At 41.0% G+C, this 247,123-nt stretch overlaps 15 protein-coding genes, 2 long non-coding RNA genes and 6 other non-coding genes across 42 annotated transcripts; 17 read left to right on the top strand and 6 right to left on the bottom strand.

The window, feature by feature from the left end:
* Window positions 1-2,752: 2,752 nt before the first annotated feature.
* tfa (transferrin-a) lies at window positions 2,753-10,041 on the top strand. Its single transcript, XM_006786499.3, has 17 exons — window positions 2,753-2,892; window positions 2,981-3,132; window positions 3,816-3,918; window positions 4,049-4,240; window positions 5,044-5,173; window positions 5,263-5,318; window positions 5,691-5,863; window positions 5,970-6,123; window positions 6,212-6,375; window positions 6,467-6,563; window positions 6,662-6,682; window positions 7,283-7,447; window positions 7,660-7,810; window positions 8,144-8,211; window positions 8,297-8,478; window positions 9,394-9,586; window positions 9,710-10,041. Exons 1-17 carry the CDS (start codon window positions 2,853-2,855, stop codon window positions 9,751-9,753), a joined length of 2,085 nt encoding a protein of 694 aa, XP_006786562.2. The 5' UTR covers window positions 2,753-2,852; the 3' UTR covers window positions 9,754-10,041.
* Window positions 10,042-12,173: 2,132 nt separating this feature from the next.
* Window positions 12,174-33,249, top strand: eif4g1a (eukaryotic translation initiation factor 4 gamma, 1a). Of its 7 annotated transcripts, none has more exons than XM_035905951.2 (33): window positions 12,174-12,625; window positions 14,321-14,443; window positions 14,542-14,628; window positions 14,821-14,853; window positions 15,763-15,783; window positions 16,094-16,264; window positions 17,832-17,931; window positions 18,808-18,918; window positions 19,772-19,923; window positions 20,138-20,227; window positions 21,042-21,111; window positions 21,198-22,100; window positions 22,198-22,286; window positions 22,400-22,583; window positions 22,966-23,099; window positions 23,657-23,776; window positions 24,152-24,520; window positions 24,731-24,877; window positions 24,965-25,201; window positions 25,412-25,516; window positions 26,391-26,669; window positions 26,753-26,870; window positions 26,960-27,059; window positions 27,401-27,699; window positions 27,806-27,927; window positions 28,021-28,193; window positions 28,292-28,417; window positions 28,699-28,780; window positions 28,918-29,016; window positions 29,345-29,488; window positions 29,611-29,692; window positions 29,920-30,060; window positions 31,757-33,249. In XM_035905951.2, exons 2-33 carry the CDS (start codon window positions 14,369-14,371, stop codon window positions 31,936-31,938), a joined length of 5,145 nt encoding a protein of 1,714 aa, XP_035761844.2. In that variant the 5' UTR covers window positions 12,174-12,625; window positions 14,321-14,368; the 3' UTR covers window positions 31,939-33,249. The 7 variants fall into 7 exon arrangements, with proteins under 7 accessions (XP_035761844.2, XP_006786558.2, XP_006786557.2 ...); XM_006786495.3 differs by having other exon boundaries at window positions 14,317-14,443; window positions 19,772-19,920; XM_006786494.3 differs by having other exon boundaries at window positions 14,317-14,443.
* Window positions 24,562-24,639, top strand: LOC118453938 (small nucleolar RNA SNORD66). Its single transcript, XR_004843509.1, has one exon. It is a non-coding gene; the product is annotated as a small nucleolar RNA SNORD66 (small nucleolar RNA).
* LOC118453936 (small nucleolar RNA SNORD66) lies at window positions 25,249-25,323 on the top strand. Its single transcript, XR_004843507.1, has one exon. It is a non-coding gene; the product is annotated as a small nucleolar RNA SNORD66 (small nucleolar RNA).
* A 2,251-nt stretch (window positions 33,250-35,500) lies between the features above and the next one.
* fam131aa (family with sequence similarity 131 member Aa) lies at window positions 35,501-41,103 on the top strand. Of its 2 annotated transcripts, none has more exons than XM_006786493.3 (5): window positions 35,501-35,796; window positions 38,396-38,507; window positions 38,597-38,779; window positions 39,909-40,046; window positions 40,152-41,103. In XM_006786493.3, the coding sequence occupies exons 2-5, from the start codon at window positions 38,417-38,419 to the stop codon at window positions 40,688-40,690; spliced, it is 951 nt and encodes a 316-aa protein (XP_006786556.1). In that variant the 5' UTR covers window positions 35,501-35,796; window positions 38,396-38,416; the 3' UTR covers window positions 40,691-41,103. The 2 variants fall into 2 exon arrangements, with proteins under 2 accessions (XP_006786556.1, XP_006786555.1); XM_006786492.3 differs by lacking the exon at window positions 35,501-35,796 and adding an exon at window positions 35,803-38,217.
* Window positions 41,104-41,177: 74 nt separating this feature from the next.
* On the bottom strand, window positions 41,178-104,396 carry clcn2a (chloride channel, voltage-sensitive 2a). 4 transcript variants are annotated; one of them, XM_006786491.2, is made up of 25 exons: window positions 103,212-104,396; window positions 81,904-82,069; window positions 72,017-72,148; window positions 71,073-71,201; window positions 70,588-70,721; window positions 70,147-70,227; window positions 67,866-67,889; window positions 67,334-67,412; window positions 64,453-64,578; window positions 62,993-63,077; window positions 62,449-62,550; window positions 58,294-58,396; window positions 56,467-56,622; window positions 56,069-56,138; window positions 55,870-55,980; window positions 53,818-54,031; window positions 53,499-53,632; window positions 52,963-53,207; window positions 52,510-52,621; window positions 52,380-52,426; window positions 49,309-49,377; window positions 48,753-48,791; window positions 48,558-48,662; window positions 46,986-47,072; window positions 41,178-46,857 (listed from the first exon to the last, which is right to left on the bottom strand). In XM_006786491.2, exons 2-25 carry the CDS (start codon window positions 82,067-82,069, stop codon window positions 46,348-46,350), a joined length of 3,060 nt encoding a protein of 1,019 aa, XP_006786554.1. In that variant the 5' UTR covers window positions 103,212-104,396; the 3' UTR covers window positions 41,178-46,347. The 4 variants fall into 4 exon arrangements, with proteins under 4 accessions (XP_006786554.1, XP_006786550.1, XP_006786551.1 ...); XM_006786487.3 differs by lacking the exon at window positions 103,212-104,396 and adding an exon at window positions 97,744-98,095; XM_006786488.3 differs by lacking the exon at window positions 103,212-104,396 and adding an exon at window positions 97,744-98,095 and having other exon boundaries at window positions 52,978-53,207.
* Window positions 51,483-54,668, top strand: LOC118453932 (uncharacterized). The gene is made up of 4 exons (XR_004843502.2): window positions 51,483-52,448; window positions 52,553-52,726; window positions 52,891-53,025; window positions 53,557-54,668. It is a non-coding gene; the product is annotated as an uncharacterized LOC118453932 (long non-coding RNA).
* LOC102799853 (zona pellucida sperm-binding protein 4-like) lies at window positions 82,573-85,010 on the top strand. Its single transcript, XM_006786486.2, has 8 exons — window positions 82,573-82,852; window positions 82,941-83,128; window positions 83,225-83,322; window positions 83,816-83,973; window positions 84,047-84,239; window positions 84,318-84,465; window positions 84,546-84,621; window positions 84,892-85,010. The coding sequence occupies exons 1-8, from the start codon at window positions 82,573-82,575 to the stop codon at window positions 85,008-85,010; spliced, it is 1,260 nt and encodes a 419-aa protein (XP_006786549.2).
* Window positions 104,397-104,731: 335 nt separating the features above from the next.
* thpo (thrombopoietin) lies at window positions 104,732-109,087 on the top strand. 2 transcript variants are annotated; one of them, XM_035906112.2, is made up of 5 exons: window positions 104,732-105,051; window positions 105,140-105,264; window positions 105,487-105,537; window positions 106,223-106,387; window positions 108,214-109,087. In XM_035906112.2, the coding sequence occupies exons 1-5, from the start codon at window positions 105,039-105,041 to the stop codon at window positions 108,358-108,360; spliced, it is 501 nt and encodes a 166-aa protein (XP_035762005.2). In that variant the 5' UTR covers window positions 104,732-105,038; the 3' UTR covers window positions 108,361-109,087. The 2 variants fall into 2 exon arrangements, with proteins under 2 accessions (XP_035762005.2, XP_035762004.2); XM_035906111.2 differs by having other exon boundaries at window positions 104,734-105,051; window positions 105,451-105,537.
* Window positions 109,088-109,167: 80 nt separating this feature from the next.
* On the top strand, window positions 109,168-121,162 carry LOC102799102 (solute carrier family 12 member 9-like). The gene is made up of 14 exons (XM_006786485.3): window positions 109,168-109,629; window positions 111,404-111,538; window positions 112,887-113,024; window positions 113,104-113,210; window positions 113,473-113,674; window positions 113,871-113,978; window positions 114,764-114,875; window positions 115,209-115,366; window positions 115,853-115,935; window positions 118,837-118,961; window positions 119,088-119,280; window positions 119,388-119,562; window positions 119,815-119,961; window positions 120,109-121,162. The coding sequence occupies exons 1-14, from the start codon at window positions 109,428-109,430 to the stop codon at window positions 120,993-120,995; spliced, it is 2,772 nt and encodes a 923-aa protein (XP_006786548.2). The 5' UTR covers window positions 109,168-109,427; the 3' UTR covers window positions 120,996-121,162.
* Window positions 121,163-133,567: 12,405 nt separating this feature from the next.
* Window positions 133,568-167,313, top strand: per2 (period circadian clock 2). Of its 4 annotated transcripts, none has more exons than XM_087832498.1 (24): window positions 133,568-133,736; window positions 141,234-141,799; window positions 150,785-150,877; window positions 151,070-151,224; window positions 151,662-151,783; window positions 151,904-152,105; window positions 153,008-153,059; window positions 153,922-154,064; window positions 154,577-154,655; window positions 154,758-154,864; window positions 154,960-155,113; window positions 155,259-155,373; window positions 156,262-156,402; window positions 157,046-157,136; window positions 157,269-157,449; window positions 157,746-157,870; window positions 158,053-158,259; window positions 159,560-159,823; window positions 160,243-161,135; window positions 161,450-161,566; window positions 163,476-163,671; window positions 163,868-163,994; window positions 165,309-165,459; window positions 165,545-167,313. In XM_087832498.1, exons 2-24 carry the CDS (start codon window positions 141,351-141,353, stop codon window positions 165,692-165,694), a joined length of 4,314 nt encoding a protein of 1,437 aa, XP_087688624.1. In that variant the 5' UTR covers window positions 133,568-133,736; window positions 141,234-141,350; the 3' UTR covers window positions 165,695-167,313. The 4 variants fall into 4 exon arrangements, with proteins under 4 accessions (XP_087688624.1, XP_087688622.1, XP_087688626.1 ...); XM_087832496.1 differs by having other exon boundaries at window positions 163,868-164,075; XM_087832500.1 differs by lacking the exon at window positions 158,053-158,259 and having other exon boundaries at window positions 163,868-164,075.
* A 994-nt stretch (window positions 167,314-168,307) lies between these two features.
* On the bottom strand, window positions 168,308-171,006 carry hes6 (hes family bHLH transcription factor 6). The gene is made up of 4 exons (XM_035906126.2): window positions 170,771-171,006; window positions 170,590-170,676; window positions 170,406-170,487; window positions 168,308-170,079 (listed from the first exon to the last, which is right to left on the bottom strand). Exons 1-4 carry the CDS (start codon window positions 170,843-170,845, stop codon window positions 169,667-169,669), a joined length of 657 nt encoding a protein of 218 aa, XP_035762019.2. The 5' UTR covers window positions 170,846-171,006; the 3' UTR covers window positions 168,308-169,666.
* Window positions 170,313-182,276, top strand: LOC148097743 (uncharacterized). The gene is made up of 3 exons (XR_015716762.1): window positions 170,313-170,684; window positions 170,782-171,177; window positions 181,296-182,276. It is a non-coding gene; the product is annotated as an uncharacterized LOC148097743 (long non-coding RNA).
* itm2cb (integral membrane protein 2Cb) lies at window positions 171,927-177,753 on the top strand. Of its 2 annotated transcripts, none has more exons than XM_006786481.3 (6): window positions 171,927-173,071; window positions 174,899-175,036; window positions 175,154-175,342; window positions 175,439-175,549; window positions 175,708-175,858; window positions 176,558-177,753. In XM_006786481.3, the coding sequence occupies exons 1-6, from the start codon at window positions 172,985-172,987 to the stop codon at window positions 176,647-176,649; spliced, it is 768 nt and encodes a 255-aa protein (XP_006786544.1). In that variant the 5' UTR covers window positions 171,927-172,984; the 3' UTR covers window positions 176,650-177,753. The 2 variants fall into 2 exon arrangements, with proteins under 2 accessions (XP_006786544.1, XP_006786543.1); XM_006786480.3 differs by having other exon boundaries at window positions 171,934-173,071; window positions 175,151-175,342.
* On the bottom strand, window positions 179,976-183,084 carry LOC102798314 (G protein-coupled receptor 55). The gene is made up of 3 exons (XM_006786482.2): window positions 183,056-183,084; window positions 181,293-182,055; window positions 179,976-180,297 (listed from the first exon to the last, which is right to left on the bottom strand). The coding sequence occupies exons 1-3, from the start codon at window positions 183,058-183,060 to the stop codon at window positions 180,073-180,075; spliced, it is 993 nt and encodes a 330-aa protein (XP_006786545.2). The 5' UTR covers window positions 183,061-183,084; the 3' UTR covers window positions 179,976-180,072.
* A 4,984-nt stretch (window positions 183,085-188,068) lies between these two features.
* On the bottom strand, window positions 188,069-192,904 carry snorc (secondary ossification center associated regulator of chondrocyte maturation). Its single transcript, XM_006786479.3, has 3 exons — window positions 192,757-192,904; window positions 188,513-188,671; window positions 188,069-188,419 (listed from the first exon to the last, which is right to left on the bottom strand). The coding sequence occupies exons 1-3, from the start codon at window positions 192,833-192,835 to the stop codon at window positions 188,310-188,312; spliced, it is 348 nt and encodes a 115-aa protein (XP_006786542.2). The 5' UTR covers window positions 192,836-192,904; the 3' UTR covers window positions 188,069-188,309.
* Window positions 192,905-196,655: 3,751 nt separating this feature from the next.
* gigyf2 (GRB10 interacting GYF protein 2) lies at window positions 196,656-215,449 on the bottom strand. Of its 5 annotated transcripts, none has more exons than XM_006786477.3 (29): window positions 215,324-215,449; window positions 213,425-213,476; window positions 213,095-213,254; window positions 212,807-212,902; window positions 212,510-212,618; window positions 211,059-211,164; window positions 210,915-210,955; window positions 210,784-210,816; window positions 210,537-210,638; window positions 209,821-210,032; window positions 209,524-209,674; window positions 208,243-208,482; window positions 207,970-208,142; window positions 206,464-206,620; window positions 206,196-206,362; window positions 205,757-205,851; window positions 204,871-204,993; window positions 204,632-204,762; window positions 204,445-204,545; window positions 204,139-204,279; window positions 203,274-203,432; window positions 202,942-203,190; window positions 202,736-202,858; window positions 201,466-201,705; window positions 200,329-200,531; window positions 200,026-200,177; window positions 199,719-199,921; window positions 197,686-197,827; window positions 196,656-197,603 (listed from the first exon to the last, which is right to left on the bottom strand). In XM_006786477.3, exons 2-29 carry the CDS (start codon window positions 213,460-213,462, stop codon window positions 197,536-197,538), a joined length of 3,915 nt encoding a protein of 1,304 aa, XP_006786540.1. In that variant the 5' UTR covers window positions 213,463-213,476; window positions 215,324-215,449; the 3' UTR covers window positions 196,656-197,535. The 5 variants fall into 5 exon arrangements, with proteins under 5 accessions (XP_006786540.1, XP_035761905.1, XP_006786538.1 ...); XM_035906012.2 differs by having other exon boundaries at window positions 210,573-210,638; XM_006786475.3 differs by having other exon boundaries at window positions 210,462-210,638; window positions 215,324-215,432.
* Window positions 215,450-217,030: 1,581 nt separating this feature from the next.
* trnap-agg (transfer RNA proline (anticodon AGG)) lies at window positions 217,031-217,102 on the top strand. Its single transcript has one exon. It is a non-coding gene; the product is annotated as a tRNA-Pro (tRNA).
* Window positions 217,103-217,382: 280 nt separating this feature from the next.
* trnaw-cca (transfer RNA tryptophan (anticodon CCA)) lies at window positions 217,383-217,454 on the bottom strand. Its single transcript has one exon. It is a non-coding gene; the product is annotated as a tRNA-Trp (tRNA).
* A 2,315-nt stretch (window positions 217,455-219,769) lies between these two features.
* On the top strand, window positions 219,770-219,843 carry trnai-aau (transfer RNA isoleucine (anticodon AAU)). Its single transcript has one exon. It is a non-coding gene; the product is annotated as a tRNA-Ile (tRNA).
* A 301-nt stretch (window positions 219,844-220,144) lies between these two features.
* trnag-ucc (transfer RNA glycine (anticodon UCC)) lies at window positions 220,145-220,216 on the top strand. Its single transcript has one exon. It is a non-coding gene; the product is annotated as a tRNA-Gly (tRNA).
* A 3,362-nt stretch (window positions 220,217-223,578) lies between these two features.
* Window positions 223,579-229,236, top strand: kncn (kinocilin). Its single transcript, XM_006786474.3, has 5 exons — window positions 223,579-223,921; window positions 225,961-226,029; window positions 226,126-226,197; window positions 227,593-227,686; window positions 228,905-229,236. The coding sequence occupies exons 1-5, from the start codon at window positions 223,774-223,776 to the stop codon at window positions 228,972-228,974; spliced, it is 453 nt and encodes a 150-aa protein (XP_006786537.1). The 5' UTR covers window positions 223,579-223,773; the 3' UTR covers window positions 228,975-229,236.
* A 1,348-nt stretch (window positions 229,237-230,584) lies between these two features.
* Window positions 230,585-234,152, top strand: tmem275a (transmembrane protein 275a). The gene is made up of 2 exons (XM_006786473.3): window positions 230,585-231,137; window positions 231,899-234,152. Exon 2 carries the CDS (start codon window positions 231,937-231,939, stop codon window positions 232,555-232,557), a length of 621 nt encoding a protein of 206 aa, XP_006786536.2. The 5' UTR covers window positions 230,585-231,137; window positions 231,899-231,936; the 3' UTR covers window positions 232,558-234,152.
* Window positions 234,153-247,123: the final 12,971 nt, after the last annotated feature.

Genomic DNA, 247,123 nt, shown 5'->3' with positions numbered 1-247,123 from the left:
TAACAATTCACTCTAACATACCCCATCAGATCAGCTGCATGAGCAATATTTGTCCAGTGTATACCTAATAGAAACACACTGCGCACCCTAGCAATAGAAAGAGATGCTTATACACAGAAATGATTAACCTGGACTCCTGTGTCTCCTCCTGGGACCTACAATTAATACAATCATTCCACAAAAACTGAATGGCAGCCTGGCACTACTTGGACTCCGACCCTCTCTGAGTGATGGATTTTCTTACAAGGAGGCCGTCATTCACAACACCACCTCCTCCTCCACCAGTCAAACACTACAGCCCCCTTCCCCCGGCTGTGTCCTGACCCTGTTTTTGCTGTGTCACAAAGCTGGAGTATGATGGTTCAGCTGGACGTATGGGGCAATCATGATGCCAAGTTTGCATAAAACATAAAATCTCACGTACTGTGGGCAGGAAGTGAAGGAACTGAAGACCCGGAGAGAAGAAGAACTACAAAACCTCACAAATGCTTACCATGCATGCACAAACACAGCCAAAGAAAGACAGTCAACCAGTGCCAGGTTTCTGCCATGCATCTCCCACAGATGTCCAGTGAAGTGCGCTCTGAGCATCATGACCCACATCATCACACTGTTTCGTCCTGCTGATTAGAATGGGAAGTAGTCATGATTTATTCAAATAAAGTTAAATACAAAATTATAATAACGATAAATGTAACTGATAATCTAAAGCACAGAAATATGTTTTTTATCAGCGTATTACAACTATTTGATAAGGTACAACTTTATTTAGCAGGAGATCCGTTTCTACTTCATAGATAAGTCTATAAAGTAAGCTTATCTTGATTTTTGAGGACTTTAATCTCTCAAAATAAAGACTTGTGTAATCTGCAGACTCACCTTTGGACACATTTCAGTTTTGCTAGTTTATCTTCCAAGTCACACATTTGTGCTGATTACCTGACAAAAAATAAACATTTTGCAAGCTGTACTTTCCCTGCTTGTATTATTTAGCGGTACTTCCTGCAACCCCTCTCAAAGGTCAACATAACACCTTAAAAATGTGCACTCAAACTTTCCCTACTCAGAACTGTCCTCTTTGTGGAATGGGTTTATTTTAGATGTAAACATTTCTCAATACTCAGGGGTATCATATTGATTTCTCAGCTGATGGTGAATAATACTGTATCAGAGACCCTGATAAGACGGCTGGACTAATTCTTCATGTTGTAAAGTAAATTTAACCATAGCAATATTAATACTTGCAATCACCTATTCCACAATTATGTGTTATTATATCTAGAGCTGGGAGAAACACCTGCATAAATATTTCTTTCCCTCCTATTTTGATTTTTTTTTTTTTTTTTTTTAAAAAAGGAAGATGCATGGAAGAGATATGCTTTTTGTTCCGATGATCAGTTTTATTCATGGCTGGTCCAATTTCAAAGTTGGATGCATCCAACCTTTATCTTTACTCATCATCTTCACTGGACCTTATTCTGTTATTAAAAATCATTATTTTAGGTTTCCTATTGTTCCTTTAAGTTTTACCTGCTTCAGCCAAGTAAGACATTTAAAGTTGCACACGGACACAGCAGCACAGAACAAAAACTGCATGAATAAAAATGAATTTGGATAATAAAACACTGCAGAAGCAAGAAAGAAAAGCAGATGATGCAAAATAAAAAAAATAGATCAGTTTTCACTTACACAGGCTTTGGTTGTGGATGCAGGATGGTGTGCAGTCCTCTGCAGAGCTGGAAAAATGAGATTAATTAGTTAACAATAATAATATTTTGTTTTGATTACTTCATTGTGAGTGGTAAATTAATATTATGTCTCCTAATTCCAGAAATACTAAGTACTTTCTAGATACAGCAAATATTCTTCTTCTTGTTATCCAATATTAAAGGATGGTGAACTACAGTAATGTTGCTACATTAAGTATTAAATCCATCCAGAATCACGTTTTGGATCTTCCAAAGTTACACCACCGAACATGCGTCATTAACCATGAACTGTATTATGAGAGGTATTATGTGATATCTCTACATTTGATGGCTGAGAATAAAGGAAGCGGTCTTATTGGTCAAATGTGCAAATCAGCATGAACCTTAGTGCTTGCATTAGGTAATATTGACTCTGTAAACACAGCTCCCAAGTGGGTCACACAAACTGCAACTTTTCCAAGTAAAAAAAAAAAGAAAAGAAAAGTTTGCAGGTTCTGATTTTAGAGGCTGAATAATTATGAATATTGAATGAAACTTTTATGCCACTTCTGGATACAGAATAAAGACAATTATATTAAATTAAAAAACAAATTGCAAAATAGAGATATTTTCTCAAGAAATACAATATTTTGTGTGCTATATAATGTCTGGTGGCATTTATACTTCTATTCCACGTATTTACTAAAAAATTCAAATATTTTACAGATGTTTCTACAATATAAAAAATATTTCAGGAAATCCATTTTTTCCTGCAAAACATCACATCAGTATATTAAATTCTCTACTTTAAGCAGTCCAGAGTTATATTCTGAACCAATATTTAGATTTTTTTTTCTTTATTTCTTTTTTAAGTTAACTTGCTCATCTCTAAATATTTCTTATTTCAAATTGTGCAAACAAACTGTTTCAGATGACTAAATGTGATTTCGTATTATGTGGCAATTTCAGATTGTCCATGAAACCTAATCTCTGTCTTTTGCACACTAAAGTACACACGTGCGCCCCAACACGCGCACACATTAGGAAACCTGAGCAAACTGTGGCATTTTTATCTTTTGTCCCGGTCCACTCAGGTTTGCTATAAAAGCCCGAGCAGCCTCCCAGTCTCTCTGCTCTGCTGATCCGGAGACCCCACCGCCCAACATGAAGCCCTTCCTCCTAGTGGCGCTGCTCGGACTGCTCGGTAAAAGCTTTTCAGCCCCGCACTACTATATTTAATCACACACGACATCACATTTTCAATCCAAACTGACATCCATGTGTTTTAACAGCCAGCGCGTTCGCTGCACCCGGCTCTCAGAAGGTGAAATGGTGCGTCAAGTCGGACCAAGAATTGCGTAAATGTTTAGATCTCGCCGCTGCGGCTCCTGCGTTCTCCTGTGTGAAAAAAGAAAACACCCTCGAGTGCATTATTGCCATTAAGGTGAGCGCTTTTTACATCCAGAGCACCAAATTAACCAGAAATACTCAATAATAGACTTTGACCAGGGCAGTTGTTATAAACGCAATGTAACTGAAGCGCTTCACAGTGCTCGGCTTATTCTGAAATGTTACTTAAGTAAAAATAAGTGAATGTAATGACTTCATTTTATTGTTTTTTTTCTTCACTTTCTTCGAGTAGGTTCATACTCGAACTACTACTAAAACATATCTAAAGTAAAGATAAACTAACTGTATCTGCTGTGGAGTGTTCTAGAAAAATGGAGTAGAGTTAAAAAATTAAAAAATAAAATCCGAACCAAATGCTTTGACTTTAACTATTTCAATTGCATCTAAATATTCAATTTAATTTGGTTAGATAAATACAATTTAAATGTTACATTTAATGGAAGCTTGTCAAATAAAATTTATTTGATTGGCATGGATTCAGTTTATACCAAGCACATTTTCCTTGATGATTATTTAGCTCATTAAAGAAACATTTGATTTTATATATTTCAGCTTTATTCACTTTACTCAAAATGATTGCATCATGTTTGTTGAGGATGAATAACTCCCCCCCCCTTTTTTTAAGTATTTAATGTGGGGAAATGCCTTCAACTTATCCAGTGAAATTCTATGTAAAAATGACTTGACCTCAGTCATACAATAAATACTCTCCGGCAGGCTGGTGAAGCAGATGCCATTACTGTGGATGGTGGGGACATTTACACTGCTGGCTTGAACAACTATGACCTTCATCCCATCATTGCTGAGGACTATGGCACCGGTATGTCTAGTCATCAGCTGTCATTAGTAGCCTAATGAAATAAGCTCAAGCAAGAACATGTTTAGCGTTTTATGTGAATGTGATTTAGCTGTTTCAATAATATTGTATCCATTTTTTTCCATTCATTCAGGTACGGACACCTGCTACTATGCTGTTGCTGTGGCAAAGAAGAACACTGTATTTGGCTTCAAAGATCTCAGGGGGAAGAAATCATGCCACACTGGTTTGGGGAAATCTGCAGGCTGGAACATTCCCATAGGATCTCTGGTGACCATGAATGTTATTGAGTGGGGTGGCATTGAAGACAAACCTCTGGAGGAGGGTAAAGGACTTTTTGTTTCTGGTTAGCTAATAACATTTGACAGTTTTAGTGCGTGTATGGTCAAAGAACAATAAGATCAGACCTTTTAATGAGAAACTGGACACCTGAGAAACAATTAAACACACTTATTTGCTTTACTGACAAGAATTTATTGGCGGGATCAAAACTACAGGAAAAGTAGAAACAGACAGGGAAGGGGCTACCTAGCTTCTTTTTTATTAGTCCTGTATTTAACCAGGTAATCTCATTGAGATTAAAAATCTCATTTCCAAGAGAGACCTGGCTTCTGCCCAGGGATTATAAAATCCTGTGCCTGTCAGCACTTCTTATCACTTATAACACTTCCTTTTGTTAAATATAATTAACTGAAGTTCAAAAACTAGTCTGTTTAGACTAGTTACGCCTGTTAGACAGTTGAACAAATCAATGTCCATCCATCTTCTTCTTAACCAATTCCGGATCACAGGGGCTGGAGCCTGGCTCTCAGGGTGAGAGGCGGGAAAGGTTGCCAGTGTGTTAGGGACCAAGACAGGAAAACCACCCACACTCACATTCGTACATATGGTCAGTTTAGAATTGACAATTAACCTAACATGAAAGAAACTGGTGTATGCAGTATCCCATGCAAGGGGATGGAAACTCTGCACACACAGTATAATATGAAACTTCTAAATGATAAAAATGCATATGGGAACTTTCATATTTGTCTTTAAAGGGAGACAGTGGCGACACTCTGGCTCTATTGTCAGTGTTTTGGTTTTCTTTTCTAAATTATGACCTTGGCCTTGTTTTTTGTTATGCAGCTGTGAGCACCTTCTTCCATGCCAGCTGTGCCCCTGGGGCAGCAAGAGGCAGCAAGCTGTGTCAACTGTGCAAAGGAGACTGCTCCAGGTCCCAGAGGGAGCCTTACTATGACTACAATGGAGCCTTTCAGTCAGTGTCCACTTTTTAATGTGAACATAAACTTCTACGCATTTAGCCGAACGTTTTATCTGTAATAATATGACTTTTGTATTTAACAGGTGTTTGGCCGAGGGAGCTGGAGATGTGGCTTTTGTAAAGCACGTCACTGTGCCAGGTCAGTATCACAACAACCTTTATCCATTCTAACATGTAAAGAAGCACTGAATCATAGTATTGTCAGGTTTTATTTATCAAAAAAAAAAAAAAAGCTTTACCATGATTAAAAATTTCATTTTGAAAATCGACAGGGACAAGAGGGTACCTGATGAACATACATGACACACAAATACAACTGTTGCACACTGCACAAGTCAAGGACAAGTCGAGCAGAATTTCAAAGCAAATTTCAGTGCAATCACATTGACCACGAATGTCATTTTCTCAATCGATTAAAATCGTCTAAAACGCCCTGAAACTTCTACAAAATATGGGAAAGGATAACTGTGAAAAACACTGATGTAAAACCTGTGTCATATCACACTTCCAGAATCGGATAAGCCATCGTACGAGCTGCTGTGCAAGGACAACACCAGAGCACCTATTGACAACTATCAAACCTGCTCCCTAGCCAGAGTGCCAGCTCACGCTGTTGTTACTCGCAAGGATCCACAGCTGGCCGACTTGATCTGGCAGAGCCTTGACCGAGTTCAGACTGACCACGTAGGAAGTACACTGAATAACATCTAATTTCAGCGTATTCTGATTCCTTGTGTTTCAGCAGCCTTATTGCTTTCCTAATGAATCATCTCACTGGCTGCCTTTTCAGAGCTTTAACCTCTTCTCATCTGAAGCCTACGCACCCGCCAAGAACCTGATGTTCAAAGATTCAACAGTGAGGCTCTTGAGGGTGCCCCCAAACACAGACTCCTTCCTGTATCTGGGTGCTAACTACATGAGCATCGTCCATTCCCTTAAAAAAGGTAAAGAACACAAGCAAGACAGGCAGAAACACAATTGTTAGTCAGGTGTTGGTCTGGCTTATGTCTTAAGTCTTTCTTCCCTCTCTAGAGCAGGCATCAGACGATGCATCCCCTGCCATTAGATGGTGTGCTGTGGGCCATGCTGAGACCGCAAAGTGTGACACGTGGAGCATCAGCAGTATGTCTGGGGACACCACCTCCATTGAATGCCAGAGCGCCCCTACAGTTGAAGAGTGCCTGAAGAAGATTATGGTAAACTCTGGAGGAAATATCGAAATCTGTTAATTTATTATTTTTTGTCTCCACTCTGTGACATTCATCTCTGCTTTGAATCGCCCCGCAGCGTAAAGAGGCCGACGCAGTGGCCGTGGATGGAGGTCAGGTGTTCACGGCTGGAAAGTGTGGCCTGGTTCCTGTCATGGTGGAGCAGTATGACCAAGGTAGATAACAAGAAGAAGAAATAACACACACACAATCCTGTGTCTTATTTCACCTTTTTTATATGAGTAATATTTGTTCATTTTGTCTCCTCTCACAGAGTTGTGCAGCCGCTCTGATGGTAGTAAACTTTTGTCTTTTTCTTCCTCTTTTTATGATATGGACACATCTTTTAAAAAGTCTAGAGAAGTGCATTATTTTAATTGTAACACAATTTCAATGACCTGTTGTGCTGATGACCAGATTTCTATTTTTATCCTTGGACTCTACCACTCTACTACTACAACTATAATTTAACTAGCTTTATATGAACAACCAGTTCAAGGAATCCTTATTTATTCATTAGTGACCCCTTAGTTTATCCTCTGAAACTTCTGAAGCTTTGAACAACAGGTGGATGGAGCTTGTCTTCATTATATATTAAGGATATAGTCTCTTTATGGCATTACAAACAACCAAGATTAAAAAAACAATACTAAATAAATCCCCAAATTGAGCATTTACATAAATCTGGAGACCTAGCATTTAGCTCATAGGTATTGCTTGTACATTGTTTAAAATTTTAGTGGCTCCGGTTTTGTAAGTATCCACCATGATAATGAAAGTTGACCTTTAAAAGGGGGATTAATTTCAAATTAATCCCCCAAACAGAATAGATTTATATTAATGTCTCTCTCCAGTTGAATGATTTGAAATGTCTACTTTCCGTATCCACTCTCAGTCACAGCCTCCTCATACTATGCTGTTGCTGTGGTAAAGAAGGGTTCAGGGGTGACCTGGGAGAATCTGAAGGGGAAGAAGTCTTGCCACACAGGAATCGGCAGAACTGCTGGCTGGAACATCCCCATGGGTCAAATCTACGAAAGACAACAAGACTGTGACTTCAGTGAGTGACTGCGAGCTTCTCCTTCTTTTACCAACAGAAAGAAATTTAAAGCCACCCACAGAAATCATACATCTCCCCTTTTTCTAAAAAAGTTTGTTTAGATGACTCGCGTGATGAATCTATATTTAAACAAAAGCCACAATCTTCCATTAACCTTGACAAAAGAGGTTTGCTGATTGTGGAACTCTTTCTGCATCTCTTCTTCTCATCAGCCAAGTTCTTCAGTAGTGGCTGTGCCCCCGGAGCAGAGCCCAGCTCTCCGTTCTGTTCTCTGTGCATCGGCAGCGGTAAAGCTGTGGGAGACCAGGCCAAATGCAAAGCCAGCGCGGATGAGAAGTACTACGGTTATGCTGGAGCCTTTAGGTACAGCAAGAAACAGAATGGCATCGCATACAAGTTTGTGTATAAGGAGAAAGTTAGCAAAGAGACGGGAAGCACTGGAAAACAACAGAACCAGCTCTTCTCAATCTTGCCAGCTACTGTTATGTTTTTTTTTCTTATATATTTCTTTTGTAAACAGCCAAGAATGTGTCAAGAGCTAAAGCATGTTTTCCTCCTAAAACCAGAACTTTTTAATCATTTTAAAAATTTTTGTGAACTTTAGCAATGATAAGGTGTAATTTTTAATTGGTTAGCCATTTACCCCCAACTTCACTCTTTGTCTCCAAAGTCATGATGTATGGCATATCATTACAGGTGTCTGGTTGAGGGTGGTGGTAATGTTGCCTTCATTAAACACACAATTGTGACAGAAAACAGCGATGGTAAGAGGACTGCACTGATCTGCACTACCTGCTCCGATGACATTACAACAGCTTCTAAACTTTATTCCACCTCTCTTTATCGAAGGTAACGGTCCAGACTGGGCTCGTAATCTGAGATCTTCTGATTACCAGCTCATCTGCCCTGGGAAAGGACCAGTGGAGATCAGTGATTATGCCACTTGTAACTTGGCTGAGGTGCCTGCACACGCTGTGGTGACTCGCCCAGAAAGCCACAGTAAGGTGGTCCGCATCCTTCAGGAACAGCAGGTTTGTGATAAAGTCTAAGATAGCTACTTGAAATGAAATAAGAGCTTAATATAAAATTGTTGTTGTTTCAAAGCACTGAATTCCCAGTGCAAAAATCTTACATCAAGGTTCAACTTCTCTAGACGACACGGATGCTGAGTCTGAAATAGAGAAGCATCCTGTCATTACAGAAGCTGCATACAGTTTGTTTGGCATTCTGTTTTGAGCACAACAATGAATTTTAACCGATTTTCCAAATAGTTGCCAATTAACTCTGACAACTTTAACATTGTCCCTTTGTAGGGGCTACATCTAAGACTCTCCAGGCCTCAGTTAACAAGTTAAAGCTTATAACAGCAGAATTAGAAAAATACTGAGCAAATGTGGCTTGTTTGGAAAGATAAAGCCGCTTCTCTCTACCGAGAACATAGCAGCACAGCTTATATTTGCAGAGTTGCATCTGAACAAACCAAGAGACTTCTGGAACAATGTTCTCTGGGCGGACGAGACCAAAGTGGAAAGGTCTGGCCTTAATGTACAGGACCACGTTTGTTGAAAATCAAACATAGCATATTCGCACAAACACCTAGTAGAAACTGGTGGTGGGGGGGGTGTTGATTTGGGCTTCTTTTACAGCAACGTGGCACAAACACTTCAAGTTACTGCTCCCAAAGTTGATTCTACTTGCTACTGAATCATGGAGTGTACTTAGTTTGTCACAACTGCATAGAGTCCTGTGAAAACTTTATTTTTTGATGACTGTACTTGCACTTGATCTCAAGTGGGGGGGGACCTTGGCATTTCAAAAACCAATAGTTACAAAAGTCATGATGACTTCTGTTTTTCCACATTCTGCTGGTTTCAAAGAGTAAAGTAACCAGTGTAATAGAAATCTAAAAACTAAATAACTGCTTCAAACCTAAATTTTGTTCTTAGGCCAGATTTGGAAACAGCGGAACCGATCCTTCATTCAGAATGTTCCAGTCAGAAAATGGAAAGAACCTCCTCTTCAAGGACTCCACTAAGTGTCTCCAGGAGGTACGACTGGGAACAACCTATGAGCAGTTTTTGGGAATTCCTTACATGAACGCCATGAAGGCACTGAGACATTGCAGCCAAACTACTCCAGGTTTGTACTACTGCAGAAATTACTTAGCATTTAAATGTTACTTTTGTACCATCTTGTACCAGATAAAATAACATTCATACTCGACATTCTCCAATTGTTTTTGTTTGCCTCTCTTCCCAACAGATCTGGAAAAGTCTTGCACATTCCATAACTGCCAGCAAGGCTAATGGAGATGTAGACAACACAGTGATTCAGCCATCTTACCCACTTACTTCCTACACTTACCCAAACATAGTGTTTCTCCTCTTCTGATCTTACTATAGACTTGTTTTTAGAAGCACAATTGACACTAAATATCATCAGTCCTGCCAATCAACAATATGTGAAACGATCATCTCCACATGTAGCTATTTTTATGCTGCTGAAACAGCATGTTACACTGCATTTGTCACTAGATCAACTATGTTTTGTTAACACGTGACTGACTTTTCTCAAATAAAGACATTTCAATGCTCTTTCACGGTGAAAGCACAATTTCTGACAACGCTGATGGTGTTTTATCTGATCTTCTCCCTTAATGATTGTTACCAAAAGAACAAAAAAGAAAAGACAATATTATCACATTTACTGCATTTACCAAAAACACTGAGTCACTGGCTCGAGTGCAGGTTTAAAGAGCTGCTGTCTGAAGGTGCATTCAATAATAATGAAACATTAGGTGAAAAAACATGTAGCAGAATGACTGTCAGTACCGGTAATGTACATTATACAATTATAATACAATAAGTATAACTAGACTCCATTTTATTAGCAAAATGTGATTTCACTAGCTACCTTCAAATTGTTACCAGTCTATATTTAAGCACATGGATGCACTGTTTCTAACAGTAGTAGTCAGCTGAACTGCATTTCCACAGGCTTTGCAGGCAAATGAATAAATAAACATAATTTGAGGAAAATCTGTTTGAGTGAATCGCACAGACAATGTGGCACCCTCTGCTTTTTGGATACTTTGAAGACTTTTGGATAATTTACATTCAAATCAAAATTCTGTGGCATGAACAATGTGAAGCTGTTCCATCATAGAGACTTCACAGCAGGTTGGCATGTTCTGGAAACCCCTGTTAACACTTGGCTGGTGAACAAACACATAGTTGGATTAACCTAAACATGGGAAAAGGAGCTTTGGAATATGACTCCTATTTGACACAACTTAGTTCTATTCAGATATGCAGTATATTTAGGAATATTCACCCTGTACTGTACATGACAAAAAGAAGAAAAACTACAACAGTTAATGCTAGATCAGATTTTTTGTTCATGAATTTGCTGAATACTTTTATACTTTTTCTATGTATTGTCAAAAAAAATAGTGAAACATCCAAGTTTCAGTCCAAAGTGGTCTTTTTATATCTATACAGCACTGAGCAAAAGTCTTGAACCATTCCTTATTTCTTTATATTTCTTTTTATATATTTTTACATTGAAAAACTAGACCAAACATATAGTTTGTTGCCATTTGTTTGGGTGAATCCACAAAAAAGGCTAATGGCAACACTGTACGATGGGCATAAAATAAATAGTATTCTTGGCGCAACATGAAACTTTGGCATATCTTAGTGCGGTGTGCTGTGTATCCTTAAAGAAAATCTGTGGACACTGGACAAGAACAGGTATTACAATATAAACACAACAATGACAACAACTTTTTACCACATTAACAAATACTAAAACTAACAATTTTTATTTTATTTTAGTTAGCTGTCAAGGTCAAGGTCTAGTTTTTATTTTTTAGCTGTGTTAACTAAAACGAAAACAATCTTCCCCCATACAATATCGGTTTTTAGTTTTGTTTGAGTTAACTATAATAACCTTTCCAACAGGTCAGTAATGAATCCAAATATGAATTTTTCATCAAATCATTGTGAGTGTGCACAGAGGTCAGAAGAGAGGTACAACAGTGAGTGTACACTGCCATCAGTAAAACACAGTGGAGGCTGTGTCATGCTTTGGGCTGCATTTCAGCCAGTGGCGAAGGGACTGATCCATTGATCTACCATGCAATACCACCTGGAAAGCATTCCATTGGCATTGGCTTCATTTTCAAGCAGGACAGTGATTCTAAAGACAAGCATTCATGGAAATAGAGTATATACCATTCCCATTGTCTTGGGAATGGTATATATTCCCATTGCATATATTTCATATATATATATGAGAAATAGCTTGAGACTTTTGCTCAGTACTGTACTATATTCCCTTACTACTGCTTTGTTAAACAACTCAAAAATAATATCAGATACATTAGTAATTATTTCATGGTATTAAACAGATTAACATTAAATAAATAGAAATGATCAGATTCCCAATCAAACATGATGCAGTAAAATAAAGTTAAGCTAACTTCATTGTCTTCTGCAACAAGAGGCTAATCACAGTCTACTCAGCAACATTATGTCCCAGCTGTGATGGAAATGTAAGTACTCAAATGCGCTTTTTTAAAACACCGTAAAAGAGCTAAAGATATCAGCTTAGTGTTGTTCCAGATAATGACTCACTTTGAATAAGGAGGCCTCGGTTGATCAAAGGAGTCAAGCTCCTGCATCACATGACCAAGGAAACTGCATCAAATTTTAATTTCCCCGGAAGTTACCCATGCGACTCGGAGGCGTACCGGCTTCGCACAGGAGAAACATCGCACTATGGCCTCTCTCTGAGCCGCATCACACGATACTTGTGTATATACCTAACCGGCAATCCATCACCATCGACGCCTTGATCATGGACCTGCGGTCCAGAGGCTTTTCTTGGGGCCATCGGAGTTGTCAATAGTATTCCCGAAGGACTATATTATTTGATTTTGAGCACTGTCACTTTTACACGCCTGGGGGTTTAAACCGAAGTGACAGTTTAGCACTCTCCCCCATCTGCCGGTTAGCTAACTAGCTCGCTAAGTCATTAGCCAAGAAGGGCATCATTTTTCTGTTGGAGTTAAAGGACAAGGAAACTGCAACACCACCGCTTTGATTAACAGAAGACTGAGCCGAGGCTGATTCCCCGAGTTCCTACCTTGCAACAAAGTAACTGTTATAATTCCTGGTAAGAAGAAACCCCGCGGTATGCTAGTTCCCCGAGCGGGTCTGCATTTTTGTGAAAGGCACACGGGCTGAGCAGGCCCTGACCGTCCACACACACCAGCAGAGCTAGCAGGCTAATCCTCCCCCTGGGTCCCGGTAAAACTACTTTATCTTAGTGTTTTCCGTCAGTTCAGTATTTTTTTTATTTAGAGCTGACGCTAACCTAAAGTTACCTAAATTAACAGCGTTGGCTGTTTTGGGTTGGTTATCTCGGTGGGCTTCGTGGGAAAGCTATGGCTAACCCTAACCTAACGCTTTTTCGGTTCTCGGTTAAAAAAATAATAAAAAGAAATCAATGTTTACTGCGATCTGGATCAATTTCCTTACAGTTTGTCTTGAATCTAAAGTCGGTGCCCTCAGTGCCAAAATATTAGGCCACGTTAACCATGAACATCAGGTACACGGTTTCATTTTGGTGTCGCCAGGCCTGTAACACCCCGCTAACCGCTAGCCAATGTTAACCAACAATAGCATGACTGTAACTTAACCTAATCGCTGTCGCGTGTTGCAACATTATTGACAAAGCTAACTACTTCACTGTTCCCGGCCTTTGAGTATAAATGTGTATTCTTATAATCAGCACAGTAAAACTGTTTGACCGGGCTCTGTGTACATTAAGGTTAAATGCGGACTCAGCCACGTAGCGTAACTAAGTAAAATGTCTGTGATGGTGGGACACGTAACATTAGCCGGCTGTGGGCTAACGATCCAGCCAACCTCGCCGGGACATTTCTGATTCGTTAGCAGGCCATAAAAATATGTTATACGGTAAATGTCAGCTAATACAAGACCGTTTACATTTAATCGTGAATCATAAGCCCGTTAGCCATCGCTTCTGGCGCGCCATATGGAAGCATTGAAGCCCTGTCAAAAAGAAGCATGGCACCAGCTAGCATCTGACGATAGTCACTGTGTCAGCAGGTGGATGGTGTATGACACGTCTCCTGCTATTACGGCAGTTTATGTTTTTTTAAAAGCAATTCTATCATTTTTTAGTTTTTTAGTTTCAACCCTCAGTTTCAATCATTTACTCATGGGAAAACGGCAGTCAGTATTGAGTTTTGTATGGTTTATTTGCACAAACAGGAGGGAGGGAGGGGGGGGGGGCTTAGCTTCTGTTCACACAGTAAATGAACTTTGACCTGAGGTATCCATTTTCTTAGATTCACTTAAAAACAGCGTTCGTGTGAGCTTTAATAACCGACAAATTAGCATTGGCGTCTAAGGCAGCCATTTATTTGAAAGTAATTTGAACCCTTATCTACTCAACCTAAGCTTTGAATGGAAGATAAAACACATAATTGTGTTACCAGCTGATTTAATCAAGGATGGAGGAGGGAAAGACACTAATTGCATCCTCATATGAGCTCTGTAAAAATGCAATGGAACGAGATTGGGGAGGTGGTGGTGTTATCATAGGCGAAACTGCAGGCCACACCCTGGCTGCTTGGTTAGATGTTGCTACACTAAAGGTTCAACATGTCTCCTTACAGTGATCTTTAGTATCCAACCTCAATGGCTGTAATTAGCATTTTTAACAAAGACCTGGAATACCAGTGCCTGCTTGCAAATGTTAAAAAATCACATTTCAGCTCAAAGTAATTTCATGTTCTTCTCATTTTGACATTATTTCTTGCTCGTCTTTCCCCCCAGGAAGGCTGGCACCACATCGCCACCCTAATGCAGTACCATAAAAGAACGTGAAATGAACAAACCACCACAGCCTATAGCGGGACCCACTTCTGTCCCCAATCCTGCCCCTTCCCCTGGATTGACACAGGTGAGACCCGCTAACATAGTTTATTTATTTATTTTGATAGTTTAGAGTTTAGTAACCTTTTTCCCCCTCTCCCTCCTCTTCTGTTCTCTCCTATTAAGGCTGCCTACGGCCCTGGACAGCCACCTTCTCTTGTTTTTGCAACCCCTCCACCTCCACAAATGAACTCTGCACCACAGCCAAGACAGGTATTGTTCACAGCATGCTTTCTGTTGTTGATATGGTTGAGAGCCCCTTTCTTTCTTGCTCTTTCACAACAGTTTCTGACATAGCTTCTTCTGCTGTAAGGCTTTGCCTTGGCGTGTGTGTTATAACCGCTATTTGCCGCCTTTGTCCTTGAATGTCAATCTTGACTTCTTTCCTCTCTTCTGCTGTCCTAGTTTGCTACTGGGCCCCGTACTTTACATCAACAGGTACTAACACCCCTTACTTTTCCTCACATCCCCTCTGTCTCCTTAGTGTAATGCATGCTTTCAGATACAAATTGGGAAAGAAGATAAGATGAGTGTTTAGATCTGCCCTTCTAAACATCCATTTAGATTAGTTTACTTAAAAAAAAAAACATTCAAATCCAAATGAGCTCTTTTGCAACATTAAATTATTATTCAAGCCCTTAGATTGTGTAATCAACATTATGTAACTTTAATGCAAGTTACGTTTTGCAAGTGAGTCTATGATGTAAATTAAAACGAGCTGAAAATTCAACTCTACACAGTTTTCTTTTCCAGTGTCCCCCAAAGTTCTTTCCTTTTTCCTCAGTCCTTGTTTTCCCCTTTCATCTTAATTTAGTACCAAGTCAGCATATCTTGCATCAGATCATTTTTTTATTTAAATACCTGGTTTGTAGACATGAATTGTATTATTGTGAAAATTTTGAGAAATGAAAGCATTTCTGATACGGTCTAAATTGTGCAGCAGGCTGTCATTTGAAAACAGCCCACGTCTCGCCACTGTTTTGCATCGATCACCACATTTGTCCTAATCCCACAGTGATAAAGGGCCTTGTTGCCACCAGATATTAAAATGAATTAAACTGCATGTGCCTGCAGCCCTTAATGTGATTCTTTAACCTACCAGAAGTAGGGCCCTGCAGGACTAGAAGGGGATCGTGTTTCTATAATGATCTGTCCAGAATCGATTGCATGTGCGTCTGTAGTTTGAGCGTACCCATCATGACTGCGAGGCACACTGCTACCTCTCATACTCCTCCCTTCTTCCTTCGTTCTGTAAATTCAAACATCCCCCTCATTGTGTCCGGTCCTCATTTTCACCTTAATCTTACTCCCTTTCTTGCTCTTTGCTCATGTGTTGCGCGGCTGAAGGGTGGATACAGAGCATTACAGGTAACAGCTTTTCTCTTCGTCCCTCCCCTGTTAACTTGTGCTAACTTCATTGTGGCAGGAAGTCATGACTTTCAGGATAATTTAAACTCCCAAGTTACCCAGAATTGAATTTAGTGTGCACATGTGCAGTTGCTGTGAGTGCGTAGATTCCAGGTGAAGGGTATCGGCGTGTGCGCAACTCGAAGCAAACGCACAGAAAAATGTAAAAGCAAGAAATTTGGAATACCATTGTTACGAAATGCACAGGCAGAACCATACGTTTGCTGCTGATATGATGCAGTCTTCATCTTTTTGTTTTTGTTCTTTTAAGAGCTACTATCAGAACCGACCCGCCATGGCCACCAGTGCTCCAAGGGTACCGGGAAATAGTGGCCCTCGAGCTGTTGCACCAGCTCATGTCTACCCACCCGGCTCACAAATGATGATGATATCCCAACCTTTTGCTGGCTCTCCTCAAGGCTTCTTCATTCCCTCTGGACAGGTTAGTGCACACACGAGCTCTACTCTGCAGCCAGCCCAAGTAATCAATACATACTTATCATAACAGTTGCAATCACTTTTTAACACTTTTTTTTATTTGGGTAACATTACCTTCTGAATGAATTGAATTTAATAGTAACATGTTGAGCTTATTGCTCTTCATTATTGTTTGTATGTTTAATGTTGGAAGGTTGCAGTATTCTTCATGTCAGTTTGGTGTCTTTAGTGTCAGATTTCATTTTAAACTTGAATTCAGTTTTATTTATTTAGCACCAAATCACAACAGCAGTCACCTCAAGGCGCTTTATATTGTAGAGGTATCCGGCAACAATGGAGAGAAAAGTCCAACAATCAAATGACCCTCTTGTTGACAGCAGAAAGGAAAAACTCCCTTTTAACAGGAAAAAGCTTCTGTCACAATCAGGCTCGGGGAGGGGCGGCCATGTGCCGTGACCAGTTGGGGGTGGTGGGAGGAAAACGGGACAAAAGACACTCTGTGCAAGAGAGCCAGAGATTAAGAATAACTAATGATTAAATGCATAGTGGTGTATAAACACACAAAGCCCTCTTTCACTAGTACGTACTCAGCTCGACTCTGTTTTTAGGGTTCTCCATTAGGTGGCGCTACCAGGTACTTTTTTAGTACCTGGTACTCGGCTGGGGTTCCAAAATGCTCTCCGTTGATCCGAAAATGTGATGTCAATAGACTGCATGCCACTGTTTGACTGGTCAATAGTGTCACTGTAAGTCATGAGAGCATCTCCTTCACAAAAATCAAAATGGCCACTTTTGTAACCCGGCAACAAGGATATACCTTCACCTCGATGTCCTCCATTGTTGCGTTGTTTAAGTCGGGTACAAATAACGTCCTAGGCCCTTCGACCACGTTGGTATAACGACCCTATGCACATTAGGTGGTACTCAGGTGTAATGGAAAACGACTGAAACCAAGCCGAGTCGTGCCAAGTACTTACTAGTGGAAAAAGCGCTAGTAGTGAAGAACAAACACTCAGTGCTTTAGGAGTCCTTCTGATGGCTCATCCAAAGTGTCTTCTAAAGAGTTTCATTATACCCACCTTCCAGTCCTTAGCGAACCGCACCCAAAAACGAAGGTGACATCACAACCGATTCTGCTGGTTGTGCACCTCACAATTTAAACATATTATTTATTTTGGCATAATCTCCCTCTGCTGCTGCCATCACAGCTGAGTTGAGAACACTGTATATAATTGTGTTATATAATTGTGTTTGTTTTTACTGTTTTAATGATAACCTTTCAAAAGCTCAGAGATTCACAAATTGTACAGACGACATGTAGTAACACGAGACTTTGCACAAAAAAAAAAACAACCCAAAACTTGGCAGTTTCTTTGCTTTCGGTTTTGACTTCTCCTATACCAGCGCTAGTGTGGAAATTCGTCTGAAGCTTGTGATCCTATGTGAGGACGGGAGAGACGCAGTTTGGAAACCTGTTACGATGAGCTACATTAATATTTGAAAGTCCTCTTAATAGAGGTTTTTGGAGTGAGGCTCTCAAAACGTAATTGTTGTTTGTCTTGTTTCTACAGTACCGAGCTCCATACATGCCTCCTACCCAGCAGTATCCCGTGACCAGCGGCACAGCAAACTTCTATACCGGAACTAGCCCTGCTGAATACCCTCCTTATGGTAAGGGTTTTTAACCCCAAGACTCACAACAACCAAGCCGAACCACAAACGCGTTCAGTTTAAACACAGAACTTAATGGAGAAGTTCTAACCCGTATTTAAAACCACATCCACATGCAGAATTCCTCATCTGTAAAGTATTCCTGAATGTGGGGTGGTTTTGCTTGGCTGATTGTGGGTTGTTTTCTTGTTTCTATTTTTTCTGTGATGGGGGTTAATTGTCTTTGTTGCTGTAGTATGTCTGTCTCTGTGTGTGTTTCTTTTTCTTCGTTTTTTTTAATATGCCTTTGAGTCCAAACACTGCTGTATGTGCATGTAGTCGGGCTTAATTCTGCTTTGGCCTGTGTTCGTTTTCTGCACCTTACGCTGCCTTGTAGGTTCCATGAAATGGCTTTGAAACCGCAGTTTTCTCCTTTTTTGCATGTCTACATACAGCAGCAGAAGAGTTGTGTGGGAGCTAACGTTGCCAGAAACCCTATTTAAATATGAATGAACTGCACTTTTTAAGCAGGAAACGCAACTGCTACAAAAACTGATTTGCTTTAGTACATTTGTACTAATGCACAGATATTTTATATATACGTATAGATAAGTGGGGGTTTGTTGGCTCAGTTGAAACCCCCGTTGTATTTGCTTATAAAGACCCTTGTGTGATCGTAATGCACTTCAAAATTTGAACTATTTGAAAATAAATATATGCCAAGAGCACAAGGTAAGTACAGTAGAGGCATTGTTCATTTCATGGGACCTTCTTAACACCCTGCTTCCTCTGGATCCTCTCATTAACACATTCTGCATCTGTCTCTTCCTGCCCTCTCCTTCTTTCCTCCCTCTCCCGTCCCTCACTCCCTTCCTCTCCTTTGCTGCGTTGGTTCAGAGCCCTCTCTTGCCGCGAGGGAGAGGCGGGGTGGCGGGGGGAGAGGGGGCGGGCGAGAGAACGGCCGTCTCTCTCTCCACGGTGCGCCTCTCGCCTCCCAGCGCTACCCCGGTGAGTAGTGTGTGTGCTTTTGTGGTGGTCAGCAGGCTTCTGTGGCACTTCCTGTCTCTAACTGTGTCTTCCTGTCTCTGATTTCGTACGTGTAGGTCACGTACACACGACGATGGATGTTATTTAAATGTAGTTGTAGCAAATACAGAGAAAAACTTTAACTGAAACTTTTAGCTTGTAGCCTAGTGATGCCTCTGTGGTGATTTTTCTCCATTTGTTTCTTGTTTAAGAAGCTAAATAAATGGAATTTTGTATACAAAGGGTCAAAAACCAACTTCAGTTTGAAGTAATTTTCTGTACAGCAATACTACTTATAAATGTTTAAATTTGGCTGGATGCTGAATTGGTGGTTCCAGCTTCTGGTGCCAGCCCATTAAATTGTTTTAAAAGGTCTGGACAGATGTGAATGTAAAGAGCAAATGGCAGTTATGCCTCCTTACACAACTGAATGTAAAGTGGGCTGTTTCAATCTTTATAATTCATCACGTATTGTAGACAGAAGTAGTAAAGTTTTGTGTAGTAGTCAAATTCAGCCATCATTAATTCATAGACTTTGTTGTTAATATATAATGTGGATCAAAACATTAAAAATAAACCCACAAATTAGCCTTTAAGTACACGTTTATATCTGAAACCACACTTTGTGTACACGTACAAATGTTTGTTATTGCACCTTTACATTTTTTCCCCCCAACAGTTATCAGCAATGTAGAAAAAAAAAAATCTCAATCAAATGAAACAAGTACATACAGATTTTCTTTTAGTTTGAACTCTTGAAAACTCTTGTTTATTCTGAGTTGTTTTTATGATTTATTTTGTAATTTCTTTTCTTTGTTTCATTTCAACTTTACAGCTGGAGCATACTATCCAACTCCGCCTCAGTATCCCCCATCTGTCCAGCCTTCAGCGGTCATGCTGTCCACCCAGCAACAGCTACAAGTCCCGCCTCCTCAGCAAGCCCCTGCACAGTCACAAGGCCTAATGAAGAGAGAACGCAGACCGGTAGTATGTCCCAACAAAAGCACAGCACACCTCTTGAATGAGGTCAAAAATGTTGAATGGAGAGACACTGTATTGTGTGTTCAATGTGGAACTTTCCCTTTTAACCTGAAAACAACAATAGTATTTGTCATGATGGGGGTCGGCAGCTGTAGATCAGTAGTGGCAGGATGGTTGCACATTGTTTGTATTTTAATGTCATTTGCCTTTTCTCTAATAGATAACAATACGAGACCCCAACCAGGGTGGACGCGATATCACGCACGAGATCCTGTCGGGTGTAATGTCCTCCACCACACCAACACCACAGGTAAGACTTTACTTTGAAGTGACTGATTTAAATAGAGTAATGATAGTGTTGTACATTTGTCTTTTATCAGAAATCTAAAATATAGTTGGCTATCTTGTACTGACATGTGGTACTCTGTGTTTAAAGCAATACAGTAAAGCACAGAACTTCATTATGTTTTTCTCATGTTCATTTTGTCTTCACTGTAAATTGATTTGCTTTAGAACAAAGTAATTTTTTTCAATGTGAAGCCAACGTTTTGCTTTATATAGACAAAACAAAGGTAAGTTATAAAAAAACAACAAAAGATGTTATTAGGTGATGATTGCTCTGACTTTTTTATTTTTATTTTTTCTTACTTTAAAAAGGAAGGAATATGAATTTATCTGTACATAAAGGCACCGTTGTGGATTTTGTTTTTTTTTTTGTTTTTTTTAAGTACATCTGCGACTGTGTTGATGTCTTTTTTTATCTTCATGGTACTTTCTAATAGACAGCACAGCTGAGGTCAGTTTCACTAAGCAAACTATGCTGAGTCTAAGCAAATGCAAACAAATATGCACTGATGCGGTGAGCTATTGCCAAAGTTGAAAATTGCTAGTTGGAGGGGAAACGGGCAACACAAACGAATCACTTTTTAATAGAGTTGAGTGACACTGCAGCCTTCAAAGAAACAGGTCTGAGTCAATACCACCTCAGACAATATCCACCAAATGTGAGGGAAAAAAAACTTGTAACAAACTGCACCAAATGTGTGTTGATGCTCATTGTTAAAAGCCCTTTAGTGGGTTTTCTATTTTATTTATTAAAGGCCGCTATTGCTTTGTGATTGCAGGCACCGGATGCAAGTCCTGCACAGGTCAATGGGGAAATTTCCCAGCCTGTGATTGCACAGACGAGAAGAGGTGAGTATATTTTCTTAAGTTTGACTTGGTGAAAAAGACTGTAAATTTTTTTCTCGTCATTTATTGTCACGTCTCTCGCTGTCCAGATGATAACACAGAGCGTCCTACTAGTTCTGAAACCCCTCCTTCTCTTGCTGCGGCAAATGCTGAGCCTGTGTTGGAGAGCAAACAGGAAGTGGACAGCCAAATAGTGCTGCCTACTGAGTTAGCTGCACAATCTGTAGCCCCCGTAGCTACTACTGAGGTGCCATCCACACTAATAAAGGACCAGCAGTCTCCTCCTTCCCTTCCTCCAGGAGCAACGTTGACCACTACTCCTGCTGAGGCAGTAAATAAAGTTGGCACTACCGTTTCTGATACAGTAGATGCTCCTCTTGCAACCTCACAGTCTTCAGAAGCACCAGAAGCCCCTGTGAAAATAGAGGAACTACCGGCTGCTCCAGCTCAAGCTGAGAAGGCTCCAGAAAAGGAAGAAGCAAAAACAGAGGAAGTGAAGAAACTGGAAAAAGAAGAGCAGGTGGCCACCACGAAGTTGGAGCCTGCAGCTGAGGCTGCAGCAACAGGTTCTTCCAATCTTGAAGAAGAAAGAAAGAATAAAGAAGAAATGGCTACAAAAACGGCAACTGAAGTCTCCCAGCCTCCCCCACCTGCACGGGAGCCTGCTGGTACACAGACCCAGAACGCCGTTCTGTGCTCTACCCCCGAACCTGAATCCACACAAGTTGAGGCAGCAGAGCCTGTTCTCCCCAACGGCCTTCCTCAGGAGACCGAAGAACTGCCCAAGGATAATGCAATTTCAGACACTACGCCCCACAAACAGCCAGACGCTTCTCAATCTCAGGAATCCACACCTATGGCTAAAACGGCAACAGCAGCCCAGGAGGTGAAAGAGGAGGCTGAAGAGAAGGAGGAGGAGGAAGAGTGCAAGAAGAAAAGTGAGGATACCCCTCCTGCCTCTGTTAGCTGCCCAGAAGAATCTACTATGCAAGGTACAGTTAATCCCCCCCCCTTGCTTCTCAGGCTGTCACATGCCTAATCTTGTTTTATCTGAATTTTAATGTCATCACTTTGTCTTTCCTTTTGAAGCTGCTACGCATGTGCAAAGGAAGAAAAAGAACATGAAAGAGTTTAACAAGAAGGAGGCCATTGGTAATCTCCTGGATGCCTTCACAGAGGTTTGTGTTAAATCAGACGACAGTCCAAAAAGCTCTTAAACTGGGTCGTCCATCTTTTACTCTCAATAAACAACAGATTCTTAGAAAACTTGATCTTCTCTTTCTTTTTGCAGGAACAGGGTGCCAAGCCTGCCTCTGAACCCATGCCCACTCAGGCCAACCCTCCAGCACCAGCTGAACTTCCTGTCGAAGTGGCAGATGAGACCTGGGAGCAAAAAGAGGACAAGCAGAATGCAGAACCTGACAAGTCTAAAGGCACACCTGAGCCAACTGAGCAGAAATACCAGTACAAACAAGGTATGCTTTGAAAGCTTAAAAGGCTAAAAAAAATCTTTAAATGTTTTAATCTTTTCCCTAAAGCTAAACTGATAAAACTCTGTACATACTTTGGTCTTAGGGCAAATATAATTTATTTCAGCATTAAATTTTAAGTCTGTTTTTTTCCTTGTGCCTGCATTTATATGCTGGAAGGATGAGGCCTTGTTTGATATAAGCACAGTGTGAAAATCTCTTTATGGTGACTTTAGTTTCTCTCATAGTGCCGTCATCGTTTTATTATTTTAGTTTCAAAGAATCTGCACTGACAGAGTGGATTATCACAGCCATCTTTCAGAATACAGCTACAGTAAAGCTGTGCCTTTAATCATGTGCCTTTGCATATTTCCTGTACGTTATGCAGAAGAATGGAAGCCGATAAACCCGGAGGACAAGAAGCGGTACGACAGGGAGTTCCTCCTGCGCTGCCAGTTCATCAGCGCCAGTATGCACAAGCCTGAGGGCCTGCCTATCATCAGTGATGTGGTGCTGGATAAGGTAGGTGATGTTGAGCTTTGTGTAAAAGAACGCAGAAATGATACAAATTGAGTTGAAGAATATGGCAGTTTTGTTTTACTCCTCATCTGTAAATTTTGACCTCACATCTTGAAGTGCACCACAATCTTTGAGGCGCTTCAGCCAGTCGTGCAACTCACGATTTTTGTAACCTGATGCGTTGTCCCGGGCCGTCACAGCTTTGTTAAAGGCTGACGGGGTATTGTTGTCACCACACAGAGCAAGCGAGTAGGCGGGTGTAAATGCGATAATGAGGTGATGTAGGATTTTGAAATTCACATCAGTAGGTGCATCTGCTAAAAATTTTAAGTTTGAATTTCAGTGACCTTGTCCTAAAGTTCAAGGTCAGAGGTGAAGTTTCCTGAAAATCTTGTGAATGCAAAAACTCGAGAACAAAGTCATCTAGGATTTTCAAATTGATACCATATGTTGATCTACTAGGAGGCTGAGGGGTAGTGCTGCCGACTGCCAGTATTTTAAACTTTGTGTGAAAACACGGGGGAGTTTTCCTTTATTTATTTTTGCCTCTTTAATTGCAGGTGAACAAGACTCCACTACGACCTGCTGACCCATCTCGCCTGATGAACACTGGTCCTGATTTTACTCCCTCATATTTAGGGAACCTTGGGAGCAGATCAGTGGGAGGACCTCGTGGCCCGGTTAGCTAATTTTACAGTTTTTAAAAGACACTTTTAAGCATTAACTTGCATTATAGTTAATAGGTTTACCAATTGTGTCGTCAGCACACCGTTTTTATACTTTTGCACTTGAGACGTGATGGCCTGAAGTAAAACAATCTCCCTCTGTGCCTGTCTTCCTACAACGTGCTGGAGTACTTGTCTGATGTTTTTTGAGATAAAGAGGTGTATTATGAGCTGACATGACACAAAAGTGCAATGAATGCCAGCAGTTGTGATGTTACGTTTGGCAGACAAGCTGTTTGCAAAGGCAGAGATCTCTAGTGTAAACTTTTTGTTTAGTGAAGTTTTTTCCTACTAGCTTTTTAAAATATTTATGCGTTTCTCTCCATTTAGCCATCTGGGCCCCGTCGCTCTCAAACCAAAAAAATTATCACCAGCATGTCGCTAAATGATGACGTGCAGCTCAGCAAGGCTGAGAAGGCCTGGAAGCCCTCTGTGAAAAAGGCCACTCGTACCCGTGTTGATGAGCCTGAAGAGGAAGACCCAGAACAGGCCAAGACTCAAGAGCTGTTCAAGCGTCTGCGGAGCATCCTCAACAAGCTGACGCCACAGAAGTTTCAGGAGCTGATGAAACAAGTGACAGAGCTGACGATAGACACTGAGGAGAGGCTGAAGGGAGCCATCGACCTCATCTTTGAGAAGGCCATCTCAGAGCCCAACTTCTCTGTGGCCTACGCCAACATGTGCCGCTGCCTTATGGGGGTGAGTCTAGTGAAGGTTGGATGTTGTGCTTTGATCATATGCTCTAGTGATGACTTCTGTTTAGTGCCACGTGTCTGGGCCACTGAACTTTTTGTGATGGTATTGAGGAACTGAAGGAGCATACTCTCAGCTACATATTTGTTAAATGCAGTTGAATGGGAAAACGTGCGTTAAAACCCCCTGGTGACATTGAATGTTGTCTTCCACCAGCTGAAAGTCCCCACTTCAGACAAGCCAGGAGTTTTTGTGAACTTCCGCAAACTGCTGCTCAACCGCTGCCAGAAAGAGTTTGAGAAGGACCAGGATGATGATGAGATCTTTGAGAAAAAGCAAAAGGAATTGGAGGCTGCCAAAGACGTAAGAACTGTCAAAACCACCGTTCAGATTTAGAGTAAACTTGTCATATGACTCGTACACTAAGCACAAACTTGTATCCGCCTGCAGGGTGAGGAGCGTGAGCGCTTCAGGGTAGAGCTGGAGGAGGCCAGAGATAAAGCTCGACGCCGCTCACTGGGCAACATAAAGTTCATTGGTGAACTGTTTAAGCTTAAGATGCTGACAGAGCCAATCATGCACGACTGTGTCGTGAAACTACTTAAGAATCACGATGAGGAGTCTCTCGAGTGTCTCTGCAGACTGCTGTCCACTATTGGTAAAGACCTGGACTTTGAGAAGGCAAAGGTAAGTAAAGCATGGACTAACACTGATATATGTACACGTTAAGATGTCTCCTGTGATGACCTTGTTTTTGTGCCACGTGTCTGGGCCACTGATCATTAGTGATGGGTTGAGGAACTGAGGAGGCAGTTCTCGATGTATCATTAGGTACACACAGTTTGTCATTTGGTACCTGTACCTCATAAAATTCACTCTTTTCTGTGTCCCCGACAGCCTCGCATGGATCAGTATTTTAATCAGATGGACAAGATTATTAAAGAGAGAAAGACTTCATCAAGAATCCGCTTCATGCTGCAAGATGTTTTGGACCTCAGAAGGGTAATTGTTAAATCATATTCAACATTTTAGAGCAATAAAGAACTGATAGCCAGCATTTATCATGACTTGAGTTAGTAGTGTATGTATCTCAGTGTTTATATACAGTATAGTCTGAAGGGTTTGTTTTTTTTACCAGGGTAGCTGCATAGCAGAGACCACACTCACAAACTTCTGGTGCGCACCCAGTTGTTTTGTTCTATAAGCAGTGCTAAAATAAGACAGTGAGTACTCGGTTCAGAAAAGGGCGTCACGGGTTACTGCTGGTAGGCTTCAAAGGGGTAAAGGGATAGTTTGAAAAAAAAAATTTTTTTTCTGTCCGTGAGAACGTCATCATCAGCATCATCAGGCATAGATTTGCCAGCAAGCAGACCCCTCACTTTTATTTTGAAAGTTTACGGTGTTCACGTTGCAAATCAGCTAGGCCCAGTTCTTTCCTTCTCATATTTCCTTACCTGCTGGATATCAAACCATGTCACTGGTGTGGTGGTTCCTGATAACATTCAGCTGTTTGCCCTTTCAGTATCTCATCTCCAACATCTTGGCCTGCAGTTGGCGACGACAATTCTTGTTCCGCTCTAGAGATTTGCTGTGAACAGGAGGAACACTGGAAAGCGGTTTATGTTGATCATACTGAAGCTGCAGAATAGAACAAGGATTTCATTTTTTCCCCCTTTTCTTTTATGTCACAAAGGGCTTAAAAATGAAAATATTTGACGCACGGCCCGTAAAACTGTGTTATTGAGGGTGGATGTGCTTTTTGTCTCAGGTTCTCCTATCAGAACATTTGTACTATTACAAATGTAATCCAAAACACAGACAGAAACACCCCAGAGTGGCTCACAGGTGTTAATTGTCTTCTGTCTCTGATCCACAGAATAACTGGGTGCCTCGTAGAGGAGACCAGGGTCCTAAGACAATTGATCAGATTCACAAGGAAGCAGAGATGGAGGAGCACAGGGAACAGATGAAAGTCCAGCAGCAGCTCCTGTCCAAGAAGGAAAGCAGAGACAGGTTCACGGGAAACATGGGCAGCCGAGGCCCTCACACACCAGGAGGTGGCCGGACCAGCCAGCCTCAGGATGAGGGGTGGAACACAGTCCCCATCTCCAAGAACAGACCCATCGACACCACCCGCCTAAGCAAGATCACAAAGGTAACGTCCGAAAATTCATGTGAAGGCTTGAGCTCTTTCTCAGGCCTCTTGAGAATGAATATAACTTTTTTGTTTCCCTGTAGCCTGGTGCTATGGATTTCAACAACCAGCTGTTGGCTCCGGGTGGCAAAGGCATGTGGGGCAGCTGGGGAAAAGGCAGCAGCGGAGGAACTGGAGCTAAACCAGCGAGTGGAGACCAGGGTAAGACCTTCAGCTTTCTTCTAAAACACAGCATTGCTTAGTGGCTGTTTGTGGTTTGGCTCTTAATCTATTCATTTCCATCTTTCTAGACTCTGGGCGTCCAGGTACCAGCACTCTCAACCGCTTCTCTGCCCTACAGTCTGGGTCATTGATGTCTTCAACAGACTCTGATCGCAGAGTTCCTCAAAGGTACTCAGAAGCACCAAATATTTTATCATTAATTAGTCTGCTTCTGCTTTAGTTGAGTACTTAATTCACGAATTTTAGTTTATCACTTGTCATAGGCACTCTTATTTTTTACTTTATGTTGATGTCACGTTTTTCAAAACACATTTTACTGGCATCTAGTTGTGAGGTTGCAGATGGCAACCACTTGAATACTAATCTTCCTCCATCTGGCCTCCCCTTTGTATACGAGAGCCTACTGCGGTCTCAAAAAATACAAAAAGTTTAGTGGTACCGTTCAACATGATTACAAATTGATTGAGTGCGTTATTAAAGTGACCTCTTTGTGTCTCCTTTACCATTAGGTCGAGTTCGAGCCGCGAACGTGGGAGCAACAGGGACAGGAGCGACCGCAACAGGGATCGATTTGACAGATTTGATCGCAGCGAAGGACGGGAAGCGAACCAAGTCACCAAGAGAAGCTTCAGCAGAGAGTCGCAAGAGCGCGGCGGGAGGGGAGGAGATGGCAGATCTTCGACTGAATCTGTGCGCCGCGTCGCCAGCATGACAGACAGTCGGGACAGAGGAAGCAGGGATCGGGGAAGCAGAGACCGAGGAAGCAGAGATAGAGGAAGTCGGGACAAGGGTAGTGACTTCGTCCCAGGTATGAAATAAAGAATTAAAAAGAGTTGAATAGAGAAAGATGTGGTTTAAAGAAAAGGACATAAAGAACAATGAGCTTCAAGTTGTATTTTTACCTTTTTCTTCAGTTAAGCGTGAGAGCGCTCCCACTCCTCCTCCATCTCTCCCTAAACCTGCTATGACTGAAGAGGAAGTGGAGAAGAAGTCGCATGCCATCATTGAAGAATACCTCCACATCAATGATGTCAAGGTGCAGACTTGCCTCTAACAATCAGAGTTATATTTCCATGTTTAGAAGTGAACCGTGTTAACACCATTGCTTTGTGTCACTCTGGTGCTGTAGGAGGCATTGCAGTGTGTGGTGGAGCTCAATAGCACATCACTGCTGTACGTGTTCGTGCGGAACGGCTTGGAGTCGACGCTTGAACGAAGCACCATCGCTCGGGAACACATGGGCCTGTTGCTGCACCAGCTTGTTAAGGCAGGGACTTTGCCCACGCAGCAGTACTACAAAGGGTAAGCATGTAACAGGAAGAACGTCGCCTGGTTTCAACTAAAATGTACCCTCGATGGGTGTTCTCGAGCAGATGGAACTAAAGCCGATTCTTTTGCAGGCTACTAGAGATTCTGGAGGTAGCAGAAGACATGGCCATAGATATACCTCACATCTGGCTCTACCTGGCTGAGCTTATTACTCCTATGCTCCACGAGGGAGGCATCCCTATGGGACAGCTGTTCAGGTGAGAGCTTAATGTCAGCGGTCACATTTCAAATAAGTGAAAGCAAACTCGAATACTTTGACTTTAGAATATAGTCCGATGGAAATGGACGTTTTGAAACTGTAAATAGTGTTGGATTCGTTTTCCAGAGATTCTTTTGTTGACGGTGTTTCTCGGAAATAACGATTTTAAGCTAAATTTAAAACTAGGTCACTTATTTCCAGCTTTAAAATGAGATAAACTAAATTATCATCCAGCTGTAAGAAAAATGGGAGCTTAATTTAGTGCATCTGTGTCTTCAGGGAGATCTCAAAGCCTCTTGTGCCTCTGGGGAAGGCCAGCGTGCTGCTGGTACAGATCCTCAAGTTGCTTTGTAAAGAAAAGGTAACCGAACACACTCGTTTTATTACCTTGTGTTCTACATGTTTTTTTGGTTTTGGTTTAAAAAAAAAAAAGAGAGAGAAAGAAAAAGAAATAAAAGCCACAGATATTTAATTATCTGGCCCTTTCCCCCCCTTAAGACCCCCAAGAAGGTCGGAGCTTTGTGGACAGAGGCTGGGCTAAATTGGAACGACTTCTTGCCCAAAGATGAAGACGTCAACAAGTTTGTCACTGATCAGGTACGTGCAACACATTCAGGTTTTAGACGATAAAACACTTGTCTGCACTTTTGGAGTTTTGTTTAGTGATCTAAAAATGTTAGGATACGTTTAAAGCAGCTATAATTGGTCTATTTTGTAACAACAAAGCTTAAAATGGTAACGAGAAAGCAGCACATCCTGCACAGCACCAAAGACAGACAAACACAGCTGGAGTCTACCTGGTGGGCAGAGATGAAAGCAAGAGATTTTTGCTTGTGGGGATTTACGATTAGAAACAAGTTACTCCGTGTCTTCAGGCTTTTTTAAATTAATTTATTTTTTTTACACATTGTATTGTGTATTTCAGAAAGTGGAGTTCACCGTGGGAGAGGAGATGGAGCCCAAAGAGGCCAGTAAGAAGAAGGTCCTCAGCGGAGAGGAGATCAGCAAACAGCTGGACAGACTCCTCCAGGACAAGGCCAACAATCAACGCATCAGAGACTGGATCGAGGTGTGTGTGAGTGTGTGAGGCAGTACAGAGTGTTTTCAGACCTGAACACTTTGTGCGAGCTGTTATTTTCCAGTGTTGTTCATGTTCCCTCTCTCCAACTGCGTTTTGTTTCCTATTTTCAGGCTAACTTGGACGAGCAGCAGACTGCTTCGAACCAGTTTGTACGAGCATTGATGACATCAGTGTGCCAGTCTGCTATCATATGTAAGTATGACTAATACACCACGAGCTGCCTCTTTTTCTGTGTGTGTGTGTCTATGATTTAGTCTTTTTCCTTTTCACAACGACCCAAGCTCAAATTCTGAAGTATGGAAAATATAGTTGTTGTTTTATAAATAAATTAAAACAGATTTATTTTATAGTAAATTTTAATAGCGCTTACTTTTAAAAATCACACTTTCTGGTTTAAAAACTTGTTCACTTCGTTTCAGGTGACAACCCGTACAAGGTGGATGCACAGCAGATCGGCCAGAGAGCCTCTCTGCTGCAGAGATACCTGTACGACGAGCAGAAAGAGCTGCAGGCCCTGTACGCCCTCCAGGCTCTGATGGTGCACATGGAGCAGCCTGCTCGTGAGTTTCCCCACTTACAGTGAACTATAATACTGCCAAACATACAAATCTGATTGGTTCACTTATAAATATTTAGATACTGAAGCATCTGTTAAATCCAGGCGTCAAAGTCGCCAATGATTCAAAGTGTCATTTTAATGTTGTTTCCTCAGCTGTTGCGTCTTTTTGGCAATATAAGCAAATGATCCCAAATTTCATGAGACTGAGCGGAGACGAAACTGATCTCAAGGCTTACTGTAATGCGGTGATACTGGTTTCAGTCGTGCAGCTGGGCTGATTATAAGGTTGGGAGAACTTAAAGAAGTTACATGGATGAGTGATGAGATGTACCTCCCACTGATAATGTCGCTCAGCTTTCTGAGATTTCTTTTTTGTTTAACCTGGATTCTTGATCGTGCATTGAGACACAGCAGGAAGATACCATAAATCGGTTCAGATAATGGCACAAGATGGCAAATTTATTGGCCTTTGTAAACTATTAGTGATAAATGTTCTCTGGGTGAGTCTCGCTCCCTCCAAGTCTGTCTTTGAATTATTTCAGAGAGATTTTTTTTTTAATGTTACTAAAGTCCAGTAAGCTTGTTTAAAGAGCACAAATCAAGCAGAAATCTTTCCTGTGAGCTTGTTTCAAATTCAGCTGACAGTAGCTGTCGCTCAGAGTAATCGAGCAGGGACATGTAACCAAATCAGCTGTTTGCTGGAAATTCAATGCTTCGTCTATTTTAAAAAGCCTTCACGTCACTGTAAGCAGTCTTGTTGGCATATACAAAGTTGATGTTTCCCCAAAGAAAGGAAAAAAAACTTAAAGTCAGCTTTTAAGCGAAAACTACAAAATCAACTGTTACAAAATATCTTTATAAATTTGCATTATTGTATCTACTTTCTAATCAATCCGGACCTTTTTGACCACTTGAAATAGTTTTATAGATCAGCAATGTTATGTTGTCATTTTTGCTTCCCAGATCATTCTTTAAAAAGATGTTTTTAATGTTTGCGAGACTTTTTACCTGGATAAATAAAGGATCTGTAAAATTCCCTTTGCCAAACACGGATTGCAGCTTCTTCCCTGACAGGAATGTTTCTCTGGATCGCAATGACTTGATATCATTCACATACTCTATGTGCTGTTGGGTGCAGCTTTTTTTTTTTGGGGGGGGGGGGGTTAAAAACAAAAAACAGCTGCTGCTCTAAAGTAATGTGTAATTGGTCATGTGATGATCACAGGCATTAAAAAAATGGACCTTGTTGATTTGTCTGAAAGCTCCTTATCAGAAAAGATCTGCCTGTATTTCCAGGTTGTTTTTGTTCAGGGTGAAAACGGATAAAATCATCATGTATACAGCAGCTGTGTATTCAGGGTATCAAGATTTAAAGATGAGACTGAAGGTTTTTGTAGTGTTGCTGCTGGAGGGCCTGAGTCATTTTTGCCTGAACACAGTAATGGAAGTGGTCTATTTTGGAGGAAAACACATTCTTGGGGTGATTTATTTATTAATTTTTTTAATGGCGTTATAAACTGGATTGGAGGGTTGAAACAGAAAAGCCTAATCACTAAAAGAAACGTGTTAATTAGGATTTGACCTACTGATTACCTCTTTATAGCTTTTCAAGTGTCCCTGACTCAGTGCAAATAGAAACAATTTTAAAATGGAGCTGTTAATAAAGCTTCTATAATGCTCTAATTTTGTCTCTGCAGACCTGCTGCGGATGTTCTTCGACGCCTTGTATGATGAGGACGTCATTAAAGAGGAGGCCTTCTACGAATGGGAATCCAGCAAAGACCCGGCAGAGCAGACAGGCAAAGGCGTGGCCTTGAAGTCGGTCACTGGCTTCTTCACCTGGCTCCGCGAGGCCGAAGAGGAATCTGACAAGGACTAAAATACTGAACTAAAAGCTGCCGCCAGAGCTCTGCAGGCGACCACGGAGAGTCATGGACAGTATTGCCAGAGAGGCAGACTCGAATCAATCCTCAATGAGGATAAATCTTTATTGTGTTCCTTTTTTTTTCTTCTTTTTTTGGAGGGATGGACTCTGAAAAACAATCATTTCTTTTCTACCTTCCCTCTCCTGCTTCCTCATTATTTCTCCACCTGCTTGTCACAGCAAGTGTCCTCATCAAAGCAAACTTGAAAATGCAGGTTTCAGCAGGATTACTCATTAGCGAAGTGTGAAGTATCCCACATCACTACGAAACTTTCTATGTCAAAGTAAAGCAAACCAATGGGCTGCTCTTTCACCCCTCTAGACGATTCTAATGACAAACAACCTTTCTGATCTACAAGAGGAAACAGCAGGGCGTGAAGTGTAGTGGGTGGGTGGGTGGGTTGGTGGAGGGGGGTTTATCAACATGCCATAACATTTGTTCAGTCCCGACACGGCTCTTATGTCCTTGTCCTTTTCCGGAGTGTGCAGCATGACTGAAGTGTGTTCCTATTAACGATCCAGTGGACAAAACGTTACAGTGTACATGAACTAATCTTAATTTGACGGAGTTTTTAAAGCAAAGGTTGTCTATTTTCTCTCGTTTCCTATCATGATAAACTAGCAGAGGACAGAAACACAGAGGGCTGATGTTGACCTTTGACCTTGACTACTAGGGGGTGGTCTTAATGCTTCCTCTTTAAAGCCATTCTCTCCCATCCCCCAGTAGTGAACCACACTGACTGACTCTTCATCTTTTACCTCTTCTGTACTTAAACCTGAGCTGTTGTAGAGGACACTTAACGACCCAATCACCGTTAAAACTTGAAATCTACAGAAAATTGACTTGATAAAATATATAAAGTTTAAAAAAAAAAAAAAAAAAAAAAGACAGAAATGATCCGAAAGCCTTTTCTACTTTAAGTGGAAACTAGTTTCAGGATTTCAGGAGCGTTCTGTAAATATATAATAATAATAATAATAATGATGATGATAATAAACTTTTTCAGTTTTATTTTTCAGAAACAAATTGCTGATGTAATTGCAGTGTCTCCTTATCCAGCAGAAACCGCAGTTGTCCGGATGCAGAGAGGTGCTTTAGATAATCCATTGATTATTAGTTTTATTTGAATTTTGTAAATATTTTCTTTCCTTTTTTTTTTTCTTTTTTTTCCGCTTTCGTTATTTAAAAAAAAAATTATTGCTTCTTTTGCATCGGAAACTGGAAAGGTAATGGAACATTGCAAATAAAGGACTTATTAAGTTGCTGAGCCGAGTTTTGGTTTTTGCCTCTGATGATGATTTTACGTTGAACTAAGGCCACTCTCATCTGAAACCAGACCAGTTTATTTTCAGTTTGTGTTTTTGTTTTTGTCATGTGTAAGTTAACACAGGGTCGACGTGTTTGACAGCAAAACGTGTTTGATGAGATGAAAAACAAGTCCCTCCACTGTGGTTTTACTGATCCATATTGCAATCAGTTTCTAGTTTTGAAGATTTGTCCATGCAGACCTACAAATATGGGGAAAGTGCCTTAGTACCAACTGAGAATGACTTCAACACCACAATCTGAGTATTGTTACTGACCGTGTTCATCCTTTAATGACCACAGACCACAGTGTACCCGTCTTCTGGTCAGGGCAAGTGGCTTTATTGTCATTCCAACCATGTGCAGTACACAGTGAAACAGGACAACGGCCCTCCAAGACCATGGTGCTACATATAACAGACAATAAACACAGGACTACACAATAAAGTGCAGGTATGCAAAAACTGCAAAAAAAAAAAAAAAGAGTGCAACACCAGACAGAACAGAATGATGCAGAAACAACAGTGCAATAGAAAAGTGTGATGGCTGGTTCCAGTAGAACAACGCACAAAGCTCAAATCATCACAAACTGGCTTTGTGAATGTACTCAGTCACCAGATCTCAATCCAAAAGAGTACCCTTGGGATGTGGTGGATTTGGAGATTTGCATCATGGATCTGCAGCACCTCTGTGATGCCAGCATGTCAGTGCGAACCGAAATCAACGAGGAATGTTTCCAGCACTTTGAATCTGTTATTTTAAAATATACATTTCCTGACTTAAACCCTGATGTTACAAATTGATTTTCAGAGTAACAGATGATGCACTTTTATTTTAAAGTGTCAATCTACATAAATTATAAGAAGATAGCGGGTTATATGTCGTTGTGACTGTTGTCGAGGCCTTGTCCAAATCAGGATATGATGCCATATAAACACATTGTAAATTAATTATAATGCAAATGAATGAATGGACTCATTCGCACGCAGCCAAGTGGCGGAGGGCTTTCGCTTTGGTGGCCTCAGGATCTCATCTCTGATTTTTGCGGATGATGTGGTTCTGTTGGCTTCATCGGGTGAGGGCCTCCAGCTCGCACTGGAGCGGTTCGCAGCCGAGTGTGAAGCAGCGGGAATGAGGATCAGCACCTCCAAATCTGAGGCCATGGTTCTCAGCCGGAAAAGGGTGGAGTGCCCACTCCGGGTCGGGGATGAGGTCCTGCCCCAAGTGGAGGAGTTCAAGTATCTCGGGGTCTTGTTCGCGAGTGATGGGAGAAGGGAGCCGGAGATCGACAGACGGATTGGGGCTGCAGCTGCAGTAATGCAGACGCTGCACCGGTCCGTCGTGGTGAAGAGGGAGCTGAGTGTAAAAGCGAAGCTCTCAATTTACCGGTCGATCTACGTCCCTACCCTCACCTATGGCCACGAGCTGTGGGTAGTGACCGAAAGGACGAGATCGCGGATACAAGCGGCGGAAATGAGCTTCCTCCGAAGGGTGGCTGGCATCTCCCTTAGAGATAGGGTGAGAAGTTCGGCCATCCGGGAGGGGCTCAGAGTAGAGCCGCTGCTTCTCCACATCGAAAGGAGCCAGCTGAGGTGGTTTGGGCATCTGGTAAGGATGCCCCCTGGGCGCCTCCTGGGTGAGGTGTTCCAGGCATGTCCCACCGGGAGGAGGCCCCGGGGCAGACCCAGGACACGCTGGAGAGATTATATCTCTCGGCTGGCCTGGGAACGCCTTGGTGTTCCCCCGGATGAGCTGGAGGAGGTGGCTGGGGAGAGGGAGGTCTGGGCCTCTTTGCTTAGGCTGCTGCCCCCGCGACCCGGCCCCGGATAAAGCGGATGAAGATGGATGGATGGATGAATGAATGGACCTTTTATTAAATGTTTAGAGAGTTCACTGTAGGAGGCTGAACGGTTTTGACCTTTAACCTCGGATCACGGTTTTAAAATGTTTTTCTTTTGCTCCTTTTTTTAAAAGTCTGATTTGTGCACCTTGTCGCTCACAAAACTGGACAAATAAGGTCAAACTCGTGACGGCAACCCGTTTTTTGGAACGATCACCCCCTTTTTTATTTTTACTGCAGTAAGTAAATTTCAACACATCCGTCCTGCGTGCGTACTGCTGGTGCCTCACTATCAGACGAAAAGGGATTACAAACGTGCGGTTTCTAGGAAAGACTGGAGCTGCAGGTTGCTGTGTCTTCTTGGCTGTGTCTTCTTGGCTGCATGGAGGGGGGGCGGGTGCAATGACACCGCCTTGCGTTGATGACGCTTGCCATCGGGAGACATTCGGACAGCCTATGTAACCCACATAGCGAGCAACAAATGGTGCGTCCGTCTGTGTCGGAGATGTAGCTGATGCTGGAGTTGGGAAGATGTTTCCGCCGTCAGCGTCGCTTTAATGCTCTACTGCAGACCCTGCAGCAGGAGGACGAACAGCGCGGTGACATATGTTGATCGGATTGGAGACGTTACAGGCATTATGATGAGCCGCCGCGGTCCGACTTACAGGTAGGTACCGAGAGTGGCTGTGCGGGGAACGATTCCGACCACACGAACCCCGACAGAGCGGTAGAGGTGCAGAGAAAGGGCAGGTGCTGTTGGTGTTTACCCGATGCGGGTATGGAGCTATTGGTATGCAGATGGAGACTTCAGAGGTTCCCGGGGACCTGCTGCTGCAGCATCCGCACTTCTCCTGCGTTATTTTCTGCGTAATCTGTCATCAATGGCGGGGTGATGTGTTATTCAGCCATCAGCGTTCCGCTTCTGTTGCTTGAATGCACCATTTCCAGAAGAAGAAAAAAAAAAACCCTCCTTACATATGAGCACTGCAGCTTCCTCCGAGCTGAAGATGTTTGGCTGCAGACACGCTGGCTTAGCTCGATCCCACTTGTTGGTCCCCTAAGTCACAATCAGTGTCTCTGGAGGTGTCAGACGACACATCAGCCCTGTTGTATATGTTTAGTCACGCATATGTTAATGTCAGGAAGTCGCAAACTGGTCTGCCTCTGCAGGGAGTGGACAAAATAATCCAAACACCTCGTGAGGGGGAAAAAGGCCTAGAGCGAGTTAATTAGAAGCGCAGTTACACATGTGGCTGTTATTATCATAGGTGCTAATTAGCAGCATTTGTCAGATGTAAAAAATAAAAAAAAATTGAAAAAGGGGGGTGGGGATGTGTGTTTGCGTGTGTCTGCGCGCACGCTTAAAAGCACCTCACGTAATTAACTGCTCCAGAGAGGCCAAATTATATGCAGGTGCACTGGTTGGGGGGAAAAAAAGAATGAAACACAAGATTTACAAATGCATGTGTGATGTTTTTAAATCATTTATTTTCTTCGGTTATTATTATTTATTATTGAATAGAAACAAAAACTGACATTTTTTTAATCACAAATAGTTGCTCATTAAGTTGATTGAAGGTTACATTTTTCTGTGGTTGCCTGTGGGCTGACGAATATTAAAATAGTAAAACTGCAGACAAATTTAAAGCAAATGAAGATCATCGTCTATTACCCTGCACCCTTTTTAGAGGTTCCCATAATAAGTTTGAGCTGATTAATGGGATAGAAAATAAGATTTAAATAAGAATAAGAGACCATATTTTTGATCCCAGAATTCTACTAGAGTGGCTTTGCATGGTTCAAAATATCCCTTATTTCTCCTGCACAGTATATTCACTCTGAAACAAGTCGTTTTAGTCGTTGCCCCTCCCATTTAAGACACCTATCTATCTGCCCCTTGCAGACACAAGGTTTGAGCAGGTAGGTGAGGCTTTTGGCTCACGCTCACATGTTCTGATCTTACAGTTTGAAACTGTTACATTTCTGACAGAAATATAAGGGAACTCTTAATGAGTACCCTTTAATCTTGTTCAGACTCTTAATGTTCCCTGACATTTTCAGTTTCTTTTAAATTATTAAAGGAAAGAACAGATTAGGGAAAACTGCAGGACAAAAACTCACGTCACAGGCAGTTTTGGACACGTCTCCATTTGTAGTCAAGGCAGACTTAATTTCCATATGTCCTAATCCACATTTGCAGCAGTGGCTGTCTTTGATATTCAGGTTCAAGTAAAAGCTGTAGATTTATTGTGCCTGCATGATTAAAGAGGCGAGCTGTCGGTCTCGCTGGAGGGAGCCGCTCAGAGCTGTACATGCTGGACATGTGTTGTGTTTATCAGCCTTCAGCATGAGTGACGTCTCACAGGTGTTTAACAGCTGAAGCTTTCCTCTGAACAGAGCTGGTTGCACCTTCATATCACGTCCTCCCAGAGTCCCTACCCACCTGTTTGCCTCTGACACTCATTTACTTTCATGGCTGACTTCAGTGTGAGCTTTTAAATGCTGTCAGGGGCCTCGTCTTTCTTAGCCGCTTTGGAGGCCAATCTGCTTAAGGATATCTGTCCACTCGTGCACATGCTCACAGTTGCCTTTCCTGCTAGTCAGATGGCCTGAAAACACGACATATTACAAATCCATCTTGTGCTCCGGCTACTGTAAGCCACATTGTAGATTTTGCTGACCCATCACATCTGCTCAGTGTGGCCATGTGTGTTTGTTGTGAAGTTAGTTAGGTAGCGCTATCATTTTAATCTGCAGCTTTGCAATGAGGAGGCCCAGCTGGAGCTGCTTACCCGTGCTGGTCACATGCCATATGTGTGCTCAGACGCATTGGAAACTGCCACAATTGCGCTCGCCTCCCTCCACCCCAACCATTCTAACCGGTTGCACAGGCTTATCGTGGCTTTAGCATCTGTGCGGTAAATGTAGGCCATTGATGTTTGCTTGTCAGGCTGGTGGTTTAAACCAGTGAACGCAAGCTGTGACTTTTAGTCGTTTGTGCGCTGTGCCGTGATACCATCTCTGCACGTCCACGATGAAGCTGAGGTCCAGGAGTAGAGAAAGAATGGAGACAAGAAGAGAGGAAGAGGTAGGAAAATCAAGAGGTTTTATTTCTTGAACTCGGTCTGTGCGCCAGCTTTGGTGTCATCTGTAATAAAAGCTGTATAATATAAACAAGTGTGGGAATACTGAAATGGCAGACTAATTCTGAATGTGGCGCACAAATCGAGTTTTTCTTTCTAAAAACTAATAATTTTGTTTTACAGGTGAAATTTGAGGAGATTGAAATGATTCCAAAGTCCGGAAAATCTCCAGCAGACTCACGGAAATCTGCCGGCATTCATGAGTTTGCAGCGCTTGCCAGATCCTCCTTGAATGGTGATGACCTTTCTAGCACTAGCCTCGTTATCATCTATATGCTGTGAATTTAAACATGAAACCCTGGCCTTTACCTCTCCACCGTCCAGGTATCTCTCAGGCAGTGAGAGACCACATGACAAAGCCCACCTCGCTGGCTCAGGGCCGGGTCGCTCACCTCATCGAGTGGAAAGGTTGGCCTAAACCTGCAGCTCCTTCACTGGCCGCACACTCCCAGTTCAGCTCCTACTGCAATCTGACTGAAGGGGAGAAGGAGGCTCGTTTTGCTGCAGGTACTCACTTCTTTGACCTTCTGACCTCTCGGCCAGCAGAATGTTTGATATTCAGATTAAAATGCTATTCGAGACACACATACAGGATAATTAGCTGTAAATTTTTGTGTGTGTGGGAACATGCATCCTCTCGTCTGGCTTTCTCTCACCTTCTGTCATGCATCTAATGCCCTAAAACTCCTGCATGTCAGCGGTTTGCTCCGCCCACCATCGTGTCTCCTGGGTGACGGCTTGTCTTGGCAGCAGATGGTGGCCTGTTAGATACTCTCCCCAATCACTTCACTGGCCACCAATGGTACAGCAGCTCCTGTTGTTTTGCTGTGACTCATCATCTGTGGCACCAGTGCCATCGGTGTGGATTGATCGAGAGAGAAAGAGAGAGAGAGGCTGACTGATATGCAGCTGCGTATGCCACACAACAAAGCTCGCAAACTGAAACAATTAGCTGTGTTATGATAATATTAAATTGAATGAAATTATTTTCTGTAATGAATTTTTTGGGTCACTTTAAGTAAAAGCAGAAAACTATGTGTTAGTTTCTTTTTTATGGGTCATTTTTTGAAGCCGTTTGAATAGGTAACCCTGGGAATTCTGATTTGACGCTCTTATTTAAGGCTCATAGTGACAGAGATGACTCAGACAATGTCACACTCAGGTAAATTAGCAAATAACAGGAGGATAGAAATTCACCTTTACTCCTCCCTTTTGTATTGCCTGGACCATTAACATCCAGAGAAGATTGTTGCTTCCATCTGCAGTAATTTATATTTGTTGGCACGGTTGTATTGTGGAACCTCGCTGCACTTTAACATGTGTATGTGAAAGGGCGGAGGCAGAGAGAGGCAGCAAGAATCCTGGTCTTGTAAACAACTTAATAGACATGGCATGAAGAGGACCATGGGTTGCAATGTGGCTTGCAGTATGAGTATAAGCTGAGCTATCAGCTGGTCCACGTCATCACTAGAATACTCTCTTTGTTTCTGTCCCGTATAAGATGTTGTGAGATAAAGATAAGATAGATCATTCACTTTTTTTCTCACCGTATTGCAGACAACATTAGTAAATACACAGTTTAGAGTTTGAAATGACCTTAATCTAGCTTCATTTGTCGGACCTGTTTTCCTGCTAGGAGTGGCCGAGCAGTTTGCCATCGCGGAGGCTAAGCTACGTGCTTGGGCATCTGTGGATGACGATGATGAGGAAGATTTCAATGATGAAGACTCCCACATCAGCGGACAGACTCACACGGTATCCAGCCAAAACTCAGGTATCCAACTTTTCATCATTCTACATCAAACATCTCATCTTTGCACCCTGTCACCTCATCGGTAAATCCACTTCCCGGTCTTCTGACTCTTTGTTCCTCCTTCAGAAGCCACCATCTACAGTTCCACCTCTGGAGCACCGCCCGGGGTGGACCGCACTGAGACGCCACCATCCGATGGTCCCCTGGGCTCCCACAACAGCAGCCTGCCCTGTGGCAGGCTAGCAACTGAAAATGCCCCACAGTCATCACAGAGCAACTCACCCACTTTGCCCAGCGACTCCATGAGTACGTGCCTGGAGGAGGAGGAGGAAGAGGAGGAGAGGCTGGACAGCCTCGAGGAGCAGCCGGCTCCTTTGCAGGAGCACCGCAGCGAAGTGTGCATCCACAGCAAGCCCGAGTGGAGACCGAGGTGCAGGAGCAGCAGGTTTGACTCCTGTTACTCCACCTCTCACTCCGAGTCTCCTGGAGAGGAGGACGAGGAAGACGAGGAGGAGGAGGAAGGCAGCGTGTTTCACGAGGTCCGGGTGTGGCACTGCAGCCCCAGGAGCTTTTTCTCTGACCGGGCGTCTTCCGGGGTGGCGTCATTCGATGAGGAAGAAGAAGAGAGAGAAGAAGCAGAGGGAAAAAAAGAGTATTTGATGTGATGTGTCGTCCACCTTTTTGTCCCCTTGAGTCTGTGTTGATTCTGGATATTATGCTTCATCCTTACACCTCTCCTCCTCCTCCTTCCTCTTCTCCTTCCTCCTCCACTCATTCTGTCTCCTGTCTCTCATCCTCCAGGCCTTTCATACTGATCTTGCTCCACTGTTTATCGCTGCTGTAAACAGTCAATATGTTGAGAGAGTTCAATCAGAATGTAAAGCTGTTGTTCACTAAGTTTTGTACGTTTATTTTTTGTGTGTGTGTGTGAACAGTCATGTGTTGCTATTGCATTGGTTTTCTATGGATATTTTCTAGTGTTGTTTCCTCTGGGTCACGCTGTGTCACGTGGGTTGGGCTCTGTTTGATATTGAATGCCTGAATGTCTTGCATATATAAATATGAGTTTTTGAAAGAAGATACTTTGTTGTTGTTGTTTTGTTTTTTTCTCCGCAATCCAAAAAGCAAGAAAGAAACACAACTGCTCGTTTACCCTTCAAATGCAGTTTTTTTTCCCCTTTAAATTTAATCATTCACTCATGTACAAAAACAAGTTCATGTCCTCTGAAAAATAACAATGGCTGTTGATTGCAAATGCATAATTCTCCTATGTACAATAGCATGTGCGTAACTCTTTCATATATATATACAAAGCATATACAGGCCAGTGCCATATAAAGGGAGATACTACAGACTTATTGCTTAACTAGATACGCTGCAATTGAGCTTATACACTCTCTAAGTTTAACTCCTTTATAATTAATCTTATATGGCAAGCACTACTTCACATTCCTAAATGCAAACAAGAAAAAAAGTTAAGACATTAATAAATCTCTGCACAGATGCCTGCAAGGAGGAAAAAAAATACTCAAAACAAAAAAAGGGCTGGTTGATGTGCTGCGGTGCTATCACAGGAGACTGAAATATGGCTCAAAATTGTTCCATGAAGCGAAAATACTTACACATCATTTGAAGGTCGTAACAAGGACTCACACACACGCTTGTATCTCTACAAGGTTTTTTTCCTTTTTTTTGGGGGGGGGGACTTGTGGGTGTCACGGGCTTCAGACAGCAGTTACATTTCTCAACGCTGCATTAGAGGTCAGGCTGGATTAAATGTCATAAAGACACGTGGTAACATATTGTGATGTTTAATATCTACAGGCCACATACGGTACGGTATATGTGTGTATTATACGTATAAATGTGTGTGTGTGTCTGTGTGTTCTCTATACAACAGCCAGTATATTCCTGTAACTCAGATCCAAAGCGTTGTTCCTTCATCATCGCTAGACACAAATGTAGAGGCAGTTCAGTCTGCATTGCCCTTATTAAGCCAGGCTACATGTGCATTAAATTATAGTCATGGTAATTACAATGTGCTTCACTGTTCTTTAGAGCCCTGTACTAAAGCTTGGTGGACATTTAGAAGCTGCCTTTGTCGATGTGTTTATAGTTCCCAGCTCATTGTGGACTACCGGGGGCTGATGCAACCAGTATTTAATAGCAGAAAAAGAAGAAGAAAAAAACCCGCCCAAACCTCATGATATGCTGCAACATGAAGCTCTGACAGGACAGCAGAGTGTTATAAATAATGTAGTCTGAACCTTTACTGCATTGTTAATGTAAATTTATTGCCTATCACCGAAACACATAAAACAACACCGCAATACGTCTTAACATTATGACTCTCGGATATATAAACCCACCGCTAGTGAATAGGTAGTTGTTTGAAGTCATACCATCGTGTGCTCATTAGAAATGTTCTTTGTTTTTCTGTGCTTTCTTTTATTGTTTTGATGTTTCCACTCGCAGTTAATCGTACGTCACTCGTTTCTGTCCTTGTAATGTTTGGCATCATGTTTACAGGATGTTGATTTGGCATGAAGACCCAAAAGTTACGAGTCTGATCCAGATTTGAGTGTGGCACAGAAAGTTGCACTCTCGCGCACACACACACACACACACACACACATATATGCACACATATCAGACACACATAAAAGATAAAGCTGGAGGTGGTGTTCTGTGTTTTTGCTGTCAACAAATCCCAGAAAAAAGACCAAACTAACACCATCTTACTTGACAAAAGCAGCCTGTGGTGTTGGAAGTAGGTTAGTGGGTCTGGAAACTTAATGAACCACAGAGTTGTACTCCTGGACGTGATTCTCTATTACAATAGAGGCAGTTGTAGTTTCCACCACAGGCTTCCTAATCTATCTATCAGAAACGGTACATAGCTTGTAATACGATTTCTTTATTATTCACTACATTTTTGTATTGTTATCTAAAAACAAGCTGTGTTAGAAAACCATTCTTGCTCAGGGGGCTGGGCTGGGGGTGTTCCTCTATTATAGTCAACAGGAGTTATATCCCTCACACATCTCTCTGGCCATGTAAATGTATTTAATCCACGCTAAAAATAATATGGATATTTAGTGTCCACTATGTGGACAAAAGCATTGGGCCCCCTACACACCACACATACAGGAGCTGCTGGTCTATGGAAACCCATGCCATGTGTCATAGTCCTGGGTGTGACCCAGTGTTTTGTATTTAATTTAGATTTCTTGATTATTTGTTATTCATGGTTTCAGTTCTCTTGAGGTTATATTTTGTTGTTCTAGTTTCACACAGTGTGCCTTCCCTGTGTGTGTGTTATGTCTTCTCTGTGCTTTTTTTCCCCCCTGTACCACAGTTCATGCCTCTGTCTCAGCGTCAAGTCCGTGTCTCTGTGTTATACTTCCTGTTTTACTTTGACAGTGTGTCTTTTGTCATTGTATTCTGCTTTGCTTCCTTTGTCTTGTTAGGCCTGATTACTCCCAGCTGTGCTCTCCTCCTGTGTCTCATCCCCTCGTTATCCCTCTGTGCATATAAGCCCTGTGTTTTCCTTTGCTCTGTCTTGCGTCATGCCCTCATTATACTTTGCGTTTCCCTCCGTCTTTCCAGCCATAGCCAAGTTTACAGTTTCTGGTTTGTTTTCTAATTGAAGTTTCTTGCTTCCTATTTCTAGTTTAGTTTGTATTTAATGTTAGTTTTTTTCCAGGATAAAAGCTGCCATTTTAAGTTTATTACTCTGTCTTGAGTCCTTCATCCTGTCTGCCACATAGCACATTGTGACACCATGAAGCTCCCAGTGCACAGTTTTTGTGCTGATCTTCCACAGCATGTCTTTATCCTGTTTTCCTTCTCTCACCCCAACCGGTCGCAGCAGATTGCCCCTCCCTGAGCCTGGTTCTGCTGGAGGTTTCTTCCTGTTAAAAGGGAGTTTTTCCTTCCCACTGTCGCCAAAGTGCTTACTCACAATCATATAATTGTTGAGTTTTTCTCTGTATGCATTATTGTAGGGTCTCCCTTACAATATAAAGCACCTTGAGGTGACTGTTGTTGTGATTTTGTGCTATATAAATAAATTTGAATTGAATTGAAAAATGTTAATGCCAGAGGAGGACTGGAGCTCTTTGACCTCACTCTGACACTTTAGCAACCACAGGAACTCAGTCCCAAACACTTCCACTTTGCAATAAAACCACTTACAGTTGATTGTGGAATATCCAGGAAGGAAGAAACTTCATGAACCAACTTGCTGCAACAGTAGCATTCTCGATCAGAGTTAAATAAAACAAAATCTGACTACTACTGTCGTCGGAGGAGCGATTCCTATGACCTGTGGATGGACAGAAGGGCGGGTGACAGATGTGATGCCATAGCTAAAATAAATAAATAAATAAAGTACTTTTTTGCTCCCTGATGACTTTTACTGTAATGAGGGCTGTCCATAGAGAACAACCTTAGTCCCTATTCGTACTATTCGTCCCTACAGTCACATGTACTGACGCTGAGGCATTACACGTGAAAGCACTCTGTATCCCTTTAGCATCATTGTATTTTTGTAAATTGTGTATTTTAATCCAAAGTTGTTTTCTTTGTTTGTTTGTTTGTTTATTTTAGCATAAACCAAGTGTTGTTGCCTCAAACCATCAAAACACACAAAAAAAGGAAATGTTCAGCCCTAAAGGGAAGTGCAAAAGCAGCAGTCACAGATGAGACTCACCCCCCTTTTTCATGTTTTTTTTCCCACAAACCTTCCTAAATCTTTTTTTCTGTGATTTCATCCTCGTCCTCATTGTACTTTGTGCATTAAAATAAGATGAGAAAAATGATCCTATTGGCATATTGCCATTTTAATGTTTGTGTGCCTGGACTTTAATGATAAGTATGTTTGAATCTTTAAGGGATTTGGGCTAATGCAGTTTAAAGAGAGCAGCTTCAGTGTGAAATAGCACACTGACCAACTCCCCTCAAAACTCAGCTGTGCAGGGACTGAGAGATGGCCTCTGCTCTGCCATCAGAGAGATAAAGTGTCTCAAGGAGGGAAACAGATCTCAAAAGGAGCAGACTGGCCTTGTGGAAGATGGGCAAAAGCAGCAAGTGAGCAGACTCAGAGAAGAGCTCAAATAAAAAGTTGAGCTCTTTTAAAGCACGAAAAAGAAAAAGAAAAAGAAAAAGAAAAAAACAAATACAGACTCAGTAAAGCTCTTGCTTAGACCCTTGACCACAATCAATTAGACAAGGAGCTGAGAAGGAGTAGTCTCTACTGAGGAGTAGACAACCCCAGATAAACACTTGTGATGCTCTAGAAGTGAGCTTCAAAGAGGAGGCGGCAAGCCGTCATGGATTATGAAGGAGGTAAAAAAGGAGGAGAAGAGAAACACTGATTAAAAGAACTGGAGGAGTGAAAGAGGAGCTAGAGAGAGGCAAGAGAGGAAGATGAGGAGGTCGAACTCATCATCTCTAACTACAACCAGCTGCAAGTTGACAGCTGGATGCATGTATGTGTATAAACTCTTTGTCCAGCAGCTGGCATCTAACAAAAAGGAGCTGAAATAAAGAAAAGAAGAACAAGAAGGGGAGAAAAATTAAAGCCAATGCTACTGGACCATAAATCCAGCTTAACACAGCAGAAAGGACTACAAAGAGCCCTTTCATTCCAACCCCCTGAGCCCTCTAATCAGACTTGGCATTCTTTATGAAGGCCAGCAGGGGGCGACTCCTCTGGTGGCAGGAAGACCACCAGAAAAGTGTAGTATAGTAGTGTATAGTCTATGTGAAAGTGACCCTTTCCCAAAGTTTCTGATGACTCTTTGGGTCAATCGCTAACTACAGATTATCTATAATATAATATGAGACTCCTTTTGTAAAATATGGTCGTTATTAGCTCGGAACGGAGATTATTCAGGGTATGCTCACGGGCACCAATCTGTTACTGAGTGCTGTGTTCTTGGTTTCACATGTATGTATGTTTGTATGGATGTATGGATGGAGAAACCAGTTTACAAATTGTGGATTCAACTTCATTGTCTTCCGCAGGCGTAGCAGAGCAACATTTTAAAACCAAAAATCCTGATATTTGAATTTTATACCCTGTAAATATTGACTCTTTTGGTCAGAAAGTGCTACTTTTGGTCCTTCCAGGAGATTAGCTGTCAGCATTAAAAACATAAAACAAAACCAGCTTTATCCCTCATATATCTTTCAAGCACTCGCTCACTCTCACTCGCTCACTGTCATACCACGAGTATCTAGGCTGGACTTGGAGGTGAGTGTGACCCCAACAAACGTAAGAAACGTCAACATTCATGAGGCGACAGTGTGGATCTGATCATTCCGACTGATCCTCAGTGTGGCCTGTGCTACCCTCGCCCCCAGGTTCGGATTGGCTGTTGTTTAGAGACGGAGGCGCCTCCTCTTGCTCCATTTCGTCTGGCTCAGGAGTTTGGTTGGAGGGGTCAAAGTCACAGGCCAGCTCCGATTCCTCAGTGTGGGAGGGGCTGCAGTCAAAAGTAAACTCAGACTGATCCTCTGTGAACGAGGGGCTTTCTTGGAGCGGCAGCTCTGACAAGGGATTTGTGATGTCGCTGGCTTCGAACTGCACGTTTGTTTCGTCCGAAAAGTTGACAGGGATCTCTTTGTACTGGAGATCTGGCTGATCCTCCACATTTGGAGGGTTGGGTTCCCGTGGCAAAGAGAGCCCCCTGTGGCGGATGCACAGCTTGTGAAGTTCAGTTACCTCGGATACATTTGTGGTGTTCCCACTGTCACGGAAACTGGCCAGCGGAGGGCGCACTTTCACTCCAGTCACTGTCACTGAGCCCTCGATGGCCTTACGCAGCTGGAGATGCGGTCAGCCCGAAAATAAAGAAAGACAGGAAGGAGAGCCAAGAAAAGAGGTGAAGAAAGAGGAGAGGTGGAACATATAACATAGAAATAAAGCAGCTTTCATCAGACAGACTTGCACACCTCTTTGAGAGAAACCACTCCAACCAGTCGTCCCATGCTGGTCACATAGGCGTGGTCCAGACCAAGGAGAGAGAAGATGGTGTGAGTCTGTGGAGGAGGAGAAAAGGTGGGTTATGCCCTGGATACAGACTCAAAGGGGGTTCACGTGCATTTTGGATCTGGGTTATAGAAACTGCATCATGTTTCTCCCTTTTCAACATGGACACTGCGTCAGACAAGACGGTGCCCGAGTCATAAAACTGAACCAACTAACCACAGCTCGCTGCGATTTATGATGCATGACAATCACAGGTATTCGGAAAGGAGGTTAAGGAATCGAAGCAACAGTCTTCAGGTAAAACCAGCTAAGCTCATGGGTGCTGTGATTAATTTGGTATAACGCTCCTGACCTTCAAGGTAAATGTGTTGGGTTGGACCATTAAAGGGCTGATTTCATGGGAGCAGCAGTTTAGAGTTTGAACTTAGCAATCAGCACACATTCATTCAAAGTTCTTTTCATTATTAAATAATAATCTTACTATAATAAGCTCATATACAGTTCACATAGCTGTCTTTGAGAGAGCTCATTTACTACTCAGAAGGTTGGTGGTTCGATCTCTATGTGCCATCTTTGTGCAACATGCTGATCTCGATGTGTTCATCTAAGCGTGAACGTTAGCTAGAATCCACTTAAGACAGAAAATAAAGTGCTCGGGTGATTCAGACATGTTATATAAAGCGCTTTGTGTTCGAGCAGAAGAGCACTACACAAGAACCAGTCCATTTACTTATACAATGAAAGTCCAAAAATCCAAAAGAAGAACAAGAAGTCTGTATTTTTAATATTAATTTGTTTGTTGTTCATGAGAAGCCGTTTCTGCCTTCTGATTATATACAGTGATATAAGGAAGATGAAAAGAATACATAATAAATGAGCACCATACTGTCTGTGTTTTCGTACAAGAGGGAAGAGAACGAGCACATCAAAAACCAGTAACTTAGATTTGTATGGAGCCTTTCAAGAAACAAGAAAAAAAGAGTGGGTTCATGGATTTTCTAACATCAGCAGTGTTAGTGACTTGTTCTGCATATTAGTCTGTGACTAAAGGGACCATTTTCATTTTATGAGGCATAATGAAAAAGGTCGGCCCATAAAAAGGCATACCTGATTTAAACTTTATATGCCCGCAAAGGTCATCTTCTCATGCCTGTCCAGACAGCTTCTGGCGCAGCTGCTATTTTTAGATCCCTTGAAGTCCCATTATGATCACTTGCACGGTTTGCTTTGTTTTATTTTATTTTTTTTGCATTTTTTCATTCAGTATTCTGCACTGTGAAACTGATCCTCCAGTGACCAATGCAAGCTTCTACTATAAAGTCCTGGTGGTATCAGAGAAAATGTATTCGGCAGAAGAGGAGCGAGACAAAACCAGAAGCTGGCATTAAAGGGTTGTGTTGACACTGACATAATATTTTAAAAGCATCATCCTAATGTAACTGAAGGAGCATAATGTCTGCACATTTTTTGTGTGTGTGAGTTATAGTTGAAATTTGCATTTTATTTGTGTTGCTAGTTGTTTGTTTATATTGCACCTTATGCAGAGATGTTTGCTCCACCAGCTGGAAGGGTGCCGGATCAATCTTGCAGTTCTTGAAATCCACCGGTTCGTCAAGCTGCTGCTCCTCCCACTCTGTTATCTGCATTAAGGAGGACACTGGAACCTCTAAACTCTGAATTCAAAGAAAGCTCATTTCAGATGTTAAATCTTTTGTCCGTGTAGGGCTCACCTCTGAGGGGGTCATGCAGTCTTCCACCTCGGTAGAGTCCTAAAAAGCCAAAATCAGTTATTCATTCATTGCTTCAACAAACAGATTTATACAAAGTAAACGTTCAAAACGCAACACCTGATTGAAAACCTAGTATACATGTGTTTGCTTCAGTGTAGTATGGTAAAGACACAGGTTGTAAACCAGTGCAGCATTTATATATACCAGTCTATGAGAATACGAGGCTGAAGGAAAACTTTGGTTTATTGATCTCTGCGCAGCCAGAATCCCGAAAATTACACTGACAACAACAATAAAACTCAGAGAATCAACCACCTTTAAATAAAAAACACACACACAGTCACACAGACCAGGCATTCAGACCCGAGTGAAAGCTGATGAAACACTGACAGACATTCACACCTCTCTAAAACACACACACTTTCTCTCGCTCTCTCTGCTAAAGCTCTAATGCTCTGGTTTGTGCACCACAAATATTTTGGTCCAGCACTCACTACGTGTGTGTCGCAAGGCAACGGTTACTAAGCAACAGTCTCTAGGCGGCAGACAATCTTACCGCCATGGAGATCCTCACACGTTTGGGCTTGGGCTTTCTTTTTTCAGAAGGAGCCGGCCCAGCCGGGCTCTTCCAGCCGGGGAGAGAAGGCATCAACACAGCACAACATTAACACAGCGTCAGTGGAAGCGGACAGTTATTCCCCTTTAACATCGCGCCACTGCAACATTGGAGCCCAGTCTGACTTCTGCTGGGAGAAGTCTTTGTGATGAGAGCACAATGTTGCTGAAAGGGTATAATTACTACACCACAGATGGAGGTGAGGGCACAGAAGCCCAACGGTTAATACAATATGATGCACTGCCAGGAAAAAGGAGCTTCAACATCTTATATTTTAGTATTTTAATATCTTGTGTCATCCCTTTAGGAGCTTTGCAGCTGAAAGCAAATGTCTTATTCAATCAGCTTGTTTAATGAACAAATGGCTGCTTCTTCAAATGGTTGGATAAAAAAAAAAGAAGAAAAGACTTTATCCCCCCCCCACCACCACTACTACTACCACCACTGCTGACCACAGCAGCAAGTGCTGCACTGCAAAAACTGCTAAACCATCGATCCCTCAGCTGTTCTGTATGTTCTGACAAGTGTATGAATCTAATTTGTTTGTTTATAGTTGAAATAAAAAGAACATAAGCTAATTAAAATAAAATAAATATACACAGTAGTATGTCTTTAAGTTTTAGCCTTACGCCTAGTGTATCACATTTACTACATACAGTTTTTGTGAGTTTTTGAGACTTCTACATCATCGCCATCATTTTATTTGGTAAAAAATTGTCAGAAGATTCAATAAAGGTTTTTATTTTCAAAGTAACTTGAATTTTCTGGCAATTATTTCAGGGTTCAGATACTATGGTTACATTTGTCAACACAACCTGCCTATTAAGGCCTACATGAGTGTCAGTCAAGTATCTCTGCAAAAGGTTGTGGGGTTTTTTGTAATACCTGTTCTACATTTCTTTTCTTTGTCCATCCGTGCATCTGTTTTTTTTTAAATGTCTATCCGATTTAGTGTCACAGGAAGGCTGGAGCCTACCGTCTTGGTCCGAGCGGAAGGCTACAGTGTGGACAGGCTGCCAGCCGATCACAGGGTTAACACAGAGACAGAAACCATTCACACTCACGTTCATGCCTACGGCCATTAGAATCACCAATTAATGCAACGTGCATGTCTTGGGCTGTGAGAGGAAGCTGGAAGAGCTCATGCAGGCACAGGGAGAACATGCAAACTCCACACAGAAAACAATAAAATAACTGAAACTACACCAAAACTATTTAAAAAAAAAACCTCCCTGATAACACCCCAATGATAACAAAACTCTCACAAAAGAAAAGAAAAAAAAAAGGCGAGTAACATAACAACAAAGATATGACACTGAGGTCAGTTTTTTTCACTTTTTGGGTTTTTTTCTGGGGGCAATGCTAATTTTTAATCTGCAATCATAATTTTTAATTTTGAAATTTGTAAATCTCATACACCCAAATTTTATTCACAACACAACACAGAAAATACATCAAATGTTTAAATTGAGGAACACTTCCCAAATAGCAAAGAAGAAGCCATATGTGGACACGATCCCAAACTGCTGCTGTCTCCTCTGAACCAAAGCTCATTTAAAATGGACTCAGGCAAAGTGGAAAAAACCCAGCTATCAGCTCTCAATTCAAACCTCTGCATCTCTGATGGTATTGAGGTGCCTTAGAGCTGATGTACAACTCGTACATATCAAGGTTTGTACAGATTTTAGAGCAACATCTAGATGAGGGTTTGAGGGAAGGCCTTAAATATTTCAGTAATTCAATGCTCAACTGCATCCTGCATGTAATACAACTTCATAGTAGAAGAGTCTGAGTGCTGAATTTATCTGCCTGATGTCAGACAGTTCGCGAACTTAAAACATCTGAAACATCATGAAACAAAAAAATATGATATAGAAGATGCAGAACTGTTGAGAATCTGGAATCTTCAATCAGACACGAATGGGACAACACTTGTAAAAACGTCCTGCAGCTGATCTCCTCACTTCCCAGATGTTTACAGACTCTTGTTAAAAGAAGAGAGGATGCTGCACAGTGGAAAACGTGACTCTGTGCCAACTTTTTTGAGATGTGTTGCTGCCTTCAAATTCAAAATAAACCAATATTTTTATTAAAATGGTAAATTTTCTTAGTTTAAGCCTCTGATATGTTTTTGTTGTGAATAAAATATGGGATTATAAGATTTGCAAATATTTTGAATAAGGGTTGTAATTCAGCTTTGCTCTATGCTTTAAACTTTCCTCCAGAATTTCTAACAGTCTGCAACAAAGAGCTAAAACTAACAGTCCATCTGTCAATGTATCGATAATGTTGATTGAGCCATTAATGATCTATTCGAAACAAAATAAAAAGCCCATCATATTACAGGAGCCTCCAGGAGCGTGTTCAATATTACTTATTTTGACCAGTCCAAAACCAAAAATGTTTCATTTCCAGAACAGCAGAAACAGCTTGATCCTTTATGTGTGAACCGACTGAAATATTCAAACCCAAGCCTTTGTTTCCCGAAATTAAATCTCCTATGATGTCCAAAAGCATCAGGGTGACATGTTTTATATCTCTGATTGATCTACACCCGATTTTTAAAAAGAATTGCGCATTTGAACAGCGTTTGGCAGCACAGCAGTGGCCAGAGACTGAACTGTGCTGAAAGGTGTTGAAAAGAGATGAGAAACATTTTTTAAACCACACTGCATGATGCCATGACCGCTTTAAATAAAACCAAAAAAAAAAGAAAAAAGATGTAGGATGTTAAAAAAAAACCCCGTTTGACCAGCAGTGGATGTGCTGTGCGGAGAGGGTGCAATGATTCATAGAAGTTTTATACAAAAAGCTTCGACTATAGCATGAGATTACACAGGAAAACCCTGCTGTCTGTGGGTGGATCCTGCCTGTCAGCAGCAGGAGGACGACGAGGTGGACGATATATGTGAGGACTGAGAGAGCGCACACATCCCAGCTCGTACAGTGCATGCCGCACTCTTAAAGGACACTCACACTCATGCATCTATAACATCTCTGCTTCTCCTCACCTCCAGCAGCTCCTTGTCTTGGTCAGCACAGGAAAGGGTCTGAGAGCCTCAGAGAGGGGACAAAAAAAGGTTTAGTACATTTGAATCTGAACTCTGATCTTTAATTTATTTGTTTTTGTAAAATACATACTGTTTGGTGTCTCTGTGTCACTGATGGCAGACACGGTTTTCAGGGCGGATTTCAGAGGAAGCTGAACATTGGAAACCACTGGGCTGAAGGATGAAGACTCCTCTGTGGAGATCTACACGGAAAATACATTAACGCAGGAAAAAAAGGACAAAAACAAAAACGAGGGAGACACACAAAGGACGAATACACATGCACATAAACGAACAGGACAGCACAGGTAAGGGCACAGACGACAGAGACACAGAAGACACATTTTAATGTTAAAATACAAATGAAGTACATTCACACAGCTTGTAAGCACTTACCACAACAGCTGTCCAAAAACTCCATCTGTGCCTTTACCTACTGCTACATGCTTCACACATGCTGATCCACTTTTAGTCTACAGCTACAACCCCAACCCAATCCAGACTTCACCCCAGCCCAGCCCTGGCGCCCCCGGACGCCTCACACCTGTTGAGTGCTCACCAAGAAGCGGACCGCTTGGCGAGCACTGGAATTGGTCGAGGAGTTGAGGTGGGTGTGGGTGCAGGGAGAGCTGGGGGTGCTGTCACTGGTAAGACTGGGCAGGTGATCGTGCGTGCCGTTGTCCTGCGCCAGCTCGCGGAGGTACTCCAGCCTCCGCTGGCGTGACAGCTGAAACGAAAGCAGCGACTGGAGCTGCAAACGCTCTATGGAGCCCAGCAGGATCATGGAGTCTGAGGGAGAAGGAAGGGCATGGGAGAGGCAATGGCAAGGGTAAAATTATTAGTTAGGGGCTGTGAAAACAAACAAAAAAAGCACATATTAAAAAGACAATCAGACAAGAGAGGTCGGTATCGTCTGGGACTTTTTAGTGCTGTAGTACTGCTGATGTTAGTTGCCTTTGGCTTAGAATAAGTCAGAACTTTGTGCTGAATGCATTGACATGTCTCTTAATGGGACCTTGTAATTAATTAGGAGGCACAAGCACAGTGATGAGCTCATACCCATACTGTGTATGCTCTTACCTCTGGATTCAACCAGGGCCAGCGTTTTGAGCTGACCTGTCATTAACATCTCTTGCAGATCCCGATAGGAAGAGTTAAGAGTGATGTAGCGCACATCTCTGACCATGATGTCCTCCACACGGATATTATACTTCCTGAAACATGGAGGAGAAGATAGAGGTTAATGAGACACGAGAGCATGGACACCTGCAAACATAAGGGAAGGAAATGAACGGGAAGATAAGCGGAAGGAGATGAAGAGGAAATGGAATAAAAAAAGTGAAAAAACTCGCAGAATCACTGGAAAAGAGGAAAGCAGCAGCAGAATCAGCAGACTCACTCATGATGTCCCATCCCCAGCTCAGGCAGATAAGGGAGCTTCTTGATGCGAATGATGGAGTCGTACAGCGATGGTTGGAGCGCCTGGGCCACGGCGTTGGCCAGGATCACAGCGATCATCACAGGCAGGATGTGTGAGATCTGACCGGTCAGCTCGAACACTATGACCGCTGTGGATACAGTGTGGGTGACCGCTCCAGACAGAGCAGCAGCACCTGTGAATGAAGGGAAAATCTTTTATATCTGTCAGTCTCCTTGAAGCCATTTACATGGAGCTAAATGGCAAAGATGGAGTGTCTGATCCACAGAAAAAGTTCAAATTTACATGTATATACAGAATATAAGGCAAAATCTGAGTTTATACAATTCTAATGAGAGTCAATTGTAATAATGAGTCAACATTTTGTGTGAACACCTTTATTCTTCATCATAGCCTGAACTCTCTTAGGCAAGCCTGTTTTAAAACAGTCTACAGGAACAGCTTTTAAGGCTTCCTGAAGGGCATTCAAAGCTCTTCTTTGAATGTTGGCTGCCTTTTATTTTGCTCTCTGTCAAGATGATCTCACACCATTTCTACAACGTTGAGTTCTACTGTGTGTTTTTCCATCAGGTATGATTTTATTGTACTGGCAGTGTGTTTGGGATCGTTTTCATGCTAAAAAATAAACCTGTCAGACGCAGCACTAAATCACGACAGTGCCTCCAGATGGCTTCAGACACACTGTGTTGTATCACTTTCCTGACTTTCACCATACATATATTCAAATCTGGTTCATCAGTCCATAATCCCTGATTTTTAGTAAGGTTCCTCTGTAATTTTGCATACCTCATCCTTTCCTCAAGAATGGCTACTTGACAGCCATCCTTCCACTGAGACCATTTCTAATGAGCCTTCAGTGAACAGCAGATGGATCACCCAAAGAGTCAGATGCATCTCTCAGGTCCTGAGACAGATGTTTGCTGGATCTTTTCCTATTTTCAGAGACTGTTCATCTGCTGTACTCAACTTGTCCAGCTTCCTTTTATAGACAAACTTATGGTGAGATATGCCAAATTTTCAGGCAATAGCTCTTTGGGAATCACCCTGTTTGAGCAAAATTACTATGTTTTAGCTATCAAACGCAGTTAGTTTGGGAATTTATCACGGAGCTAAATGAACTAACTAAAAAGATTTTTTTTTCTTGTTTTCCTAGTAACAAAGTGCCTAAAGAGACAATTTAAATTTGATTCTTTGACAGAAAATGAGTTCATTCATTGAGTTAGCTACTTTGTTTAACGCTTGAATGAATCATAGGTCAATGTTAACAAGCGAAAAAACAACCCCAAAACAATCCTCACAGTCAGGTACAAGGACTGGACTGAAAATGAGAGTAAAAGCCGAAATCCAAAGAAAAACAGAAACTTGGAGAGCTATTGCTCGAGACAACTTTTTAAAAAATGGCATAAAAGTCTGGCTGCTCAGAAGTGAAACGTAAAGAAATGATGGGTGGCTTAAAACTTTTGTTCAGTACTGCTAATTGTACAAAAATTAAAACAGCAAATTGAAACACTCAGCAATTAATCTTTCTGCTGCTCTCCGCAACACTGGCTTTGTACGTCCCAGAACAGAGTCATAGTACAAGCAATATTAGAAACAATAATAATGGACTGGATTTATATAGCGCTTTTCGAGGCACCCAAAGCGCTTTACAATGCCACTATTCATTCACTCTCGCATTCACACACTGGTGGAGGCAAGCTACCGTTGTAGCCACAGCTGCCCTGGGGCAGACTGACAGAAGCGAGGCTGCCATATCGCGCCATCGGCCCCTCTGGCCAACACCAGTAGGCGGTAGGGTAAAGTGTCTTGCCCAAGGACACAACGACCAGGACAGAGAGGCTGGGGATCGAACCGGCGACCTTCCGTACAATCTTCTGACCAAACTGATAAAGTAGTAAAAACAGTGACGACTTTTCCAGCTGTGATACATTCTAATACTACAGGATCCCCACAAAAAGAAACTATGTAATTAAATCTCAAAACAAACATCAATATAGAAATAGAGTCACTCACCAACTACAGCATAACCACCAGGAACTATGGGATACACGCTGCCTGCAGCATGTATACCATCAGGAAACATGGCTGCCATGATCTCACCAACAAGTCTGCCAAAGGCTGCACCTGCACACCAATACAGCAAGAACCTATTAGTTTAAGGTTCACCAGGGCAGTGGAAATCATTTAAAAAAGAGAAAGAGGTTTAATTCACCAATAAGAAAAACAGGCATGAAGGCTCCGCATGGAACGGGCATGGTCGTGGCCACAGCAGACATCCAGAACTGAAAGAGGGAGACAGAGTTTTACAGACTTAACCATCTCTGAAACTCTTACAAGGCACCAAGATTAGACATACAGATGGAGTCTTGAAATACTATCATTAATTATGAAAAGAGAAAACAGTCCCACATCTGATTGTCTGACCCTCCCAGAGCCCTGATATTATCACAGAGTGAGTTTGGGATTAGACAAAGAGGCAGGAGACACTGTTGTGACCTCTGCCAAGCTCTCAAAGACACTAAAGGTAATCGACAAGAACTACTTGTCACAGTTAGTTTGAAAGCGTCGCCGGTTTGATTTCAGTGCATAAAAGCCTTTCACGTCGCCTACCTTCATAACAGTGAAGAGGATGAGCGTGATGAAGACGTTGACCTGGGGGTGTTTCCAGGCATGGTGGTGGCTGATGTAGTCAAACTCCTCCGCCACACCCTGACGGCACCATGTCCGATTGTCAAACAGCGCCACTAGAGACTCGTGCTGCGTCAGCTGACAGATCGACACACAGAAACGCAAACACACACAGACATACCCAAAAAAGAAGCATCCTGAATCTGAATATCTGTTTTGGCTCTCTAACGTCAGAAGGATCTGTTTAGGAGACTCTAGCAGTCTGACAAGGTCAGCCACAAAGGCTCTGTTCGAATACAAGTCCCCTGGAAAAAGAAACGTTCAGTAACCAGGGGTCCAACTACATGTGAACCCATACTATTTGCTCTGTCTTAGAAAGGGCTATTTCCACCCACACAGTTCTTTCTATATTGATATAAACCTACTCATAGTACACTGGAGACTTGGCACTTGAAAGTAGTTTTGATTTTTTTTCTTTCAAATTTAGGCACAAAAACTGTAGAAGAAATTATTAAGCCATCTTGCAGGCTTTAAAACTGTAATCTGTAGCAATTAATTTACTGACTACTTTTGATAACTGTGACACATCTCTTGAAACACTCCATCCATCCACCGCTTATCCAACTTAGGGTTGCGGGGAGGCGTCAGAGTCTATCCCAGCAGGACGCACAGGTCGCCAGCCCATCACGAGGATAACACAGAGAGACAGACAACAACACACTCTCGCATTCACACCTCCTGCTTATTTAGAATCACTAGCTAACCTAACAGGCATGTCTTTGAGCCCTGGTAGGAAACCCACACAGACACAGGGAGAACATGCAAACTCCACACAGGAAGGTCCGAACCGAGTGTCTACTGGCTGCGAGGAGACGGTGTTGATCGATGCATCCATTGTTGCATAACATCATTAGAAGCAAGTGTGAACAATTTTGCTCCGTCATGTGTAAGCTTTGACATCTGTGCTTTAAATGTGCCAAATTACACCAAAGGTTACACATTTTTTCCCTGTGGCCCCGAGGATGTTTAAAAGTACAATGGGAGGCCTCTCTTCTGTGAAACCAGCTCTGTGTTTGGATTCGGGAGACAGACACCCTCTCTACTTTTATGATTAAGCTCAAAACTGTTGTTTTTAAAAAAGCAGATAGTTAGGCATATGGTGACCCTGAATCCTCTCTTAGTTATGCTGCAATAAGCCTAGCCTGCTGGGGCTTCCCATGATGGACCTAGTACTTCTTCTTCATCTCTTTTTACTCACTATGTGTTTATTCATCACTTTGTATTTCATAATTAGTTAATAATATTATGTGACTTCTACAGTGTGTCTTTTGTCCTGTCCTTCTCCTATCACTTCTTGTAGAAAGAGAGCTTTTCCTTTCCCACTGTTGCAAAGTGCTTGCTCGTAGGGGGTCTTCTGATTGTTGGGATTGTTACTTTACAATATGAAGTGCCTTGAGGCAACTGTTGCTGTGATTTGGTGCGATAAAAATGAAATAGAATTGAACTGACAGCTGCTTTTAATACTGATGAAAAGTTCTGGAGCATCCCCACTCCACTCCCAGATACAGAGTTACACTGCTGAAATAAATAATAAAGAAAATGTATATATAAATAAAAATTAAGATCTTGCTGCAGTCTTCCTTTTCTGATTCCCAGTGATTAGACTACATCTGTCCCCGTGCTTTGGGAATAGCCTTTAAGCCCTCTTGAAGCCTTTATGTAGGCTTCATTTAAAATGACCATCAATCATCTCACAACAGTCATTGCATGCTTCCATACTGTCAAAGGAGTGTGAAAGTATTTTTTCACCTGTCCAGCCATGAACTGTCCGAAGCCCGGAGGGAACGTGAGTGTGGAGATCAGCAGGGTGACAAGCGCAGGATACACCAGACGCCTGACAGGAAGAGATGGACTGTGGGGTCATTAATGAGTGTGCTTGACACACTGTATGTGCATACCTACTTTCTTGGTGGTGTGGAAAGAGAGAGAGATAGTGTATAAATAGCTCCCGATGACGTGTGTGAAACCGACCCAATTCATACAAGGGATTTACCTACATTTCCCAGGACTACATTAGCTTTGTGACATAGAGTGTGAATAGAAGCGTAGGGGCACATGGGCAGGATGTTCATGATCCTTGTGTTTAGTTAGAGTTTAACCAGCTAAAATGTGTCAGTGTGTGTGGTTGTGTTTTTAGATGTGTCTTTAATATCTGACATATGCTTATTGGTTTTAAGGCAGAGTCAGATGAGAAGATCATAATACTGTTATTATTTCAGTTTGTTAAATATGAAGTTAAAGCCAACAGATGGTAGCTTAACTGAGTATAAAGCCTGGAAACTAAAGAGTATAATTATATATATATGACGGACAGAACAGTGCAGTCTGAAAATAAAAAAAACAACACAAAGTGCTTTTTTCCCCTATTTCCCACAGAGGGTTGTGAAAAAGACTAGTGGAAAATTAAGCTTGTAGTAAAATGCCTAATGAATTCAGTCACTGGTTTATGTCCTCTTGAATACAACATGATACTCATTTTATAGCTTCCCAGTTCCCACAGATGGTGACACCCAAAAATGCTCAGCTTGAGGCTTCCAAATGAGGCGACGCTTGCTATGTCCATCTTTTACATACAGTCTATGTTGGAAACAGCTAGCCTTGCACTCAAAGCTCCTTGATTTACAAGCTTTATCTTTATTTGGCTCCTTTGTACACAAGTCAAAACATCAACCTGAAAAGTTGCTGTTTTACAATAAGTTATTTAAAAGACTTTCTTCATATGCTGTAAAACTGCTTAGTTGATTTAGTTGAATGATACTTTGAGGAGATGATGAAGAAAATGAGAGTGATGAGGACGGATAGAGGAAAGGTAGTGAATTAGGAAGTGCAGAGACTAATAAAGATGAACTGACAGCAGCTTTAAAGAAGATGAAGCACGGCACTCTGGGACTATGGAGATGTCTAGAAGAGAGGGTAGTGGACCTTTTAACCAGATAAGGAGATTAAGTGTACTGGTACCTTCGTGAACAAACAGGATGTGCAGAGCTATAGTAACTACTAGGGGTGCAACGATACAACAAAATTCACGGTTCGGTTCGGTTCGATACTTTGGTGTCACGGTTCGATATTTTTTCGATACAAAAAAAATGTTCATGCCTTTTTATTAATTTGTCATTTATTAAATTTTCACGGCACATTCTGCACCACATCTCTGTGCGTTCATCATTTGTTTGAAGCCAGCTCACCTCCTGCAACCACTTTTCCGAGAATACGTGCTTCTTTTGTGGTTCGGACTCCTTCTGACATTTCTTTGGAGGTGGAGGAACATCACAGTAATTGCTTAAAGGAGCTTCTTCGACATCTTTAAGAGTTCTAAACAAATGTCTGTCCTCTTCCTGAAAATCTTATGTACGCAAACACGCATTGCAACTTCTTATCTTGTGCGGGTTTTTATTTTGACAGCGAATGCGCACCTGCGGACCACTTATGTGCAGCCCTGGTTATTTAGCTCGTCATATTGCAGCCACAGAAATTCTTTTGTCCATGAAACCATAAAGCTGCACTTTCTTTTTGCCTTATAGTCTGATTTGTCATAACCTTTCCGTTTTGTCACTTCTTCACCCTGACCTGTCTTATTTGGCTCAGCAGAACTAAAATATATATTCTGCTGCTTTTACACACGCACTAACATAACGCTCAGCGATTCTCTGCGCGATCAACCTCTCACGTGTTTAAGCTGCAGGAGATTTCACTTGTCATGTTTGCATAGTAAGCTAACGATTGATAAGACGATGTCAGAGGAATTGGTGCGCAAATTATCATTACTCACCAATCAGTACTGTCGCTTTCTATACACAGTTCACGCGATTGCAAAGTGAAAGCAAAAAACAAGCGCAAATTCAAACGCGATTTCAGTATGTCACATATTGACAGTGGCCGATGCCAATGACATAATTACCCAGCTACATTTCCGAAAGAATGCAAAAGCATTGACATATATTTTTCCTTCCTACGATAGGCCGACGGGCAGGGCAGAGATAGATTTTGGTAGCCCGACTGGAAAAAAGCCCCAGGACGTCGGGCTAGCGATTTTGCGAGCCCTGTATCTGATTGAGGAATCACTCATCTTTGGAAAAGAGAGTTTATTATGGAGAAATGTCTCTTTCCAAAATAAAAGCTATACTATACGCTTCTTCTGGGCTATATTCTCAGCAGCATATTAAACATATCAGTTTAATAAGGAGAATCATGTGCTAACGGCTGTCTAAATGACTCGGGTAAAGTTTGTAGCATGCGTGCTTGTTTTTGTCTGCTTCCACTTGTCTTTGCACTAGGATGATGTCGGAGTAAATATGCAGTCATATTGGTTGTGTTCCCACTAGTGCTGTCAGCGTTAATCTGAAATGACGTTAAGGTCACAACACGGCAAATCTCCGTTAACGAGCTACCGCGGATCGCCTCATGAGTGGGGCTGGAAGACGTCAACACATTAACGAGCTAACTGCGCTAACACACTAGTTCCCACCAATTGAGCATTGCTGGCACATCCAACATACTGTTTTACTTTTGTCCATGACACGCTTACCTTCAGGGTCATACATCACATGAAAACCAAAATAGTTCCAAACGCCAGATCTGAATGAGGGTGGGGGAGGTTCAATTTGCCATGTTGCAACAAGCTTAACTTCTGTCTAGCTAGCTTGCCCTGTGCTCAGTGAATCTGTGTTCGACTACTCCGCCTAGGCTGCACTGTCGAGCGCAGATCCACTGAGCGCTCAACACAGACAGCATCGTCAGAAGGAAAGTTGATAAAATAAATTAAAAATGTTGTATCGTTCGATACATATGCGTACCGAACCGAAAGCACTGTATCGAACGGTTCGATATCGATACGAGTATCGTTGCACCCCTAGTAACTACAGTGGGAAAAAGTTGATGAGGCATACCATGAAGGTATGGCTAGGCTGAGAAGAGAGGTGACGATCAATGAGCAGCAGTATGAATTCATACAGATCCAGTGTTTGCTTTGAGGAGGTAACAGTGAATTGCACTGTGTCTTTGTGGAGTGGGAGAAAAGTATGTGAGGGTGGTGTAGGACATGTATGAGGAGGTGGAGGTGGGATTAGACCGGGGATCTCCTCTGAGCCCCTTCTTGTTTGCAGTGATGTTGGATAGGTTGACAGATGAGATCAGGCAGGACTTTCTGTGAACTCTGATGTTTGCAGATGACATTGTGTTCTGTAGTGAGAGTAAGAAGCAGGCGGAAAACTCTGGATAGGTGGAGAACAGCAGCAAGAGTTAAAGAAAAGGTTTACAAGATGGTAGTGAGACCTGATAAAAAGACAGGGGGCTGAGCTGGAGGTGGCAGAGCTGGGAGTGAGCAGGATGGACAGAATTAGAAATGTGTAAATCAGTGGTTTGGAGACAAAGTTAGAGCGGCAAAGCTGAGATTGTTTGGACATGTGCAGATGAGGGACAGTGGACATGTCTGGTAAAGAATTCATGGATGTGGTGAAGGAGGACATGCAGAGGGTTAGTGTGACAGGATGCTAAGTGCAGGGTGAGATGGAAGCAGATGAAGTGCTTTAGAGCCTCATAAAGGGACCAGCTGAAAGAAGATGGATGAGGGAGAAAGTGTGTGTACAACTCACAGCAGGTTTGTGAGTTTGTGAGACAGTTTGTGCCTCAGAGTAAGAGCATGAAAAAAAATGATGTTATACATTAGTCAGCTTTAGATGAGTTGGTTAGCTAGTTTCAGTACACTGTGAAAGATCCACAGTCATTGTTTCCAGTCTCAGATAAGCTAGCTTTCTGCTGGCAGTTGCAGTATTAATCGTTTCATCAAACTCTGTGAGTAATTTCCAAATGTGTCAAACTGTTCCTTTAAGCTGGACAAGGGGACTTTGGGTCTATGAATCTACAAATGTTTAATGATTTTGTGTAAGACTGGGATGAGATACTTACTTCCTCAGCAAGAACTTGTTAATTGTCTTCTGCTTCCTCATGCACTCGACTATCAGCCGGTTCAGGTAGACAAACAGAGCTCCCCCAAAACCACACGCAATCCTACACACACACACAGACACGGCTTGTTTGGCCTGTTGAAGGTAAAACAGAACAGCATTGTGGTGCAAAACAAAAGCAGCCACATGGAAAAAGAATTACCACAAATGAAACAAAGCTACAGTTTTGCTATGCCTGGTTAAGTCAGTCACAGTTGGAAGCTCTTTTCAAGGAAGCCAAGCGATGTTAATTCATCGTTTCTCTCCATGAAGATACATCAAACAAATCACATTTGGCACGTTCTGATCTGGACAGAGCCTCTGCTTGTAATCAGCAGAGTAAAAAGTTAATTTCATGCCCCGTTCATCGAATACAAATCAACCTTCAGACCCTTAAAAGACTTGGGAGAACGGCAGAAAAGGAGCTCAGATCTCCTCAGTAACAGAAGCTGCTTGGGGATCAGGGCTCTGTTTAATGTGGCGCCAGTCCAGAGAAATACACTCACCCCAGTATGGCAAAGGCTGGCAGCTCCTGAAGGTCAAACGGGAAGTCCAGACGGAAACGGGTCTTAAAGAGAGCAGTGATGGTCTCTGAGAAAAAGAAGACTGTTCTCACTCTGCTATACAGCAATCTGTTACGAATGAAAACTGGCTTTTAAACTGAACCATTAAAGACAACCACTTACCTCATCATGCCTCTTAAATATATACTTACATATACTGAATTACATTTTATATAGAGTCTCATTAAAGTAGCCACCATGTTAGGTACAACTTGTTAAATTGAATTGGAAAGGGGTTCCCCTTTCAATTAATTTCACCCTTTTATATGAAAAAGATCCACTTTGGCCTTCAGAAATGCATGAATTCTTAATGGCAGAGATTGAACAAGGTGCTGGAAACACTTCTCGTGACATGATAGCATCACACAGTAGCTGTGGATTTGTCAGCTACACATCCTGATCATGTCCTGATGATCCTGATCCATCATGATGTGAATCCCCTGTTTTACCACATCCCAAAGGAGGTCATCTGAGTACAATGAACTTAGTGTCATGTTCAGGGACAATAATTTTGAGATGATTTGAGTTTTGGGACATGGTGTAGTCATAAAGGGATGGAAATGATCAGCAACAATGTTCAGGTCGGCCGTGGAGTCGTGCGCAAAGACAGTAGAGTAAAGACTATTACACTACCACCACCAGCCTCAATCACTGATAAAAGGCAGGATGGAGCCATACTTCCTTGTTGTCCATGCTGAATTCTAGCCCTATGATTTGAAGGTCACATCAGAAATTGAGATAAATCAGACTAGACAACATTTATCCAATCCTTATTGTCCAGTTTTGGTGAGCCTGAGTAAATCGTAGCCTCGGTTTCCAGTTCTTAGCTGAAAGAAGCAGCACCTGGTGTGGTCTTCTGCTGCTTTAGCGCTCTCTTTCAATGACTGACATGATGGAAATTTGGTTGGTTTCTGTTGCTTTCCTGTCAGCTTGAAGCATTCAGGCCGTTCTCCTTTGACCTTTGACATCAACAAGGCATTTTCGCCCACAGAACTGCCTCTCACTAGATATTTTTTTGCTTTTTCAGACCATTTTCTGTAAACCCTAGAGGTAGTTGTGTGGATTGTGTAGATCAGCAGTTTCTGAAGTACTCTGAGCATCAGTCTGGAACCGACAAACATGCAACATTTAAAGTTGTTTAAATCACCTTTCTTCCCCATTCTGATGCTCCAGCAGGTCGTCTTGACCATGTTTAGATACCTAAATGCACCGAGTAGCTTCCACGTGACTGGCTGATTAGATTTGTTTTAACGAGCAGTTGAATAGATGTACCTAATGAAAGGGTCGGTGAGTTTAAATTAACTCGTTTAATTGCATATTATGATATTTTTCTTGAAACAGAACTGGAAGAGTCATAAAAACTCACAGGTAGATAAACAGATATTTTCTGTTTTGTACTTTACCTTCCTCCTGATTCCACACAGCAAGCACTCTGAATATGAAGGCGCTGAAGGTGGCAGCGAAGAAGCCCCTCCAGTAGTTCCTCACAGCAAAAAATGTTGACGTGACCTCAATACTGAACAGCACCCCTGCAACGCACAAACATACATACAGAGAGTGAGACGTTCCCAGAGCCCAACTGCAGTCAAGAAAACTGCAAATTCTCAACTTTATTTCATATTAGATATTCTAGCAAAGAGCTATTCTCAGGCTTTCACCTTATAATTATTTAACTATCAGGTGATCTCTAAAAATCGCGACCTTCCTTAAATGATTCATGTAGTCTATAACATTTTAGAAAAACATAAAAAAGCCACAGTAGCTGCATATTTAGCTTCAGTGACTCAGTGAATCAATTAAATACTTCAGCTCTGATCATCACGGCTATAATCTTTGGTTATTTTCACATGGATTTTCAGCATTTTGCAAAAAAACCCAACAAAGATTTCTAACTCGCAGGACCTGTTTGTTCGCTTGTTTGGAAATGCCACACAGCTACATGAATCGTGTCTCGGTGAATGTGCAGTACATACTGTACTGTTGTCAGTAAGAGTTTGTCTAGTCGTTCTAAATAAATGAGACAGGGTGTCAATCACGCCCCAAAAACAAGTTCCTCTTGTCGCTTGTGGCCACAAGCATCCATTCTATAAGGCTCAAATGATGCAGACGAGAAGACATTGATCAAAATAATTATAACTTAAGGTCCTCTTTACAGCTTTTATTAGTCTTGTCATTGTCATTAAGCATAGATTAAAATGCTAAAGAACATGTCACTCTATTCAAACCGCTGTGAAAGAATGGGCACCTTTATTTAGCAAGCAAATTTCAAACACAGAAGTTAATTCACACGACAATTAAAACCTTCTGAACAACCCGGCGCATGAAGAACGTCAATTAAGAAAGAAGAAAATAAGGTCTAACAAAAAATCTGATAATGAAACAGAAGATGGAAATTCACCCTAACAATAAACAATTGGAGCAAAGGTCGAGAAGTACTTGAAGTTCTCCGGGAAAAAAATGGAAATTTTAGCATTTGTATAAGTGGGCGAGTCCATCTGTTGAAGAAGATGGTAAGATGCAGTCGAATGCAGAACAACCACTGAGTGATACCAAGTATGATTCATCATGTGAGCATCCACGGAAAATCACTTTAATCTGAGGATTTTAACGTGGATATAATGTGGATGATTATGACCTTCACCCTTGAGAAAACATAATCCTAATCCCCGCTGCACCACAAGTATCAACAGCTAGCAGTTAAACAGGACCACTAAGACAAAACGTCCTCCATTTAAAGACATAAATCTAGTAATCACTCTTTTTTAACTCACTTTGATCCCTATCAGCTCCTGCAGAGCAGAAGCTCCTCAGCTGCTCAAAGTTGCTAAAAGCACCACAAATTTGAGAATTATCTGTATGTTTAACGCTAAGTACAACAATTCCTCACTGTTTTCATGTTATAGTTTGGTGCATTAGTATTATAAAATATCATTTAGATGACTTTCAAAGTAATTTAAAGAGTTGATCAAGTAAAAAGTTGATAACAATGCTCAAAAGGTTATCCAAAGGTTACAGGAAACATTAACATTCATGCACACATAAGCATTTGGCAGATGACAGAGTTTGCTTCTCTGAATGAAAAGCAGTTTTTAAAGTTTTAATGTAGTTTCACATGGGACTGTATATTAACCATCAGTGAATACGGTAGATTTACATTTGAACTTGAAGCCAACTTACTTTATCAGTATGAGGAAGGTTTAGTCTGCTAAAACGGTGGGAATGGAAGAGCTGAAGGTGTCTTCAGCAGTGCTAACTTCACTGTTAGAGCTGTGGCGGTCTATCAAAATAAATATGTTGCCGACAGCAGTTAAAGAGGATTGGTATTAAGTAGAAAAAAAGAAAAACAAAACAAGTGATCATTCAAATACACATATAAAGCCAAAGAGGCATACATACAGTAGTTTGGGTCATATAGTCATGTGGGGTTAAGCCAATCAATCAATTAATAAAAGTGGAGGGCCTAAAAGAAGACGTGTGTACCCTCAGGACCAAATATGGTGTTACACATATCTTAATCTATATGTGGCTGTATAAGATTGATTGTTTTGTGGTTACAACCTAATTTAAAATGCTGTGTGTAATATGTTTAATTGGGATCCCGGAGAAGGCCAGAACGTGTCAGTCTACCAATTAAGTTCTCCTAACTAAATGACAAATAGAGCAAAGTTTCCGGCTCAACTTCACCCAATTAAGGAGCGCGTGGAGGAGAGGAAAAGGTCTGAAGAGGTTAAAACTCCAGCAAAGCTTGAAAAGAGCATTTGAAGAGGAGTGTTTGCAGATTTTAGTTAGAAACGGTGTATGCCGTACACTCACTCCACTCTGGAAAAAAAAAAAAAGTACAGTTCAAAGAAATCATTAAAAAGGCCAAAATTAGCATGACTGTCATACCCATGATGAGTATGTGTAAATGTCTGACCACAACTGTATTAATAAATATTTTATCCTCATGGCATGTTCACCTGTAGCCTAAAAAACATGCATTTTGACATCAAGCATTAAAAGAAAAGTGCTAAAGCTGGAGAGAAGAGTTGCTCTTGTTATGTGCTGCTGTATCATAGGATGACATAAGCTGTTAATGAGTGAAATGCGCAATATTCCTTCCTATGGACAGCCATTAGACTGAGAGCCAGACTTTGAGAACCTTGGATTTAGACAAATATACTGACTAAGACTGGCATCTTCGGCTGCTAGTGGGGTAAATATTCTCTTCATCTAATTAGCTCCTGTAAATGTCTCACATAATTAAATCCAGTTCAATCAGAGGCTGCAGTCGTGTTGACTTACCTCCAATAGGGGCAGCGAAGCAGCAGCCCACGCCCACCGCACAGGCAGCCGATAGCATCTCCGTGTTCCTCAACTCATTCTGTCCAACAAGGGTCAGATACACGCACATACCAATACACGCAGAGCAGTGCATTCAAGCAAATACACACACATTCAAATCCCAAGAGGTGCATGTTTATTTGCAAATGCCTCAAACATACATCCAGAACCAGTTTTATTTTACAAACGCAGCAGTTTGACTGCAAAGCTGCTGTTTGCACACATTCGACGAGATTACTTATACATGATTGGAGTTTGATGGGAGGCTATAACTGAAAAACCATGATTGAGGGTTGAAATCATGAAATGAGATGTTTGTGTCGAAGCAAAAGCAACACAGATCGATGCCTCTCTGCGACGGTTCACTGAACAGAATCTAACACAGCGCAGACAAATGGAAAGACATCAATCTGTCTCAGATCTCAAATGGACAGCTTGAATTAATGTTGATGGGATTGGAAATAAAGAAACTATCCGAGTCATGCATTCGTACCTTGCTTCCTTCAAAGGGCTCTTCCTTTAGCAGTAAAAGTGAAAAGAGGACAGACATGTGTGAGTGTAGTGGTTACCTTTTTTTAAAAATGTATGTTTTTTTTTTTTTATCTTCCTCCTGGAAGACATCCAAGTTATTATTCAAAGCAAGCAGACCCAAACAAGCAGCGAATGAGCTTCAGCAAACACAATCCTGATTTTACTGTTAACTGAATTAACATTTTCCCAGACTGATTAGGTTTAGTGGTCCCTGCACTATTTGAGTCGTTCTAACTGTGCTGACACGTGTTTTTCTTCCTTCACATCACTGCAGTCTATCTTCCTCCACGCTGATGTGGCTGTTGATGCAAGGAGGAGAGGCACATCACAGTATCCAGTGGAGAAATAGACAGAAGCTCAGGGTGAAGTCTCACATGAGTGGAGGTGAGAGTCCGTCCTGGGGAACGGCAGAAAGTCGAAGAAATGTCAAAGATTTTTCAAATAAAAACTGCATGTGCGTGTGTTATTCGCCCATCACAGTGATTATACTCAAACAAGGAGGAAGGTGATAAATCATGAAATTACGGGCTTAAGGATTTACATGATTTATTCCACATTTGCTTTTATTTGCCTCCCACTTGTGTGAGTTAACGTGTATGTGCACATATCAGCGGCACTCTTTCAGCAAAGCGTGGTGCATACTCGCATGTAAGCTCTTCGTCTGCTGGTTTGAGTTTACACACGGAAATGATAAAGTAGTTTAGCTCAGTTTAGCTTTAGGCTCATTCTCGGGGACTTGGTATTGGATCAGTGTCATACTTTGTTACATCTTGTAAGTATGTAACCCACTGACTTGTGTTATATAAATGATTTTTTTTAGAAATGAAAAAATACACCTCAAACATGCACTATGAAAATGTCTGAACCTTTTATGTTCACTGTCATTACCATTTGATTTATAGCCTATAACACATTTAAACAATAGAAGTTGACCTTCAGTGACAGGCACGTTTACAGTCCAGGTTTCCAAAAAAAAAGTTCCAACATACATGAAAATCTGACTGGTCTGTTTTATTGTGTTAGTTAATTACTGTAGAAAAGTCACAGTGATTTAGCTAGCATCGCACAGGTACTACTAAGAACCCCCCACCACTTTTTTTTACTTCTCGTTCATGTTAACCCACTACTAAAGATCATTAACTTGTGTTTTCTTTTTTTCATAGTTTGTAATATCATCTGCTGCATTTTCCTCAACCTGATTCTGCTGCAGGTCTCTTCCTCTTATCGGGGAGTTCTTCCTTCCCACCATTCCCAACCAATCTTATATCTTATAGTCTTTACCTTACAATTGAAAGTGGCTTAATATGACTGTTGTTATGAGTTAAAACTATATAAATAAAACTAAATATGAATGAATCCTTACTTCACTTTCTAATGTGTTCATTTGTAACTCAGTACGCCCCTCTGAAACCCCTGCTGGTCCTGAAGTGGCAGTGTGATAAGGTGAGGGAGGGCCACCACTTCTCAGAGAAGTTATCGAGCTCTCGTTATGCACTAAAAAGTCTAACTTAGTTAAACTAGCACCCTTTAGACTCCCTGCCTTCAAATTATGCTTCATTACTTCATCCAACACATTTCAAAAGGTGCAACTTTTACTCAACTAGTGGCCAAAGCAATCACACGGAGGGTTTTGGTGTAGTACTCTCTTTGCTAGGGGTGGGGGGGTCACTGACTGGTCTTTGGCAGCAATGACCTGTAGTGACCCTTCATACAGTTTAGACCAGTGACAGTTATCTTTACAATGAATCTGTTGTTGTAGTGTTTCTGATAGTAATGTAAGGAAGTGGCTCTTTCACTTTTCCCCACTCGTAAATTTGGGGAAACAAACACTCCCCAATATTGAGGCTAAAGTTAGGATCTAAACAGATCTCACTACAAATATCAGCATGTGTGACTCTGCAGCTGAATGTTAGCACAAAAGGGGTCAAATTAACAACTAGTGATGATGATTGATGAATAGAAGACAGAAATACATTTCAAATTTTTCACACCAATTTTTCAAGCTTTTTTAAAATTTATTGTAAAGAGCCAAAAACAGCTTTTCTGTTTCATTAAAATCAGAGGCTCAAACTGACTGAAAACATTTGTGGATATGAGCTGCAGACATGCGAGAACTCATAAATTAGATTTCATCACAGATGATAATATGACACTTTTTATAGAAGTAAGCGGAAAGCCCTCAAACACAGTGCTGTGCTGCAGTCTGCTGGGACATCTGCATATCAGTTGTTCTCCATCCTCACCTTGTAAATCCCACCAAAAACAGCAGCCATAAATTTGCTCAGGAGAGCGGCGCACAGACTGGCAACATGAACGAAGGGTCCCTGTGAGGGAGGATAGAGAAAGGCAGATGTTAGAAGACAGGAGACGACTAAAAGCACACTTAAAGACTAAGCAGAGCGTGCTGCATCCAAGATCAAGAGCATTATTCAAAAACCTTTGCACGATTAAACCACGCTCAGATGCAGATTCAAACTGCTTTATTACACCCTGGATGGGAAATGTAACTGCTATTAGCAGTAAATCACACTTTTATTTTGACAGCTCTGACTTCAATGAGACTAGAAGAGAGAACATTATTAAATCTTCCAGACCTACAAAAAAGCCTTTAATTCATTGGTTGTAATTTGTGAAGCCAAGAAGACTGTAATGGGTGAAGGCTAGGGGGAAAATAAACTCTCTACCTCCTTCCCCAGAGGCATTCCACTACCCAGCGCGCAGGTCAGACCAATCACTTTGGCAACAAAGGTCTTAAAAGTCAGATACTCCTTCAGGACCACCCCCCTGAGTATGGTCTTCATCTCTGGAATACCTGAACCTGAGAAATGAAAAGATGCCAGGTGGGATGATGCAGTGCAGAGAAAAGATGAGTTGAAAGAAAGCAATTACACAGAGGGGGATTGGTTGGGGTGGGGGAATAAATGAAGAGCAAGAGGAGACAGTAAGGGGAAAAGCTGATTGATATTCATATAGTTTTAGTATGCACATCTCATCAGAGCTATATTTAATGGATTTCCTGCAGATGCAATCACTAAGACATACAGCACATGTCCTTGGAGCCCTTATGGAGCACTACAGAGCCAATTACATTGCACAGAAATAAGACCATGAATTAGAATATGAATATAAATACATATGTTTATGTCCACATTCTGTGTGCATGTCTTACCCACAGCCTGAGGCGCAAGTATCTGTGTGAATCCTGCAGAGAAAGTAATGAGGACTACAGGGTAGCTGATCCAGGCAATGTACTGCAGAAGCAAGTTACTGTCCAGGCCACCGTACATCCACTTCTGCGCTGCACACACATATATAAGGAACTTCATTTCAGTATCATGCAGTACAAAACTAAACTAGTCAAAAACTATTCCCAATTAATTTTCTGTGACTCCTTTTCTCTTCTTCTTCTCTTCGACTGCTTCTCTGTGCTCTAACCCCAAATCTCTGCCTTTGATTTCCTCACCCTCAGCAGCTCCTCTTTCATCCTACGAGCAAATTTACAGTTTCAAAAAACAGAGGAAAAAAAACCAAAGCTACTAAACTAAGCCAGCTGTGTATTTCGCCATCTATTTTTCTTCACTCGTACCTGAAAAAAAGATCTTTTCAAAAATGTTCTGATGCTCAGAGAGGATGCGCTGGAAAACATCAGCATGGGCGGAAAAGATGGGCGTGTTTGCTCAGTCACGGCTGAGTAGTGTTTTGTTAAAGTTAATGATGTGTCAACCTTTCTATTTTTTATTTTTTACTTATTTTTTGGTTTTGTTTGAACACTTTTAGAAAAGAAATGTCAGGAAAAATAATCTGGTTTATTATAATTTATTGTGAGATTTTGGGAATTTTTTTTTATCAAATACTGTACAGTTTCTATTCACATCACAGATGTTTGTAAAATCCCAGTTTGTTTGAAATGTGAATAGAAACAGTGATTTCTAAATATTATGAACCAATATTTCATCACAATTCAATTGTCTTCACAATGCACCTCTTAGCCGTTCATATGAAGCCTAACTCTTTGAGGTTTAATGCCGCCCCTGTGAGAACAGCATCACATTTGCTGTCTGTCCAGTCTTTCAAGCATCTCTCTCTCATTTTTGGTATGCATCTCTTTCCTACCTTCTTGGCAGAAGGCGATGGCATAGTCCATCACCCAGCTGACCAGAGCCATGAGTAGCCCCAGCAGAATGAGGAAGATCCAGTCCTCCCCCACTCGTGAGATCAAGAACTTCTGGCAGCGAGATGCACACACTGAGGGCACAGAGAAACAGAGAGAGGGAATCAAAAGCAAAGAAATTCCAGGTGTGATGAGACTGCAGAGTAGGGATGGGTATTGATAAGATTTTCACGATTCCGATTCCATTTTCGATTCTGTTTAACGATTCGATTCTTTATCGATTCTCTTATCGATTTTTTTTTTTTTTAAAAAGGAGAACACTAAGGTCAATTAGCTTAGATCTTTGTTTTATATCTTCTCTTTGAACAAGATAGAAATTTAGGAGTAACATGGCCTTACAAACCCAACAGTGAGATCTTAACAGATCCAACCTATGGCTCTTCAATGGGGTGTCACAGAGTCCCCAGGAAAAAAAAAATTGTGAATGTAAAATAATAAAATAAATATTCTTCTGTAGCAATTACACAAGAATATCCAGTAATGTCCCTGCCTACAATTAAACACATTCACTTACCGAAAATCGGGGGCATCTGCTGTGGCAAATGGGTGCAAGCCTTTTACCACAAACTTAGTCACTGCTCGGTGACATTCGTCTATCCTGGCCTGAAAGGAGACGCTACCGGTAGACTGCAGCGAGAACTGCCAGCATCTGAGCCAGACTCTGTCTGTCTCATCATGGTCACCTAAATGCACAGTAATGGCAGGTTTTGTAATAAGGCAGATCGCGCTAACATAATATGCACTGTTAGTTGATTATTTACCTGCCGTATTAACGGGAGAGGACGTGCAAACGTTACCGCTGCTGCTGGGTTGAGATTCACGAGTCCGGAGCGGAATTAAAAACACGACATTTATTTAAGGTTATCGCGTGTTTTGTGAGCAAATGCTTTTGCATATTCATAGTGTTTCCTCCCTTAAATGAAATATCTACTTTGCAAGTATTGCAAGTTGCCCTGTTGTCATCCGTTCTCGTAAAGTATAACCAAACTTTTTAGCGTTTGAGCCGCCATGTTTCCTGCCAGGTAAATGACGCTCCGCAACGTGGTGACGTCATTCGGGGCGACTGGAATCGATAAGGGAATCGTTTGCAAAAATGGCAAACGATTCCAAGGAATTGAAACAGTGGGAACCGGTTCTCAACAAGAACCGGTTTTCGATACCCATCCCTACTGCAGAGATATACTTGTTTGTATGCGACTCAAAGAAACACCAGTGTCAAGGAGAAAAGAGGAGAGGAGAGGGAAACTGAATAATAAATAATCAAACTGAATTATAAATAAGCTGAAAAAGATTTAAAATATATGATGTTGAATGGTTGAGTTAAAAAAGGTATGAATAAAAAATTAACACCCATTTATTTAAACGTAATAGGCATAGACATATGGCTACGACATATACAGGCATATTGGCATATCTATATAGATATGCCTAACCAGGTTCGGGTTGCAAAACCAGAGAAGCGGTAAAAACCGGATGGATGGACATTTTTAGAGTGAAAACTGTCAGCTTCCCCACAGACCACTGTTACAAAGACTAACCAGCTTGTTAGGACTATGCTTGCCTGCCATAGCCCAGCTTTTAAAGGGGAAGTGTGACTTCTCTTTGGTAAATGTAACCTAAATTTCTCTGTGAACTAGTTAAACAAAAAAAAACCAACCCAAAACAAAACAAAACAAAAAAGCTCACAAAAATTACTAATTGTCATATTTTGTTAAAGTCACATGATCACTCAACTCTAGTACATATGGAAAAATATAATAACTCAGTAATATAAATAAACAACAACTAGTTGTATTCAAGGAACTTAATTTCTTTTGGTCCTACAAACTCAGTCACCCATTGGTTGCATTAATTAATATGTTTCAGCTGGCAACAAGTTATTTAACCCTAAATGGGACAGTGAGTAACTAAATTATTGGCCAGCATTAAACGATGAAAACAACTAAGGAGACTGCTGAAACTATTATAATAACAGTTCAAAGATAGTGGTGAACTATCGTCTTTTAAGAATAAATATGGAACTCACGACTATATTTCGACACATACACTGCAAATAGATCTGAAAGAATTGACAATAAACATGTAGTGTAGACTTAAGAAAAACACTTATCAGTGAGACTAATCTGGAAAACAGGCTTCAATTTGCCACATAAAGATTGGACCCTGGAGCAATGGAAAAAGCTCATGTGGTTTGATGATTCCAGATTTGACCTGTTTCACTGTGAAGGTTAAATCAGAGTAAGAGAGCTGGATGAAGCAATGCACCCCTTGTGACTAGCGCTTGCCGTACAAGCCTGTAGGGGTGGTGGTTTGATTTGGAGTTGCTTCAGGTGGCCAAGTTTAGGTTCAGAAACATTATTTGCCAAAAAAGGTGTTTCTACGAGTGGAGTTTTCTTTTCCTGGTGGCACAGGCATATTTATAGATGACACTGCCAGGATTCACTGGTTTCAAATCGTAAAAGAGTGGTTGAGGGAGCATGAGACATCATGGGGTTACACTAGTCTTAAATTAAAAAAAAAACTGAATACATTTTTAGGTCACCACTGGACAAAATTTGAGTGATTTTCTGTGTATTTTAATGAAGAAAACAAGAGAATAAAAAGATGCAGTGAGCAGAGAGATGTTATCACTTTTCCACATGAGAGAATCACATTATCTTCATCCAGTTCAAATATGAGAATATCAAGACAAAAAAAAAGCTAGGTCATGGTTATAAATTCTACTATTACATTATAATCTATAACTCTGGGTTAGGTCAGCTAAAAGAAGCATCGCTGGACTAATTTCTCCTCTCTTGTCTGCGGACACTGCCAAAGCCTGGAATTCACAAATATCCAGAGCATTCATAGATGTGCCTGTCCCCAGAGAAGCTAAAAATGTGCTACTAACACATTTGCCAGATCCACACTTCATGACAGCGTTACAGCCAAGTGAGAAACCAAAAACACTTTTTTGTTAATTGTTCAGCTTGTTTGTAGAGGAAATGGAAACGGTTGTAGAGGAAAAAGTTGGATATTCGTCACTCATTACGTGACTAATTGGATAATAAATGTTCATTACGATGCTGTTTGTGACATTTGCTAAAAGCTTAAGTACTGAGCTGTCTTATGAAATGATTTATCATTTTTAAATGAAACCAATCACATGGCAGCAACTCAATGCATTTACAGACATGGTTAAAAACAACCTGCTGAAGGTCAAACTGAGCACTGAAATTAACGTGGCATAGTTTTTGGATGTTGAGTCTTTCAGAAACTGCTGATCTGCTGGGATTTTCCTACACAACCATCTCTGGGGTTTATAGAGAATGGGCTGAAAAAGAGAAAATATCCAGTGAGCAGCAGTTCTCTGGATGAAAATGCCTTATTGATGCCAAAGAGCTGGTAGGAAGACAACAGCAACTCCAAGAACCATTCCAAGATATTCCGAAGAGCATCTTTGAATGCAAAACATATCAAACCTTGAAGCAGATGGGCTACACAGCAAAAGAACACACCAGGTGCCACTCTTGTCAGCTAAGAACGGGAAACTGAGGCTATAATTGACACAGAGTTACCAAAATTGGACAACAGAAGATTAAAAAAAAAAAAAAACACCGCCTGGTCTAAGTCTTGAGTTCTGATTGTAGAATTTGGGGTAAACAACATGAAAGACTCATCCTGCCTTGTATCAATGATTCAGGCTGATGGTAGTGAGCTGATGGTGTGGGGGATGTTTTCTTGGCACACTTGGTACCTCTTAGTACCAAATGAATGAACTGGTTTCTTGAACATGACAATGAGTTCACTGAGTTCACAATGAGTCACATTACCCTGCCTCCACCGTGTAATGTGATAACATTTACTATTTCACATCAAGATATCTTGTGGTTATGCTGCTTGTATGATGTTTTGATATGGCTCAATAAAAGAACTGCTTGTGTTAAATCTTGTTTGAATGGCATGCTGCTATTCAAAAACCAAAACAAGGAAAATGATAAATGAAAGGACTTTGCAGCAGTCTTTCTAGGCCGGGAAGCGGTTCACAATGGGATGCAACGTCTCCTGAGGGAAATGAGGCACAACTGTGTGCGTGATGGGGCAGGCTGTCCAGCTGCCAGGCCACCTGCTGGATGGCAAACAGCCAGCATAGGACCTACACATGAACATGGGATAAGCATGCAATCTCACACATGACACAATCTCACACAGAGTCAAAAAGAAAACATGCCTCTGAAAAATATTTAGCAGATAAATCTAAGTGAACATATGAGATGACATGGTTTTCCAGATTGTGTCATTTTACTTGACAGTTCAGTTGAAACTCTTTTATAAAAGAAAGAGGGGGAGATTCTCTGTATGTATTCCCTTTAATCTCTTTCTTACACACACACACAAACACACACACACATAATCTTTAAGAGGACATTCACTGACGTAATGCATTCCCTAGCCTCTTAACCTGCCCTTAACTATCACAACAAAGTGCGTAATCTTGAATCTTAGAATTTGTAGGGGTCCTCATAAAGGCAGCTATACAAGTACAGCACACACACACACACACACACACACACACACACACACACACACACACACAGTCTGGCACCTGCACCACCACATACTTCCATGTGCATCTTGGCTCACACTCACATCCGCAGGCTCAGTGGCGTTCACAGATGTCTTCTCCTGATCCCGCACTAAAAATCACACCCAACGCCAGACACTTTGTCCACCTCTGCGAGTCCTGCATTGCATCACCCTAATCATTAATAATGTTGAAAATGCAGGAGATCTTTCACCTACAGCCCTTTTCAAAGATTTACAATCCTCGAATGTACAGTGAAACACTAGCTGTGATATTATTCACTGAGGCTGAACCTTGGAATAACCTGCAGTCCCAGGTCTGATTAATACCTGCTACAAAAATGCACCAAAATTTCACTCTGTGAGGCAAAAATAAAAAGTGAGGGGAGTACATGTTTTGTAGCTCCGCAGCACAGTCTTTAGTTGCATGTGTAGGTTGCCTTGTTCAAAAACCTCCAACTACTGATACGAACCGAGGCACACACTAGTCCATCACCCACAGATATGATGTTCCCACACAGATGCATGAGAGGAAAGCACTAAAACTCCCACTTCCACCAAATCTGAAGGCTCTCTCAGTACACATTACCTAAGAATGAAAGCAGCGGTGCCTGGCCAGCCTGAGCGCCTCTCCAAAGATGAGTCTAAAAATACGAACACCTCTTGATCTATGAGCACACACGGCAGACAGTGAACACACAAATCACTCTGGCTGGCTGCTGATCTGACTGATTGTTTTAAATGGCTTCCATTACAGCCAGCAAGCAACGCTGTGCTGATATAGTGCAGCTTTCACCTATAGTGCAATCTATTGCTCTTTAATCAGATCACTAGTCACAAGGGCAAAGAGGCAGAGATGGATACTGGAAAGCCGCCACGCTGGCTCACTTACGCAAGCACGAGTAAAAACAAACAGTGCCTTTCCCTCCTATTGCCTTGTCGAGAGTCATCCCTGAGAGTGATTATTTATTTTAACACTTTATTTTCTGTTATTTGTCTTACATAACTTTTTTCCCCAGTTACTAATAGAGTTCAATAAATCTGTGTCCCCTCTGAAAAACAATCAGGTAAACTGTAAGTGGAGTATTTATAATCCTGTTTCCAAAAAAAGTGTAAAATAAAGACAAAAGACTGAAAAAAGGTATGAGATGCTAAAGCTTGTGTTGTGGGGAATATCTTGAAAGAAATTAGGTTAAGCAACAAAAACTGGGAATAATCAATCATGTTGCCTTATTAAGTCCTTATTGTTACTTATTTCATGGGTAAAGATAAGGAGGATCTGGCCACTCTAAACAGTTTGTTATACTGATAAGGAGTTTCATCTTCTGTACACAGTGGACTGACACTGGCTAACATTTACAGCTCTTTTACACTATGATCACATTTAACCATGCATTCATTCAGGCCTCTATCCACCTCACATCTATGGCCAGTTTAGAATCACCAATTAACCCATCATCTATGTTTTGGATGGTGGGAGGAAGCCAGAGCACCAGTAGTAAACCTATGCAGACACGAGGAGAACATGCAGTCCACACAGGATAGTTCTTGTTGTGAGTTAAGACCACTGAACCACAGTGCCAGTATCATGAAAAGATTCAGCGAATTGGGAGAAATCTTGTATACACGAGAAAAAGGTCTGAAAAACACATTTTAATGGCCGTAATCTTTGAGCCACTCAAAGGAACACTTAAGAGAACCATTTCTCAATACTTCCAAAAGCCATGCCATCTCTCTATGACATTGTGTTAGGCACACATCTGAATGCTCCAGATCTGCAAAGTGTCAAAACGTCTGCTTTGACAAATAGGTTGTGGCTGTGGCTGCTACTTAACCTCCTTAATTCCTATGGAATATAGTAAGGGCGTACTTAGTTTTCCACACATGACTCCTGCATTTTTCCTTCACTTTTGTTAAACAAACAACGTCATGTGCTGTTGTTCATCTGAGGCTGTTTACTTTACTTTTATTTTCTTAAAGCCTTTTTCCACACGACTATAAGGAAGGTGGCCTTCAGCTGTGGTGCTACCTGAAAATGATACATTAAACAAATATGAGTGCAAGTCAAAGTGAATTTAAAAACGTGGCCCTTGTTTGCATGTTCACACTTTACCAAATTTGGAGTCTAAGCAGAAAAAAGCAATTTTGACACAAACTGTAGAGAGTGGGCACAGACAGTTTTATTAAACTTCTCCTACAGCTGCAAGTGCTGATGGTGTCAGCAATAAATGCAAATGCAGCAAAGCAAACCTTAGGAATTATTATTATCATAGGATCTTTACTCTATAATATAAAGTGCTTTGGAAAAATGTATTTTATCTGATCCATAAAATCAGAAATGACAAAAATCAATAAATTGAATAAATCAGATTCCTCATTTTACCAACCAAAATGCCACAGCAGAGGTCTGTACTACGAGGCATGATTTCCTTTTATCCAGGCAACTTTCAGGTTAACCCTGGATTCTTAATACTATGAGTTGTGGATCACTTCTTACCGGGTATATTGACATCATAATATAACATGTTCTGGCTGACCTCATCTTCAACTTGCACGTAAACTAAGCCTAAATTTGAGTTCAGTTTTTATATTTGTTCTTTACTGTCAGGCTGTTAAACACCACTGAGGCTGCTGCTAAAAGAACAAAAACTAAAACTATCTTTTCAACATCAATTTAATCAAATACTCGTTATAATCTATTAGAGTCTCCCACTCTCCCTTATCTTAACGACAGAACCGTGTTATTGATAGGTCTGTTAACTCACACACTATGCTTTTTTACTGGCTTTCTTTCCTGGCTATAAATAGGCTACACTTTATTAATATAGCAGCTCTTTTCCAACCTTACTGACCAAAGCACTTAAAGCAGACACTCTTAATACAATATTACTCTAAAGTGCTTTTCCTCTCTTGCAAACTCACACTGCTGATTTGTCTGCAGGAGCTGTGTTGCTGTGTTTAACCTCGTCATATTTTTCCCATAGTATAGTTTAAGTTCTTCATTTGAAAGCACAGCCATTCTTGTGAATGGTCAGATGCTGCCAACACCCCCTCTTTCACGTGAATATGCAGGGAAACCCTGGGTTAGCTCAGTGAGATCGTTACCCTTGTGTTGCTGCCTGAATGCCTGTGTTAGGCTAAGTGAATTCAGATAACAAAAAGATCTCCTGGCTGTGTTAAACTCACTTTGTAGTACAAGGCTCTGGAAAGAAGGTCGACTCAACTTGAAGTAGACACTAAAATATTTCCTCGCTCGACAGACACTCCAGCTTTAAGATACGTATTTATCTGTAAGATTTCGCCTGGATTGATTAAGATACGATGAGTTCATTTGTGGGGCTGTAAGCTTTGAAAAATGACAAATACAGTGTGACTTTCTGAAAAACAATATCACAGTCATTCAAAACACATTTGGAAGATGCACGCATACACACAGAAATACACATAACACTCCATTACTGTAGAGTACATCGGTCTCAAGTGGAGCTCTCTGCTGGTGCCACTCCTTTATCTGCAGTCATCTGGGAAGGCTAGACATAAAATAACCTGACAGCTCAGATCAGCGTTTTGCTCACATAAACAAACGTAAACACAAAGTGAAGCAATCGGATACACTCACACACTGACAAACACAATCTGGGCCACTGGCTGCCAGCAGAGGACGCTGTCCCTGCCTTTGACATTGAGACAGTCCTTGGTGTCTGGAGGTCGTTGCTCAGATCAGACACATTTAATTCGTCTCTTTGGGCTTCATTTATAAAGCATACAAGTCGCAGGCATGGTGTGAGCAGAAAAACACTCAAAATGAGCCTTTTAGAAAATCTTACTGTGACATATAAATGATCTATTCTGTAAGGAAAGTCTAGTTTTTTAATGCAAATAATGTTCTTGTTGGTTATGTGGGGGTGTTACTCTTTAAGACGTTTATCAGCCTCAGTTCTGCTTTTTTGTCCTGATCACTGCCAGGCTGGGACTCTTAAACTGAGGAACTTTTATCGGACGTAAAAGTCTGACACCATCGGGAATACTATCAGGAAACTATAAATATGTAGGTCCTTTTTTCCCCATCTCTTGTAGCTGCTGTGCTGTACTTCAAGAAGTCGTCACTTTCACACGACTTTAATGCTCAGTGGAGAGCTGAAATCACAGTTTTAGGGGTGCGCGCACACACATGATTCACTTTAGTTCATCACTACATTGGTCTGACCTTCAGGCACTACCTGCACAGTTTCTCCTTGCAAGCCTGAGTCTGAAGAGGGAGTATCAAACATTCAGCCTTACAAAGAGTTCTGCAGAGTCCTGCAGGAGAGAAGGACGGTTTTATTCTTAATCACAAAGTATTGTTGTAGCAGATCATGAGCTGACCGTGTTTGTCTAAACTCTGAAGTCTAAATCATTGTCAGTTTTAAAAACATTACCCACACTACACCATACCGATGTGTTTCTATGATTTTTTTTAAATAGTTCTCCAGGCTTTCTGAAGGTCTTTCAAACTTCTTACATTGACATTGGCGGTTTTGTTCACTCCAGTTTTTGTAGCTGACCATTTTCAGAGGAAATTTTTGTTTTGTTTTGTTAAGCCATTCAACATTGACCTATGAATCATTCAAGGATAAAAAGGCACCAAACTCAAGGGACGAACAAGTGTTGTATCTACATGTAGCAGACAACTTAAAAAGAACAATTGTATCTTCAGGCAGCAGTGTGGGATCATTGTGACAGAGAAGGGAACAAAAGGCAGCCAACATCCAAAGAAGAGCTCTGAATGTCCTTCAAGAAGCCTGGAACACTATTCCTGAAGACTACTTGAAGAAATTACAAGAAAGCTTGCCTAAGAGAGTTCAGGCTATGTTGAAGAATAAATATGGTCATACCAAATATTGACTTTCAAGCTTGTTAGAAGTATACAAACTCTGTTTTTGCATGATATACTGTATTTCCAGGCACGTTTGCACGTTTTAATAAATTGCTGTACCTTTTTCCCATTTTCCCAACAAAATACAAAGAAATGAGGACTTCCTCAAGACTTTTGCACAGTACTGTACAACAGTAGCTTGTACTGCAGTGTCTTTGTGACTTGAGGTGACTGTTGTGAACTAGTGATACATAAATATCATTTAGATAAACTGAATAGGTGAAAATAGAAAAACTGAAACATTTTGTAGAAACCGTTTTACTGGTCTGGCCCAGCTAAAATCAAATTTGTCTGAATGTGGTTTATGAATCAATATGTGGGTTAGGGGTTAAAAGAGTCATCGTCACTTACACTGGCACTTTGCACAGGGGTCCTTCTCATATTCCAGAAGATCAGCACGACTACGAACGCTGGCGTTCCTCCTCATGCCACCGCCATCCCGCACCCCTCCGTCACGTAGGCGCGCCGCCTCCTCCTTGGCAAACACACCCAGCTCCTGGGTGTACCGCCCATACATCTGAATAGATGGAAAGGAAAAAGTTTTTACACTGGTAGTAACAGAGGAAGGCAGTGTAGAAAATGTCAGTGTGATACAGCATGTTTTCCACTTTAAAGATTAATACTGTGTTCGGTCACAATAATACATTCAGCGTAAACACGCGAAGGTTCAAGCTCTGAGTAAACAGACCCAGCTGTGGAAAATTCACTGACTGCAAATAGAAACTCCATTCACAGCTTTCCTCTTTAATTCTCCTTTAGAAATAAAAAAAAAAAAATCACTCAGCTTTGACTCAGCAGTCGTGTAATGACTTCTTTTCAGACAGATGAGCAGACAATAAGCTCCACCTGTCAGCTCCCAGCTGATTAACTCTGCAGGGCTGGCACACAATTGACTACTAACAATGAGAGGCGGTGTTCATAGCGAACTACACACAATCAATCACATATAAAGACTGCATCCCAGCCATAGATGTGGTTGTTGTAGATTTGGCCAGTGTGTATTTAGTTATCAACACCATAATGAAGCTTTTCAAGCTGTCGTTTAGTGTTGTGGTTGTTTGTGTTTGTTGTGTTACTGCGCAGCATTCCTGGAAGATTCCTCTGCAGAAACCTCAAACTTCTCATTCTTTTCAGTGGTCTCAACAACAGTCAAATGTCCCTCCAACTACAGCTCCTCTTGATAAATGCCTGGTAGAGGAGGCTCAGAAGCTCCGGTGTGGGACTCCAGATCTGACCCCTGAACAATGTGAAAAAATGAACTGCTGCTTTGATGGGCTACAGTGCTACTATGGGAAAACAGGTATTTATGCTTCGGTGACGTTTCTTTTCATGTTGGTGGACATATCAAACTGAGCAGACCTTCACACATCTATTGTCTTGTCTCCCAGTGACTGTGCAGTGTACCAGGGATGGCCAGTTTGTGGTGGTTGTGGCTAGAGATGCCACCCTGCCACCTATAGAACTGGACTCAATCAGCCTGCTGGAGACTGACGATGTCTTCTGTACCCCTGTCGACAGCACCTCTGCCTTTACAATCTTTCAGTTCCCTGTGACAGCATGTGGCACCACAGTTACGGTAGGTGGAGGGTTATCTAGACAGTCTTTGATATGAAAATATAATCTGATCGGATTAATCACTTGAACAGTCATTTTTTTCCCCCTCTTCCCACAGGAGGAGGATGGTTTTGTGGTTTATGAAAACCACATGTCGTCTTCATATGAAGTAGGAGTTGGCCTAAAAGGCTCAATCACCAGGGACAGCCATTTTGAGTGAGTCTGTCAAATGGGAATTGAGTCATTAATTGGCAAATTCTGAACACAATGACAACACAAAAGCACTGATTATTTATTTTTATTCGAGTTAACTCAATATAAAACCCCCTTGTATTGTAAACTTTTTTCTCCTTTGGCAGCTGCGATGTAAATGTGCTTTCTCTACAGCACTGCCAGTCAGATTTTGTTTAAATGTGCTATAAATAAAATGACAGCCATCCCTAAAAGGTTCACACTTCTGATAGTGCATGTTTAAGGTATGATTTCCAAAAAGCTTAAGCAGTTCAGTGGGTACATGTTGGACTTGAAAGAGAGAACCAGCCGATCCTATTGGACTAATATCTAGAACCAGTGCCTCTGTTATCATGCCACACTACAAAGCAATTAGCCTGTAGTTTTCCTTTCATTCTATGATTTAACTCTTAAAGGGACTGACACTTAAGTAGGCCTTTGACTGCTTAAATACCGTAAAGTTGTGCTCTGCCGACAGGCTACTGTTCCAGTGTCGGTACTCCGGCACAGCCACAGAGGCTCTCATCCTGGAGGTGAACCCTGTTCCTCCTCCCGTACCGGTTGCTGCTGCAGGACCTCTCAGAGTGGAGCTCAGACTGGGAAGTGGACAGTGCCGCACAAAAGGATGTGTGGAGGGTGAGTGGCACAACCCCTAAGAAGCGGTACAGAAATGAACTTGTATGCACTAAAACTATTACTCTGCTTGCAGAAGTGGCAGCGTACAGCTCCTTCTATGCCGCGTCAGACTACCCAATCACCAAAGTGTTACGGGAACCAGTCTATGTTGAGGTGCGCATCTTGGCAAGGTCCGACCCAAATATCATTCTGAACTTGGAGCACTGCTGGGCCACTTCCAATCCAAATCCTGACAGCCTGCCACAGTGGGACCTTCTGTTTAATGGGTATATAAAAGCAATCTGATACAACTTTGTTGTACAGTCTTTGTATTTTGCGCTAAGGTGGATTCTTCTTGGCTGCAGGTGTCCGTACCGTGATGACAAATACCTGACCACAGTGGTTCATGTGGACAGCTCCTCTGGGCTTCAGTACCCGACGCACCACAAACGTTTTGTCATAAAGATGTTTACATTTGTGGATCCAAACGACTTCTTTCCACAGCAAGACAGGGTACAGCAGAGCTTACTTAAATTGGGTACCCTTCACAGAAACAGTTTTCTTGACCAAATGTACTTAAATCTTTTTAAAAGGTGTTCATCCACTGCACCACAGCTGTTTGCTATCCAACCAGCATGGACTCTTGTGAGCAGTACTGTCATCGACAGCGTGAGTATCTTGATTGTAGTTTAATACTTAAACTGCCTGGCATTCTGACCTAAGTTTACAGAACTGCAAGTTTAGCAAAACTTTCCAGAGCTTTTACACTTCAAGAAGGCAGATCGCACTGAAATTGGCATTTGCAAGCTTAAATCAAAGGTAGAAAGGTTTCCCCCTGGAAGAGCTGAAATGGCATCTAGAATGTTTAACTTTACATATTCACTTATGCACTTTAAGATTTTCTTTAAGCACTTAAAGGAAAAAATGTCTGCCTTGCAGGGAGAGCAGTATCTGCAGCAAGCAAAGTTTCCCAGAGCCAGAGGAGCCTAGTCTCAAGTGGTGAAGTGATCCTGACTGAGAAAACCACAGCAGCACTGAACGCTAAACTGAAAGGATGACCTTCCACTGGCACGCCATTTCTGGCTGTCACTTTTAATAAAAAGCTTGTTAAAAGCTATGCTGAACAACTGGGTTTTGTCTCAAATCATTGCTTGAAGGTGACTAACTTTCGCTGAGCTAGATATTCTACAAAGTCAAGCCAGTAACATGATGAAGGTGCCACCCTGATTTTTGCTGACAAAGCAGCAAGATTGCATTACAACTAGATGCTTGGAAAATCTATACTAAAATGTACAATAGCAATATATATAACACAGCAGATTTACTTTCAGTGGTGAAAAACTGCATGTCAGGAAATGTGCTTGACAAGCAACATTAGATGCAAAGTATTGATGGTTTTTTTTGTTTTGGGTTTTCTCTTTTTTTCCCCTCCCTACCATGTCTCATTAAGATGAGACTCATGACCCCTCAAGACTTGCTGGTAGGCTTCTTGCTCCCTCTTCTGCTTCCACTTTATTTTTGATAACAGTCCCTGTAGATTTCTCTATGCTACAACTTGCAACATCTCTCCTCCACTGCTCTATGCACCACCTCCCTTTTTGTGTCCCACTCAACTCCTCTCATTGAGATGGGCATCACGACTCCTCCAGACTCTGTCTTTCTGCTCACATGAACAGGAGGTGCAGAGGGAAAGCAGAGCAGCTGTATAGGTTCAGTCTGACGTGCAGAGAACCATGCTGTCAGATGTCCATCTCACTCTATTTTTTATTTTTTTTAACCTCTAACCTGCTGGAAATCATTAAAACATGATGCAGCTATGCATCATATTCAGGCAGGGCTGCATTTAAGTACCACTGCAAAATTCTCAGGAACTGGCCCATTAGATGGCGAGCAGTAACAGCTGCTGTGTGGATATAAACAGAGTGGAAAATGTTTTGCCACTGGTTAAAAATGCTGTCGGGTTGATAGATTAAAAATAGGTGCAGTGTGGAATGCTAAATGTTAGAAAAACAAGGGGTGGGTGAGGGGCAGTTGTCATGAAACTATTATTTGGGGGGCTTTTCATGTAAATGATCAATTTCTGTCCTTAATGAGAAACTCCAGATAATGAAAGCTTTCATTTTGATAAAATATAGGGTGTAAGATTGTTTTGAAAATTCATTTCCATCTGTTTCTAGTAAATGAGATTAACTCTGTTCAGTCTGGAAAGTGCAATGAAGAAAAATATTTAAAAACCTCGTATTCAGGTTTTGTGACACAACTTCACATCAATCTCAGCATGTCCTACAATCATGCAATAATGATATCATGCACGTTTTTCTCAGTCTGCATTTCCTGTAAGATCATTGGGGTGATTTTTGCCTTTTAGAAAGAACAGTGTGATAATGTCACCTCCAGCCAATGACTATGACCACAGACTGTATAAAAGATGACTCGTGACCATGTTGGCACTGTCTGGTTTTATGTGGGGGGTTGTTGTTTGTTTGTTTATTTATTTTTCATTTTATTATTATTATTTGTTTTATCATTTTAATATTTTTTTCAGATAATTCTGCTTTATGAAAATGTTCCAAAAGAGTGAGGCCTTACAGACCGACAGGGGGAGGGCTTCTCTGAGAGCTGACAAATTTTAAACTACAGGGGGCTCCACCTGACTCCACTCACTAGTGGTGTAAGTGGCATGCATGACTCCGTTTCCAACGGTGAGTGGAGCCAATAATAAAGATTAAATATCTCCTACTCTAGCCTTAACTGTGGGGGAGAGACACTTGAATAATATACCTTGTACTAGCATCACATTATGTTTATATTTAACTTTTTGTTTTTACTTGGCTAGCCGAAAAGCCTAGCGTGTCCAACTCTGCACTCTGTGACATGAATGGGTCGAGTCTGTATTTGGGTTTTTTTTAGTTGGTGTCAGCCACAGGTGAATGTACTGGAAAGGTGAATCCTTTTCAGCAACTTAACTGGAGGAACTGCAGTTTCTGCCAATTCCATATTTGCTACTTTGTTCAGCTCTGGAGGCTGGTGCTTGATTGTGACACATGAATTGTTCTTTTGGCTTTTACAATTCTTCAGTGTCCTTTGATAAGGAAGCAGCAGTGCTGTGAATCATAGCTGAGGTGCCAATGATGCTCTCAGTTACCAGCGAGAGAAACCCCACTGCTAAAAGCTTCTGATCTGCTCAGTGACGATGGAGACTTAATATTTGTTCATGCACGTGCTGAACACCTGCACTACAAACCTCTAAAAGAACAAAGCATGAGTGTAAAGAAACAATGTGCTGCAAAAACTGACAAAATGGGGGTGGTGTGGACAGCTTCAATTTAATGTAATCAAAAATAATCAGGGGTGTCCAGTCCAGTCCGCACACCAAAGTGTCCATGGGCAAAATACTGAACCCCGAGTTGCTGTGTACATCAGAGTATGAATCTTAGACAGAAAGCACTTAGCCACAGAAGATAGAAGATAAAATTCAAATAGATTAGTACCTCCCAAATTAAATGACTCATATCAGTCAAAGTCTAAAGATCTTGACCAGCAAAGTAGCGTCTCCATGTTAATCACTACACTCAGAAACTCAATTCCCTCTGACTTTTATAAGGTGGCAAATAAATTTTCATGCACCCACATGGTTGCACACAAATCCGCCATGAGCATCAGACAAACTCCCACTGGGAGTATAAACAGGGCCTGTTAGTGCTTCTTACTTCGGCCTGTGTGAAACCAATCACAGGCCATCTGGAGCACGGCCCCCGGTGAGAGCAGCAGGTGGGACCCTGTGGGTTAAATGAGCTGTTATCTGTAACCAGCTTAACTCCTACATGGCTAACCTCTGTATCTACATTGTCGGTTAGCATCCCACACTTAAACCCTTTAAAACCAGTTCGGCTCCTGCTTCCTGCTGATTGGTATTGACTGGTTTCTCATTGATCACAGTGCTCACAGAGAGAAAGAAGGCACGTCTCCAATGAATAAGGTGGTGTCAGTTAATTGGTTAAATAGCAGCAAAAGCCTGAGTGGAGCGGAGTAGTCAGAGGCAACTATCATGGCTGTTATGTCATATTAAAAAGTTGTTTTTTTTAAACATGAACACACTCTGAACTAAAACAAAAACACACCTATGATTGTAACAGAAAATCATTTATTTTAAAAGAACAGAATAGTGTTACATTTACTAATTTTTACTATTTCAAATATAACAAACACGGCTAACCAGCCGTTAGGGTGCATATATCCCATGCAGCAGATTCCTGCCTTCAGATACTGCCCTCTATTTTCTGCCTCTTCTTCCTCTGTCCTTATCACAATAAAAGCAACATACCTCAAATTAAACATTATTACTATTGTATTAAAATTTAGAGTGATGCAATGAATTAAAAACAAAATTAGACGTTTTTCCCCACAAGTACTCCAGCAGCAGCTTCTGATGTCAACTAGTGAGGAGACACTCAGTACTGACATTTCGATGCTGTGTCGAGTTCACAAAGTGCAGATGTTTCAAAAAACTGCTCCAAACCCATGTCACATCACCAGAGCTCAGTGACGTTTTTTTTCACCCCAGTTTTGACAGGTAGCTTACCTGCTGCTACTAGGCTTGACTGACAGAGTGTAGAGCAAACTTGATGACACCGCAAACTCCCAGAAAGCTTAAAAGCCATCATCATCACTAGCAGAAACCACAGCAAGAGACAGTTTGTGGGAATTTTTTTGACAGCCGGGTTAGAGAAGCTCATTTTACGCACAGTGCAACTGGTGATCGTGCTGTAGAGGTCAAAAGATACCTCACTAATCATTTGTTCCAAGGGCATATGATCCACTAGTTTATTGGAAAGTGGATTTGTGGTATATCCATGACTTTCATCTCAGCAAAAACTACAAAATTCCTGCGTAGACTTGCAACAACTCAGTTATGTGACTTAATTTGAGAAGTGAAAAACAGAAAATGAAATAATTTTTAATAAAAATCTGCACATATGACAAATGAAGACATTAGACATATTTTACTTGATTTTCTCTTATTGATCTTCATTTTCAATCAGCACAATGACTCATTCATTCACACTTCAATCCACCGCACAGGACACATCTTCCACAAGGACTACGTTTAGCATACCTCCAAAGACAATGTTCATTTCCACAATGACATGGATCAAGCAGACATAGTGTATAAACTTTGCTACAGTGTCGTAGCTGCACCACAGAGCAACACAGCAACAGCAAAGTTCACTAAACAGATGTTTACATTTTTTATTTATTTTTTATATTGCAAACATTTGCACTGTTATCAGTATTTTCACACTATTTTATATTATTTTTTGACAATCTTTAAAGTCATTATTCAATACATTGTTATTGTCAAATAATCGAGATCTCAATTTCAGTGAAAATAATCGTGATTATCATTTTTGCCATAATCGAGCAGCCCTAACTCAATGTAGTTCTTTGCAAAGCTGGTTCATGTGATGACACTTGGTAGATTTGCTTCTATCAGCGACAGATTGAAACTTTGTTTAAAAATTTCAGTACAAAGTGAAAACAGAATTTTACTGTCTAGTATCCATAATATCACAATGTGCTAACAATGTGCCAGTAAGCCTGCAGGACCGATTTAAGACATTCTCCCATCAATGTGAAGAAAGTTTGTAAGCCGAAAACACTCATTCCTTTTTTGGTGTGTACTCACCATAGATTCTTTTCAATGAGTTTATGCAACATCACATTTATTCCCATTCAGAGTGCAGGAATTTTTCACCAAGCCCTTGGTGATTTGTACTGATTAGGGGAGAGTTAGACCATTGCAGCAAAATGGCTTAAAGTCTGGGCTCTGTGGTCGCGTGTGTGTGAACCGCTCTTTTGCTATTGAGCCCAGTTAATCGTGGCACTGTCATCTTAAACATCTGAGTGTCATCAGGGGGGAAAGAAATGTCCACTGATGGGGAAAAACCTGGTCATTCAGTATGTTTCAGGTAGTCAGCTGACCTAATTTTTTGCACCCATCATGTAGCTGAACTACATACCTAAACGACTGAAACAACCTCTGATCAAACACCGGCCCTACAGACAGGAGCTGACTTGCATCTCTTTATCTGACTCTCTTCTTATCCTGATGCACCTTCATTCTGGAAGAGGATAAATCTGGACTCATTGAACCACATGACCTTTTTCCATTTAAGTTTAAGAGTTCAATCTTTACGCTCCCTAGCAAACTGAAGACCTTTTGCTTTCCAATTAGCGTCACCAATAATTAATTTAGTCCCAATCCCCAGAGTTCTCTTTGGACTGTGCATGTGGAAATGTTCTTACTTTCGCTATAAATATGAACACCAGTTGTACTGTTTTTCTAGAAACATTTAAGTAATCAATCACGATGACTCATGAGGTTTTGTTTCTTAACGTCATAAAAAGGTAATGTTTCTCCACTATCCTTCCTGGTTTTAGTAACGTGTTGGACAGTTCTTAATCCAGCTTTAGTTTCAATAATCTCTCTAGTTGTTTTCTTTCCTTAAAGAAAACCAATAAGTTGATGCTTCTGACACATAGGAACATCTTTTTCATAACCACAGAATATGTAATGAGAATGAAATGCGAAGCTACACACTGCATCAGTTAAGCTTAAAACCCTGTTATCAGCCAAAACACAGTAATCACTGTAGTAATTATCTAATTACTGTGGGCTCTAACCTGTTTGCTTGGTTAAATCCAGGTGGTGACTTTTTTTTTGCCAATTATACACAACAAAATCATCCATTAGCACTTGACTTGTGTAGCCTGACTGTAAGCGAGCATCGACAAACCTATTGTTAGTTTTACAGTTGATTTTTTATAATCAGCATTAAAACTGTTAATTAATTTTTGGCTTCACCTGAAATTTTAATCACTTGTGAATGGTTGTAAAAAAAAAGAAAGAAAAAAAAGCCCAAATCTGTCCTCAGAGTTACCCTAAACTGATTAACACTATAAGCAGCAAAGTTATTATACAGCCAGGCATGGTTAGCTATACTGAAATGCTGCTCTAGCACTCATGAACATCATATTTGGACTCGTGTGTGTCTGCCAGCATGAATAAATGCGCTTCGTTGAGCTTTACAGTATTAAAGCAATGCTGCTAAAAAACTGAGGCTCCCTCAACTTTGATCAGTCCCTCATCGTGTCCATCACACAGCACCAAGTGTCGGCTTCAGCTGTAGCTTTATAATGCCCACGTCCTTTCAAATGTCTAGTAGTCAGTCTATTTTGGCAGTGTGAGCACAGCTTTACAAATCAAGCCACCAACATTTTAACAAGAAGCGAGGACCACTTGTCCTGCGACGTTCTACTGCGTAAGACCCCCTACTACTTTACTGTTACACCACACTCCCGCTCGACCCCCTACTTTACTGTTACACCACACTCTCCCGCCTTTCTAAGTCCGACCATGTGCGAGTCCAGAACAACAGATTAACTAAAACGTCCTATATGATTCAGCAATTCTCAGGAGCGCTGCGAGACAATTTATTCACCACGAGGCGACACCAAGGACAAATATTTGACGCTGTAATGATGAAGGCTGGAACATCAAAAAACTTCCGTCCTTGCTGCTTTTTATTAACACATATTCATGGCGTGATTTTAATCTCTTCTGTTGTGAATGACGGATGTTTTAGACCCTTAAACTCCTACATACCGTCAAAGCCGTGTGATTACTTAAGCGCATGCTGAGTGTGTATTGATGAGAGCAGAAGAACAACAAGAGGACTAAAGCACTCGAGCTAATCTGGACCCTGCAGCCTCCAGGGACAGGAAAATTGAATTAGAGGAGGAAGTGACACATTCGACTCACTCGACTGTCTACATTTGCATTCATGCAGGTAGCGGAGGCTGCTTTTAGGATGGTTAACCGTGAATCAGAGCTCCATGCAGCAGAAAACCTTTTTGTAGTCGAGCAGACTTTTGCACACGTGTGAGGAAAAAAATTACAAAATACACTTCAGTCACACCGGTGGGAAAGCAGAACACGGGATGGGAGGCAGCGGAAGGACTGAGAGAGACTCAAACATCAACACAGACTCATTTAAGAGAGGAGGTGTTTTTGTTTTTTGCATATGCAGCTAAATGTTAAGCATTTAAATTTGATATAGTGCAATAAAAGATACTTTTAATCAACAATGTGTGTACATTCTTTTTGTTGTTAATGGTGTTTTATACTTAAAAGCTTCTGTATACGTAGGTGACGTCATGCACACGTTGCTTAAGAGTTGAACGTGATACAACCTCGGGTCGCTAAGGAAAAATATGGATTCCCTGGTGAGTGATTATTGGAGGTGAAAAACTGTCACAAGGTGAAATTGGTGCCAAAGCGGGTGCTGCACCTAAAACCTCCTCAGCAGCCAACAGATTGCTGCAGTCACCTGTAGTTTGTACAGAGGACCTTGCAAACTACTAACGGAGTATGTTCCCCTTCAAAATAAAAGCTGTGCTTTACTGCTGCAACCAGCATGTTTCAAAAGGTGCAGCTTTTACTACGAAAGCAAATGGTTACCATTTCCGTTTGGAGTCACATGTTTCGCATTTTCACTACCGCTAGGACAGAGCCATTTAATTTGAATGAAACTTTCTTGATGGCTCTGCACTTGTAGAATAACTGGAGACCAAAACAACATGCTCCATGCAAACTACAGGTGATACGTGTCAGTCTTGCACTGATCAAACCAGTTGCAACCAGTCACAAAACACAATTTCCCTCACGACCAGTTGTACAATATCTTCAGGCAAACCGTAATATTGTTGCCAGGGGGTTACTGGCCTGTGTGACTGAGGCCTTATTCACTTGACCTTACATTGTCACCGTGAATGTAACACTTCCAAAACGACGGACAAGTCAGCATCATGTGGTTAGCAGTCAGGTGTCTGCAAAAATTCAATACTGCACTGTGTTTTATATATTATTTTCCCCAATGCCTCTTGTTCATCTGTTCATGGTGTACACACACACACGCATGCACACACGTACACGATCCATCCAATTGGAATCATCTGGTTCCCTCGGGCCTCTCTCATATTGAACTGTCAATCCTGCAAACTTCGGTACCTCTTCAGCCAAGCCTTGATGTTGTTATTTATTTGAACTTTATTCATTTTGCTCTTTTAGATTTGATTGAAGTTCAACCCTGCAGTGACTCGACTGATTAGTCTATCAACAGATGCCTAAATGTCAGAAAATGCTGATTTCCTTTGTGTTATATGATTCTAAATATCTTTGGGTTTTGAACTTTCAGGGGATGAAAAAGCAGGTTTTTGATTTGAACATTAGAAATCATGGAGATAATTCATAATTAGTCATGAAAATATTGCTTGAAGCTATTACTACATCCATAGACCGTACCCGGCTAAGATCTGTCACAAAGGGGTTTTTTTTAACCTGCCAGCTCTCTACTATAAAATCTGTATGACATTTGACGGCACTAATATAAGAACAGAGCAGTAACAGCTCAGTGATTTCACAGCAAGCGAGTGTTTGTCATGTGTGCCGCCTCCTGTACGTTCCACACAGGCAGCAATCTCTCCTAAACCGAAAGGAAAAGGAATATATCCAGTGACATGGGGAGTTGCAGTAGAGAGAAAATCAGGAAGTGTAAGGAAAGAGAGCAGTGGGATGACGTTAAGACAAAAAATATCCAGGTGGCCTGGAATCAGAGCTGAGGACCTGCCGTACACCCTAATCACCCACCCGTCAGCACAGTTACACATTTAGCCTGATATTGTGCTTTCAGTATTGCTCAACAGTACATAAATTAGTGAAATTAGTTATTGCCACATCAACAAACTATGCCGTTATTATCATAGGATAAATGTATATTGCCTCTGACATTGACCTTTACTGCATTTTTAGTTACTGAGCACATTTACTCGTCCACCGCTTTGTTTTACACGTTGCTAATCATGAATTTTGGTTTAAGTCACTGTCCCCTGCATCTACTTTGAAGTTGTTCCACAGAGCATGTAACCATTTAAACATTTTTAATGGCTACTATGCATTTTTTTAATGGATACCATTTGGCTCATGAACACAGTACAATGAGCACGGGCTATTTTAAGAAGCGCCTAAAATGAGATTTTCTTCTGTCTGCAGTCTGTGCAGTGGCCTGTTCAATTGTGTGCAGGTAACAGCACTATTGGGAAGTGACAGGACCTGAAATGGACTCGAGCCAGCGTCTGTGTGGGAGAACGAACAGAATGCTGACTATGAGCAACTAAACCCCCCTGAAGAGACAGCGCTTTTATGTGTGTGTATGTGTGTGTGTGTACAACAACAACAACAGAGAAAGAGGCTGAAAATATATGAATATAAATGTATACAGTGTTTGAATCCTGAAGAGCTCTCATCATAGAGCGCAAAGGCAACTTTTGAAGCTAGCTGCACCAAATGGCACTGAGAGAAATGGTAACACTTTTGTTAATTCCAAAAGGCAGAAATCCTTCCGAGTGACACAAGTAAACTGCAAGCAGCATGTTCATATTTACCAACCCAACTGGTCTGTGACACTTTACACCAAACAATACAAAAGAAAGAAGAGAGGCAATAGACTCACACTGGTGAGTCCAGTTTTCTGTAGACAGAGCACCTGCTCGCTGCTGATCTAGAGGCAATCTGTGCATACTAGCAGGCTATGAAAATAGTGTGTTAGCACTGTATTTGTATGGATGCATGTATGAAAAAAAATGCACGTAAGTTGGGTTTTTGTATTAAATAAAGGAACATTTTTGAGGAAAATCTCCATAATCCATACAAAAATTTGAAATCCACATGCTAAAATTCGGTCTCGCTGGGAAAATATCAAATTGATTTCTTTCCTGGTGTGCCACAGTGTGCTCTCTTTACATAAAAATGCAGTAATGTTGCTTTATATAGTCAGCGGCCACACACAAACACGCTGAAAGTGATTTTAAAATAGCAAGAATTGGATCGCTAAAAGACACAAATAAAAAAAAACACCTTGTGTAGACTTCCATCCATTTTTAAAAAAGATATTTCAACATGTGTACAGTAGGTGCTGTATATTTCTACGGCGCTGCAGTGCTCTGGTGGTGGTGTTGGTGGTGATAGTGGCGGGGGAGCGTGGCTGGCTTCTCCTTCTCAGGTGGATGAGGACTTTGATCCTTGCAGCAGTCGAATGTAAAAGCCTCCTGCTGCGGGAAGGACACGAACGGGCTGTTGCTGACATCTGCTCTGACAACGACTTCACCACGCACTCGTTTAAGACTGTGTACGTAGGCAGACATATGCGTAGGTGCAGTGCATACCCTCCCACACAAACACACACTCACGTATAATCACAAACTAACTGCACATGCAGGACCTATAGAGCAAACTTGCCCACGCTTCTGAAAAGAGAAAACACACGCAAACCCAATGACACATTCAGACCTCCCACACCTCTGAGAAAGGCCTTTGAAAAAGCTTCAGATGGAAGCGGCAACACCTCGACAACCAAGTCACCACAACACCGTCTGTCTCTTTTCTTTTCAGTCTCTGACCTGCCTCTTCTTCACTTTACCTGCTCCGTTCCTCCGTCCCACGAGACAGCGGGGAGGCAGAAAGCCGCCGCATGCCGTCCCAGCATGCCACTGCATCTGACAGTTGTAGAAGCCAGTGACCCATGCGCCAAATTGTTGTTTGCTTTCAAACTGTCACACGCAGATTCCTCCTGCAGAAAACAACCACTACTGCCTAAAATGATCAAATTCATTCATGCTTCCTTCTTGTGAAAGTCTCAATGGTTATTAATAACTTGTTTTTCTCAGTTTTTGCTCTTCTCTTTGGATAATAAGCTCAGAGACATCGGTGAAGACTGTGAATTCCTTCCAAAGCAATTTCCAAGAGCTGGGGTTTTGTGCAGCATCGGTGCACAATATATCAGTGGGTATTATTTACATCTCAGAAGTCAGTTTACTTTAGGGGTGGCTCTAATAAGAAATGCAAACATGGCCATCTGCAATGTAATTGTATCAATTATTCAGTTGTTAGTACCATTTATATGACAAGTTTGTAATACCCAGCACAGCTTTTCTTAATGGATTGTCACAGCAGCGCTGAGAGGTTGTAAAAGCTCCAGCTCCAACAGCAGTAATAAATTAAAGGTTTATTTTTGTCTCATTGTCTTGTAAAAACTGCTGCTCGGTGTATTAAAAGATTTTTGCCAGTATAGTGTAAATACAGGAGGGGAAAGTCTTTTTTTGGACTACAATACGTGTAAAGAAGTTATCAAACAGATCTCCATATCGCTCTATCTGCTCCGTGTCATCTGCTCAGTCCTGCTACAGCACCCGTGTTCCTCTGCTGCCAAAATCCAAGCATTACTGAAAATCCTCTGAATCTTGCTGATGGCAAACAATAAAACACAAAAGATCCTTTTGTCAACATTAGAATCCAATTTTAGACTGCAGCCACACTTTGAAGAAACACTGCGAGCCTTTACTTATCAGATTTTTTTTATTTGTATCCATCTCTCAGTTTTCCCCAGGAGAAGCACAGATGTTTCACCTGCACGAAAGCATGTGATGAATAGCGCTGCCACTTTGTACCTATAGGAAGCATTACGAGACACACTGCACCATGGCAAGCATGTGGAGAAACACACACACACATATCTATTTTTGGGGTAATGGACTGCTGTACGGGGAGTGAATGATAAAGCCATTGATCGCAGTCCTATGGCCAGAGGAGGTTCTGGGGATAGATGGCATGTTCCAATCCTCAGAGACACCGACTGCCATTTTACATTACTATTGATCTTAACGCTCAGGCACACGGCACGGCATCGATCCCCCACACAAACAAGAACAGCAAAAACACCTCTGTACCACTTAACACCTATGCTGCTGCACGAACACAAGACTGACCAACAGATCTCAAGTCCACATGTGCAAATCCACGCGAGACAAAAGAACACGTCACCAGAAGCTAAAAGACAACTGCAGACCAGGCTCACAAATCAGTGAAGGGTGACACTTTAATCCACTGCTTTGCCTGACTGACTCCCTGCCAATCTGTCTGTCTCTCTCGTTCCCTTTATCTGAATATCACTGTTTCAAGTGCTCCAGGGTATCACTGTCAGCCAAGTGAAATGACATAAGTGAGGAAAACTAGTGCACGAGGAAATTAATATTCAGAAACACTCCACTTTTAGTTCATATGTGCAAGGGGTCACTCTCACAGGCAGGAGGGCTGAGAGGAAGATAAAAGAGGGGAGGGTGGGGGCATTACTGGGGACACCAAGATGTGCAGGAGAAATGGAGAAGATAAGAAAATACAGGACATGATTGGAATACAAAAGCACCCAGCAGGCTCTGATGTGTATTTCAAGGTTATTAACATCTAAATAATAAGCAATTAGGACACATATGAGGTTAATATAGATAGGCAAACATGAGATTCTGCAAGCCGAACTAATTAATCTTACGTGGTTTGGTGACATCGGAATTGATTGGGATTAATTAGGAGGGTGGGTGCAGGCAGAGGCTGAGAGTGATGCAACACCTGTGGATCAAGGTGAATGACTGGAGAGCAGCGAGTGACGCTACATATCACAGGAGGGGGAGCACACCGAAACCCTTTCTTCATATTTTAAAAGAAAAAAATAGATATCTTATTTGGTTTTGTATAGAAATGTTGGACACAGGAGCTGCACACTCTCCTGCTATTCTCGTCCAGGACACGGCTGAACAGGCACCAGCTGCGCCCGTCCTCCAGTCAAACAAGCATCCATGAAAGCCCTCCACACGACTCAAACCGAGATCTGTGAAACTCACCAAAGTTTGCTGGTACTGGAGCGTCCTGTTTTCGGCCTTGTCTTTCACCATTGCGGCAATATCCTCATTAAAGACCCCCACAAAAAAGAAATCCGAGACTCTCAGGAGTCGCCCGCTAATCAGTCTGTGGAGGAGGAGGAGGAGGAGGAAGACTCTGTGCTGCCGCCTGCCATCTCGTGTGCAGAGAGTAACAGGTTTCTTTATCGTAAGACCTCCTGCATGGTGCAAAGCGAGGTGGGTGCACCGGATTGAGAGCCACGGCCGGCTGTAGCGTCACAGCAGCGCTGGTGAGGCTGGGCTGCATACACCGCCTCCCTCCTCCACTCTCACTGTGTTGCCGCTGCTGCTGCTGCTGCTGTCTGTCTCTCTTTGGACTTACTGGACTTGAGGATGTTCGCATTTTATTCCGTGCTTTAGTGCGAGGGCGTCGGGTTGCCTGCGGCTCTGCCGAGGTTGTTTCGGACAAACATCATGGACGACCCAGCTCTCCTTTGCTCCTGATTTGAGTCATCACTGGATTGATCAAGTGTGATGAGTAATGTAGTGGGCTTAGCTTTATGGTTCAATGAGTGTCAGAAAGAAGTCCTTACAATATCCCAGCAAGGCTGTCAGGACGAGGTGTTGTGACAAAAAAGTCATTTCTGGTGTTTTGTTGTTTTTTGTTGTTGTTTTTTTTTTTAACGTTTAATGTCCTTGTATTTTTTTTTTTTATATTTTGGGTTTAATAGGCTGTAACCAATCTAATTTTTGAAGGTGTTATACACATTTGAGTCAAATAAGTGATGCCCAACCCAGCAGCAATTATGGCTTCAGCAGATTGGAAGGTTGGTGAGAAGGTGACAGCTGTTGGTGTGATTATTTGGAAATGGAAGAAACATATAAATGATCCAGAGAAGGTTTAGGAGAAAGTCAGATGAAACCACAATCAAGCTGTTTGGCATCCGCTCGATCCTCCGTGTTGTGTATGACCCAAAGAGCAGCATCCCCACATCAAGCACAGAGGTGGAAACATTCTGCCTTATGGCTGTTTTTCTGCTAAGGTAACAGAGCGACTTTGTTACATTGAGGGGACAAAGGACGGAGTCATGTACAACAGTGTTCATTTTACTGACCAATAATTTTGATCAGTTTTTATCAATGACCTTTTCTTCTGATAAAAACAAGACGATAACTAAATAAAAACGAATGCACCAGCACAAAAACTGGGATGGAAATGTACTTACATTTCTGTCAATGAATAAAAACAAGATGAAACTTTTCTGGAGAGATGAAATCCAATTATTAAGTAGTGTACAAAAGCGGGATGAGTGTGAAAGTGATCTGGTCAGAGGTAATCTCCTTGTGAATTAAGGTTAGGTGCACACATTTTATCTGCCTCTGAGAAACAGGATTGACGGTGGCGGCGGCGGGGGGGAACTACCTGGTCTTCTCATAAGAGAAAGAGGAACAGACATATGGATACATTTTGTACTTGATGTCAAGGAGAATAAGACGCTTTGTAAACCGTGTGGAGCACTTCTCACTGATAAAAACGCAACAAACTTTTAAAAATTATATTTCAGTCAACAAAATCAACTTTAGATTTAGTCTACTTTGACCTAGTAATCTTTAGTTGACTAAAATTTGCCTAAAAGTAAAAGATTTAGATGAACTTAATCAAATTTTGTTGTCAAAATTAGCACCGATGTACCATAAACTTTTGGTCGAGAGCCTGCTTCCCTCAGTCACAACACTGACGATGGGTCATAGATGGGCCTTCCAGCATGACAGTAACCCAAAACATACCATTGAGGAAACAAAGGAGTACGTTAAGAAGAAGCACATTAAGGTCATGGAGTAGCCTAGCAAGTCTCCAGACCAGCCAAGAAACCTAAAAGACTTTGAAAGCTTCTGTAAAGAGGCTAAAATCCCTCCTGAGATGTGCACAAACCTGGTGAGCAACTACAAGAAACATCTTATAGCTGTACTCACTAACAGGGGTTTCTCCATCTAGTGCTAAATCATGTTTTGCTTGGGGATCAAATACCTATTTCCCTCACTCGTGTTTTTTTATCCTGTATTTTGGTCGGCTGTCTCTTTAAAAGCAGATTTTTTTTATCTTAATGAGACGTTTTCAAGGCTATAAAAAAATTCCTGACTGCAGCTTCTACTTTGTGTCTCAAAATGGCTTGATATCATTCAAGAGAGATATGTTTGAGAGATTACAGGTCAGCAAGTCATTTACATCAGTTTAAATACCAGCAATCACGTTTTGGCAAAGCCTGTAGAGGATCTTGTTTGTCGGTCTATGTCACAGCATCTGACTGCATTAAATCCTTCATAGATATTTTAAAAAGATAAGTCAGCATGTGTGATAATATCTCTCAAACATAACAAGTGAAGTGGGCAAAGTTGAAGCAAGGTCAAAGTGAATTCCCATAAAGCAACTCATTAGTGTGTGTAATTGAGCCCTCCATCATTTGCGGGGTAACTGAGTTGGTGTTGCACTCTTTTGTGCTAAAACCGAACATAACCCTGATGACATGATCAAAGTTGTTTTCACTGACTTTAGAAATCTCCTCTGGGAGCCACAGACAAGATGCAACTGTTTTCTCAGGCCGTTTAACGCCTCCCATAACAATTACGCTGAGTTTCACATGAGAAATCTGTATCGTGTGGCCTTAAATTATTAAACATTCTCGTGTTGATGCAATCTGAGCTAAAATGACAGTAACTCTCTGACTCTTTGAAGCACGTAGGCAGCACACTCTCAGGATGAAATGAGGAAAATATAAGAGATTTTTTATGTGGAAAATGTGCAAGCTGGAAATGCCTCATATTGTGCTGGAAACGAAAATGCATTTCTCTCTTTTTCATTCTTCAGTCAGTGAACACAACAAAAGTATTTTCTGACAATTCGTCCAAAAGTAAAGAAATAAATAAAAAATAAGTAAAAGCACACACGAACACATGGAAACTGGTTCAAAACTGAAGCGGATGTGATCTAATGGCATGAATAATGATGTGAAATTGAAAGATTTAAACTCAAAGAACCAATTTTTTGGATAAATGTGCTGAATAGTGCTGTCAGCACCAACTTTAAAACACCAAATTATAGAATATAGAATAAATTATAATCATAACTTTGCAGTTCACTTCTCATACTCCCCTCTCTAACACACTTTATTCTACGCGTATAGATTTAGGCAGCAGACTAGTAGACCCAAGCAGGGTATATCACACCTCTGGTCTAATAACAGCCTGAATAGGCTCCGGTGCCGCTGTGACCCTGAATCAGGCAAGTGGTTAAGAAAACAGACAAATGGATGGATTGAGGGAGAATATGCATTGCCTGCAAGTGCATTTTGCATGAAAACTTGCTGCCAAACATTTCCACAAGGAGTATTTTATAGTTCTGCTCTGTGCTAAGGAACACTACAGCAGATCCCCTTTAAATATTTGTAACCACTCCTCTTATGAGTCATAAAACTGTGGTGTGTATAAACAGATGGGTGGAAATAAAAAGAAACAATAAAACAAAAAAGAAGACAAAGTGGCTTAGTAAGGTGTCGGGCCACCGCGTGCTGCCAGAACAGTTTCAGATCTCTGGAGCTCAGTTGGAGGGATGGGTCATTGTCCTACCAAACACACTGATCCAAAGGCCACAGCTCATGATTCATGCCATTCTCATACTAATGAATATGGGCATTGTCATTCAGTAAGAGAGCATTCCTACAAGGATAGAAATGTTTCTTGATGTGATGTTTTAACATGCTTTGGAGTGACCTTTTCCTCTAAAGGCAGAAGTGGACTTGAGAAAAAAAAGATAACTACTAGGACTGTACTGACTATATTTTAAGTAGTGTTTAATTTATTCAATTATAAAATACAGAAAAATGCACAGATTTCTGTTAGGTAAAGTAACACAGGCTCATTGCCATTCTTCTGTGCAGATTAATCAATGGTCACACACAAAGGCCTATTTGAGACAGAAAACCCTGCCCAAGTGTTCATGTTTTTCCTATAATTTGTCACCCATCTGTGCATGTGTGTGTCTCAAGAGAGCTAGTATCCACCTCCAAACGCTCACACAAGAAGACTTGCTACACATTCAGATCATTTCCTTTTCCCACATGTGCGGTGTAATTATACTGCAAGCAGTCATCTCTCTGGGCTTTCACTGGAAGGCTTTTCAGAGGTGCTACATACTGGCAATGAAATCTACTGCCCTGACAGATGTGCTGCCAAGTGGGCCTCACACCTAAACGATAACCACTGTTCCAGGGATTCACTGCTTCAAAACAAAAAAACCTTCAAGTCTGCCAATATTGTTTTCTGTTTGGTTTCAGGACGTTTCAAACTTTTTTTAAGCCAAACCAAAGTGTCTTTTCTTAACTGCTACTTGCATTGTTAGAAAGTTTTACCACCAAATGGCGGGTTGCTAATAAATTCTTGAAATTGTGGCTCTCACATTAAAAAATTGAACCAGTCTCAGGTCATCCTGAATAAAAAACATCATAACTTCCTGTGGGGACTAGTTTGACTGGCTGACGGTCCTGCAGAAGGCTGCAGCTTATTGGCTGTTGGCAAGGCAACCGGTTCAAAGCACTGGGCCACAGGCACCAAAATGAACCAGGCCCTCAGAGACCACTGTGGCATTTTACCTAAAAACACAGAAACACACACGTTCACAAAAAACAATTGTTCATGCTCTTCGTGTTCATATGCACCGTGGGCTTCCAACTCGGCCTTGCATTAACCTTGAGAGGAATATGTGTCACTGGCATCATTATATCAAGGACCTGGCATTCATAAACGGGCAGAGGTATTGTGTGTATTGTGGTCCTGACAGCAGAGAAACTGGGTGCTCTGCAGCCCCAAGCACCAGCACACTGACCCACATCTTTCCATTTCTACAGGAGTTTTTAGAAATCTATCACCTGTGCACAGAGGCCAGTGTGGCACCAGCATACAGGAGGAAAAAAACCCCACAGACAGATTGATGTGTTTCTTACCCACTGATCCTCAGTGTCTACATGAGGTAAGACACTCTTCCGTATTATATAAAAGGCCTGTCATTAGAATTAAATGAATGTTTTGGTGGTGTATACAAACGGATCACTGGGAAAGTTGCTTTATTATGGAACATTTGGCATAGATGTGTGATACAGCCACACTGCCACAAGCACCTTGAGTCATTCCTCTGCAACATGAAGATGTGCAACCACCTGTGCCCCTTCTGTTTTGTGTGCCAAGTTTCTCAGTTGTTTTTAATTCCTGTTGGCTGATACAGCTGATAGAGAATAAGAAAACTGAGAGGAAATAAAGACAAAACGAAACCTGAACACCAGCAAATACACCAAAGCCAAGTTAGACCTTCAGTTAGAATTTGCCCTTGACCCTGGAATGAGCAAACTTTGGAACATTTTGTGACATTTGATACTTTAAAAAAAGACAGAAAAGAGACACTGATCCAGCTGTGCACTCACGTTTTTTCCCTGGGCTGCTGTCTTCCTCTCTCCCTTTTTTCCCTGCTCTCCGGGCTACGTATTCAAAACCGTCAGCTCTGTCCTTCCATTGCGCCTTAGCAGGATTTTGACAGAAATAAAGTGGCGCACAGCCACAGGTTGTAGCGCTCACTCAGTCGATGAGGCGATCTGATTGCAGATGACTCCCGAAAATCGCACTTTACTCCCAGGAAGGGAAATCTCTGTAGATCCCAGAGAATGGCCTGTTGCTGGTGCGCATTCCATACAGCGCCGCGCCAAAGTTGTCAGCACCGCGCGTAATTACCGGCTTTGCGCCTCCAGAACGGCGCACAGAGGAGCAGCCAGCTGTTGGCTGAATCTGGAGACCATGAGCAACAGCAGCCGGCCGCCTGAGAGCGCGGCTGCACAAGTCAAAGAAACTCTATGATAAGATGCTACAGCCTCCTCATCTGAGCCTGCTGAGGTGGGAGGGAGACAGCGGGGTACCGGGTGTCGTGTCCGTGATGCAATGCGGGTACCGTCAGTGTTACAGACCGCAGTTTTCTCCTCGTGTGCAGAAATCCAGGCGCTCCGCTCATCATATGCGGATCGGCGTCGCGCATTCGTCTTAATTAACAGCGGCCGGGATCGACTGCAGAAACAGAGGGAAGCTTGGAGGGGGGAAACAGAACATAGACTGAGTGTTGATGCTCGGTCAGGCTCTGCATCCCTTTCTCTCTCTCTTTCTCTCTCTCCCTCTCTGCTCGCATGTGGCACCACCACCACCACACGCGCGCGCAAACACTTTAAGGTCCCATATTAAGCGTCGTGCGTCTTAATCATGGCACGCAAAAATAGCTCGGGTGCAGGAAGGTGAAGACAGCGGGGCTCAGTCAATGTCCACTGAGGTGGTAGGAGGATGAGCGCGTGTGACTGAAAATGAGGATGAATGGTGCACTCCACACGTTGTCTCCTGTCCATGTGTGTTGACAGCTAATGCGCCTCCTTTTAACCTTAACCCTCACATGGCAGCTGAACTGGAGCCTCACCGCTTCGTCCTCCAGCTGCGACCCTAACGGTAGCGCAACCCGGTGGGTGATTGCATACATCCGGGTGCAGACTGTTCATTTCTCCTTCTCTGTCATGTTTACAGGCTATTAAGCGACCCTCGAGTGGGTAATCACGTTGCCAGTGATGTCACCTTGTCCTGCCTGCAAAGACCGCAAGCCTGTTTAGAAGTTACAAGCTGTGTCTTTCTATAAGCTTTTGTTAAAAAATGAAACATTTGCAATCTGCTGGACGTTTAGGGCGCCTCAAATTCTCTAAACACATTAAGTCACGCATGCAATATGTCATCACACACAGGTTATACACCCACGGTGCTTACACACACCCACCTGCTGGCAGTTTGGGGACGTTTATGTACCCTGGCTGTGACTTCTATTGGCCAGCGCTAACCTGGACGAAAAGTAAATATCTTTCAGGACAGCTGTGTCAATGGATTCTTTCACAATAATAGATCATTAACCTGTTTTCCAGCAACGACGCTGTTCCCCGAGTACTACGACAGCCAACTCAGAAGCAAAATAGTCTCGCTGATATCAATAAAATGCCACTTTCAGTTTATAACATTCCGTTATGCTGCGCAGCAGAGAAGTTGGAGCACATCCTGCTCTCAGGCTAGATAACACTCGCACTTCCCACTACTGAATGAGAAGGTGGGAAATCAAGTGGTGAGAAGACAAACAGGACACCACAGCAGACTCTGGGCATTTTCCACACTTTCAATTTCTGGGCACATCTCTTAATGGAACAAATGTGGACTCATAAGGAGAAGCCAAGCAGGGCATGGCTTTAAGCAGTGAGTACAAAAGGTTCACTTATGAGTCTTTTATTACAAACTTTATTGGGACGGCTCACTTTCAGCATGTATTTCTGACCTTATCCAGGAATTCTCCTGCTCTGTATGATAGCCTCTGAAGTGTGGGACAGTGAGACCAAGTCCACAGAGTTTGTGTGCAGTAGAGCAGCCAGAAAGGCTTTGAATATTGTGCCTGAGATGTCCAGTGCACTGGTAAGAATGTCTCTGCCTCTTTCTCTGGCTTCAAGATCAATTTATTTTAAAGAAATGGGTTGTCTCACAACCTCCATCTGGATGCTGTATCTAATCTGTCTGTTGTCTGTTGTTACCTGTAGTCAGCCTGTCCACCTGTCTGTCTTGTCTCTGTCACTTGTCTCTCCCATGTCTCCTCCGTTGCAGAGTAATTGTAATGGCTCGGCAACCCTCTCCACACAGGTTCAGCTACCCTGCACTGAGCTTCACGCAGCATCTTGGGAACACAAATCGGTAATGCTGGCACACATATGAATCCATCCTCCACCGCAGCAGTAAAACATTTGGTAGCACTTTGTACCACAGCCCACAGCTTATGGTGTAATTTCCCAGTATTCACAGTGTGTTTTGTCTGAATTTAGGGTGTAATGTTCAGCACAATAGGCACAACAGAACAACTTGGTATCAAATTGGAGGATTTAAACTAATTAAGGAACAAATTGCACTGTAAGCATTTAGCAGTGAACACATTTTGGGTTATTATAAAACAGGCCCAGATTACACTGTCAATAAAATATGTAGAAAAAATACCTTTGGGCTATTTTAGAGGAAAAGACAAACACTGCTTCCTCATTAAGGCTGTGGGCTGTATTATGTAATATCTTAACCTCCCCTGCTTATATTACTAATAGACATTTAGGGTTCATCGTCAACTTTGGGTAATTTGGGAAACATTAGGATGCTGATATACACAAAAGGTTCACATTAAGCAAAATACTTAAAGTATAATTTGTTTATTCTTTCCTTTGAAACCTTTTTGTTCTAAGTATTTTTAGGTACTGAAAATTACTCCCTAAATCAAGAAAAATTACACGTAAAACGATCGAAAATTGCACCATAAGTCATGGGCTTTATTATGAAGTGCTGCCAAACATTTTATTACCTCTCCTCCCTTTTCTGAATGCGCATGCAACTGCAGGAGCGGGAGAAGAGAGGAGAGATAGTTGCATCTTTGAGGCTTCTTGTCGAGGGTGTGAAGTCTGAAAGGAGCCTCAGACCGGCAGGATGTGGCGCTTTGCTGCTGCAGAGACTGGAGAACAACATCAACAACTACCTGCTCATCCTCACCCGCCTTCAGCTGAGCGTAAGACGCACTCACAGTGACAAATTACATGCAAACAAGCTCATAAGCACTCCTAGTAAGCACCGTTTTGCCGTTCAGTGTAAGTGCAAATGGTAGACTAGCTGTAAATTTGGCCACAAAATTTCTGAATGTCTTGGATTCAGATATTTTCTTTAGGTAACGTAGAATTTCAGCTCCTTCGAAGCTTTCACTGTCAAACTAAAGTCTGCAAGTCTTCTCACCTGCAAATCCAAAAGCTGACTGAGTGTCTCTGTCACTCAAGCACATCAGACACATTACGACACGTGTTGTGTTGATAAAAGTTCGCACATCGTGAGGGAACACATGTAACGGGGTTCTCTACCACTGGTGTGCATGTGATCCAGAGGCATTATCAGCTTCCTCTGGCGTGGAAATATCCTGGTTTCTCGTAAGTCTGTGAGTCTTTCTGGAATCTCCGTGCACTGGAAGCGATGATGTTATGCTGTGTGACCCAAGCTTTCCTTCCTCAGGACATGAAGAAGATAACGGCGCATACTTTGTTAGTGAGAAAGTTGTCCTCAGAAGTCATAAGGGCAAGACCACAAACTTAAGCTCAATGTGCGTGAGCACAGGTTTGCTGTTCACCCAAAAAGAAATTATATTTGACATGAAAACTTATATTTTTAATAATCCAATCACGTGTAAAGTGAATAAAAAATTTAGTACAGCACTAACAAATATAGAAATAATTATTTTTAGTTGAAATAATAATAATATTTTGCTTTGTTTATGTCAAAGAAACGACAAAGCATGTCAAACCTTTGGCAGTCTTCTTGTTACCCCTCAGATGTAAAAGGCTGACGGTGTATTGTCGTCACCCTGCTAGGCTGGCAGTGTGGTAACCCAAGGTTGTGAATGCAATAACTCATGAATGAGGCGACGTAGGATTTTGAGATTGGTGTATCTGCTAGAAATCTCCAAGTAGTCTGAATCCCAGTGACGTTGACCTCAAGGTCAAAGTCAGACATTCAACTTTCCTGAAAATCATCTGCGATTTTTCAAATTTATATCATAAGTGCTAGCAGGCTGAGGAGTAGCACTGCTAGTATTTTCAATTTTCAGTGTGTTCAAGCCTCATAAAGTGCTTCTCACTAGTGTGCTGCCCATACCTGCTTCTTCTCTAAATAGTTTGGATCTAAATGCTCGGTCCTGTCATAGGAGCAACCTGGCTCCAACTAAGCAGCATCCAGAGGACCGATAGGACTGATAGCCTTCCTTATTAAAGATTCCTTTGATCCTGTACAAATCTCCCATTTTATCATCCTATTTGTGAGCCCGTCTTTACCTTTTAGTGGACAGTCTTAGTTGGGTGCTATTTTTTAATTTACAGCTCTGCCTCCAAGTCCATTATCTGGATGCTAATCTAATCTAATTTTCATTTTTATGCTGTTTAGAGTCAGTTTGTGCTTTTCTATAAAGCGAGTGGTAAACACTTTTGCTCCATTTTACAATTATATTATAATCATCCATAAAAAAGATGGATGCTCCAGATAATGAACTAACTAAATTAAAGTTTAATTAAACAGCAGGGAAAAAAAATCAGCTGTGCTACTACAATAAAAAAATAGTCATCAAATAGGAAATAAAATATCTTTTTAACTATAATATTAGGTAATAGAATGTGGTATTAAAACACACCGAGGCTCATAATGACAGTCATTAAACCACTTACTGTCAATAATAGCCCAGTTCAACAACAATCTCATTTCCAGGTGACTCAGAACATTTTCACAGGCTTCATGCTCTTCCCCATTTCCATTTTAAAAACTACACATCATTGCTGTGTTTCCTATTTCAACCACCAGGGGCCAGTGGTGACTCCATCGCTGTCTTGTGTTCCTCGAAGCACTCAGAGTCTGAGAACAGTCCTGATGAGTTACAACCTGCTGATCTCAGCCAAGCTGGAATGGTTCATGGTTGGCCTGGAGCACAGGTGCACCAATTCCCGGTGACACGGGAGCAGCTTTTCACTACTGCAGCTGGGGGTCGCTCACGAAGGAGGTCCATCAAAGCAAAAACTGGATTGATCTACATTTTTTCCATCACCTTTTCTCAGAAGTCACTGTTATGGATGTTCTGTTTTTCATAGCCAGAAGAGAGTGAATACTTCACTATCTGTCGGTCATTGAGAGAAAGCAAAGACAGGGTAATATGAATATAAGAAAAATGAATGTATGATATTGAGGCGTTTTATGTTTGTTTGTTTTAGTTTTATCTTTGTATCATTCTGCAGGACAGTGGAGATGCTTTAAATAAGCTTTAAGTAAGCCTGTAGATCCTACAACAGGCTAAAATCTGCCATGTAGCGTCTTTATGATGCCTTCAGACAACATCTGTATTATCTAAATCCTGGTTCCAGATGTTTTTCAGCTTGATGATGTAAACAGAATGAGACTTATTCCAACATTTTTGTTGCTCTTCAGCCCTGCTAATACTGCAATATCTTTTTAGCAGAAGGCAAATGTGTTTTTCTCTTTGCACTTTTAAATCTTATCTTGTTTACCCTTTAAATAAGAGCATTGCTAAAGAAGTATGCTACTATTATTATTAGCATTATTATTATTAAAACGATTCTTATTTGCTTTTCTTGTACAAGAAATCTCCGTATTGTTGGAAATTTCTCGATAGAATTCATATATTTTGCGTTTAAAGATACATTATTCAAAAATAATTGTGATACAGGACTTTTATAATATAGATGAAAGACATTAAACTGTTTTTTTGTTTTTTATTAATCATTTAAATTATTTTAATTGATTGTTGTCTAAAAAAACCCAAAAAAGAAGCTAATTATAAGGAGACGAGACTGGACATTATTGGACGAGCCCTTGCAGGAAGCAACGTCATTTTTGTCTTCAATTAGCAAATTACCTGCCCAAAGTGAAGGGCTCGTGCAGGTGAGGCGTGGAGGTAAATAGCGGCTCTCGACGTGGATGGCACGTTTCACCATAACAACAATATAGAACTGGTCTTTTATTTAAATGAAGTTGCACTTACCAGTTATTATTGATAATCTACGATGTCAGAAAAAACGCCTTTATTACACTACCGACTGACCACTAGCGGCGAGCCGTCTAATGGATCTAAACGCACCGGGGTCGGAGGAGGGGTACACCCCGGACGATCCAAGGATAGGGCGCCTCAGAAGCTCGGGGTGCTGTTTGGAGTCGTCATTCCAACTTTACTGTCCATGTTCAGCGTTGTTGTGTTCTTGCGGATTGGTGAGTATCAGCCGGAGATCTTAAAAAGACTGAAAAATAAAGTCTCTACCTCAACAAAATTTAGCCCTGACACGTGTTCAGTGGATTATTTGTAGCCAAATAAGTTGTTTTCAAACATTGATGTCCGACTTCAGAATATGGAGATATTTTACAACCAACACCCATTTTTTTCTATCAGTTATGGACAATTAAAAATGAGTTGAATTTGATATTGACGATTAGTTCACTAATATCATCGGTTAACTCTTATTTCCTCATTTTTCTCTGGACATCAATGCCTCACCTGTGAGCTATGGCCCTCTGTGAGGATCCACAGGTGCAAACTAGGGAATTGATTTGGTTTGGTTCTTGGCTTGTTCTCCTTTAGAAACTTTATAAAACAAAAAACTCCCATAAAGTTGTTTTATTAAACACCTTTATAAAATACCAAACGCCTCTAGGGGTTTAAACCTGTGGCATTTCACTAAAATAGCCTGGGCCTCAAGATTTTATAGGTCATCCAACTAATCTTCTAGATGATGTTTTTAATGGATATTCAGGGGAGATGTGGGCTGATTAGACTTAACCCTGTGCTAATGGTCATACGTACCCTTCTTGTCTTGCCTGCTCATTCATCTGTTTTTACAAATGCCTGGACCTTTTTTTTATTTTTATTAAAGCAGCTGTCTGAAGACCTGTGTGTTATTATGATATATGATACACCTTTTATACAAAACAAGAAAACACAAATGTTTTTGAACTGTTTGAAAAACTTGTTCGAAACAAAAAATGACTGAATAGGAAATCAATTGAGCCTAACATATGACTGCAAACTATTTTTTTCTGTCTTTAATTTGGCAACTTAATTTTTTTTAAGTGCTTTACTATTTTCTACTTTCCAAAGGTAATTTGAAACTTCATGGAGAACAATAATTATATAATTTTAGTGTTTAAAATATTTCCATTAAATTGCTTGTGTAAACTGGTGGATTAACCATTACAGAAACGTAAAAGCTGATTTTGGTCATTACCAATATTGTTAATGTGGGGCAGCTGTGGCATAAACCTTACACTGGGTTGTCTACTAAGTTTTTTAAGCACTTTAAGTGATTACATTTATTAAATGCTTTCCACAGACGTATAGTGATAAAGTGCTGTTCAACAAAATAAGATACAAAAAGAAAAATCATAGTAAATAATCAAAAATGACAATAAATAACACAACCATATTTTAAAAACAAAAAACAGGTAAAAAGCAGATGCTAAAAACAGAGGTTAAACACAGTTAGCTAAACGTAGCTGGAGTGGGAGACTATTCCCAGTCCCCCTAACTAACTACTAAATTCAGAGCTTGTTAGCAAATCCTGCAAAAAGCAAGAATTTGAGATAGGTAGTCTGGACCATAGCACTTTGTATGGTGTTAAGGTTAGTATGACTACTTTAACTCAAATTCTGAAATCAAGTTGGAAGTAGGTGGAAAGTAAAACAGGAATAATCTGGGCTTGCTTACTGAAACATGTTAGAAGTCTGGCTGCAGCGTTTTGTATTATTTGGATGCGTTAAAATAAAAAAAGGTAAATCGGGACATAAAGTAATCTAGTCCCAGTGACACAAATGCAGCTGAAGTGATTATGGCTCGCTATTCAAAGATCTGTTGAATCTGAGTAGACTTCGGGCCTCCACTCTGTACTGCACACTCACTGTTTGAGGAATTTTTTAATGGGATGCTAAAAGGTTTAAAGTGATAAAGAAATGGATGTTCAGTGAAAGATGTGCTGTTACTTGCTTATCACAGGATTTGTTGTGGGCCAAGCAGGGCTGTACCATTCTATTGCCATGTTCCTGGTGGCCTACTTCATCATCACAATGACGGTGCTCTCCATCTGTGCAATCTCCACCAATGGGGCCCTAGATGCTGGAGGTGCCTACTGTATCCTTTTATTGCTTAGAGAGGGGCATGGCCTTTCAAATCACATCTTGTTTATGAATTCATTAACACACTTATTTTTTCCCTCTGATTTGCTTTATTGCTGTATATCGTCTAGCTGCACAGGCGTCTCCTTTGTTTCTTTTCCGGTCTTTAGCTGCCTCTTAAAGGGGAAGTATTGAGACCAAGCTTTGGTGTTTTATATTTAAGAATCTGGCTGCAGTGAAAGGTCTTCTCTTGACTTTGATTGAAAATGTCTTGAGGTTATGTAAGAGAAGACGTGAAGGAGATGTCATTCAAATTCAGGAAAAGATAGCTAAGAGAATGCAGCCACACTAGGCTGCTTAATTGTGTGATGGCAGCAAGTTGTCTTGAGTTGTGCACCTTTTAAAGCGTGTCTTAGCTTTGGTCCATGTGTACTTTCATGCAGGCTAGATAAAAGATGGTTAAAATTCAAATAAAAAAGACACCAGTGTCAAAAGTAAATCGGTATTATTCCTTTGAGCTTTGCTGCTCACCTACTTGCCCGCTCGTTTTTTGTTTTTTTTATTCTAAATGAAGAAATGATCCCCTGTAAGTCCTTCCCATTTTGGTCACAGATGCTTTCAAAATTAAATAATACATGATAATCCTAAAGCCTGCAAATAATTCATGAATTAGGTTTTAAGCGATGCAATGGCTTACCTTTAAATATTAAATTGTCTCAAACTTTATCAAACTTACTAGCCTCTTTATTAGGTACACCTGTTCAACTGCTTACGACAGCAAATAACTGTCCTGCCAATTACTTGGCAGTAACTTAACATCTATCAGACAACCTGCTGAAGTTTAAAGTGAGCATCAGAATGGGTAACAAAATAGATTTAAGTGAGTTTGAATGTTGCATGTGTGTTGGTGGCAGAAAGGCTGGTATGAGTATTCAAAACCTGCTGCTGGGATTTTTTTTAATTTTTTTTTTTAACACAACCATCTCTAAGGTTTACGGAGGACAAAAAGAACGCGAGATCAGAAAGCGGCAACAATTTGCACGGCCTCACTAAAACTGGACAATCGAAGACTATTTAAATAAGTCCTGGGATGCAATAAAAATACATCCTTATTAACACGATCAGTTCCAGCAGTCGTAGACCATTAGCTCTTTCCCTTTTCTTGTAATGATGGTCCACTGCATTCTTTCTCAGGAGATTAGAAGTGAAACATTGAAAAAACTTTCATTCTAATTTAGAGCTTTCATCCATGTTCATGACACTTGAACACTTTAGGTCATTTCAGTCCTTTAAGACCCCCCAGGGGAAAACTAATTATCCCACTGCCACCCTCAAGTCAGAAATTTCTCAACTTGGACCACCAGACATGATCAGCCGAGCCCTGGGTCCAGAGTTTGGTGGCAGCATTGGGATCATGTTTTTCTTTGCCAACATTTGCAGTAGTGCTCTCTACATTTTGGGTTTGGTCGAGGCTATTACATCTACCTTCGGGGTCCCAGAAGGTGAAGTCCATTGGGACAAGATGGGACATGTAGATGTTTTGGCTTGTTTATGCACTAACTCTGTTTTACTGTCACTCAGAGGGTGCTGCAGCTGCTGCAGGTCACCATCACATGCTGCCATCAGGATACTGGTGGTCTCTGCTTTATGGCACTGCCCTGCTTTTCCTGTGTTTCATTGTGTGTCTGGTGAGATTGGAGATTTTCATTGCCCTTCTTTTAGATATATTCTAAGATTATTGAGATATTTACTGTATTGTATGAGAGTTAAACAAAGATTTAGAACTGAGGAATTTCAATGTTTTAAATCAACAATAATTATTGTTCCAAATTTATTTTTAAACTATTCTTTTCTTTTAATATTTATATCTGAATTTTTGATTCATGCATAGAAACAATGTGTAGATATTTAATATTTAAGTGGAGTAACTTTACCAGCTTATGATTACAGGTGGGAGCCCACATCTATGCAAAAGCCACCTTCATTATCTTCATCGTAGTCATGACGGTCCTGGCTTCGATCTTCATTAGTTTCTTCATCGTGGGGCCCACCGTGGTGATTCTGTCACATACGTCTGCAGTGAACACCACCAGCATGAGCACTGCCAATTATACAGGCTTCAGGCTGCACACGCTGGAGGGAAACCTGTTCTGTAAGCATTGGACACGTCATCAGATGTGTTGATTGGCTTTTATTTAGTTTTTGCTTTGTAAGGAGACAGAAAAATGCAATTACAGATCCAGTTTTCCAATAATGCTTTGAATTAGTAAAAAATGCTGACATTTACATTCAAACATCCTTTTTGTTTGTATAAATGACACAGTCGAGCCTCCTGTTACTCCCTCTAGCCGCCTACACGGTGGACTACACCACTGGTGCCATGATGAGTTTTACCAGAGTGTTTGCGGTCATGTTCAACGGCTGCACTGGAATCATGGCAGGGTCCAACATGTCAGGTAAAACGTCATTAAAAAAGATAAGGGAAAGCAGTGGTGGCTTTCTCTAGCTGTATGTCACTTGAGGAGTGATTAAAACAACAAGTTTAACATGCTGCGTGTCATAATTCTCACAAAAGCCATAAAAGAAAGTCCTGTCAGAGGATCCATAGGCCAGAGAGTAAAAGCCTGTAGTTATTAATATCAAATAAAGTACAATGATTTTGTTTTTAAAATTTACCACTTTTTTTTTTTTTTAGCTGCTGTGGTGTGTAGAAGTATTTTCCTCCTTCCTAATTTATTTTTTTGGTTTTGTCACACAGATCATCAAATTAAGTTATTCATCAAATCTGCATGGGTCTATGTGGTATAGCATTTTTTTCTCTTAATAAAGGAAATAATTTAAACATTTAAACTGCATTTCGTATTTACTCTGGTTATTTTTGTGTATTGTTAAATTCTGTTTGAAATAAAACATGCAAATGTGGCTCGCATGCAAGGAAATCAGTGAGGGGAAAAATATTTTTTCACAAAACTGTATTTACCAGCAACTGTTGACAGCCTGAAAGGAAAAATGGGAAAATATGCTGTGAGAGTGTACGTAACAAGCTGTAGGTAATCGCCTGCTTGCAGAGCAAAATAATGGGTTGACTAACGCGTCTCTAGAACTGCAGGTTTTTCTTGGAACCAGGCGCAGATTCGGCACGCCGTGTATAATGTGGGAAAGGTCTGAGTTTGGCCAAACCTTAATGTTACTATGTTTAAATGTGTTCAACATGGATGCTGATTTATTTTTCCTCCTTCAGGTGATCTGAAAAACCCTGGTTATTCCATCCCGAGAGGAACTCTTGCCGCTGTTCTTACAACTTTTATCACATATAATGTGCTGAGTCTGCTGGCGGCATGGTCCTGTGACCGGTTAGACACACAACACACACAGACACTCTGAAACAAGTATAAACAACTACTCTTGTTTAAGATGTTGACAGTCACTGCTTTCAGAGTCAGATCTGTGAAAACAAAACAGTGTCTGTTTTTTTTAAAAAAAAAAGTTTTTCCTTCTCACTGTCACAAAGTGCTTGCTCACAGGAGGTGGTGATTGTTTCTTTCTAATGTTATAGCATCCTTACCTTACAATATAAAGCACCTTGAGGTGACTGTTGTTGTGAATTAGAACTATATAATTAAAATTTAAACTTTTTAAGACTTTACAACTAGTTTCACATGTCAAATTTTCCCAATTTCTCCTAGTTATCTTCTCCAAAGAGACTACAGCTTCCTGGGGGACATTAATATATTGCCACCCATGGTCACAGTTGGCATTTACTCCTCGGCCCTGTCTGCAGCAATGAGTAACCTTATTGGAGCCTCCAGGGTTCTGTACGCCCTGTCCAAAGACGACCTGTTTGGTGAGATTCTTGAGCATGCGTTTTGCTGTCTGATGATTGTAATTTGGATTTCTTGTTGTCTCTAACATTAACAATTTCCTATAGGAAACCATCACATGTGGATGCTAACCTTTCCTGTAATAAAAAGGGGTTAATTACTAATGATCAGGGCTGAAGTGTTGATCTGGATTATATAAAAGCATATCCAATTCATCTGGTCTTCTATAGCTGAGTCGACATTTTAATATTCAGCCATCTGCTGAGCTGGGTCTCCATCTCAAATGTGAGAAATTGTCACTTGTTATTAATTTCATCATGTGTCATTTTCCAAGTGGAGACATGTTAATCTGGAAAGCTTCGTTTGACAACAGATGGCACGCGGTGTTGACTTTCTCGGAAGGGAAAAAAAAAATCCTCGTGTGGTGACTCGGTTATTTATTGGATTTGGGACGATGAGCGAAACAGACAGAGAGACTTTGCTTTTGTTAGTTGTCTAAATCTCTGCAGGCGGTGTTCTGGCTCTGGCAAGGAAAACCTCTCAAAGTGGAAACCCCTGGGTCTCAGTGCTTGTCTCTTGGTTGCTTGTGCAGGTAGGATATCAGTATCACATCATATGTTACATCAAATTGCATTTTCCTCTGTGCTTGAAGTTTAGACAGTCTCGCCTTGAAAGCAGATATCTCATTAGCTTATAGGCTGAGCCATCTTACACTGATTGTTTACACATACCCAGTAATCTAGGATACAGCAACCAATTCAAAATACCTGATGAAAATAGATGAATGGTAAAGGGCAGACACATCATCCTCCAATTCTTCTTGGTTATACTATGAAGTTCCAAACACCTCAGTTCAGCATGACACACAGGTTTTCTTTCTGCAGTCTAACATCCTCTTCAATCAGTTTCTTGAGTCAGAGATGGTCTGCCCCACTACCTCTTAACATCTGTGTCCCACAGCGAGGCAGCCCCAGTTGTCTCATGTTAAAGCATCACATGACCATCATGAGGGAGTCAGTGATTGCGGGTGACACTCAGGATCTTCAGTAGGTTCCTGTAGGTGATGGGGCTCCTCCTGGAAACATTTAGGATGGCACGAAAAGACTGCTGGGTGGCAGATGTGGCTAATAACCTCTTCGTAGGACATGCTCGTTAACTACTAACTGAAAACACTGCAGAGTTCATTCACATCACCACAGATGGCAGCCTGATCATCACTTTGAAAACTAGTTTTTGAGCTCTCTGGCAAGAAAATTGAAGAAATTTTCATATAAAAGTGCAGGAAGACCCAACACTGCCTTTTTTTTTTTTTTAAATACTGCTTTTTAAAACTTCTCTCCACTGATGTTGAGGTCTGTCAGGTATAGTCGGTGTACTAACAAGAGGAAACCTCACCCTTCTTCAAGACTGCAGATGCCATCACCCTTTCTTACACCCACCTTCTGCTCAAACTAGTACATCAGTATGATCAACATTGGCCCATATTCTGACAACGCAGAGTCCTGGAAGAGGCCACGGCCCCTCTAAGGAAGTCTGTCAATAGAAAATTGTACTTAGTAGTCAGTATAATCTTTTAATAATATAAGTTTACATATGGTAGTGATAGGATGTGCAATCCTTAATAGTCTGCAAAGGCTTTGTGTGCATTTCAGAGTGCTCTGGCATTCACACCCACATCCTGGGAGCATGGGAAAGGTCGTACCTTCTTTTATTGTTTTACGGTAGGATAAATGTAGCTATGTCAGTTTTAGTCTAAGTGCCTTTTTTACATTTAGATGAACTGTTGAATTTTCCAGACCAGCAGGTTTAGGGAAGTCGTTTATGGGGTCACACTCTGAGACACACACACATACACCTCCACATTACAATGTAAGGAAAAAACACCCACTGATGTATGAAATAAAGACCAGGGCAGTCTCAGAGCTGCGAGTCCCTGAGCCCTCACGTGCGAGAGCTCAGAGCTGCCCTTGCTAAGCAACAAGTAAAACTGTGTTTCTCCTCTCTGATTCTCAGCTGAAGAAGTGTTTTAGAATACATCTCTTAACAAAGTCATGCTTTATTGCCTTGAAGATCAGTTGTAATATATTGTTGAAGACCCTGCTGGAGTACAGAGTTTCCCCCCGACAGTCAGTGCAGTCAGGTAATGTAAACCAACACCTCAGCTCCTGAACTAACCCCAGAGTGAGAAATGGGCATATTGACCATCAACTCTGGTGTCCTTCAGGGAAATCCACTTGCACCTTTAAAGTTATATCATTACACTCGACACGCTTTGCAGTACTGATGGCCCCACTCAGAGAAGGTTCCAAGCATGCAGCTGTTATCCTTCAGAACCTCGATTTTGCAGATAACATCTGCCTTCTTGAAGACACGATTAAAGTTGCAAAATAATTTCTGCACAGGCCCAAAAGTGCTACTCAGTCTATACCTTAACACTTTTAAGACCAATGTCATGCACATCAGTGGACCAGCTTATTGCCCATTCGCCAAGTTTGGCTCTGCCATCAAACCGTAGACGCCCTCAAATGCATGAACATGTTTACAGTGGCAACTGTGACTAGGCGAAGCTTGGCGAGCTTCTTGTAGCTTTGCCAAGGTGCAGAAGGCTCTGATTCAAAAGTTAACCAGACTTAAAGTGTCCAAGTCACATTTTGAAGGGATCTTGTTCTCTTGGTCAGAATTATGGACCCTGAATAAAATTTGAGGAAACTAGTGAAAAAGCCAGTAATAGCATATTAAGAAAAGTAATTTAAAAAATAAAAGAATCTTTCCACTTCCACCCTGTCTTGTGTTTCTACTACAGGTGGGGAAAAAAATTAATTAGGATGTGTGTAGTGATGCTGCATCAGCACTGACGTCATACAGTGTTTGCTAAAGGTGCAGTGCTGTCTGCAGATGATTGTAAATGAAAGCTTAAAGCTGGAACAGAGGAAGAAAAATCAAGAGCAGACAACAAACGGATAGCTCATTTAACTTTGCTCATTCTTCAGCTGCTGCTCAGCGATGCAAAAAGACTTTGAGCATCATTGTGCTCAGCTTCAGATTTTCGCTCATTTGTCGAGTGAAGAGGACTCACAGCTTGAAAGGTTCTGGCAGGGAGACGGAGCTGAATGTTGTAAAACTAATAAGTGAATTCTTACAGTACCATGCTGCTTAGCTTCAGCTCATTAGCTCGAGTGAAAGGATTTTTGTATTTTAAATTTTATCCTGTAAATTCAGATACAGTGTAGCTGTTTAAATTTGTGGTGTCGAGGCAGCCGGGGGTTCAAAGCTATCCTAGTCGACGCATGATGAGTTTTATTGTTGCAAACATTGTTCTGTTGCATTTTAATGGTGCATGTCAAAGCCTGTTCACTTGGTATCATTTGACTGGATATTTTTCTGGACTAAAACAGAAGAATTTTTGGTCTCAGTGGCATATCAGTTTGAGATTTTCTACTAAAGCATCTCTTAATTTTCACTAAAACCTGTTTTTTCCAATCGCCTCCACTAGATGGTGCTATTTGCAGGTAAATTGAACACCATTGCTGGTATTGTAACCATCTTCTTCTTGTTGGTGTATGCTGCTGTGAACCTGGCCTGTTTGGCTCTTGAATGGGCTTCTGCACCAAACTTCAGGTACAGTGCAGCATAAGGCAGTGGCTTACCTTTCTGCTTTAGATTTTATTTGCACGGGTAAAACCAAAATGGAACATTTTCATACCATGTTCTCTCATTTTTGTTTATTTCTTTTTTTATATTTAGACCCTCGTTCCGTTTCTTTACATGGCACACCTGCACTCTGGGCATCCTCGGCTGCCTGGTTATGATATTTTTGATCAATGCAATTTATGCATTTGCCAGCATAGCCTTTATGCTGCTGCTCTTGATGCTTATCCACTACCTGGGGCCCATCAGCAACTGGGGCTACATCAGCCAGGCTCTCATCTTCCACCAGGTGCATAAACAGTGTTTTTCACTCACATGAATCACAAATGTGACATAAATATACATAAATCACTCATTTTTAATCATTATTTACTACTCTTTTCCGTAATTACCAAGGTGCGTAAGTACTTGTTGATGTTGGATGTGCGAAAGGACCATGTTAAGTTCTGGAGGCCCCAGGTGCTTCTGATGGTTGCAAACCCTCGCAGCTGTACAGGCCTCATGGCTTTCGTTAATGATCTGAAGAAGAGCGGCCTCTATGTCCTTGGACACATAAAGCTGGGCTTGCTGGGTAAGAAATGTGTACGCTGGAGCCCGATCTACTGGATTATTGAGTACTTTAGGTCTTAGAGGGAGATATTTGTACCTCCAGTGATAGTCTTTGATGAAAAGAGCTGTTAAATCTGAGTGTAAATCAGTTTTAATGAATCCTAACGTTAACGAGATTTCACAGTGAGAGGGAAAAGTGTTAAAACAGAAGTTTGCTTGTTTTCCCTATGAAAGTCTGATTCTTGTTATATTGTGTGTGCCTCTGTGTGTGCAGATGAGCTGCCCTCTGATCCTTTGCAGAGTCGATATGACTCCTGGCTCTGTTTAGTGGATCATTTGAAAATCAAAGCGTTTGTCAACCTGACCCTGGCTGACTCCGTCCGACACGGCGTTCAGAATTTGCTTTTCATCTCAGGCTTTGGTAGGTGGCTTTACCTTTACTGTTGTAGGATTAGGTCCTGTCTGTCACTGAGCAGTTAGTTATGGCAGAATTTCCAATATAATAAATCATTTTATCATTCATATTTTTCTTATTCAAAACACAGTTGATACAAGTCTTTGATTCTAGGTGGAATGAGGCCCAATACCCTTGTCTTGGGTTTCTATGATGACTGCACTCCTCATGACCACCTCCAAGGTCATATTCTCCTGTCTACAGGCCATAGCTTTGATACGGTCTGTCCAACCAAAGTTCCTGGAGAGCAACGCTCTCCCTTCTTTCCCAGTCTGCGGGGTGCTGAGGACCCCAAAGACCTGCAGGAAGAGGAATACGTCTCTGTGATTGCTGATGCTGTAAAAATGGGAAAGAATGTGACTCTGGCTCGGTGTTTCGACCAGTTCAACCGGGACAGAGTCTTAGGGTCAGGAAGAAAGATCAGAGGTGTGCCCGGGCCATTCATTGATGTGTGGCCTATGAATCTTCTTCAGCCAGACAGCCATGGTTATGTTGGCATCTGCTCATTGTTTCTTCTCCAGCTGGCTTGCGTGCTTCATGATTCCCGTGCCTGGAACCAGGCGAGACTCCGACTCTTCTTGTGCATGGAGGCTGGCTACAGTCTGCAAGAAAAGGAGGAAGCAAAGCTCCAGGGTATGCTTAGGGATCTAAGGATCTCAGCTCAGGTGCAGATGGTGGCTTGGGATGAGGTGGTGGCGCTGCACTGGCAGAGGCAAAGAGAAAGGGCCGAACAGAATGAGGAAGATGAGAGAGAAGACTGTAACCAGATATATCCCAATAATGCCTCTCAACTTACAGATGAGTACATCTGTGCCGTCAATGATATGATTTGCCGTCATGGTGTCCCTCAGCCAGCTGTGCGTTTCTTGTATTTGCCACACCCCCCAGCTGATAGAAGCCGTTACCGTGCCTACCTGGAGCAGGTGGACCTGTTGAGTCGAAACCTTGGACCGACATTGCTTGTTCATGGAGTCACTCCTGTGGTTACGACTGACATCTAGAATTGTACTAACTCTTAGTCTTCAACTAGCAGAATCTACTATCGTTCATGGACGGGGCTGTGCTTGTTGCCTCCCGATTTATTAACATGTTAGAGTCGTCAACCACAGTATCACAAACGATGAAAACAGAGGCTATCCCTTTGAAACTGAGATTAGGCCATAGTGGCATTAAGAAAATTAATCTGCACTTTTTTTGTGTGAGAGGAGATGATTGTATTAGTAGAAAGCTGATTGGATATTGATGTATTAGATTCTCATTTATTTGCTAAAATATTGCTGCCACAGTTGGGTGTCATCTTGCTATTGTGTGCTTTAAATTTTGCACAGATTTATAGAAAAATAAATAATTGTATTACCTGAATGACCTGTTTGTAGTTAATAATTGTTAGCTACTTGTATTTTACAAAAAGTTACACCTGAGTGTTTCCTGTTGAACCTGCAGAGGGCGCTATTTGCCTAGCAAACTGCTCACAATCACAGCTATACAAGTAAGAATTTACAAGGCTTAGTGCACCACAATGGTGCAAATACCATGTAACTGAATGTGTACTACAAATAAGCTAACATAGACTGATCTGCTCATTCAGAACTCTCCACGTGGTCGGTCTGTTTATGATCGGCTCTCTTGCCAAAATAAAGAATGCAGTTCCCAGAAAAACGTCTGAAAACTTTTCAGGGCTGATAGGATCTCCTTCTGAGTCGTAATTATGGGCCAAGTCAATCTAACTAAACTAATAATAGAGTCCTATGTGTTCCAAATTAAACTTGGAGTCAAGTGTTTTCATTATTATTTTGGATATGACTTCTAGGAGGATTATGTTTGCTGTATACAAACACCAAAGCACCATTGGTTTAGGGAGCTAAAAATAAATCACGAAATGTTAGGGGGTAATGTCAGGGTGCTATGCCACTGGCTAACCTGGGGTGCACAAATAAATGAACAGATGGTTTAAAGAAAAAGAAACAACTAGTTTGGTCTATAACCACCTTGAGATGCTGTGGTGTGAGCTGAGCAAGGCTGGAAAATCAAGAAATCCCCCAAATACTCATTGTGCACTTCTTATCAGCATCTCCAGGAAATGATGCTGTTGCGAGAGAAGTTTCTTTGAACTACTAAATTCAAGACTTCACTTAGTTTTTCCAGCCTGAGCTGTGAGTGATTACTGAACACGATCATTAAAGACATGACTGTTTTATCCAGTCAGACTGTGTTGTACTAGAATTATTTTATAATGGGATTTTTACTTGTAGTGCAACTTTTTGCCCCTCGGAAAAAATCCAGTGTGCAGATGTTATATCTTTAAGTGTTTTTGTGCCACAGGATAGTTTTAAAATAAGAATATGATGTAGATTGCTTGATAACAAGGCAAACTCATCTGTTGCTTTAAAAGATAATTAAAATACAGTGAAGATTTTCTGAATGACACTATTGTTTGGCACATGTATGCTGTGGTGGGTAAGGCGGTGCATACTGAATAGGAGCCAGCGGCATGTCGCATTTGGAGAAATTCTAATGGGTTTACAGCAGAAAACAACACCCACCTACACATTACTGTCAAACAGTATGTGGGAGGGAATTTGTTCACAGATGGCAGCAGATCCAAGGACATCAAGGCACCTTTTTTCTCCACTTTTCTAATGAGTGCATTTACTTAGAAGTCACAAAGAAGCAATAGTGCACCAGCACACGGTGACACCTGTGATCTGACAGTGTGGGTGCACATCGAGTCTGGCCCATCTTTTATATTTAAGGCTTTAAGCTGAAGGTCAGACTCACTTCAGCGCCGCTGGGAGAACTGCTGGTGCAGTAAAAGTGTTATAAAAACACTTCCGGGCTGTGATACTTTTAAATACAGATTGCTGTAGTCCATGAACAAAAAAAGTAAAGTGCTGTTGTTCTGACATAATGTGAAATACTGGGTATGAATGCATTTTTTTAGAGCTTGTAACGGCTTAATCTTGAGCTCCAAACACCCGCAGATATCTGAGTGTTAAAGTAAAGATGCTTGATTAGGTAGACTCCAAGCTATATTAGTGACTAAAATAACAAATATTATTGCTTAAATTATAAATTGCTTAAAATACAAAGGAGTACAATACAAACCTATGCTGTTTGTTCTTGTCTGTGATTGATTTAATGATGTTGGGATTGGTCTACAGCAGGGGTGGAGAACTCCAGGCCTCGAGGGCCGGTGTCCTGCAGGTTTTAGACATCCATCCAGGTCAACACGCCTGAATCAAATGATTAGTTCATTACCAGGCCTCTGGAGAACTTGTTGAGGAGGTAATTTAACCATTTAAATCAGCTGTGTTGTCAAGGACACATCTAAAACCTGCAGGACACCGACACTTGAAGCCTGGAGTTCCCCACCCCTGGTCTACAGGCTTCTGGTACAGTAAATCTTTCCATTTTAAGCCTGTTAGCCTTGCTTATGGTAGAACATTACAATGTTTGACAGTTAGGTGTGAAATATTACTAAATCAAAGACTAGAAATCTTAAAAATCTATATATATTTTTAGGATTATAAATCTGCACACATTTCCTTGACACATCAGTGTCCAAAATGACAAATAAGAGCCAGTCAGGGGTTATAAGAAAAGCAAAGAAAAATGCTCCTAACATGACAATTATGTTTACTGACTGGTTTTTCAGAAATGAAAACATCTTCTAGTATCCACCCCTGAACCTAAATCTTTCCAAACAATCAGACTCTCCTCGTCTGTGTGTGTGTGATTCCTGGTCCAGTCTCCAGGAGCAGTGAATGAGATGAGTAGCCAAAAAGAACAGCTGGTTTCTTGAATGTAATTACAAAAAAGCCAGGTTAAATACACACAGAGTCTCTCTACTTCGCTCTTTTAAACATGCAGAGTAATTGTATGCACAGCTTGATTTGAGTGGAGAACAAGTCCAATGGGCATTGGCAGTCAGGCAGAGGACAGAGGAAGAGATGACAAAAAGACTATTGGAGGTCTCATTGCTGGGCAAGGATTTAAACACAGCAGTTAAATGGAGAGAAATCACACTCAGAGGATTAGTCAGAATGAAAGACAAATACTGAGGGCCCCACTTCAGCACCAAACAGCTGTGTATCCACCCAGTGTCGCCAACTTTGCTCCACTTTCAAAATGTTAATGTTAATGATCTCAGTCATTCGAGCTGACCGGGGAGCTGCAAAGCTTATAAAGAGATAATGTGAATAATGAGCAGAAACAAGTTTATTGCTGCAGTCTTCCACAACAGTCCCAGTCCCTCAGTGTGGCTCCCATGGGGAAAATTAATTGCCCACCAGTTTGGCATGACACTGAGCTGGCTGATGCAATTTGCCAACAGCAGATTTAGTGATTGTGGGCAACAGCTATAATGCATCTTGTGACGAAAAGACGGTGCCAACTGTTGCATACGTCACATTTGCTGCAGAGCTGCATATCTTTCGTATAAGTGTATCGACACCCGCCTACACCTCACTGACAAACTGCGTGTGGGAGGGAGCACGTTCACAGGCGGAGGCAGCCTGGGCTCTGAGCACTATAAGGGGATGCCACGTTTACAGTCATAAAAGTAACTCGGAGTGTTCAACTATTTTGGACTGGATACAACGTGCAGTAGTCCTACATGCCTCCTACAAGGAGACGACTTTTTGCTTTTAGCACGTATTTCTCGTGCAGCACTGGGGACTGGTTTGAGGGGGATTCCTTCATGCCCACAGGTTGACTCACTTCCGACTGACCAGCAGTAGAATGGAGAAGTGCTGATATATGAAAAGTATAAAGAAGGATCAGTAATGAAAGAAAAAAAACTGGACCTGCCTTTAGTCTTTAATTAGTGGGAAAAAAACAAAATACTATAGACAGTTTGAGAGAAGGGGATAGATTAATGCCCTCCTGGCAAAAAGTTTAAATTGGGTCCAAAACCTTACATATAATTCAGGTGGTCAAATCAATTTTTTAACCTCCAACTTACCATAAATGGTATGAGAAACATCAGAGAAGCAGATTGTGGATATGGCAGCAAAAATGGTAATGACTAAAAACAGTTAAGCTGCTCATATGTTGCTGCTGGGATGACGATATCTTTGCTAAATTTCTGTTCAGAAATCTGTTTGCTTGGATTTGAGATGGTCGGTCTGCTCGTCTTCCTGTTGGCTCGATTCCCTGCTTTATGCCAGCCCAAAAGTTTGTATGCTGTTTCTACAGCCATAAGTAGCGTTCCATAGGATGTATTGTATATAAGTGATAGCAAATCAAATGCTTCTGCATATCATCCTCTACAAGCAGTATGACAACGATTTTTCATTCTTACACTTTGTCTTTGAACAACAGTCTGTGACAAAGAATGGCAAATTTGCAACCTGCCATTAATATACAAAGAGCAGTCTGGGAAATGATGTATATTTCATGTATAAATTCACATGCCATTTCAGTAGGCACACCTTGCTAGTACTGGCTTTGACCACCCTTTTCTTTCAGAGCTGCATTAAGTAATTGTTTCACAGTTTCAATAAGGTGCTGGAAACAGTCCTCGGAGATTTTGTTCCATATTAACGTGATTGCATCACACAGTTACTGTAGATTTATCAGCTGCACATCCACGATCCAAATCTCCTGTTCCACAACACCCGAAAGGTGCTGTATTATTCTGTGATCTGGTGACTGTTTCTGTGTCACACTCAAGAAACCAGACTGAGGTCATTGGAGCTTTGGGACGTGCAGGAAGCAGCAATTAGAAAATGTATACACTGTTGTTGTAAAAGTATAGACATGGACAGCAGCAATACTTGCATAGGCTGATGTGTGTTTGAATGATGCTCATTTGGAACTAAGGGGCCCAAAGTGTGCCAACACAATATCCCCTATGAAGAAGGCATTTCCACTCAGCTAATTCCCTGGATAATTTTTGTTTTTCTGATCACTCTCTGTAAACCCTAGAGATGACTGTGTGGGAAAATCCCAGTAGATCAGCAGTATTCACTCAGAGCCATTTTGTTTTCTTGGCAAACTCTTTCCTGCCTCCGCCTTCAGACTCATCAGATATTTACGTGAAAGAGCAGTTGAATGAGTGTACCTAATGAAGTGGCAGTGGGTGTAATTCACCAGCTGATAGATGACGGTGTGTTTTTGTCACAAGTGTCCTCACGTGTCTTCAAGCATTGTGGTATTATCAAGTCTTTTCTGAATTTCCTTCTCTGACATCTCCTCTGTAGTCTTGTCATTATTAACATTATTAAACCTCTGAAAAGACACATCTATAAGTTCTGATTAACCATCAGCTGCATTTTCTTAAAGTATCAGGACCACTCAAGTGAAAAATAGTGTGAGTGGGAGCTGGCCGCATAGTGCTGCCAATATATGTACGCTGATGTAAAATTTTCCCACATCATCTGCCTCTACTCTGCACTAGTGACGTAGTTCAAACTGCTGTTACTGTGGAAATAGCTCCACTTCATGTGAGAGTGGGCGGACTGGGAGGATATGTCGACAGTTTAGTCCTGTGGAAGTGTACGATTCTTTCTCCTCCTGCTGCCACAGCATCCATAGGCCTAGTTCGGGTTGAGATTTTACTAGAATCTTTCTTGCAAAATAAATACTTGATCTTAAAAGTTTCACTTCCTGGTTAAATACATGTTAATAAATAATCATTTCCTAGCATATTATTTAGTTTGTAACTGGGGGATAAACAAAAGAAGGCTTTATGAGTTTGTTCTGTCAGTTAAATAGACAGATTTTTGTCAAATGTCATGACTTAAAGGAGTAAGTGACTCGTTTTAGATGCATTTGTGTCTCCATTTACTGCCCTACATTAAGCAAATATAACTGTTATCAATTGAGACCACAGCAGAACCTTGGGCACAGTATCAATAAGAATACTGATAGCTTTGGTGTATGTTTGCTTTCAACTTATTCACTGCTTTTATTTGATAGTCGTTTACTGTATCACATTGCTTTATTCTTTGCACACAGGTGGCTAAACTGGGGCACTTGGCCGAACCTGATGCAGCTTTGCCTGCATAAACTTTCCTTCATGAAGGTTATAATGTCCATTTTAAACCCTCTTGGAGAACCGGTCTAATTTCAGACTTAAATTTAAGGTGCTGCTGAAGTGTAGCTCATTACATGGATGGTCCCTTTGATAACAGAAACACCTCTCTGTATAATACAGTGCAGTTAAAAAGCAACACAACCTGTCGCCTTCAAAGACTGACATGGAGTGGCATTTCAAGTCTGATGGTAAGCGTTAAACTATTCCATCATACAGCACTTTATTCTGCTGAGCTGTCTTTGGACTGTAGTAAGAAGCATATGGAGAAACTCCACACAGGCACAGTGGAAACATGGAAATGTCATAAAGAGATGCCTTAGCTAAAGTTTGAACCAAGAACCTTTTTGATGTGAGGCGGCAGTGCTCACCAAAATGAACACAAAGTTTAGGAAGCACTATCAGATGATTTTGGAACTAATAAAAAAAGAAAACAACAACCTTCTTGAAAGGCAATTGTGTCAGTGAGGTGTCCCTAATAAATTGACAACCCAATTTCAATTGCCACATAAATGTTTAGCATATGCTCAACATTAATACATACATACATAAATAAAACTCTTCACTCTCAGTAAACACAAAATAACAATTTTATTTAACATGCAAGTCAAATATTTAAACTCAAAGGTTAATTAATTCAAACAATTCATTATTAAGGTAAATGTGCTCGTTATAAACTGAATGTATACGAATCAAGGAAGTTTCAGTTGACCAGATTTCATCAAATTTAGCATTTTATGTTGTGTTTATGTAACAAAATAACCTGCTTAAATTTACAGTCTGTGTGTTTTCCAGCATCATGGAACACCATGTCATCATGGATCCACGAATGACACCACAGAGGCTCGGAGATCTGCAAAATAATATCTCAGACCGGAAAACTTCCCAGATCTTAATGGGACCAAGGATCAGGGGTTAATCACTGAACTGTGATCAGCTTGGAGCGTTGATATGGCAGGAATGGATCTCCACAGAGAACTACAGGGGTTACAAAGAAGAGTCAGCACTGTAAATCCTGACTCTCTGCAGATACTTGATTTATTTACCAATAAAAGTCTTTGAAATTTAAAAAACAAAACTTGACCTCAGGTCTCAGCATCTTCCACAGGCTCAGCTAGAAGTCTATTAGCCACTTTTGACTGTAGAAGCTCAGGAAGTTGCCACTGTCAGACTTCATTTCTTGACTTTATCAGGATTCCTTTAGATCACTTTATGTAATAGAATATAATCACATGCCTACAACAGTAACTTGTATGATCCTAAATTACTCACTGTTTGCCTTGAGTGATTCTGATGGTCATGCAGTAGCTGTCTCACACCACCCCCACATAGCGGGGATGCCCTTGATTTTATGGAGGCCTTGACAGCACCGTGGACCGATGGGCTGATTTGCGTCAGTCTCACTCTTTTACATCCAGGGACCAAACAAGGGAGCTGCTTATGTTGCATCATGATGTCTCATAATGTTTGTCAGCCATCAGCGGTTTACATGGGTATTACTAATCCCAGTTCAGTGAAATATTAGGATGCCTGCGTCACTGATTGCGTAGCAGTGGATTAGTAGGTTTACGTTTAGGAGCTCTGTAGCAGTGGCACTGGAAGCACTTTAATCATCCATCCATCTATTTTCTTCCATCTTCCTAATGCAGGATTGTGGGTGGTCTATCTGAATTTTCACAGGGTTACTTTACTTTTACTTTAGTTTTGTTACTTTCAATCTTTAGTTTATACTGTATGGATTAAATGGAAATACTTTCTCTCTGAATAGCTTCTTTCTTCGTAAATATAAATCTACCTTCTGTCTTTTTACATTCGTCATGCACGAATGTGTGAATGAAAGAGGATGTGACTGGAGTCTGGGTGTCATCTTTGTTTTTGGGAGGTTGCACATGTCTGGCACGCCCGCTTTCTCACCTTTTCGCATTGCCCGGCGCAGCCTGCTGCACAGCACAAACCACCCGGCACAAGTCAAATCTGACTAGTTCTTTCTGCCATCTGTTGCGCTCTTCCTTATATGGAAACAGTTTTTCTGTGTAAGCACAGACAGATGATCTGTGGACACAGATAATGGTGAACTGAATGATACCGGAAGTTAGACCACAACTATTTTGATTTGGTTTCAGTAAAAGTTTAGAAGTATACCCCAAAAAACTTTTATGTGCTCTATTGGTTTTTATTTAAAGGGTTTACACCAGGCTGGCTCATTTGGAAATGTGTGCACCACGCAATCATTTTACAAATCTTGAAATCAATGATGTCCAACAATCATAGATGTTCAAAACTTTCTTGATTGTATTTGTGAATACAAAACAACATAACTTTCAGATTTTAAATTGTGACGGGATGAGATCTTCCTTATTTATACCTTGTGCTATCACCAACTTGGTGCTTCGCAGTACATCTCTGAATCAGTGATCAGAGGTCAGAATAGTGCATGAGGTGCTGTGTTTGTTGACCAGTAGGATTTTTAGCACTAGCACTGTGACAGTGAAGCTGCGGGAGCAGAGGCAGTGAAGGTGAAGGGGTTTAAATACCTGGGGCCAACCATTCAAAACACCAGACAGCACAGAAGAGAGGTAAAAAAAAAAAGATAGTGGAGTGGGTGGAGATGAGTATCAGGGGTGATTTGTGACAGAAGCATAGCAGCGCGGGTCAAAGGGAATGTTTACAACCTGCTATGATGTATGGTTTGGAGATAGTGGCACTGATAAAAAGACAGGTGGCAAAAGTTGAAGATGCTCAGATTTTGATTGGGAATCAGAGGGACTCAGTCATTTTGAGACAAAGTTATATGGTTTGGACATGAGCAGAGGGGGGATAGTGGATACACGGGACATGTTATGGAGCTGCCAGGTAAGTGAAAAAAAGGATGACAAAAGAAGAGGTTCATGGATGCTGTGAAGGAGAACATGCAGAGGGTTAGTGTGACAGAAGAGGATGCTAGGGAAAGGGTGAGATGCCAGAGGGCAGATCATCCTCTGTGGCGACCCCTAGAGGGAGCAGCTGATAAAGGCAAAATATGACTTTGTATTGCATTTTACCTGCCACAGTGAATGCATGTATGATCAGTGGCCTTCTAGCTTAAATTGTACTACAAAAGGAATATGAGGGAGTGCTGCATGGTAGCTTTATGGTTAGCGACTCTGTGTGAAAAGATGAGCAGCACATGTCGCCCCCTGTCTGTGTGGGCTTCCTCCAGCTGCTTCTGTTTCCAGAAGTGCAGGCCAGATGGAGACTACAGACTACTTGTAGGTGTGAGTAATGTGTCTGTCTGTCTTCATGCTGAGGTTAGCTGGGATATGCTCCAGCCTCTTACACATGATGAGATGTTCAGTGTAGGATGAGAGATAGCTTCACATAAATCAGTTGGATTAGTTCACTGAAACATAATCGGTTGTTGATATCACACACAGGAGCAAACTGTAGAAAAACAAACTGGCTGTACATAAATATGGGCCATAGGCCACATACTCTACTCTCATGTGCAAGTCACAATAAATGCGGGTAAATTCATGCACCCTATTTTGAGATCTCAGTATTAATCACAGAGCTGTTTGATACACCCACAGACAGTTAACACAAAAGACTTCCAATATGTCACCAAGCTTCACTAAGAAGAATGTGGGAAGCCACTATGTGACTGATTTTTTCCTGCCTCTAGTCAAGTGAACACACACAACTTAGTGGCAACTGGAACAAATGTAAGTGCCTGCTACACCAGCTACTCCAATGCTACACATTTAAAACTTGGCACTGCCTCACATAGTCAACCTGTGATACATTACTGTAAACACAGAACAGGAAGAAATAATATCACAGTGCAAGCATCAACACAACGACAAAATGTGTTTAACTGTAAGGATTTACTAGTTAAATTTCTTATAATGTAACTGGAGCAAAAGCGAAGGGTAAACATGAATGTTGGTATCGACCACTAAGACTTTGGGGCAAAAGACAAGTCAACAACCACAAGCGATGTACAAAAGAGACCCCTGAAGGGACATTTTAACTTTGACGATTTTGAATTGCTTCCTCCTGACTGTGCTAAGAGTTGTTACTGGGCAATATGAACGTTTTATGCATTCATGTATGTAAAATTTGAATCATGTCTTGCTGTGTAATGGATTAATTACTATGTAAGAACCAGTATATAGATATACTTTATTTACAAGAGTCTTTTCAGCATGAGTACAAGCTACATGTACCACCAGTTTGTTCACCTTTCTAGTACTGGGCTGGACCTCCTTTTACCTCCAGAAAATCCCCATTTCTCGATGGTGCAGATTTCCCATGGTTGCTGGAACAGTCCTCAGAGATTTTGATTCACAAAGATGTGATAGTGCCCCTCAGTTGCTGCAGATTTGTTTGCTGCACATCCAAGAGATTAATTTCCTGTTCCTACTTATCCTAAAGGTGATCTATTGGATATGACTGTCATATTAAATAAACCAGTTTTAGATGTGTTGAGCTTGGCAACATGGTGTGCTACCTGTTGGAAGTAGCCATCAAAAGATGGTTAACGACAATACGCAGATTGGATGTGGCGTGCATCCCACACACCATCACACCGCTACCAGTCTGAATCAGTGAGACAAAGCATGTTTTCATGTTGCTTATGCCAAATTCTGAATGTTCATACTATTCTTCATCTGGCTGTTGCATCAGAAATCGAGATCACCAATGTTTTTCCAGTCTTCTGATTTGTGAGGTGTAACCTCAGTTTCTTGTTCATAGCTGACAGAAGACCCAGACAGCAGACCCAGACTTCTGCTGCTTTAGTCCATCTGCTTTAAGGCTGGACATGCTGTTCATTGAGAGAATGCTCTTCTGCATACTTTGGTTCTAACATGTCTGTGCTTGAGTTTGTGTTACCTTCCTGTCAACTTGTAGCAGTCTGGCTACTCCTCTCTAACATCTGACATCAGCAGGAAATTTTCACGCAGCTGCCACTCACTGGAAATGTTCTCTTTTTCACACCCTTCTCTGTAAACCCTAGGAATGTGTGGAAAAAACCCAGGAAAATCAGAGTTTCTGAAATACTTAGAGTAACCATCCCATGTTTAAAGTCACTTAGATCACCTTTCTTCCACATTCTGATGCTCAGTTTGAACTTCAGCAGGCCGTCCTGAACATGTCCACATGCTTTAAATGTGCTCAGTTGCATGACTGAGATACTTATGTCAACAAGCAGTTGAATGGGTGTATCTAATAAAATGGCTGGTGAAAAATGAGGACTTGTAAAATGTTTAGGTGCATTATTATTAAATAAGAAATAAACTGGTTCTTATATAGCACTGTTCTACTCTAACTGAGCACACAAAGCACTTTTTAAAATATAAATCATGCCACATTCACTTGTTTCTATGTTTTCTATCTACCATTCATACAAATTCACATCAGAGAGAGACTTGGAGTTAGTATGTTGTTCAAGGATATTTAGCACTGGAGAAGACAATGAGTGAACCCCCAGCCTTCAGCTTAATAGGTGACCTGCCCTATCTCCTGAGCCACCTCAACACATATTATTATTATTATTATTATTATTATTATTATTATTATTATTATTATTATTATTATTATTATTATTATTATTATTTCCCTATAGCTCAGTATCTAAGTCCACGATATCTAAAAAAATAAAATAAAATAAGGCAGAAAAAAACCTACATTCAGCCACAAGAGGGACAGGTCGTCCTGCAGAGAGTGTGCCTCCCCACAGAGCCCTGACCTCAACATCATCCTGTCATTATATGAAGAGACAGAAGGGAAGAGACCTGTGTGTGTGCCTACCTGAAGGAACCACAACTCTGAGAGGAACGGTGGTCACACCAAAATATAATTATCATTTATTATTTCATTTTACTGCTTGAGTTATGTGACTAGTCTGCAAACAGGAAAAACAAAAACAAACAAATACAAAAAAAAGAACAAAACCTGCCTTTATATTTTGATACGTCATCGTCAGATGATTTTGCACAGTTCTGTGTTACGACATATCTTAGAAGCAGCTTCAGCGACAAGTTCCCACTTATTTTTATGTAAGGGTGACTGTAATTAGGTAACAGCCGCGATCAATGAGACCTTGGGTTATATCACATTATTTTAGGAGAGTCAAGGAACTTTTCTGCTTAGGCGAATGACTGCGCACTTCAGCCACATTGGTCATACGCAGACTTGTATAACCGTTTAGATAACAGTCGGCCGCTCTGAGCCGCTGTGAGCCAACCATCGCCACTGCTTCATTCACCGGCAGCTGCGTCGTAGTGATTTGCTCTCGCTTCTCACACGCCGGCAGTAGCCGTGGGTTCCCACGTGAAAACGGTGACACACTTATATAAAAGGAGTGGCATAAGGGGCGACCAATCACAGTGCGGAGCGGCGGTTGGAGCCCCCGCCCGTGCGGGGGCGGCTGGCGCTGATTCGATGCGAGCGCCGTGACGTAGAGACCGACAGGTTCGTGGGCCAATGAGCGAAGGAGCTGGAGGATGGCTATCGAAATGAGGTCACTGCCAGCGCTGGAGATCCAGGGCAGAGTCCCGGTGTGAGTGGGAATCAGGACGGGGTAGAGGGCATCGCTGAGAGACGAACGCAGGGCTGTCGGGACCCGCTAATCATCGCAGCACGGATCCAACCGCAGAACTACACCAGAGGCCAGCCTTTATTTCCCGGAGACACCCGGAGCTAAAGACGATCAGCCTTCTGTCAGGTTGGTGGGAGTTTCTCTTTTCTTTCTTTCTTTGGTGCGTAAGACGCTGCAGCGCTTCTCCGGGTTGTCTAGAACGTGTAGGGGTGAAGCCGACTCCACTTTTATCCAGCTGTGCTCTGAATGTGTAAAAAGGCTCTGCTGTGGGATCGCGGGAGGTGAAAGTTGCATAACTGTGTGTTGCCGTGGGGGTCAGGAGACTCCAACGGGACACCAGCTGTGCCCATGTAACAGCGGGAGCGGAACGAAACTCGCCGCACTTTAAGGTAAAATACCGGTGGTGGCCTGCGCTCAGAGGACCTTTAACATAAGGGTTTAATCTGGCAGGTATTTCACAGCGGCGGAGATGCATAGGGCAGCGATGGCAGAGTCGCATATGGCGCATTGTTTGTAGTGTCACTGACACATGAAAACTCCTGACGACTTACATAAAGAGGCTACTGCAGCAGCACATGGCAGAAGTTCACACGCAGTTCCCATTAGAAAACCTCTGGGCTGTGCGCCACGCTTTTTCTGAATAGGCTGAGTCAGGCTGCTGGTATTTGCTACCGTGAGACAATCCTTATATAAAAGCATTCATTCATCTTCAACAGCAGCAGCAGCAGAAGTTCTTACAAGGGAAACTGGAGAGAAAACAAAGTAAATGCTGATTTTTAATTTTGCTAAAAGAGGATAAAGACAAGTCAAAATGCGGCATGCAAATGTGGATCTTAATTAATGGAAGAAGTGTCTGTGTGGGAGGCTTAATTTGGGTGTATTCACCTTGCCCTTTGTGACTGAGGAGGGAGGAGAAAGATGAGTGACGCAAATAGGGCTCAGTGGAGATCTCATTTATGCATTTTTGTTTTACTGTTGCAATAAGAACGGTTGCCTTGGCACAGCACTCCCTGCCCACAATCGCAGTGGAGCAGGAGATGAATTTGCAGATTTCTCTCTCTCTCTCTTTTTTTTTTAACCATATTTCACTCAGAGTTTATTGTTATGATAAATAGTTTAAAACATCTTAAAGCACACAGTGCCGTAGGACAGTCTAAGGGAAAGGTGCCAAAGCAAACGTGCAGCAGTTTGATGCAATCGTCCTGAAAATAGTTGGAATTTTCTGCTTGGACTCTGGTGGTCTACAGCAAAGACAGTCTTAGGTGGTCTCTGCAGGTGTGTGCGCGCGCGCACTGCGAGTCTTATTTACCGCAAGTTTTTGAGCTGTCATCAAGGACAGATGTAGGTCAGGGAATTATGAAATAATCCCAAAGAGCGACTGCAGTCATGTCTGCACGTGAGTGGAGTCATGGTGCATACAAGTCATTGTTTTGCACTTTTTTGCATGCATGTTTGAAGACACACCATGCACACACTGGTGGAAACCCCCACATTAAATCCATAAGACTTCAGACTCCTTGAGACTAAATCCTTTAGCCTCTGTTTTAGTACTTATAGGTAGTTTAGAAATGAGGCTTTTCTGCCTCCATCTGCTAATTTAAACATGCAGTTAAATTTTGTGGTAACACAAATGATGGTGTAAGAACTTTGCCTACAAAAACAAATCATTGGACAAATATCCTGAAGTGGTGTTTATTTTTTATATTAAGCTTCTAAAGTCATTATTGCATCATTGTTTCAAGGGCAACCCCATGAATCTGAGGTTCTCATACATCATGAGGGGGGCAGAGTGCCAGAAACACTTTGAGAAACGCTGCCTGTGTGATAATAATGGAAATGTAATGGACTCTTTCTACACGATGCACAAAAATCTGCAGCTACTTCTGCGCGGTTATATGAGTTGTTTTGAGTCCAGTTAAAGTGTAATAAACATTAATTATGCAGTTGTGGTGTGTAAAGATTAATTATGAATGAATCCTTAGAACGTCTTTCATTTGGCACAGTTGTGTAATCTGGTGCTGGTTATTTCCCCTAGAAAAGATGAATTACATAAAAATCACACGAAGCGGAACATAGTGAGCAGGCGGCACAGAGTATCAATGAATGTTATGAAATAAAATTACAGCTTGATATGGAGCTGTTTGTAAAGCTAGAGCATTTTTGATCTTATGGACTTATTCGTATTCAATTTCAAGTCTAGCATGTGATATGCAGTAAGGAATGGGTAATATGGTTTGTTTTTTTTGGTGAGAGTTATTATGATATAATCTCAGGTTCCTGTATAGGTAGCAGTTAAAACATCTGGAAGTCAGCTGGTACTCACAGTGTATTACCAGTACGGTGACATTTGTACCTAACATAGTGGATCTTATTAAGTCTTATTGTTAGGATCTCAGGATGGAAGAGTTTTGACTTTTTAAACAATGAGTCTGTTGGGTTTTTTTTTAAGTCAGCAGCAGGAGGTTTGAATATTTCTGGTAACTCTGAATAAGACCAGCAACAAAACAGAAAAAAAACTCTAAGAAGGACCAGGGTTATCTGGAAATATGTTGCAGACAGTCTGTTTTTCCAGTCATCTAGGAAAACTGCGGTGACGACTAGAGAGATGAATAGATTCAGGGGGCTGAACACATGTAATCAAATCTTAATTTGCCCCCTTAATTACAACCTTAGTTTTAATGTTTTAAGCTCTAAATGGGACATTTTGTCCTTGAAGATTCAGAAAGGCCAAGTGAGCATCGTGTTTCCGGAAAAACGACCATCTGATTGCATTAAATGGATTGAAAGTGTTGGCGAAGATTTGCTAATATAGAGGCTGTAATTGCGTTATGTTTCTGATCTTACCTTGTTTGTCACCTGTTACCTCTTCTGCTTACCTCAGTGGAGGAATGTTAGGTTTTGTATTGTTGATTGTTATTTATGCTTAGAAATATCTACTTATATATGCTTAGAGGTGTATAATCAATTGTGTAGTGATAGGATGTGTGATCTTTAGCAGGCTGCAAAGGCTTGGTGTAGATTCCAGAGTGTTCTGGAATCCACACCTACATCCTGGGAGCATGGGAAGAGGTCGTACTTTGTTTTATTGTTTTATGGTAGGATAAACGTGGCTATATCTGTTTTAGGCTAAGTGCCTTTTGTTTATGTGAACTGCTGGACTTTCCAGACCAGTAGGTTTAGGGAAGTCTTTATGGGGTCACGCTCTGACCCCACACACACACACACACACACACACACACACAATCCTTTGTTCACATGTATACCTATGTAAGATGTTATATGTTAATGACCCTATGCATATTCATGTAACCACAATAAAAGGAGTGCTATGGGGAACCTGGCTGAGAGTCTGACGGGGGTCAAGTGGTGGAACGACACTTGGCTCCAGGCAGGTCTCCCTCATGCATGAGTAACATGAAGAACTTTGCCTACTTTGGGTCTTGCTTTGCTGTGTAATTATATTGTCTTCAACGTTCCAGCGAATAGGTTTAAGCTGCAAACCTATCAAGGATATAAAGGCTTCCTGACCGCTTCCTTTGACAAGAACTGCATCGTAACTCACGCTTAATAGTATCACTGCCTGTGTGTATTGATTATGCAAAGCTGATGAAAGATAACCAAAAGATAACCCTGCACAAATGTCATGTGAGGGACGAGTATGAGTCAAGGTCCCTGCGAGCTTACCCAGTTAAAAATGATGATTAGGTTCTTACTGGGCAACAGGAAATCCATTTCGTTCTCTCCTCTGCTTCCTCGGCAGCTCAACTGGATGGAAAAGACCCAGTTAATGACAGGAAAAAAGGAACAATCAAAGATGCTGAAGTGGCCTCGGGTAACCTTGACTACAGAGAAGAATCGGTCATCCGTGGGCTTTTTTGAGAAACGATTAACAGGTGGTGTGCCAAGAGTAAATGCTGAAAATGAACCACCGTTAATGACTTTTATTGCATGGGTTTATTGACTCTTTCTTGTTAATTGTCTTTTACGCAAATAAAAATTAGAGAGGGGGATCTATTTTGAGTAAGTCCTCAGCTTCCATAAACAAAATAGTGTAGTGGTTCTGAGCAATAAATTACATAAACTTCTCAGTGTTGCCAGAGTAGCTTGGATTGTCATTGCTGGACCATCATCTACTATGTAGCCTACTTTCAGACATGTGACAGGTCTCTGTTCACATTCTTAGCCTTCCATCCAAATAAGAATTTGATGGAGTGTATTTTATGGGGGCCTAGATCCAAAAAGCAAACAAAAACAAAAATGCTTTCACATTCTTTACACCACCACCTCAGTTTCTGCTCTTAGATGACAGGAGTGGTGTTCAGTGTGCTCTTCTGCTGCTGTAGCCCATCTGCTTCATGACTGCTCTTCTGTATACTTTGGTTGTAACAAGTTGTTATTTGAGCTACTGTTGCCTCAAAGCAGTCTGGCCATTCCCCTCTGAGCTTTGGCATCAGCAAGGTATTTTCACCCAGATAACTGCAGCGCACTGAAAACTCCGTCTGTTTTTGGACCGCTATCTGCAAATCCTTGAGCAGTCAGTCTGGCACCAACAATGTGTTATGCACAAAGTCACTTAAATCACCTTTGCTCCCCAATTCTGATGCTCGGTTTGAACTTCAGCAGGTTGTCTTGACGATGTCGACACGCCGGTATGCATCGAGCTTCTCTTATGTTATTGGCTGATTAGATATTTGCATTAAGAAGCAGTTGAATACCTAACAAAGTGAAGAACAGACAGTTAAAGCAGTCCATCTAGTCCAAGGAGAATATTTTTGAGGATGGATGAACTTTCTCTCTCTTAGCCTTTCTAAGTATCTGATCCTGCTCGTGTTTGGTTACCGTCTCTCTTAGTATCTTTCTCAACCGACTGTCTGCTGGTATTGAGCCAACTGGCATGACAGTGAGCGATAGAGGTCAATGTCTGGTAGGTAGTTGGCAACCAGTGCGAACTCCTGGACTTTGTGAATGTTAGAAACATTGCCAGTCAGCTCTTCAACTTTGGACCAGACTTGCTTTTGCATTTTTTGCTTCTGCAGCAGCGCCTGCCAAAAACCCTCATCCATTTAACTAAAACGAACCGGTCAGCGGTCAGTGAAGAATGTTCAGTATGTACACTATGTTGGGTTTAACAAAATCTCTCATTTATAATGTCCGCTGTGCATCATGATGGACTTTTTGTGTGAAAGGAAAGACTGAAAAAAAGCCACAAAGCTCATCTCACTTTGCAGCGATGACAAGTCACTGCCAAACTCACTGCTCCAGTTAAGCTTGCCAAGCGGTCTAAAAACTACAACACAAGTTGCTCACTAATTGTCCCTATTATTTGGCTGTACGTTGACCCAGTTCACAGAGAGAATATGCCTACTTCACAGCATGTCAGGGATATGCAGGCTGCTGACTGCCAACTGCTTTCTGCCATTTGAAAAGGCCAACAGATCTGCTCATTATTAATGCAAATACCTCAGTATCCTTGACAAAGTAAGGATGACTGTGTGATGTTGCGCAATAGATTGGCCAGTCTGATTTGCAGACGATCACGTGCACATATGCAATAAAAGTTTAGTAAGAGGTCAGTGTTGCAACCTTCGCCTTGAACTCTAAACTGCTCAATGAGCCAGATTTTTCTGTTTTCTTTTCTTTTTTTTTGTAACTTTAATAATATTTTTGTGTGAATTTGAGAAACTGAGTCGTGCTGCTTGTGTGGTCCTTGTGTTTTTAGTTGTATCGTGCTATAAGAAAAGTATCAAATCCCTCTGCGCTTGCTCAATTCTTGTCAGTCATTCTGTCTAATTTGACCTGTGTTCTATTTTAAGTAAAAGACAAACAGATGATGGTCGAACTTATCGATCAGGTGCAACATGAGTAGAAAGTAGGACAAATCTACAGTTTTAAAAGCCCTTCAGAAACAACATGAAAAACACATTTTTGTCAAGCCAGCAACTTTTTTGTCACGTATTGTACACACACACACACACACACACACACACACACACACACACACCTTTCAAACAGGTCATTACCAGATCAATAGACAACAAACATTAGTGACATCAAAACACCTGCCTACGTAAAAGTCGTTGCACTTCTATGGGCTTGACGTTGAAAAGCTAACTCTGTGAGGCTAAATCCACTTCTGCTTCCGGGCTTAGTGACTTAAGGAGGGCATAGAGCTGCCGTGTGTCTTCAGGCTGAGGAGAATATAGACATTTTCCATTGCACGGCTGGGGAAAGGCATTCTAGTGACGAGGGAGATTATTCCTGGAAGGCATCCAAGACTAGAGGTTAAACACGGGCACAGTGTGGCTTTAACTTCAACATGCTGCCCAGAAACAGAACTGAGTGACTGATAAGATTTTATTTGAATGACTGTAAATCTCAAGTTTGAATATATGTTTTGGGAACATTCATCTTTCTTTGACTAAAAGAAAAAAAAAAAACAATATTTGAACTTAGTTTAGTGAAAAGTACTTGCACACCAAAGCAATCATACAAACCATGGGTTACACTGCATCACTGTGCGTAATTAGTTTAATTCTGTATCATTACAGAGTGAAGCAGCACATACTCCCTTTTTAATCTGCCTTTTTTACCATTTGGTCTTGCACATGTCATACACGTGACTCTCACAAAGGTTCTCACCTGACTGATTTGACTGTGCAAATTCTCTTGTAAATTTCCAGTCTTTAGCTGTGATTCAAAGTGCTGCCCTTTAGAAAGAGTTTCGCTGCTGATAAATCAATTTCCAGAAACGGCCTATTGAGGGAAAAAACTTTTAGCCACTTCTTCTGATCATAGCCATCGCCATGGCCTTTTCTTGTTTACTCCAAACACGACACTGTTGATGTTCTCACCGAGCTCTGCGTCACTTACTGTAACCAGAAGTAATTCCAACCACCAGCATATGGGAATCTGGCTTTTGTACTGCATCATTATTTAACAGAGCATTGGTTTTGCACAGTTTGTCAAAAAACCACAGAAAACAGGCCAAAGCCCCTTCACTGTAGGCCAGCAGTCTATGATGGCATTCAGCTTGTCTGGTGTTTCATGTGTCCCAGAGTGAAAGATCCTTTGAAAGGGTTGGAGGGCTCACATGGGACAGACCTGCTGTTCTTAAAGGCCACGCTGTCTGTACCACAGAGATATTTTTACAGTACATCAGAGAAGAATCTGCAGGGCTCTACACAGGTCAGGGGTCAAAGAGCACAATGTGCTCTGATTTCACACCAGACAAAGATGAGACAGCTTTTTGAAGGATGGATGCAGCATTGATTTGTGTCTCAAAGACTTTTTAAAAAAATGTTGTTGTTGTCTGCAAATGAAATGCTGGTGGGTTCTTTATGTTTTGACTAATTAAATGCAAATTGCATATGGTTTGGAGTAATCTTGAACAAGTATGTTTTTGACTGACCTTACTTCACCCAGGCATCTATTGACTTCAATTTCCGTTGGTATTAACAATAATATAATAGCACATCAAAACTTAGTTGACTCAGGGGTTTTTTTTCCACTATCACTTCATTCCATCATATATTACCCATTTATTTAGATATAATGCAGTCATAAAATGTGGAATGGACAAGTTTTACTTCATTACTAACATGCATACTCTCTTTCTCTCCGCAGATCAGTCCACTTCTTCTTTATTTCCCTCGGCTATCACCCTTGTAAAAATGGGGTGATTGGTTTTTTTTTTTATCATCTAGTAAACTAACCTGGAACAAGGCCTGTGTAGATCTCCTGATGTCAGAAGATTCAGACTCCAAGCCCTACTGCTTCCCAGGTTTGGAAGATCAGGATGGAGCCTCGGGTTGCAGAGCGTCCACTTCATGCAATTCTATCCCAAGGGGGGACCCAGGGTGCAGCTCCATGGCACAGCTGCACCGTATGGGTGCCTTCAGCCAAGGTAGGCCTGACCTGGGCCTCCCTTCTGAGGGCAGCGACAGCAGCAGTCAGTACCCTCCCGCTTCACCAGACAACCATCGCAAGAACGCTCGCTCTCGGTCACTACCCGAGGAGGATGTGGAGATGAAGAGTAGCGGATCGAGCGGGAGTGGGACCGAATCACACGGCAATGAAAGCCACGGCAATGAAAGTCATGGAAACGACAGCAACGGCCACGAGTCGATGGGAAGCTCCACCGGCAACAGCAAGGACTCTGCACTGCTTGAATCCTCTGAGAGCAATAAGAGGTCAGTGGTGGTTGTGGGACTGATAAAACCATTATGAGGGTTGCTCTTCGTGTTTGCATAGTAGCACATACACACAATCAACCAAAGTACTGCGTCTTTGACAAGTCTTTGGCTGGTCTGACAAGCAAGCAGTAGGAGATAATAAATGGGGTCAAGACCCAAGGTTGCTATCTCAGGAATCTGCAGGTAGTTCAACAAAAAGAATGATCACAGCAGTCTGTGTCTGTGCTTACAAATTACCGCAGCAGCTGATAAATGTTTTTTCAAGACCCCATTGGATAAAAAAGAAAATTCCAAAAATGCCAATCTGAAGATAACACCAGTTTTCCTCATGGGAAAAACTGTGCTGATTTGTTTATGCTCTTTCCTTTTACCCTCGTAGTTACGTTTGCCCTTTGCTAATGAGTGACAACAATCAGCATAAAAATTGACCATTAACATGTCACAGTTATCAGCAGCTGATGCATCCGTCCCCATTGACTAATGCATGTAGATGAGCGAGTGAACCAAGGCTTCAGTGATGGCTGTCTTGCTCTTGGCCCCAGAAGCCCAATTGAAATGTAATTGTACACATCCTGTTTGTCATAAAATGTTACGTTGGGACATTTGCCAAATGAGGATTAATTTGACATTATTTAGTGTCACCGCAAACATGTTCTCACTCCCTAAAGTAGATTTCATTGCCAGCTCACATTGCATACAAGTGAGTCATACTAGGAGCAGTTGGTGTCTGTTTTTTGCACTTTTTATAAAAGAATCCAACATGATAAACATGAGCTGATTTCTATGTAGGACACACAAAAAACATGTTTTGGCAAGATACGTCCATGTGCTCCACGCTTCTGTTCGTTCTGGAGTAAACAGGTTGAAATGCAAACACTTGTACTGTGATGCTGTGTGGTTAGTGTTTAATGTAGCCCTGGTTAATTATAAAGGCTATTTTCATGAATTGTGAGGTGGTTTCAGCTTTATGTTTAAAGATGATCCTCACGAGAATTTAAAGGGTAGCATGCTGTGTGTTTTTCTGGATTTATGTTTACAGATGTGTTCTAATGTTCACTTTTCTCTGAGTGAGAGTTAATGTTTGCTTACTGTCCACGGCACACCTTATAGTTTAACTTAATGTTCAGTCACATCACAGCCTTAGTATCTGAAGAGTTGTTGGTTACGGCATTTCTCAAAGAAAACTTTAAATGACTAAAGTATAAAAAAAATTAAAAAATCCCCTGCCTCTCCACAAACGTGCAGACGTGACTTCATCATGATTTAAAAAATGTTCAGACGCAGTGCAGCCTGCCCAAGACATGACTACAGCAGTGGAAAAAATAAAAATGACCATTCCTTCCAGTAGGAAAACTGGATGCTGGCTGTCTCTTTATAGCAGATGGGTTGTGTCATGCTCGCCAGCTCCTTGACATTTCTATGGCAACAAAATGTTTGTCTTTGTTTACTGGGTGGCGCCGGCCAAGTGGAAGGCATTGACGTTATACTGCCTCACTTTCAGCCTTGACTGGCTTACCTCACATGATCTTTTCACTATGGAGTTTTTTTTTTATTTGTTTAAAAACCGCTCCTCTTCCTGTCCATATGCGCCTCGCACGCAATAGCTCCCTCCCTCAAAAAATGCTATTACTTTTTTTCCCTCTCTCTTCTCACTCACGCCGCTCTCTTCATTTGAACTTTTAACCTTTTGTACCAGTTTTTTGCTAGTTTTTTTCCTCAGCATCTAAAAATACTCTGTCTTTCTCTGTGTTTAGTACCTTGCTACCTGCATCTGTTGCTCTTTAATACACCCCCCTTCTCATTCACCTTCCTCATTAAAATAGCAAAATTTAAGTGACAAAAGGGGGTTGGACATTTTGGTCCTTAGTGACACGGCGGCATCACACATTTGCTGCAGAGTTGTCAGCCTCACATCCATGATATGGATACCAACTTACCAAAGGTGCTCTATCGCACTAAGATCTGGTGATTGTGGACGTCGTTTGAGTACAGTGAACTTATTGTTACGTTCAAGAAACCAGTGTGAGATGATTTCAGCTTTGTGTATTCAGGTTGGCTGTGGTATTTAAATGATACTCAGTTGATGCTAAGCAGCCAAAAGTGTACCAAGGAAATATTCCCCACAATGTTTTACCATCAGCAGCCTGATTGGCTGATACAAGGCAGGATGGATCCATGCTTTCATGTTTCACTTGTTTACTCCAAATTATGGCCCAATCATCTGAATGTCTCAGCAGAAATGGAGACTTGTCAGACCGGGCGTCGTTTTCCTTCTGTTCAATTTTGGTGACCTCGTGCAAATTTGAGTCTCAGTTTCTCGTTCTTAGCTGACAGGAGTGCCACCTGCTGCTGTAACCAATCTGCTTCAAAGTTCAGCGTGTTGTGCATTCATTCGGCTTCATACCTTGGTTTTAATGAGTGCTTATTTGAGTTATAATTCCCTTCCTATCAGCTGAAGCAGTCCTCTGACATCAAGCAACAATTTTCACTCAGAGATCTGCTGCTCACTGGTTATTTTCTCTTTTTTTGACCATTATCTGTAAACTCTAGAAATGATTATGTGGAAAAATCCCAGCTGATCAGCAGTTTCTGTAATACTCAGACCAGCCTAACTAACAATCATGCCACATTTAAAGTCACTTACAACACCTTTTTTCCACTTTGTGATGTTTGCTTTGAACCTCTGCAGGTTATCTTGACCATGTCTGCATGTCTAAAGCTTTGAACTGGTGATTGGCTGATTAGATATTTGCACGAACAGGCAGGTTATTATGTGCACCTACTTAAGTGGCTGGTATTTCACCCCATATTTTGTGTAAAGAGTAAGAACTCAAGTCAAATCATGCTTCTAATACACTGAAGCATGCTAAAAATTAATAAAAAGGGGACAAAAGTAAAAGCAGTTAATGAATAAATGCACACTATACTCTCTTTGAGCCTGTAGCTCCAGGCTCAGGTCCATCACTGGTCTGTTAGACTGTTTCATGCTGTGAGACCTGCAGGAGTATCCTTCAATTTTCCCCTTTAATATCCCACTTTATCCACCTGTGACGCTCGAGAGTGAAGCAAGGAGGAGAATGTACTTCAAGTAATAGTGTTATATGTGTTATAGTAGGAGCAGACATTTGACCTTTAAAAGCATAGGTGTGAAAAATAATATCAATTATTCGTACAGCCGAATCCAGAAGAGCCACTGTTATGTCACCTGTCCTTTTTCTCCTGCGACAAGTCAAAACGTCTTCTGAGAAAAAGTAAATCTTTGTCGGCTGATGTAACTCAGTTAACAGCCCCACATTTTAGCGAGCGTGGGTGACTGCCACCAGTTCTTCAGCTTTTAACATTTCTGTCGAGATTTATATCTGCCAGACATACAGAGATAAGCCAGCACGCAGATTTGAAGGGGGGGAAAGTCCAAAGTAAGAAACGGGTTCACGTTTTAGTCTTTAACAACTCTAGATCACAGTGCATCAAATGTGTAGGACATGTATCAAAATGCACCAATATGAAAGATATAAAAGATATATTTTATAAGTATTTATCGCTTAGTGTGGACAGGTGTTTCCATGTATGTATGCAGGATTTTAGACATAAAAAGGTTAAAAATCTCAGTTTGTAAAGATATTTACTTTCCATCAGTACTCCAAAGAGGAAGTCAGTCAGAAATGGCTCTAAAATATATTTCTTTGGACTAAATAGTTTAACTATATAAAGAATCTGCACAGCTATCAGTGAATGAATAACTGTTTGACAAAAGGCTCTGAATAGAAAATTGCATCCCTACAATCACTCTCTGTGTAGGAGTACGTGCGTCACGTCTGCACACTCCTCTGTAGAAATAATTACCATGTAGTGCCAGAATTGGATATCACTTGTACACTGCTATTTTAATCAACTCCCTAAAAAAGAAAATCAAAATTTTAATTCACATTTCTTGTTGTCTTTTCTCACTATTCATATAGCTTTATAGTCGTCGTAGAGAATGAGCCACTGATTTTAAGCGCACTGCAGTGTAAACTTACCTGTGTTATGGCTTCCCTGGGTTATTTCTCTCAAACGCGCATAAAATTTGTCGCTCCGCAGTTTAAACAAGATCGCCTCGCCCTGATCATCACCTCCTGTCTCTGGTGCACGGTGTAAAAATTAAAGTCTCTTTGAGCCTCTTTTTTTTAACTAATTGAAATAACTCAGAGTTAGAGCCACATTAATGCATGGTCACTCTGTCCAGTCTAAAACCAGCTGTTGCATTTCTGAAGGCAATGTTTGACAGAATTGGACTCTAATCGTGTTTGGACAGACTCTTTGTAAATAATATGTTTTCTATTCCTAGCCAAGTGATGAGGTTATTCATAGCAGCTTGCCGAGTTATAGTTCAGGTGAGTCAGTATCTCATAGCTTGGTGGCTGATACAGTGCAGTGCACCACTGATATTTGACAGTTTATACATATTTATCTTGAACTTTTTAGCCTTTTTTGAGATATGACAGTGGAGAAAGGACAGAAAAGCTGGAAGAAAGAGCCAGAAAAGACACCGCAAATAGCAGATTCAACCCGAGGTCTCTGCGTTAGCCTTACAGAATATAGGTCATCTGCTCTACCCAGTGAGCTAAACTAGCACACAAATGCCAATATGCCCCAGTGTTTGTAGGAAAACTAATATCAGTCTCTTTGTATCCATGGGCAGTGGGCATTAAATCCCTCCCAAAAACTAATTAATGTTGACGTTTAGGTTAATTGTGGAATTTAATGATCCATACTCCAAGTTACGATCTCTGCTTCCTCTGGGTTGCTTTCTCCTCTCTCGCTCTCTGTCCCTTTCTTCCTCTCTGCCTTTGCCAGGATACTGTTTGCTCTGTCTCTCCCTCTCACTGTGTATTCATCTGGAGCCTGTCCCAGATCACTTTGAGTGAGATGAGACTGGTCTAACACAGAGATCCAGACAATCACACATGCTCACTTTCACACCTACAGCCAATTTACAATCACAAATTAGCCTAAAATGTTTAGCCTGTGGGAGGAAGTCAGAGCACCTGGAAGAAAACCTCATAAAAGGTAGGGAGAACAAAGCCTGTACAGAAAGTAGTAGTTTTAAATAAGTCTGTATGAGGTAACACCACCCACTACAACCTGTTACTAAGAGTACATGGTGTTTACCGTTGCATCCCAGCAAAGGCCCACCTAAAGAAAAATGATCATCCATTAAAGTGGACACCACACTTGTAATATTTTCATCACTTTACCTTGCTGCCCTTTCCGATCGGTAACTGAAGCCATTATTTTGATCTCCTCCAAGCCACAGGACTGAGTTGGCAAGCAGTTAGTTTACCTAGTAGAACATGTGAGTTGCTTCTTTGCAGCTGCCTAATCTGTAATCACTAAACTTGATTATGTTTGTGACTTTGACCTGTTAAAACAAATTAATTTAACGGTGGCCAGATTTAAATAGTTTGGCTGCTAGTTATTCAGCAACTACTCAGGGGGAAATAAAAGGGTGAAATGATTAAAAATTTACATTTCATCTGAATTAACTTTTGCCAGTATGTACATGGTAGAAAATACAGTTCTGTGGTTTTGGACCATTATGTTAAATTTTAAACAAACTCTGGAAGAGAGTGGAAAAAATGCAGATAAATCTGTTTTATCACCTGCTGCAGAAATGTGACTTCTTTTTCCATTAATACTCTGAACCTTAAACAAGATTGGCTCAGTTTGGCCCAGAAAGCCCAAACTGGGGGTGTTTTCCACTTATATTCATTCATGTAAAGAACTGTTCATTTTAAAACCTGCTTTTAGGCCCACTTACGCTGGCCTTATTCATGTCTGTGAAACATAAGAAAACCACACAGTCATAGTGCAGTTCCTAATTAAACAGGATGGCATTGCCCTGATTGTCACCTTGTGTCCCTGCTGCAGACTAGCCTCTTTGAGGACGCTCTTATTGTAACTAGTTTAAACGACCTACAGACTTACTACCACAATGTGAATTAGGCTGCTCAACGCAAATACATGGTCAGTCTGTACAGTCTAAAACCAGCTGTTGTATCTCTGAGTACTGAAGGCTATATTTGACAGGATTAGACTCCTACTTGTGTTTGGAGAGGCTGTTTGTAAAGATGTTTTCTATTCTTAGTCAGGTAAGGAGGTTATTCATAGTAGCTTGCTGAGTTGTAGCTCAGGTGAGTTAGTTTCTCAGACAGCTGTTAATAGTCTTTAGACAAGCTTATTGGCTAATACGTGCAGTGGACTGGCTGCTTTGTTTATGTTCTGACTTTGTAGTGTTGCAACAGAACAGGTGCTCTTATCTTTAAATTAAATTGGTCAAAAAAGTATCAATGAATACATTTATTTTACTTTTTGCTGCCTTTTGATATCCTTTTCTTTGGTACAGCTTGGTGTCCTGGTGCCTGTAAATTGCACAGAAACATACTGGTGCTTTTGAAGATACTAGTGTGGTGAAATACTAAATATTTACATTATATATTTTCCTTTTTTTATTCCCTACCGTTAACAATACTGTGTTTATATGTATTAATGCATATAATATACTAATAGAGTTATAGTCAAATGGGAAAATGATGGTGAGATGAACTTTTTGGTAGCTTACTCTTAAATTTATTATTGCATCATATTTGTGAGGTTTTATTACTCCTGGTCCAGCCTTAATTTCCACGTCAGTCTTCTGTGAAGTACTTTGAACTGCACGAACCTGCTTTGGAGGTGCTATACAATATATACCAGTTAATCTGTGACAGACCAATACCAGCTGGCACACATATATAGGTCATTCAGAAAAAGAGGGTTTTTAAAAAAATGCATATATGCAGCATCAAAGTGTAATAGGTGCATGTCAGCACGACGTAGTAAAAAAACAAAAAGCTTAGCTTCACTTTTTTACATTGACATGGAAATTTGAGCACTGACTGAAATTCCAATATTACCTAGCCCAATTAAGAGACCGCTTTTTTCATTGGAAATATTTGATACCTTTGAGTCCTTCGTGGAGCGCGATCTGAAGCTAACTCAGAATAATAATAAAATTGTGACACAGCTCAGGTTCTAATTACTGCCAACATCCATGTGGAAACTAAAATGAACTATGTACTGCGGTGCTCAGAGAGTGGCACACAGACTTAGTAAGTGCTCCTTTGCAATCTAGCCTGCTTTCAAAAACACTTTCTAAGTCTCACACACTAATACATGCTCAAGCTGTCCAATCTAAAACCAGCTGTGGGTGCTGGAGTCTATATTTAGCAGAATTAGAGACTCACCTGTGCTTGGAGAGGCTATTTGTAAAGGTGATTTCTATTCTTAGCCAGGTAAGCTTGTTATATACAGTAAGCTGTGTGATAGTGAGTCAGTGTCCTCGAGCGCTGTTGATTTTATTGTATTAGTGTAGTGTTAAGCTTGTAGGTTAACACCTTGGGTCATACATGTACAGTATAGATGCATCAGTTGACATCAGGTTGTGCAGAATTAGGGCTCTAACACAAGATATAGAAGACGGACCGAGGAAAAAAAGCACAGTTTTATCCAGAGTAATCACAGAATTATGCACGGGACCGCACACTGAGAAGCATAACAGATGTTGAGACTGAGAGGAAGGCATGACTATTTATGCATAACGAGGTAATCGGGGAAGTGGAAACAGGAGGGCAACAAGACACAGCTGAATGAAATCAAGACAATGAGATAAGGTGGGAAGTAAAAAATAAAAGTGGGCACAGGAATTATCAGAGCAAAATGGGAATGAACCCAAAGGATAACTACTAAACACATGAACTCATGCTGAGGCAGGAATAACAAAGTCACAATAGAAACTCAAGAGCTAACAGAAAATTCATCACCAAGGAAACCATGAGTAAAAAAATCAGACACAAAAAATACCTAATAATTCAAACAGACTCTCTTTAAGAAATAAATGGGCCCATTAAAAGGTCAACAAAACAGAACTCTAATCAGAAATAGCATTTAACAAACTGGCCTAACCAAATGAGACAGATTGATCTAATAAACTACAGGAGTAAAATATTTTAAGTTCAAAGTTGGATGCCACATGAACAATGACTAAAATACATATAGAAATGTAAAGACCCAAAGCCCTTTGCTGCACTCCCACTGCAGATTTATGTAAGGTCACCACAGAGGGAAAACTAACCTTAACTATACTTACAGTTGAAGAGAGCTTCTTTTGTAACCCAGCTATTTTGAAGCTGCTGCTGGGACACCGATCACTGATTCACAAAGGCAGAAAACAGCAGCTTTCTTTAGCTCAATTATAAAAACCCTGTTGTGAGTTTGAGTATACTTGTTCCTTTATTATAAGAGTTACATGTCATTATGTTAGGTAACTTGCACCCCATGCTGCGAGCCTTGAGTATAGAGTACTTATTCTTTTATTATTAGATATCCAGTATTCTTTTAGGTGATGTAATCACTCTAGAAGTGTCACGGTTCTGGGTCAGTTCAGTTCTACTGCTCCCCTGTCTCGTTAGTCCAATCTCTCCCAGCTGTGTCTCCCTCCTGTTTCCCATTCCCTGATTACCACCCTGTGTATATTAGCCCTGTGTTTTCCTGTGCTCAGTGTCGCGTCGTACCCTCGCGTTATGCCTGTGTGTTTTTGGTCTCAGTGGTCACTTTATGTTTTGTTTGATGCCAGCAATAAAGCTGTGGTTTTCAGTTATATTTCCATCTCCGAGTCCTGCACTTGGATCCACATCTCCACCTGCCCGCCCACAGAGCCCTGACAAGAAGTGCATATAAAATATAAAACATATGCACAGAAAGTCACCTCTTTTACAATTAGTTTCCTGTTGTTTAATTATTTAATTATGAGTTGGTTTGGCCCACCTTTACAGTACAAAAAGATCACTTTAACCTATTACCTTGCACGCAAAGCATATACACCAGCACTCTAATAATAAAGATGATGTTGACTTTCATTTGCAGTGTTAAACTAAACTGTTCCTGTCCTCTTTTCCCACACAGTTCGAACTCCCATAGTCCATCTCCACCGAGCAGTTCAAACGCCTTCAGCCTGCTGAGCTCTGAGCAGGACAACCCTTCAACCAGCGGCTGCAGGTAAATGCACCACCTGTTGCTGTATAACCGAAGAAGCTTCTTGTCACTTCACAGGACATTCTCACTCTTTGGGCCACAAGAACACCTTACATAATAACACAACCAGCTATTGTGCCTGTTATTTAATCGCTTTCTGAGGGACTGTTTTCCTTGTCTGACTCGCCGCTGTGCGTGTATGTGTGCAACTTGCAGTAGCGAGGAGTCTGCCAAAGCCAAGACGCAGAAGGAGGTGATTAAAACTCTGAAAGAGCTGAAGCGTCACCTGCCTGCTGACAAGAGACACAATAACAAGTCGACCACGCTGAACACCCTGAAGTATGCACTTCGCTGTGTGAAACAGGTGGAAGGTGTGTACTGTCTAAAAGCGTCAGTTTGAGTTTCTCTTGTTTCGGTGGTCTGTTCCTCCTTCTTAGTAGCTACTTTTTTATTGAAACACTTAACATTCTGTGCAATTTACAGAATTTGCTCAAAGCCAAAGCCAAAAAGAAATAAAGGCATAACTTTGAGCAGGAGGGAATGTTTATGTAGGCAGCTTCCAGGTAATGATCTGTAAATGCTCACCTCATTCCTGCTGAAATGCTTACAGATGTTAATGGGTGGGCAGATGTTTACTTGTGACGCATTTCAGCATAGCACTGAGATTTAGGATTGCAGACTATTACAGCTCTGTCTTGGTAGTCTTATGTTGATACTATTTTGTTAGTTTTGCTAGTTTTCATCTACTCTGTGCTTATATTTTGAGCATATTCTGACAAAAATGTTCTGTGTATATTTCTTCTTTCAGCCAATGAGGAGTATTACCAGCTCCTGATGATCAATGACAGTCAGCCTCCAGGCCTGGATGTGTCTTCATACACAATAGAGGAGATCGATAGCATCACCTCTGAGTACACTCTCAAAAACAATGTAAGATCTTGAAGTAGCGTTTAAAACTGTTTTGTGCTCTTAAACAATAACAAAGACGCAAAGAAAAAGTCTTGTAATTATTATTTTTTTCCTCAAACCACAATTTCATGTCTTCAACAGGATATGTTTGCAGTTGCCGTGTCTCTTATCACTGGAAGGATAGTCTACATTTCTGACCAGGCTGCCTCCATCCTCAACTGTAAAAGAGATGTGTTCAGAAACACCAAGTTTGTGGAGTTTCTTACACCGCAGGATGTCAGCGTCTTTTACAGCTTCACGACGCCTTATCGCCTGCCCTCCTGGAGCATGTGCACTGGAGCAGGTATGGTGACGACACAGATCTCTGAAGTAATTGTTCTTATGGACCACCAGAAGGGATTTCTACTTTAATATAAGGACAGATTTCCAATACAATATTTTCAAGAACAGTTACAGTATAGGAAAAGAAAAGCCAAATAAGTACAAATATGGGTTTATCCAAGAGGGCTTAGCTTTTGAGCGTTTAAGTTAAATACAGACAAGTAATAAGAGGATGATGTCAGACCATCCATTACAAGTACCAGAACTATATAAAGACTTCACAGAAATGGAAAAACATCTGAGAGTCTATAATGAAGAGGCTTAGAGGTACATTATTCAGTTTATGTTCACCGGATTCAAGTTATCCATTTAAAACCGCTGATGTTTACCCCTTTTCACTCAGCTATATGGAACAGATCGAGCTGTCTCAGTCGTTAAAGCATAATCTGGAAATTATAATGGGTTGCCAAATGGGGAAGCTTTTAAAAGTCCACAAAAGAACAAAACGTGCAAATGTCCAAGACACAGTTTGAAATTGGATAATGAATACCCTTCATTTAATTTTCCCAGAGAGACTCTGTGTAACTGATAATGGCCAGCTTCACCAGTCAGTGTGGTGCCTTAAATCTTGTTTACACACAAAGACCCTTTTAGAGGTCCTGCATTTAAATCCCAGCTGAGCTCAATAAGACTAAATATACTCCATAAATCATTTACTCTTTCTCCCAATTAGGCCTGGAATTATTTTGGCCGGTGTACCATGTATGTTTAAATTCATTTAAAGTAAGTGCAGGGCTGGGCTTCCAAATGATGTTTATTGATGGAATTAATCAACCGTTGGACACCTACAGGAGACCAGACTCTCACCACCATTTGGCCGGATCGTGTTGCTTTTGAATTAAAACGTTTCTCTTCCCATTTCAGAGTCGTCCCCGCCTGACTGCATACAGGAGAAGTCCTTTTTCTGTCGTATCAGGTGGGTGGGTGCTGGGTCAAATGCAGTGTCGGGCCATCTGCTGCTCGTACCTGCTCTTAGTTCATATTCATACTTTCATTCCAGGCTAGATGCTTTTTCAATGAGTTTGTGACATCATATGCATAAAAACCTGTAAACAGCTGCTTTTTCCAGGCCAGCGTTAAAGACCATTTACATATTAACAACACACTTAGTATTTGTTAGGATGTCCCACAGACTTCTATAGCATTCTTTAAATCTTTTATTTTAAAGAATTCTTTTATTTAACTGTATATTTGAGCATTGGTCTGATTTATGGGGTCACATCAGAGGTCTAAAACCTTAAACAGAACAGCTATTTAAAGTTGTGCACACAAACATTCACTCCTATTTACTGTATAGAGAGATGGGTGGAAAATGACCACAGAGCGCCCCCATGTGTTCAGATTCTAAAATCCAAAAGCGATTAGACTACAACAGCGGTTCCCAACCTTTTTTGCGCCACGGACCGGTTTATGCCCGACAATATTTTCACGGACCGGCCTTTAAGGTGTCGCGGATAAATACAACAAAATAAAACTAGTACCGGTACCGAAAAAAGAAGATTTATTCATAGCACACGTGAAAAGACCCAGGAAAACCAAGTTAACGATAAAAACGATAACAAAATAACGCTGAAAACCGATAAAAACCCTGAAAACCATACGTTTCACACCTGAGCCTCAACTCTCGCGGCCCGGTACCAAACGACTCACGGACCGGTACCGGTCCGAGGCCCGGGGGTTGGGGACCGCTGGACTAGAGGGTATTTGTGCATACTTGACTCATGTAGGCCAGTCTCATCTTTGTTTGGCTCACTTTACCTCTTCTGCCTAATATCCAGCGGTGGTAAGGAGTGTGAGGGTGACCTGCAGTACTATCCATTCCGCATGACGCCTTACCTGATGAAGGTCCAGGACACAGTGCACACTGAAGACCAGTTCTGCTGCCTCCTTCTGGCTGAGAGGGTCCACTCTGGCTATGATGGTAAGAATATTGACAAACAGGCGCTAGAAGGCAAGATTATGTTTCTCCTAATTTGGCTTCTCTTCACCGGCTACCTATTAAATTCAGAGCTGAATTTAAATTTATTCTCCTCCTATAAAAGGTCTTGAGATATCAGACAGAGTCATATCTTAAAAGCCCTATTAGTACAATAATATCCTAATGGAGCACTTTGCTATCAAACTGCAGGCTTACTTGTGGTTCCTACAGTTTCTGAAAGTAGAATGGGAGGCCGAGCCTTCAGCTTTCAGACTGCTGTCCTGTGGAACTGACTCCCAGCCAGCGTTTAGAAGACTAACACCCTCTCTAATTTTAAAATTAGACTTAAAACTTCCCCTTTTCTTGAAGATTGTTGGGGTTTTCTCTCTGACATCGTAAGGTCTTCATCATACAATTTTAAAAAGTGTGTTAAGAAGACTGTCGTTGTGTTTTGGTGCTATATAAATTAAAGTGAACTGAACCTGTATTTTTTTTTTTTTTTTTTTATCCTTAAGCACCCAGAATTCCAACAGACAAGCGGATCTTCACCACCACTCACTCTCCAAACTGTGTGTTCCAGGATGTGGATGAGAGGTAAGCCAAGAATGCTTTTACTGCTGAATTTAAACTAAATGATCTCTGAAAAAGGTGCAAACATTTGGTGCTGTTGGCTGCTAACACTGCACTTTGTTTCAGGGCAGTACCTCTTCTTGGGTACCTCCCACAGGACCTGATTGGCACCCCAGTCCTCTGCCACCTGCATCCCAGTGACCGCCCGATCATGCTGGCTATTCACAGAAAGAGTGAGCCCACACAAAATTGACAGAAGAAACATCAACATCCAGTGTAAGCAGGGGAAATCAGCGCCTGTCTCAATCTGTTTGTTTTTCCTCTGCAGTCCTCCAGTGCGCAGGCCAACCGTTTGACCACTCGTCCATCAGGTTCTGTGCAAGAAATGGAGAGTACATCATCTTAGACACCAGCTGGTCCAGTTTTGTCAATCCTTGGAGCCGCAAGGTCTCCTTTGTTATTGGGAGACACAAAGTCCGCATGTAAGTATTTATTACCTAAACAAGTTGATACATACATTTAAATCAATAGTAGATTAATATTTGACCACGGCATATGTGACATTATAGAAACAAGTTCTTAATTGGATGACAAAGGCGCTTCACATAAAATGTGCTTGTTTACCAGGGGCCCCGTGAATGAAGACATTTTTATGGGCCCAGTCTCAGGCATCAGAGAGGTGAAGACCATGGACTCTGACGTCCAGGAGATTACTGAGCAGATCCATCGGCTCCTGCTACAGGTGAGGGGAAAAAACAAAACTAATATAAATTTTATAAGCTGAAAGGAAAAAAATTCAGTTGGAAGGTGGAAGAAAGAGCAACATTTCAAGACCCTACACAGACTAAGGATTGATCGAGGGAAGGTGTGAGGGACCAAGCAGCCAAAGCAAAGAGGACACAGGCAAAAAAGTGTCCTCAAAAAGGGTTTTCTTTATTTTAACCCTCAAAAAGTCCAAAATTAACAAAATTCAAAAACATACTTAGCAGGCCCATAAAAGAGGTCAACTAAATATAACTCTACGAAAAGTAATTTCCAGAAACTTAAACAAAACAAAGTGAGACACAACTTAACTCACAAACTGACCTAATTACAAACACACATGAGGGTAGCTTTTATAATGATTTGGCCAAACCATTTGAACACAATAGGGGGGGGAAACAAAAAACACACTAATATTAACTAAGCACAGAATAGCCTAACTAAACCTAAAACACCCCTGCTCCTGGTAAGCTCATGGTTGGTCCTGCTGAGCAGGCATTTTGTTCCCAGAGTCCTCAGCCACCCTTTTGCCCAGACAGGAAACAGCCACTGCCCAAACCCAGGTAACTCAAAGAAAGAGAAACATAATTAATATAACATAACATTTTAGAAAAACCACACAATGTTACTATGTGTGCGCCTCATAATACCAGTGTTAGGTTTAACCAAATGATTAATGAAGAAAACTGCAAAGCAAACTAATAAAGTAAAAAATGGACTAATTTACCCCTGTGTGGCTGATGCCATCACAGAAGGAGATTAACAGTTACTGTTATTGCAAGTGCAATGTCCTCTCTGTCCCTGGAAATAATCTCTTCATTTGTTCCTGTTTAATCTTTTTCTTTTGTCTTGTTTTTTTTGTAACCAGCCTGTTCATAACAGTGGGTCCAGTGGCTATGGTAGTCTGCACAGCAACGACCACTTTCTTGACATAGGCTCCTCTAACGAGAGCCTGTCGTACAGCAAGATGCATCAAGAGGAAGAGGACATGAGGGGCAAAGCCAGACCTGTGAGTAAACCCACAAACATGCATTATTTCTTAAACGCTGCATGCACTGCATTTACTGTTTGACATTTTAGTTTAGCATCCGAGTTTGAGTTCAGCAGCCTTGAAAACAAAGCACGTGTGCATGCATGTCGCAGATCAAACACAGTCCAAATACATGCATGTTAGGTTCACTGGCAAGTCTTACCTTGCATGTAAGGGATATGAAGCTCTCGAGTTGTATAGAAAAAAAGCACTGTATGTGTGACGAGGTAAATGTGGCTTGTAGTCTAAAGCGCACTGAGTAGTGAGTCATACTCACTTTCTCTTTATGGACGTCTGATTATTCAGCAGTTGGCAGTGAAACTATTCAGAATCTTCAACCTCAAGTTGCTGCTAACCACTAAGTAAATTATTCACTTGATTATATGGTGAAGAAGTGACTAAGGAAGGGAATTAGGTCACTGTTACAGCTCACTGCAGTGAATCCTTACCCATGTGGTCATGCTAGAATTGGTTAAGATGGCAACAGCACTTTTGCCTCAGGATTATGAAACAAATTTAGCCAAGATTAATATGAATTTAGTCTTAATATTCTTGTATTATTATTTTGAATGAAAAATCTGAGCAGATTGTAAATGATTGACTCTTGTTTGTCTATTACCAGCGAACTTTTCAAGAAATCTGCAAGGGAATTCATCTTCAGAAGAGAGAAGAGCAGCAGACGGCAAAGCCAGACAACAAAAAAAGCAATAGCAGTAAGTCCAGTGAATAATTATCTGCATATTTGCTAATTGCAGAGCTAATTTTTTGCAAATTGTTCAGTCGCTGATACCATGAGGTGATTTCATATTAATCTTAGACACTAATGCCTAATTTGTCTGCTGCAGAGTCTGTACACAAGAAGAGCCAAGCCGTGGTGCGACCCAAAGACTCGGCTGCTCCTGTTAACTGGAAGGAGGCGGGATCAGCTATGGAGGAGAGCAGAGCCTCTTTCCAGGAGGACCTGGCCTTCAATGATCAGACTGTATACTCCTACCAGCAGATCAGCTGCCTGGACAGTGTTATCAGGTACAGAGATGACTCATTAGAAGAAAATCCCAGCCATTAGCATTGCTCATCCCATGTAGAGGGACTTTATATGTTCCTGTAATACGTAATGGATACAAAGAAAGTTCAGCAAGTTCTCTGTATCATATTTCTCTGTTACTGACCCCAATCAATGTTTTACCAGGGAGGAATTGGAAAGAATTGTTACTATAAAATTCAACCTTTACAGAGTTCCTAAAGTTCTTGATTGTCTTTGACTTTTACAATCGGGTATTATAAGCATAAATACTAATTTTGTGATTGAAAAATCCCTGTAGGTACTTGGAGAGCTGTAATGTTCCCATCACCATGAAAAGGAAATGCCAGTCTCTCTCTAACACCACGTCCTCAAACTCTGATGAGGACAAACAGAAGGGATCCAGCAGCATGCAGGTGTCTAATGGTATGTGGCACTACTTCAGATCATCTAAAATAAGAATAACACAAACCTCTTACCTTTTTATTTATCATGCAAAGTTACAGCCTTCTAAGGCTTTCAGACTCTTCCCTTTAAACTTCTCTATCAGACTCTTCTACAATACCACTTCCTTGTCAGTAGTTCCTGTTCTCTGTTCTCTTTGGCAGAATCATCCTTGTTGAAGGATCAGTCTGGTCTCTCTGCTTTGGATGATCAAGATAAAAAGTCCACTGACGCAGCCACAGCGGTAGTGGGCACTTCGCGGCCCCTACCTGTACCAAACAAACCAGAAAGTGTGGTGTCCATAACCAGCCAGTGTAGCTACAGTAGCACCATAGTGCATGTTGGGGACAAGAAACCTCAACCCGAGTCAGGTACAGTGACGTGAAAAAGTACTGACCTCCAACCAGATTCCCTCTATTGTTGCATATTTAATATACTGGAACTCTACAGGTATCTGATTATTAAGACAAAAAAATGTTGTTCGATGTGAATCGCACACTCTTCAGCTTATTTCTGTTTAAAGAGCACTACAGAGTACTAAAAAATCACTGATTTGGAGTGATATTGGCGACTGTAACGGATGCAACAGATTGTTGTTGTTTTTTTAAACCTATTACTGTGGATATTTTAGTGTTTTTTACTTCATGTATGCAAAAAATCCTTTTCTGCCTCTTGGAGATCTGAAATGTCTCAGTGTGGAAAAATATTCAATAATAGAAGAAATCAGAGGAAAATGGCTTCTCACTGCACTGTAAATGCAGCCTGTATGTGTACGTGCTGATTTATGTGTGGCTGTGTGTTTGTGATGCTGTAGCTTATCAGCAAAACCTTCAATACAGGAAGAAAAAACAATGGCAAATTTTCAGTTCAAGTTCCAGTATGTATGAAGTGTGTTTGTGTCCTATTTGAAATAACTGCAAAGGTTTATGATGGGGGGGGGGGGGCAAAAACACATGCACACACACTATGGCAGTTTAACACACTAGACTGCCATAAATATACTCAGTTACAGAGAGTTTAGACAGAGCCAGTCAGTAGGAAAAACTGGTTTAAAAGGCAAAAAGCTAAAATGGCTCGATTGTCTGCACCAAAGCCCTGTATGAATTAAATAAGGATTATTTTAAACCTGAAACCATGCAAAGCTACTCTGCAGTTCAAACATGTAACATAATAATCCACCTTTAGTTCAGAATAACAAAACCAACAGTTATGTCTATAGCTTCTGTTCTCTGAAGGAGAGGACTGAGGTACAACACGTGTAGTATAGGATATCGCACCCCATACTATGTGCTGTACTGAGTGAATCGACTGAAAATGAACTGAGCTATTTATGCAAAAATGCAGCAAAACTCTCACTGATTGTGCATCGCTTCATCTTAATACCTCAGCCCAATTTCTCTATATTCATTGGCTGTAACTGTTGTACTTCACTGCGATGTCTTAACTGTGCAGTTGCTTTACAGACTGTTGGCTTTGAACGTGGTTCCCAATTTGTGTGAGCCTTTCTTTCAGTGTGTCATTATATGTTCCAGTGTAGGCTACTGCATTGTTTCCTCTATGTTGCTTTTCTCTTTGTCGCTTTTAATAATAAAATGTTGTTTTGCATTAAAAACCCCACCTTCTGTTGCTTTACAGCTTATTAAAGTTATTCTCTTGCTGTCATTCATGCAGAGATCATAGAGGACGTACCGGGCGCAGGGGAAGTGGCCGAATCCAGCCAGAACCTTGCGGCTCCTCCGTGTGCATTTTCACCTCCCAGTCAGGAGAGAGAGTGCTACAAGAAGCTGGGCTTGACCAAGCAGGTTTTGGCAGCACATACGCAGAAGGAGGAGCAGGCCTTTCTGTGTCACTTCAGAGAGCTTCGCAGACTCTCCCCCCTCGAAGCAAACTGCTCCGAGTACCTGGAGCGTCAGAAAGAACAGATCGGCAGCGATGGTACAACTAAACACCAACCCCATACTGACACAGGAAGGATAATTCTGGCTCACTGCAATTTACGTCCATGTCTATTTATAACCTGTTCAATCTCTATTTATAATTTATGACTCATTTCGTTGATTAAAAATCTTCGGAGATGGTGACATGGCTTTAAAAAAGACTAGAAATAGAGTAACAGACACAAACTAACTTTGAAATTAATCCCAAAGCTAGAGGAGTTTTATTTTGAAGAAAAAAAAGTAAGTGACAAAAAAATATTATCAGGAATATTCTCTACAGTTTACTGACTGGCTCCCTGTTTCAACCTTAATCTGTTATATTTCCACTAGCTATGACTGCACAGTATATTTGTTTCAGTGCAAATTTTCATGAAAACTTTAAATAAAATATTTTTTTTCATTTTCTTGATCGTCTAGTTGCACCTGCTGTTCGACCCAAACAGGGTGGAGCGTTTGCAGAGCCAACCACACGGAGAAGCACGCGGAATAAGAAGACCAAATCAAAGCGTGCTAAACAGGTCGAGTCCTCCGACAGCACAGTGTCCCATCAAGGACCACAGCTGCAGCGGCCTTCTTTTCCAAACTACAGCCTTAACCAGACATCTTGGTCTCCCTCTGAGGCAACGCAGACGGCTTTTCCCATGGCCTACCCTACCGTGATGCCAGGCTACCCTCTCCAGGTTTACCCCAGAGCTGAGTCCATAGCTCCACGGACAGATACCACTACACAAAACTTTAGGGACAGCCAGGGTGCTCAAGCCACTCCTGGCCCCTCATCCATCCATTCTGCTCCCTACACCTCCCCCATGGTCACCCCCATTGTGGCTCTAGTACTCCCTAACTACCTGTACCCTGTAATGGGCCCCGGTCCTCCACCACAGCAGCCAGTGTACCAAGCAGAGACTGGGGTCTTCCCCACCCAAACATTGCCTTTTGCTCAGGCTGCCTTTCCATTCCCACCTTCCTTCAGCGGTCAGACTCAGTTCAACATTCAGACCAATTTTACTCCTCCTCAAGCAGCAGGCAGCTCAACTCCATCATTCTGCTTCCCACCATCCTCGGAAATCCCTAAGCCTTCCGTTGAAGGACAGTCTCGGTCCTCAACGCCACAGTCTGGAGGAGCTGAAGGCCAGGCCTCCCCTCGCTTATTCCAGTCACGCTGCAGCTCACCCCTTAACCTGCTGGAGCTGGAACTGAACGTCGACAGGCAGGACGGTGCGATGCTCCCCTCTGGAGGACGAGGAAATACTGCAGCTGAGAGGGAGCAAACAGCAAGTGCCAGCCAGCCTAAGGAGAGGGAACTGAATCAGGTAAACAAGGAAATACAACTTCCCTTTGTCCTGTTTTTTTTTCCCACCTGGATCCTTCTTAATCTGTCTGAATTCAGCATCCCACAGTGTTAATGAATTTTAACGTCGTGGGCTCCCTTTATAGGCTGTGGCATGTTCCCCCATAAAGTTCGCTATATATGCATCTCAGTTTGTGGGCTTTAATGGCGTTATGACAGTGATTTTATCCAAAATTATTTCCACTAAATAACTCCTGTTTTGCTATTGTAAAAACTCCTCCGATTAAATGTGGCCCAGGGTGTGTTAATCATGTTATTATTCCTTACACCCTTTAGCCATCTCTCAGTCTCCTTGGTCCTCCAGGACCGTTGTATTTCGGGGGTACAGCCTGTTTCTGTGAGCGTTTGTCTTGGGATAAAGTGTGCTCTAGGCTGAGTGCTTTCAGCAACGAGGTAGGCGAATCATCGTAAAACCTCCGCACTTTTCAAATCCCATTTCTTCCCGATTCCATGTCAACTGTTACAGTTACTGTTTTCCTTTTCATGACTTATGAGTATTATTATTGCTTGTTCAGTAGACACTGATTTTTAGCTGAAGCATGACAATGAAAACCGCCTAAGAAGCATAATAAAACCTGGAGGCACGTGCCCTCTTGAGGAAGTTAATTGCAGGATAGTATTCTGTATGTGCACCTTTGGAATAATCCAGTTTTAATAATTGGTTATAAAATGAGAACTGATCTTTATTTAACTGACCATTACAAACACCAAAACACGCACAATTTAAGTTTTCTCTGTTTTTCAATCAACACAGCCATTAAGTATTTGTTGTGCTAGAAGGAAAATAACCCAAAATATTATGTTTAACTGGTCAGAAATGCTCTGGTAGAAGAAACTTCAAATGTTTTTGGTAGCTGTGGGTTGAAGAGCATATTTTTCTGCCAAATTTTGGACTTCTCTTCCTCAGCTCAGCCAGATTCACAAGATGTCTGAAGTGAAGCGCTCTCTTGAGTTCATTTAACTGTGTCTCTGGGGTTTGACTGGATACTGGACAGATTTTTCTCTATTTGTAGTTATTCTGCAGTGGGTTTATTTCCAGGCCCAGAAAAACTCAAATCATGATCTTTTTTCTACCGTACAGTGCACATAGCGTGTATGTTCTCCCCAAACAATTCAACCCATCTTTCCTCAGTTCAAAAAAAGCATTATAGAGTGTCATATTGACAAGTTGAGGCACACGGTAAGATCAGCTTCCGCTGGCGTCCTGCTGCAGATTCCATCCTTCATCTCTCACCTTTTTAAATAAGTCAATTCAATTTTATTTACACAGCGCCAAATCACAACAACAGTCGCCTCAAGGCGTAAAGTGGACCTTACAATAATACATACAGAGAAAAACCCAACAATCATATGACGCCCTGTGAGCAAGCTCTTTGGCGACAGTGGGAAGGAAAAACTCCCTTTTAACAGGAAGAAACCTCCGCAGGACCAGGCACAGGCAGGGGCGGGCATCTGCTGCAACCGGTTGGGGTGAGAGAAGGAAGACAGGATAAAAGACATGCTGTGGAAGAGAGACAGAGGTTAATAACAAGTGTGATTCAATGCAGAGGTCAAGTTCTCTCTTCACACATGCCAACAGTGTGATTTGACTTACTGGATTGGATATCTCCAGTGGGGTTTTTAAAGCTTGTAGCCCATGGGTCTACTATACTGTGGGTGTTTGAACTATGTGCTTCATATTACTGAAGACGATACACTAATTTGTGTGTTAGTCCTTTAAAAAAAAAATGCATTTTTCATAGTTGTTACTTTGATGAAGATCAGACCACACTTAAACTGATGCAGCTACTTCTAAATGGTTCACCTTCGTATTTTTTCCATTGCACATACACTGATTTTAGCATGAAGGACTTCCACAGCTGTGGGAACCTGATTCACAATTAAACATGTGGAGGGGGGTATTGTTGCTTGTATCGTACCGAGATGATATAATGAAGAAAGGAAAAATGGTTTGCAGCCATCTTCTGTATTTTGCAAATGCTTTTCTAATTATAATATACATATTGCATTCATGAATTATTGGCTTCCCTCACTTTAAATTAGCTGGAAAAGGATCAGGATCATGTATCTAATTTAAATCAACTACACTGGTCTCCTTGGATCCTTGTGAACCAAGGAGTGTTTGCTGAGAATGACCGTTTTTATGATTAAGCAGAAAATGCTCCCAGGTGAGTCTTTAAAATCTGAGGCAGGATGCAAAACGGCAAGAGAAACGGCGTCTGCGAGTGTAATGAATGCTTCAGTGTGAGGACCTGAATCCTGCTCCTCTGATGTGGTGTTCTTTCAATATTTGTTTTTGCAGACAAGCTCGCAATGTGACGCTAACAACAGTGATGCCAACTCTTCATCCAGTGACATGCTGAACATTATCCTCCAAGAGGACTCCTTTTCGGGCACCGGCTCAGCCACCTCAGGGTCCATGGGCTACAGAACTTCAGCCAGCGGCACTTCGAATAGCGGGACGTCTGAGGGCAGGACGTCAGCCAGCGGAGTCTCAGGTAGTCTTACAGTTACAACCACGTGTTTTAACTTGTGATTGCTATACAGATTTGAAGTTTTTGTCCAAGTTCTTTTTTTTTTTTTTAACAGAGCAAGCGATTTTCAACATGGAAAGCTTTTAAAACTACATAATTTGTCATATGATCATCAACTTACTTGGCCTCTAACAATACTCTGCTCTTTGGCTCTTCTCAGAAAGCACCAACAGTAGCAAATACTTTGGCAGTGTGGACTCATCGGTGCACAGCCAGAAGGTCAAAGGTCATATGAGCGGCAGAGATGGAAGACACGGCAGAATGGAGCAGAGCGACCATATCACAAAGTATGTACTGCAGGACCCGCTGTGGCTGCTCATGGCTAACACAGATGAGAAGGTCATGATGACCTATCAGCTGGCCTCGCGGTGAGTGGGAGAATGGGGCTCAGCCAGTGAGGAGTAGGATAAGTGGCCCTGTAGACACTGTGGTGCGGTAGTTATTCACCATCTGTTTGTAATGGAAGGTTCCTCAGTAATGCACTAGTGATAAGGCTGTGTGCGTGTGCAGGAAACTTGGTGTGGGATGCCTGAAGGCAACAGCTTGCTAAAAGACTGTTTAACCGAGTCCCCACCATTGGAAAGCGTATGCGCAGTTTTAACCCACCCTGTGAAACTGCTTTACATTCATCACTAGCTAGCTTTGATCTCAGGTGAACCACTGGCTGAATAGATGTTTAACTACACATTTAATCCCATTTAATATAAAAAGAAGTGCAATTTCAACAGTAAGACTGCACATGAAGAAATGATGCTGTTGTATGATGATGCTGTCTGGTGATGGTCAGAGGGCCCTGGTGGCCCGGTGGCGCCAGTGTCCGGCAGCCTCGCCTCAGTGCGCCCCAGGGCAGCTGTGGCTACAGTGTAGCTTGCCATCACCAGTGTGTGAATGTGTGTGTGAATGACTGAATGTAGTGTAAAGCGGGTCCTTAGGGACTAAGTAAAGCGCTATACAAATACAGGCCATTTACCATTTAAATGCAAGAAATCTGTCAGCACAAATAAATAAATGTGTTAAATTACAAAAAAGGCCCACTGCCCAGAAAATATTCAATATAAATTCTGGCATCCTTATTCTAATAGGATTAGATTAGTGCTAGTTTACAAGGCTTCTACTGGGATGCTGACTGACTACCACATCTTCTAGAGAAAGAAGCACCCTTTTCAGGCAGCATCACTTGATATACTCAGACTCTTTATGCATCTACCACACACTCCCTTAACTGTGGTAGCAAATGTTCATCTTCCTGTTGTGTTGCATCATCTCTGTGTAAGAGGGAGCACGGAAACTTTTTGTGTTCAGTGTTTGTAAATGTGGAGGAAAAGAGAAACTGCAATCTGTAATCATGACACAGAAGCTCCAACCCTGATGGTTGTAGTAAGACTTTTGACCACTAGATGGAATCCTCACAACAAAAGAGATCTGCTGTGTTGGGTGTGAGGAGCCTGACAGCGAAACTTTGTTTGAACATAAAAGTAATAAATTATCCAAAAGTGCAACATAAGCATGCAAATCAAAGCTTCCAGTGTTGTTTATCTGAGCATTTGTCACACGTGTGAGCTGAATCGTGACCGTGTCTGTGCGTTTCATTGTGTCTGCAGTGATATTGAAAAGGTGCTGAGAGAAGACAAAGAGAAACTGAGGCTGCTGCAGAAGAGCCAACCGCGCTTCTCTGAAGAGCAGAAGAAGGAGCTGATCGAGGTTCACCCCTGGATCAAGAAGGGAGGTTTACCCAAAGCCATAGATATCAAGGTAGAATTGAATACCCCTTCCAGTTCAGATATCCACTGTTAATGTAAACATAATGCCTCATTTACACCTGAACATGTTTTTCCAGATGTGCTCCTGCTGTGATGACGCCTTAGAGGCAGCGACGGCGGTACAGGATCAGCCGTACCAAGACCTCGATGAATCTGAGACCGCCGAAATATCCTGCCACGGCTCTCCTTCGGCCTCCGACTCTCAAACACAGACGGCGGCACAATAAGCTTCTCAAAGTGTCCAGAGTGACTTTGTTAGCCACTGGCTTGCAGCCTTTGAAGAGGGACCAGTTTTAAATGTGCTCTTACTGTTTCTCTCTTGCTGTTCTGTGAGTTATTCCTGTGTAGGTGCCAGCAAGAAAACTGGATAAAACAGTCCAGATTTTTGTAGAATGTGAACATGTGTAGTAGATTAATTACATTATATTTTAATCTACTTTTTAATTGTTCACTATGTTGTTGCTTGAGGAATTGCTGGTCTCTAAGACTGCACCTGTTTGTTGCGTCATCCCTTTTGTAGCATGTTGCCATGTGTGGCTCTTAATGGTTTTTATATAGACTTGATTACCAGATGCTGAGCCCAATAAAGGGAAAGAGAAAGTGTGCCCGCACGCCAGGCACCACCACAGAGGTCAAACAAACATCAGTCAGCTGGGGGCTGCTCTCGGTGGCTCTGTGGTGTTTGATGAATTCAGTATTTCGTGGCGTTTCCCGAGTTGCAACGGCACTTCTGTCATTCATACACATCAGACACCAAATGAGCACAAGTGCACTTTGTGTGTTGGATAAAGAACATAAATGAGACTCCTGTGGGTCTGATATTCATTCTGCTGATGCCTGTAGTCAATTGGGGGATCTCAGCTGTTAAACATAGAGGGAAAAGATGTCCAATGTTGTACAAGCATTGCTGATCAAGTGATGGAGTTGATTTAAGCTTGCACTGAGTTGGGGGTGAGGGTGTGAGGCACATATGCTACACTGATTCACATAATGTCATACTTTTAAAAAAATCTCATTTCAAAATTTGTACACTTGTCATTTGGTGACACATTACTAAAAGCAGCTATAGATATTTTTTTTTCATTCAGCAGATTTCCTTTCACCTGTTTCTGGTGAAATGCAGCGTTTTTGTTTTTCAGCTGTGACACTCACTTAAAAAAAAAAAAAAAAAAAACTTTAACGTATTTCAAAGCTTGTGTTGGTGTTTGCAACACTCTGACTCTAGGCATATGTATAGGCTATATTTTTACATAAAATAACTGATAACTGTTTCTCTATAAATGAGTCAATGTGTTTTTAAGTTATGGTATTTAAAAAAAAAAGTTTAAAAAGCAAACTGGACCAAAAGAATTAATATTATTTATTATAAGCTCTATTTTGAAAATGTGAATTGCATAATCAACACTAGGAAAGCCGCTCATCACAAACTGAAAAGTACCGAGCTGCATGTTTAGGGTGGGTGGTTATTGTAAAGACATTATTGTGGTTTTCCCCAGTTTTGAAGTGTGCTGCATGACGCTCGACGTGGTCTGATGTTGCAATCATAAACAAGGAGAGGAACATCCTGAACAGACTGAAGCTCGTTACTGTTCAGAACAAACACTTCAGGCTGACTTTAGGTTTCACTGTTATAAAGCAGCTCGGACGTCAGGTGGCTGAAGAGTTTTTTCACTTTGAAGCCCATGCTGTTGTTTTGAGTCTCTTTGTTTGGTCTCTTTTTTTGGGGGGGTGGTCTTAAAACAGACACTGACATACACATTTTTATTTTTGTTTTTCTTATTTTTCAAAGGAAATGATTCCGATATGTTTGCTAACTTTTCTCAAAATAAAATGTTGCATAACTTAAAGCAAAGTGTGTCGTGCACCTTCTTTGCCAGTCCAACAACGACAAATAAGGAAGAGACGGAATGATTTCTGCAGACTGAAAAAAAAACAAAAACGAATGTTCCGATATCTTAAACTTAGCAGTATTTCTCAACAGTGTCTGCAGAGCCCTAAATGCAGTTTAATTACAATTCTGCCCCAAATCCCTGGATGAATATATGGATAGCAAAGTAACCTGATATATTTACTTGAATAAAGTAGTTTTATTTTGGATACAAATGTTTTGTCTTGTACTTCATATGATTTATCTGCAAAACAAGTAAGGCTTTAATATAATTCTGCAAAGTGTCATTCCACACAATGAACACATTTAGTTAACTATATTTTTGTTATACTATATCTTCACTGTTAAGCTACTTAAGTCGGATCACAACTTTTAGATCCCCCCCCCCCCCCCCACACACACAAATATGTTTAAGGTTGCATAAATTCACTTTTAACATAATAAATCTGTAACCATATTCCTACACTGATTTTTAACTCTGATTAAATAATCTGACTACCTGTGCCCTCCCCTCTTTGCCTTATTATGGGTTCCCCCTTGTGCCACGCCATTTAAAAATCCTGGGAACGCCCCTGCTGCCGCCTGTCTTATACATATTCACTTTTACTTCGTCACTTTTACGTTCGCAATGCAAATGTCTGTCTGTCCGACCACCGAAACAACAGACTTCTGCGCAGATCCTCGTGATCAAAGCGACCCTTGTTCACACCTTCATACTTACTTCAAACTGAGCGCGAGGTGCGAACGTGCTTAAAAAAAAAGAAAAAGGTGATATTGACAAAATATCGGTGATATTTTAATACGGTCTTGTCACAACACAACGGACTACATCAAGTTTAGCAAATAATAGGACCAAAACAAGGATGTATGGGTCGTCATTTAGTAGTTTATAATTTGAATTATGATAATTTACTTGTGCTTTCTTGCACTCGAGAAAGCTTGTTATTAATTTAAGTGGTCACAGCTGGGTTTAAAACGAAATATCTCCTTTTTACATTAATAAACTACTACAAAAATACCAATGCTTAAAGTTTAAAATATAGGCCTAACTTTATCGTATGGTCACACCGTTTGATATTTATTATAACAGTGTGTCGATCTTATTTCTAGCAAGGGGGATTAGAAAGAACAATAAAAGCAGATTGAAATCTTACCTGATTGCATTACCTCGATGTATAATTACTACTCTATATGCTAAATAGAATTGCTCCACTATTCAATGCACAGTGTATTAGTCTTTTTCTTCTCGTTTCACCAGTGTCCCCTATTAAGTCGGGGGTGGGGTGTAAAGACGTGACTCACACTCCACGTGGCATATGAATAGACTTGTTTTAGGATTGCTGGCTTTTCTTATTCATGCCTAGCAGTAGGAGCTAGGTGGTGCAGATGCAGAACACTGTGGCTCTCACTGAGTCCACAGAAGTGATGTCTGACATCAAGCAAGCTGTGAAAGTCAGCAGCAACCTAACCCACTGCTACGAAATGACATGCTTATATTTCACAGGCCTAAAATTATGTTCACTTCCACAGGCTTGTGCACCACTCCAAACTTGCAAAAAGAAAGAAAGAAAGAAAAAAGATGACTGTTTGTTCGATATCACAGCGCAATACAAAGCCAAACTTATTCCAGAGTCATGACTGTGCAGGTTATGTGCCCACGTTATTTAAAAAACGAGTCGAGCAGAGTTATAAATTCCATTTGTCAAGTTCTCAACCAGGACTATATAAGGAGGGAGTGAGTGGATTACTCATTTCACACCTCACAAATGCCTACGAAGTGCTAAGGGATCTTGGAGAGCCTGTGCACACAAATGGTCCACAATTGCAGAGTAATAACAAATATCTTGGAAACAGCCGTGGGTGGGTGGTTAGTGGGATTCTTGTGTGTGAAATGAGGCTTTTTTTCTCCTGAAGAGTCTGCTGCACAAATGGAGTACAAGTCTTTTTTTTCCCCTAAAATATTTATTAAAAAGTTTTAGCTTAACTTAGATGAGGTAGCCTACTAGCAGTCAACTGACATGTATAAATAGAATTTTCAACAGATCCTAATTAGGAAATAATTTACACACACTCATATCAGTGCATTTCTGGTGGGGGTCTACTTTCTATACAGCAGTTATATTGAACAAGTACATATTTACATAAGTCAGCAGGCCCAAATAAGGTCACTAAGCTCTGTAAAGATATATTAAGATATCTTTACGAAGAGTTTATCTGATGCCCATTCAGGCAGTGTTGGCCTATTTCTAACCCAAGCTATTGTTTCGACAAAAAAAACCCCCAAACAAACTCCTATTCCACCTTAAATTGTCTACCATGGTCTCCACAGAGCTTTAGAGCAAATTAGGCAGGGCAACGCTTCTTGACCGTCTGCCTCCTCCTCAGAAGAAACCTGGCTTTGCTCGGAGTCGGTCTCATCCAGGTCAGAGCAGAGGTCGTCGCTGGAGGTGGTGGAGGGTGCCGGGGACACCAGGGCTGTGTGAATGCTCTCAGACAGGGACCAAGTGCTGCTATAGCAAGGGGGGCTGTCCGCTACGATATCCGGGAGCATCACTCGGTGGTACTCGTTGTTGTTAAGTGGCATACTCTCCAGAAGGTGCTTCAACAGCTCCGCTGCCACTGTTGGGTCAATCCCCGGGTAGTTGGACACAAATGTGTGAACGTCGTGCATACACTGGATGTATCCGGCAGCGAAACGCTCACAGGCCTCCCGGTGTACAGCGTCTGCAGACAGACAGATGGAAACGACCGTTAAACCTTAGTTTCTAACGTGCAATTACTAACAGACACTCTGTGCTCTGATTGGCTGCGCCACGGTCGAAGCGCACCTGTGGCGGCCACAGTACAGTTGATTAAAATATTAATCCGCCAAGAGCAATGAATTAATCAGTAGTTTTACCAGTTATAAAGAACTATATTACTTGGCGGAAGAATGATTTGTAAATTGTATTGCTGTTTATATGTCTCTTTTTTTTAAAAAAATTAAGCTTATGGTTAATACTGTACACTCAAGTAAATAAAGTTAAATAAGGTTTATATGTACGGTTTACCCTGAACACGCCTTTGAAGAGTGCCTTCCACTCGTTTCACTGTCATCTCCAGCACTTCGGCATTCTCCATCTTTGACTGTAACTGCAGCAACAAACATCAGGAACACAAGCTAGCTTAGCCACAACACACTAGTTGCATTAGTTGCTGTTGCGCAATGGCGCAACATAAACAACAGCAACTTACGTCTTCGTCGGCGATAAGGACTCTGAGTTCTTGTAAACTTTCATTGATGCGAGCCCTTCTTTTCTTCTCAACCAGAGGTTTTCTTATCTACAACAGTAAGGAAAACTGAGTTGTTTTTTTCCCAGTTCAAAGTTGACTAAAAGTATGAATACTGCCTCTGAATCCTCACATGGGATCTTACCTTTCTGTCAGGTCTGACCCCACCGCAGTCATCCACTCTGTCCAGGCCGTGTGTGCTGCTGCTGATGGGGGCCATGTTTTTGCAGTTTAACCCAGGCGCTGCCAGGAGCCGACCAGACTGGAGGTTGGTTAGTTGGTGTGTAATCCAAAGAGCCGTTAGAGGCCGTCAGTGGGACAGATGGCCGGGGCGATCCCAGCAGCAGTGAGCACAGAGAGGAGGAAACTGGGTGGGGTGGGGAATGCACTGTGTGCAGTCTATGTGTGGGTTCATTTGCATGTGAATTGGTGAACGAGCAACGACCCCCCCCCAACACATGTGGTCACTTTAAATTGTGTCACAACGATGTCTTAACCATGGAGCAGCATGCAGACATAAGAGTGCAAAATATGGACAAAGAGGCTGCAAAGGTAATGTCAACAACTCTGAAGGTTTTAGTTTGTAGTGGGTGAAAGAAAATAGTTTTATTTTGGAAAAGCAAAACATAACCGGAGGTTTAGCTTTTGACCACATTCAATCAATTTTGGTAAACATGTTACTTATATTAAATTCAGTTTTATTTATTGATTGATTGATTGGTCATTTATTTTAAACATGTAAACAATATACAGGTACATTTAGAAACGAAAATAAAAGAGAAAAAAGTACTATACAAAAAAATCAATACATTTCAATATAGCTACCATTATGATTAATTTACATGTTGAAAGGGAGTGGGAAGAAGTAAACACTTATTTATATAGTGCTAAATCATAACAATCGCCTCAAAGCCACCTTTTTACTCAAATTGAGCACTCATAGTGCTTTCTACTACAAGTCTCATTCACTCAGTCTCACATATACACATCCATACTATGCTTTTCTGTATGTGCTTTTTCTAACATTTACACACATTCAGATCAGCATCAATTTGGGGTTCAGTATGTCCAAGTATGTGTTAGACATGTGGACTGGAGAATCCTGGGATTGATCCACTGATCTCTGCCACTTGAGCCACAGCCCCTAGGGCTATAGACCGTATGTTTGCCAGTCCACACATTCATGTCGTTTGGAGCTTGTGAGGCATCACCCCATCTATAGTACTAGATGGGTCCCAGAGAATATGGACCACTCTTATGTGTAAAGCGCCTGGAACCTCATTAAAAGTGATCAAGACCAGAAAACAGTGATGACACTGTGGAGAGTAGATCATCCCTATTGCATTAGGACTTCACTTTGCTGTGGTGTGGGTTGTAACCCTTTCAGGACACGCTTCTATCACTAACTATCAGCTCAAATTTCCTATATTGTCTAATTCGTTGCTGCAAGTCTTATGTCTGTAGTGAGTCATAGATACTGTAATGATTACTGAGGCAAGGAGATGAGAGCTGTGTGTACACCATGGCTGTAAAAAATGTGCATATATTACTGATTAGCATATTTCTTGTGATGTTCACTAGAATGAAATGAATAATTTAATGTTACTATGTATATTAGAATTGTATTAATGACATCAGGCTTGTTTTATGCATAATATAGATTCTTAATCTGTCTTAAAAAGTACATTTTGTAACCACATTCAGTTTTATATTATACTAAAGGCTAAATTAGATTATATGGCATATTAACCAAGTCATACACAATCACCTTGTAAAATATTATATATGCATTGATGAGCCCATGGACATCTGAGCAGCATTATCTCTCTTACTACTAAGTAGTGCTGACCTATTGATAACTTTATTGCAGTGTAGTAGCTGGATCAGCCAGTTTGAAACATCACAATATTTCCGGATGATAGTGTTGAGAACATTGAGAATAGAAGATTCAGCTTTAAATAAAATACGGAAAGCACTTCCATATTGGGCGCTTGTCTTCAAAATAAGGGCACGTGGTAGCCAAATATCCCCAAAATCGAGGTAAATTTAGCATTTTTCCAATCAAGCCGCTTTAAATATTTAATTATATTCACCAGGAAGCAACTAAGCTCACAGTCTGTTATTTTTAGCGTTTTTCTAAAAGTCGAAGTCCGATAGCGGCTTTTATTTTGACAGCGGCGAGGCGGCTTTTCCCTGAGACCCACACACTGCTTGTTCGTCAGAGAAGACGCTCTTGTGAGGTCACCGAGGCCCGGGGGCGAGCCTGGTCCGGCGCTATATAATCTTCCCGGTCCGGTGGACGAAACCAGCGCACTGAATCAGACAGGAGACAAAGCAAGCACACACTGAGCAAACAAACATGGTGAAGATCACTTTCCAGCCAGTGTCGGCGCAGAAGCCCGAAAAAGACAACGATGAGGACAAGATCATTATACCTCAGGCTCACGTGAGTTTGCACACTTTGTCTTTGTTTCATGCTGCGGCATTTGTCTTTTGTCTCGTTATAGCATAAGTAGATGTTTACTCCTGCATAGGCTATAGCTTAAAAAAATAAAGTTTGATATAATTAGTTTTGCTTTCTTTGTCCATGCATCATGGCATTTAATGGGATTGGATTTTATGTGATTAACATGATTATAAAGAAAAGCCAGTAACTGCTTAAAGTGATATATTGCATTTGTTTTCTTAAAAAATATAAGTACACCCTTATCTACAAGCTTAAAGGTTAATAAAGGCAGTGGTAGTGTTTCTGAGCCTAAAAAAGTTTTGTTGTGCATTAATATTACAACAAGGGAACAGCCCCAGCATTGCAATGCAATCCCACCTATGGGATGTTGGTATTACATCACCTTGTTTAGCCACAGCTAAGAGGCACACTGCAGAAGAGGCAGTCCTGTATACATGTGTGCAATTGGCAGAAAGAGGACATAATTTTACCAAGTTGTTCATAAAGTGTGCATGCATAAGATAAAAATCTCAGGCTTCTCGCTGTCAGCGTACAGATAGCCTTGGGTTTGTTTATTCTTTTGTCGCTGTGAGGAAACAATAGAGCTGTCAGATGTGGATACTGCACCAGTCTGTAATGTCACGGTGTTATACCACGTGTGTCCTGCAGATAGTGCCGGAGAGCAGATGAGAATGAGTGGTAGTAATCTAGCAGCAAAGTGTGCGTGTGTAAAGGCAGCTTAACCCTCCCAAAACTAGCAGTATAAAAAGTCAGTGTCGGTTTGACCTAGCTGTTTTATAGCTCCTGCTTTCGATGAATATATTAGAGGAGATAAAACTTGGAAAATTCAGAGTTTATTTCAAAAAAATTGAGGAGTTTAGTTCTGTCTCAATTTCAGTTCTGCAACACTTTCAGTCTCCATTTCTCAAACATGTAATTTAACTACATAGATGTAGTTTCTCAAACACTGATTTTTTTTCCTTGCTTGTGTAAAGTGGGGTTTGCAGAACGGCTTGTACCTGCATTAGCTGAGTGGGAAGTCAGATCTGTCACCAGCTTTTCTTAGCCTCTTTTCTGGACTTCATCCCCAGAGTTGAACATAATTAGATATTTGGCACATAATGGATGTTCACATAAAGCTTCTCATCTTTTTTTCCCCCTAGCACACTGCACAGATGACGCACCTATCACTTCTGCACACATATTTTACCAATGCTCGTTACGTCAACAGAAGGATGTGAAAGGCTGTGTGGATTTTCATTGGCTGCTATGGCAGGCTAGGCGTCAGAGCCAATGTGTGTAGATCTATTAATACGCCCGCCTCTGAGGGACTCCTGTTCTACGCAACTGTCCTCATTTTTAACTCCCACCAAGGGAGTTAAGACTTAATATCTGCAAATATGGAGCGTGGAAGTAGGCCTCTAAGAATAGACCCAGACGGCCACGTGCCAGCATCTTCGTCAGAGCATGCTTCCGCTCACCATAGCAACAGTAGTAGGGAGAGGCAGCAGATTGACTGAGAGACTGTGGGTGGGCATCTGGCGTGCTTTATTCATGTCCGTCGTACGTCTACCAGATCTCAACTTGGCACTTGCTTCTTTTCAAAATTAACTCTGTTACAAATTTGGCTTTTGGGTATGAAAGTAAAGCAGTGTGAGTGTGATAGGATTAGATACAAATATTTCACACTGCACAAAGCAAATTCAGAGTTGCAGTGCATCATTTAAACTACTCTTAAAAACTTTCACACACTACTATGAAAAGAACCAGGATGTAGGATAAGATCTAAGATCTGAACTCTAATCAGTCTGCTTTTTCTTTTTACAGGGGCAGTCGGTTCACCCAGTCAGGCCAAAGAAGCCTTTTCCAACTGGCCTGTGCTGCCTTGCCTTGGGCCTGGCAGTTTTCTTGATAGGACTGGTGTTGGCGTCTGTCTTTATCTATCGCCACTACTATATACCTCAGGTTAGTCAGCAATTACCCCTCTTTTCTTAAATAACATCCTGAACACAGTGGGTAAAAATCACACAGCTGAAAGTAAGCGTCACATGCTGACACAGTTCTGTTGCATCCCATTAGCAGATCCCAGAAGACAGTTTGTTCCATTGTCGGGTTATCTTTGAGGACTCTGTGTATGCTCCTCTGAGGGGGCGGCAAGAACTCGAGGAAAACGTCGGCATCTACCTTGAAGACAACTACGAGCAGATCAGCGTACCCGTGCCACGTTTTGGTGGCAGCGATCCTGCCGATATCATCCACGACTTTCAGAGGGTAGGTGTTTGTCTTCGCGTGTTTTTTCCTCTCATTACACTTGTTTGTAAGCGTTGGATTAAGGCATAACACGATTTCTCTCTTTCTCTGTTCCAGGGCCTTACAGCTTATCACGACATCGCACTGGACAAATGCTACATCACCGAGCTGAACACAACCTTAGTGATGCCACCACGCAACCTGTGGGAGCTGCTCGTCAATGTCAAGGTGAGACACGCAGTGGATTAGCTGTTAATGCCACTTGTGGTTGTAAGAGTTAAATGGCTGTCTGAGAGTGAAGGACAGTGTGTTCCCACTTTCCTGTTGGCAGCGTTCCTCCCACAGACCGATCAGTCGAGTGATTCATTTTTGTCTCTTTGCCACAGAGAGGGACGTACCTTCCTCAGACGTACATCATCCAGGAGGAGATGATGGTGACGGGGAGGGTGAGGAACATGAGGCAGCTGGGCCCTTTCATTCACAGGCTCTGTTACGGCAGAGAAACTTACCGCCTCAGACGCCGCAGCCAGCGCCAACGTGAGTTGACACATTCACTTCCTTTTCCAGTCTGTTCGGGCTATATGAAATTTTAAATAATGTAGTGACATGTGCAGGACTGCTTCCGCTTTTCGTCACCCTCTTTTTCACACCAGCTCTTGTCAGATGTTGAGTCAAGTGACGTGTGCTGGTTTGCTGTAAACTCTGTACCTGAGGAGGAAGATGTTCCTCCACTGAGTCACAGGGAATCCAGTGTCCAGAGTTGGTGTGTAGGAGTAAAGAGAGAGTGACAGAAAAGCAAATATCAACGAGGACCATATAGGGTCTTCCTTCGAACACTTGAGACAGTGCAGTGTAACATGCTGCTGTACCAGCTTGTGAGCCTGAGTATTATTGTGTGTGTGTGTGTTTGTGTTTGTGTTTGTGTGGGCTCAGCCTGGGAACTTCCTGCTATGTGAGTCACTTGTAGTGCAGTGGACACATCCACACACTCTGTGGAGGTGTTTGTGATTCGGATGAGTGATATCTGTGTCGTCGCTGCCTTTGATTGGGTTTAGAGCTTCAGAAATGATGCAACAAACTTCCCCCTGCGTACATATATGGACGTGATTTGTGGGGATGGCTTCTGCTGATTCAAAATGGACGTTGTAGGCAGAGTAGCTCGAGAAAGCATGTGAACAAATGTCCGCTTTCGATTCTGAACAGATTTTCTAAATGCGTCGTGTTTTTCTCTTCCAGGTATTGAGAGGCGTGAGACCAAGAATTGTCACAGCATCCGCCACTTTGAGAACACTTTTGTGGTCGAGACTGTGATCTGCGACCGGTTCTAAATCTGAGGTGGAAATCACAGCCATCCAACACTGAAGCCAATTTAAACCATACCTCTTGAATTCCTTAAGCGTTAAACTGCACTTTAAGAGCAAGCGTTTGTCTCGTAGTTTTAGTTTCAGATCCAGTTGGAATGTTTTTGTTTATGCTTTTATTTTTTTGAAACGTCCGTGTACTATGTTAATGTCTTTTTAATTTAAACGGATTCCTGGATAATGTTATAGATTTGTTTAGATATATCTGTAGCTTGTCATGTCGTGCAGAACGTGTTAACCTGTGCATGTAAGTTCGTGACATTTACATCAATGGACTTGATTTCATTTCATTTTTATACTTGTCCTCGTATTTTTTCGATTAAGTTATTTTTAGTTACTTTTTTTGTTGTTGTTTTGAATGTCGGAAGATGGCGAAACATACCTCATGTAGTTAAGATATTACTTTGCTGGTTGATATCATAATGAGTGGTGTATATAACTTTGATTGTTCCTAAGCAATATATACTGTACATTGATTTTCTTCTTAATTTCATATTGTTACATGCATAGATTTTTATCTGAGATCAACTTGTTTTGTGGATGATCATTTCTTTCTTGTTTGCCTTTTAGTTTTGTTCTTCTCACACTTTCCTACTCCTTGGATATAAACGGCTTTAGACTGTAATTAGTAGCAGTGCTGTAGAAGGACAGAAGGAACCAAAGTCTGCAGTCAGGGATGCTACAAGCTTGGTTTTAAGGACATATGAATTATTTATAAAGAACGCTTTATAGTCTAGATCACTTACTGTAGATGATATCAAAGGCTAAAAACTCACGTTGTCTTGCTCTTCCTCCTCTTCACTCAGATTTGCCTGTTGTCTTCAGCTCTTGCCATTTCCCAATCTTTCCTATCTTGGCATTATAATGTGTTCTGATGTTTCGTCCCAGCTTAAAAAAGGAAAAGATTTTGGGCTGTCTTTCTGATGTATAAGTTGGAGTAAATCTGATTTTGTTGAGAGAGAGAGATCTGTGATCTGTTATCATATTTCACTGTCTTGGGTACTGTATTTCGCTGTACAGTCACTTTTTCTTGTAAAATCTTGCTGCTTTGACAATAAATTATCAAACTTTCTTGGTCATGTTTTGAATGTTCTTCACCAACAGTTTCGGTGGCTCAGAATCACTGTGTAGGCTGTGGGTTCGATCAATTGGAGATTGGCTGAACAGTACTGATAAAAGTAGGAGAAACAACACAGCATTACACTGCCTTTGTGGCATTCTCACTGAAATGGAAGAAAAATACAGTGATAATATCTGAAAGTTTTCATCTGCAGCTTTGTTATCAATTAAACATCATAATCTGTTCAGGTTATTTCCCTTCAAAACTGATGAGTAAGACATTTGTGATTTGATCAGCCTACTTTACAATGTCTCATTTAATACTGTACATTTTTAAATATTCAGCAGTTACTATAGTTACAAAAATGCAATATTTAGGTAAAAGTTTAGTTTCCGGCTGCATTTCATTAATTAAATATTTAGGATAAATATTCATAATATTCAGTCATAAATCCTTTTTGTTTTTGTCTTCACATTCTCTTTATTTTGACTTTAAACTTAAGAAGAAAAGGAAAAAAGCCCAGACCGACAAACTCTGTGGGTTGGCTCAAGATGCAGGGATCACAAAAGTATTTTACAAGTAAAAATAAAACTGAGTACAAAATGCAGAAACTTAAATTATAATAAAATATAGTTTCAATATGCAGGTAATGCAATGAAACCAGCATATGATGGTTTCACAGAGAGCTTTTCACACATTTTTATGAAAGATATATACATTAAATACAACATTATGGTACAGTTAAGCCACCAGTGAGGCACGCTGTCATAAAACACTCTCCGCTGTCGCCACAAAGTGACCGTTCAACATCGGCAATATATGGTCAGCGACAGCTCTGTGTGCTTCATAAGCAGCTTTCCATTTGACTTTTCTTGTGACAGCATTCACATAAACCCAAACAGTAATATGAAAACAGTTCTTTCAGCAGTGACCTACGCATGGCCGGGACTACATACTTACGGTTTTTAAACATTTCAATAAAACTATTATGCACCTAATGTTGCAATCTAAAAATAAAATACAAAGTTCAGTACAGCTAAATATGAAATGCTACAGCTAACAATATCAGTTTATAAACAAAGCAAAAAAAGCATACGAAGTCAGCTTTCATCTGCAAAACTATAAACAGATCACTTAATGCAATAATCATAAATGCTTTAGTCCTCTCTTATAATAATGTCACTTTTTAATATTTTTTTTTATATTATATTTTTTTAGTATAATTTATGAGATTTAAAAGACAGAAAATGAATGTAAAATCTATTAACAACATACAAAAAAATCCTCTATTCTTCCTCAGGCCGTGTTTATTTCTATAGTTGACTGTTGCTGTATTTCTGATTAAACATTTGCATTTAATTATTATTTAATAAATATAGATGATATGTTACTTATTTTGCAGTGAGAATTTTTTACAACCATTTAGGATCCATTGTATTATTTAATGTTTTAAAAAATGAAATGAACCACTGAAATTATTGCTAATGTTTCGTTTTTAGTTTCATATGTTTAAAGTTATACCTGTGGATTTGATTTATAAACCCTGATTCATCTGTGTACTCATCAAGGAAATATGCATATTTGAATCGTAATTAATTCGCTATATTAGCATAAATTTGTTTTGTTTACTTTTTATGTAAATCTGTATTTCATAGATTAGAGATTCACTACTAAAATATGCTTATTATTACAGTTAGTTAACTTTTTTGAATATAAAAAAATAATAATTATGCATCTGTTAAATTCGTTTATTCTGAAACAATTAATCTATTTTGTCTTTGATGAGAATTCTGACTAATAAGAGCCCTCTTTGTGCATGTTTGATTTCAGTCCTAGATAATATCACAAAGGCGTTTTTGAACTACCCGCCAGTATCAGTTTTTAGTTCTTTAAAATGAGTCATGCTGCCTGTCCCTGTCACTTTCTCACTCATTGTTGGTTTGCAGGTTTGATTGACCTTTTCATGCTTTTAATGATTTTTTAAAGCATGTCAGACTGTGGCTTTTTAGTTCATGGGTTGTTTTGCAGCCTTCATTTAACGCATTAGAGCGCTTTGAGGTTAAAGATGTGCCTACTGGCTTCCTGCTGCTGGATCAGATCATACAGCCTTGCATTCAGCTGTGTGGTTAATTTAGATTACACTTTGACCTGCTTCCATACGGGCAGGTTAATTACTTTTAGTGCGTGACACTATGCTTATCAACTACTGGGTCCACTATTGACTTGTCTCCAGCTTTACTGCTCTGATACAAAACAAGGTTTTAGCCTCGTTTTGCTATATTAACACAACATAACATCACATCAGTGATCCTCTAGGGACAGTTTTTGTCTCAACTTGACTCGCCTCTCTCCCGTTCAGAAGTGCTGTTGGTGGCTCTCCTTTGGCTCAGTATTGACATCCTTAAGCTGTGTCTGGTGTTCCTCACTTCATGGGCAATAAAGTAGTAGCACATGGCGTCCAGACAGCAGGTGATGTTTGACAGGCACATAGCAATCTGTATGAACAGGCTGAGATTGGCCTTGGTGCCACAGTCCTGAAATGCTCCTTGATGCACCTGCGAGTATGTGTGTTAAGGAAACATTAGTTTACCATCAAAGAATCATGTGTGACACTTTTGGTTTGTAGCAGAGGTAGCATTGCAGTGTGAAGCGCAGGCCCTATCTGTGAAATTTCCTATGAAGATCCTCCCTGTGCATATCTGCAGTACTTATACATGCTTACGCACTTGCCATACTCTCCAGTTTGATAATAAATTTCTAATAATTTCTAATAACGTCAACTTTTGAAGAAGAATTTTATTGCAAGTATCAAAATTATACACAAGTACCCCTCAACAAATACCCCAGTGGTTACAACCATGGCTTGTTTCGTCGTACCATATGTGCTACTGACATAAAAAGCGCTGCTGAGTCATAACATTTGCAGCATCCACCCCCCCTGAATTTTTCTGATGATTACTCAACATAAATCTCAAATCAAAGTAAAAAAGCTGTATCACTGAATTAAATAAAAGTGATTGTAAAGGACCTGCAGAAAGGTAAATGTTTTTAACTGAAATAGTAATAAGCTTGTTTTTGTGTGTTATTAGGCCCCTTTGTAAGCTTTTCTGGGACTTAAATGAATATATTGTTGTTGTTTTCTGTATTTAGTGTATTACTTCTACATTACTTATTTTTTTTACTTATTTTTGCTATTTCATTCAACTACAGTTAATTATACTGCAGCCATGTTATCCTGGTTAAGTGTATATATATATATATATATATATATATATATATATATATATATATATATATATATATATATAGGTTCAGTACACATTATATAGGTTATAATAGGTTCAGTACACATTATATTTTTCTGATTCAGGCTACCCAGTGGATTATAAGGAGTTTGAGACTTTTACATTTAAATTTTTAAATGTTTACCTGCTGAAATAAATGTGATAAAGGACAGCTACTAAATGGACCCTAAGGTGATATGCTTTGGACTGTTGTTTCAGTTTCTTTACACTTAAAATGAGCATAAAATGAGCTTTGGGTTTCTCACCAGAAATTGCAGGAAGATGGCTAGGTGGCTCGGAGTGAAAGGCACCAGGAACGCGCACAGCCCGCTGTAGATGATCTTCACACAGGCCCGGCTCTGTGGGCTGTGCTGGCCAGACTGCTGAAGTGTCCAGATGATCTGAACTGAACAGAAAACCACCACCAGTGCAGGCACAATGAACCCAAACACCTGCACACTGATGATGATCAGAGGTTTCCAGCCTTCCGGTGAAAACTCGTGGAAACAATGAAATGTGTTGCTCTTGCTTTTCCTGAAGTTCCAGATGACTGGAATGACTGATGCAGACACAAGCATCCACACGGCCATACAAGTCGCCATAGCTGCTTTGGGTGAACGCAACTGCTTGGATTTAAACGGATGACAGATAGCCACCCATCTATCTACAGCTATACACATAATGATGTATATGCTTCCATATATCCCATAAAAATAAAGCCCTTCCAAAATTGAACACAGTCCGTGGAAGCTGGCGGGCCACTTGTGATTAGTGGCATGCATTTTGAAGGGAAGAATCAACAGGAGAACCAAGTCCATCAAAGCCAAGTTTATCATGTAGATAGCAGAAATAGCAGATTCAGTCTTTTTTCGCAGAAGGCCGCAGAACACCACCAGCGCTGCAATATTGAGAATCAGACCGACGACAAATATAGGAATATAGAAGACCAGCTCCAAAACTTTCATCACTCCATCCACGTGGTCGAACTCTTTACTGCAGTTCACTGACATGTTGTTGGTCATGATGTCACTGCAATATAACAGTTGGATTTAATTTTATCTCAACATCTCTGCCAGGATTTCAAAGAACAGTCTAAGTTGTCTTTCCTGTTTTTGTTACTCGTTCCCACACAGAAAGGGCTGTATGATACGCCACTATACCAAGCCACTAGAAACCTCTCAGCTGTGTGGGTACAGGAACTGTGAACTTGTTTTTCTGTTTCTGGTATAAACAACATAGCAAACATAAGAGCACCGTGAACATTATTAACCTTTAGCCTCCTGATTCTCATGAAAGTAGTAGCAATGGTAGTCTTAGTAAAGTGCAGGCCGGAGTAACTTTCATTTTACTTCGACCTTTAGAAAAAAATTGTGAATATATTATGATCAAGATTTCAAAGGAAATGACTTTCTGTTATTGTATCAGTTTTGCAATCTGCAACAGCACAGTTAAGTGGTTCTCTATTTGAGGTTATTTGTTTAGACACTAACAATATTCCCATTTACCTCTTACTCTTCATTGCGTTGGTGTCAGGTTGTGATGGACAAACCTGACACCTGTTCTATTTTGAGTGAAGCCATGGTTTTACAGGAAAATCCCAAATACATCTCTGACATGAGTGTCTGTGCATTGAGATGACACTCTACTGAAATAAACCTAATGTTAAAAAAACAGGCAGGTTTTGACTGCGTGTGCTACGTGTCGCTGGCTGCAGAGTCCCTCCTTACAGCGAGCAAGCTGAAGGCCCTTTGCACTTAGATCAAAATAATTAGCATGAAGATAAAAAAAAGCACATATTATATATACAATGAAACCTGACTTTTAACGTAAGCATTAATTAGAAGTAAATAAGTAAATAAATTTAAAAAAAAAAAATTAAATAAATAAATGAAATATGTCTTGTAATTTAAGTTCCTCATGTTTGACTCATCATCTACATGTAACGGCAGCACTTTTAACATCTAACCTGGCGTTCTTTTACGATCAGCTAACATGTAGTGGAAAATGTGAAATCTAGTTGTGTTCTTACCTCATGCCAGTCAAGTTTCAGTGTGTCTGACTGTCTGCGCGGTGCCAGACGCACTTCTCCTTTTCAAACCTTTGTTGTTTCATCACCACTTCCTGACTGTGCCACACATCATGCATGTGTTCAAATATGCATTATAGCTGTTTAAAATCAAAGTAACATGAACCTGCCCTGCACGTCTGCTGGAACTCTATTTTTTGTGTAAACATCTGAAGAAAGGAGCAGCAGCACTCACGATGATTATGTTTATGTTTAAGTGGCAAGATATTTTCCTAAAATGACTGTGGGCTTTATCCTGATAGGCTGCTTACCCCTTACACCTCATAATGGACTTTTTTTTTTTTTTATACTTTGACTGGGTTGGACAAAAGATAAAATCTACGTGCTGTGACTTAGCCATTTCATGCTGATGTTTGATTTGAGTAGTTGTAGGCCTGTAAGGCTACATGACTGGCCTATGATATTACAAATCCACTGCACCACATTGCAATTTAAGGTAAATGTGCCTTTAAGGTTAGAATTACGCAACACAGACTACTAGCTAATTTGTATTATGAGCTAATCTATGCCATTAGCTACTTTAAGAAGTGTGGCTTTGGTACTTTAAATCAGAAAAGTTTATTTTGTCTTGTAATACTTTCAGTTTTAGGTTTGGGTTGGTTTACGCTGTGAGAGATAACAAGAGGTACCTGTTATTGGTTCAGATATGCTCCTGAAGGCTTGGTTAAAGCTCTTGAAAGGTTATATAAAAAATGTAGACAGTATAAAACATGGGCACATGACTATTATGAGCTCAGTCACTCATTTTGGGTCATACTGAATAGAAGATGAAGTTTCATTTGAAAATCTTGGTCATTCCTAGTTTTAAAATGGAGGATTGTCAGTGATATGAAACTGCAAAGTCCTTAGCTAACCACTTGCGAATGACAAGTCATGACCCAGGGAGAAACGGTTTCACAGTCAGACCCACCCTTTCCTCATCACATCTGGGGGGAGGGGGGGTTGCAACCAAAATGGCAATGTTGATCAAAATGGGACTTAAGAAACCAATGGGTGGCATCATGTCAGCTACATCCACCTTTTATCCTGCCTGTGACCAGAACCCAAAGTGTGACCTGTGCCTAAATCAAAATAAATGGTTTTGTTGCCAGAACCTAACTAAAATGTGTGGCCTTCTTGGTATTTATTGTTTTAGTCTTGATCTGCATGTTTGATTTGGCAAGGATTTTATGACGGGCATCCTTTCTAATGCAACCCTCTCCATTTATCCCTACTCTGGACCAGCCCTAGTGTGGCTAGGGGACATATTATTCATCGCCTAAAAATTAAAACCTAACATGGTAAATATTGTAGTACTTGCACATTTGCTCAACAAGTGAAAGATTTCCTAGTCTGATCCTGAGAGAAGTCACAAATTTCTTGACGTCAAGATGAAGTGTTATTGTTATTTATCCTTAGATAAATCTGAACATCTGTGGCTTTTTAAAGAAATCCATCCTCGTTGTTTGATATATTTCACTAAAATAGTAGCAGTGAGCTAGTAGGAATCACACACTGGAGAAATCCAACAGCTGTTGAGAAATTTCAAGTTGAACCAAAGTGGTAAGCCAACCTAGTGACCAGCAGACCAACTTTACCATCTTAAGTTCTGCAGTCTTAGCAAAGGATACGCTACAAGGTAGAACACATATCAGATGTAGACACAGGCTGCTGAAAATGAATCAAGCTGAGGAAACTGTTATTGATAAAAATCTTGCCTAATACCACAAGATTTTTCATTTGCTTGCGGTTTGTTTCCTCAAACTGGAATTTCCATCATTATTTACAAATTGATTTGCATGAATCGTAAGAGATATGAATATAATGTGAATGTAGATTTATATAATATAAGATGTAACATTTGATCAAAATTAAATATAATACTTTAATGCTGAATATAAAGACCCGGCCTTGTCCATGTGACTTCCCTGCATGGTTTTTCTTTTTTTTAGGTCAACAACTAGTTTGTTTACAGTCTCTCAGCAGTCACTATTAATAAAGCAAGATGCCTCCAGTACTGTGATTTCAGTAGTAGTGCTGTTATTAGTAAACGTACCGCTATGAGTTGTCCTATGTGAAAGAAAATTTCTGAACACTGCTTTCAAAGCCCTTTTCCTTTTAAGTCTGTGAGAAGCTGCAGAAGCAGATTTAGACTGTGATTATGTTTAAGGGTTTCCTGGTTTCATGTGCTGAGATGACTTAACTGAATTTAAAGTGTGAGAATGTGCCCATACTTGAAGTTACCGTCATCAGTCACCAGAGAAATATAGTTAAATTCAAGTACGTGAGAAGAGATCGAGATGTGCTTTCAGTTTTAAACTGGGGAAAAAAAATGCTTTCACTTTTGGGGAAACCATATGACACTTTTTTGTTTCTGTAAATGTGTTTCTTTGTATGCAGTCATGTGAAAAAAGTATGCCCTCTTTCAGTTCTAATGTTTTCAGGGCATAAAAAGTCATCTGGTCATTGCCAAGTTCTTAAGAAAATACAACCTCAAATGAACAACAGCGGATGACATATTACACCGTGTCTTTATTCAACACAAACTAAGCCAGAATGCAGATACGGTGTGGGAAAAACTAAGTACGCCACCTGATTCAGTAGCTTCAAGAATCACCTTTGGAAGCAATAACGAAGTAGGTGTTTTCGGTATGACTTTCTTAGTCTCTCACATTGTTGTGGAGAAATTTTGGCCCACTCTTCTTTAGTCTTGCTTCAGTTCGTTGAGGTTTGTGGGCATTTGTTTACGCGCTTTAAAATCCTCGCCTCATCATTTCATTTGAGTTGAGGTTTGGACTTTGACTTATTACAACTCCGTGAATCTTTTCTTTCTTTTCTCCTCAGGATATTTGCTTTGTTGCCTGGTCCAGTTTCATCCAAGCCTTAGTTGTTGGAAATATAGCCGCACGTGTGATTCCAGAATACTTTGGTACACAGAGGAGTTCATTGAGGACTCAGTGGCTACGGGTGCCTGTGGCTACAATATAAACCGATATCATCACCCCTCCACTGCCGTGCTTCATAGCTGGTATGAACTGTTTCTGCTGATGTGCTGAGTTTGCAACGTTGCCATGCTGTTCTGAACTGTGCTGCCATGTTCTTTTTAGAGAAAGGTTCTCTTGGCATCCCGTCTAAACAGGCAACGCTTCTTCAGTCTTTCACTGATTCTGCTTTAATAGACTTTAACATTTAACATGCTAACTGAGGCGTGTCGTTTTTTGCAGTTTCTCTGAGCACTGCACGGTCTGGGGTTGGGTGAATTTGCCAGGGTGTCCACTGTGAGGAAGACTGGCAACTGTCTTTAATGTTTTCTCTCTCCTTGGAAAGGTGAATTTCAAATTTTTTGAAAATTGCCTCATAAATCTTTCAAGATTGATGGAAAGCAACAGCTGTTTTCCTAAAATCATTGCCGATGTCCTTAATTCTTGTCACTGAGTTAGCACACACCGGCTGACGACGAGTTAATTTGATCAGTTTGAAAGTGTATTTGAGTTGCAGCACCTGGTATCTACTTACTCTGTTAACTCAGTATTAATTTTTTCACAAAGTACCTCTGAATTTTGGCTTTGTTTAGTTTAAATAAATTAAGACATGGTGTGTGTCTTAATTCATTTATTATTTGTTTATTATTTGTTCATCTGACCTGATTTTTTTTTTTAAACATCAGAAGTGAAAGACGATATACTATAGTACAGGATGACTACTAACTACTAAAAACACACATCACATTTTAAAATTAATATTCAGAATTAAGAAGAAATAACAGTATTAGTTCTATAGATAATTTCTGATGTGAGTCACTGTCTGGTTTTATGAAAAGCATTGAGCAAGGAGGTTTTTTCCAGTTGCCTTGTTTAGTTTTTAAAACTAAATGTGATGAGCAAGCAGTGAATAAGAACTGAAGGACATCGCTTGCCCATATGGTTCTTATGACTTTTTAGTCACAAGGTGCCACGGATCATACCATGCTTCATCATGTTTATATATCTAAATGGTACCATAATTTACAAAGTGAATGTTTTGGTAAATATGAGTGAAAGCTAAGTACAAACCGATCAGGAAAGTGTTTACTGAAGTCAAACATCGAGGGACCAGTGGGGTCCCTTCCTTATAAACTCCCAAAGAATTTGACTTCATCTTAGCAATCAGATACATGGCGCCCTGTTGGCCAATATAAAGAAAACAGTTTTAAAGCCCAAATGAATTGGCTTCAATTTTCAAACCCAAATGCGCATCTTTTATATACAGTCTGTAATTGTACACGAAAATGTATAATGTCTAAAAGAAAAAAATTACAGTTAATTCAGTAATCATGTGCAATCACACACACACACATTAAACTATTAAAATATGATTTAATAATTTTTGACTTGATGATAAAATGGCAGCATCCAGCTGTATGACTGAGGACTCTGGGTTGTACAGAAAAATATCTCATAATATACTATACTAATTTTCCTCCTGCAAAAAAAGAGAGACAAAAAAACCCACACAAACATGCAAAGACAAAAGGCACATTCATCCAAGCACTAACTGCATATTTGCTCTGCAGGTACAAACAACACATCTGTTTACTTTCATTGAAAAAGCCCCTTTTAAAGATGTTCTCTTCTTAATTTGACTCTACAAATGTTTGTTAATGGTTTAATACAAACTTGAAAACTTTTGCACGGCGACACCTCGGAAATATTTTTGAAAATTATTCAGGTACAGTTACTGAGAAAGACCAATAAAAACCTCCCATGTACGGCTAAAAAAAATTCAAATATATTTCTCACTGATTGGAAAAGTAAGACGCAGACAAACATAACCACAAACACTTCCTGCTAACATAGAAGCAAAATCATGTATTGAAGAAAGGCGAAACATGAATGACTGGAAAACAACATGTTTAAAAAAAAAACCCCACAAGTGACAAATGTGCTACAGCATTGCACTGGAAGAGCCAGCCAGTTTCTAAGATGGTTCCTTCAGCAACAAGTGGACATGTTGAGCAACAATTTGAGTATTTAGGAAATCTGCAAATAGTCAGATAAGGAGCCTGCCACAATTTTCAGCAAAGCAAAAGACACGTTTTACACAAAGGTCGAACCTGGAGTTGAAAGATGGAACTGAGAAGCAACAGAGAAAAACTGGCACACAAACAGTCATGGTTTACCAACACACACACACACACACACACACACACACACACACACACAAATCATATGTGTTTCCTCTAGGAGGCGGTGAACTTCCTGAGTGTGATGACGATGAGAGCGAGGAGGACAGATGCTCCCAGGAAGACTGCTATAACTATGGCTGTGATGGCCCCTGGCCCCATGGCCCCTGCACACACGTATATATACACACACAATTAGGAAAGAAAATTTATTTGGTGGTTGTGTGCATGTTGATCAGTCAAAAATGGGACAACTTTACCTTCCTCTTCGTTGAAAACTTCTGTGGCATCATCATAGTCGATGGTGGAAGGATGGTCTGTTAAGTAGTGGGTTTTGGGGGTGGTGTCGCTGGGTGGCTCATCTCCAGACACGGTGTCTTGGTTGTCCCTAGTTGCTGGGGCAGTGTCTGAAACAGTGTCTGCAGAAAAAGGACAACAAGGATAGCTTTTATTTAAAAAGAAAAGAAAAGACATAGCTGATGTGCTGCATCAGCTATGATTGCATGTTTTCTTACTGAAGTCTTTCACTGACGAGGCGCCAGGTTTGCTAACGGGCCTGCTTGTCTTTGTGTTAGGTGGGATGCAAAACTGCATGCATGGGGCTTTCTGTAAGGACTCCAACAGCGTCTCTCTTGTCTCACTGGGTTAACAGCTCAGGTCTGGGTATAAAGATCTCTTTGTAGAAGATGAACATTTTATCCGTTTGAGGTCCAGGTAGAGTCTCTCAACATGTTTCTTTTTTCCCAAAAGGGTTCAGCCAATCTTAAACAGAACAAACAAACAAACATCCTGTAGGAGATGAAGTGATTTGCCGACTCTGCTCTCAACTTCAGTCGTCTCTTCTCCTTCCATCCCAAATCTTCTTTGTCTGGCATTCCTCTGCTCTGAGCATGTAGTCACCCTGAGACTTTTCACATTGCTGCAGTAGCCAGAAAAACACGATGTCTCTCTGGACTTAATTTTTTGTGTTTCCTAACCAATTTTTAGAGTTTAGGAAATGCTCACTTGGAGAGTTTAAACCACTTTAACGGCTTGGTGACAGCTTTGGCAATCGAACAGCTGTACAGCTGTTTTTTAGACGTTAGAGGGGGAAAAACTGATCATCATCTCTGCTTAAAAAATAAGCTCGATGTAGACAAGCCCACCCATTCAGACCCTCACAGATTCAATTATTCTGTCCTCAACTCTGCGCATACCAAAAAACCGTGCAAACATATTTACACTCAGCTATTTGACCCTACATATTTACTTTGTGGCCTTCGATGCCCTCAGGGAGCTCCTTCATCCTTATTTCAGGCTCAAATGCACCTTATTTCGTTGCTAACAGAGGGGAAAACACGACAAAATTACTGAAACTAGTGCACATCATATCATGTCTTGTTAGCGGCAGTATCTCTGAAATTCTGATACGCAGCCTGATGTTAGTATTGACTCAGAGTTGTGTGCAGCTTCCTGTCCTGTAGCTGGCTGAAGGTTTGGAGGCCCGGGCCTGTGGCCAGCTCAGGCATCAATGAGGCCTTCAGCCGAGGGCACAAAAGGCAGCTTGTGCGGTCACGCAGGGCAGCAGGCTGCAACCAGTAACAACCGGACAGGCTCTAGCCAGCCAGTGGCTGGGCACTGGATGTCAAACAAACTTGTTTATTAAATATTCTCTATGTGTGAAAGGCTGCACCTTCTGGACAGAATGATTTAATAAGAAGGTTAAAAAAATAATAACATGTTTTCCGTTGGGTTTGTTTCCATGAGGTAGGGTTTGAATCTAGTCAGGGAGCCACTAGAGAAAAAAAATATTATCTACTGTCTGTGCCTCAGCATGTTTGGACTCACAGTTCTTTCACATGACCACTCCAATGGTTTTCTTATAAATGGATTATAATCTCTATTAACGTGGTGATTGTTATTGTGATAATTAGTCAAGTTTGGATTTATATTATTAGAGTATCTGATATTGTAACCATTCATGCCCAACATTTAGCTGTTAAACTGCAATACATGAGTGCATAATTAGTTCATAGTTAATGGAATAATTCATTATAAAGCATTTATGATTTTTAAGGTATACCTATAGAGTCTCACAGAGCTGCATTTTGCAGTGCCACATCACGGCACAGTTTGTACTACTCCCATTAAAAAAACCAGCACAGTTCATTTTGACATATATAATGAAGCGCCTGTGAAACAGTTCTGACGTTGGACACTTTATTTGTTGTTCTCCTTTTTGTTAGAGCAAGTTCGCACTGTTTTCTGAAAGTAGCAGTACGCATCAGTGCATTGAGGAGTTTTCATTTCTAAAAATAAAAATGAGTTTTAGAAAGAAGTTATTTTCATTTTAAGCCCACAGAGCATTCAGAGCAACAAACAGCAACAGCAGCCTTGAGTTGTCTTAACATGTGTGCTATATATAAAATGACAGTTTTGTCTGTCCGATTTAACCATGTGAAGTGTGAACCAGGAAAAGATTGCAAGATTTTTTTTTTTTTAATTGGAGTGTTTTTTGTACCTTCTAACAAATCAAATGAAATTACATATATGAATTTTAATTTGTAACATATTTGCTGCATCTGTCATTTACGTGCAGTTTCCTGCTCACAGTAGTAGTGCTCACTGCGTGCATATGTGTACATCGCGTTTTTCAGGGTGGAAAAAAATCTTTGCTTGTTTCTCTCTTTTTAAAGATACACAACTCCAGACGTTAGCCTTTCTTCTTATATAGCGCAGACTCGCTACGCGTTTGGTAGGCTGTGGGCAGGGCTGATTTCAGACACTAAAAAGCACAGAGGCCCATTTGTTGGGGCCCCTGGCCTCCTTGCTCAGGATTTCACACAAGTCAGACAGGTGACAAAGCACGCAGACGAATGCATGTGAAAAGCAACCTGGCAGAGCATCAAAAACCACAAGTAAGGCAGCCCAGACATGACACCGGTGGTGTTGTGTGCCCTCGTTTCGCCATCTTAAAATACCACAGTAGGTGGACACATTTTCCACAGTAAAATATTTGAAAAATAATTGGTGTGTGTTTTGGATTTTACTCTGAAACAAGGACAGTCTGAAGAGACTTTGTTTTCCATTTTCACATTACACAACTACACCACTGTCAAGGCTACGATTTTCAGCACTGAGTGTATGTGAGTAATTATCACACTGTTTTTGCTTAAACTTCTTATTTGACATTTCTCTGTGTGTTTCCCATGCTGAGTCAACCAATGAAGCTGCCTGTCACGCTCATCTTGGATGATGTTGTGGTCAAGACTTGCGACAACAATTGAGGACACTGCTGTATGACAATGCAGTCGTGCCACCACAATTTTATATAAGAAGTCAGCATAGATGCAATCTGTAGCCATGACAACTTGGCCTTATTAGCACTTCTCCTGGCGGGAGTTTTTCTTTTTTGTTCTGTGATCCAACAAAGCATTCATTCGTCAGTGTTGGCAGGCATAGAGGACATGCTTTCACCTTGCAACTGCACCCTCCAAAGTTAGAACAGCCCACAAAATGTAGAAAGCTGTAGGCAAGTCATAACTCCTGCAGACTTGTCTTTCACAATATATGTAGGTGTTGTGTAATCGGTGACAGGTCACACATTTTTCTTTGCCTCTTTCCCATACAAGACAGGGAGGACCTTGTTGCCCCGTCGCCCTCTTGACTGCTACTCTGACCTCTAGGTCTGAGAGCCAGTCTACAGTCTCCCGAGGTTTTCTCGAGTGAATATGAGATATATTCCAAGGAAACACTGGCAGAGGTAAGAGAAAGTGAAAGAAAGAGCAGTGATGTGGCAATCTGTCAAGGGCTATTTCAGATTGTCAATCCTAATAGCCCTTATTCAGAGAACCAACAGTTTTTGTGTGAAATGTTCTTCTTACCATCTCTAAATTCTCTTCACGCACATAAAATGCTCTGCAGAGGTACCAAAATCCAAACCAGCACTACGCTGAATCACTTCAGCTTAGCTCGAGTGAGAGGGCGGCGGGTTTGAGTTTCATACGAACATCAGGCAAAGCAACTGAGTCATCCTGTTCGTCAAAGAGCAGCTTTCACAGCTCTCTCAGTTCTCACAACTGCATCATTTACATCAAGCCGCCGACACACACATCAGGCCCTCAGTGTGCCTTTGTGGGAAATATGACATGAATATACAAAGTTTTTTGTTTGAGAGCTGTGAGAAACGCAGGCAACATTGTCTAAAAACCCTAAAAATGTACTCATATATAAGAAAAGCTCAGCTATAATAAAAGAAAATACTTTCGTCTTTATGGAGATTATGAAATTATCTCAGTGTCTGTAAAGAAATCACCTCAACCTACTTAAAAAAATGTAAAAAAATGAATTTGTCCACATTTAAAATGCGACAGGCTGATGCTTTCTTTACGCATTTGCATGTTTCGTTCTGAAACATTTCCACCTCCATTAACTTCTGCCCAACCAGGTGATCTTTATTGTGTATTCGACAAATGTATTCCACAAATATATATATACTAATATTACTCAGAACTAGAGGTTTTACCTGCATGGACGAAGGCTACCAGGAGGCTGAAGAGTACCAGCAGGGCAACTCTGCAGATGCTGCTGCTGCTGTGAACCATGGCGGCTGCAAGCGACGAGCGTCTCCAAAAACTCCTCAAGCAGAGTCTCTTAACAAATAGCTGAGTCTGTGAGGGGAGCAGGAGAAGAGTACGGGGGAGCACAGAAGGGAGAAAGGTGAGGGGAAAGCAAGCAGGAGAGAGAGGGAGAGAGGGATGGTGGGTGGAACTAGGTGTGCACAGGATTTTCTGGACAGTGTGGACCTTGTGAACACATCATCACGGGGGCCCACCCACTCCACAACTTCTCCGGTCACATAGTTGGGGTGAGAGGTAAACATTCGGGCCTGGTCACATCACGCAGGCCTCTATTGGACATTCAATTCTTAAAGGAAATATCTGACTGCAAACTGGAGGGTGTCAGTGATAAACTACGTACTGAGAAAATCTAAAGACAGTATCTTTGTTGATACTGCTTCAAATATGTGGACAGTATTTTAAAGGGGTGCTTCAGCAAACTGACACTTTCAAAGAGTTGGGGGACTCTTCATAAAATACCAGCTTCTACATGTACGCTCAGGCTGATGGCCCAGTGATATTTTCCTTCCGTTCCTGTTAAGTCACCTGCTGCAGGAATTGCTGGTTTCCTGAGCAGTCAGTCTTAGGCGACCTACCAGTGAGGTCATTTTTTTTTTATTTCTGTCGGTTTACTTGTGGTCTGCTCTATCATTTACAAAAAACAGTTTTCATGTGTATTAGGGATCATTGTCCTGTTGGAAGCCCCAACACCCGTCTAGCTGTTGGTTTGAGGTGAAGGTGAAGAATCTGGAGGTAGTCCTCTTTTATTATTTCATCCACTTTGTGCAATATACCAATACAACTGGCAGCAAAACAACCCCAGAGCACCACCACCATGCTGGACAGCTGGTAAAGTGTTCTTATGTTTGAAAGCCTCACCTTTACCCCTCCAAACCCACCTCTGGTCATTGCAGCCAAATATCTCAATTTTTGTAAATACGCCTTGGCCTTGTCAAGTTAAAAGATTTTGTAGAACCTTCAGCACACTTCTTAAAAGATTTGAGAGAGTATATATATAAGAGCCAACTCCGCCATTGCCTGGTCCCAAGCCCAGGATGAGAAAAGAGGAGGGTTGGGTGTGGGGCTAGCAACCCCATCCTATAATAAAAAGCCATGCTACAGAAACTGCAACAACAAGTACATCCCGACAACTGCCTGGACGGGAAGACTCCTCTTCAGTGGGGCCCATGATGCGTGCCAGTGAAAGCCTTTCGGAAGCAAGCTCGCCGACAAATCTTCTTACGACCAAGGCCAAGACCAGGATAGGGACCTGTAACATCAGAACCCTGAATGAAAGTGGCAAGTCAGCGCAGGTGGCCAATGAGATGAGAAGATACAGCATCAAGGTTCTCGGACTATGTGAGACCCGATGGATCGGAAGCGGCCAGACCAGACTGTCTTCAGGTGAAACCATAATCTACTCACAAAGATGCGGACCACGATCACACCCAAGGACTCGCGCTACTGTTGGCGCCAGAGGCTACAAGGGCGCTGTTGGCATGGAAACCAGTCTCACCAAGACTCATGATAGCCAGGGGCAGGAAGATTACCATCATTCAATGATATGCAGATACTAACACAGCACAAGCAGAAGATATGTTTAAGCCTGTATATATACTTTAACTCTGTGAGGATTAGAGAAAATACAAAACAAATTCAAACTTGCCCACCCGATTCTTGTTTTGTAAAGTCACTAAAGATGTATGTTGTCCAATCATTCCGCCCTGGAAAAAGAATAGTTCAAAGAAATCAATAAAAGGCCAAAATTATTTTGAGACGCATGGCAATGATGAGCACATATAAATTTCTGACCATGACTCATGGGTGTAGCCAACAATCTGGCAACGTAGCATGAGGACATTTCAGTTCCTATTTACCCTTTTGAAGATTGATTTGATTTTGTCACTGAGAACAACACAACAAGCCTAATCACTGCACATCTCTGTCGTTTTAGGGGCTTTTTCACAACACAGATCAGGTTCTGGCCTGGATTCAAACCTGACAGGTGCTTCCTCTGGGAACTACAAAATCAGATTATCATAGAAAGCACAAACTATGATGACATCGTCAGCAGGTGTATCTCATCTAATACCGTTGAATTAAATATTAGATGCTAAGTGCTTAAATTATCAAGTATTACCAAGGGAACTATTTTCACATTTTCAGAACAGAACCAGTTTAACAACCCAAACTGTACTGATGGGGTCATTTTCCTCTTTCTGCAAGTTTTCCAGCATTTCCTGTCTGCAAACTTACACTTACACTAACTTTAAAAATGTTTATGTTCAAAGATTTCGTCTTTATGTTAAAATCTTAGTGATCTCCTTGCGAACGGCAAAATAAAACTCTAGGGCTGTCCTGTGGTGTCTTGAACAAGGTTTTGGTAGCAGATCCTTTGGGGCTTGTGGGACATCATGTATGTTGTGAACAGTACTGGTTAACATTGTTGTTTTAATATGTGCTATATAAATAAATTTTCATTCTGATTTTGATTGAACTTGTACCAGAGTACCTAACTTGAGTCTGGGGAGTTAAAGACAGTTCAACACCTTGGGTTGTTTGTCAAGTCTCTTGTGCAGTTTTTGTGTTGTGGCAGGTGCTTTAGGTGTATCTTGGTCTGTGGTAATATGTAGCCGAGAGATTCACAACCAAAGTAACTTCTGCAAAACATTTCATTGGAACAAGATGATTGTTATTCTTTTCAGCCATAGTTTTAGTGTTGTGGCTGATCACTATAAGTAGGTCAAGTCAATCTTAGCAAGTCATTCTTGGGAAGCTCATCATTCCTGTTTTTGCCTTACGGATACTCATCACATGTCGCTTCTCCAGAGCACGTGCTAAAAAAAATGTTTTGTTGTTTATGGGAGAATTTTCCCCTTTGTGGATTTAAAAATATGACTTGACCATGTAACTAACACTAGCGCCAGCACTGTGGGAAGATGCAGTTTTACTTCCTCAATATCAGTAAGCTGTTTTTGATACTGTACTTTCGAGGCTTAAGTGTTAGTTTTAATTTTAAAAAAACAAAACAAACTGCTTATGTGGGAAAAAAATAAAAGAAATAAAGGAGCAAAAATCTGGTTTACTGCACGCAAAATACATTAAATGGACTCTTTATTAGCTAAACCTTACTGGTACTGGGTTGAACTCCCATCTGCTTTCAGAACTGTCTTCAATTAGATAGATTAGTAGATTCAGCAAGGTGCTGGAAACATTCCCCACATGACAGCATCACACAGTGCTTCATATCTGCTTTTGTAACGGCACCTGGTGTGGTCTTCTGCTGCTGAAAACATCCAACCTGTAGCCCATCTCCTTCAAGGTTATTTTGTGCATGCTCTTCTGCATGCCGTGGTTGTTTGAGTTACTGAAGTCACGCTTTCTTTTGTCGTTTTCAGATCATTCCCTGTTAATCCCAGAGATAGATGTATGGGAAAATCCCAGATGATCAGTAGTTTCTGAAATACTTAGACCAGCCTGTCTGCATCAGCAATCATGTCATGTTTACAGTTGTGCAAGTCACAATAATTCCCCATCATCTTGACCTTGTCCATGTGGTATATGTGATTGTATTAATGAACAGTAGAACAACTGTACCAAACACTGTGGCCAGTCAGTGTATGCTACAGCCTCAGCTGTTATTTTCTCTCTCTATGGCACATAGTGATCTTTCTTCTCCCTTCTTATACTTAAACACCAGCAGGTCATCTTGGCCGTGTCTACATGGCTAAATGCATAGATAATTAACTTGTCCCATGGTTCCTACATTTAATTTCATTAATAGACCCTCTTAATCACCTGGCACTGATTAAATTACCATGCATACATTTCGAGCTCTTCACGGACAGGATGTCTAAAATGTGGTTTCCTGCAGTGTGACCGGGTTAATGGAAAAAAATCAGTTACACACATATTTTGCAGTTTTTCTGAATGGTTCAGACACAGGTGTGAACAGCCCACACATCAGACTGTTTTATTATTTCATACTGCAATAAAAAAGTATGACTCCAGCAGATCATTTTCATATATTATAATACAGATGCAGAATTGAAAGTTTATTCTTTAAACAGCCTAGTATTTTACAAGAAATAGATAACTACTTGGAACTTTTGAACTTGTCCTTAAAACAGGACATAAGTGGGCACGAATCCTTGGGCTCTACTTTGCTGTCATTATCCATGAACACCCAGCCAAAAGAGGGAGGAGGGGAGGAAGGGGGTGGGGAACTAAAGTGTAGGGGGGAACTCAATAAATAAAAACAAAAAACAATGGAAATAATCTCCAATCTTTCCCAAGCTACCCCATTCATGTATCCACACTTCAAAATATATATAGAAAACAAAACAAAACAAAACAATGAGATACAGTTTAGGCCAAATTTTAAATTTGTTAATTTTGGATGAAGCAGCTGAAGAGATGTCAGCAAATCAGCAGACTCTCCATTGGGGGTATCCCTCGACTGTTTGCTCCAGTCTGTTTCTCTCTAGGGTTAAACTTTTAGATCAAAGGTCCATTCGCACCAGAAAAATACGCTCTGCCTCAATGGCCAGTGTACTCCTGATAAAAGGGAAACAGAAAAATAAAGGGTGAAAGTCGAGGAAGCAGTTGGGGGTTCGGGTAAAGCAGCTGCTGTTCAAATTGGATACAGTCAGTGGGGGTGGGGGGGTTTGCTTGGCTGCAGTCCCTTAAAAGTCCTCCAAAGTTTCAATCTCTCCCATATTCAATCTCTCAGATGACGCATTCACAGAAAAACCTAAAAATGTAAAAAGAAACAACTCAATTAGCACATGAAACATAAAAGAGTAATCATTTTTCAGATGGATGTTTGTCCTAACCTAGTAGGCTGGGGTCTGCCCGGACCATCTTCTGCTTCTTTTTCTTCTTCCCTGAGGTGACTGTCTCAAAGCGCTGCTGCTGCCCACTCGTATGGTTGGACTGGTAAACTGATGAAGATCCTGTTCCACCCCAGACAGAATCCTTGGAAAGAGAGAAACTTGCACTTAAAAGACGGCTCAGCTCTCAGAGAAAAGGCTCAACGCAGTCCCACTAGATATCGCTGAACATAATGATGAAACCAGAGCTAACATTAATGCTTCGAATTCACTGTGGAGGGAAATGAAGTGCGAAATAATAGGAACTGCCACCAGTGACAGCGTTAAAACTTTCACAAAAGAACTGAGGCGCTAAATAGCTTAAGATGAGCCTAAAAAAAAAAACGCACTTTTTTTTCTTCTTCTCATGTCAAAGTTTCCACTTGAATACATTAAACACATGAGGCTACTGATGCAACCTACTGTAATTGAAACAATAAACTTGGGTGAAGGAAGGCGTAATGGTGTCATGTAATGCTCAGTTTGCCCTTTGTTACATATAATTTTTTCCATCAGCGCCACCTTCTGATCAAGGAACAAACTACTCCTGTAATTCTACCCCTATTTAACAATACAATATGTTAAGATATAAGGAATAGCACAATATATACAAATCACCAAATAATAAATATCCAGGGTTGACAGATGTGATTATAAATAAATATCAAGAAAATTGACAGCAACATTACCGACAGACAATCTGACTGCACAGATGGGACAAGCCAGACACCTGATGATTGTTCAGTTAGCTTTAAAAAGTTCACTGAAAGCCTTGCATTTTCTAAATATAGCCAAAAGACATATGTGTTCACTGAATGGATGCCCCACTTTTCTTCACTACTTAGAAAGAGGCCAGCTCAAAGGTGTCTTAAACAGACAAAGGTGTCAAAGTAACACGTCTGTCACCACAACGTAGTGTTGCATGAGCTTCCTAAGTGTAATTTTCCGGATTATAGTATGATTAAAATACTGGATGCTCAAAAATCACATCTTAAAAGTAAAACTATGATATACTACACTTGTCCACTTTAATCCACAAGTATAATTTTTTTATATAAATATGAGCTATGAAACTTTTCAATTAATGGGAGTTTGCTTTGGAGGAGTGACTGTGTATAGAAGCATGAATGATCATACAGTCAAGGCAGAGTCTTCACATATTTAACTGAATTCTCTGATGTTTTTGGCTATTTGATAAACTAAATTGTATTTTACCTTTTAATAAAAACCACAACTTACTAAAATCAGCCCAACCCTGATGGTAGAAGAACCAAACCTGTTAGTATGATCAAGCACTTTGCCATAAATTCCACTTTTACAAAATTATGACACTGAGTTTTTAGTGCCATTGTAAACAACACTGTTAATGCGCAAAATTGATGTGACATTGGGAGGTGTTGGTGTACTGGACCACATTGCATTTAAAAGTGTTCCTAATATTCTGCCTCCCTCATTTGTGGTAATGTGGTGAAAAACAATGTGAGAGTGCCCACTGTGTTTACAGTTCAAAGAAACCATTACACTCAGATTATTCTTCCAATAAACGAAAATGATTTTCATTCGCGTGTCAGGTTTTATACAAACAAAAGGTGAAGTGCTGCTCTGACTACAGACAACATAGACGAAAGGTTGCCTTCATGTTTTAGCAAAAGCAACATGGATTAATCCTTCATAACACTGATGTAGTGATAAAATTCACCTTTTCGACAATCTCTTTTTCTATTATTTAAAAAGAGCAGGCTAAAAAAGAAAGAAAAAAGAAGTGCCATGTTGGCACTTGCTATGACTTAAGATTTATAAATTAGCTGATTAAAAAAACATTGTTATGGATGGCATCTTTCTGGGGTCATCTAAAGGGTGATGCAACAGTTTTAGTTTTTGCATACAGCCAGAAAAGCCACATAGTGAAGTGAAACATCACTTTCACCTCATTACAATTCATATATGGAAGTGAGACAATTGGTGTAACAACCCTTGTTCTTGTAAGTCCTGCTCACCTGCTGTTGCTGCTGCTGCTTGAGGGCTTGCTGTTGTTTCTGTGGTGCCTGTTTCTGTTGGTTAGCGTTCTGTTTGGCACGACGTTCTAGGAACTGCTTGGCAAAGTCCTTGGCCTCGGGAGTGTCCCCCAGGTAGGCCCTGATGTAGTCGTGCACCTCGTACGGAGAGTCCACTTCTTTGAGGAAAGATGCAAACGTAGGAACTGGCAGAGAGGAGGAGGAGAATATTTGTGTTTGGCTTCCAGAAAGGGCCCATTAATAGTTCCTGGTGGGATGACTTCATATTAAATCATATTTAAAGACTCACCATCCAGGTTGTTGGCCGTGTTGAGGGTGTGCAGAGTCTGCTCACACCATTGCATGAACGTGTCCTGTTGACTCTTGTTGACACCTTGAAACAACTTTAGCAGCTTCTCCTCTTCCTCCACCTTCTTATTGGCTCGCCCACTCAAAGAGTTACTTCATGTGCACAAACAAATGAAAGAGAAAGACAAAGTAAGTCACAAAGATCTGCGTGTTACTCATCATATCCCTCACGCTGCAAATCATGCGATTCATCACAGCCTGTGACTAAGAGGGTTTGTAAAGTTTTGTCACTCTAAATAAATACCTGAGGTTGGCGTTGCCTTTATTGTTCTTCTGCGCGTTGCCTTTTCGGGTCTGTTGAGGTTGCTGGACAACTTCCTTCACAGCCTCATCCCAGAAACCCATATTTGAGTTGTGGGTGTCACCCCAGATGCTGCTGGAGTCCGAGCCCCAGTTAGTGCTGCTGCTGGTGTTAACAGACCCCCACACAGAGTTACTCAGAGAAGTCTGTGAAGAGAACCAGACACGTCTCAGATTAATTGGCCCATTACATTCATGAGATATAAGTACATTAGTTGGTATATAAAATGCCTAAAAATGGTAAAAGACAATTTAAAGTTTCCAAAGAAATTGACTGATGTGATAGTGTTGTCCATCTATCAGTTCAAGAACCCAAACAGATTGATTTCTTAAGAAATAAAAGTGTAAAACTTCACAGCTTAAAAGTCAGAACAAGGATGAGTTGCAAATATTTGGTTACAAAGTAAGAAAACAAACAGATTATGTGAAAATCTGCTGATTCTGAAAATCGGCGGATTTTGCCGATTCATCATAACTGGTGTAGTTGCTGGAATTCCTTTTTGCAGAAGTGAAACGTAAAACCAGAAGAACAACAATTACTGCCTTGAGGTTAAAGTGCCTCCAAAAGGGAGGGAGGGAGGGACAAAGAAAGACATTCTACATTACAGCCAGGAAAGTGTTTCTGCAGATCATAATGATGCCACAGATGATTATGGTACTTCGTTTTTTGACTAACGTGTTCAAAGTTTCACCCGACTGGCTTCTGAATTCTTCAGCTGTTGCTTAAACAGACCATCAATTTTTAATCACTTCATCTCTGGTTTCAAGCAAACATCTGTGCCATATCTGAAGAAACATCTGAGGTATGCCTCTGATCACAGCTGTTGCTCGTGCAGAGGCATAAAACAGCAGATTTGTAAAGTCACTAATTTAAAAACAAAAAAACAATCAAATCACAATTTTGTCAACTCCTCCTGGGATTTAAACAAAAATTTCATTAGTCAATATTTTGGATGTTATTAATGATATTCTGGCTTAAAATGCTGACTCCACTAACGACTCATAAACAGCTCTGCTTTTCTACGAAGCTCTTATTCTGTTTCAGTCAACAATATCTTGTGTTATTGTTTGTGTCACATACAGTTCTGTTTTGAGTGCGCGTTTGTGGGACAACAATAGGATGTTGTTGCTGCTGTTGCTGCTGCTCCTTCCGCTGTTTCATCTGCTGGGCTTCCTCCCTCTGAATCTCCAGCAAAGACTTGGTGGCAACTGGCTGTTTGCCCATGTTACCCCAACCCGACAACTTGGCATGAGGCTGCTGAGCCTGCTGCAGGGCCTGCTGTTGCTGTAGCTTAAGGATCTCTTGCTGCTGACGTCGATGCTGTGAAGTGAACACAGTATTAATATACATATAAACACATACACACATATATAGAAACAGCATCTGAACAACAAGAAACAAAGTACTGATGACAGATGATAGACCATTATTGCTAAAAGTATTCGCACACGTACAAACTTGAGCGATGTCCCACTCTTAATTCATATGGTTTGATATGATGTTGGCCCACCCTTTGCAGGTAAAATAGCTTCAACTCTTCTGGCAAGATATTCCACAAGTTTAGCAGTGTTTATGGGAATTTTGCAAAATTTTTTTCAGAAGAGCATTGGTGATGTCAGACTGACTTGTTGGATGAGAAGGCCTGGTTTGCAAACTCTGCTCTAATTCATCCCAAAGGTGTTTTCTCTTGGGTTGAGGTCAGAATTCTGTGCAGGCCAGTGAAGTTCTTCGACACCAAACTTGCCTATCCATGTCTTTATGGACCTTTACTTTTTGCACTGGTGGGCAGTCGCTTTTCGGAACAGGAAGGGGTCATCCACAAAGTATTCTCACAAAGTTGCGAGCATGAAGTTGCCCAAAATGTCTTGGTATGCTGAAGCATTCAAAGTTCCTTTCACTGCAACTAAGTGTCCAAGCCCAACCCTGAAAAACAACCCCACACGACAATCCCCCTCCACTAATTTTACACTTGGCATAATGTAGTCAGACAAGCATCATTCTCATAGCAACCACCAAACCCAGAATCATCCATCAGATTGAAAGATGGAGAAGCGGGATTCATCACTCCAGAGAACACATCTCCACTGCTCTAGTCCAGTGACAGCATGCTTTACACCACTGCATCTGATGCTTTGCCTTGCACTTGGTGATGCCTAGGTGCTTGATTTTATACACCTGAGGCCATAGAAGTGACTGGAACATGTTCATTCAATGATTTGGATGGATGAGTGAATACTTTTGGCAATTCAGTGTATGCAAATATAATATAGTGTATACAGACTGGTTACACTTTTGAAAAGCACATAACAGCAGCAGTTCACTGAAAATTAAACTAGTCCACTCTTCTTACCTCCTCCCGTGTCTGTCGTTCTCTCTCTTCCTCCAATTTCTGGATCTCGGCCAATGACAGGGCATTCTGAGTCTGGTTTATAGTGTTTGGTGACTGCTGGCCCCACTTTGATGAGGATGGAAGCTGTGGACCAGGATAAGGCATTTTGTAAACTTTAAAGTCATCTCGTGCTCTGTATTTGTAATAAATAAGGGTTCTGTTTATACCTTCATTTGTGCAAGCTGCTGCTGTTGCTGCTGCTGTTGTTGCAGCCTCCTGAGGGCCTCTTGTTGCTGTTGTCTCTGTCTCTGCAGCTCCTGCTGTCTTTGGGCCTCCTGCTCTCTCCTCTTTTGCTCTTCCTGTTGTTGGGCCAGGGCAGCAGCCGCTGCAGCAGCTGCCGCCTCTTCCTCTGCTCGCTTCTCTTCCTCACGCCTTCGCAATGCTTCCAGTTCCTCCTGCTTTCTGCGCTCCTCTTCCTGGTGAAGCAGATACAAAAACCCAATAAGCTCAGTGCTGGGTTCAAGAAAAGGAATTATTAGACACGATTTTGTACCCTTACCTGTTTGCGTAGGAACTCTTCTCGCTTCTTTCTCTCCTCCTCTTCCCTCCGCCGTTCTTCTAATCTTCGAAGAGCTTCCTCCTGTGCCATTCTTTCCTCTTCCTCCTTTTGTCTCCGATGTGCTTCTTCCTGTTCCCTTTGCCGTCTTAGTGCCTCCTCCTTAAAATTCACAATGTTGTGTCAGTTCGAGCCTCACACCAAATGAACAAATCAAAGGGTGACTCCAAAACATAAAAACCCAACTGATATATATTTTTTTGACTACCCAGTGGTTGTTGTCATTGGAACGCAACATGAATAAAGCCTGATTACAGCTAGTCTGTAAACAATATTGCTAAGAATTTACTAAGCAATGAATGCTTAGCAAATTCCAAGCAACACTGTTTACAAACTAGCTGGTGCCACCTTTTTTACGTTACAATGCAACTCTGACATACTGTATCTGTATAAAGCATACATCAATACTGCCCTTTGTTTTGTTTTTTGTCTCTACTATCAAAAAATGATCAGGAAATGGGTTCTACTTTACAGCTTCAACAGGCAGAAATCTAGAGGGAAAACGTCTTTCCCTACAGTAAAAGTCAATTCCGCATTTCTAGCTTCATGGGTAAAAAGTCTGCTCAACCCACTTTAACATTGAATTTTGCTGCCCATGTGAATTTTCCACTCTTTACAGTACTGACCTAAGACTCCCTTCATTGGTTAGAATTTATTTAAACGACAGAAATGAGAGGCCAGAGGTGCAGAAGAGTCTGCCCCCTCTTACACTGTGTGAATAAGAAAACCTCAAAGATTGTCTTTTTGCCCAGTGCCACTAAGACATGTACTCATTCCATTTTTAAGTGCTTCTATGAAAGCGTTTCACCTGTTTCTGCCGTGCAAGCTCCTCTTCTTCCAAACGTTTCCGTTCCTCCTCCTGTCGAGCTCTCAGGGCCTCCTCCAACCGTTTCCTTTCCTCTTCCTCCCTTTTAGCTCTCATTTCTGCCTCACGCCTCTCCAGCTCCAGCTGACACAAAGCAAAATAATGAACTTAAGGCATTGTTCACAGAAACGTGATCTCAAAATAATAGTCGGACATTTCAGACTTCTATTGCTGTATTCCAAATTTCTGAGATCTTTAGAGGTTAGTAGAGACACTGTAAAACACTCGTAGACCAAGATTTTTAATCACCTTTGCATTCTTTGCCTTCTCAAACTGTTGCATCTGCTCAATAGTTGGAGCCTGTGCCATGGAGTCTATGGGTAAATCCCATACACTGCTGCTATCCCACGCTGTTGAGAATGATTCAATTTTATACATTACACTTGCCACAAAAACACATTTCCATCACTTCAAGATACTAAAGTAAGAAACTCACTGCTCTGAGAAGCTTGTTGGAGGTTAGTTGTGCAGGAAGCCTGAGTAGACGGGTTCTGCATTTCCCACACAGAACCAGAGTCTTGTACAGACAGAGATCGGGTAACAGGAGGTAGGAGGCTCTCAGATGCTCTACAGTAATATAAAGCAAACACATTAATGGATCCAGTTTCCCTTGATGTCTCTAGAGGTAACATTTTTAAACACTGAAATACTTATGACAATAATGATGCTATCAACCTTATCTTAAGAGCCTGGTATTGCTGTTGAAGCAGGTTGATCTGCTGTTGGTGCTGCTGCTGCTGCTGAAGAGGAGCTGAGCTAAGAGCTGCAGCTTTCTGCAGGGCCTGAGCATACTGCTGCCTAAAGGGAGGAAGATAGGTAGATAGTGATTAGAAAAAAAGCAGTATAGTGGCTGGGGGTTTCGTAGTGCGGAATCAAAGCAAAAGCAGCATGGGTTTGAACACTTTCAACCCTTTCATGTGGAGTTTGCCTGTTCTCCCTGCTGTGTTGCAGGTTTTGTCTGGGAGCTCCTGTTTCTCTTGGGATTAAAAGCATTCCATAAACCTTTTTTTTGGTAAATAAAACCACAAATAATGTGGCCAGTTCATAGTTCCATCAAGAAAAGCAGTTATTAATAAATAAGATGACATTCACCAACGTCAGAGGCTGATATTTAGGCATTGTGTCAAATCAATATTGGATCAGCTGCTTCTTCTTTCAGCTGCTCCCTTTAGGGGTCGCCACAGCAGATCATCTGACCCTATCTTTAGCATCCTCTTCTGACACACCACACCCTCTGCATGTCCTTCACTGCAGCCATAAATCTTCTTGTCCTCACTAGCTAAACTGGAACTTTTTTATAAACCAACTTAATGTTTGATGAAGTGTTGAGTCAATAAAACTAGTATTTTTTAATCGAAATAAGTTATTGTTGCACAGAAAGCAAGAATAAATAAGCAATAATGTCTCAACTTAAACGGGAACTCGACCAGTTTTACACACCACAGTCTGTCTGCAGGTCTTGGGCAGTAATACTTAATATGTAAACCAATTTGCCAATTTGTTGCTTCAAAGTGAGCTGTGTGAATTTGCTGGTGTAGTGTCAAATCTGAGCCTGGCATACCTGAGGAGGTATTGATATTGGAACTGCTGTAACTGGTAAAGGTTGAGAGCAGTGAGCTCCTGGTGCCTCTTCAACCTCTCTTGATCCCCATCTCCCTTCAAAACATAAGAAAAAAGAATTACAATAAAAAAAAATCATGTTTTTAAAATCAAGTTGGAGAAAAAGCAAAGCATTAAAAAGCTTCTGATCTCCATCTTTCTAGCTGCCCATCTAATTCAGCATCACAGGGAGGCTTGAACTGTTAAGAGTTCATCTTATACTGTGCTTTAAAAGATAATACAAGGAGGTTTCCTCGCGTTTCCATACACACCCTTCTATTTTAAAAAAGGACTACTACACCACCTACAGGATAAAAGGTAGTACTGATTCTACTTCTGATTTGAAAAACAGTCCCTCCACGTTTAAGAATCAAATGGAGCACACTTTGCAGGATCCTTACCTGTAGAGGTGGAGGTGCAGAACCTGGAGTAAATGGTACCCTGCCCCAGATCTTCACGATCTCTCCCAGAGGCTGAAATACTTCATCACACCCTCTTTTGACCAAAAGGTTCATTGTGAAGTACCCAGCCTGAAACCACTCTGTCATCTCATGGTTACTGAATGGACCTAAAGGAGCACAAAAAGAAAGCAGAAAACATTCAGGAGTCTGTTTTTAAAACAAAACTACAATCTAAGCTACACTCTGACCAGATGAAGTCCAGGCTTACCCTGTATCTCCCCCTGGGGGTCTTTGTAAAACCACTTGAGAGCAGCTTCATGGGTAAGGGGCAGGCCTGCAGGCTTGGGCTTCTCTGAAGTCTTTGCGGCAAGTCTGTCATCATCCACCCCACTGTCCTGTAGGTACGCTACCATCTTTTCTGCCTCCTGGAAAGGATTTTTTTTTTTTTTTTTTTTTTTTTTAAAGAAAGGCATTAAAATTACTCCTAAGCCAAATCAAAACTGACACAAAAGACTGCCTCGTCTCAGATGATTAAAAAACCCCCAAAACATAACAGCTTCTTTCTGAGCAAAGAGTTGCTTTTAAAAACCTGGTCATTAATCCTCTGGGGTCCAGGGAATAATTGGCCATTTTTTATTACTTTTGATTTTACCTTTATATTTCACCTTCAAAAACCTTTTATCTCGCCTTGTTTGGTATCAATATTTTGACATACTATATTAGTACAATTGATCTAAATCAAGACAAAAAATTAAATATCCGAGTAGAAAAAAAGTTATATTTTTTACTGTACAAACCACAAATATGTTAAACGAATCATTTTCATAACTTGAAATGCAAATAAAAATGGCAAATTTCAAAACATTATGCACAAGTTTTGCAAACAACAAATTTAAATGGTACTATTTACCTAAAAATGCAAAAGGTCTCAGGTGTTTTTTATATAACCATTTAAAACTATTTACAGAACAATCAGGTGTGCAGCATCAAATAAGAAGGCACGCAAATTATTTATGCAACTCCAAAGTTTCTATCCACTATAAGACAGAATTCCACAGGCCTAAACCCTGCAGATCTGACAACAGGAGGGGTATCAGTCCTCTTTTCTATGTGGAGACAGCATTTACACTGGAATCTGCCTTTTGTGGCTTCTTTGGATCAACTGTGACATTCAGCAGTATAACTGACACACAAAACAAAACAATGACTACACAGCACACTAACTATAGCCTCCAAACACAATTAACGTCACTAATGTCTCACATATGAAAACTTGCTCTGTCTCTTTCTTTTGCTCACCCGCTTCCTCTTGCCAGTGCCACTCCTAAAGCTTCCCTCTCTTCCTAAACAACCAAGTGCCACATGTTACCATATCATTTTTTTGATTGACTAACATGGTACGCTTTAACACCAATAGGGAAGGGGTGTTTTTTCTTTTTTCACTCGCAAGCAGAGCATGTTTGGTAGCGCTGTCCTTAGAAAACGCTGTTTTTACCGTTTCTTCCCGCTGTAAACACCACTGTTTTGTTCAGGAAAAAAAAACCATCGCGTGTATTTCTTATCATAACTCTGGTTTTACGTGGCCCATCGACACAATTTAAAAACTGGTATATAGTTTGAAGTCTGCACTTTTGACCCAAGTTGAAATGGAGACTTTGGGTCGCTGTGTCGTCTTAAATTGGTCATGTGAATTTGACGCACTGGCACGTCCATAGACCCCAGAGGGTGACCAGTCCTGCTGACGCACCTTCATGATAAAAGTTTACATAATTACCTGTTCAAAGTGTTTTAATCCCTCGTCTTCATCAGTGTCATGTGACACAGTGTTGGGCCTGCCAAAAGGTGCCATTATATTTGAAGGAAAGGGTAAAGGATTGTTCATTGGCACAGAAACCTCTATAGACTTTTGCTGTGGTATATGGAGAGTAGGTGATGGAGCAGAAACTTCTGTATGGAAAAAAACCAAAACAAAAAACAGATGTTTGTATTTTTGGCACATGCTGAAAAAATAAGTCATATTTACAGTGAAACTGCATAAAAGTCCCACCTGTAAGGGTGGTAGAAATGTGCGTCATAGGAAGAGATTCCAGTATGCTATTAGACATGGGGACATGCACAGGGACTTTGCAGGGCTCTGGGGGGAGTTCCAGGGGTGGCTGTCGCTCAGCTGGCCTCTCAGGGTCTTCTGTCCTGCTGGGCAGGTTTGGGGACAAAGACTGAGCAGGAGAATGGGGCTCTGAGGCAGTTGGAGGAACAGGTGGGGCCTCCTCTGGTACTCTAGCCAACTCTAAAGTAAAAATTACAAATCACAATATGAAATTGTCATAAATAATAATTAGGTTTTGTAATATTAAAAAATGTGTATTAAAATGTGTGCGTTGTGTCAACAGTGATTAGTTGATATTGTATCACATCCACATAATTTTCCACATTCTTTTGTCATGTTTGAATCATGCCTTTAAACAGCCATCATTTTATTTTAGAAAAATGGTTGAAGCACAAAACAGCCCAGCATCTGCAGTGCAATCCATTGTGTTTTTTAGTGTCCTTGAGACTGTGGCTGAAAGACTCCCACAATTTCTCCTTACAAAAAATACTTTGACTGAAAGTATATTAATCTAAGCAACTGCTGGGATGAATTTTTTGCATTAGTACATCTCAACCAGTTTCCAGTCAACATGCTGGTCCACTAATGGTAGGCTCACACTGCAAGACCTTATAAATCACTGAAATCTGACTGATGACAAGTATTTTTCTGGAATCTTATGTTACTGGTCATACTGCAGCACTCGCACTAAAATCTGGTTCTGGAAACTGCAGACAAAATATTCGAACTACAAGAGATTTTTTTTTCCCCTTCTGTACATCGAAACAAACTGGTGTGAAAAAATTAAAAAAACAAAATCTAATGCATGATATTTTGCATATCCCACAAACTTCAAGTCATTTCTTGTTCTTCTTGATGGCTGTCATTTACCAACCCACAGAAGCTCAGACTTTGTGCTGATTTCAAGCATACCAGAAAATATAAAGGCTCCTAGGATGGTTCTTGGAGTGGGTGAAGCCATGTCTATGGCTGCTCTGACCTGAGCAGTGATTTGGCTACAATCTGGCTCAGAGCTCTAAAGTTCATACAGAAGTTCATACAGTAAGAGACCGCCATCACCCTGAAGGCTGAGCTTGGCTTCAGGGAACGCCATTTCCCAAAAGTGAAACAGCCCAGTCTTTTTGTGCGCTTCATAAAAAGACTTTCATTTCCAAAGTGCTTACAAAACTGCGAGTCTTACAGTCTATTTAGATGTACTTCTATGTAAAAACCGCGACTGACCTTTTCGGTCAGCTTCTCTTTTGGCCTCTGTTTCTGTCTCTTTGGTCTCCTTGGGTTGGCAGTCTTCGTCCTCCAGGCCCTCTTCACACACTTCCAAGGGTTTGAATTCAATCTCTGCCTCTTCCAAGATCGGCTCCTTGGAGGCTTTCTGCTATTATGAAGGGAAAAAAAAAAAAAAAAAAAACACTTTTGAAAATTTGGCACACATATCCCTTAAAGCCATTAGTGTTTTGAAGCTGAGTTGAGGATAGTCAAGTCTTGCCATTTATCAGTATAATGGTTTCTGCATGAAATCACCTTGAGTGAGAGAAATGCCCCCGATGAGTCAAAGGTGCCCGCCTCCTCGTCTGCATCCTCCAGACACCACTCTGGCAGGCTGTCCCTCTCATCTTCAAGGCTGCCACTGCCTGACCTTGGCCTCCTGTAGCCACGCTCGTCTTCTCTTGCATCAAATGGGAAACGGCGACGCTGGTCTGGGTGTTCCCGCCACCCTGCTGACCGAGGCCCATCTGGAAAGACAAAATAAATACAAAAAAACATTGGAAAATAATGAGAAAACCATTTTACTCATGATATACTTTAACTTCATGCAGATGTTCAGCAGTAATACATTTGCCTGTGCAAGTGAAAAGCAGTTTAAAATAAAGAATCAATGGTGAAGAATCACTAATCTCACTCTAAGCACGCTTTGTTGGCTGGTACTTTATAGAAGCAGTAAATTGCTGACAGCCAAGCTAACAAAACGCCCATGATACAGAAAGAGGTGGAGCTGGAGAATTCAACTGAATTCAACTTTGTGTGCTATCATGAATACCAAAAACCAACCAGCAGTTTGGCTGTGAAACAAAAAACTTTTTTCTCAAACAGGCAGTGGCAGTCACCACAAATACATTTATCTCTGATAAATGTATCGGTAACGTGGACTGTGCAGTGCCCACCTGGGCTTGGGGGGCACCACCGGTCATTGTCCCGCCGAGAACCTGCCGGGCGCCAACCCCCCTCATCATCCTCACCATTCTGATCATCACGAGAAGTACGCCAGTTCTCACTTTCTGAACGCGTGAAGTCGTGCTTCCTCGGGAGTCCTGCTCCACCGTCCTCATAATTACCTCGCACTGAAAACAATGGAGTGAAAGGTAAATAATGATTATATCGACAATGAGATCATAATCTATGTTACCAAACTCATGCCTCATCGACATTCTTCAAAAATCTCAACTTCCTATTGGTCAAAAGTTCAACTTGCATAAACACACTTACTGTGATTGATCTGAAAATGTCCTGGAGCAGCATCTGTCACAAAAACAAAGCAACAAATAGATAAGCTAAGTTCATTCGCCCGAAAAGATCACCACATATTGATTATTTGAGGAGCAAAATGTGACACCAACCTGGGTCTTTTCGACCTGGTTTTTCAAACCTTCTATCTCCCCTATTGATAGAAAGAAAAGTCATTATATAAAGTTATGACTGTTATGCCGAAAGGAAAAAAAAAAACTTCAAGCTTTGGCAGAAAAAGATGAACATTTTAATACCTTTCTTCCCAGCTTTGGGAGCGATGCATCTCCCTTACTCCACGACCAAAACCTTCCACATCGTCAAAACTTCTTTGGTAAAACCCTCCATCTCCTCTACCCCGACCTGAAAACAATCACAAACACTAATGAGATTCAGTTGCTCATAATCATATTCCACAAGCTTTCCTTTGGTTGGGATATTTAACACGGTTATAAAGGAACAAATGCCGCTAAGATACTCCAGCAACTCCTCTTGCAAATTATTTGCATTCAGCATTATATTCATCAGCAGGAGTTCTACCATGGTCCATAAACCCAAATCTGCTGAATCATGATGGTGTACTCTCCATTCACATTTTTATCCAGAGGTGTACAAGAAAGCAGCTCCTGAGATTTTTAATTGAATCTTTTCTCTCATGACTCACAGACAACACCCTTGAACAAGGACAAATCAGTTTGGCTGATGAAGTATTCTGCAATGTTTTACTGCCATAGTAAATGGCCTGTATTTGTATAGCGCTTTACTAGTACCTACGGACCCCAAAGTGCTTTACACAACCAGTCATCCACCTATTCACACACACATTCACACACTGGTGATGGCAAGCTACAAAGCTACATTGTAGCCACAGCCACCCTGGGGCGCACTGACCGCTTCTAGTGAAGAACAATAACTTACTTTCAGACTTTTTTGTGTCACTATGACTAACTTTCTATTTATAATTAAACTGCCTATCTATATAACTATAGCGTGACCTCTTTATCAAACTTTAAAGTATTAGTTCAGGAAAAATATACCTGGCATGACCACAAATTTCCTTTGGAATAATCTCGGCTTCACAGATGAACACTTTATGCTCAGCAGAAGGCAGAATGTATATCCTTTGCTCCAAGGCTGACTAACAGTAATTTATTTTACTCTGGTGTGAGAAAATACTCATTTTTTTTAATAGATCTGCATCTTGACTACACCTAAACAAACGTCCGTCTGCTTTCATAGACAATCTTCCACCTTTAGGGCACATCAGTGCGAGGCAACATTTTGCTGAGTTGGTTCTGTTTCTTTCTTTATTTTATAGAGGGAAATCAAATAAAAAGTTGTCAAGAGTGATCACTTTTATCTTGTGACAAAACATTTCTATACTGATTCACTGATTACACGTGTGGGAGCTTCTGGACTGGCATCTAAAGGCCTTTAACTTCCCTGGACAAATTTGCAGGATTTTTTTTTTGAACCAAGCTCAGTTTTTCAGCTCCAAATAAACTGATCTGACCAATCAGACCACTGCATTTGGTAACAAGTACCCTTGTAGCTCAAAACACTCTTGTTGGAAGAACACAGCCTCATTTCTTCAACAAAGAATTAAACCTGTCTGTCTAGAAAATAAATCCAACATATTACTTCTCCTTGAAATTATAAAAGGAAACACAACTTACTCATGTATTCATGAGCTTAGATACATTCTTACCTCTACCCCTTGAAGTACTTCGGCCTCTTGGTGCCCCTGCTATCAGCCCACCTCCACGCCCCGTGAGCCGAAGTACAGCTGCACTGTTTACAGACATGGAAAAATTTCTCTGCAAATACAAACAGAAGGGAGGGGAGCAAACGGAGGGGAAGCCAAGTCTGAGCTCTTGTCTTTGTATCCGCTCTGTATTATAAAGCTAAATTAGTAAATGCAATGCATATGCCATTACAATAATAATATTGCAATTGGCCTCAGGCCAGCTTGACATTAATGTCATTGTTCTGATCTGGTTGATACCTGTTCCTCCTCTGTAAAAGACACGAGTGCCAGAGGTGGCAGGGGCTCCTCTTGCAATATGGGCAGAAACTCCTTATCGTGTAGGTCTATAGGGATCTGGACAACACAAACGCACAGTACGAGTTTTTTTACCATTAAGATCCATTTCATTCAATTTTCAAAGACTATTATAGCACAACAAAATATGGGGGATGAAATTTAATCTTGGCAGTCACACACTTTGTATGAAAATCACAATGGCTACGATCTTGCGTCAACATCTAACGCTGACGTTACGGACGTACCCACCTTGTTATCCTTTACATAAAGTGCTAACATTTCTTCTCTCCCGTAGCGATATTCTGCAAGTTTATACTTTGGCAATGCAGGTGAGAGGGGTGGAGAGGCAACAGCATTGCTGCTTCCACCACCACCACTGCTGCCTCCTCCTCCAGACAGGGCACGCAGCCTGCAGACAGAGACAAAGCAGTAAAAACATAACGGACAGAGAAACATCAATCAAGCAACAGGTCTCAACATGAACGAGAAAACCTGCACTAGGCCCATGCAGAAAACCAGTTTCACAACCTAAAAATCACTTCATCCACACTAATTATTAAATTATGCCAGTTCAGTTACCATTCTGGTCCAAAGTTAAGTGTCTGGGTTTCGGCCATTCTCCCTTGAAGTTCTGCAAATGTGGAAATGGAGGTAAAGGATTAGTGCCAAACGTCTGCCATCCCCGCCCCCCAAAAACACAACAGCAAAAAAAGAAGACAGACAGTCATGCAGCCTTATACTGCTTACAAGTGTTACTGCATCCATTCAAAATTGGATATGTGCATGTCTTGACTTGGAAACATAAATGGGTATTCCAAAATTGCATGTGGCATAAACAGACAGGGGAAGGCAGTACTGGTCTGCACCTGTATATACAGTTTTTACATTAATTGCTGAAAATCTTGAAAACTAAAACTCAGGCATTTCAAACACATTAGGGGCTTGTCCCTGGCTTTAATGCATTTCAACTCCTCAGGCTATGTAGCCCATCCCACAAGCACACAACCAGTGTACAATTTCAATGTGCTAAAGCTATTTTAGGACATCTCTCAGCCTGCAAGGAGGCTGTGGCAGACACCTGTAATTGACGACTGAGATGGACTTTCTTTCAGCAAAAACAACTCTCCCCAAAATAATCATGTTATGCCAGCATCATTAGTTGTTTGTTTATGCTAGTGTCCCTACTACCAAGACCTTCCCTTCACCCGGAAGCACAGATCTAAGGCACAGGCCTTCCTCAAACATCAGGCACAAACGGCGACAGCTGACTTACAATAGCCTTGACCATATGGAAGCCTGAATAAGCCACGTGTAAGTTGGTAGTTACAGCAATAAATACAGCAACCGGAGGGGGGCTTGCGACATTTGCGGTGTTTCTTCTGTGAGTTTAGGCACACTTTAAAGCTAGACCTTTGATTGGCCGGCTTTATATAACGATACGGCGTTTTTTGAAATGATTAACGCGTAATCTGTACACAGCAATATAATTTATCAGTTTTATGAAGTCAACGTACCGTTACAATTTTGTTAAGCAGCTTAAATGGTACAAAATACGAGTGAGCGTTAAACTCCTTTTAAGTTTTCGGGAAAGTCACAGAGTCCATCTTTTAACTCCTAACAAAACTACAGAAGTCAAACCCCAGCCTTGATTACGTACTAAGTGAAGTTAATGTTGCTGAATAATGTTAAAGCTGGCTTTGCAATGCTCGCTGTGATGGTCACTGAGGAAGGTTCAGCAAATCACCCTCAGCTGCCAGCACTGCGTTAGCCAACGCAGCAAACTAGCAAGTCCTGTAAACACCTAACGTGGATATTTAAAGCATTCACTGCTCATTCGTGACTGTCATTATCCAGCATGTTTTCCGACGGTTAAATGCTCATAGTGGGGTTATAGACGTGCGGAAAGGTGGCGGCAGAATTGTAGTTAAAGAGCCGCTTTACTGCCTGGTGCAGAGTATTTTTGCTATCCAGAAAGACGATGGCCAACGGTGGTTATCCCAGCGTGCTAGCTAACTAATTAGCCAGCAACGTTTAATCCCAACCTAGCTATCGTATATGTGTGACAAGTAAAGGCAGACGCGTGTACTGACACCGTTGTAGTTTATCACAAGAGAGTAGGTAAAGCTTATAATTCACATTAACTGTGTAACACTGCTCCGGAATAAGTTAATCCCCCCTCCCATCCAATCACCAATGCTTATTGCTAGCATGCTAACGGGTTAGCCAACTAGCTCCACGCGGCCTCCCGAGCAGCCTGGATCGACGACTACCTTTCCTTGTCAAAACGACCCGCACTTCGCGCGGCTCAGACACGCACACGGAGGCACTGGGGCCCGGTGCTGCAAGGCCAAGTAAACATGGTGGTAGAACCAACAACCCCAAGCGCCCCAGATCCTCGCAATTTGCCCCCCTGACGTGGCGGCTACCTAACGCGAATGATTTTTTCCTCGCTAGTGTGTCAAACTTTGGCTGTCTTACCTCCGCTTGTTCTGACAGCACAAGGTTTGTATACGAGCTGTGTGGCTCTCTCTGGGCTCTCTCTCTCTCTCTTCGTTTTCCACAAGATGGCTGAGCGCAGGTCACATGACAGCAGATATATAAACCCGAATGCCGAGGAAAGATTTGCTGACTGCTACACACAGTAGCAGCCTGTGGTAATGTTCTGGCTCATAATGTTAATTTTAAATAAAGTGAACTTTGTATTTATCCCTTAAAAATCTTGAGAAAAGGACGTGACACGGGCCTCTCCGCAATAAGCCACTGAACTCAGTATAATGCAAACTTTGCATATGTAACACCACATACGAAACATGTTTAAATGGCTCACTGTACAGCAATAATTGTATAGACTACTGCTATAAATAAATACAACTGTATGGGAATACTACAAATCCCATTAAAACAGCCCTTAACATTCTGATTTCTGTTTTCTTTATTAATTTGTAGAATGATAGGAAAATAGTGCTGTTTTTGATATAATCCCATATTTAGTAAATACAGGCCCAATATTACTGATATCACTACCGACACGTTAGGTCGGTTAGTTATTCAGAAATTTCGAGTTTTTCGAGTTAGCAGTTGGAATTTTTATCTGATTTCGAAAGTCAGAGAAGCACATAAACCAATTTAGCAATCGAAGATGGCAGCACTGAATATAATCACACATTTTAATGCCTATTAAATACCTGCTTGTGTTACCTTCCACAATAATTAGTTAACACAACAAAACAAACAAACTTTTCATTGTTTTGTTTTTGGAAAGGCACCACTAAAGCACAATAAGAGAGAATGCACATCTTGCTATATACAGCTGTGTTAAAATATGTTATTATTGTTGGCTGCTTGAGGTAACTTGTGTTTAATTGTATCCCCATGTATAAAAAGGTACTTCTCAAAAATTTGGAGTTGACACTCTAAACAGAGAGCTAGAGAGAGTGAAATGAGGGGGTTCAGTAAAGGCCAAATTTGCTTTGTGGTCTTCCAACTCAGAGTTGTAACACAGTCATGACAAAGGTGTCACAGCCAGACAAGGTTCCAATTCAGTTCAGTTACATTCATTTTAGCATTGATGTGTCACTCTTACATAATGCTTAACTAACAGGTTATACGAGTAGGCCTGGTCACTGGTTAATGCAGGATAGTGCTTAGCCAAGTGAGACCAGTGAGTGTTAATATTGGCGCTGTCGACCCTGCAGGGCAAAATAGCATGGTGGATTTAGGTATGTGATTTTCCTTTTTGGATTCAATGCACGGATTTATCCACCCCAAGACCCGAAATGCATGTGGTGCTGAGTAATTATAAAGTTTATGTAAGAGTATGAGCCAGCTGCTTGCTAAAGCCAAGGCCCCGGGCAAACTTCGAGGTAAAATAAATCAGGTAAAGTTAGTCGGACTGGTAAACACTTTTTAATGAGCCTTATTTATCTGTATTGAGATGAATCCTCCCGTGGCCCTAGCATTACACTTTCTGTATCCATTTTTACTAGCCAGTCGGCCGAATAATAACAACAGTTTATTATTTGTTTGTTTTCCTTGTTTTTACCAACTCATGTAGAGATCTATAGCTAACAAAAACAACTGCAGTTACACGTAACATAAAGATTTTTAATTTGAAACTACTACTAATTGTGAGCTCAGGACCTGTTGTTGGTTTTGTTGGATTACGACGATCCCGCATTTCGAGCTGGCTCGTTGGTCTAGGGGTATGATTCTCGCTTAGGGTGCGAGAGGTCCCGGGTTCAAATCCCGGACGAGCCCACCGTTTTACTTTTTTATTTTGAATTGCTGTTAATAATTCTCCTTGTTAACGTTGCCAATATCGCTTTCGCAGATACGTAATTAAATGCAGTTGCGATGATATTTAGGATTATAAGACAAAGCTTCTTCAGAGTGAGAATCTTCACCGCTGCAGCAGTGTCGATCTCTTAAGAAAAACACTGTATTCTTAATTACCATGCGTGCAAACGCGGCAAGTAACAACTTGTAAGACAGAAGATTACAATTTAAGCGTGCGTTTTACTGTAGAACAAAAAAGGAATGACCCCGACGTGATTTGAACACGCAACCTTCTGATCTGGAGTCAGACGCGCTACCGTTGCGCCACGAGGTCCGTGGCACATGGATCGTTTATGTCTATCATAAAGGTGGGCATGCTGTGCTGTGGCTGCATATAGTCTTTAGCTTGTGTCACTAACAGTGTTGGGGAGTAACGGAATACATGTACCGCCGTTACGTATTTAAAATACAAAATATGAGTAACTGTATTCCGTTACAGTTACCGTTTAAAAAGGTGGTATTTAGAATACAGTTACTTTGTTGAAATAAATGGATTACACGGCGGTACTTCCCTGTTTCATATTGTGGCGGGTCAGGACTGTTTGGGTTTTGTTTGACAGCTGTGTTCTGTTGTTCCAGGTGGCAGCGTTACGGTTGCCATGGTTACAGGGTGACGCTCTCTCTCTGCGTGTTTCCTGGGTGAGAGAGGCCTTTGTTGTTGTTGTGCTAAGCTAATAAGCAGAATGCTACCGGTATAGCTCTGAAGAATGTAGCATCATAGGCAGCGTAGTCCGTGCTGCAGGGAGAATGGACTGCCATACACGTTATGTGTCTGTGAGCGAGGGAGGGAGAAAAAGGAAAAGTACCAGCTTTCATCGAGCAAAAACGGGAGCTGGAAGCATGTAAATATAATAATAACCACTGCAGCCAAGAAGAGTGCCTGACGAGCCCAGTTGTAAGTAAGCTATTAAGACTCGACTGTACACCGTGTTCGTGTTTTCCTCCAAAAACAATAAGTTCCGTTGGAGCAGCCTTTGAACGCCTCTCTCTGTCTCTCGCTAGCAAAGTTGACCCAGACAACAAGGTAAAGCTAGTTTTCGGCTACGAGCCGTCACAGAACCCACCGTATTAGCCAGAGGTCCCTTTACTACGGTTTGGCGCCGCGGACCTTCAGTAACAGTAATAAACAGTGTTGGGGAGTAACGGAATACATGTACCTCCGTTACGTATTTAAAATACAAAATGTGAGTAACTGTATTCCGTTACAGTTACCGTTTAAAAAGGTGGTATTTAGAATACAGATACTTTGTTGAAATAAATGGATTACACGGCGGTACTTTCCTGTTTCATATTGTGGCGGGTCAGGACTGTTTGGGTTTTTTTTTGACACCTACTTCTGTTGTTCCAGGCGGCAGCGTTACGGTTGCCATGGTTACAGGGTGACGCTCTCTCTGCGTGTTTCCTGGGTGAGAGAGGTCTTTTTGTTGTTGTTGTGCTAAGCTAATAGGCAGAATGCTACCGGTATAGCTCTAAAGAATGTAGCATCATAGGCAGTGTAGTCCGTGCTGCAGGGAGAATGGACTGCCATACCCGTTATGTGTCTGTGAGCGAGGGAGGGAGAAAAAGGAAAAGTAGCCTACGAGCTGTCATCGAGCAAAAACGGGAGCTGGAAGCATGTAAATATAATAATAACCACTGCAGCCAAGAAGAGTGCCTGACAGCCCAGTTGTAAGTAAGCTATTAAGACTCGACTGTACACGGCCGTGTTCGTGTTTTCCTCCAAAAACAATAAGTTCCGTTGGAGCAGCCTTTCAACGCCTCTCTCTGTCTCTCGCTAGCAAAGTTGACCCAGACAACAAAGTAAAGCTAGTTTTCGGCTACGAGCCCGACACAGAACCCACCGTATTAGTCAGAGGTCCCTTTACTACGGTTCGGAGCCGCGGACCTTCAGTAACAGTAATAAATCACAGCAATAGTACATTCATGTAGTTGTAAACAGCATGATAATATATTAAGTAATCCAAAGTATTCAGAATACGTTACTCTCATTGAGTAACGTAACGGAATACGTTACAGAATACATTTTAGGTCATGTATTCTGTATTCTGTAATGGAATACATTTTAAAAGTAACCTTCCCAACACTGGTAATAAATCACAGCAATAGTACATTCATGTAGTTATAAACAGCATGATAATATATTAAGTAATCCAAAGTATTCAGAATACGTTACTCTCATTGAGTAACATAACGGAATACGTTATAGAATACATTTTGGGGCATGTATTCTGTATTCTGTAATGGAATACATTTTAAAAGTAACCTTCCCAACACTGGTCACTAAGTAATATCTTATGAAAAACTTCGAAATGTGAAAATTCTGACTTTAATCTCAGAATTCTGACTTTTTTTCTCAGAATTCTGAGATTAAAGCCAGAATTCTGAGAAAAAAACCTCAGAATTCTGACTTTTTTCTCAGAATTCTGGAAAGAAAGAGTGCCCACTTTTTTTTTCCAGTGGCCCTAATCCTCTTCCGTAATAAGTCCTAATCAGAAGGCCTGTTTTTAAGTAAGACAGTCAAAACTTTGGGGCTGGTTGTCCATTAGTCATTTGTATATAGTGACTCGTATCACTGCGAATTTGACAAGTGGCCGGTTAGCTCAGTTGGTTAGAGCGTGGTGCTAATAACGCCAAGGTCGCGGGTTCGATCCCCGTACGGGCCACAGTTACGTTCTTTTTCCCTTCTTTGGGAACATTATTTTGCTGCTTGAAAATAACGAGCCCGATTTTATTACGGTGTGAAAACAAGCCGTGTCAGTATGGATGTATTTGGTTCGGCGAAAAAATAGAATAAAATAATGTTATAGCCAAATATAGACACTTCTAGAACACCAAATATTTACTATGTAGACAGACTGCGAAAATCCATAATATGTAGTATATATAAAATATAAATATACATATAGTTCATATGAACTATATGGTATGGATTGAAGTGGATTTGAGTAGCCTTCTTAGCATGAGGCGTTGGTGGTATAGTGGTTAGCATAGCTGCCTTCCAAGCAGTTGACCCGGGTTCGATTCCCGGCCAACGCAGGCTTTTTTTTTTCTTTTTTTTAAAAAATTAATTTCTTCCAAATCCATAAAAATACAGTAGTTGAAAATGTTATCGTAAGGTAATACTGCATGTGCATATGTTAACATTCATATAACACATATGACAGTCTGGGTGTGACTCAGCTAGCTGGCTGTTCCTTTCTATGTGGAGTTTGCATGCTCTCTTGGGTGAAAGCTTGTGTGGATTTACTCCGGTTTCCTCCCACAGTGCATGGGTTAGGTTAGCTGAGGTGTCAATATGACCATGAATGGTTTATCTTTCTCCCTGTGTTAGCCCTGTGATAGATAAAAGGGCAACATTGTTCACGGTCAGTGTTGGGAAGGTTACTTTTAAAATGTATTCCACTACAGAATACATGCCCCAAAATGTATTTTGTAACGTATTCCGTTAGGTTACTCAATGAGAGTGATGTATTCTGAATACTTTGGATTACTTAATATATTATCATGCTTCTTTACAACTACATGAATGTACTATTGCTGTGTGATTTATTACTATTACTGAAGGTTACTCGCCATACCAATACCAACTACATTTTTAACTCTTAATATAAAATGAGTAACAGTAGGGTGGACATTAGGTAAGGCTGCGCTTTTTGCAGCGATCTCATATAGAAAATTATTCCGAGGCTCCGAACCGTAGTAAAGAGACCTCTGGCTAATACGTGGGTTCCGTGTCGGGCAAAAACTAGCTTTACTTTGTTGTCTGGGTCAACTTTGCTAGTGAGAGACAGAGAGAGGAGTTGAAAGGCTGCTCCAGCGGAACTTATTGTTTCGGAGGAAACCACGAACACAGCGTACAGTCGAGCCTTAATAGCTTACTTACAACGGGGTTCTTCAGGCACTCTTTTTGGCTGCAGTGGTTATTATTATATTTACATGCTTCCAGCTCCCATTTCTGCTCGTTGACAGCTCGTACTTTTCCACTCTCCTTTTTCTCCCTCCCTCACGCTCACAGACACATAACGGGCATGGCAGTCCATTCTCCCTGCAGCACGGACTACACTGCCCGTGAGGCTACATTCTTTAGGGCGATGCCTGTAACACTCTGCCTATTGCCTTCATATTAAATCATTTTAAAAAATATTTCTTCACGTCATTATGAGACACAAGATTGAGACACAGGCATTTGAGCCTCCTAATGCGTGTTTTGTTTGGGTTTCCACCGGCGTGGAATTACAAAAAATAGAGAGGGGCCCCCCTTTGTTTTACAAGAAAAATGTTTGCACCCATATTTTGCTCAATTGCTGTTTATTTCACACCTCAAACATTTAGTAAACAATTAAGCAAATACAAGTAATCTGCAGGTAGTAAGGAAATAAACTACTAACTCTTTTACGCTATGTCCGCACCTACACGGGTATTTTTGAAAACGCAGCTGTTTTGTCCACACGTAAACGGCGTTTCGAATCACCGAAAATGGAGATTTTTTAAAACTCATTTTTTGCGTTTACTGTCAACGAGGAATACAGAGTTTGTCACTCAACGTCAAAGGTGTGCGCCTTTTTTCACGTCAGCTGTGCGCCTCTCTGTGCAAAATGGGTCTAAAAACATAAACAGCTGTGGGATACTGTTAGTCCGGGATTTAAACAGGGGGAACAAATCGTGGCAGGATCAGCCTGATGTTATTTGTATCCTGCTGTAACTTTACTGTATAAAGAGCTAACATCTCCAAAATGTCAGGAGTAGTTAGTCATCACAAGAAGTGTTTGTGAACTAAAAATCAAGAATGTGGGATGCTGTTTGTCCATGATTTGAACAGCCCAGCGATGCTCCAGACTAAGGGAAAACCAATTTTGCAGGGGAGACCTACCTTGGCACTTGCTTCACCATATTTTCTAGTCTTTGGCTTAGAATGAAGTTGGTTTGGAAACATATTCCTCTATGCTTCATCTCCTGCTTTGCGTTTGTGTATGCGCCCCGTGCTAGCAGTGTCCAAGCGTTGTTTTGTTTTTTTCCCCCTTTTGATGCCGAGCCCCCACCTGCAATGCCTCTGTGCCCCACCTAGGGGGCGGGCCCCACACTTTGGGAAGGTCTGGCCTAACATATGAAACAGGAAAAGACCGCCGTGTAATCCCTTTATTTCAACAAAGTAACTGTATTCTGAACACCACCTTTTTAAACTGTAACTGTAACGGAATACAGTTACTCATATTTTGTATTTTAAATACATAACGGTGGTACATGTATTCCGTTACTCCCCAACACTGTCCATAGTGTATCCTGGCCTTTCACCCTCTAAGAGCTCAGTTGGCCCCAACCTCTCTGTGAATTGTATAATCAGAAAAGAAATACATGGACAATTGTGGTTATTTTCCACAATGAATGATCAGATGTATACAGGACTCTGTATTATTATTCAGTTTGTTAGCCCATCAGAATCTGTAAACAGCAGGAGATTCAGGACTTCTAGTGCTTCTCTTTCTGCTGGGGCACAGCATGAAAAAACAAATACCTTGAGCAGAAACTACAGCTCTGTCCTTCAGAAGTGCTCCTTCAGTTTCTGCGACACCATGATGGGGATGTTTCATGAGTCTCTGGTGTAATGTGGCATTTTTATGTTCTGGTCTGTTTGGGGACGGATGACCCCAAAGGACTTGATAAATCTCTTCGGAAGGCTGGTTCACTCCTGGGGATTTGCAGCTCCTTGCAAGTTAGCTTGATTTTAAAGGTTGACATACCACAAAGGCTGTCAAGAGTCATTATTGTCAGCCATTATTTGCTGTGTCACTAACACACACACACACACACACACACACACATGGGAACCGCATTACCAGCATTGATTAAAAATACATGCAATCATCCAGAAAAGATGGAGTTTACTTTCTTAACAGTAAATGTGTCACTTTCTCTTCCACCCAGTATGCTCATTTGTTACCCAACTCACCGGTGTTAATCCTTCTAACCCCCCACCCACCCTTCCTCCCCCGTTGCCATGGATATGCTATTCCTATGGCAACTGCATGCCTTTGTGGATGGCCTCGGGCCCCCACCACATGGAGAACTCTCTGAACCTTTCATTACACATTCCCTTCAAGCTCACAGGCAAATCAGACAAGTAGCGTAATCTAACTGTCTCTCTGTCACAGTTTCCTCTGTGCTGCCTTTTTAGTCATGCTGCCATACCTCGCCTTTAAGTTTCAGCACATTGCAACTCTACAAGACTTGTTAACAGTTTGAGAATTGCAATTAGGGTATTTGCTGCAGCCCTGATACTTGATGCCGGAGGACTATAATCAGATTTGTAGCATGGGTTTCACTGTCAAAAGAGTCAGAGCCACTAGTTTTCTAATTTTCTATGTCAATGGAAACCAGAGCTCTATCTTTAAAGATGCATGAGGTATCTTAAGAAACAGAATATAGCGACTGAGACTTAACTAGAGAAAGTGTTTCTGCATCATTGAGAGTGAAAGACGACGCGGGGTGAGGCTCGGGGACATTAAAGTTGAGGGCCCAAGTTAAAGCAGAGCACAGTGTCGGGGCTCCTCAGTGCATGTGGTGGGGGGAGCAGGTGGGGAGCATCCACGTGCTGAATGAACCCTGTCAGCACCGGAGAGTACCACGGGCTACGGGTAGGCTCAGCCCTGCTCAGCATTGTGGCGGGCTGCATCATCATTGGGGTATCCAGGGAATGCGATGCTGATGCAGTCGGAGGTATCTTCCTGGGAGCGGGGGGCCTCGGTGAGTGTGTCTTAAGATTTTTTAGGTGATGCAGTTATAGGGAGGGTAATAAGCTGATTCTGGATATTTGGATTACATTTGTTTATTAAACCTGCTATTTGCTATTGCTGTGTGTAACTTTTAACTTATGACATTTTTCAGGAGGTCATGACAGATCTGTTGTCTCTCATGCACTGATGCCCTGAACTTTCATACAACAGAGGTTCATGCAAGAAATTTATAACTGAGTACAAACTCCAACTGCACTCTTTTGAGAGAGCACATATGATATGTTTGGCCTTCTCTGTGCCCCCCAAAATAACGTATTATACACATCATTTGATACATATTAATACACATTATTAACACAATAATATTGGCTAAGGTTTTGCAAAATTTGTAGTTTTACTTCAGGTACTTTAAGCAGTTTTTGATGCTAAAACTTCTGCTATTACCATACAGTGTATTTTATTATGCTCTATTTCTGTGGCTTTCACATTTTTTTTTTAACCTTTTAACAGCTTACCTGGTCGTATGGTGACCCATGTGGTGTTAGGTAGAGTCCGATCGATATATTGGTTTCTGTTTGTGTATGAGGCTCAACTGGGAAAAGCCGTTAAAAGAAAAACTGTAGTGCCAAAATTTAAAATGCAACATTTCAGCGGTTTTCTAATTTAACATGTAGCATTTAGCTAAAATAAAATCCAACCCTGGCCCGGGAGGGTTTACCAGTGATACGTTGCATATTAAGAGGTTAAACAGAAGATTTTAGGGAATAGTTGTATCTAAACATTAAGGTGCATCACCGGAGAGATTATTACACAGTGCATTTCTTTGTGAGTGAGTTAATTTGTTAATTCACTAAAAATCCAATTCAAGAAGGCCAAAAAAGTGAGGGAGCGCACATTTATATCTTGCTGGAATATCCATTTTAAATGAAATGTCAAAAACTCAGGTGAAAGATCAGCGGTCAGTGTCAGTTTTCTATCCCTCATTCATTTGATACAGCACTGTAACTGGAGCCAGCTGATAGCCAGAGGAACTGGGCTGCCAAGATAAAGGAGTGTCTTTACTGGTTTCCTGGAGAGAAGGAGCAAAAGGGCAGGGTTTTCAATCACAGGACGACGGCATCAGAGTGCATGCATAGTTAATGCAAAAAACATCCTTTCTGATGAGTTGATCATCTTTCAGTAACAAATTTGACTTTGTAATGTGCGCTAAGAATCTGACAAATCAACACTGCGCACAGCCACTTGACAGAAACATTCGCTTTGGCAGCATTTGTGCAGCTGAGTAGCATCTAATTATGTGTTTTGGGGCTTGTGTGCTGCGATGCTGCCTCCAACACATAGGCTGACTAATGAGTATGAACAGAGTGTTCTCAGCAGATTGTTTTCACTCCTTCCGCAGTTTCATGACATTTTAAGCACAAACATGCATCACAGCCACCCTCAGGACTTGCCGGGGGTGTAATGCCAGATCTTCTGGCTTATAGAGGGAAATCAATAACGTTTGAATTGGAGCGCAGTGCCACAGAGAGGCACACGAGCCCAGCGGTTCAGATATTACTTTGTACTTTGAGTCGAACTGAACGAAACATCGCACACTGTAGCTGCTGCGCTGAGAATAATCTTAAGGCTTTGTCGAGTGGATTTCAGTTTGGGAATAGATATTTCATCAAACACCCTTATTGTTTCTCCGCAAAGTCTCCAAGTATGGAAACTTCTATTAAAAACTGTTATTTTTATGAGCCGTTAAGGCTCACGGGAGCCGGAGGCAGTGAGATTGCATTTCAAACAACTGAACAAAATAAATTACACTGATTGGTGTGAATTAGTCCATGCAGGTGATTGAATTTGTATTTTTTAATACACTATTACAATTTATGCCCATTTTTAATGAAGCTTCTCATTGCATCTGCAGCACCAAATGCTTTCCTCTCTCGTGGTGACAGTTATCTGCACTAACACTGCAGTAAATCTGCTGCTTTTCAACCATAAGGGAACTAGAGTAAAGCCAGGCCTTAATTAATAAATTTATTGGACTGTTGTGCTTTCCAGGCCTGCTAATAGCAATCTACCCCTTCATAAAAGCTTGGCTGAACATCAACCACATCCTTCCATCCTTTCGTAAGCAGTTTGATATATACCTGTATATTTTTTAATGCTATTATTTGTAAGTGTGTTCACGATAACAATAAAAGGCATTTTGGCTAAAATCCTCAGCGAACTTCAGAGTGCACCCCGCGCCTGCCAATCCTGCTCCCGATCAGCCAGTTGAGACACTGAGACGAGAAGGTGGGTGAAATGAAGGAGCGAGCCAGTGAGTTAATAATGCTATCGTATAACACTCAAAGGCACTTGATACTGATCTGCATTGAGTCTATGCGCCTTATTTGTTTGATAAAAACTCAGACACCTGTAGAAACACTGCAGAGTTGACAGCAGCGAGGCAGATGTTGTGCTCAGGCTGTTATCAGAGATAGCGCTTCAGCCATCTGTCTAATGTCTCACTGAGTGCGCTTAAAAAAAATAATATAATTTCCTTCTTTCCTAACTGCTTTTTTTTTCACTTAATTGTTAACAAATATGAGCCAGGGGAAACGTTTGTCTGCATACAGTTTTAGCGCTGTGCAGCCAACTGTGCATCTGTGCATGTTTGTGCTCCAGTGAAAGTAGGTTCATGTTTTTGACATGCTGACTTCAAACATGGAAACTATTACCAGACTGAGTGAAACATTTGCAAATTATGTGTCTTTGTTTCGTTTTATCAGTTTGAGTTAAATGTTGCATATTAAAACTTATTGAAATCATATGTGAAGGTCAAAATCACAGGAAAATTCAGGAATGCCTGCATTCCCGTCCTAAAATTCCCTCTCTGAAGCTATATTCTTGCACTTAGATGAGCTGCTTATACCTACACTTATGAGCATAGGTTTTCATGCGCACTGTCTTTTAACTTGACAAGGCCAAGGTCTGTTTACTTCTCAGTAGTCATCATGATCATGATCATCTTTGCCAGCTTAAAATGTATTTGTTTGATAGCACTCACTCCAAAGTCCAAAGGACTCAGTGAAGATCTAAGAAGCAGAATTGTAGATTTACACAAGTTGAAAAGGTCTCTTGGAGTGATTTCTAGACAACCGCAGATTCCAACATAATCAGTTCAAGCAATTTTCATAAATGCAAGTTATTTGGATGTGTCAACATTGGAACTGGAAACTGCTGGAACACCAGTGTTACTGTTCAGTGAAGTGAGTGTTACGAGAACATGGACTGAGAGAGTGGTGACCAAGAAAGAAGCCCCGGGTCCAAAATCATCAACTTCAAGCTCGACTGAAAAGTACATGTATGCTGTACAATCATTCCAATCTGGAAAAAGAACAATTCAAAGAAATCATTAAAAGCCCAAACTACCATGATATTCATGCCCATGAGGAGTGAATGAATGTATGTAAACTTTTAACCACACCTGTATCTGCTATGGTCTTTTTAGTTTAAGTTAAGCGTTCATTTAAAACTATCTGCCTTAATTGTTAAGGCCCATGTTATATACATATATGTGACTATACAATCCAAATAAGTGTTTTTCCCTCTGTATAACCCTTCTGATCTAGTGCTCATTGTTTCACGTGCTAGTTAAACATGTACTGTTACACTTAATGCTTCCATGCTCTCTTGTTGTCCTACCAGGGACTCACAGTCAGATTAATCTGGAACGGTCTAAGAGTCGTATGGGAACCTTTGTGGAGGCTGGAACAATAGCTGAAGCCAACCCGGATGAGGGGTCTGTCTCCTTTGATAATTATACATGATCAAAATAAGGATGTGAATGGTACCACAGTACACCCGAAAGGCATTTCAATATACCTTATCTGGAATATAGTTCCTGTGACTGTAATGCTATGTTTCCTGGATATAAGAGTACTTTTAATTTCCTAAGCTTTGCAGTATGAATCACATTTTGCAGAAACTAGTCAGCGTGTTGATAGACTTATAAAAATCTAATCTGGGCATGAATGGATCTTGGAAAAAGTTCAAAAACCTTTGAGAGCTGTGATAATACACAAGCCAGCAACTCCATAGTAGTGCAGTATATCTCACATGCAGTACTATCGTGGGCTTTACTCAGAATCTTGATATGTACAGATCTGCTATGTCGTCCGATTGGTAGTTCTTGTTGCTCTTTATGCCTTATATTAATTAACTGTTTGCTATTTTTTTTTAAATTACAATATAAACACTAAGGTGTTAAAGTAACATCGAGAAAAAACACTGAAATGTTACTATGTGACAGTCTCACTCTGATGACATGCGCTACTTAGAGAATGCTGTCTTCCTTTCAGTCTCTACTTTTCCATTTGAATGACTTTATAACTAGGTTTATCCAGACAGGTAAGGGTTACCTTTATTATTTCTGAGAGTTAAAGACATTTTTTTTTAAACCATAGCCAAACTGTCAAGAAAAGAATCAACAAAACGCCTTACATAATGACGTGGGGCTTTTTGTTGGCTGACTACAAGCAATTTAGAGGAGAATGGGGGGCTTTTGAAAGTGAACATTACCAAGTATCACCTCCTTTTCAAAGTCACTCACTTTTAATTTTGTTACTATGGCAATGGCGCTACCGCATATATTTCAATCATGTCATCATGCATTTCATGCGCTGTCCTGTGTGACAACAAACAGACAGCAGAGTCTGCACTGACCTTCAAAACGAAGCAGTTTTTCAGGTCTTCACTGACATTTGTGAAAGAGAGTACTTTTCAATGTGTAGCATCTTGAAAGCCAGACAACTGAAGTCACACTTCAGCACTATAGTCTCATTTAAACAAGAAAAACAAACCAGATAACACACTGATGCACTGTTTGGCTCAGTTATTTAACAGATGAGGGATTACGTAGTGCAGATCATCTAAAATCTCAGTTATCTCAAGGAAAAGGTTTTAGTTCAGCGAACACAACGCGAGCTTCCCTCATGACTGATCCGTCTGTCTTTTGCAGGACTTCTGCGGACATGCCGGATGTCTTATCGAGACGGAAACTAAAACCTTCAGATCAAGATCTGCCATGAGGTCATCACGTAGCAAGACTGGCCGCTCCATGTGAAGGAAGCCGGATGCAGAAGGTTGCAACTTCTGCAGAAGAAGCTTAATTTTTCTGTATTGATCTTCCTTCACACTTAGTACAAAATAGTACTGCTGTGTAAATCTCTCTGCTGTGTAGATCTTTATAAATCTCGTTTTCCTGTTCATTTGTGATATCAGCTCATCATGTTAGCTGAGATCACCTCATTATATATATATATATATAAAACAGCATGTCATCTAATAAACATCCAGAGATTGTGATCATTAGTGGAGTTTTGTTTCCTATTTTACATCCTGACACTGAGTGAAGCAAATTAGGCCCAATAGTCCAACTCCTGTGCAGCTCCTCTAATCATGGTACAATGCTCTATGCCACCAATTATAAAATTATGACACTCATTAAGCGATGATGGGTTTTGGATATTGTTCAATTCCCCTGCCTGTAATTTCCATGAGTAGCACACACACAAATAAATGAATGCACATACACACACGTGGCAACATCCATGGCGTGCACACAGTGACCTGCGACCCACCCACCCCCTCCGCAGTGAAACGTAATACATTGATATTCAGGACAGCACCGGGAGAAAGCGCAACAAAAAAAGTGTAACGTGCTGTGAGGCTGAATAATGCCGAGCTGTGTTCATGAGCTGTGCACAACAGGAGCCCCGAGGAGTCTGCGGTGCAGCTTGATTGTCAAGCCTCAAATCACAACACCACAATCCCCCTGTGTCTGGGAGTTAGACAGTGGAGGAGCATGTAATGAACTGCATACACAAATATAGTCCATATTTTACAGGATAAGTAAATAACCTGGGTGGCAACAAGAAGGTTTAAACCATTTTAAAACATTTAAAGGACTGTTTTGTTACTAACACACTTTTGCTGTCATGTATAGATTCAGTAGCTGCAAACTAGCTGACTTACTGCAAAGGTCGTGACCCTTTTGAGTTCTGATGACTCATCTTTTACCACAGCAAGCCAAAAGTTGGTCCAATAATAGCTATCCTCGATTTATTACCAGTTAAGCTGATAGCCAACAATGTAGACACTGGATCATTATCTTCATCATGAGCTACATGATCAAAAAAAGATCAAAATGAATAAACAAATAAATATTTTAATAGAAAATATTCATATAAATAATATACAATAACAAATAGTCACATAAAGAAATACAATATTTTTGCCTATTAAATTATAATATAAAATAATAGATAAACAAATAAATAAATATTTTAATAGAAAAATATTCATATTGAATTATAGTAAAATAATAAATAGCTACATAAAATAATACAAAATGAATGAATATAATATGTTTTCTATTTTTCTATTATATTATTATTATAATATTAAATAAATAAATATTTTAACAGAAAAATATTCATATTGAATTATATTATAAAATAATACACAGCATAAATAAATAATAATTTTAGATTAAAAAAAATTATATTCGAGAGAGCTGTGTGGAATAAATTAAAATCCTTTTCCTTTTTCAAGAATCAGCAACATTGCGGTGTGGGCTGAAGGCAGAGAGCAACAGCTTTCACCTTCATCACCCCCTCCTCCACTTGCGCACTCGCGCACACAGGGGTGGCTCGGGAACGAGCTTCGCATCCAGCGGTCTGGCGACGGAGGGAATATGCTCAGTTCAGATATGAATGAATGAAAATATGACAGCTTCACACAGACAGAGATGTCTGGAACACCATTTCCGGTTCGGGCTGACCTGTCAGGTGTTACGTGCTGCTCGGTCCACATCTGGAGCAGCAGCGCGCGGTGTGTCTGCGTGTCTGCTCCTAAGAAATGCCATTTCACCTAAGTGATCTTCTGCCTGTTTCTTCTTCTTCTTTTTTTCCACTCTCGGATTTTATCTTGTCGGTCGCCTTGAATCGTGTGTGCGCGTGTATGTGTGTCTGTACGTGTGTGTTTGCTTGAGCCAGTGATTGAAGGGCTTTCATGACTTGTGCCCTCAGGACTGTGAAGCCACGAGAACAGGATGAAAATCGTTCGTTTGGTGCTGATTCGCCCTTTCAGCGTCATCAGCGTTATTTCGCCCCTTAATTAGAAGACCGGTAACCGCGGTGAAAATCTGCTGATCAAACAATGGAAAGACCTTCAGTGCATCAACCTAAAGGGTGAGTGTCTCCCCCCCCTTCTTTCATGGTTTAATTTTTGCAGAAATGCAACATCAGTGGAAGTAAAGGCGCATTTAAACGCCTCTCAAGCAAAACCTGTTTTATTAACGGTCTGTAAATGTGTCATTTACAGACACATATTTACAAAAATATATTTTTCACACATTCCCTCTGCTTAGGTCTCCTGTCTGCTCTTCAATGGGCGCATGCTGGAATGAAAGGGCTCATTTGATTGCAACTAAACACTCACAGCCTTTCCTCTAGTGGCTTGGGTGGCATGAATGAAGCAGCTGCACGGTGACTGTACACAGTTTAAGAGAAAATAAATAGGGATGCATCTTAAAGACATGTTATTAAGTACCACTGAGGATTTTTCTTAATGGGCTCATGCTTCCCTTTTTTTGTTAACGGAGCTTATTTTAGGCCATCTAGAGTGAATTGCCCGTCCATGCAGCTGTTGTACAGGTGCTGTTTAGATCCTTTTTTTTTTTAAACAGAAGTGTAATTGATTTAGGAAGATTTCAGTGGCCAGCTGTCTTCACATGTTATGCAGGTGTCACCAATAGATGACCACTACCTGAGTGCTGCTCACTCAACTTTTTAGAATCTGTTCTCATATCTGTATTCTGTAGGTGTAGCAGCGCAATGAGGTGACAGATCAAAGCTCACTGATTGACAGAGCTTTTCTACATGTGCACACCAGTGCCATTGTAATGACTTAAAAAAGCTTATTTTCCTCTATTTTGTGTATCTACAAAAAGATAGAAGATAGAAAGCCAGAGAGCCTGGAGGGGAAACCATGGTCATCGCTGATAGAAACACCGGCACCCCTGTGCCTAAAAAGGAGCCCCAGAAGAAAAGGAAGTCTCGCCCTCATGGTCTGCCCTCTCCGGCACTCTGCTGTGCTTGTGGCTTATGCATCATGCTGGCTGGACTCAACATCACCCTGGTGGGAGCATTCGCCTTCAGCACACTGATGCCTTCTGCCAACCCCCCAATCATCATCGGACCTATCCTGCTGCTGGTGGCCTTTTCCTTTTTCGGAGCGTGTTGCGTGTGCAGTCGACTCCCGCCTCCACACAGCTCACGGAGGTCCAAGGTTGGGGGCAGAGGGGCTGGCTTGATGGGACACGGCGGGCTGGCTGGCGGGGCAGCGTTTGAAATAGAGACCAGCGAGCACACACTGCAGGACACTACAGCTGTGCAGCTGAGCCCCACATCCTCCCCTGCATCATCCCAGGCATCCAGCTCAGAAAAGGAGGCTCCTGATGCTGATGCAGCCCTGCCGGGACCTTGCAAGCTCTTCACCATGGAGACAAACGGGCCGTCTTGTGTTTCTGCCACCGCAGTCTACTCAACCTCCGCAGCAGCAGGAGGGGAGGTGAAGCTCAATCTACCACGTGAAGAAGTGGTCACCTAGCAGGGCAGAAACTCTTAGTCTATGCTACCAGTGTAAATATCCTTCTGGGCAGAAGGGCTGCTGGGTGTGATTGTATTCTCTAGTTTACGTACTGCCATATTTCTGGTTGTGAAAAGGTGTCAAAAGTTATGCTTTTATTTATTCATTTATTTACTTTCTTGCCGTGCCAACTGGTAAATAGCATGCAAGTATTTGTGGATCAAAGGTTTCGGAATTTAAATTCCTACCTCTCTCGTGTCGTTTTCTTACTGCTCTTTGTTTTTAATGTGGGGCATTATGAACTGATTTCATGAAGAAGTCAAAGAGTCTGAAACCTTAAACACTCTTTTTCACTCTTGTTCTGATTAATGGAAACCTCAACTCTCAGCAGTGACTTTAGAGGGCTAACTAACAAAAAAGACTAAACATTGATTATTTATTTCTTCTGAAAACTTTACACGTGAAAGGTCAGTAGCTAAACTGGACGGAAACGCATTTAATAACATTTGGCATTTTGTGTGCCATGCTCAGTGCTCAGCTTGTTTTGGGGGTGTAAGCTATTATAGGTCATACATGTGCCAAAGCAATATTCCCTTGAAATGCAAAGGGATTGCACCACACAATAGCCAATTGCAATGTGTACACGTGTAACTATATACAGTGTTGTTTGAAGTCATTATTTCTGTAGTTTGATGTAACGAATACCATCATCAATGCTGTGAATATTATGTTTCTCTCTTTTCATCTGGCGGGTTTATGACATGTTAAACTTTTAATCGAAGGCAACCCCATCAGTTTAAGGTCATGTTGATCAGAGCTTTAATCGATAGTTCCTAATGCATAATCCAGTCAGAGCAAGGATTTCTTTCTCCTCTTACTCAGCGTGCATTTCATTACTTTTTTAGAGTGCTATAAGAGCATCTTTTCTAAATGTGAACAAAGGAATTTCACAGGAGATGTTTTCCTCCTATGGACCTAACATTGACAGCACTGAAAAGCCAAGAAGTTTAGATATTCCAATTATATAAAATGCATCTGTTCCCCGTCACTGTGATGGCTTCGTGTCAGTTTAAATCTGCCTAGTAGACATTCAACCCCTGATTTCCTTTGAAAGGAAAAGTTGCCTTAGACTGAGATATCAGGATCAAACTAATGAGGGCTATAAAAAAGTGCACAACAGCAGTTTTCTGCAGAAAGCCTTTGTTTGGCTCCAGATTTCTATTCAGCATTGTTAAGAAAGACTCAGTGATTTTGTGTTTTTTTTGTGTTATAAATGCATGCAGGATGTTCTCAGAAGTCTGTATGAGGTAGCAGTTGCATACATACAGACAAACAGACACTGTTTGACATTTTTAAAAAAAAGCCAGTTGGTGTTCCTTCAGAGTTCGCCTCTGATGCCAAATTAGAGTGTCAAGCTTAATTTTGCATGTTCAGAAAATGGGTTACGGGAAAGCAAACACCCTGATGTGAATGATTAATGTTGTCTGTGTGTTTTAAATTGTGTAGCACCTATAGAAAATGTTAAACAAAAAAATATGTAAAGGATAGAATATTTTTGTCAAGACTAATTTAAAGGTTCCTAACCCAATGTGATTTCTTCAAAAGGCATAAATAAAACAGGCTCTTTCTGTAAAAAATACTTTTCAAGTTTATATTTCTTGTGCAGTTTTCTTCCACTAAAAAATGACCTGCATTACTGTTAATATACTAATTATAACAATTGTTGTTTTTTTTGTTTTTTTTAAGTTTATGGCACATTTGAAAATAGAGGTGAGTGTCCACCCCAGTTTCTTTGCTTGTTTTATTTTTCCCAGCAGCAGTGCAAAGCCTGAAGACACCCAAATTACGCTGGTAAAGAACAGGGGGTCAAATCTGCAAGCTTTTGCGTTATTTACCATTTTTGTGGTTAGATTCTGTCAGTTGACTGATTGATTGAATAACTGAGTGTTTCAGTCAGGCAGCCTGGCTGAAAATCTGCTGTGAAGAACCAGAAATGTTGCATCTACCCGAACACATTACATCAAGATGGCCTTGAGTGAAGAACTCCATATGAGGTCCATCTGGCTCTTCCGCTAAGTGTTTGCGTATGCGCTCAAAGCTGCTACCACTGGAGGTCGCTAGAACCACATGTATGCATTTCAGTGAGGTTACAGAAAAGCGGCTGTCATTTTACAACAAGCCAAGAGATGTCAGTCGCTCATAACAAGCCTCTCCTGTGGGAATCACACTAACCAGTCTTATAGTGGGTTATATTTAAGCGAATTTGAATCCACATAAAAATTACTGGCATTCAAAGATCAGTAGAGGAAGCTGTCACAAATGTCTGCAGTCTCCATCATATTCCTAGAAAGAGTATGAAAACGTGACAAGAAACCGTTTTTGGCAATCTCACCTGATAATTATCTCTAATCAGGGTAGCAGACCATCGCTTGCCCCCACTCCCGTTTTGTACACACAGGATGATCAAGGCACAAATCTGGAGTGCTCTACTTTTCGTGGAAGCTCACAGATGACAAAATGGACCCAGGATGTTTTCCTCAGACTCCAAAAGCGACTCAATACCTTTGCTAAATTCCTGATACAGTGAGTATTGGGTTGGCAGCACCACTAATGAAACCCTAAAGAGATTTTGAGGCATTAGTATGTAGCAAAAATATAAAAATCTCGTTATACTTTGGTTTTCTAATAAATGTATTTCGAATGATGCCCGATGCACCGGGTAGTAACACACATCCGTTTACAGTGACAGTGAGGTAAAGAGTTTGAAGCAGCAGATGGTTGGTGGAGGCTGGTCACAGTTACTGGATGAACCAGACGAGGACTTCGGCCAAGACGCCGTGTCAGTCACGCATCGACTGCGTATAATGGGATTCTGTGATTAAACCTGCGGCAGAACAGTTGGTATATTGCAAAAACATGAAAACCACTCCAGGTTTATGTTGTCCCAAACATTTCCCTCGGACCTCTGTCAAACATGTTCCCACCATCTTCTGCCTCTTGGCCTGGAGTGAAGAGGTTTGTATAACACGTTAAACCTTTATCCACCTGAAGGCTGGAAGATTTACCACCTTTTGAAGGTGAATGGGTTTGTGGCAAAGCTGCAGGCTGAGTAGGAATATTCACATTTTTATGGCCTGTGGGGGCAAAGTTCAGGAATGGGACGGTCACGTTAACTGCACTAGTTCAGCTTACATGCCATGAAAAAAAACAAATGGATATCGCCCTTTGACCCTTGAACTCACCTGTGTCCACACAGACTGCTTTTAAAGTCATTTTTATAGTGATTAAAGCCGTGATTTCCTCAACATAGTCAATGTCCACTGTAATATGGGGAGGCTATAAAAAGTGGATCATTTTCATTTGGGGTTTTCATCACCAGCCAGATAGTGGTTTTACAGCTCCACAGTACAAGAAGGAAGTCTTCCTTATTGCTGAAATCAAGATATAACTCTTGGACAGATTTTGCATCAGTGCTTTGTACCAGATTAAGGGTAATGATAAACACCCTTAGCAGACACACCGCCTTCAGCCTGTGACCTGGATTTCTTTCTTCTTTTTTTTCATCCTGCATGTGTACCTTGTGACTGCTGATTTTTGCTGTATCAGAATAAAGCAGTATGTCTAAAGTCTGTCAGAAAGCTGAAGTGAAAGAACATTCATAGAAGCAGAGGCACGCAGTAAACAAGTGGTAGTAAATGTTGGCACATTGTGAAACATTGCTTTGTTTGCACTTTACATCCACTGCGATAAACTGTGAGAACACATCCATTGCCAGCTGCTTTCTTTCAGCTCCACTGTGTGTTGGTATGTCAGATATTAAGAGTGCACAGTAAAAATGTAACTGTTTCCCCTCACAAACATCAACCAGACCAATATTGATTGTTAGAGATGCTAAAACGAGGCAGGACTGCTGAGCATACACAGCTGACCTCAGACGAAGCCTTCGTCTTCTTCCTCATCATGACAAGATGTGGCACAGCGACAAAACAGCTTTTGCACACACTCATGCTCACACCTGCAAAAAACAAGCGTCCCATCCGCTCCAAACCGGAGTGTGGCGGATCCTGATGCACTGCTCGTGCGCTCCCGCGTGGACGTGCTTGTGCATGGGAAGGCTCTCAGTTGAATGAGTCGGCAGAGGAGAGGGAAAGGAGGGTGTAATCAAGCTGAAAAGATTAGGGGAAGACGAGCTGCTGAGGATCTATGAGAACAGACATCGGTTATATAACCCTAACCCAGTTCGCTCCGCTTCCAAAAGACAGACAGGGAGGGAGGAGAGGGAAGATGGAGGAGATGGGTGAACCCTTGTGTTTAGACTAAAATGAACCAGGAGGGTGGTTATTTTCATAAGGATGAAAATGCATGTTGAATTCTTATTATTCTCCATGTCAATAATGATATCACAGACTGCTCTTTCAGAATATAAAGCAATCAGGTTTAATGCAGGAGAAAATGATGACTTTTGCTGCTGTGTGGCCACCTTCAAAGGTTCAGTTAGTCCTTTGCTGCACTTGTGAAAATACTTCAGGCCTTGTGCAACCTTGCAAGTCAAGTGTTTACTGAAGATTGTGCACTGAGTACCTTTCAACATGTGATTTAACGTGAAAACATATCAGAGTTGACTTTATTCGCATTGCTGATATGATAAGGTTGTTTTGGTTCGCCAAGAGCATTGTATGGGCGGGCCTCGTGACTGCCTGGCTGTTTCAGTTGGTCTCCAACAGGAATAGTCCGAGGGCGACACGGAGAAGAAAGCGCCTCACAGATCAGGGGGCAAAGATACAGCAGATTTTCATCAAAACTGACGAGGGTCCTAATAGTAATGCCGCAGTGTTCTGCATACCAATGACCCTGACAATGGCTCCCTTGCTGTTCTTAACTCCTCCATTCACCCCCCAGTAAATGGCAGCATATTCAAGTGGCCGGGGCTGTTACGTAACCTGGCTTTTCACAAATCTACGTGGGCCCTGGCAAAAAGGAAACGTACACAGTAGTAGGAGCACGGCGCAGTACTGGGAAGAAGAACAAAACAAAGCACAGCAACTCTAGTGACGGGCAGAACGCGCGTGAAAAGCATCAGCGCAGAAGCAGTCAAATCAATCATTCTCTCCTATATCCAGCCATTAACAAAGCCAATCAATGCTGCTTTCACACACAAATTTGAATTTGAAATTTGATTTGCTTCAGTAATGCTTGGCTGCTATGCACACAGCGTGGACAGTGTCTCTTTACCTCCGGTATGGGTCTTTGAACTGTTCTGTGAATGTTATCCTTTAGCTTGCGATCGACTGTTTAACCAAGCAGATCAATAGACAAACTAAAAATAGAACAGTGCTGTGTGTGTGTATGCTGATATTTAAGGCTGATTACTCTGCAAATATTCAACTCATGGGTCATGCAAGTCAAAATAACACACTGTGGTGATATTCACGTGCTTTCTAGAGCTCTGCGAGCACTGCACCCCCGTTGTCTCGTGAGAATACAGTCTGTATTTAAGGATTATGTTTAATGAGACAGCTAACATGCTCTGGTTACAGAACAGAATGGGCCAAGTGAATACTGTATTGGGATGTCCTGGGGTGCAAAAAAAATGGCTGGTAAACAACATGTGGTACCGCTTGATTCCAGCAGAGGCCCCTCTTTTTAAAAGAAATGCAGACGATGAAAAACACCACTCTCCCCAGCAGACTGCTTCAGACCGGTTTCTCTGCTCTACATTTGAGTGTCACTGTCAAACTCCGGAAATCAACATCAGACTGATGTCAGCTTATTTTTTCAGTGTTTGCCACATCTAATTGTTTTATACGCAGCAGTTAAGGTTGCATAAAAGGGAACTGCCCTCATGGGTTTCTGCAGTACAGGCAATCTTCTGGCCTTAGAGTCAGTGCAAATTGCTACTTGTACATTGATCGCAGCATGTTGTTAGGTCTGTTTTGTGGCTTTGTAATGCTTTGTTAATGAGGGTCATTTCACCGGAGAAAGGATGAGAGGTATTTTTCTGATTACCTGTGCAATGTCTACTGTGCCACTTAATTATATATTGCATGAAATAATGATGACATGATTAGTGAGAGGACACTTTTTTTGGGGGGGGGGGGGGGGGGGGAGTCATGTTTTGGGTATCAGATATTCTGTTGATCATCTGTAAATAAATACTGACAAGCTGATCTTTGGAGCACATGGCACAGTACTGACCAACAACCACCACCTCAGCGAGTCAAAGGCACTTTCCTGGAGGAACAAAAGGCCTGATTTAGTAGCTTGCTGGTATATGTAGACACTGGCCACCTGTGGAGGAGTTGAAGCCATTTTCAGTGAGCGTCCGGCAGGCTGGTTTTTCTTGCAGAGAATCCGTTTGCCATGGCAGCGGCTATCGGCACACACGGCACTGTGGGGGTGGCCGATCTGTGTCAGCACTCATTAACATCCACCGCCTTAGTGGAAGCCTCTTCCAGGACTCCTTTAGAAAGAAATAAAAGAGAGATGCTTTACACTTTAATGACTTTCCCACAGTGGCTCTCCAAAACAACAGCTTCCCTTAAATTGCTGGGCACTGGCTGGAGGAGAGTCCACACTGCTCAACAGAGGAAAAAAAATACAGAGTCCACTGTCTGTCCACTCTGCAAAGCCAGCCAAAAGGAGGGAATAATCAGATCTTTATGTGGTATGAGGCCTACAGGGGACAGCCTCAGTATTGTCCCTACTTCCCTCCCTCCATTCGGTTGTTCCTCTGGATCTATCACAAGATCTTGTTGAGATACCCTCACAACCCAGACTAAGGTTTGTGCATCTACTTGTTCCAACCAAGCAGCCGGTGGCCGGCAACTTTAAAGCAAATATTTGAGGCATCAGTGTATTCTCAGTTTTAATTTAATTACAGTCTTTTACCTGTAGGCCGGTACTTGGCCTCATTTGGATCTTTACTTGGCAAGTTTGTAAAAGTAAATATGATTTACGTGGCTTCCTTTGCTCACGCGACCACTCTGTCCTTCCAAAAAAAATGCTGTTCTGTTTTATTGGAACTGACTGTTGACAAAGCGACTGATTACCAAGAGCGTGCTACTGATAGTATAACACTGCGAACAGACTATAAATATTGACTCTAAGTGGGAACGGTAAACTAATGTCAACCATAGCTGCTTCAACAGAATTCACATGTCAGCTTCACAGTTGTTTTCAAAGCCAGTTACGTAGCCACAGAGATGTGTGAAGTTATGCAGCCTTGGTTCATTTCTCCAGGGACTTAATGAAAATAGCATAAACAGGTATTTTTAAACTATTAAAACATGAGTCTGTCGACAGCGATTATGCTGATCTTGTCACATATTTCCCATAATTATGCAAAACCCTCCTGACACTCTGAAACACTGATATATTAGTACAAATACTGCATGCCCAGTTCCTACACTGTTGAGAAAAGATGTGGTTCACATGGTAACTAAGTGGCTGATAGAAATGTATATTACATTTTTTTCATCCATAAATGAGATGTTTTTGCTCTGAAATTAAAACTATAGGAGTTATAAGGTGTTGTAGATGCATAAAGGTTAAAAAACAGGCCATGTTACCCCATTGTTAGGTGGTTGCTAAGCAACGTGAAGCGATCAGTATGTGTCATGCATAATTCAGCATTTGCTAATATAAATAAAATGCTACTGTCATGAAATCAAACACAATATGATGCTTTTATAAGGTGATACAAGTGGATAAATCCAAAGAATGTGTCCTTTTAGCTCACTGCTAGTTAGTTGTATAACATCTTAACATCTGATATAGACAAGAACCCTGCAGAGGCCTAAGATGTACCTAAGATTCCATCTTTGGGAGTTCAACTCCTTATCATTATTATCATTGTAATAAAAAGTCAGTAAGATCAGTCACTGGCTGATTAAAAGAACAGAGAGTAAGTGGTTGGAGAACGAGAGGCTTTTCTGCTTCTGTTAAACTGTTTTACTTCTCGTTTGTTCATTCCCATAGTTACACTGTTGATGATTCAGCTTCAAAATCCACACGGTCATTTTTGTGTGGTCATAACTGACGCATGGGCTAAAGTTTAACAAGTTAACAATGTTAATTTTAGGCATGACTTTGAGTGGATAGTTTCTGTCTTTCAGTTGTGTGCCCTATCTAAAGCATGTCAGCAAGCAAAGCCCTGTTAAAGTGGATTACAGCTAGTGATGGTATGTATAATAAAACATAATCTCCTCCCCTCCCCCCATAGCTGTAACTCCTTGGTCAGCTTGTGGTGTGTATCTGTGTGCACTACAATCTATTACATATGTGCTCTCTGCAAGCTTTCTTTTAAAACAAGGAGAGTCACAGAACATGCAGGGCACTGTTCAGTGAAACAACCTACAGCTACAAAGCAACCTTACATCTGCCACATCATTAAGTAAGCTGCTGGTGAGTCACCTTTAAATCTGTCATCCAAAACAACCTATGATGGACAGCTGACGTGTCCAGGACAAGACATCTAACGCATACTGAAAAGAAGTCCAGCTCCGGCCTTGAACTTAGAGACGAAAAAGAAATAAGACAGAATGACGAACTACTTATTCTTTTTTTAAGTTCTTGATTTTTCTCTTGGATTTATTTACATTAGTTTAGCTTTTTTCAGTTTTTTTTTAACTGTGGAAAAGAAATTATGAATATACTCAACTAAATGATCAATTAATAAATTTCACTGTTTTAAATGACCATATTGTTAGGGTGGCCTACATTTTAGCGCAGGTTTAACAGCCAAATGCAGACCGCCCAGGAAGGCAGGATGCAGTTAATTTTAAAATGGAAAAAGATGCTCTTGCCTACAAAAGCAAAGGCTTAAAGACTGAGATAAACAACAACATGCTGAGAACGGATCAAGTTCAAGTTCAAACGTGGGTAAGAGGAAAGCAGCTGGTCCATTAATGGACTGATGCGATAATGAGAAGCAGGTGTGGATTATTAGAAAACTGGAACAGGTGATAAGATAAATGTGTCAGGTGACCATGCACCTGGTGGACAGGTGCTCAATGGCAGTGACTATGAAAGACCTTATAGCAGATATTTTGAGGCATTTATCGAGGGAAGCACAGGTGTCACTAATCACGTTAACAACGATTGTTCAATTCAGGTAATTCAGTGAAGCCTTGTCATTGAGCCACAATGAAAACACAGAAACACGAATGCTGGACACCCTAATTAAATAGCCATTATTTACACCTGTTTGTCCTGATTAAACAATTCAAAAGATCTGCTCTAAAAGGCTGTTACACACTGAACACTTTGTGAATAAAACAACATTAAATTAAGAATTTTCTGGATGCAAACATAATGTGAAAAATATATTTACACCGAATGTGTTGCGTTTATGCAGCAAATTCATCCTGAAAAAACGGACTGTGGGGAAAAAATGAAGTCAACATTAAGCCATGAGGTGCTGGTCGCCATGTTTCTAAACAAGAAAAGGGAGATATGGATATTCTGGGTTCGGCGAGTTGTAGTTGTATCACGACCACACATACATATTTCAGGTCAGTGGGACAGTTTGAGCTGTTTTTGCCATTTTAGAGAGCCAACTGACGTGGAGCAGCGTGTAGCTGCGTGTCTGAGGTTAAATAAGATTGTTTTTATTATTATATGTACAATTCCAGTTAAGCTTTTTGAGTTATTAGTGCGCTTGTTGCCAAATGCAGTGATCTGATTGGTCAGCTCCCTTTATTTGAATGCGAAAAATCGAGTTTGGTTGAAAAAAAAAATTGTCCAGTGAAATGATGTGGCCATTGTGAAGAGCTGCATTAAAAATTGGCAAATCTGAAAAATATTTTTAATGCACGAAATATGATTAAGCACGTCCTATAAAAGCCTTGAGACAGAAATCATAATCACCAGTATCTTAGCAAATACAACATAATGTTTATTTCGTAGATTATCATCCCTTTTTGAGTTAAAATAGATGATAAAGAAGAATATGAATTACTGTGAGACTTACAAGTTGCTAGTCAACGAGATTACAGGGGTCATGAATTGTAACCTGAAATTGTTGGTCCAGTCTGGTGCAACTTGCCTGTTTCACTAAACTGCACATGCTAGGATTTGGTGTCCTCCTTCATCATCAAGGTTTTCCTCACTAATGTGCTAAAGAACTTACAAAAACTCCTCTACACACATGCTGGCTAAGATGACTAGCAAATGGAAAATTATCTTTTAGATGAAAAATAACACACGCATTGTTTACTTGCTAAAACTGCAAAGTTGCTGGCTTTTCAACCAGATCCAGACCTCGTCAACAGGACGCAGGCACAACTTAAAAACGATACAAACTACAGATTTCAGAGGAAGTGGAGTTAAGCTTGCTTTCAGAGACAAAAGGCAACTGTGACAAAAAGATGGCAGCAATTTAAAGAATGAGCGCAAAACCATGAGAAGCTTAATGACAATTCTGTTGGACATACAAGGACAACTAGAGTTCTTTTAATTGATAACTATTTTTAGTTTTCTTTGGACAAGCACTGCCTGCACTGATTGCCCTCATAGAATACTACTGGTTTATGAGTACAATATATGCCCAAGATAATAACATAGTCACCTTAAGCATATTAGTAGTTAATATTAGACTCTAGCTAAAATCATTGGCTGCCAAAATTCTCAGTTACCAAATGTTCTTTACCCGAATATTTTAAGTTTTGTATCCAGACACAATTAGAGCGACTGCTTTGCTAATGTTTTGCTCACACTAGTTGTTTTGTTAGTGCAGAGTTATGAATCTTAAAAGGAAGCACAAATTGGAACGATACTTTTTTTTGCATAGATTTTAATATCACAATCACAGTGGAGCACAAATAACATGGAGTAGAAGGAGAAATGACCTTGATAGTTAATATGTTCAAAACTGAACAGCAGGCAGTGAAATCAATGCTGTCCCTGTTCAAATATGCTTTCAGTGCAAGATAGTGGTAGATAGTCACGTAAAACAAACAAACAAAGCAACTTCCCTCTCTCTTCCGATTACCTGTGATTCACAAGCACGTGTATAAGATGCGGGAATGAAGGGATGAAGAAATCCCATGAAATTAGAAACCAGTCCCTATAAGGTGTCCAAACAATGAACCAAAAAAAAAAAAACTACTGTCATCAGAGTTCAAACCCAGCACTTTTTTTTTCTGTCTTCATGAATTTATCTTCCTTGATGCCTCATATTTAATTTTGTGTCTGTATCTCATATCCTCATAGCACTTTATTTTATTGTTGGTTTATTCTGGTTGCACATTGTGTAAGGAAACAACATTTTGATCTTGCATTTGTCCAGCACATATTTCAGAACTGAAAAAAACAGTTGTCTTGTAAATAGTGCGGCTTGTGGTTTTCCATGTGTGAATGAAGTCAGTGCAGACGTCGAGTGCTTACAGCTTCACAAGAGCAATAGATGGTGGTCAAATTTTCTGCTGCACAGTGGGGAAAAAAAAAGAACAGTCGGGTGACACAGGGAAGCAGCTGTTTCCTTCATTTGCCCTGACTCATGGCATCATCACAGCTGACTCATGAATTCAGGCTGCTTTCAACATGTGCACATAGTGCTTACTTAGAAGTCTGATGCTGTTAGGACAATGGAGGTGGCGGACTTTTGCCTCCCAAGTTTGTACTGTTAAAAATATATCAGCACGAGAAAGCCAGCTTCAAATGAGAAGATGACCTGGTAGACTATACCTTATGTCTTACAGGATAGGCATTCAAATGTTATTGTTAGCTAGGACTGACTCAGAGCAGTGGGTTTAGAATAGGGTTTAGTGTTATATTTACATTTAATTACAGAATGAGCAGCTTTTTCATGCTGCATATGCTCGAACTGCCATGGTCCACCTTTCTGTCCCTTTAGCTCTCATACTTGCTAATTTGTTAGCAAACAACAGCACACTATTAATCTTTGCTGGTTTGGTTCCAACCAACAAACATCAACATTTTTCTCTGTAGCAAGTGCTTGACATTCTAGGTTTGAAATCATTCTCTTTTTTTCTGTTTTCTATCAAAATGGGATTCTTGACTTGTTAGACGAATCTGTAAACCACTACACTATAGTTAGTTATCTTTTGATTACTTCCTGTTTTACATTAAAAGTTATTTTCTCTCATTTCAAGTTCTTTTTACTATTGGCCTTTGTATTCATTGATTATCTTAACCTGCTATTCATTGCTTTCACCTGTGTGTGCTTCCCACCTGTCTCTTATCACCAATCATTCTTGTGTGTGATCATGTTTCCCCATCTAAGCGAATGCTTTCTTTTTGGATTTGTCTTTACTTATGAATTAATTTTTGCAATGTAGCATGAAGGCAACATACCTCACTGACTGCTCACAAATTCCTTTTAAAAAAAATAAAAGATGTTCAGTTCCACCTTAAAAAACAACATTTCTTAAAGTTTATGTTCTTAAACCTTCAGTCCATTGAAGGTTTAAGAACTTCTCTCACTGATTCAAGTGGAAAATTAAGTGCGACTAGTGTCCCATACAATACCAAGATGTTTCCATGTAAAATTGATAGAAAAACAATTTTAAAAAAATCAATATTCATGCCAATATTTCACATAAAAATATATATGTAAACAAGATGTTTCTCAAATAATAACAGCTGTACAGAAAAATCAGCTCCAGAGGGCTAACAATACCATCCAGAAAATGATTGGATATCCTCTCCCTATCATTGAGAATCTACATAGTTCCTCAAAAAGACTAATATCATAATGGATCCCTTTCATCCTGGTTTATAATTTTTGGAATTTTATATGACTGTTGTGAGTGATCTTGAGAGATGTTGAGATTGCACCTACTTTCGCTGTTTTGTTTTGCCTCAAGGTGCTTTATATTGTAAGGTAAAGACCCTACAATAATAAATATAAAACACAGGAAAACCCCAACAATCATTCCACTTTTAAATATTCTAGTAACCACAAGTAAGCCCACAGTCTGAGAGGGAGGAGCTCTAATGGGGTGATACGGTACTATAAAGTCATAAAGATAAGATGGGGCCTGATTATACAAGATGTGTGAGGAGCAGGATTTTGAATTTGATTCTGGATTTAACAGAGAGCCGATGATGAGAAGCCAAAAGAGGTGAAATATCCTCTCTCTTTCTAGTCCCTGTCAGTATTCTTGCTGCAGTAGTTTGGATCAACTGAAGGCTTTTCAGGGAGTTTAAGGACATAATATAACAACGATAATAATGAATTACATTGTTGACAGTGTTGGGGAGTAACGGAATATAGCATCCACCTCCAACCTAAAGAAACATCTGAAAGTGAGTTCTTTTTAAAAAAACAAAAAACATCTGGGTTATGTGCCACTTCAGTATTTTAAATTTACTATTGCTGTGTGATTTATTACTATTACTGAAGGCTGCGTTACAACCTGCTAGCTGCAAATGATCATGTGCTTTCTGAAAGGAGACAGAAAGAAAACATATTACTGATACAGAAATAGTTTTCTGTACACGATCACTGCAAAAAGTGCAGCATTACCTAATGTCCACCCCACTGTTACTCATATTATATTAAGATTTAAAAATCTAGTTGGTAAATCTTTCAGAACTGCACATGATTATTTGCAGCGAGCAGGTTGTTAATGCTATCCATCAAGTCTGCGGTCTATGAACTGACCTCAGCTAACGCCAGCTAACAATGCTAGCTCAGTAGGGAGTAACCTTCAGTAATAGTAATAAATGATGCAGCAATAGTACATTCATGTTGTAAAAAGCATGACAATATATCAAGTAATCCAGAGTATTTAGAATACGTTACTCTCATTGAGTAACTTAACAGAATATGTTACAAACTACATTTTGGTTCATGTATTCTGTAATCTGTGGTGGAATATATTTTAAAAGTAACCTTCCCAACACTGATTATTAAATATATAATTTGAAATGAAGTGTTCAATATGATATAAAGCACAAATGCTGCGATAAAGACGTTTACATAAAAGCTTCGGTAAATAAGAATTGCAGTTTTACCTGCTTCTGATTACACAACAAAGTAAAGTGGCAACATTCTTATTTTTTTTAATGGAAGCTGCTCACTTATCCCCTAAAATTTCAAGCATCCTCCACGTGGATATTTCAAACCCATGTGACATTTCATTGATAAGAGGATGGATGATTTTTCCATTGCATCATCTCAGTTTAGATGGTAGGGCTCATGAAAGGCTGAACCTTCACTGGCCTCCTGACGTATCTGTTCGCATGTGTAGAGAGCCACACAAATGAAAGCAGGGCAACATGAATGGAAACAACTGCTCTCTCCAATGCTCCAAAAATGTTGAATACATCATAAACAACTGATGTGATGCTTTGTCATGCAGTAGGCAGGTTAGGACCTAAAAACAGGACTAATTCGAAAAATCCCTCAGCTTCATTTGCTGACAGCTCATGGATTAAACAAAATGGACTGAAACCTAAGAAAAACACACTGACTGGGAGTACACTAACAGAGATGCAGACACATATGGGATAACAAGTATGGGAAGCAGGTTGAGAAACAGCTGGCAAGAATCAAGGAAGACAAGACAAGGGAAGCAAAACTAAACAAAATGCACGTAAGACAAAGACTAAAAAAATAAAA

This window comes from Neolamprologus brichardi, chromosome 18, assembly GCF_056152115.1.
Source record: "Neolamprologus brichardi isolate AB-2024 chromosome 18, ASM5615211v1, whole genome shotgun sequence".
Classification (NCBI taxonomy): Eukaryota; Metazoa; Chordata; class Actinopteri; order Cichliformes; family Cichlidae; genus Neolamprologus; species Neolamprologus brichardi.
The sequence above is the reverse complement of the archived record's forward strand: the minus strand, read 5'-3'. Positions and strand labels throughout refer to the sequence as shown.

Coding starts and splice junctions, on each gene's coding strand:
- tfa (XM_006786499.3), top strand. CDS start 2,853: ATGAAGCCCTTCCTCCTAGTGGCGCTGCTCGGACTGCTCG. Junction 5,864..5,969: donor ACCGAGTTCAGACTGACCAC/GTAGGAAGTACA, acceptor CTGCCTTTTCAG/AGCTTTAACCTCTTCTCATC. Junction 6,564..6,661: donor GGTGGAGCAGTATGACCAAG/GTAGATAACAAG, acceptor CTCCTCTCACAG/AGTTGTGCAGCCGCTCTGAT.
- eif4g1a (XM_035905951.2), top strand. CDS start 14,369: ATGAACAAACCACCACAGCCTATAGCGGGACCCACTTCTGTCCCCAAT. Junction 20,228..21,041: donor CCACCACACCAACACCACAG/GTAAGACTTTAC, acceptor TTGTGATTGCAG/GCACCGGATGCAAGTCCTGC. Junction 24,521..24,730: donor TGTGCCGCTGCCTTATGGGG/GTGAGTCTAGTG, acceptor GTCTTCCACCAG/CTGAAAGTCCCCACTTCAGA.
- fam131aa (XM_006786492.3), top strand. CDS start 38,164: ATGAAGCTGAGGTCCAGGAGTAGAGAAAGAATGGAGACAAGAAGAGAG. Junction 38,218..38,395: donor AGACAAGAAGAGAGGAAGAG/GTAGGAAAATCA, acceptor TTTGTTTTACAG/GTGAAATTTGAGGAGATTGA. Junction 38,780..39,908: donor GGAGGCTCGTTTTGCTGCAG/GTACTCACTTCT, acceptor TTTTCCTGCTAG/GAGTGGCCGAGCAGTTTGCC.
- LOC102799853 (XM_006786486.2), top strand. CDS start 82,573: ATGAAGCTTTTCAAGCTGTCGTTTAGTGTTGTGGTTGTTTGTGTTTGT. Junction 83,323..83,815: donor ACCAGGGACAGCCATTTTGA/GTGAGTCTGTCA, acceptor CTCTGCCGACAG/GCTACTGTTCCAGTGTCGGT. Junction 84,466..84,545: donor TCTTTCCACAGCAAGACAGG/GTACAGCAGAGC, acceptor TCTTTTTAAAAG/GTGTTCATCCACTGCACCAC.
- clcn2a (XM_006786487.3), bottom strand. CDS start 97,794: ATGGTGAAAGACAAGGCCGAAAACAGGACGCTCCAGTACCAGCAAACT. Junction 54,032..55,869: donor TGGTGGTTATGCTGTAGTTG/GTGAGTGACTCT, acceptor CTTCATTCACAG/GTGCTGCTGCTCTGTCTGGA. Junction 52,622..52,962: donor TCTTGGTGAGCACTCAACAG/GTGTGAGGCGTC, acceptor TTTTCCGTGTAG/ATCTCCACAGAGGAGTCTTC.
- thpo (XM_035906111.2), top strand. Junction 105,265..105,450: donor CTGAGATGTCCAGTGCACTG/GTAAGAATGTCT, acceptor CCTCCGTTGCAG/AGTAATTGTAATGGCTCGGC. Junction 105,538..106,222: donor CATCTTGGGAACACAAATCG/GTAATGCTGGCA, acceptor ATGCAACTGCAG/GAGCGGGAGAAGAGAGGAGA.
- LOC102799102 (XM_006786485.3), top strand. CDS start 109,428: ATGTCAGAAAAAACGCCTTTATTACACTACCGACTGACCACTAGCGGC. Junction 114,876..115,208: donor GCGGCATGGTCCTGTGACCG/GTTAGACACACA, acceptor AATTTCTCCTAG/TTATCTTCTCCAAAGAGACT. Junction 119,281..119,387: donor AGGCTCTCATCTTCCACCAG/GTGCATAAACAG, acceptor GTAATTACCAAG/GTGCGTAAGTACTTGTTGAT.
- per2 (XM_087832496.1), top strand. CDS start 141,351: ATGTCAGAAGATTCAGACTCCAAGCCCTACTGCTTCCCAGGTTTGGAA. Junction 159,824..160,242: donor AGAACAGATCGGCAGCGATG/GTACAACTAAAC, acceptor TTGATCGTCTAG/TTGCACCTGCTGTTCGACCC. Junction 163,672..163,867: donor GTCAGCCAGCGGAGTCTCAG/GTAGTCTTACAG, acceptor GGCTCTTCTCAG/AAAGCACCAACAGTAGCAAA.
- hes6 (XM_035906126.2), bottom strand. CDS start 170,845: ATGGCCCCCATCAGCAGCAGCACACACGGCCTGGACAGAGTGGATGAC. Junction 170,677..170,770: donor GGGTCAGACCTGACAGAAAG/GTAAGATCCCAT, acceptor TTACTGTTGTAG/ATAAGAAAACCTCTGGTTGA. Junction 170,080..170,405: donor TCTTCAAAGGCGTGTTCAGG/GTAAACCGTACA, acceptor GTCTGTCTGCAG/ACGCTGTACACCGGGAGGCC.
- itm2cb (XM_006786480.3), top strand. CDS start 172,985: ATGGTGAAGATCACTTTCCAGCCAGTGTCGGCGCAGAAGCCCGAAAAA. Junction 173,072..174,898: donor TCATTATACCTCAGGCTCAC/GTGAGTTTGCAC, acceptor TTCTTTTTACAG/GGGCAGTCGGTTCACCCAGT. Junction 175,037..175,150: donor GCCACTACTATATACCTCAG/GTTAGTCAGCAA, acceptor GCATCCCATTAG/CAGATCCCAGAAGACAGTTT.
- LOC102798314 (XM_006786482.2), bottom strand. Junction 180,298..181,292: donor CCATCTTCCTGCAATTTCTG/GTGAGAAACCCA, acceptor ACATACTCGCAG/GTGCATCAAGGAGCATTTCA.
- snorc (XM_006786479.3), bottom strand. CDS start 192,835: ATGGTTCACAGCAGCAGCAGCATCTGCAGAGTTGCCCTGCTGGTACTC. Junction 188,672..192,756: donor GGTAGCCTTCGTCCATGCAG/GTAAAACCTCTA, acceptor CTTTTTCTGCAG/ACACTGTTTCAGACACTGCC. Junction 188,420..188,512: donor AGTTTTCAACGAAGAGGAAG/GTAAAGTTGTCC, acceptor ACGTGTGTGCAG/GGGCCATGGGGCCAGGGGCC.
- gigyf2 (XM_006786475.3), bottom strand. CDS start 213,462: ATGGCCGAAACCCAGACACTTAACTTTGGACCAGAATG. Junction 206,363..206,463: donor CCCCCAGGGGGAGATACAGG/GTAAGCCTGGAC, acceptor GTGCTCCTTTAG/GTCCATTCAGTAACCATGAG. Junction 200,532..201,465: donor CGCGCACTCAAAACAGAACT/GTATGTGACACA, acceptor TTCTCTTCACAG/ACTTCTCTGAGTAACTCTGT.
- kncn (XM_006786474.3), top strand. CDS start 223,774: ATGAACCCTGTCAGCACCGGAGAGTACCACGGGCTACGGGTAGGCTCA. Junction 226,030..226,125: donor CCACATCCTTCCATCCTTTC/GTAAGCAGTTTG, acceptor TAAAATCCTCAG/CGAACTTCAGAGTGCACCCC. Junction 227,687..228,904: donor GAAGCCAACCCGGATGAGGG/GTCTGTCTCCTT, acceptor TGTCTTTTGCAG/GACTTCTGCGGACATGCCGG.
- tmem275a (XM_006786473.3), top strand. CDS start 231,937: ATGGTCATCGCTGATAGAAACACCGGCACCCCTGTGCCTAAAAAGGAG.